At 51.7% G+C, this 286,940-nt stretch overlaps 2 protein-coding genes and 2 pseudogenes across 6 annotated transcripts; 1 reads left to right on the top strand and 3 right to left on the bottom strand.

Annotated features, from left to right (window-relative positions):
* Positions 1–35,925: 35,925 nt before the first annotated feature.
* LOC132239236 (GA-binding protein alpha chain-like) lies at positions 35,926–37,440 on the bottom strand. Its single transcript, XM_059705292.1, is given in 3 exon segments — positions 35,926–36,563; positions 36,566–36,917; positions 36,919–37,440. Coding segments are annotated over 3 exon segments (1,344 nt in total). The 5' UTR covers positions 37,399–37,440; the 3' UTR covers positions 35,926–36,051.
* A 1,414-nt stretch (positions 37,441–38,854) lies between these two features.
* LOC132240142 (cell division cycle protein 20 homolog) lies at positions 38,855–40,447 on the top strand (annotated as a pseudogene).
* A 78,066-nt stretch (positions 40,448–118,513) lies between these two features.
* NFATC2 (nuclear factor of activated T cells 2) lies at positions 118,514–268,962 on the bottom strand. Of its 5 annotated transcripts, XM_059705298.1 has the most exons (11): positions 256,812–257,178; positions 236,041–237,055; positions 231,319–231,490; positions 192,148–192,350; positions 191,042–191,214; positions 176,912–177,052; positions 162,204–162,259; positions 161,682–161,808; positions 158,674–159,360; positions 130,253–130,340; positions 118,514–122,881 (listed from the first exon to the last, which is right to left on the bottom strand). In XM_059705298.1, exons 1-10 carry the CDS (start codon positions 256,939–256,941, stop codon positions 130,297–130,299), a joined length of 2,748 nt encoding a protein of 915 aa, XP_059561281.1. In that variant the 5' UTR covers positions 256,942–257,178; the 3' UTR covers positions 118,514–122,881; positions 130,253–130,296. The 5 variants fall into 5 exon arrangements, with proteins under 5 accessions (XP_059561281.1, XP_059561282.1, XP_059561283.1 ...); XM_059705299.1 differs by lacking the exons at positions 130,253–130,340; positions 256,812–257,178 and adding an exon at positions 268,629–268,962; XM_059705300.1 differs by lacking the exons at positions 130,253–130,340; positions 256,812–257,178 and adding an exon at positions 268,629–268,959 and having other exon boundaries at positions 236,041–236,538.
* Positions 268,963–273,603: 4,641 nt separating this feature from the next.
* Positions 273,604–274,123, bottom strand: LOC132240141 (peptidyl-prolyl cis-trans isomerase A-like; annotated as a pseudogene).
* Positions 274,124–286,940: the final 12,817 nt, after the last annotated feature.

The following is a 286,940-nucleotide window of genomic DNA, read 5'->3' as shown; positions in this document are numbered from 1 at the left end:
TATTTGGCTTGGATGCGCTTTCCTTCCCTAGCACAGTTTGGCTCCCCTCTATTACCATCGTCTGCCGCTGCCTACCTTCTCAGAAGAGCTGGGGGAGAAGGCACCAGAGTTTTGATCCGATGTTTATTCGTGCCTGGCGTGCTTGGTGCGGCCACTTCGATGTTGTTATTTAGTTCCTGGTGAGCAGCTGGCTTACAGGAAACGCAACGGTGAGAGGAGCTTTCAGAAGAAATGGATCGGTGGTGCCAGATTGCTGGTAGGTGGCAGGTACCGAGGACGTGGGTTCAGGTTTCCTCCAAGTGGAGATGCATTTACCACCTGGGTGCTGTGACTCCCGCTCCCTCTCCTGCTCCCGCAGCTCTGCTGGGGCCACACTGGCCTGACAGTGAGTGTTAATTTTAACACATCATTAGGAGAAAAGAACATGCCCATCAAAGGTGGAACTTTCACAGACATTATTGCTTAGGAGAGGACTGAATTTTTGTGGTGAGTCTATTTAAAGAAAAAATCAGTAAATAATAATCTGAGTGGTACTTGGTTTTGGCAAGAACTCATATGAGAATTGCATCTCTGGCCAAAACCTTGGTTGTTAGTGTAAGCTGAGGATCCAATTACCCTTTCCTGGACTCCTGCCACGTGGGCGGAGATTGAGGTAACGAATCTGTGTTGTATGAAGCCACTAAGTTTGAGATAGCATGTAATGCAGAAATAGGAAACACATACACACGGTTAGGAATTAAGGCTGGAGAAATGTCACCCACCTGGGCAAGCTTCTGAAATCAAACCCTGTCCTCATTTGTCATCTAATGACAGGAATACATACCTGCAGGGTTTCTGTAAGAAGAAGTGAGGAAATAAATGTAAGTTCTTACCTAATGGGAGGGGACCATTGAGCTTAATAACCGTGGATGAAAACACAAGGCTACAAGATCAATTAATTCCATAATGACCACTTTTGCCCAGTTCCATGACCCCAGGGATGGGCAAACCGTGGCAAATTTCAATAAAACTTTAGATTTTACAATTTGGCAGACATTTCTGTAAGTCCTAGTCATTTAGTGTCTTGACTCTTAATTCCCTTCAATCATTTCAAAAGGGTCTGAACTTCGACCTGAGCTGATGAGACATTTGAGCACAAAAATTCTGGTTACACCCCATCTTCACCAGGGAAAAATCAGAGGCTGATGCTTAGGGCTGTGGGGTCAGAGGCCAGGACCCTCAGGGGACAAGACCTCCACTGAGCTTTCCTGAGAGCCTTTCCGATGGGGTCAGGGGGAGAAGTGTTCTGCCCAGGATTTGGGTGGGACAGCAAATCACAGGGTCCCGGATCAAGACTTTTGAAATACATCAGAAATGATTTCTTAATAAGAAAAAGGCTGCCAGTGTCTTCATCCAGTTTGAGTTTTTCTAATTAGGAAAATTTATTGGTATTCTAAAGCTTCATTGAAGACACGAAATCACTGGGTCACTTGTTTAAAAAAAAAACCCCAGCCCCACACCCAGAGAGAGCTGGGTTCAGGAGCCAGTAGGTGGTTAGTTTCCAGCTGTTTGCATGTTTATCAAGCCCCCAGGGGAGTAGGGCGCAGGCAGGTACTGGAGGCTGCAGCACTGGCAAATGTTTACAACCGCTTTTCTGGGAAAGGAAGGCCTTTGCAGATTTCCAAGCTTTAAATACTCCTACCATGGCTGATATCATTGAAAATTGGTAAGAGCCACGTATGCCAAAATTGCAGGTTCAATCCCCGGTCAGGGCACATACAAGAATCAACCAATGAATGCATAAATAAGTGGAAAACAAAAATTGATGTTTCTCTCGTTCTCTCCCTAAAAACACACCAATAAACAGAAAATCTTTAAAAATAAAATTGGTAAGAGATACACAATAGCATGCCATTATATAGTATGTCCACCGTGCAGGTAAAATAGATGTGAACAACCTCAAAACCATAGAAGTCGTTAAAGTAGTAAGAGAATTAATAAGCAATATATTATGAGTATTTATCTTTGTTTTCCATATAATTTCTTTAATTTTAAATTTATGTAATTTAATGGTCAATAATGGTTCTATTTACTAACTGGCTGACAAAACTCCTGAAAAGTGAGCAATATGCCGAGGGACCCTGATTTAATTCTAAGCCAATTGATGATTCCTGGGGGTGGGGCAGGCAGCCTGGCTCGAACAGCTCCCCAGCTGATTCTAATGTTTATCCAGGGCTGAGGACCATAAACCCTCAGTACAAGGTGTGGCTCCTGCACCTGCCCTGTCAGCATCGCCTGGAGCTCCTTAACAACACAGACTCTCAGGCCTTGCATGGCAATGAGATCCCAGGTGAGTCCTGTGCACAGTGAAGTTTAGGTGACGCCAATGGAGGTGGAGGAGTCAGAGTGCCCTGACGCATTGGCCAGGACAGCGGCAAGCATGTGCTTTAAGTGCAGACTCCTGGGCTCCCCACCAGAGGTCCCCACTGAGTAGGCCTGGGGTCCAGGGACCCCTATTGGGATGAGAGGGTCTCCCTGAGTGAGTGTGCTGCACTGGGACCCAGCTGGAGAGGATTCACTTCGAATATAGTTCTAAAGGAGGGAAGGGAAGACCTAACAAAGAGGGCGAGAAAGCCTTCAACCTGTACCTGGTGAATGCCACTAGTCAAGACTTGCAGCAAAGAGGTCACATGGAGAACAGGTGACATCGAGGAGGCCGGGGGAGATGCTGTGACACCCACCTGGCACGCAGGGGCTGCCCCATCAGTGCCTGTCCCTGTGTGTGGAGCTAGCTCCCCGTGGGAAGAGTGTGGACTTTGGAGTTAGGGGGCCCGTCACTCAGGAGCAGTTTCCTGGCTCCTCAGTCTGGTCTTCTGTGAAATGGGTTGATAATTCCTCCCCTCCCAGGGTTACTCTAAATGAGGTCTGTGTGTGGAGGTGACCAGCACACACAGCTGTGACCTGTCCGCAATCTCATGTGCGAGCCCGTGTGTGCACCTGCACGTGCGTGCGCAGGTGTGGTCATCACTACGGGTGTGCCGGACGGCCAGAGGAAGGTAGCAAGACACCACGCTGGCTCAAGCAGAGACACTCGTGATGAGTTCAAGGACAAACTGGAGGCCAGGTAAGTGGAAAGGGGCCTGGCTGATTAGAAAGGCGCCTAACAAAATCCATAGCTAAGACCAAAGCCTCAACTTGCAAAGGGCAGAAAGAATACAAAAGCTGTTGCTGTGCATGCTGGTTGAAAGAATGGAGGGAGGAGGCGAGAACCACTGCTCCCATTGAACCTGGAAGGAAAAAGTAACAATTGGAGAGGTTGGCTCTGGACTGTTTTCTTTAGTCTATTTAGCAAAGACAAGGCACAAATAGCTGGCTGGAGGCTTCCTGGGAAAGCCAGCTGATAACAGGGTTGGCATTAAAGGTGCAGAGGGCTGAAAGCACGAAGCCCACAGGCCCTCCCCGGCTCCTCTGAGACCTGGCAGCCTCGCCACACAGCTCTTAGCCACTGCTTTTGGCCAGTTTTAGTAGCTTCCTAGCGGCAGGTGACCTTCATCCCCAGCACCATAAACAACTCCATCCACCTGCAGGGATGAGTTCTGGGCTTTGGAAATACAGCCGAGAACAGGAGAGATGAAAAGCCCTGCCCTCAAGGAGCTTTCATTGTAGTTTGGGACGAGGGATGAAAAACAAGTAACATGAAATACTGTATTTCATACATTTCAAAGACAGCCCCCTTCTAATTTTAATATCTTTGAAACTGGGAAACCTTTTGCAGTTGATTGAACTGCTCCCCTATGCTTGCTTTGGGAAAGCTGTGGTCACGATGTATCTGTCATTGCATGATCCTGTGGAAACATCCGTCCAGCCATTCTTGCAAACATCCTGGGTTAAAGGTTAGGGTTATAACCTAACCTAAGTGTTGCCTCTGCTTTTACCAATAACACTTCTGCCGGGTTAGATGCACGCTGAATTTAACAACCATTCCCAGGTTTCAACCCCACACGCTGCTGATTCGGCATTACCATTGCATATGCAGAAGGGCCTGAGGGTAGAGTGGCAGGGCGTTTGTTGGGTGTTAGTGAAGCGAAGGTTTGCCATTGGAGTGCTCATCCTAATTCCCCTTTTCATTGTAAAGCAACACCCTTTACAATGAGTAGGCCCTAAGCAAGGGAAACACTGAAGGGTGATGTGGTTGTATTGCGTTTGGTTGTTGAAATCATTGCAGAAGGACCTCGTCCCGTCAGCCCATCAGCAGAGGTAAAGGCAAAAGAAATGGCCACATTTCCCTGGGAAGATGAAAGAAATTTTAAAAGGATTGAGAGGTTGGTGTCACTGGCTTTTCTAATGAACTCAGGACTATCGTTAAGGCATCATGTCGTTTAATCGGCAACATTGTTTGTTTGGTGTTAGTGGTACATAAAATACAGTGTCTCCTAGCAAATGGCATTTTAGATGCAATGAAAGACGGTGGCGTGAACAGCGGAGGCGATGGAGGAAGATTCCTTCCCGGCAGTGGAAATGGCTGGTCATCCGAGGCTTCCGTTCTGCCAGTGCTGACTCATCCTGCCGAGTTGGATCATGGTCCCCTAGATCCGTGGTAGGCAAACTGTGGCTCTTTGGCCCCTTGAGTGTGGCTCTTCCTAAGCCTTAGGAGTACCCTAATTAAGTTAATAACAATGTACCACCTATATAGTTTAAGTTTAAAAAATTTGGCTCTCAAAAGAAATTTCAATCGTTGTACTGTTGATATTTGGCTCTGTTGACTAATGAGTTTGCCGACCACCAGCCTAGATGAAAGGGGGTGGCCCCTTTGACAGGCTGGGAGGAAAGGAGCTGGGAGGATAGGATCCATTCTTGGGTTCCATTGCTGACTCACTGGGCGATCTCTCGTGACTGTGACTGGTTTGGTCTGTTTCCACAATTTTGTCCTTTTGCTCAGTTTTTTGGGGTATTTAAGGAGTCCTCTGGGTCTCTTCTGATTCATGTCTGCGGCAGTGGGGCCCAGACACTCACAGTTTCCGCAGTGTCTCACTGAGCATCATCAAGTGCCGATCATCTCACTCGAGCCTCTCAACAAGCCGAACTGGGTTCTGTTGGCATCCTTGTTTATAGATGAGGAACCAGAGATCAGGGGGCTTAGGTAACTTACTCAACGCCTTCAACACGGAGAAGCGGCCGAGCCAGGACTTGAACCCACGCCTGTTTGCCCCCATCCCACACCCAGCTGCTCTGATAAACCCCTGTAATACTGGGCTAAGTGTCCCACCGAGCCTGTCTGGGTAGACTCTGGGGTCCCCCCGGGGTGCTAGGTGGAGAAAGAGCAAGTCACAGTTTGCTTTTGCCCAGCGTGGCCAGCAGCTAAGGGTGACTCAGGAGGGCCCCTTGGGAAATCAGGCCACAAAGGGGAGCGATTGCTGGGTCCACATGACCCCTGGGAGGCCATGGGAGTATTACAGGCCAGGAGAATATATTAGCAGCCCCCATGTGCCCAAAAGATTACCTCTGGACTCTCTTGTCAAATTTTGACAGCAGCATGTAAACAAGGGTATCACCACCCCAATTTTAAAGAGACAGGACCTAGGCTTAGAGAAGGAAGGCCACTTGCCTAGGGTCACCCCACCAGTAAGTGATGGTTCAAGACCAGCCCATCAGTTCCTTCCCCTCATCTCATCCTTCATCAGCCCAGGGACCACCCCCTGTGATCAGTGCTGGCCACGTGTCTGCTGTGCGGAGGGCAGCCGTTCTGGTTCTTCAAGTGCAGTGTAGGGCAGAGCTCACAGAAAAGCAGCCCAGCACTCAACTCCAGCCCAGAGATTTTTTCCCCCTGTTGTATTAAAGATATAATTGACATTCAGTAAAATTCACCTGCTTTGGCATACAGTTCCGGGGGCTTTGACGAACATCCGGCCGTGTAACCACCACCACCATCCGGGTATGAAGTATCTCCATCAGCCCCCCAGTTCCTCCTGCTGCCTCTTCCTGGTCAACCCTGCCCCCAACCCTCAGCTCCTGGCACTCGCGCCAGTTCCCTGTCCCTCTAGTTTTGCCTTTGCAAGACGTCATATAAATGGAATCCTACAGTGAGGAGCCCTTTGAGGCCGGCTTCTCTCACTCACATGATGCATTTGGATTCATCCATATCATTGTATGTATTTCCCAGTAGCTGATGTCCCCTTAGGTCAGTGGTTCTCAACGTTGGCTGCACATTAGAATCACCTGGGAATCTTGTTAAAATCCTGATTTCTGGGCCTCATCCTCCGGAAATTCTGTTTCTTTGTTACTACTGTTGCGGCCCTACCCCATCACAAAGAAACAGAATTTCCGGAGGATGAGGCCCAGAAATCAGGATTTTAACAAGATTCCCAGGTGATTCTAATGTGCAGCCAAGGTTGAGAACCACTGCCGTAGGTGAAAATGTATTTTCTGACTCCTGCTTCTACTGCTACAGCCTGGGTTGGGCCTGTGACTATTGGGGCAACTGTGGGATGGTCGTCTGCTTGGGCTACAGCAAATTATTAGAAACCTCCTCAGGGACAGAGCCTGCAGCTAACACACCGTGTATCACTCCCCGTGCCTAGACCTCTTAGATGTCTCATCTCAGGCAAATGGCTTTTCTTCCTATCACCTCAGTTTCCTCATCTGTAAAATGGGTATAATTGTCACTGTTAATCACAGTGGTAAATGGAAACAGTCTATCCTCCCCATCACGTGCTCACCTGAAAGACCTTTGGCAGTGGGTCCCACTGGTTTGAGGCTGTTGAAAGCATCGCGTTTCTCCTTAGTCCTCGGCCTGCTTTGATTCTAACAATCACCTATCTTTGGCTATTTGCCTCAAGGGACACTGATCTTCTCCAAGTTCCAGAGGCTGCAAGTCTGAGATGAGGCTGTGGCATGGTCGGCGGGTCTGGTGACCTTGCTGTGGTGGAGACGGGCATCTGGTGTCTCTTTCTCTTCCTTTTGTTTTTTCAACAAATTATTAGAATTTATAAGCAATGTTGCCAGATACAAGATTAGCCCATAAAAATCAATAACTTTTCTCTACACCAATCATAAATCAATAGAAATAATAACCCTAAGATATATCTTTTCACAGTTTAATGTCTCTGAAATTGGGATGCATCTTGCACGATGACAGATTAGACTTGAATGAATACAGACTCGAAAATAAGACACCATTCACAGTAGTCACAGATGTGACAGAGAGTCTTGGAAACAACAAATGGTACACAGGACCTCTGTGGAGAAAGCGTCCAAACTCTAATAAAGGACACAAAAGATAAATGTGAACTGACTTTCTGTAATCTTGATGGGATGAGTTAATGTTATAAAGTTGTCGATGCTCCCAAAGTCACCTAAAAATTCAATGCAATTCAGTTCCAATAAAAATTCCATATGGAGTTTTAGGGGCACACAGTAGAATTCTTATAAGGATGCCAGCCCCACCCTTATGCCCTGTTTAACCTTTATCACCTGCTCACCGGCCCTATCTCCAGGTACCATCACATCAGAGGTTAGGGGTTCAACATGTAAATTTAGGGGGACACAATTCAGTCCATAGCAGCACCCTGGCTTTTTAAAGCTTTATTGAAATACTAGAGGCCTGATGCATGAAGATTCATGCAAGAATAGGCCTTCCTTCCCCTGGCTGCTGGCACCGGATTCCCTTCGGCACCCGGGACCCAGGCCTTCGCTCTGGCCGCCGCCTTCCACCATTGCTTTGGCCCTGCTGCCCTCCTATAGCTCCCTTCACCCCCCGCCACCCCCCCCATAACAGGCATCCCGCCCCACCTCGGCTGCTCTGTGCCTGTGCATGCACGCTTCCCAGAGGCCTGGAGCGGCTGGAGCAGAACGGAATGCCTGCGTCGTTGCCATGGCGACAATGCAAGTGTACTGGCCCAGCCGCTGCCATCTTTGTTGCGTCAGTTTGCATAGTCCCTCCTTATTGGCTGTGGGTGCCTCCATCTTTGTTGCGGAGTGACGGTCAATGTGCATATTCTGTCTCTATTCGATAGGACAATTAATGAAAGAAAATTATATACATTTAAGGTGTACGATTTGATGTTTTGATATGCATATATCTTGAACAATGATGACCACAATCAAGTTAATTAACACAACCATCAACTCACATAGTTACCATTGTGTGTGTGTGTGTGTGTGTGTGTGTGTGAGAGAGAGAGAGAGAGAGAGAGAGGAAGAGAGATGAGATTACTTAAGATCTATTCTCTTAGCAAATTCCAAGTGTACAGTACAGTATTGCTAACTGCAGTCACCATGCTTGCTGTGCTTTCCATCCCCAGAACCTATTCATCCTGCATAACTGAAACTCTATACCCTTCGACCAGTATCTCCCCATTTCCCCCACCTTCCCAACCCAGGCAACCACCATTCCGCTCTGACTAGCTTAGATTCTACATGTAAGTGGGTCAGGCAGTATTTGTGTTTCTGGGTCTGGCTTCCCTTAGGAAAATGTTCCCCAGGTCCATCCATGCTGTTGTACATGGCAGGGTTCCCTTCTTTCTGAAGGCAGCATACTATTCCATTTTATGTATTCACCACTTTTTAATTTGTTCATCTGTCAGATACTTAGGGTGTGTTTATATCTGGACTATTGCCCATAATGTTGCAATGAACATGGGAGGCAGGAACCCTTGCATTGAACCCTGTTGTCTTGGTTTTGAGAAATCCTGGTAAACACATATAAGAAGTGTTGCCTCTGCTTTTACAAATATTAGTTGAAAACAGTCATTGCTTTCAGAGTCCTTCAACCTCCAAGTTTAGCTGTAATCAGCTCAGAACTCCATTTGCACATTTGTCCGTGTGGGAGGCAAGTTACGGTAAAGTGATTAGGTTGGAGACCTGGCTCTGCCACTGACGAGCTGTGTGACCTTGGACCCTCTGAGCTTTAGATGGTGGAGGGGAAAATGGAGCCAGCAAGGAGTGCACATGGAGGTAGGAGGAGAGGAGAGTGTGATGGGGGGAGAGGTGAGTGGGGAAGGTGGGGTCATGGAAGCCACGTGCAGCAAGAATGTCAAGGAGGACAGTGTCCAGCTGCAGCAGTGTGCTGACTGAGGGCCATCTGAAGTGAGGATGGCCATTGGATTGGCGGTGCGGGGTCCCTGGTGACCTCCACGCACACTGGTGGGAAAGAACCCCTGGTTGGAGGGGCTCAGGAGAAGCAGGGAGAGGATGAGGTAGCAGATAGAGCCAAGGGTGTCGTAAGGAGTTCACCTGTAACGGGGAGCAGAGAGGGGCCGTGGCTGGAGGAGGATGTGGGTCCAAATGGGGAGCAAGGCCCTGAGCTGGGACCGCGCAGGTGGAGAAGGAGGAGGCGAGGAGGAGGCCTGGTGAGCCTGGAAGTTTCAGCCTCGAGAAGGGCCTAGCATCATTTATTTCAATGCAATGTTTGATGGAATTGCCTGGGATTTTTAATGTCTGTTTCCCAGTGTATTAATAAACGTTCCCACCCCGGCTTCCCCTGTCACTAAGAGAAGCTTTTAGATAATTGAGAGATTTAAAAAAAATGTATTTCATCCCAATATGTCGCATGTTTCTGGAGCATATTGCTGTGTGTATGTGTTTTGTTAGCAGAAGGAGACCTGAGACTTCTGGTTTCCCTGGTCCTCCCAGTTCCTTAGAGCATTTGTCTTAATGCTTTCTCCCTCCCTGCCCCGCCCTCCCGCCTGCGGCCCCTCACCAGGTCCCCATCAATTCAGAGCTGATCTAATAGAAGCCTCTCCCAGCCTCCCTGACTCCGGTCTCTCCCGGCCCCTATTCATCCTGCCTCGGTAATGCTGAAATACTGCCCTCCCGGTGCTGCTAAAACCCAGCGCGTCTCTGGCTCTGCAGCCATAAAATATAGATGACCTGGCCCGAGTTCACCTCGTCTCCCCCAAGACACATTCGGGCTCACAGGAGGCCGGTCTGGCTTTCCTCTGAACACCCCCACTTCTTTTCACTCTTTCCTGCCTTTCCTGTCAGCGTTGCTCTTGGGATGAACCCGAATTCCTCGCCCACCTCCCGGTCTGCGTGCCCGCTGTCCTCTGCTCACTCCTGCAACACCAGCCGAGCCCGCCCCCAGCGGAGGAGCAGTTCCGCTCAGGACCTTGCACTCGCTCCTGCTGCGGCCGGACGCTCCGGCCCATCCCTTCACACGCCCGCATCTTATTCACTCTCCAGCTTACGTGCTGCTCCTCGGAAAGACTTTTCGATGTTTCCTTGAAAAATAGTCCACCCTCCAGTTTACTTCCTTTTGCGTCTATACTTTCTTTGCTTCACAGAAATCGCTACAGTTTGAACTGATCTTGCTAATTTGTTTATCACCTGACCGCTCACTGGATTGTCAGCTCCCCAGGGTGGGAGCTCTTCCCTTTCCCTGGTGCCTCTGTCTCCCAGTGCTGAGGGCAGGGCGGGACCAAGTGGGGTGCTGAGGGCAGGGCAGGACTGAGTGGGGTGCTGAGGGCAGGGCAGGACTGAGTGGGGTGCTGAGGGCAGGGCGGGACTGAGTGGGGTGCTGAGGGCAGGGCGGGATGAGTGGGGCTGCGTCAATGTTGCCGAGGTAGTGGATGGCCTTTTCCCTGCCTGCCTCTGCACTCCCAGGCAATCTGTCATGATGTTCCCTGCAGGTGTCCGACACATGGCGTTGCTCAACAAAGAATCCTTAGTCCCCCTCACCCAGGAATCCAGCCCTGCCCTCCTATGGGCTGCTTGTTTCCCTTTCGCATTCGTCACCAAGGGTGGCTCCTTCCTGCTGTTTGTTACCTTGACATACTTCCTAAGAGCTCCACTCACCGCTGCCACATACACTCACAGGCGTCAGAGAGGGAGGCAGGATCAGCTCTGTTTACAGATGAGGAAGAGTGAGAGCAGGGACGACTACCTGCTTCCCAGCCCCATGGCTACTAAGTGATGGAGTGGGGGGAAGGGGTCGGCGTGGTGGAGCATGACAAACCTGTCAATTATCTGAGCATGTATGGGGCATGTTTTTAACTATCAGATTCAATGTGCTCTTTCAATACCACTATTTTGTAACATCCTCTTTGCCATCCTAAACTGATATTCATCCTATCTAATAAAGAGGGAATATGCTAATTGAACCTCACACTGTCACAAAGATGGCAGTGCCCACAGCCAATAAGGAGGGAATATGCTAATTGATGCCATGCCCTCAAAGATGGCGGCACTCACAGCCAATAAGGAGGGAATATGCTAATTGACTGCCATGCCCTCAAAGATGGCGGTGCCCACAGCAACAATATGGAGGCGCCCAGTCCCCTCAGCCCCCCAGCCCCCCAGGGCTGCCAAGGCTCAGGTAACAAGGGTTGGCAGAGGCTTGCGCTGCCGGCAGTGGCAGCAGCAGAGGTGTGATGGGGTGTCACCTTCCCCTGATCGCCGGGTTGCCTCCTGCCCCATAAAACATAAATATTAACATAAAACATGTTAAAAAAAAAACATAAAACCATAACATAAAGGACATAAGTAAAAGGCAAGTCATTTGCATAACGTCACATAGCTGAGTGAGTGCTCTGAGGTGACTGAGGGAAATGAAGTGGCCACAGGCTTCCCCCAGGGCATGAAGCGACACGCAGCTGAGCCTCTCTGGCACTTTTTATCTTTTAGAGAGATGGGGCCACGTCAGGCTCACCGTGTGATGTCTCAGCCACAGTGCACACCAGGCATGTGTGCTGTGTTGTGACTCGAATAGCACCAGTGGTGCTGGACATGGGCAGTTCTTCCTCCTGGGCATGGCAGGCACCAGCATCGCTGGCCCTCCCTCCAAATGTCAGCCATGCCCCCCAAATGCCCCTGTGGATTTCCAAAATGCTCTCTGGGGGCAGTTCCATCCCCACTGAGACCCACAGGTGTGGGGAGGGCTGGGCTTAGTTTGAGTGAGTTGGCTAGCCTCACTAAGCCTCTTTTTTTCCTAAAATGGGGGATCATAAATCTTCCCTCTGAAGAAATATTTGAGGGTGAAATGATCTGATGTGTGTGCTGCCCCTGATGCATTGACCCGGCACCCAGAAGGCCCCCACACCAGCCTGTCCCTTTCTCTGTCCCTGGCAAACCTGCTCTCCACTGGCCAGGTAATAAATGCTGTAGGCTTAGTGGGTCATGTGCTTCCTGTTGCAACTATTCAGCTCTATGGCTATAGCAGGAAAACAACCACAGATGATTTAGAAACAAATGGGCGTGGCCATATTCCAATAATACTTTATTGACAAAATCCAGTGGTGGGCGGATTTGTTCTGGGGGCTGCATAGTTCACCGATCCTTGCTCTATGCCCATAAAATATCAGTTCACCACTTTATCTGTCTGCTCAACTGGATTTAAATCTCCCTGGAGTCCATGTTTCTCAGTTTTATCATAATAGGTCGGGAAGAAGAGAGTTATCAGACGTGGGTGAGCAGGCAGGCCCCACGGTGGTTGGCAGAGATAATGAAGTATCTACGAAGTGGAACAACCTCTCACCCCCGGCCAGTTGCCTTCAGGGATCCACGTGGGGCTGCTAACAACCAAGTTCAGGGAAGAGAAAGTCATAGGATGAAAGGGTGTGGGTGAGGCAGGTGAGATCCCCGTGCAAGGGGCCAAGCCTTGAATCTACCGGGTAGCATGTTTCCAAGGGAAATCCCAATCTGTCCCTTGCATTTCTTTTCTGAAAGTTTCTTGTCCATCTAATAAAAGAAAAAATAAAGTTTAAAAAGAGTCAGAGGTCATCCAGCAAGCTGGTCGGAACCCAGCGGCTGCTAATCTCAAAGAAAGTGTAACCTGCCTTTAGCTGCCCCGGCAGTGTTGTAGATTTCCATTTTAAATGGTGGTGGTAGGTCTGGGGAGAAGATGCAAGACAGGGACCGTAGGGAGCACAGAGCCACACACCAGCAGCTGCAGGCCAGCCTCTGCAGGAGGGCACATTGGTTTCAATACTCACAGAGAGGGTCTGCTTGCCTAAAAGAAAATTAGGTTCCCACGTAAAAACCAGAAGCCCAGGCGCTCTGGGACCCTCTTCCCCCAGCACAGTGGATGGGTGGGTGGGGGCCGAGGGGGCTGCTGCCCATGGTGGGTGCTCCCCCATCCTGCCTGCGTTCTCCACTGGGGCCTCTGTAGGCATTTGCATTTGAGGTGTTTGTGTCCTAAGCAGTGGCACACCACAAGGTCCCTCATGAGCCACACACTGCGCGGAAGATGAGGGTGGCCTGGTGAGGACACCTGGCCTCCAAAGTGGCCTCCTTGCTTCTAACCTTGGCTCCTACAGTTGGTTCTCCATGGAGGAGGTGGACGAGTGGGTGAAAATGCCCAGCTAGCCTGCTACTCCAGGGCTCAGTCCCCTCGCTGGTTCCCATTGCCATTTGGGCAAAGACCCCGACCCTTACACGGCCTGCAGGGCCCGGGGTAGTCTCACCTCTGCCCACCTCCCAGCTGCCTTTCTCCCCCTATGCTCCCCACTTGCCATTCAAATGCCATAGTCCAGACACATGAAGCTTTTTTCTTTAAAAAAATTTTTTTAACTATGTTTCTATTGATTGTAGAGAGAGAAGAAGGGAGAAGGAAAAGGAGAAAGAGAGAGGGGGAGAGAGAGAGAGAGAGATTGATGTGAGAGAGAAATATTGATCGGTTGCCTCCCATACACACCCCAACCAGGGACCCTGTACCTGACTGGGGATCAAACCTTTGATCTTTTGGTGCACAGGACGGTGCTCAACCAACTGAGCAACACTGGCCAGGGCTGAACTTCTTTCATTCCCATGAATTGCTTGTTGAGCCCCTTCATGCTTTTATGAATCCAGATTTTCAATGTACAACTTTGTTGAGACAGACTCATTTCAGTTAAGGTTGGGTTTGATTGAACTTGACAGAAATTCAAAATAAGCGAAAGGGAAGCTTGTTTTCCTCATGTAACCATCCAAGTAGGCACCCAGGCTGGCAGGCATGGCAGCTGCTGGTGTCAGCAATGCAGTCGCTCCTCTCCTGTCACTCTGCTGCCCCTGATCCAATACCGAGCAGCATCCCAGGTCCAGGCCATGGGGTAGAGAGAAGGAAGAAGGGAGCTCCGGGGGCATGCACGCCAGCTCATAAGTGGGGTTCCTGGAAGAGGATTCATAGACGTGGACTTCTCACTAAATTCTGGCCAATGGGATGACACAAGGCCACCTGAGCTGCAAGGAAGCTGGGAAATGTAGTCTTTGTTCTAGGAAGCCAGGTGCCCACAGAAGAAGGTGTAAGTACTGCAAACCTGCACAGGCCTCCGTTAGTCTCCAGTGGTCCCTGCCTTCTTTGCCACCAGCATTGTTAGGAGTAGGACTTGGATTCAGATCACCTGCCCCCAAAGCTGTGCTCGTAACTGGTTGTCCACACTGCTTCTAGACACGCAGCGCACACCGTAGGCATTTACACCTGCTCTCAGAGTAATGAGATGTGGATTGCACTAGGTGCTCTTGGGAAGTGTTGGTCTGCAGGTTGCTTCATGAATTTTCTTAGAGTTTTTAAGATCTTAGACCTGCCGAGAATGGCTCTTCCTTTAAAATTTAAATGACTTACGTACCTACCAGAAAAAGCACTCATTTCAAGCCTACAGTTTGATGAGTTTTGACAAATGTAAGCCCTTGTAACCATCACCTCAATCAAGAGATCAAACATTTCCATCACCTCAGAAGGTTCCTCGTATCCCTTTGCAGGCAGCCCCTGACCCCCACGCCACTCCAGGAAAGCGTCGATTCGTTTTCTATTATTTTATATTAATTTTGCCTGTTCTCAGACTTCACAGGAATGGAATCATTCCATGTGAGCTCTTTTATTTCTGGCTTCTTTAGCTCGGCATGTTGTTTTGTAGTGTGATCCCTGTTACTGATTATATCGGCCCTTTGCTTCTTTTTGTCGCCAAGTAGTGCTTCACTGTATGCCTATACTCAGACTGCTTATCCACTCTCCTGCTGACTGACGTTTGGGTTGTTTCCAGTTATTGGCCATTATGAGTACAGCTATTGAACATTCATGTCTGGGTCTTTTTTACTTTCATTCTCTTACATAAAGCCTTAAAGAGTGGGATTGCTTGGTCATAGGATACGGAGATTTAACCTTCATGATAAACTGCTAACCTGATTTCCACTTCAGTAGCAGCAGTGAGAGCTGCAGTGGCTCCCCATCTCCACCGACACTTGGTGTTACCAGGTTTTAGTTTTGAACTTGTCTTATGCTGATGGGTAGGCCGGAGTGTCTCGCTGGGGTTTTAGTTTGCGTTTCTCTGATAACTGAAGGTGTTGAGACTCTTTTCACATGTTTACTGGCCATTTATATCTTCTTTTTGGAAGTGTCTGTTTGAATGTTTTGTTCATTCTATTGTGGGTTTTTTTTTGTCTTATTATTGAGCTGCCAGAGTTCATCATATATTGAGTCCTTTGTCAGATGTACAGGGGTGGGCGAAAGTAGGTGTACAGATGTTTGTATGGAAGAAGCCATGCAAGTTATGATTATTGCAAAGGCTTTATTAACTCAAAAGAATGGCACTCACAACCGTAAAACCTACTTTTGCCTACCACACATGTATTTTGAACATATTCCCCCGGTTCCTGACTTGCCTTTTAATTGTCTTAATGGGGTCTTTTGATGAGTAGGGAGTCCTCATTTTTATTCATTTGTCCAGTTTTTCTTTTATGGTGGATGCTTTTGTGTCATGATTTTAAAGCGTGCTGTGTGCCTGCTGTGTGCCTGCTGTGTAGATAGTCAGGAGATGTTTGCTGAAATGGTTGGACCCATCAGAGCAGGGGTCACCTGCAAGTCTATGAAGACCTGGCCTCCCTGGGCTCCTCCGGTTCTGGGGGTTCGTGGTGGGAAGCTGCTCGCCACTCTGGGCCTCTGACGCCCTAGGAGTCAGGCTGATGAAGGGCCAAATCAACCTCTGTGTTTGCACGTGTGTGTGTATGTGTGCACAGGTATGCATGTCTGTGAGACATGCACACACATGTGTGCATGCATGTATATGTGTGCGCATGAATGTATATGTGTGCATGTGTATGTGTGTGCACATGTGTATGGTAAAAACCAGCAAACCTCTTTGTCTTCATGGGGTGAAGCTTCTCCAGGCACCTTCTTGGCCTGAGCGTCCTGGGAAACGTTGCCTCATAAATATTGAATCGTGCCGCTGCCCTCGGCACCCGCTGCCCTCGGCACACGCCGCCGGAGACTGCTTCCTGGGAATGAATTCGGAGTCATGCGGTAATTACCCCTGGAAGTGTTCATTCAAGTCTGAGAGCAGATTAAATAATGAATAGGAATGCCATTTATTCATTCTAATTTAGAGCCCTGTCTCATTTTTATCTGGATGAAATTGAATGTCAAGAGAAGGGAAAACTGGAGGTAAGGGGGCGGGGTGGAACAGGAGCGTGGGCTGACTCACGATGCTGGGGAAGGGGTTTTGTTGGGGGAGAGGGGCGGGACCCTCTGCCCTCCAAGGCCTGAGCCGAGTAGCAGGGCTGTGGGGCCAGGAGTGTGGTGCAGACAGAATGAGGGACGTGCCCACAGGTGCTGTTTCCCTTGCTCCCTCTCCATCACCGTTTCTCACCTTCTGACACTTTTCTCTTAGAGAGACCTGCAAAGTGCAGAACAGCATTAAAGGGAGACAGCTCCATCCAATGTCCTGCTACCCAGTGGCAACCACGGTTAGCGTGTGGGAGCACTTCCTTTGCCAGTCTTTTTTCTCTGCTGAGTTTATTTTTTTAAACATAATTTGAGAGCATCTATAAATACAGTGGTATGTCCCCCGTGTTGGTGCACCTGCACCCTCAGGACGTAGCCTTGTTGAGCAGGATTGCATGCACTTGATGAGCAGCAAACACCATGGCTCTGGGACCCTTGTCCTTTCCGCCACTGTGTCCCCAGTGCCCCACATGGTGCCAGCACATGGCAGGCGCTTGGGGAGCGTGTTAGAAGGACAGGCCACTTTTAGTGCCTGCGAATCACTCCAACAGTATAGGGTGCTTGTGTGGTGCCGGACACATGCTCAGAGCTTTATAGTGTCTTCCACATTTACTCTGTACATGAGAACTCATGAGCTGGACTGTCTCTCTGCATTTGTATCCAGATTCATTGTTTTTTAGCTGTGTGACCAAGGTAAGTCCCTTAACCTCTCTGTGCCTCTGTTTCTTCAGGTATAAAAAGGCTCTGGTAATTATATCTACATTGTGGAATTGTCAACAGGATTCAGTGAAATAACTCTGATCAGGGGCTGACAAACACAGTGGTTTGGACTATTAGCTAGAATGATTATTATTCACGACCTGGGTGACCTTGAGCAAGTCATTTTACCTCTGAGACTTAGTTCCCTTACCTGGAAGATGGAAAGTGGTTGTAATAATTGAAATAAGACATGCAATGAGCTGAGCCCAGAGCCTGGTTCATAGTAGGGTCGCAACAAAGATTAGTTTTATTATGTACTGAAAAAGCAAGGTCTTTCAAGCTCTTACTCCTTGTAAACTCATCTCAAGGGTCACTTCCTCCAGATGTCTTCCTTGATTTCTCTCATTTCCCCCCAGGTCTCCTCTCTCTTCCTCCAATGCTGTGCTGCCTCTGTCACAGCACCTCCATGAGGCCCTGTGGTCTGTTTTCACTTGTCCCCACCAGAGCCTCAACTCTTGGAAGGCAGGGACCTCCCATTATTCCCCACTGCATGCCAAGACTCCACTGTGGGGCGCAGGAGCTGCTCTATAAAGCGTCTGTGGAGGGCAGCGTGACTGGGGCAGCCAGGTCCAGCGGGAGCTTCTGCTGAGTCATCTCAGAGGGGAGATGTTAGCAGAGGCTTCTGGAAAAATCCGCTGCTCATCATAAATTCCAGCTCTGTTTGGTAATGTTGGGCCAATCTGTCTTTTCCTGTCTTAATTCAAAATTGGATGGGAGGGAAAGAAATGTGTCTGAGTGACTCCAAGTTCCCAAGCTGTGATGATGTGCTGGGAACCGTGTGGCTGGGAGCCATCCATTTCCAGGGAGGAGGGCAGCTGTGGCATGTCAGGGGTTGTCAAGGGACCGAGGCCGGAGGATTCTGGGTTTGTCAGAATCCCCAAGTTCTGAAGACCCTCTATTACTTGTCTTTAAAACAAACTTCATTGAGGCATAATTTACATACAATACAATACCCCCATTTTACCCATACAGTTTGGTTTTAACAAAGGCGTGCACACCTGTGTGACCACCACGTCGAATGAGAGAGAGAACTTTCTAGCTCTCCAGGAAGTGCCCTCGTGCCTCTCTGCGCTCAGGCCCCTCAGCTCCTGCTCTGGGCAGCGACCGATCCTCTTTCTGTTGCTATAAATGGGTTTTGCTGTTGTAGAATTTCATACAAATGGAATCATGTAGAATAGACTCTTTTGTATCTGGTTTCTTTGATTCAGAACATTGCTTTTGAGAATCATATGCTTTAAAGGAAGAGTTAATCCTGCTTCATCATTATACGAATCCTTTCCCATCACCCAGTGCGGCAGGTGTGGCAGCTGCGGGGCATGTTCTCATGTGGACTCTGTGCTGCTTCGCCCTCTGCTCTGAGATCCCTCCCCGGACACCCCCCAGCAGAGCTGGCCGCGCTGCTGCTGGCTTCCTGCCATTCAATAAGTCCCTTCCTTGTTAATAAGAATTTGGTTCACAATGGTTGTTCTATTATCACAACTCTCATCTGAATTAGCTATTAGTGTCCCCACTGCGAAGAGAAAAATAAAAACACAGCTAAGGCTCAGAGAGGCTGAGCCACTGAGCTGCCATCACACAGCTAAACAGTAGCAGAGCCAGAGTTGGAGCCAGGACTGTGACCCTGGAACTGGGCCTTGTAGGTGGACTGTTGTCTTCACCTGTATCCGCATGGCCCCTCTTACAGCTCCTGGTGCACAGTTTTATAGTTATCTGTTTACTGTCTGAATTCCTATCAGTCTGAATTCTTAGCTGCAATTGACAGAATCTACTCCAGCCATTTATATAAAAAGAAAATGTATTAAATGAAATCAGATGGTTCACAGAATCTCCAGGAGGGTCAGACTCAGCTGGGAGGCTATGCAGCCAGGAATAAAGCTAAAATTTGGCAGATACCATAGTCCCGGCTGCCCTAAAAGCCAGACACCCTCCCCAGACTAGATTCTTTGGGCACCTATCTCTTCAGTTGCTCACTTCTAATTGAAGTATCGTGAAACACTCTCTGATTGGTGGAGCCTGTCACATGACTATGCCATTGGTGCAAGAGATGCTGGGATAATGAGTCTCTAGTTTCTGCCTTGGGGAAAGGCAGAAATTTCCCTCAACATGGGAAGGGGATTAAAAGGACCCGGACAGATAGAAACTATGGCAAGTGTCCATCACAGTTCTTCCTGACCACAGCTCCCTCCAGGACAGGGAAGGTGTCTCATTTATTTCTGTATCCTCAACACCTAGGACATGGCAGGCATAGTGTGATTACCAAAGCAGTCTACATGTGGCGAATGAATGAATATGGATGGATGAGTGTGGCTTTGACATAGACAAGCCCTCAAGGCATCCTGGAGGAGGATGCATTGAGTCCTTTTGAGAGATGGTTTCTTGGCTTCATCCTTCAGTCATTCCTTCAAGAGTTGAGGGTGACTCAAGCCTGGGGCCCCAGACACGGGATCTCAAGGCCCCCTCTCTGAATGAGGCAGCTGCATGGACCAATCTAGGCATGAATGGGGGAAACCATTTACTACTTATCCAAACAGGCAGTCAGGTTCTCTGGAAGCAGTGTGTTGGCCACAGGCAGAGCTACAGCCTGCTGTGTGCCTGGCCCAGTGACAGCACTGGGGATGAGGAGCAGGTGGGACTAACATTTATTGAGCACCTACAATGCTCCAGGCACTCTATGTCCTCTTACTTAAGTCTTATGCCAACCATTTGAGGTAAAAACTAATATTCCCATTTTATAGATGAGGAAACTGAGTTTCAGAGAGACTGAGTAACCTGCCTGAGACCAGCTGGCTGCTATGGTTTAGAATTCTTTCTGCTTCAATCACTAGACTCTTGTATGGAAATCTGGCTCTAACACGTTGTGCCTTCGGGCAAGTTGCTTAGCCTCAGTGTGCCTCTCTGAGCATTGGAAGTGGGAATAATTCTGACTTCACAGCATATTATACAGATAAAAGATGGCGATGCATGGCGGGGGGGGGGGGGGGACATGGTGCTTGACATGTAGCAAGTGCTCAATATGGATGGCCAATTCTTCCAGCACAGTTTATTGAAAAGATTATTGTTTCTCCCTTGAATTATCTGTGCAACTTGGTCAAACACCAGTCGACTATATTTGTGTGGGTCAATTTCTCTCCTCTCTGTTCTGTTGCACTGAGCTATGTATCCGTCCTCTTACCAATGCCATAGCATCGTAATTACTGGAGCCTCAAGTAAGCTTTGAAACCAAGCAGTGCAATTCCTCCAACTTCATTCTCCTTTTTCAGAATTTTCTGCCACGTGCATTTTGATGCTCCGCTGTTAGGTACACACACATTTAGAACTGTTTTGTCTTCCTGGAGAGCAGGCACCTTTATCATGATGCCATAACCCTCCTGATCCCTGAAATAGTCTTTGTTCTAACCTCAGCTTTGTCGGAAATGAACGCAGCTACTCCAGCCGTCTCTGTGTTGGTATTTGTGTTTCTGGAGCAACTGACATGCCCACGCAGGGGGCCTGGGAGAAGCTGGGGGAAGAACCTCTTTTTCCAAACTTTCAGGGGTCCTCGTGTTTCCACACAGCCAGATGGGAATCTCGAATGGGAGCCCCAGTGATTCCCAGCACTGTCAGCCCTGCAGCCCCTGCAGCGCCGTGTCTGCAGCCGGACTTCCCAGGGAGAGACAGGCTTGGGGGTACCTCCACGGCCTTGGAGGCTCCTCAGACTTGGAGGTTGCACCATCCCAAACATCTCTTCACCTTCCACATCACTTGTCGCTGCCCAAGGAACTCACCTTTTAAAGGGACACTCGGTGTGTGCACTGGAGGAAGGGTAGAGGGTTAGCTGCAGATGTAATTTTTACGAAAAAGCAGCTCTGTCACAAGCCCCACTGCTGTGTCATCCATCGCACGATGGGCTCTGAAAGGAAGGGGAAGCCTCCCCCAGTTCAACAGGAAACCCCTGAAGGACATAGTGACCACGGCGTGCCTGGGAGAGTAGGCTGACTCCGGCACCTTGCTCTCTGGCCAGCTCCTAATTATTGGTATTCTCTGGGAGTTTTAATTTCCACAAGAGTGGGGAGGTACAGGGAGGGGAGGGGATGTCACTGTGGTCCTCATTTATATTGGGTCACCAGGAATAGCCTTCCGATGGTAATCGAATATAACTGGAGACAGAGTCAGGCTGGCTGGCTGGAAGCTGGCAGATTATCTACCTTCATAGCCGGAGGGTGGGGAGTACGGGTGGGGGTGGCAGGGTGGAGACAAAAGGCCCTGTCTGCCAGTTCTGCACTATTCCTCACTGTATTGGCAGCAAAGACTAAGGTCAGGCAGCCCGAGTTCAAAGCTCACCTGCCTGCTGGGTGACTTAGCTCTTCTCTGCCTCAGTTTCCCTATTTGTAAAATGAGGATAATATACACTTAGAGGAGGGCTGTGAGGTTAAAGTGAAATAATCCACGTAAGTTATTTCTCTTCTGTCCTTGCTTCTCAAAGTGTGGCTCGCAGACCAGCAGCACTGGCTTCCCCGGGAGCTTGTAGGAGATGCAGAATCCCAGACGACCCCCCCCTGCCCCCCCCCCCCGCCCCCGCCGAGTCTCGACACTTTAACACAGTGGTTCCCAAACTTATTTGGCCTACCGCCCCCTTTCCAGAAAAAATATTACTCAGCGCCCCCTGGAAATTAATTTTTTTTTAATTTTAATAGCAATTAAACAGAAAGATATATGTATTAATGTTTCTACCTTTTTCGTAAAATATAGTAAAGAAAGGTGTAAATTAGAAACATTGAAGTTTGAAATTATGAAACTATTTATTGAACTCGGAATAGAAAGGTAATACAAAAAACGTTAAAACAAATGCCCCTGTGGCCATCACCGCCCCCTGGATCGCCGCAGCGCCCACCAGGGGGCGGTAGCGCCCACTTTGGGAATCACTGCTTTAAGGGGTCACAGTGGGTTCCACTGCCCGGAAGTTTGGAGCTGACTGCCTTTCCTACCCCCTTCCTCCTTCCACGCTGAGCCCACGACATGTCTGGGCACTGGGCTTCCTGTGGTCTCTGTCCTCCATTCTCTAGAAGTGCTCTTTCCACCCACGGTCCACAGCGCTCAGAACACAGAGCATGTGGGCGGCAGTTTCCTGCTGCGCCCGGGAGCCCTGACCTGTGGAGCATTCAGCTGAAGTCCTTCCTTGCATTCACCTCCCGGCCCTGTCCATAGACCATAAGCCACCAGCACTTTGTGCATCTAGTCAAACCTCAGTCCTGGAACATCTCCCATCTCGAACAGTTTGCTTCTCAACTCCACAACCCTTTCATGCTGATACCTGTATGACCAGTAACAGACAAAGGAGAGAATGCTCAAGTAAGAGTCAGTTTACCATTGTTAACATTTCAAGGAAATTGTGCTGTGAATATTTTTGTGGTTTTTTTTTGTTTTTTTTTTTTTTTACTTTTGTTGCAGGTTATTACTATTATTAAATTTTTATTAAAAAAATTTAAAATATGTTTTTATTAATTTTAGAGAGAGAGGAAGGGAGAGGGATAGAGATAGAAACATTGATGAAAGAGAAACATTATTGATTGGCTGCCTACTGCATGCCCCCTAATGGGGATCGAGCTCACAACCCAGGCATATGCTCAACCACTGAACCACACCAACTAGGCTAAATTTTCATTTCTTACTGTACATTTAATTTCCTTTTTGTTATATTTTCATTTACATTTCATGTCCTTTTTGTTTTAAAGTGTTTATTGATACATTAAACACTACATTAGACATGTACAATATATAAGAAAGGTTAAAACAGGGCATCATTTGGGGTCTGGAAAGGATGAATTCAATTTACATGATTTCTAATGGGGGAAAAATGCTTTGGTTTTCGAACAGCCTTCCAGAACGAATTAAGTTTGAGAACCGAGGTTCCACTGTATTAACATCTGTGAGTACATAGTCTTTTGGCAACTTAGATCCCATTTTTTAAATGTACCGTTTAAAGGAACCCCATGGCGCATCCTTCTGCAGAGCAAATAATTGCCAACTAATTCATCTATTTTACAAAGCTTGATTTTTGCATATTATGATTTCAGAACAAAGCAGGTTGAGCTGTTGGAAGCTTTAGCTATTAGCAACGTTCAGGATTGAAAAATGGTGTGTTGAAATGGGCTTCTTTTCCCAGTCTCAGGGGGGTGTCAAAATCACATGGAGCTTTATATTTTTAGTGCATACATCTTAAGTGCATGGCTTGATGAAATTTACATACGTATACACCTGTGTGGTTCTGATATGGAGTGTTTTAAGGGCCCCCCCAAAGCTTCTTGGGTCTCTCGCTAGTCAACAGTACGTCCTCAGAGGGTCACCTTTTTCTGATTTCTGTCGAGTAGATTAACTTTTCCTGCTTTTGAATTTCATATAATGGAATTATACAGTAAGGATTCTTTCACCTGTTGCCAGACTCATAGCCTCAATCAAGGAAAACTAGAAAGTCGAACAAAGCTACCGTATGTCCCCTCCCCCGGGGCCTCTCAAACGCTGGCCTTCACCACCATCCGGGGACAGTGCCGGGTTGTTAAAACTGTGCTGGAGCAAATCAGAGTTTCTGCTTCTGAGGTCTGGGGCGGGGCCCGAGGATTTGCGTTTCCAGCAAGTTCCCAGGTGCTGCTGGTACAGGTTCCACACTTGGTTTCTTTTTAAATAACAATAATAGAGTTTTAAAATTTTTGTCATGGAATTCAAGGTGTCAAATACAGTGGCAAGTTGCCAACTTTTGTTAATATCCTAATTGATCAGAAGACATTACTCACTGCTTAAGATTTAGAGAGAAAATAAAAAAATATGAAATAAGATGCAATGCAAGAAGTTTGCTGTCTTTTAATAGGAGACTCCAATTATAAAGGAAGAATGACAAAGGGAACCATGAGAGGTTCATTCCCACAAAACGTAGCAAATATCATTTGAGTTTCTACCATAGGTTCACTAGTGAACACTGCATCGGTCGGAAAGAAAGAATCTGCACGTTCATTAAAACCATCCCCTGAGAGCAATAGCTGACCCTGAGCGGATTCACCTTATATCTAAGTTGTCAATATATTTTTCCGGTTGGTGTAAGAAACCTACAAACCTGCCGAGAATTTTTATGAGTTTATTTGAGCCAAGCTGGTGACAATTCCCGGGAATTCTCAGCGGGTTGAAAAAAATGCTCCCCAAAAAGGCAGTTTTAGCACTTATTTTATCATCAAAGGGGAAGACAGACGTAGGGGGTTACATGAATTCCATTGGTGATAGATTAAGGAGGCAGGAGAAAGCAAAGTGGGGAAATCTCTGAGATTGGGTAAACACAGACACATATTTTTACGTTGGTGGGTATAGGACAGTTAACAATATTTACGGCACATAGAGCTGTAAGTGGGAGAACAGAGAACAGTGAGGGGTTCTGTGGTCTCCTGGCGGGAGATTGTGCCCTGAGGGTCTGGAAAAAGGGATTACTCTGACATTCCATAGGTATGTTGTCATAGATCAGTGGTTCTCAACCTCCCTAATGCCACGACCCTTTAATACAGTTCCTCATGTTGTGGTGACCCCCAATTTCATTGATACAAATTGAACATAATTAAAGCATAGTGATTAATCACAAAAACAATATATGTGTTTTCCGATGGTCTTTGGCGACCCCTATGAAAGGGTCGTTCGACCCCCAAAGGGGTCGCGACCCACAGGTTGAGAACCGCTGTCATAGATGCACTAGACAGGCTCAGTTAAGACTGAACTTTGTCAAGGAAGCGACAGGCCTAGCACATGACTACTTTTACTGGTTAGTCATGACTCACTTTTAGTGAAGGCTTAAGTTCAGACCATCCTATGTGTTACTTTAGGTCTCTGAGTTCCTAAGGCTGCTATCGGGCCGCCCCTGAACTTGTTAGGTTGCGTAGGAGACCCCATTTTCATCCACATTTCTGTAGACGCCCCCCACGCTGCGGTCACCGGCCACTGTTTTGCCTGTGTGTGTGGGGAAGAGAGGAGCCCTGGGTGTCGGCATTTCTCAGCAATCGTGTGCCCTGATTTCTCTACAGTCTTGGATAAAGGGCTAATTAATGGGAACATGTCTGTCTTCAGTGTATTTTTAATGAAACAAAACAGTATGTTTCTACAGACAGCAGTTCTGAGGCAAAAGAAACAGAACAAAAGGGAACACTTTAAGCGTCTGCACAGACTTCTCTGCCAGCCCCTGAACCACACAGGCCCCAGCTCACCCTGACCCCGTGGAGATCGTCTACAGGGGGCTCCCGCCTGGCTGATAAACTAGAAAGAAGTCGTTTGCTCCACTGTGGCCTCTTCCCAGCTCTGCCCAGTCCTGAGAGAAGGGGGCAGGGAGGGAGGAAACCCAGGCCACCTGGAGGCTGTCTCCCGGATCCGGAAACCCAAAGACCCCTGGGGTGGTTCACTCTCCTTTGACGATAAAGACGAAAAACCAAGTCTGCTGACCTTGAAGGAAGTGTATATCTTTCTAATTTTCTGAACAAAAATAATCTCCACATCTAAAAGAATGTTTGAAGCCCCCCTTTTCCCGTTTCCTTACTTTTAACTGCCTTCCAGCTGCAAACTACCTGCTAATCCTCCGCATTGCGCATTTCTCCCCACCATTCAGCAGCCCACCTTCCCCCAGAGATATTTGTCTCCAAATGAGTGGTTTCCTACCCTACAGACTCATCGTGTCCCACTATAACATGCTCTGTGATGCCTCTGTTACCCTCACGAAACAAAATTGAGAGACAGTACAACCTGTCTACACATACACGTTCAAATAAGTGTATGGGTTGCCCTAAGTATCATGTGTAGGAGAAAGAAAATGAAAATAATTTCTAGTAAGATAGTACACATGCCAGCAAGCAAATGCTGCTGTATAACAGCCAGAAGATAAGCAGTACTCACAGGTGCTCACCTGTACCCAGCTCTGGAAACACAGGGCGAGAGCCGCAGGTGCAGCGACCCACGTGTGTGCATCGGTGCTCAGATAGCAGGGCTGCAACTGCTGTAGGTGAGGGGATTTTCCTAAGTGGCCAATATTTCTTCTTAAAACATTAAAGCAAAGAGACATACAGTCTCTTCTTGATTTATGTTTACATGATAGTTACATTCCTGAAAAAAGCCAGGATCTGTCAGAGTCGTGCAAAAATTCCCTTTTTTATATGTAAACAGGAGTTAAGTTCTAGGAGTGCAGTTTTAAAACGTTTTTCTCCTATGTAAATGTCAGGTGGGAGCTTCTAAATTCATGTGGGGTTTGGGACAGTTCCTTTGGTGGGGGGTCCTGAACATTGCAGGTTGCCAATGGAGTTCCCCATCACTGTCACCCAGTCCCTTTCCAGATAGCCAGCGTCTCACTCAGGCCGTGGTGGTGATGCAGTGGGAGGGAGAAGGCTATTGTAGTCATCGAGGGGAGGTGTCTGAGGGCCTGATCCAGGACGGTAACCAGGAGGCGGAGAGAGAAGCAGGTGGATTGTGGAAATAGCATTGGAAGGACTTGGATCAGACGTGGGGTGTGTAGGTTCAGGAAAGGGAGACGCCAGGGAGAACTTGCAGGTTTCTGCCTGGAGCAACTGGATGGTCCCATTGACGGCCAAGGAGAAGACTGGAGGAAACGGAATGGGCAGAGAGAGCAACACATCCACCTTAGACATGTTGCATTTGAGATGCCGGTGGGAGAGCAAAGTGGACCTATCCAATATGCACTTGACTTGTGAGTCTAGGCTTCGAAACTAGACAGAGGCAGAGAGACCCAGTTTGAAGAGTTGGGGGTAGATGAGGTCTCCTGGAAAGAGATGCAGAGGGCCACGGGAAGAAGGCAGGGCCCAGGGCCTCGATGAACCCTGACATCTAAAGGCTGGGCATGGAGAGAGAGCCCCGAGTTCCTCCGTCTGCCATTTGTATAAGCCAACTCTCCCCAACTCAGTGCTGAAGTCCTCGATGCAGGTCTCTAATGAATGCATCGCTGTGCCCTGCTGAGCCCCAGCACCTTCCCCTGAGGATGTTATGGCCCCATGTGCGTTGGTTATCAGCTGTCCAGAGGTGCATAGTGGTCACATGTATTTCCAATTTGTATGTGAAAGCAAGACAAAGCCAATCTGAGTATGACATTTATATCTTCAACTCTGGTGACACTTAGAAACCCGAGTCAGGGGATTGGCTGGGACTAAGTTGGTGGCATTCCAAGTTGAGATGCTGGAGGGAACAGCGCCAGGGGCTAGTGGGTGCCGACTGGAATGAAAGGCCCACAATTAACCTGTCTCACTTCTTACCTCACGGAGAGGACACGCTGTCCATTTTATTTTATTTATTTTATTAAAATATATTTTATTGATTTTTTTACAGAGAGGAAGGGAAAGGGATAGAGAGTTAGAAACATCGATGAGAGAGAAACATCGAGCAGCTGCCTCCTGCACACCTCCTACTGGGGATGTGCCCACAACCAAGGTACATGCCCTTGACCGGAATCGAACCTGGGACCTTTCAATCTGCAGGCCGACGCTCTACCCACTGAGCCAAACCAGTTAGGGCTGTGCATTTTAATTGAATGAGCCTGCAGCACTGAAGTCTCAGAAAGGAAGAGAAACCTTCGGAGGCCTTGAAGGTCCAGGCCACCAATTGAATAGGGTCTGACGAGATTCAATGGTAGCAAATGTGTCAGCCAACCAGGGCCACAACCCTGCTACATAACAACCATCCCCAAATTCGTGGCTTATAAGAATAATCATTCCCTCCAGTTCATATGTCCGTGGGTTGCCTGATCAAGGCCGGGTTCTTTGGGGCTTAGATCCAGGCCACTTTCTTCTTGGATCAGCAGCCACCTGGAGTGTGTACACCTCATGGCAATGGCAAAAGGTCAAGAGCAGCATATCTGCATTGGCCTATGCTTGTGTCACATCTGCCCAAGTCCCATTAACCAAACAAGTCATGTGGCTGAGCCCAAGATCAAAGAGTAGAGAAATGCATTCTCTCTCTACCAGGGGGAACAGCAAAGTCACTCGGGCAGCGGAAGTGGTACGAATTGGAGACCATAATTTCACCGATAAGAAAAAGGATTACAAATTCCCATGTCTACCAGGGCCAGGCATGGCACCCTAAACAACAAAGATGCTGGGTAGAATTGATGGAGGGATATTCTGTGTCAATAATGGCATAGCCATGTTTATAACATCCACAAACTGAGAGGATCAACCCCAAATTTTCTGGAGCGATTTGTCCCTCAATCTTATATTGTCCCACTGCGGATAGAGATGTGGATCCAGAGAATGACTTTTCTACCTGAAGAATAAGCACTAACAGCGTTGACAGTGGGCAGTGCTAGGGAGGCAAAGTGGAGAGCATGTGTCTTGTCTGTTGGGGGCAGCGGCCCATTGTTGTCAGATGGGAATGCAGGCTCAGCATTGCCTGGTCTCTGAGAGGTCAAGCGAAGCTGAAAAACACATATTTTATGTGAAATTTCCGAACTTTAAAATGTCGAACAAACAAAACCCCTTGAAAGGCAGAAAATGGACGGTAGGCCACCAACTTGTAACTTCTGTTCTCTAAGTGTGCACTCACAGGCTGGTGAGAGCCAGGGCAGGACTCTTTTTTGTTGTTATTTTCCTGCTCTCACGTGGCCACCAAGGGCGTGGTTTCTGGACACCAGCTCTCTGAGGTCCGAACAGCCAGTTTCCTTTAAGGAGTGAGGTCAGTGAATTCCGATGTTAGAACTATTTCCTCCTAATGCTCCTGTTCCCATAAAATTTCAGTTCTATTTAAGCTGCAAAGTATAGTGAGCCTTAATTACTATATTTCTAAAAATTATACCCAATTAGAGTGGGTTTTCAGGAACCAGGCCAATTCTCTCCCAGAAAGCGCAGTGAAAAGCACATCTTACAAGGACAAAAGATGCTTTGGGGGCAGCGCTGCAAGGTGACACCCCCAGGGTCATTTTGGTCATTGGCTTTTAGGGGCGGAATGTAGGTTCTTTCTGGGCTCTTGGCTGTAGCTTGGACCCAAATCAGCCTGAAGACATCAGGATTGCTTCTGGGAGATTGTATGTAGAGTGGCTGTGTTTCCTGGACCAGCGGTCAGGGCACCTGGACAGCCGACGGTTTCATGTGCTTGACACATCAGAAAGGAAATCAGAGAGAGACAGAGGCGCTTCTTGGTGGTGGGATGGCCAGGTGACCCTGGAGTCCCGGATCCCCTCCAGGCAAGGGACTTCCTGTGAGAGCAAGGGACAAAGCCCTGCTGGTGGAGTCAGACCAAAATGAGAACCAAGGGGCTGCCTTCTCCTCAACCCCAAATCTCAGGGCCCACAGGACTCTCGCCCAGGCAGAGGAGCCAGAACCAGAAAGAACATGTCCCCCAAAGCTGAGCTTCAAATGAGACCCCGCCTGCACCCACCGTGCCGCTCACCCCCCTACTCCGGCCCTGGCGATCCATCACACCCACCCATCTACTTGCTGTTTCCTGAGCATGCCTTGGGGCTCACACCTCTTCCCTTGCCCATCTGTCAAGACCCAGTCATCGTGGTCTTCGGGGGGGGGGCGCTTTCCCTGATGCCCACCCCATGCAGAGCCCAGCGCCCTCTCCTCTGAGCTCGCCTCTCCCTGGATGCTGCAACTGTCAGAGGCCACCGTACCAATGGCTTAACCTGGGTGCGTCCGTTTCCTCCTCTGGGTCTCACAGTATTGCAGGTGTGAGCTGCTCGGCAGGTGTGTGCTGCTGGGTGCAGGGAGCCAGGCTCCTGCCTCTCCTGTTGCTCCATCATTCTTCGGGGCGTCTTCCCCTGCATGGACCCGGATACTCACCATTACCAGGCAGATCTCCTGCGGGTGTGAAGGGAGAAAGGGGTGTGGGGGGGAGGAGGAGGGGGAAAGAGCATGCCTCTTTTTCTCAAGGAAGCTGCACTCATTCATGAACTCATTTAACATATATTTATTGAGTATTTTTCACATGCTAAACACTGTTTTAGATACTGGAGATTCAGCCATGAACAATATTAAAAAAAATTATTAAAAAAAAATCCCTGCCAGTTTTGGGGGGAGAGAGAAGTTAATACAATGAGATGTAACATATATGCTGTTTAGCATGAAAACTACCAAAAAAGAAGAAATTTGCTCGAAGAAATTTGCTTCCAGTGCCAGGAGGGGCGCTTGGGCTGTGGAGGGAGGTTTGCATTCAGTAACAGACGGGGCAGGTGGCTCATTGGTTGTTACCAGAGGGCAACTGATCACCCAGCAGTGCCGCGCTCCCTCCTGCAGGTGGCGCCCCTGAGCGGGTGCACCCGCAACCTGTTTCCCTGCAGGTGCAGGATGCTGCCGCAGCGAGGGGACCTGCCTTGGGCTCCCCCTGGAGTCCTGTTAGCGGCCTGGACCGCCTCTCATGTCTTACGCAGAGCCTGTGCCATTCTCGAAGATGGATCATTTTATCTTCAACAATGGAAGATCTATTTTCCCCAAAGTCTCATTTCATTCATTTTTCAGCAGCAGAAGCTCATTTCTCTTGGCTTGAATTTAAGACACTCTTGTCACTTCTTTTTATTCCCTCATTTGAAATAGCAGGTGGTTCCAACTTTCTGTGTTTCCTTTTGTTCCCAGGTTTGACAGAGAGCTCTCTGGCAGCATTCCAAAGCTCCTCTAGTTTCTCTTTCCTGCCCACCCCCACCCACCCCACCTCCAGCCCGCGGTGCCATCTCCTCGGCTACAAAATGATGCCGCCCTCGTGACGGCTAAATGGCATGAAGTGTATAAGCAAGGTTGCCAGATTCCGCAAATAAAAATGCAGGTGCCTGTGCCTAATGTGTTTGATAAATAATTTTTTTCCAAGTGTAAGTATGTCTCAAATATTGCCTGGGATATACTTATACTAAAAGTATATATATATCTTGAATTTTTCACATGAAACTCAAATTTCCCTGGGTACCCTGTATTTCACTGGCAATTCTAATAGAAGGAGTGTACCAGAGGGCTTGTTATGTAGTCAGGGTGAGTGGTAATGACACCGATGAGGGTGACGATGACTTTAATGTGTTCTGATAGGTGCCTACCCCTGGTTGGGGGTGGAGGTGGCTATTCACCAGAAGGGTTTCCTATCACAATCGAGGCTTAGATTGAGTCTTGAAGAACTTCTTTCATTTATTCATCAAACAAATAATTGAGCATTTATTATGCACCAGGCTTTGTTCTAGGTGCTAGTGAGCAAAACAGATAAAAATGACTGCCCCCCGGGCTTGAAGTATTAGCGGGGGAGACGGGCAGTAAAGAAGATAAAATATGTAGCACGTTGGATCAATGCTAAGGAGAAAATATAAGGCAAAATGGGGCATATGAAATGTTGGCATGAGTTGAAGTTTTGGAATGTGTGCAAAGGAAGGTCTTACTGAGAAGTTGACTTAAGTAAAGATGTGAAGGGTGTGAGAGACTGAGCCATGCAGATATGCAGGGGAGGATCACTTCAGAAAAGAGAAAAGGCCAGTGCAAAGGTCCTGAGGTGGGAGTGTGTCTGATATGCCTGTGAAGCAGTGAGGAGGCCAGTGTGGCAGGAGCAGAGTGTGGGGGTGGGAAGGGGGGCGGATGCAGGCTGGATTGTACAGAATCTTGGGGGACACTTGGCTTTGACTTTGAATGAGATGGAGCCACCACAAGGCTTTGAATGACATAATGTAACGTCCATTTAAACAGATGCCCCCTGGCTGCTGGTGGAGGGTACACTGTGGGGCACTGCAGGGTCCAGGCGACAGAGCCGGCGGGCGGGACCAGGCTGGAAGCCTGTGAATGCATTTAGAAGGGAGCACTGTATATTCTAGCCTCGGCTAGACAGGGGAGGTGGAAGCAGCTAGACGGGCCTCAGCCCAATTGTTTTAAATGGCCCAATGGGAGACCGCAAGACCTAGGCCACGTCTGAGGAAACCAGGTGACCCCATGGTGCTCAGCCAATGAGGAGCCGGAGGAGGGACTGAATAAAGGGGCTGTGTTTGCTGCCCCGGGTGTGCCTGTACAACCAGCCACACACCCACTCTCCAGGGCGCGTAGTAAAACTCTCGTTTTCGCCATCCTTCTGTGTCCGAGTCCGTTGTTTGAATTCGGACAGGTGGGCGCTTCTTGCGATGACCTTGCCTGCGGGGTCACGTAGTGTCACTGCAGCATCTCGAAGCCTCACCAGTTTCAGGGGAGGGGGGCGTAGACACGGGAGAGAAGAGCACGTGTCAGGAAATGCTGTTTATGGGAAACAGAATCTGCCAGAGCCACCAACTGGGCAACTCACCAGGAGCAAAGACTCTGCCTGAATCCCAGACCAAGGCCTGGCTCAGAGATGGGATGGGCCCGCCGTGAGGGAGTTCCCAGCCCCATAAGGGACCCTGCACACCCGGGTGTGTGGAGCGAAGGGTTCAGCAGATGGCGTTGGAGCAACAGAAGGGCTTCCAGAAGGAAAGCAGTTTGGGGATTTACGTTTAATACAGCATCACACTCATCGCTGCAGCAATGCACCAGACTGTCAGGGGAGCGCGTTGCAAGAATAATTCTTGCAATCCGCTTTTTCTTTTCCTTTTTTTTGTAAAGGCAAGGTTGTGGTTTTGCAACCCACTTTTGGCTCGTGGCTTCTCCCACCAGCAGAATCATTTGTGCACCGAGGATCAGCCGGGTTTAGTCCCAGACCTGTGTCTGCCAGTCGTGCTTCTTGACTCGAATACAAATTTCAAGCAAACGTTAGGTAAACCCGTAAATGTGAGTGTGAAAGACTCGTCCCTTGGGAAAATGCAATCAAGTTGAGTTCCTAAATGAATTGCTATTGAGTCGTGTGAAGATGGAACAACTATAAAACACTGGAGGGAACTGCTAGCACTCTAGAAGGATTCTGCTCTGGGGTTTCTAAATCACTGTATTTAAGTTTTCGCTCCTCCTCAAACTGTCACTAGCAATCATAGGTCTGCCTCAGTGAGTTAATCTGTGCAAGAAAGGTGACACAGCCCACCAATTGGCTGGCACAGATGTTAAGAGAAGGCCTTGGCCCTACAGAGAATGACTGGTGAATGATGTGAAATTGATGCATTGCAAATAAAATAAATTAACAATTTAATGAGATAACAATTTCCCCCCTGCCTTCACTTTTTGGCTTCCAGTCTTACTGGATAAGATGACTTCTATATACATTCATAGAAAAGATATCATGTTTTTGTAGGGTTTCATTTGACATGTGTGTTTTTATGTTATGCTATGACCTTACCAAAATCAAGGGTGTCCCCAGTGGCTTAATTTTGTTTTGTGTTTAAATGAGCAACACCACTGAGGCTCAAGATGTGGAGAGACACCATATGAAGCTATTAAAGGTGTTTCTTCGACCCAAACCAGTATTACCATCACCCAGAAGTGACCCACAGGGCTTCAGCCTCTGCTGGTGAGGTTCCGGCTCTTTTCTCAAATGTCTGATAGTTTCTGAACATCCATCTCCGCTTCCCCACTCAACCAGACGCCCCAATGAGAGTCAGATGGGGGGGCATCCTCTCCTTCGTACCAACTCCCCCGGGGGGCCATGGTGGCTGCCCGCACAGGCCACCCAATGGGAGGGACCAAGTGGAGGCAGGTTCCATGGGTGGCGCTCTCTTCCTCTCTCTAGTGACATGGACTCCCCCGGGGAAGAGGGAAAGAGAGAGACTGCTCAGGGGAAGTTGGCAAGCATTTCCTGTTCCCCACGTGGCGATGTGTGCAAATGCCTTTTGGAAAATACTTAGTGATCACCACATTATTTCAGGATGATCCTCAGTTGGGCTCATCTCATTTGTTTCCCATCCGATGGGAAAAATCATTCCTCGCTAGATGCAAATCAGGAGACTTCGGTTGGGGGCATCCCCCAGACACCGCCTCTAGCACTGTGTATTGGAGAACTTTCCGTAAGGGTTTGTGCAGAGCCACCTCGTGTTTTTAACGGCTGCGTCGCATTCCACGTTGCGGGGAGAGCACATTCTAACTGGTATGGATGTACAGCTAGCTTTTTCACAGGCAGTGAGGGAAGTCAACTGAGAGCCTTGGGTTTCACGTCCAAGATCAGCCTACACCAGCTGTGTGATCTTGGACAAGTCTCTCAACCTCTCTGTGCCTCAGGTCCCTCATTTGTAAAGTAGGGATAGTCATCGCATCCATCTCATAGGGAGTTAAAAGAGGGATTACATGCACAGGATGTAGAACAGTATCTGGGACATAGTTAGCACTCAGTGAGTATTAGCAATATCAGGATTTCATTTTTTACCGTGACTGGAAAAATCCACAGCGCAGCGATATGACAACTTTTGCACACTTCCTTGTCTCCATGTCTCAGGAATAGGGTTTGAAAGCAGGTTTTAAGAAACTTGCTAGCTAGCAAAACGAGTACCTGCTAATAATAGAAATTTTAGAAATAGAAAGAAGAAAATTACCCAAGTAATCACTGTTACTATCTTTGGCCTCTTTCCAGTGTAGTTGTCTCTTTTTCTAAGGGTAAGTTTTGTCAGCTTTTATTTCTCTGCATATATAGTGAGGATTATTACAATTGAGTTTGTATCCTGATTTTCCTTCTTTAAGTTTTTACACTTTTATGGAGGTATGGCTGACAAATAAGAATTGTGTATTTTAAGAGTTGCAACTTGATGTATACATATACATTGGGAAATGGTGACTGCAAGCTGATTAATACACCGACCCCCTCTCATAGCTACCATTTGTGTGTGTGTGTGTGTGTGTGTGTGTGTGTGTGTGTGTCTGTGTGTCTGTGTGTGTGTAGAGAATGCTGAAGTCCTGTGTTTGAAAAGTTCAAGTATGCAGTGCGGTATTGTTAACCATAGTCACCATGCTGCACGTGTGGTCTCCGGAACTTATCCCATAACTGAAAGTTTCCCCCCTTGACCAGCATCTCTTTCTTCTTATTTCCCCTTATTTTTGAGCTGGGTTAGGACAGCGGTTGGCAAACCGTGGCTCACGAGCCACATGCAGCTCTTTGGCCCCTTGAGTGTGGCTCTTCCACAAAATACCATGTGCAGGCGCGCACGTACAGTGCGAAGTTGACTTAAAACTTTAAGTAAAGTTTATTAAGTTAATTTTAGGGAACGTTGTGGAATGAAAGAAGATGTAGTGTTGAGGATTGAGAAAGCTATATTGAGATGGTTTGGACATATAGAGAGGATGAACGAAAGGAGATAGACGAAACAAGTATACAAGACGAGTGTGGATGAGAGAGTTGGAAGGGGTCGACCTCAGCGAACGTACCTCAATCAGATTGAGGATGTTTTTAGCAAAGGCCAGCTTAGGAGCACCCTAATTAAGTTAATAACAATGTACCTACCTATATAGTTTAAGTTTAAAAATTTGGCTCTCAAAAGAAATTTCAATCGTTGTACTGTTGATATTTGGCTCTGTTGACTAATGAGTTTGCCGACCACTGGGTTAGGAGAATAAAGAGAGAGGAGGGGAAAGTGTGGGCACCAACATGCCCAGCACCGTCAGGAACAGGAATGTCACTACTTTCAATCTGCCTGCAAACGTTTGGTGACATGTTTGAAATCGCCCCCTGTTCGTTGGGGTCCAGCCCCAACAGGTCCAGAGGTTCCCAAAGGTGTGGACAGAGTTGGCGAAGAAGGAATGACACAGAGACAGCATTCAGTTAATCAGCATAGCGAGGTTCTCCAGCCAGGTTCTGTCGCCAGGATCTCCTACCAGGTTCTGTGTTTTATTGTCTTGTTACATCTGTATTTATACCAGTTGATTTTAATCCTGTCAATTTCTATTCCAAAGGTTAGGGCGTTTCTTTTTTTTCTTTTCACAAGAGCATGAAATATTTATTTAAAAAATCATGCACTAGACTGTACAGTCTAGAAATAAAGGAAGATTCAAATTCAGTAATAAAGGTGAGAGCAATGCGTGCTCTCAGAGTTAAGAAAGACCTTGAAATCCCAGCAGGTCCTAGGCTCAGTTATCCTTTTCTGCTTGCAGAGAAGCTGCAGCCAGGGCGACTGCCATGACAGGCTGGGCGATTCCATGGAGCTGCATCTTTGCAAGTTTCTTCTGTTCACACTCTGTGACCAAACGGTTCAACTCTGCCGCACTGTATCCAATAAGAGTCTTCAAGTCACAGACAAGCTTGTACACAAATCTCTTGCCCTGAACTTTACAAATCACGTCTCCATCATAATAATACCTTAACGCACGACTGAGTTTCTCATAGTTCATTGTAGGCTTATTTTTACGTTGTCCCCATTTTTGTGCAACCAGTTCAGGCTGACTTAGTTTAAACTCGCCTTCATCACCAACCCAAGAAATGCAGTCTCGAGCATCCCTGTCAGTAAGAAGTTCTAGCAAAAACTGCCACAGTTGAATCTGGCCATTGTTTCCTGTTCTGTTCCCAGGTGAAATCCTTGGAGCTCTTTGTACTTTAGCTGCCTTTGCACTGCTGTTTATACCTTTAATGGTAGTTGGTGTTGAGACTGAACTGATGCTGGAAGAATTTGGACAGGTTGATCAATTGTAACTATCTCGTTCATCTGTTGTTCCTGGCTCGCCAATACATATTTTCGAAGAAGCTCCAGATTACCCCAGAGAATGTCTCCCCCAGGGACCCTCTGAAAAAAATCTTCCTGGTTGAGACTACATAATTCTCGTCCTGAAATGTTGAGCGTGCTGAGGTCTATATCAGTCATGCTGAATTCCTTCCTCACCCAAACTACCCAACGCAAGACTTGGTCTGTAGACCACTGTATAGGGTCATACGGTATCCCAAGGCGTTCTTGCTCTTTCCTATAGCCTTCTAGTGCAGCAGCCCATCTTGTCACTTGCTCCCGAGGTTTCATCTGAAATGGTGGTCATGTGTTCTGTGCCATCAAGAGTTACCACCTGAGCTTCTTCAACAAGGTGTGCTTCTGCTTCAGCATGATGAGCATCTGGATCAATGACTACTTCAATGGGTTCCACAGGTTTAACCATTTCAAGGATGTTGAGCTTTGGTTCCATTCCTTGGTAAGAAGTCACCTGCACACTAAGGTGTACAGTTCCATCTGTCTTTACTCCTTGGTCAAGTAAACTTCGTTCTGGATCCAGCTGAATATCTTGTAGACAAATTTCATGAGCATCCAAAGAACACTGTAGTCTTGGTTCTAGTAGTTTCTTTAAATTGCCTATTGGCTCCTTGATGTCGATGGCCTGGCTTGCACATTCAGCTGGGGTGTAGGGCTGTTCTACAATGCTTTCTCCTGTGCATTCTGTTTTCTCTGTTCCATCAATTTCAATTTCTACCAGCTCCTCTGCTCCTCTTTTTGTCATGGTTGAAGTAGAAGCTCAGCCCCTCCTCTTCCTCCCGTTTGCCTTCTGCCTTACCTAGAGGCGTCTGGATGCAGACTGTCTCTCAGGTGTTTCTTATCTCCATTCCAGGGAGTAAAGATTATGTAGCTTAAGCGTGATTGTTCGTAGTTAAAGTGATTAACTGCCCGCCTGGCACTTAGTTAAGGGGTTTTATTCCCTCCCTAACTTCAGGGAAAAATCCCTACCTGGGGAAGCAACCTTTCTCGGAGGGGTGACCTTGGTTAAAACACATAGCGCCAAGAAGGGGAGCAAACATATTAAGAACAGTATGCCATATACGCCAGATCCCTTGAAACATATACTGTGCAGATGTTTCTTCCCTGCAGTGACTGTGTCAAGCAGCAAGGATGGACCGGCTTCCGGCAATGATAGCCATTCTGACAGGTATGAGATGGTACCTCATTGTCATTTTGTTTTTCTTCTCTTGGATGATTAGTGAGGTTGAGCATGTTTTCATATGTCTCTTGGCATTCCTTATGTCCTCTTTCGAAAAGTATCTATTTAGATCTGTTGCCCATTTTTTGATTGGGTTGTTTGTCTTCCTTCTGTTAAGTTGCATGAGTTCCCTGTAAATGCTGGAGATTAAACCCTTATCAGAGATATCGTCGACAAATATGTTCTCCCATGCAGTGGGGTTTCTTGTTGTTTTGTTGATGGTTTCTTTTTCCACTTCTCTCATTTGAAGAAGCCTTCTAGCGTTTGAACCCTTGTTCTTTGTCTCTCCCAAGGCTTCTATCAACAGTCCTACCTAGAGGGCACCCAATCTGAAATGGTCTTGGGTGAGAGATAAGGTGCTAGGATAAAGAAACTGTGATAATTTATTTGGATGTACTAAAACCCCTTAACTAAGTGCCAGGCGAGTAGTTAATCGCTTTAACTACGAGCAATCATGCTTAAGCTACATAATCTTTACTCCCTGGAATGGAGATAAGAAACGCCCTAACCTTTGGAATAGAAATTGATAGGACTAAAATCAACTGGTATAGCCCTAGCTGGTTTGCTCAGTGGGTAGAGGGTGGGCCTGCGGACTGAAAGGTCCCGGTTCAATTTCAGTCAAGGGCACATGCCTGGGTTTCGGGCTCGATCCCCAGTGGGGGTGTGCAGAAGGCAGCCAATCAATGATTCTCTCTCATCATTGATGTTTCTATCTCTCTCTCTCCCTCTCCCTTTCTCTCTGAAATTAATAAAAAAAACATATTTAAATCAACTAGTATAAATACCGATGTAACAAGACAATAAAACACAGAACCTGGTAGGAGAACCTTGCTATGCTGGTCAACTGAACACTGTCTCTGTGTCATTCCTTCTTCGCCGACTCCATCCACACCTTTGGGAACCCCTGGACCTGTTAGGGTTGGACCCCAACATTCCAGACAGGGCTCAGAGGGCACCTTTTCCCTGTGGACGCTTCGCTCCCATGGCACAGTTCCTGTTTGACAGCCACCTGCACTCCCTGATGCAGCTGGACACCCCCAACGCCAGTGCGCCCCCTCGCCACTGGCAGCACAAAGCTAAGGAACCCTCGGGGCCGCCCCCTCACCCATGCGGGCGGCCAATTGGTCCCAGCTGACAGGACCCCAGGCCGCACTCAGGGTCAGTGGGGGTGGCAGGGCACAGGATGCGGGGAGGGAGTACACAGGGCTGACAGCCGCCTGCGGGTCTCCTCCCTCAGGAGGCGAGTGGGACTGTCTGCGTCCCTCTCCACCCTAGGCAAATCCAGCTCCAAGATTCAGACCAACCCCAGCAAACCTGGCGGGGACCCCTATATCCTCCATCGCAGTGCGACCCAGATGGAGGTGGCCAGCTTCCCCCTGAGTAAGGAGAACCATTCGGAAAACAGCCAGACGCCCACCAAGAAGGAACGTCAGAAAGCCTGGGCTTTGAACCTGAACGGTTTTGACGTGGAGGAAGCCAGAATCCTTCGGCTCAGCGGGAAACCACAAAAAGTTCCAGAGGGTTACGAGAACAGACTGGAAGTCCTCTACAGCCAGAAGGCCACGCCTGGCTCCAGCAAGAGGACCTGCCGTTACATCCCTTCCCTGCCGGACTGGATCCTGGATGCCCCTGAAATCCGCAATGACTAGTACCTGAACCTGGTGGATTGGAGCTCGGGGATGTGCTGGCCGTGGCTTTGGACCGCAGTGTGTACTTGTGGAGCGCTAGCACTGGCTGCAGGTGGAGCAGCCTGGAGACTATGCTTCTTCTGTGTCCTGGATCAAAGAGGGCAGCTACCTGGCTGTGGGCACCAGCAGTGCTGAGGTTCAGCTATGGGATGTCAGCAGCAGAAGCGGCTTCGGAACATGACCAGTCATTCTGCCCGAGTGGGCGCCCTGCGTTGGAATAGCTACATACTGTCCAGTGGCTCACGCTCTGGTCACATCCATCACCATGATGTTCGGGTAGCACAACACCATGTGGCCACACTGAGTGGTCACAGCCAGGAAGTGTGTGGGCTGCGCCGGTTCTCAGATGGACGACATTTGGCCAGTGGCGGCAATGATAACTTGGTCAATGTGTGGCCTCGTGCTGCTGTAGAGGCGGGCTGGGTTCCCCTGCAGACATTCACCCAGCATCAAGGGGCTGTCAGGACTGTAGCTTGGTGTCCCTGGCAGTCCAATAGACTGGCAACTGGAGGGGGCACCAGTGATCGGCACATTCGCATCTGGAACGTCTGCTCTGGGGCCTGTCTGAAGGCTGTGGATGCCCACTCCCGGGGGTGCTCCATCCTCTGGTCTTCCCACTACAAGGAACTTATCTCAGGTCGTGGCTTTGCCCAGAACCAGCTGGTTATTTGGAAGTACCCAACCATGGTCAAGGTGGCTGAGCTCAAAGGTCACACAGCCCAGGCCCTAAGTTTGGCCATGAGCCCAGATGGGGCCACGGCGGCATCAGCAGCAGCAGATGAGACCCTACACATGTGGCGCTGCTTCGAGTTGGACCCTGCACGGCGGCGGGGGCGGGAAAAGGCTAGTGCAACCAAGAGCAGCCTGTCCATCAAGGCATCCGTTGAGGACCAACTCACCACTTCAGTTTTTATGTTTGCTTTCTTTATTTTTCGAATAAAGTCATGTCTCTCTTCTCCTTGCAAAAAAAAAAAAGAGAGAGAGAGAGAGAGAACCTGGCTATGATGATCACCTGAACGCTGCTGCCGAGTCCTTCCTTCTTCGCCGACTCCTTCCACACCTTTGGGAACCCCTGGACCTGCTGGGGCTGGACCCCAACGCCCGTTCTCGCTCAGGTTAGAATGACTCTAACCCCAGGGGTACCTCGATGTGTTACCCATCCCAGCGGGAGGGCTGGGTGTGCCGGGGGTGGGAGTGTGTGCGCCTGTGCAGTTTACATTTCAAACATTTGTCCCTGAGAGCTTTGTCCAGCGGGCGCCTTCAGAGAGCCAGGCCAGGAGGCTCAGCCAGAAACGGGCTTTGATATCTGGGAGCGCATTAAAGAGCTGCTTTTGATAGACCCAGTGATTCTCTGGTTCGCGGCTGCTGAATAGGAAATAGTCCTCATCCATAATGCATGCCCTTTAGAAGAAAGACAGAGATGCAAGGCTAAATGTGGCAGAGGCTGGGGAAAGGGGCCGCGTGACTGAGAACACCACTCGGAACAGGCTGTGCCCTGTGCTCAGCGAACTCCGCGTCCCTCGGCGGGCAGGGCACGGTCCGCATGGGGCTCACAGGGTGGGGGTGTCGGCATCAGAGCGGCCGGGGCACCTCTCAGGAGGTAAGGAAGAGGTGACGGAAGGCAGACAGGGACCACATACTTAGAGGGGATTTTTCTAACCCCCAAATTGACTCAAATATTTTAGATCTTTGTGAGGCTTTATTTTGGGATCTTCATTTTGGCTGGCGTGTTCGCCAATGGAAACACAACGACAGAAACATATGGGCTTGGGGGGCCTTGACTGAATTACATTTCCCGGCCTAAATATATCACCAGGCACAGGCAGCAGCCTGTTGAACGTGTCGAGCCTCATTCCCAGAGCCGGAGATGTCCATTCGTTGTCGGGTGTTCGGTGAATCACCGTGGCAGGGGGGGACTTCCCAGGACCCTTTGCTGCTGGGAAGGGTGAGTTTTGGAAGCACTGCGGGAAATGCTTTTAGTGGGTGGAACAGCGTCCCCAGCGAGATACGTCCAAGTCCTCACCTGCAGCCCCTGTGATTGTGACCTTGGCAGAAACAGGGTCTGGGCACGTGTCATGAAGTTCAGGTCAGGGTGTCTTTCTGGACTGGATTCTAAACCCAGGGGCTGGTGTCCTTCCACAAAGAGAAGAGGACACAAAGGAAAGAGGGCTGAGTGAAAACCGAGGCAGAGGTTGGGGTGATGTGGCCACAAGCCAAGGACACCTGGAGCCCCCAGAAAGGGAAGAGGGGAGGCATGGATTCTCTCTGGAGCCTTCGGAGGGGCTGCAGCCCTGCCGACACCTGGATTTCAGACTTCTGGACTGTGAGAGTGAATTCCTGTGGTTTAAGCCTCCCAGCTTGTGCGGATTTGTAGGAGCAACTGCAGGAATCTCACAGAGCTATGCAGGCCTGAACCCCTCGGTCCCAGCTTCCCCCTTCCCCCCGCTCTCCCCCAGGCTCCAGCCACTCCGGCTTCCTCCCAGTCTCCAGTTCTTTCCCCAACAATGGCTTCCCCCATGCTGTCCCCCTGCCTACTCGCTTCTGGTGCTGACACCACCACCCCTCCCCTCGCCCTTCAGAATCAGGCTCTCCTTATTACAGAAGCTTTTCCCGACACTCTCATCTCAGAGGATAGTTCATCCCCCAAATGGTCCAGGGACTTCCTGGGGTTGGGGACAATAATCCACGTGTGTGACGGACCTGCCTCTCCCACCAGGCCTTTGGTTCATTCACACAACAACTGTTTACTGGACACTTAGCACCTCGCGGGCACTAGTCTAGCCGGGGCAATAGAGAGTTAAAGTGCATATGAGACATTTTCTTTTTGGGGGAAAAAATCGGTATTCTGATACATATTAACAAGCCTATACCTGATACTGTGGCTTTAAGAATTAGATGGGGAAATATGCAAAAAGCTCAAAACAGTGTCTGGTCCACAGGAAGAGCTCAGTAGATTCTAGTTGTTGTTATGGTTCCTGTTATTAAGGAGTTATTATTGGAAAAAACAGCGTGTAGCCCAAACAGAGCGTGAGTCTGAGCCAAATTTTGCCCGTGGGCTCACTATTCTTTTGTAAGCAAGAGAAGGAGGAGGGGAACTGTTGGCTGTGGGGGAATGGACGTTTGCCACTGTCTCCAAGTCTGCCCCTGTCCGTATCTCTCTCTCTCTCTCTCTCTCTCTCTCTCTCTCTCTCTCTCTCTCTCTCTCACACACACACACACACACACACATACATGCACGTGCCCACACACATGCACACACACTCAGCCATGCCACCCAGGGAAAGTCCTGAGGCCACAGGAGGGGCCTCAGAATTCACTCCCTTCCGGGTCTGAGCTCACAGGAGCAGCAGGCAGGCCGCCCATTGCTGCTGTAACAAATCCCACAAGCTTTACGGCTTAAAACAGCACACATTCATGACCTTGTGGTTTGGAGGTCAGAAGTCTGAAAGGGATCATCAGAGGTGCGCTCTTTCTGGGGAGAATCCATTTCATGGTTTTTTCCAACGTCCAGAAGCTGCCTTCATGCCTTGGCTTACGGCCCCCTCCCATCTTCCCAGCCAGCAGTTACATCCTCAAATCAATCTCTTCCTCTCTCTCCCCGCCTCTCTCCAGTCTTCCCTCTCTCCCCCCTCTCTCTCCCCCCTCTTTCCCTCTCTCCCTCTCCCTTCCTCTCCTTTCCTACCCCCCCCCCCCCGTCTGACCTCTCTTCTGTCATCACATCTCATTCTCCTGCTCTGAGACTCCTGCCCCCTCATGAGGACCTGTATGACTCAAGAGGGCTGACCCAGATAATCCAGGATCATCTCCCCAATTCCAAGATCCTTAATTTAATCCCGTCTGCAAAGTCCCTTTGGCCTAGTAAGGTAACCCATTCACAGGTCTGGGGCTTAGGACGCGGACATCTTTGGGGAGCCATTACTCTGCCACACCCCACGCAATTGGCCGTGGCAGCTTTCCCAGGGGATCTCGGGCTTCAGGGAAAGTTCTCAGAATCCACTTCGCTCCAGGTGTGAGCAGGCAGGACACAGCTGCCCCCGGCCAGGCGGCCCACCTCACCAGCCTGCAGGATGCGCCTTAATCACGGCTGGTTTGGCGGGTGGACCTTGTCAGTGTTCATCTCCGGCGGGTCAACTGCGGTGCAGGGACCGATGGGTCCCGTGGTGGGGAGGCCAGCATCTTCCTGCAGCGGCGGGAGGTGGGGAAGGAGGTGCGATTCACCCCCTTTCCGCTCCTGCCTCCGTCCCCCAGGACTTTGGGAGCTGGGGAATCTCATGGGGGTGAAGTGCACTTCCAGTGACGTGTTTGAAGCAGTGCCTGGGGAATGTCCGCCGCTGGGAGGGAGAGGCAGGGCCATTCCGTGCGCTGGTTTAATTCAGAGGAGGGACCAGGGCCACAGGGCCCACGGGAGGGTTGGGGGCTGCGTGGTGCTTTGAAAAGTTGTGAGCTAGTACTCAGTGCTTAAAAATGGGCAGGTTTCACGTGTTCATTCCGGTGTTTGAGACCTAGAGAGCTCTGGCCGTGGGAAGTCTGGTTCTCTGTTGGCCACAGAGGGCTGCGGCCTGTCTCTGTTCCTTTTAGATGAGACACGTGCCCACAAGTCCCCACCCACTCACTCCTCGCCCACCTCCGAGCTGCCCTGCAGGGCTCTGGTTCCCCGTGGCTGGTTCTTCGGCTTCGAGGGCACACAGCCCCAGCCCGTGCTCGGGAATCTTTGCCAACAGACCCAGGACCGAGGGCAGACGGGAAGGTTAAAACCCTATTTGTCCACCACCCTGGGGGCTCTGTGCCTCTCCCCCAGGCCTCCAAGTCCCGTCTCAGACACAGCAGACCCGAGGGCACGAGGAAAAGCAGCATGTGGCTGTCTATGCTGAAGACATGTGCGTTTGCACTGATCTAACTCCAGCCTGACACCATGGGGCTCCGCCGTGCCCATGTGTGCCCGCAGGGGTATCTCCTCTCCCACAGCGGCAGCCTGGGCTTCCAACTCAGCCGGTATTTACTCACCGTTTAACCCTCAGCACACTCAAAGCAACCGCAGAATGACGATGCCCAAGCCACTGCCACAAATGTCTGCTCACTAGGGCGCGAGGGTCATTCAGGCCTCATCAAACGGAGGGCTGATCGCCCAAGGCCTGGGTTCAAAGTGACCTGGATTAGTGACCTCTGTGTGGTTCCTCTGATTTTGTTTTTATTCCACGTTAGGGGTTTTCTCTATTCTTGTTCATATAATTATATTTTTATAAAATATTTATAAACATATATTCATGATGTATATAAAATATATAATGTTATTTTTTGAAAAAGAAATGATTTTATTTTTTGAACTTGAAATGATTTTTTTAAAATGTGCTTTTATTGACTAGAGAGAGACGGACAGAGAGAGAAACCTCTATCGGCTGCCTCCTGCACACCCCCTACCGGAACTTACAACCCGGCCACATGCCCTGAGGAGGAGCCAGGAACCAGATTTTTGGTGCATAGGATGGCGCTCAACCGGCTGAGCCACACGGGCCAGGGCGAACATGAAATGCCTTTATCTTAGTCTTGTTCAGGATAAGCAGGGCTCCAGAAGGTTCTTACTGTGTAAAACAGTCCACACAGCACGGCATCCCTCCCTCCCCTGTCCTCTACCAGGTTCTCACCACCCCCTGCAGGCACCAGGCTCATTAGTCTTTACTTCTTTTTTCAAAACTAAACAAATACCTGTAAATCCACAACAATAATTATCTCGGGAGGAGGGGAGAAATGGTGGGAGTTCTGTGATTTGAAGGGGCACGGGTCCATGCAGCAGGCCACCAGATGCGACTATAAAATAACGCGAGGAGAGGAAGCAGCGAGCGCTAAGGTTGGCCAGGTTTCCCTCCTGCTCTGCGCCTCCTCAGGCAGGGAGCCAGGCCTCATTTGGGGTCTGAGGTCGCTGGTCCCACTGCTGTTCCTTGTCCCACTCCCACCCGGGGAAGTGTGGGAGCTCCACAGACCCCTGGCACACTGCCCCCTGCGGGCATCACAGCTCAGGTGAGCGCCATTCCTCCAGGACAGGTGATGTTACAAACACAGGTGTGTGTCCTCATTCGCAGCCCCCAGTTCCTGGGGGCCTGAGCCTTCTGCTGGGTGACTCCCCTGCGGATCTTGGGAAGCAGGATCCTCTGGTTGCCTTGGGCTGGCAGCAGGGCTGGCAGATGCGAAGGGAAAGGTGCTGTTTGTGGGTTCCGGGATCCAGACCTTCCTAAAGGCACCCTGGAGATGTTCCTAGATGAGGCCTGGAGTTAAGTGATGTACGATATAGTGTAAAAGGGGCTGGCTGCTCTGCAAACGTGCCATGGTCTGACCCTGCCTACCCACCCCCTCACCAACCTCCCTCCCCACTTCTTCAAGGTGACCAGCTGCACTGAGTCCTCGCTCTGCCTACCCCTCTCGGCCCTCTGCACTTCCTGCTTCCTGCCTGTAGAATAATTTCTCCAGAGCTCTCCGTGAGGCAGGTCGTACTTGCCATTCAACTCCAATGTCACCTTCTTGGTAAGGCCTTTCTGACTGTATTAGTCAACTCCGGCTGCCACAACAAAGTCCCAGTCTGAGTGGCTTAAACAACAGAATTTATTGTCTCACGTCCTGCAGGCTGGAAGTCCGAGATCAGGGTGTCTGCGGGGTTGATTTCTTCTGAAGCAACTCTCCTTCCTTGGTCTGAAATCTGGTGTGTACTTCACGCTCAACAGCACATCTCAGTTTGGCTGAGCCACATTTTAAGTGCTCAAGGGCCACATGTGGCTTGTGGCTCCATATTCGGCCACGTGACTTTAGGCTATAAGTTCCAGGAGAGCAGACCCTTATTCCTTTGGGTTGGCACTGTACCCCCCAGGCCCAGAGTGGGTATCGATACTTGCTGAATGACTGAGTGGATAGAAAATGTGTTATACGTACCCCAAGCCAACTTTGTTAACCAACCAGGGTGGTTTTCCCTAACAGTTGGGAGAAGATCCTGAATTCTTGTTGCTTCCATGCCAAGTGACCCTATTTGCCGTCTCTTACCCACCTCATCCCCCCGGTTGCCTGCCCTTGTCTGATGCCCATGTTTCTGCTGTTTGACTCGCAGCTTCCTTGCTTGTCTGGGGTCTGAGCATTACCAGCGTGAGAGTGAGATGCAGATCCTCACTTCCCAGGAAGCGCCTGGCCAGAAGGGGCGGTGAGGGTGCCGTTTTGTCGGGTTGGTAGAAAGTTTGACTTGGGGTGACTTCCTTGCTTCCTAAACATCCTTCCGGGGTAAGAAACAATTGTGAATGTGTGCCTTTATTTACCCTGGAGAGCCCATCACACTGCATTTTGCTCGATTCCATGTTCTTCCGGTTGCGGTGTCGTTGAGCGCTACGCTGTGCTTGAATCATGACTCAGCTCCTAGCCTGTGCCTCTAGAATCCCATCCCAGCCTGGTACAAGCAGCCCCAAGCTGACACATTATTTATAAGTCTCGTTCAGCTCATTGGCTGTGCAGCATTTCTGCTGGAGTCTGCAAGCCAGGATGGCTTTGATCTTGTTTGAAGTTCTTCGCATACGGAGAACGCCTGGAGCTTTGGCTGTGCTGACCTGTGCTGGCTCACAGGCCCCATCTCCCGGCCACGAGGCCCTGCAGGACCTGGCAAGGAGTGGGGTTTGATTCGTACGCGCTGGGATGTCATAGGAGTGCTCTGAGCAGAGGAGGAACAGGACCCGACTCGGGTTCCAGGGTCCCTCTGGCCGGGAGAAGGCGGGGAGCAGGGGAACCAGGCCGGAGGGAGGCCTCTGCAGGGGTCCAGGCAGGAGAATGCCAGGCCCTGGCTGGTCTGCAGGTCCAGGGGCTTCTCTGTCACACCTTCCCATCACCTTCCCCCGGAGGTAGGAGGAGGCACTGGGCTCATCGCTGCTGTGCTGGAACCTTCCTGAGGAGTTTGGGGAGCTCCTAAGAAGGCCCTAACATGCATAATAAGGATCATTTTTTCTGGAACACGCATAGTCAGGCTGAATGAGATGCCTCCTCAGAAGCTGGGAGTATCTTTTGGAAGAGGGTTCTTTTTACTATTCTGTGATTTGTGGAGAGTTCTAAATTATCTGGATCTCTTAAAAAACTGTCTAAGGATCGTGCCAATCCTCAAAGAAGGAGTGTGTGGTCTGTTAGGCTGGAGGAGTAGAGGAATGTTCCAGAACCCTTTAAACTCCCAAATGAGTGCCTGGCTGCTGCCTGAAATGTCACCATTAGACCCCTTTGGGCCATGCCTCACCTCCTCCTGCTTCCTCTCCCCCCTCCCCGCCTACCCTGGTTTCTCACTGCAGACCCTGCGGGCCCCATGATTGCATTTTGTCCTTTCTCCCAGCAGAAGTGGCTAAGAGGGTGGGCCCTGGGGCCAGGAGGCCTGCACGTGAGGCCCGGCTCCGTGGCTTCCTGGCTGCGTGACTTTGGACCAGCTCTTAGACCTCGAAGCCTCCCTGCTGAGTGGTGATAAGGAGCTTGTTAAGAAGATTAAAAGAATTAATCCCAGAGGCTGGGCTCGCAGAGGTCTGGCAGATGGAACCTGAGCCGTTTGTCCGAGGACACTCAGCCAGGAAGAGCGGAAATCAGCGTCCTGCCTGGGACTCCTGGCCACGTGGTCCCCTCAGGAAAATGGAGGGGCGGTGGGGTGAGAAAGGGGAGGCCTCCCAGCTCACAAGACGATTCTGTAAGAAAGGCTCTGCCTCCCAGAGCTAACGTCTTTCCACCCCCACCCTGTGTCCTCCATAACAGCTTCCTGGGAGAGCCAGTGGGTGACAGAAAGCTGACCCAGGGCCGCCACGGAGGACACTCTGCCTTGTTCTTGCAGGACAGGAAGTGCAAGGGATCGTGTCCAGTTGTCCCGGCACAGCGCGGAGCCAGCGGCCTCCGCAGCAAGCAGTGGGCTTTCAGTGTCCGGGCTGCAAATCGCCTTGTCACCCTCCCCCATCCTCACCTGCCCAGCCCCAGCCCCAGCCCCAGCCCCAGCTCCAGCCCCAGCCCCAGCCCCAGCTCCAGCCCCAGCCCCAGTCCAGCCCCAGCCCCAGCCCCAGCAAGAACTGTGGGGAAACACCTCTGAGGCAGAGCTGCAGTGGGTCCTTTTCAAAATTTATTTTACTTTTTAAGTTTCTGCCGTTTGGGAAGCTGTTTTTATCACTTCTCGGTCCCCTTTCAGCGCCCCTGGCAACGCTTCCTCCTTTAGGAGATGGTGTTTCTCCTGAGAACGTTGTTCTGCGACCTCCGTCCGTGTGATCCTGGGCGATGAAAAGAGCTCCTGGTGTCTGGGTGCCCTTTCACACGCATCACCCCGAGGAGGAGGCGGGGCGGTGGGTTTGGTTCTCCCAGTTCAGATGATGAAGCTGAGGTTGGGGAGGAGATGTTTGCGGATGAGGGCAGCCCGCTGAGTCGTCTGTGCAGGCGTGATGTCCAGTGCTGAACAAGAGGCAGCTGTGGGGCTGGAGCAGGGCCCAGAGGCCTGGGCTGTGGCAGGCGCTGACTATTTAGCTGCAGCGTCGCAGGGAGGCCCAGGGCACCAGGGGCAGGTCTGGGTGACAGGAGGGCACTCATGTCTGTGGGCAGGAATTACTTACCAACTAGTGCAGGTTACTTACAGCTGGTGCCAGTGCACAGCATTCAGGATTGCTGGGTTGCCAGCAACAGAAACTACATCTGGCTAAATTAAGCATCAAGGGGCTGTCTTCCTCTGGGCTGCTGTGACATATAACCATGGGCTGTGTGGCAACAAACACTTATTGCTCCCTGTTCTGGGGGCCGGAAGTCGGAGGTCGCAGTGCCAACACGGTCAGGTTCTGGTGAGGACTCTCTTCCAGGTTGCAGATGGCTCCTCCTTGTATCCTCACGTGGCAGAAAGAGAGTGCTCCTGGGCCTCTTCTTAATAAAGGCACTAATCCCGTGTGTGAGGGCTCCACCCTCCTGATCTCGTCACCTCCCAGAGACCCCACTTCCTGATACCCTCACACTGGGATCAGGGTTCCAACATTGGCATTTGAGAAGGACACAAGCATTCATTCCATCTCGGGGACTTTCCTGAAGGACATGGCGGTGGCTCACAGAGTAGATGGGAAGGTGACCGACCAACCAGGCCCAGGGAAGGAAGGGGGGCAGAGCTCCAGGAGCCTGTGTGGCAGGAAGTCGTGGGCAATCTCTTTGGAGTCCTGTGTTAGGAACAGCCTAGACCTCCAGAGTATTGGTCCTTACACCATCCAGGAGAAAGTCTGGTTGGTCCAGCTTGGGTCACATGTCCTCTTCTTGGAGAGAGGGCAAGGTGTCCTGATTGACAGCCCCACCAAGACCATGTGCAGTGGGGGGTGAGTGGTGCTCCAAAGAAATATTCAGATGCTCTTACCAGAAACAGGGGTAATGGGAGCTGAATAGATGGAAGAAGCAGATGTCTGTTGCACGTGGAGTGAGAGCAATCAGAGAATGTTCTTGCTAAGCAGGCCCATCATTGAGCAAGTGGGAGCACATGGGCCCAGAGAGGCTCAGAGACTGACCTGTGATCACACAGCGGGGTATTTATTATCACCCAAAATTATCTGGGGTCATCAGCGGGTGATCTTTTCTTCTCCAACCATAGACTTCCTAAGAAAACTTTGCTCCAATAAATAGGTTCAGTAGATGTTGGCTTATCTCCTTTTTTTCCTCACTGGACACACACCGTGTGCCAGTCGCTATATAGCTGTGCAGGTGACAAGGTCTCCCTCCCTCCCACCCGCAGCAGCTCAGGAGCTCTGGGGACGAGGCCACAGTTTCACTTTCTTGGTGAACTTCCTATCCTGGCACAGCTGCCAGAGCCTGATGTCAAAACCGCGATTTCAATGGTTCACTGACACTGTTTTCAAGCTCTGTCATTCAAACAAGACTTGTCAACCAAGCCAAGAATCTGTTTTTCCTCCGACGCTGTGGCTATATTTTTGCAGCCAAGTGGGCTTCCTCTTTCTTTTTTTATGACAACCAACTCTTCCAGCTCATCTGCATATTCCTTAAATGTCAAGTGCATTGAAGGGAGACACTACATCCATTTTCAGCACAAGCCACCACCACTGGGTTGTCATTGTTATCACCATCGTCATCACCACACGGATTTCTATTTTTAGAGTCTTTTCACATTGTCTCACTTGACCCCCACAGTAAACCTTGAGACAGCAGCAGAGCAGGGAAATGGGGAAGGGAGCGGCGAGTGAGTGGGGCCAACAGTGGCTCCTGCAGAATCAAGTCTCATCTACGCTCAGGTGTTTGGATGCTCATGTAGAGGCTCTGAATTTTTAAACCACAAATTCAGGCATGCAAGAAATGTGTACTTTTTTCCCTACGGTTGAACTTCACCTTCCATTCTGCCCAATGGTAGAAATCTTAACTGGCAAAGGAGTCATTTCCAGGATTTTTTTTCTCAGTTGTTTCAGGTTTAAACTCAGCGGCTTCAGGATCCCTTTACCCCCACCCAGGGTAGCACCAGGGGCCTGCTTCTCCAGCCCCAGCAGCTGATCTGAGTCCCCATGGGTTTCCAGTTATGGACCAACACCAGCCTTGTCCCACCATGAGCTTTTCTCTGCCCCTGACCCACTCTCTGTCACCTCTTTGCTTTCCTTAAGGGCTTGGGACACTTGCGGGTGCCCCCTGAACCCGCTGGGACCACAGGCAACAGGAGCTCACAGGTCCTCTCCTGCGACCATGCTGGTGGGCAGGGAGTCTGCAAGTCCCTCTGGTCACTTTCTATCATGTCCATGTGGTGTTGCTCTCTCCCTCACCACCAGGTCTAGATGGAGAAAGGGAAGGGGAGGGAGGCTTTCTTTAAATGCCAACGTTTTCTTCTCTCTGATGCCCCGCCCCCTTGCCCACTTAGCCTATGGAGTCATGTTATTTTAAAGGCACATTCAGCCCATCACCTGTATCTTAGAAGGGTTGTTTTCCCTTCTGTTGAAATGGACTGCCTCTCAAATGATCATTGTTCTTCCTAAAGATGGTCTAGGCTTGTATGTTGCTTAAGTTTGTGACGCATTGTCGTTTGGACACAAGTATTGGCTCTTGCCCGCTCTGTGTGACATGTGCTGGGACTTTAAATCCTGCATCCGGAGATGTTCACTGTTTCCTCTCGACCTTGTGGTGGTTGCTGTGAACTCTCCACCAGAGGCAGAAGGTGCAGTGTACACCCCAAACATAGGGAAGAGTGATATCCCCAGGAAAAGGGACTTATTAGAAACTAGAGGCCCGGTGCACGAATTCGTGCACACGTGGGGTCTGGCCGGCCCACCCTGATCAGGGCCGACCAGGCCAGGCCAGCGGGGGAGGGGGCGTGGGAGGTGGGCTGGCTGGCCCCGCCCCCTGGTCAAACTCTTGGTAGAACTCTCAGTCGAGGGGACAATTTGCATATTAGCCTTTTTTAAAAATATATATATTTTATTGATTTTTTACAGAGAGGGAGAGGGATAGAGAGTTAGAAACATCGATGAGAGAGAAACATCGATCAGCTGCCTCTTGCACACCTCCCACTGGGGATGTGCCCGCAAGCAAGGTACATGCCCTTGGCTGGAATCGAACCTGGGACCCTTCAGTCCGCAGGCCGATGCTCTATCCACTGAGCCAAACCGGTCAGGGCTGCATATTAGCCTTTTATTATATGGGATGATAAATCACAGACATTAACAGCAATGCATCACCTGCCTATAGTAATCATGCTGAGAAAAAGGTTCACGGGCATTTCATTTTACTGTGAAAAAAAATATAATTTCAGAGAAGGCGATTCCTGTAGGTGAATCTTAGGAGGGTTGTGTGAGCTTTGAGAAACCCCCAATATTCCATCTCGTGTTGAACCTAATGACGGGACCAGCGAATGGACAATCGCCACGTCACTGCTCCCACACCTGTGGCTGGTTGCCATAGGCGCGTGATCCAGCAGAGGCAGGCCTGTCATTCCTGCTTTGCTGGTGGATTGAAGGGACTGGATCGGGCCCCCCAGAGAGGAAGCAGCAGAGTCCAGCTTCTACCTGGCTCCATGGGGGCCACACTGGCCCCTGCCTCGGATGTAGGGCCTCCCTCCGTGAAGGCCCAGGGAGCATGGGGCCCAGGACCCTTTCCCATTCTCTCCATCACCACGGAGAAGCATTTGCACTCCCTTCACAGCCACTGCTCAAAGCAGCACACTTTCAAGGTGCAAATGCCACCCCTGGGCAGTGTGACTTTAGCACCACTTTTTAATAAAACCATCTTCTCAGAAAAGTAAAGTGAGGACCGTGGAAGGCTGGACTCTGACCTCCACGCCCAGCCTCACACCTTCCTCCCGGGGGCTGGCTCGGGCCAGAGGTATCAGGAGAGACTTGAACAATGAAAAACGAGGAACCGGCCATGGCAACCTCCAGGCCATGTTTTCAGGACGCAGGAGAGTCTCGAGATGAGTGAGCTTCAGTACCACTTGGGGAGTTTGTGGGCAGTGCCAATGCTCGGGCCTCCCCCACAGCTTTGGATTCCGTAGCTCTGGGGTGTGTGGAGGGGTCAGGCTTTTCCCAAGCTCCCCACGGGCACTCAGCGCAGGGAATCCGCAGGCCCCTCCTTGTGAAATTCTACATCGAACCTTCCATCGTGCGGAGGCCCAGCTGATGGTGGACTCTGGACTTGGCACTAGCTTCAAAGCAGGTTGGTGTAGTGGGGCTCAGGGGACCTGGGTCAAGTTCAGGCCTCATCCTAAGCAAGTCTGTGCAGCTTCTCTGAGCCTCAGTTTTATCCTCCGCAAACAGGCAGTCACCAATATGCACGCCTGAGTTGAGCAGTCCCTGGAGAGATTTCACCTCAATCGCTGTGGCTGGAGCAGACGGGGAGAGACTAGGCTTCAGGAGTGGGCGGGGCCTCACCAGCCTCCAGAAGTTTGAACTTCTGATTTGGACAAAGGACTGATAGGAGTGGAGGTAGGAAGATAGGTCAACAAGAGACGGATACAAGAGAGTGAGCAAGGAAGGGCAGTGATCTGACCTAAAGTGGTGGCACCATCGTTAGAAAGGAGTCGGCTGGAGAGATGTGAGAGGGAGAGGATGAAGGGAAGGCCTTGGAGACTGACCCAAGCAGGAGAAATCTGCCTCCCACCCCCAGCTCCATCTTAACACCCAGAGTCATCCCTGGCACATGGTGACACTCAAAAATAACTATTGGATGAATGAACAATTGACTGAACTATCTTAGTTCTAGACCCTGTCTGGCTATGAAGAACAGATGAGGTCTTCACATAAAAGCATTGGAAACTTGTATAAATTTAGAAAGTGGTTTGGCTACTGAAAGCCCCAAAATAGCAATGGCCCCAACCTAACCAAGCTTTCTCTCACTCTCTCATGCGATCCTCTGCGTAACCAAATGTGGCCAGTGGGCCAGCTTCACAGTCGTCTGAAACCCAGGCTTGGTTCCCTTTTTTCTTCCCCCTTCTCTCTGTCGTTGTTCTTCCATCCTCCATACAGAGTTTCTACGCCATGGCCCAAGGTAGCTGCTCTAGCTCCTGCCGCCACATCTGCATTCCAACGTCTTCATTTTACCTGTGTGCCAGCCACTGGCAAAGGAGAAAGAGTGTGAACTTCCTGTAAGGACGTGACCCAAAAGCTGTTCACATCCCTTCTGGTCAGATACGATAGGCCCATACGCAGGTGTATGACCACACCCAGCTACGAGAGCCTGGGAACTGCATTCTTATTCCAGCAGCCACATCCCCCGCTGAAACATGCGGGCTCTATCTAAACAGAGAGAGAAGAACAAATAAGAGGCGAATCTTAATGGGGTGAAGGTAGCATGAGGAGGGCATCAAGGGTTCCAGGAGGCAAGACTGATGAAGGGCTTCAGGGATTTAGCAGCGAGTGGGGCCAACTGCCCCCAGGGGAATCCACTGGCAGTTCACTCACCCAGCACAAAAGAGGAGAGCAAGCGGAAACTTCCAGGCTCAGACTCCCATGAGCTTCCCTTGCAAAGTGCCCTGTTCTGTTAGATGCAGACGCTCGCCTTGTAACTTCTTCCTCATTCTCTCCAAAACCTGCCCTCGCCCCATCCTGGCCCCCACCCATCAGAGGAAGGGACTTGCTGAGGGGAGGGGGGAAGGACTCCTTGGAATCCTTGCCCTGAGAGAAGGTATGGCCCAGCTGAGGCAGAGAAGGTGCAAATTTAACCAAGCCCAGGGTGGTAAACCCTGCCTTTCGCAGTCAGGCAGGCGCAGGCAGGAGCAAGGGAAGCAAGGCAGCAGGCCGCACGGTCAGCGGGCGAGCTGCTCCGGGCTCACGGAGCTTTTGCCACTGTCTGGCTGGGCGTGGGGCCAAATGCACAGCCCAGCCTCTGAAGCGCTGCAATTGGTTAAATGTGCCCCCTCGCCCCCCGAGGAAGTGGACAACACTATCGATTTTGCAGATTCTCGAAAGTAGTGGTTAACGTTAGCATGCTAATGGTGCCATGCAACTTGGCGTCCAGTTTATTTTTGGGGCACAGTTCATGTTAATTTAGAGCATCATGAGGTCTGCAGGGGACATTTTCGTTACCTTTTCCTGAAGTTTAGAGAGACATTAAATATGGCAACAGGGATCGCCAATTTGGGCGTTTGTAAGGCCTCTGGAGGCAGCTGTTGTGAAGGGCGCCGGGGTGTTTTGCTGGCAAATGTGATGGTCAGTGGAGAGACGGCTTCTGTTTTCTGTCTACCTTGAAGCCCCGCCCACCCGGCCTGGCTCCCAGCACCTGGATGTGACTAGAACCCTTCAACAGCAGGGAACAGAGGACAGCAGGTGCCACTTTGACTTTTATGTTCAGGCCAACAATTGTGGGCAGGTCACTTGGGCTCCTGCGGCCTCAGTCTCCTAATGTGTAAAATGGAAATAACCATCCTTCCTAAGGCTGTGGTTAAATGAGACAGTGACTAGCAAATGTGGGCACTGCTGTATTTGGTGTTGGACCATTTCCTAAACATTAGGCGCCGCTTGAGCTGATGATGTTATTGCGACCATGAGGAACGCTGGCACACATGGCCAATGCAGGCCGGTGGTGGAGGCAGGAGGAAAGGCGTGGGCATCTGAAAGCAGAAAGCGGGTGTTTTCCACCAGCCAAATCTTCTCCTCTCTCCCCCAAGCTCCCAGCATTTCCCTCAGGTAAAAACCCTGTCGCTGGAAGTCAGTGCTTTGGAGAAAGCTGACTCCACCCTTTTGTTCCTGTGGTGCACCCTGATTGGCTCACAGGGATTCACAAAGCCCATTTCCTGCCCAGTCTTGGTTCACAGGCCAGCATGTGACCCAGGGGGTCCAATTAGGGTGCCTCTTGTTTGGACCGGTGCTCACCAGCCCCGGGATGTGAGCAGGGTACAGGTGCCTGGCTGGGATATTGCTGAGAGGGCAGAGCTAAGACATAGAAACCACCTGGAGCACAGGTGACGTTGGTGAGCCTCTGGACCGCCCGGCCGGAAGCTTGATCTTACCTGAACATTCCCTTTGCGTGAAACGCGTCCCCCCGATTGCACCAGCGAGTTCACCACGCAGCTGCACCTTCGCACAAGCAGTGATCTGCCTTGCAGCGGGCAGTGACCTCTTAGTACCCTCCGCACTGCCCGCCAGTGTCTCGGACACCCAGGCACCTCATCACTGCTTGTGGCATTCGTAGGACATGACTTATCTCATGGGCCCTGCCGTCTCCTTGAACAGTGAGACACGTGGCTCTGAATGTAAATAAGTTGTGAGATGAGCTGGGACCAGTCTCAGAGCCGGTTCTCCAGGCAACAGTGTTGTCACACCCAGGCCTCCTCCTTGAAGAGACCTTGTAAATGCTGTTTTGAATGAGCAGGGCAAACAGCAGATGACAGACCCACTCATAGAGACCAATGGCTTTAGGGAAGATTCACCGAGAGGCTGGGGGTTTCTGTTTTTCTCAAAAAATAAGCTGGCCGAGTCGGTGTGGCTCCGTGGTTGAGCATAGTCCAGGCACCGGGAGGTTACCTGCTCCATTCCCAGTCAGGACACATGCCCGGGTTGCAGGCTCAATCCCCAGTAAGGGGCGTGCAGGAGGCAGCCAATCAATGATTCTCTCTCCATCTCCCTTCTCCTCTCTGAAATCAATAAATACGTATTTGTTAAGTAAGCTGGAATGGTACTGAAAGGAGAAGACAGGCCCTGAACAGTGTTCCATTAGGACACTTTTGGTTGAAATAGGACAGAAAATTGGCTGCAAAATAGTGTAAGGGGAGAGAAAGAGAGAGAGAGAGAGAGAGAGAGAGGATTTATAGGTTGGTGTAAAGCAAAATCTAGGGGTGCATCGGTCTTCAGGCGTGAAAATGTGAGTGAAACCTCAGCCTCTGGCCATCGTTGCTTCAGTCTCTTGCTCTGCCTGGGACATGATGGTGGCAGCAGCTGCCACCCGCACATCCCCGCATGCTCACAGTGAGTGGGAAGGAGCTGGGGCCTTCGCCTACTCCACTGGCCACGTGCCCATTCCACAACAGTTGCTGTGGCTGGGGTGGGGGGGCGGGGGGTGATGCTTTGATGCGTTTAGGTTTCAGCCACGGGCTTTACCCTTTAGTGCAGGCCCACTGTCAGGCCTGTGACACTGGGGCCCTAGTGCCAGAGAAGGGTGAGGGGTGAGGGGGACAAAATCAAGAGCTATCAACCATGTCGCGTGGTGGCACACATCAATGGCAGTGAACACAGAGGTTTGCCTATTCTCACAGCACACACTCTGGACGGTCTGCCACTCGCCAGACCCTGTGCCAGGGGCATGGGGGCAAATGAGAGACAGGGCCTGGCTCTGAGGCTCACAGCCAGAGGAAGGTGGGAGTCTGACTCCTGTTCGGCTTGGGATGAGAAGGAGGCACAGAGCTGGACATGGCCTGTGAGGGGCGCCGGCCTTGCCCAGTGAGCTAGGAAAGACCCGGGCAGATGGAGCCTTGGTCTTCTGAGGGGGACACGTGGCTTCAAGGACAGGAGAAGAGTAGAAAGTGAGAGAAAACAAGCTCTCGGGCAATGCCTTCTATAAAGGCAGAGCTTGCTCCCTATTCCTCAGGGCAGCCCAGGAGGTTGAATAAGTCATTTCTTGCAGTTTTTTGTTTATTTTTTAAGAATTAAACTAAAGTCTTAAAAATACTTTTATTGATTTTTAGAGAGAGAGGAAGGGAGAGGGAGAGGGAGAGGGAGGGAGGGAGGAAGAGAGAGAGAGAGAGAGAGAGAGAGAGAGAGAGAGAGAGAGAGAGAAACATCAATGGGAGAGTGAAACATCTATCACCTGCCTCCTGCACACTTCCTACCAGGAGCGAGCCCACAACCTGGGCATGTGCCCTGATGTCATGCCCTGACAGGGAATCGATCCGGCAACCTTTCGGTGCCTGGAACGACATCCAACCAACTGAGCCAGATGGACCAGGCCTCTTGCTGGTTTTTGGGTTTTATTTTTTTTGTTTTTGTAATTTCCCCCCCCCCCCCCCCACTTCACTATACTTCTAAGACTTGGCCCCGGAGGTGAATGTTGCCTTATAGTTTATTTTAATCTGCAACATGGAGCCCAGGGCCTGGCACACAGTAGGTGATCAGCTGTTCGGCTTCCCAGCATGTCCATAAACGCATCAGGCACCCCCAGTCCTCCAAGAGAGGGGGTCGCTATCCTTCTAACCTTCTTGCTGCAGTCAGGGCTGGAAAGGAGAGAAACAATAACAGACCTAATGAGAATGATCCCCTGCTGAGCACCTACTATGTGTTAGACTCTGTGCCAGCACTTGACATGTTCTTTCAAATCCCCACCAACCCTTCCATGTGGGGATTATTATCCTCATTTTCTCAAGAGACAGCTGCGATGTAGAGATGGTGAATAATTAGCTGTTTCCTTCAGAGCAGGCCATGGGTCAAATCTGGCCCACCACCTGCTGCTGTAAATAAAGTTTTATTGGCACACAGCCACAGTTATTCATTTACATAATGTCTACATCTTTGTGCTGCAGAGGCAGAGTCGAGTAATTGCGACAGAGACCATATGGCCTGCAGAGCCTGAAATATTTACTATCTGGCCCTCTACTGAGAAAGTTTGGCTGGTTGAGAGGAAACATTTGCATACTTTGCTTTTGCCAGGCTGGAGATCAGACCAGGGAGGACTTGAGACTCGGGCTGTCAAGGGCTGGCCACTGCGGGGGTTGGAACAGAGAAAGGACAGGGCTGGCTTTGTGTTTCAGGGCGACCCGTCTGGCTGCTGAGGGGGAAATTGCTACAGCAGGGAGCCTGGAGACAGGGAGCCTTAAGAGGAGTCTCAAAATAACCCAAGTATGAGAAGACTGGGGGGGACAGTCCATGGGGTGAGCAATTTAGGGGGGAGAATCCACAGGCGTCCACAACCGATTATCTGGGCTGAGGAGGGAGAGAGCAGTCAGGGAAATGCTTCAGTTGGGGGTTTAGAGGCATCATGCCCTGAGCGGAGCTGGAAGCCCAGATGAAGGGGCAGGAGCAGCTGGCGTGGGAGCAGGGGGTTGCGCTTGGGAGGTGTTGCGTTTGAGGTGTCTGTCGGCTGTCTCAGCCAAGGTGTCCAGCTGGAGGTCGGCTCTGTGGGTGTGGAGCTCAGAGGGAGGGGCAGGTGTGAGCTGGAAGGGGGGGATTTAGGAATCCAGCGTAGAGATGTCCATGGCATAACGAGCGAGCTGAACATGGGCTGAGGTGAGGAAAACCCATACTCCTGCAGCTCCAGCACCGTGTCCCCCTGTGTCCCCCCGAGACCCTCTCTGTGCACCGGGTGAAGCTGCAGGCGGAGAGGGGAGTCCAGAGCCCAAAGCCCAGGAAAGCCCAGCCAGCCCCCGGACAGCCGGGCCCTACCCCAGGCCTCAAGCAGGGAAGAACCTCCTACCCAGAGCCAGAGATCCACGAGCGCTAGAGGCTGTCACTCTTCTTGAGAAGTTGACACCTGTCAGGCTGATGAGGCCCATTGGTGCCTTGCACCCCAAGCTGTGCTTTTGCTCTGCAGACTGGCTCCGGGAGCTGGTTGCACCCCCGCAGGGCTGTTTCTCTGAAGTTGTCTCCCCCTGTGGGCTCAGGTGAGCACAGGAGAGAGCGGGAGAGGCCCAGCTGGCCCCCGGCTACCATTTCGAGCGCACAGCATCCAGGAGGCCTGCCTGGTGTGGGCCTGGGAACGGAAGGCAAGCGGAGGGCATCCAACAGGCCGGGCCTGTTTTGCACCTTAAAGAAGGCAGAGGGAGTCTTTTCCTCCAAAGATATGCCTAGTGCCCGACACCCCAAGAGGAGTGAGGGAAGCAGGGCCCTCGAAGCCCGCTGCATAGCTCAGCTCACGCTCCCTCTCTCTGGGAAGATGCGGTTTCTTCGTCACAGCTTTGGTTGGCTTTGGGTGGACTTCTGGCTTATCTGCCCTCCGGTTTTGTCTGCCTCCCCCCTTTCTAGTGGAGAACATTGCCTTCCATCTGCCCCGAGAAGTGTGGGGAGGGTGGCGGTGACCCCAGCAGCTTGGGCCGTCGGGGGAAGGTGCCCCTCTCTCCATGGCTGGTGCTCTCCGTTCTTCTGTCCCCCTGCCTGCCTCCTCACATGTCTCAACTAGCCAGCTGTTGACTCATGCTTGACCCAGGAGCAGAACAATTTTGGTGGCAAGTGACAAATTCAAGTCCAACTCACTTAAGCATAAAAGGGAATTTATTGGCTTGAGCCACTGAGCATTTCAGGAGCCGAGCCTGTGTCAGGTAAAGCTGGATCCAGGTGCTCAAATGATATCATCGGAAATCTGTCTTTCTCTGCCTCTGGGCTCTGTGCCCTCTGTGCCGGTTTTATGCTCAGACCGGCTGTCCCCAGGCCGTGGGAAGAAGTGGGACGATGGCTGTCAGCTCCAGCAACTGTGGTTTTACACTTACCTGGCATGACGTACCCAACAGAGACAGTGCCTTTTGCCAATTACCCTGCAGCCAAAGTCCTGGGACTCAAGGTCATTGGCCCCAGCTGGAGTCATGTGACCATTTCTAACCAATCACTGTGGCCAGGAAAATTCTGTATTCCTATTGCCCGGGCCTGGGTCATGTGCCCAGCGTGGAGCTGGAGATGGGGTGGGCTCCATCTGAGCTGTGGGGGCTGAGGGTGCGGGAAGGGAGGTTTTCCAGAGGCAACATTGGGGATCTGTTCCCAGATGGGAACAGTGTGCGGGAGGCAGGCAGAAATAACAGATGAATAATATGCTTGATCCTGCTGAGAACAGTGACGTGGAACTGTTATCTGTGAACTGGACTGGCTGTCGAGATACAAAGGAAGGAAGTGCTAGTGCATTGGAGTCCAGGGCGGGTTGTGCGTGAGGGGAACGTGGGCAGGTGGTGAGGGAACCCAGACCTGGGTGTGTTGGGAAGAGAGGCTCCAGAATGGGGTGGGGAGATGGGTCTCCAGCCTCCTCCTCCCCATCCCACCTTCTCACCCTCCCTCTTTTCTTTCTTCCTGTCTTAGTCCTCCTCCCTCCCCAAATATCACAGGGCCTGTTCTGTGCCGGCCACTCGGCACTAGGAGTACAGAGAAGAACACGATGGAAGTATTCTCTCCAAGACCTGAGCTAGAAAGCAACTGAAGTGTGGGCAGCCGCTTTTACCAGGGTGGTCAGGGAGGGCTTCATTGAGGAGGTGATGTTTTGGCTGAAACGAAATGATGGAAAGGAGCCAGCCCTGGAAAGAGGGGGATGGGAGAGGTAGGGGCCGTGAGCACAGAGGCCCTGAGGTAGCAAAGAGCCCTGGGTACTCAAGAAACAAGCACCAGCCACGTGCGTGGAGCCTGGGGATGGAGAACGTGCTAGAGACCATCGCCAGGAAGGCCAGGCGAGGAGTTTGGATTTCAGGGCCATTGGGTGAGGACTGAGCATTGCTGCCTCCTGGACGCCATGACGATGGAGCCACCCTGTGGCCCAGCTTCCAGGGGGAGAAGGAGAAGGCAGAAGGACCAATGTCCTCCAGGGCCACCTCTGTACCAGCTGCCGTGTGTCCATGTCCCTGATCTTCAGTGACCCTATGAAAGGTACGATCCCATTTTATGGATGAGGAAACTGAGGCTCAGAGAGGTCACTGGCCTAATGTCTCTCACCAACCTGTAGTAGAGATCCAATTAGAACGCGGGTCTTTTCAACCCCTAAACCCTCCCTCCTCCACAGACCTGCCTCTCTCTCCACGCTGCATTCGAGCGAGGCAGCGGTCCAAGTGATTCATCACTTTTCTTCCACCGCCCGCATTTCCTTTCTTAATTTCCACACTTCTGAGCTGAGGCAGGCTGGTATTTAAATTTGCCAGTAGCAGATGGGGGTGGAGGTGGAGGCAGCACTGGCCCGGCAGAGCCTGAAGGATGGAGGCTACACCCCACCTGGCCGCTGAGGCTGGCAGGACCCCCGGGACCAGATGCTCCCCGGGACCACATGCTCCTAGGAGATGCTGGGGTGCGCGTGCCAGCGTCCCCCTCCCCGGCTCCTGAAACGGTCTTGGAGCAGGAGAGAAGCGATGCTCCTCCTGGTGGGCAATGTCACTTTGCCTCATGCCTCCCCCTCACGTCCGCGCAGCTGGAAAGTGGCCGCTACCTCCAAAGGGCAGGCTGGCTTCCCCTGCCCAACGCCGCTGCCATGGTCACCCGCCGCGGCCCAGGGCCCAGGGGCAGAGCATCTTTGAATTCTGAGAGCATCCCTGCCAGGCCCGTGGGAGACTGGAAGGTCGCTCTCCTAAACGACCAGGTGTCCTGTGTCACGGGGATTTTCAGGGCCCTCACGAGAAGCCCGAATTCTGGGGTTGGGCGTGGAAACCCTGCCCTGGGCTGAGGCTGCGGAGTTGGCTGTGGAAGAAAGAGCTCCTGTCTCACGGAGACATTTTGTAGGTGTCTCTTGATTTTTCCTGCCCGGTCACCTCTGAGAATAGGATCTTAATTCCCCTGGGGCATTGCTGCCGCCTCTACCCTGGGCTCATGCGTTGTGGGTGAGGGTGAAATCCACCCCGCTGCCCGCCCCTCACATTTTGAGGAGCCGCCACATTACCCAGGTCTGGCCAGCGGACACGTTCTCCCCCTCATCTGCCCGGACGATTCAGACATGAACAGGAAGCCCAAGCCAGGCCAGCAAGGTTTGGGTTCGACTACAGACTTCTATGGGAATCACGAGGAAAGAGAAGCTGTCCTGCTAGGAACTGGCTGAGGGGCTCAGATGGAAACCAGGAGCTGCTGGTGGCCAGAGGTTTTGGGGGGAAAGTCTCCTTGATAATGAAGTCAACACAGAGGAAAACAGAGTTAAAACTGGGGGGAGAGGAGAAGATGGCGTTCTGACGACATCTCCTGAGCACCTGGATCCAGCCATTCCTGAAGCTAATTAATTCTGAACGTGGTAGTTACAGGAGTTCATAAATTTAGTTTGATGGCCGGCAGACTGACTAATTCCTGTTGGTGTGATCCTGGCTGCAAAAAGCAACCTTGTCTCTGAATTCTTCCACTTTCATATGTTGCTGCAAAGATACAGCTCAGAGCAAGTAGGGTAGGAGTAAGGCAAAGACACCACTGCTTCCCACCCAGGCGGACCCCATGGGGCCTCTGCTGAAGGTCCAGCTGCTCTCTGGGGTTTCCTGAGAAGGATATTCAAAGTATAAAGGCAGGGCTACCAGCTGGGACAAAGTTGGAAGTTGGGGGGAAGAGAGGGACAGGACTCTGGGGTCCACAGAGTAAAGGCCTCCCGTAGGACCTCTCCCTTCCGCCCCCTGCCTCCCCCCATCCCCGCTTTAACACAGGGACCTCAGTCCTCCCAGGTTGCATTCGGTAAAGGGCTCTTACAAGGGCTTTCATTCTGCTGACTCACTGTGACTCAGCCAGTGCTGACTGAGGCCCGTGCCAGGCACTGGGGGTTGACAGACTTGGGCCTGGTGACTGAGTGGCGTGGAGCAGGGTCTCTGTGCTCAGAGCTTCCACGGCCTTGTCTGTAGACCAGGGATAACAACATCCCTGCTTCAGAGGGTCGTTAGGGGGGTCAGTGTCAGCTCTGGGCTGGCACACAGTAAGCAACCGATAAGCATTTGACCGCATTCCTGTTCCACAGGTGATAGCATCCTAGTCCCCGGGAGGGGGTGGATGGAGGTGGATCGAGTTTTAAAGGGAGAGTTACATAAATGGATCGTTTCTATATTGTGTAGTTGATGATAAGATGGACATGAGCCACAGGTACAAGCAGCTCCAGGGGCCCAGGAGGCGTGTCCACCCATAGGTGGGATTCAGGGAAGGCTTCCAGGAGGAGGTGACCGTGGAGCTGAGTCTCCAGGATTGAGGAGAAGCTGGTCCAGAGAATAGCAGGGGAAGATGCTTAGGGACACAGCATGAGCAGGAAGTGTGCCCCATGTTGAGTGACTAGACAGTGGAATACGATGGGATGTGTCAGAGGGTGAGATTAGGTAGACCCGTGGCGGGAGGGGGGATACAATGGCGAACGTTGGGAGTGGAGCCTGGGGGCAGGCAGAAGCCCTTAGAGGGTTTTCTAATGAAGAAGTGGAATGATCAGATTGGGTTTTAGGGTGTCTACCCCATTTGTTATGCAGTGGCGAGGTTAGAGGGAGAGGTCCCGTTTGCGGGAGGGGGTTGCTGGTGGCACCTGGACAGAAGCGAATGCGGTCCAGGACGGGAGGTGAGGGGCAGGGCCAGCGATGGGAGGGAGGCGGGGACTCACCTGGATGAAACACCGAGGCCGAGTTCCCCTCGGGCCGCTGCTTCCCCTTGACCGTGATTTGAAAACACGTTGCACGTGCCTTACCGAGTGACGGGTTGTTTACCAGCCTCTCTACACGCGACATCATCTCTCCCCAAATTAGCCTCCTCTTTCTCAGCCAATCTGCCATTTCTGGGCATGTTGTGTTTTGATCAACAGTTGTCTTATTTTTATTTTTCCCCCCGAACCTAACATGTACCTCAACTGTTAGTCATAGACCTGATTCTCTAAATTGGTGCCTTTGCCCGACCGGACAGCCACTGCTGAGGGGGCTTGTCCATTTCCTCGTCTGGAGAACTGGGTTACCTATCGTTACAGAACTTATTTCCTCCCGTCAGAATCTCAGGAGCTGGAGGGAGGGCTCAGGAGGATAATGCAGGTTAATCCCTTAGCCCAGCGTCCAACCCTAAGTGAGCCTTCCTATTGGCTGATGGAAGGGAGGAGTCCCGTATTCAGCCAGAAGAATCCTTTATATTCAGGGGGACACTGTTTACAGGAAGGATTTACATACATCGTCTCATTTAATCTCGCCAGTGGGTACCGCCACCCCTATTTCACAGGTGAATTAATGGGGGTTCAGAAAGACCTAGCCGTTTGCTCCAGGCCACACAGATCTGCAAGCAGCAGAGTCAGGGCTGGGAGCCACGCCTCCGACTGCAGGAGCCGGCCAGGGGGGTGGGACCAGTGAGGCGCTGGCCCCAGGTGCAGAATGTAGGGGGCACCATGTAGCTCAGTCATCAAGATGAATTATGTTTGAATGCAATATCTTTTTAAAATAAAAATTGATTTTGCAAAGTCTAGCCTGTGTTGCTCAGTGGTTGAGCATCGACCTATGAACTAGGAGGTCATGGTTTGATTCCCAGTCAGAGCACGTGCCCAGGTTATGGCTCGATCCTCCGTGGGGGGAGTGCAGGAGGCAGCCAATCAATGATTCTCTTTCATCATTGATGTTTCTATCTCTCTCTCCCTTTCCCTTGCTCTCTGAAATCAATAAAAATATATATATATTTTTAAAAAGGCACACACACACAAAATTGATTTTTAGAAAGTCCATGGCAAACCCACAAGGCAAAATATCAAAATTTACAAGAAAAACGGGATCATTCTGACTTATTGTTCCTTTTGCGCAGGCTCAGCGTGGCTCAGCATGGGCTGTGGCTGACCTTGTGCTGGCGGGCGAGGTGAACCCCCAGCAGCTGCGGGCATGTGTCCTCCTCCCCGCCGCGCCCCCCCCCCCAGGAAATGCAAACAGAATCAGTGGACGGACCAGATTCTCATCTTCTCAGGGGAGCAGGCCTGACCGCCTGCTCACATCCAGAAGTGGGAGGGAAACCAACCCGATCACATATGGTGACAGTTGGGAAGGGGTGGCCCGCAAAATGTTGGGGTGCTGTTTCAAGTCTAAAAAGACGACTGGATGTCTACAGCAGGGGGCAGTGGCGAGCTAAAGGACTGGTGTCCAGTGGGTAGATGCTGCCTTTCGCCCTGGACCCCAGCATACACACACGTGGGGAAAGGCCGTATCAGCTCTCCCGCCTACCTTTGAGCACGAGGACGAAGGCGCCTGCCATGCCCCTGCCCCTGCAGGGATAGAGAGCCATTCAAGGTTGTCTGTCAAGCTTTCCCTGAATGTCGGAAGTTTCAAACACCGGACAACGCTCTATGAGTTACAAAGTAAAGCTGGAAACACCGCCCACCATGTAGGGTAACGTGAAACTGATAAAAGTGATTTGAAAAAAACTATTCAATTTATATCCAAAGACTTTGACAAGCCAGGATCTGGTGGGATTGGTCCATTTAAAACTCAAAGGAGCCCTAGCCAGTTTGGCTAAGCGGTTAGAGCATTGGCCCGCAGACTGAAGTGTCGAGGGTTCAATCCCGGGCACAGGGCACATACCTTGGTTGCAGGCTCGATCCTCAGGGTGCGTGTGGGAGGCAACCAATCAATGTGTCTCATTCACATCGATGTTTCTCTCTCTGTATCTCTCCCCCTCCTTTCCACTCTTTCTAAAAATCAATAGAAAAAATATCCTCTGGTGAGGATTAACAAAAACAACAACAAATTTTTTTTAATCAAAAGAGAGAAAAATTGGTAAGGATAATGACGGGGTTAACTGCTTGGAACAAGGACACCCAAGGCTGAGTGTGTCCCTTGGGAAAATGGGTCCAGCCTGGAAATGACCCTCTTCATAACAGGATTTAAAAATGGAATCTTAAGTCAAGGATGTCATTTGTGTGGTGCTATCAAAATTTTTGTAGGGAAAATTACTTCAAAAGAAAACACCGAATCCATTCATTCTATTGTTCATGGTAACAACTTCGCATTTAATTATAACTTAAAATTAATTAATTATATCTGAAAGGGTTTATCAACTATTGTCTCGGCTTTGTATTCGGCATGTTTCAAACTATAGCATAGCATCTGTTGCTGTTGTTCCTGTGAAATGCAGGTCCAAGTTTCAAGTGTAACCTCCTTAGGAGATCATTTGCTAGAATCAGCTTCTTCGAATATGAGACGCCTTTCATACTTTCCATCAGGCGTGTGGGACTGGCCTGCTGTCATGCTCTGTCCAACTGTGAAGAGTTGTGAGCACTGTCACCTGCCTAAGGTATGGGTGTGACTAATGCCAACTGTGAGGCTGGCACCTGGGTGAGCCTAGCTCCCTGCCCAGCATCCACACCTTAAAGTGCAAACCTTTTGAAAAATCAACTTTATTGAACTATAATTTAACATACAGTGAAATGCACACATTGGTAGTGTGCGGCTTAGTGAATTCTGACAAGATAAAGAACATCGCCATAACCCCAGACTCCCCTCTCATCTCTATGTGGTCGACCTCTGGCCCCCTCCCCCACGGATCTGATGTCTGTGAATATCGGCAAAATTTTGCCCATTCTAGAACGTCGTATAAATGGAATCACGATAGCATGTACTCTTTATATCTGGCTTGTTTCAGTTCATTTCTGTTTTTTGCTTGAATCGTTATTTCCTTCGTTGTCATCATAAGTAGTAGTTCATTTATAGGAGGCGTGACATGACCAAGTGTTGGTGAGGACGTGGAGTAATCAGAACTCTCCTACGCTTGCCTAGGGAGCGTGAAATGGTACAATTGCTTTGAAAATATGTTTGGCAGTTTCCTATGAAGTTGGAACACACCCTTACTCTGTGCCCCAGAGGACAACTGTTCATAGCAGCTTTACTCGTAATAGCCCCCAGGTGGGAGCGGCCAGGGGACAGAAGCCACGCCAGAAATCTGAACATGAAGTAGGAAAAGACAGCGGCCTACAAAGTGGGTGAAAGAGGACTCAGGAGGAAACGGTGGTGGCAAATCCTGAAATCAGCAGGGAGGGGTGAGGGAGTGAGCAAGGAGGGAAGTGGGTGGCAGAGGACCTGCTGGTGGCCGCGGCCGAGGGACCTGCTGCAGGACGTGCAGGCCAGGCTGGCCAGTGAGGGCTGCTGCGTGAGTGCCACCTGCACACCATCTGCTGGCATCCCTGCCCTCCAAACATCACCAGGACCGGAACCAGGGAGGGAAGGCCTTCCCTGCTGCAGATCGCAGTGCCTCTCTTGCGCCCTCTACTGACGAATCGTAGCATCGGCTCAGCTCCCAAAGGAGAAGTGTTTACATTGCAGGGTCACCCAGCAGGGCCAAGCAGAGCAGATTCGGTGCGGAGAACCAGTAAATCCACACCCGGCACCCGGCCCATCGCCCCAAATCCCATCAGCTGGTGCGTGGACAAAACCGCCGCGATATGTCCACACAGCACGGCTGCCATGTGCTCAGCTGTGCGGCTGCCCGTGCGTGTGTAGCAGTAGAATTGCTTGAAGTCTCCAGGGAGGCAGGTGGAGAGGACGCGAGCGGCCCCACCTGGTGATGGGTCCTAGATGGTGGAGTTGCGGAGGCCGCTGTGTTGGTGACATAGAACTAGAGGCAGAGGGGTACCCTGGGGCCCAGGAGTCAGACAGCGCTGGGTTCCAGCCCTGCCTCGTTCAGTGCCTGTCAGCTGTGTGGCCTCGGGGAAGTCACTCAGCCTCTCGAAGTCAGTGTTTCCACATCTTAAAAGTTTTGCTGTAAAGGGTCGGAGGATGAAAAGCCGGGATCCACGAACCACAGCCCCAGGACCAGCTCTGTCCAGCTTCCTGTTGTTTCTAAGGTCCACAAGCTAAGAATGTTTTTTTATCACACTCATTCTTCAATGGTTACATTTTAAATGGCTAGATAAGTACCCATATAATAGCCTCAATTTTGCCTCTACCCTGCAAAGCCCCAAATTTATTTACTATCTAGCCCTTTAAGAAAAAGTTCATGAACTCTTGATGAAAACATCTGTGCATAGAAAAGTGCTCAGTAGATGCCAGCTGGTGCCGCTTTCTTAAGGAGCATATCCCCAAAGGCCTTCATCTGTAGCCCTCAGGAAGGTCAAACATCCTTTAAAAATACTTAGCTGGCACTCACCATGTCCCAGGCATTGTCCTAAGTCCTGTACATATAGTAATTCATTTAATTATTATTATTTGTTCATCTTCACCAGAGGATATTTTTTCCATTGCTTTTTAGAGAGAGTGGAAAGGAGAGAGGGAGAGGGAGAGAGACAGAGGAGAGAGAAACATCGTTGTGAGATAGACACATCGATTGGTTGCCTCCCGCATATGTGCTGACCGGGGCCGGGGATCGAACCTGCGACCCAAGACATGTCTTGACCGGGAATTGAACCCGAAACCCTTCGATGCACAGGCTGATGCTCTAATTGCTGAGCCACACCAGCCAGGGCTCATTTAATTCTTAAAACAACCCCCCTGAGGTCGGTACTATGATGCCCACTTTAAAGGTGAAGAAACAGGCACAGAGAGGGTAGATATCTTCCTAAGGTCACACAGCTAGTGAGTAATGGAGTTACTATTCAGATCCAGGCAGCATGGCTCTAGGCTCTGTGCCTGAACCTCGATACCCACTGCCCTTGACAACATCCTCTGGCCCAGGGGTGCTCAGGAAGCATCCGTGACATGTGTGGAGCCTGAGGGCAATCCCGGGAAATGTGGGGCTTTTCAGAGAGGAACTCGGGCATCCCTCGGGGCCTGGGGCCCTGGTGGCGACAGATGGGAGGGAACATGGCACACAGGCCCCTCCTCTGGTGAACCCCATTAAAGAGAACACTATTGCATTCAGGTTGTGCCCACAGTCCGATCTAATTGTCTTCTCCAGGCACCTATCCAGTAGCTCCAATGCGTGTGTCCTCACAGAGAAGGGAACCGAGGCACGGAGAAGTAAAGGGTATCACATACCTGAAACACGGTTGTGTCAGTTCGCACATCCAGGTCCAGCGACCGCAGAGGCCCGACCTCTGGCCAGGGCGCAGGGACGGGAGACTGTGGCTGCCACTCAGCGTGTGTGATGTGATGTTTGGCATGAGTCTTCACGGAGACCCCGATGGACAAATCCCAAATTCACAAAGCGGCGTGCTGCGGGCCGTGACTCACGGGTCCTCTGCCGGCTTCCCTCGGTAAGGCGTGCCCTTTGGCCCATCTCTGCTCTCAGCTCTGCAGAGGTGAGCTGCTGGTGCACTTTCCCAGAGGCCATCGGATGGGACATCAGGGTTCACGTGAGATGAGGGCACGCTGCGGACAGCCATCGCCGCCATCCGTTTTGTTGATGAGCATCTGAGGGAGAAATGCTGACACTGCCTGATTCCGTGAAGGCTCTTCCCGGGAGGTGAGTGTGAACGCCGGGGTGACAGCCAGTGTAAGAGGAACGGACGATATCTCGCGTGAGGTGGGGATGATGTGTGTGTGTGGAGGGAGGGGGAGAGCTTGGGGAGGAGACGAGAAGAGACCTCAGCTTTCGTGTCCAGAGCAAGATTTGTTGTGGTTTGTTTTTGGTTAATTTTTCTGTCTTGCCCTGGATGGTGTGGCTCAGTTGGTTGGGTGTTGTCGGTGCACGGAAAGGTTGTTGGTTCAATTCCCGGTCAGAGCACATGCCAGGTATGGGGCAAGCAGGAGGAAACCCATCGATGTTTCTCTCTCACATCAGTGTTTTTCTCTCACTCTCCCCCTGCTTTCCTTGTCTCTAAAAATCAATATTAAAAAAAAGAATAGTCAAATATGTCATTTAAAAATATATAATTTTTCTGTCCTATTTTCTTGGTCCAGAATTTTTATAATTGCAAAGAACAGAAACCCATTCAAAAGGCCTCCAGCAAAAAGGACAATGCATTCATTCATTGCACAAGTATTACTTGCATGCCTGCTGTGTGCCACACACTGTGCCCTTGGAGGGAGGTCAGTAAACCAGGTACGAAGTAAATGAACAGATAATGTTAATTGCTTGAAGAGATTGAACAAGGTATATTAGTGCGATGAGAGCCGGCCGTTAGAAACTTGGGTGCAGACTTCGCAGCGGGAACAGCAAGTGCAAATGCCCTGGGGTAGGAATGGAGTTTGCATGGTGGAGCGTCAGGAGAGAAGGCTGGTGTGGCGGATAGAAGGCAGGCAGGGAGACCGGGAGACCGGGAGACCAGGTTGCAGCAGGGCCTTAGAGGCTCCGGCTGGATTTTATCCTCGAGCAATGGGCAGCCACTGGAGGGTCAGAAGGGCCGGCGACTGTCAGAACATTCCCAGGAGGGACAGGAAGTCTGGAGCGGGGTCCGGGCTATTTTTCTGCTCCGCCGTCTCCCCTGTGGCGTGTCACCTCACAGTCTCAAAACAGTCACCGGAGCCACCAGCACCCGAGGCAGGAAGTCGGGGTGGGTGCCTGCTGCGGCTGTAAAGCAAATGGGAATTAGCATCTTGTCCAGAAGCCCCAGCGAGCGCGTTCTCAGCTGCCAGTCAGAGCCACAGCGCGGGCGTCCCAGCTGTGAGGGAGGCGGGGGAGGACGCATCCGCCAGAGAAATGGCCCTGGATGGCCGTAAGGATCCCAGGGGCTGGGCACATGGACCCGCCGTGACAAGTGAGGATTCTAAGGGCAAGAAGACAGAGAGGAGCAGTCCTTGGATCAATGAGGAAGGAGGAATGTCAGGCCACGGTACTCCGCTGCAAACTAGAGGCCTGTGCACAGTGCAGAGAAAACAGCCAGGAGTGGGGCCACGCACTCCACCCCCTTCAGGCTGTGGGTGAGCCAGGAGGTCCCAGGCCAGGCTCCCATGTCAAGAGAATCCATGGGGGACTTGCGGGTCTGAGGATGAAGGCCCTGCAGGAGCCCGGCCTCCTGTTCGGAAAGGCAAGTGCTCCCTCTAGTGGCCGCAGGAGGTGAGCCGGTGCTCAGCAGCCCTGGGAGCCCAGGCCTTGGGTGAGCAGAGGGCTCCATGTCTCCCTTCCCAGCCCGGACTGGGGAGGAAGACAGTGATGCGGGTAGAGCTAATACCGACGGGGCATTACGGACGCCAGGGACCCTTCTCCCACCTTTTGGACATCAGCTCCATCCTCTGGACTGTTCTTCGAGGGTGGTCCCACCAGGTATCCATGTTAACGATGGGGTCATGTGTCCAGCATCATGGGGACAGGAAGTGAGCCAGCACCCTTCTCACACAGACGCTGTGCTTCCGGCCCGTGGGTTAGGGGGCTATAGGATGCACCCCTAATGATTACGCTTAGGGAGCAATCGCATTGATCGTGAATTACTTTTTTTTTCTACTTTTTAAACTTGCTTGTTTAAAACACCCTGACCAAGACTCTTTAACCTGGAGACTCAGGGGGTTCGCAGGTGGAGTTTGGACACCCGGGGATGGGGGGTGCTCGTGTGTCTGCACATCTCCCTGGACCCAGGCCCAGAGCGGCCCTCGGTGGGCAAAGGGGTCGGGACCAAAGCAGTGACGGAGCTTCTGTGTCGATGACTTTGCTGCCACGTTGGTTTTTCCATCGACTTGGGAGGGGGCAGGGATGGAGCTGATTAGCGGAGAATGTTTGTCACAAAAGCTCATCTGAGCCCTCATTGATTGCTACGATCTTAGATTTTGCATAAATCAAACTCTTTTGTGCAGCCATGGAAATGCCGCCTTTTGACACCTAATCAGAGCCTCTCCAAGGCTGAGGAAGGCCAAGGCCACCTATTTAAAATTAAAATGCAATTTTAAGCCAAGAGTGATGCGAAGATTGTAGAGGATTTTAAGTATTTGTGATTAATGAAATAGTGTCTTTCACTTAAAGTTCAATGATGATTCCTCTAAGTTCGTGTATAGATGACGCCAAAACTCTAACTTGGAGGGTTCGATGAATACCTGGCCGAGGCCGAATTACCCTGTCCCCTCGCTGTTTGTAAGGGGCACCAAGTAGCTGAATTATGTCAACTCAGGTGCTGGATTTGAGCAGACGCAACAAAGCGCCCGCCATCTTTCCCGTTGGCGAAGAAGATGAGAGACCACAGGCCCCCTCCCCGCACGCAGCAGGTGCTCCAAGGGGGTGGGGGGCAGCCTGGCGCCAGGGGCCGGGGAGGGGCTGGGAGAGTGAGGGAAGGGAAGCCCGCTCCTCCCCAGGTTGAATCCTGATCTGCGGAGGGGAGAAATAGAAGCCACTCGGGAAAACCCCACAGGGGACGTGCGAATGGGCGGCCCGGCTTGGCAGCGTCTTCCGAAGGCAGCTTCCTTGAGCTCTGTCTGCGGAGAAGCCCTTGCGGACCTGGACCTGCTGTCCCCCCAGGGCCCCCATCCGCTCGGGGCTGCGGGAGAGGCCGGCCCCTCGCTCAGTGGACTCGCCGCTCGGGGTCGGAGCTGGTCTTGGGGCTAATCTGGAGCCGTCACAGGGACCCCTTTGACCACCTTCAGCGCTGGACTCCGCCCCGCGCCGCCCCCCTCCCCCCCCCCCCCCCATTCCCGATTTCGCTCTTCCATGAGAAACCGCAGGTTAGAGGACGTGGTCTAGGGAGGACGAGCCGAGCAAAGGCAGCATCGCTCACGCTGGTCTAGCGCTTCCTAGTTGCATTCTGTATTGTTTTCAGCCGTAGTTGGCGTGCATTATTCTATTTGTTTCAGGGGTTCCACGCGGTGCTTGGATGTTTGCATACCTTAGGAAGCCAGGACACTTTGTAGTTAGCAACACTATCAGGGCTCTGCCTTCGTTCACGCTCAGAGCAGCCCCTGGCTGGTCAGCATGACCCACCCGTGACCCGCCATGGGTGACAGGTGAGGAAACGGGCTCAGAGAGGTGAGCCCATCGCTGCAGCTCGAACCACCAATGAGGAGCTTGAACTGAGGCCTGAGGCTGCAGCTTGGAGCCATCCCTGCAGACACCGCCTCTCAGGTCCAAAGTCTCCCCGGCCTGGACGTGGGAACCACGAGCTCTGAGCACCTGGGGGTTGGGGAGGGCGGGGCAGACGGAAGACCACCTGGGAGCCCACTGGTGTGTAGTTTCCATAATTGCCGGACTGTGCTGAGTCCATTGCACATACGGCATCACTCAGTCCTCGCAGAAACACACATGAAAGGCTAAACGTTGCTATTTCTGGAAGGAAATGAATGTGGTTCTTCCCGGGAGGAAAGAAGAAGAAACCTGCCGAGCATTGTCCAGAGAGAAGGGGCGGAGGCTGGATTCGAACTCGGTCTCTGCTTCTATAGCCAGGTGCCTACCGACTGCACGTTACTGCCCTCAGTTCTCAACGGCTTTGAGTCGCTGCCGTCCCCACTTTGGGCCAGTTAGCACATGGGCATCCTTCCTCATGTATGTCCGCCTTCGGCCATGAGCGTGCTCAGGGGATGGACTAGGGCTTTGGGGTGTGCTTTGTGCCTTAGCTTCTGTGTCTGTGTTGAAAGCGCTATTATTTTAGGAAGGTTTCAGAGGAACTGGCTGTGTGTGTGTGTGCATGTGCATGAATGTGCTTATGTGTGCATGTATGTGCTTGTGTGTGTGTGTGCGTGTGTGTGTTTAGCGGACAGAGTGGAACTGCTGTTTGCTCAGAGGAGAGTGGAAATTTTGGGGGCGTTTCCTTGGTGACGTGTCTTTCTGGGGCGCAGGAGAAGGCTCCGCCAAATCATTTCAGCAGTAAGTAGTATTTTAGAAATGTATTAACCGTTAACCCGGAAGCCCCTCCCCGCAGCACCCATAGATTTGGAAATTAATCTTTGTTTATGGCAAGTCCATTAACAGCTAATCCTTTCCGCAGCCACCAAATCCATCTTGCCGGGGCCAGAAATAGAAGCGCCCAGGGTTTTGGTGGCCAGACAGAGGGGAACCTCCCCGCCTCGCAGGGCCGGCCTCTCGGGGTTGCCCTCGCGTCACGTCTGGGACACAAGCCGCAGTGATGTCACCGGTGCCGCCGCGCGGAACTCCCCTCACAGGGTCTGTGGTCAGCCTGGCCCAGCAGGGTCCCCTTCCTGGGCTGCGGCACCCGATGAAGTCAGACGTCCTGGCCTGTGGATTCGGTTACCGGTAATTGCCCTGCGAACTGGCAGATGCAGAGTAAACATTTCTGGAGCCTGAAGCCACCGCGAGCTCCAGCGCGGGCCCGGGAGGGCGGGAGGGGGCCTGCGTGGCGGCGGTGGGGGCGTTTAGGGAGCCTTTCTCGGGCCCAAGGCCCTGCCGTTGGGGTGCACACCACGAGGAAGGCTGGCACGGGGGGCGGTGTGCCTGCTTCACCCGGCGGCCGGCGGGGCAGGGAAGAGGAGGCCTGTGACGGGGCGGCCTGGGTCCCTGGGGGAGTGTGGGTTTCCCACACACACACGGAAAGCAGATACGACAGTGGGAGGGTCCCTGCAAGCCCGCAGTGAGTCACTTTTTCCACCCCCGGCCCCCCTCCGAGTCAGCTCGCACACTGTGCTCTGTGGAGGAGAGCAGAGCCTGCCCTCTGGGAAAAGGCCGATTCTGAGCCCGGTTGAAGGGACTGACCGTGCCCTTCCCACTGGCCAGGTGTGCGCAGGGGAGTGGGCCCACCCCCAAACAAAGGCTATCATGGCCCAAGAACTAGCCTCCCTGAGAATAAAATCCAAATTCCCTACATAACGTAGGACCGGCCTGGCACTGCCTTCTGGGAACTTCAACCTCAAAATCCACATTCTCCCCCCCCGCCCCCCCCCCACACACACACTGTTTCTCAGGTGCCCCAGGCTCCTTCCCAAGGTCTGACCTCAGGGCATTTGCACTGGCTGTGACCTTTGCCCAAAATATTGGTCTTGGGTTTTTACTCAGTTGTCACCTCCTCAGGGAAGCCCTCCATGATCACTCTATTTAAAATACTATTCCCACAACTTTCTCTCTCTTACCCTGCCCACCTCCCCCAGCCTTTGTAATTACCTGGCATGATGCCATGAGTTGGATTAGTTGCTGATGGTCTCTCTTCTCCACAAAAATGGCAGCTCTGTGAAGGCTGGGATTTTCCCCTGTCCGTTCACTACCATGTCCTCGTGCCTGGAACAGAGCCTGGCATAGTGGCTGATCCATAAAGAGAGGGTAAATGTGTGGGTGAGCGTTGACCATGCAATACACATCAGACAGTAAAGCATGGGCTGTGAGCTGGACGGGGGACCGGGTGAGAAAAGGGCACCAGGGTTCAGAGAAAGTGGGGCTCCCTTTGAGGTGGGTAAGCCAGACAGGGCCTCGTGAAGAACCTGGGCCCACGTTGCCTCCCATGGAGGCGGTGTCTTATGCGATCTTTCTGCGGCAGGAGAGAAGTGGGAGGAGGAAGGACTTCGGAATCTGACTGCTTAGGCGTAAGTCCCTGCCTTCCTTCCTCCCTGCTGTGTCTGTTCCCTCACCTAAAGCAGGAGTTAGCAATAGTATCCACCTTACGGCAAAATACAGCCAACACATCTAGCCTCGAGCTTGGCGCACGGTATACCTACAATAAACGTTAGCTTTGAAACGATTCTGTTGTCTGAGGGACTGTCCTCGTCTGTTTAGGCTACTCTAACGGAATGCCACAGACACGGGGTAGCTTATAAACAACAGACATCGATTCCTCAGAGTTCTGGGGGCTGGAAGTTCAAGATCGAGGTGCCAGCAAATTTGGTGCTTAGTGAGGACCGACTTCCTGGTTCATAGACGGCCGCCTTCTTGCTGTGTCCTGCCTTGGCAGAGGGTTGAGAGAGCTCTCTAGCTCTTTTATAAGGGCACTAATCCCATTCGTGGGAGCTCCACCCTCATGACCTACTCACCTCCCAAAGGTCCACCTCCTACTATGATCGCAGTGGGGGGAGGATTTTAACAGGTGCATTTGGGGGACACCTAGTCCACAACACCAACCGACATCTGGGCCTCGGAGGAAGAGTGAGCCACCTGTTCCTCTCCTTGGGTTTTCACGGGCAGTCCTACCTGTTCAGCTGTTTGGGTCAGACCTTTTATTTTTCTGAGATGTATTTTTATTTGCAAGCCACTCTCTACCGAAAAATGTAAAACTCTTAAAATGTAGAATAGTTATGAAACCTAACTGCTTTTCCTACGTTTGGTGCCTGTCTGGTCTGGAAACAGGTGTATTCGTTTTTGCTGCACAACAAATGACCACAAACTTAGTGGCTTAAAGCAACACACACTTAAAACCGTCACAGAGTGTTTTGTGGCTTGGCTGGGCCCAGCGCTTCAGCGTCTCACAGCCGTCACCACGGGCCGGCCAGGGGGTGAGGGCCACTTTGCACGAGGAGCCAGGATCTCCAGGGGAGGAAGACATCTGACCTCTCCTGCTCAAGACTCGATGTCAGGAAAACCCACCGGAGTGGACCAGGAAGTTCCCACTTCACGCCACTGGCTGGGAAGGACCAGAAACCCACATGGGAAGTCATTGGGATCAGGAGACCTGGCCAGTGAGCGTTGGGGAGGGCTGCCTCTGACAGGACCAGTGGAGAAGCAGGAGCCCCTGCAGGCCCGCCACCCCTTGGCTGTGGGACCCATGGCTGATCACCCGCTCCCAGAGCCAGGATGAAGGTGCACAGCCCTGCTCAACAGCGACCCCTAGTGGCAGTGAGAACCAATGGCTGTGTGTGTGTGTGGTTCTGTTTAGAAGCAGGACTGACCCGTTGGACCCAGGAAATCCCAGAGATCTGGGACAGTGGGAGTGACGAGCAAGTGAGGGGCTCAGGAGGAGGTGTTAGCTTCCTGATGAAGCTCAATTAATTTATTGGAAACATGAAAACAACAGGGAAGCAGCTGAATACCTCATAGGCCATAGCAATGATGGAATAAACCAGATTTTAGCAAACTTTCATTAAAGGACCGCATAATAAATATTTTAGGCTTGCGGGCATATGTCTCTATCCCAGCTAAGGAACTCTGCTCATGTAACATGAATGCAGGCATAGATGATAAGTAGAAGGATGAGCACAGCTGTGCTAGAACAGGGGTGGGGAACCTTTTTTCTGCCAGGGGCCATTTGGGTATTTATAACATCATTCTCGGGCCATAGAAACTTATCAACTTAAAAACTAGCCTGCTATATTTGGTCAAACATTTCATTAACTCACCCCTCCTGCCTTGGCAGGGCCAGGCCAAATGATTTCGCAGGCCGGACATTCCCTATCCCTGTGTTAGAATAAAACTTTATTTACAAAAACAGCCCACCCGCCGTGGGCCAGAGTTTGCCGCCCTCGAAGATAAACAGTTGAGGTCAGACTTTCCACCTTTATAAAAGAGATTATTTATATTTTTGTAAAATGTTCTTTCCTCCTTGAGTAAATGAAGTCTCATCCATGGACTGGCCGATTGTTCTTCTCTCCTTTAAATAAACAGGCGCTCATCGGCAGATGTTCTAATTGCTATTTTTTTCTTTGTATAAATGGGGTTATTTATTAATTATTATTTTATCCTTTAGGATAATGGAGGCTCAACCAAGGGTTTGCTTATTGTTCTTTCATCTTTTGTGAGTTCTTCTCGGTTCGGTCATTTCGGCGCATGCACACACACACACACACACACACACACACACACACACACACGTACGCGCTCAGGAATGCACCATTTGTGGTTGTAACAGTGGAGCTGCGCCTCCTCTGCTCGGAGGACCTGGAAAAGTTTATGGATATCAAATAGTGTCCTCTGGCATGTCCACCAGGACACATCGCTTCCCTGTGTGGGCACTTCCCCTCGTCTCGCCGCAAGCTTGCAACACAGGCCCAGGCTGGCATCAGGATTTTCCACTAGACAGTCGTGTTCCCCTCAGAGCCACAGCCAATCCCAGGACCTGGGGGCCATGTCTGGGGGGAAACCACCAAGTGATTTGGGAGAATCGAGGAGTCTGGGTCAAAGGCAGAGGGATTCCCTCCCACCCCAGCCCCTGGGCTTCTCAGACAGACCTGCCATTCATCTTGAGTGTATTTCTTTAAAACTTCAAGCCCAGCTTTTAACCATGATCTGTAGCACATGCAGGCATTTCTTACAGTATGTGCTCATAGGCACTTGATCAAGGTCCTTGCAGACAGTGAAGCTGTGAAAATTGTCTTGGGCTGTTATACTTTAATACATAACATGAGAACTGGCCTTTGTTTACCGTAGAAGGGCTTGATCTGAGAGCATCAAAGGAAGGATTTGTCATAGGATTTGACCTCACGCAAATGTGGGAGCTGACCGAGAGCCTGAGGTCAGCCAGGCAGTGCCATGGAGGATGGATGAGAAGTGGGAGAGGGGAGGAGCCACGAAGAAAAGCTGAAACCATGAGGACAGGCTGCAAGTCCCACCCAAGTGATCTGCAGAAGGTGGGTCCTTCTCCACGGAACTGAGCAGGCTCCGGCCCGACATCTGGGGAAGCTGGCAGAGGACCCGGGAGCTGGGAGCTGCAGGCTCACTGCCGCCTCGCCAGGGGGGCCAGCAGAAGGCGTCGGTGATGTGGGTGAGCAGCGCCACCTGCGCCCACCCTGCAAGCACAGAAACCGTATATCTCCTCCTGCACTCCCACCTTCCAATGTCTTCTGTGGACCGTGCTCACCAGAAGCTATGAGGGAAAGGAATTTTGAGAATTACAATTTAGCTGAGTTGACACAATCCAAACCCACCACAATTATTACTTTAAAAAGCAAATGGCGGGAAGCAAATGGATTTTGGCTTTTGTTAGGTCACTCCCAACTATCTGTTGAAATGCAGACATTTAAAACATGCATAAGAGAAAGTTCTGGTGTAGTAGGAGAGGTTTAGGGGCCAGAACACCTAGATTCCAATTACTAGCTGTGTGACTTAGGGCAAGTTACCTAACCTCTCTGAGACCACATTGCTTCACTTGTAAAATGGGGATTAAAAATACCTACTGCATATAGATAACACACACAAGATTTAGCACAGTGACTGCATGTAGTAGATGCTCAATAAATGGAAAAGCTATTTTTTTCAAGGTGCATAACAACAGTGAGTCATATTGGGTGGTGCTGTTTGCAGAATGCCCCAATCCATCTGCATCTCACTCACATGAACAAATAAACTATGTCCCTGGTCACCAGGCAGACTGGGTGTGGTCACTCCCATTTAAATATGACAAACTGAACTATAGTAGTTTAGTGTAGCCAGGACTAGATGCCTGGCCTTCTGATATCTAACTCAGTGCCTTGGCCACACAGCCGCACATCTCTCCTGCCAGTTGGGTCATTCTGGAAGTACCATGAGGAAGTGGCTTTGTGGTCAGTGGCTGTTGCCCTTTAAACAATTTTCCCATTATTGTGAAGCTGTAGAAGGGTTCGAGCCCCTCACAGGCTGCCGGGAGAAAGCCGTGCTGGGGAGGCCTTGCTTCACCCCTCCTCACAGAGGTCTTCGTGTTCCGCTTTGTCTGAGTTCCACCTGCTTCTGTCCCTTTGTTCGGATAGTCAGTTAGCTAACAAGATGTGTTAAGAACCTATTACGGGCCAAGCATGGTTCTAATCTGAAGACACAGCAGTGAACAAAACAGACACGGTCCTGCTCTCATGGTATTTACATTCTGGTGGGCTGCGGTAGGGAGCCTCCAAGATGGTCCCAAGGATCCTTGCCTCCTGGTATTCACACCCTTGTGTGGTCCCTCCCACACTGAATAGAGATGACTGTGTCTTGTGCACGTGTGTAGACACACACACACACACACACACACACACACACACGGCAAGGTCCGCACAGTGCGGAACTGAGGCCTCCTGCCAACAGCCATGTGAAGGAACCATACTGGAAACAGACCCTCTAGCCCAGCCGTGGGCAAACTACGGCCCGCGGGCCGGATCCGGCCCATTTGAAATGAATAAAACTAAAAAAAAAAAAGACCGTACCCTTTTATGTAATGATGTTTACTTTGAATTTATATTAGTTCACACAAACACTCCATCCATGCTTTTGTTCCGGCCCTCCGGTCCAGTTTAAGAACCCATTGTGGCCCTCGAGTCAAAAAGTTTGCCCACCCCTGCTCTAGCCCCAGTCGAGCCTTCGGATGACACAGCCCCAGCTGACAGCTGATGGCCACCTCACGAGAGACCACGAGCCTGAACCACTAGCTAAGCTGCCCCCAAGTCCCTGACTCACAGAAACTATGAGATAACCAGTGTTTGTTGTTTTGAGCGATTAAGTTTTGTTTGCAGTGATTTGTTATGCAGCAAAAGATAACTAATACATGGGAGAGGCAGACAGTGCCTGAAAGAATGCCAGATGAAGGGTGAGTGCTGTGGAGAGAACGAAGCAGGGGAGGGGACTGGTGAGGTGGAGGGCGTTACTGTTTTAAATAAGGTCGTCAGGGAAAGTCTCTCGAAGAAGGTGGCAGTCATTACGGACTGGGAGGAGGTGAGGGAGTGAACTGTGTGAGAGCCTTCCAGGCAGAGAGCTCAGCAGGTGCAAAGGCCCTGAGGCAAGAGCTTGCGTGTGTCAAAGGATCAGCCAAGAGGCCGATGTGGCTGGACCGCCTAAAGGGGAAGACGGGAGAAGATGAGTCAGAGAGATGCTAAGGGCCCAACTGTTAGGCACAGAAAGCTCTGGGATGAGGTGATGACCGTAGTGGCTCAAGGTCCTGGGCATGTCTCGGTGCCAGGTACGGCCCTTCCCATGCATTGCCTTCTTTCATCCTTACCAGATGGGGTAGTCACTGTGACTGCTCCCATTTGCCAGATGAGGAAACTGAGGCCCACCTAGGTTATATGACTTCACTGAGGCCACACAACCGGGATGCGGCAGGGCCAGGATTCAAACCCAGGTCTGAATAACGGGCTGGAATGTGGGTGGGGAGGGAGGGAGGAAGGGAGGCTCTGTCTGTTTCCCGGAGGAGGGATCATTGTACTTCCCGCGACGCTCGTGTGAGTTGGGATCTGTGGAACCCATGTGGTAGGAGAGAAGTGTGCCAGTTTCGGGCCCTGGGTTGAACACAGGCCATACATGACCCACCAGGGCGGAATTTGGGGTGGGTCCAAGGTTCTCAGGATCAGCAAAGAAGCTGGGGATCTCCAGCCCAGGGGAAGCAGGACCCGCGAGGCCCCACAGACATGCATGAATCACCGGGGGCAGCACTGCGCCGCCTGCCCTGGCCGGCTGTCCTGCGGGCACCCCGGCTCCCATGTGAGCAGGCACAGTCTGTGGAAAAAGGCTGCGGTGGGGACGCCCTGGCACTCCGCTGTGCTCTGTGCTGCCCCGAATTCGCCCTTGGCCTCCTGCCAACCAAGTGGGATCCGGTACATTGGTTTTTAAAAAAGCCAATAGAGCACTTTTTGAGAAGCACAGGGCCCAGATGTTAGGTCTCGCTGCTTTCTCTCCAGGTTATAGCCACTCAGCCCTGGGTGACATTTCCTGGCTGCGGGCTGCGTGCCAGGTGTGGTACCAGCATACACATTGTTCTGTCGCCTGTGGTCCTCATCCCAGAGGAGGAGGCGGACGAGTCCCCCGGGCCGGGACCGGGCTGGCTGTCGGGAGGAGAGCTGTGACCAGACCTGGGCGTGTGTGGGAAAGAAAGCCCACAGCGCCTGCCCTTGGATTGGACGGGGGGGGGGGCCGAGGGAGTGGGGCACTGAGGGGACCGACTGCTGCGATCTGTTGCGGGTGAGAGACGGTACCGGGCCTGACCTTGGCCCGGTCACCTCGCCTCCCCGTCACCCGTCCAGTGGGCTAGGAAATCCTGTCCAGGGGCCGGTGCAGAAGTGGGGACAATGACTAAAGACCCTGGAACAAGACAAAAGCACACGAATGATGTCTAGGTAATGTGTGCTTTGTATGTTACAGTGGTTCTCGGCCTTCTGGCCCTTTAAATACAGCTCCTCAGGTTGTGACCCAACCATAACATTATTTTCGTTGCTACTTCATAACTGTCATGTTGCTGCTTTATGAATCGTCATGTAAATATCTGATGTGCAGGATGGTCTTAGGCGACCCCTGTGAAAGGGTCATTCGACCGCCAAAGGGGTCGCGACCCACAGGTTGAGAACCGCTGGTCCACTACATACATGATTTCTATATCCTATCCATGTTATATTAACACACCGGAGAAGGAGCAGTTTGGGGGCCTGTCAGGGCAGGAGAGAGGATCACCTTTGGACGCTCCTCTCCAGTCCGTCCCTGGGGAGACACAAGCCGCTCCCAGGAAATGAACACCGTCTCGATGGAACCCCCGGCTGCCAGCTGTGGCCAAGGCAAACCCCATTGCGTTTCTGCTGCCGTCGGCAGGCGCGCCCGCCCGAGAAGCGGCCTCGGCTCAAACCAGCAGAACCTCTGAAACCGGACGCTCAGCGGGATGACTCATTCGGGCCCACTCGCATCTTGACATCATTCAGGGTCTCGCTGTCCTGTCTCGCCACGGCAGATGTATGGATTGCAGGGTTTCGAGGGCCGGCAGGGAATTGCGACATATTTGTGGGCTCGAGTCATGCCTTCGCTTGGAGGCCCCATCGTGCTTGCTCATGTCATGGCTATTTCAGGATGCTGACCGAGGTGCTCACTATCCTGTGTGTCAACTGGGTGATGTCAGTCTCTGAGGTGTCCTGAAGTTTCAGAGTCTCAGGCGAGTGCAAGTCATCTTCAGGCTCATCCTGTCCCCCAACCCCCCACCCTCCCTCCAGCGCCCTGGCCCCCAGGCAGCACTTGGCAATGTCCAGAGGTGTGTTTGGTTGCCACACTGTGTGTGTGTGTGTGGGGGGGGCATGGGGGGGTGCGGGAGGTGCTACTGGCATCGAGTGGGTGGAAACCGGAGGTGCCACTGACACCAGAACTGCGGCCCAGCACTGCCCGCAGCAAGGGGCGACCCAGCCCCAAAGGGCAAGAGGGCTGCGGTCGGGCTGCGGTCGAGACAGTCTGCTCCAGATTTGCTTCTTATTGAACAAATTCGGAGTACCACTCAGCGCTGCGAATGAGGCCAGCGAGGCTCCTCCCCTCAGGGAACGGACATTTTGGTAAAGACAGGTAAGGAACCATTATGCAAATAGGTGTGTTTCCTAAGATGATTTTAGATGATGGACAATGCTGAGAGAACAGGCCTGTGTGTGTTTTCGCAGTTACTTCCCTTGCGCCTGGCACGGTGTTTGGTGTGGAGTGGGCTCCGGGGTCTTTAATGACTCCACGGTGGTTACGAGTACTCAGCTCTGCTGTCAGCTCACTGTACGCCCTTGGGCGAGGCCTTCTTTCTGTGTCTCAGTTTCTTCATCTGTACAGTGAGGGCTACCAGAGGATCAAATCCTACGATGTGGGATCAAATGCGAGAATATGTATAGAGCACCTGAAACATACCTGGCCCAGAGCAAGTGCTCAATAAATGTTAGTGAATTCATTCATTCACTCATTCATTCATTCATTCCTCCCCACACCATGGGTCAACGTTCCTTGCTGACTCCTGGTTGCTTCTCTGCCCTTCCCCTTTGCTGTGGTGGTTATGGGTGCCTAGCACCGTACCTTACACCTTCCAGAGGTGTGAGAAGGATGGTGACAAAGGGCTTGGAGAGAAAATGGATGTGGAGAGTCATCCGTGCACTCCTGGGGAGGGCACAAAGGCAGCTCTGTGTCTGCAGGTGGCCCTTCCGGGTCGTCACAAGGAGCCCGAACTATGAGCATGTTTCATGTCCAGGCACCTTGGTAGCTTACACAGGTCCCCGCTGGCTTCGGATCTCTAGTTAGATGTCTTCTGCTGCCGACTTCTCCCTCCCTGTGGCCAGTTCCCAAGGGGAGCTACGGTCTAAGGTCTCGGTTCCCCACCTGGGCGAGCCAAGAGCCTTTTAATCACAGGTAAGAGGAATCCATCAAAATGGACATAAGCAAAAAAGGGAATGCATCAGCTCATGTAACAGAAAAGTCAGGGCAAGGTAGGGCTCAGGAAGCAATGTTTCCAGGATTCTCTCTCTTGATCTCGACCTCTAGTTTCCTCTTCCGTGGCTGTAATCTCTGACAAGTCCTTCCCAAGCACTGGCTAAACCTCTCTGTCCCACCCCCACCAACAACTCTGGACTCACATTTGACAAGTTTAGGAACTTCAGCTGAAAGACAGCATCTCTTTTCCCATTGTTCCAGCAAAAATCCTGGGGCCAACTCTGATTGGCCCATCTTGGGTCATGTGTTTATTCCTGACCCAATCACGGTAACTAAGGCAGTGGTTCTCAACCTTCCTAATGCCGCGACCCTTTAATACAGTTCCTCATGTTGTGGTGACCCCCAATTTCATTGTTACAAATTGAACATAATCAAAGCATAGTGATTAATCACAAAAACAATATGTAATTATGTATGTGTTTTCCGATGGTCTTAGGCGACCCTGTGAAAGGGTCGTTCGACCCCCAAAGGGGTCGCGACCCACAGGTTGAGAACCGCTGAACTAAGGGGATGTGGCGTTTTGAGTGGCAAGGCCTGAGTCATGTGCCTGCCCTCTGGTCTGGAAAAGAGGCAACTCCACCCAAACAACCTAGATTGAAAATGGTCAAAAGAAAATCAGAGTTTTCTTACAAAGGGTGATAGTCCAAACAACAGATGCCCCATATGCCATCTCTTTAAACATGAACCCTAGGCCTGGAGTCTCCCAACTCTTCCTGACTGAACCCAATGTTGGATTGACGCAAAAATGTTGCGGTGCTCAGCTGGTCCCAGCAATCTCCCAGTGCCAACTGCTTCCTAGGTATGGGCCACAGACACACACACCCCTCTTCCCTGGCATGACCCCATGGACCCACAAAAGGCCCCTAAGACCCCATTTCTCCACATTAAACTCATCTAGATTTGGAAGCAAACCCACAAGCCCAGTTTAAAAATAAAGTATATGTAAGAGGAAACCTGACTATACACAACAACCTTATTTTTAACAGAGATTTGGATTTGCCCTCAACTATTATATTGAGTTGTTTTTTAAAAAATTAAATATATTTTATTAAATGTTTTTAAATGTTCTTCCAATGTTACCTGGTTTTAACATAACAGCAGGAGGGAGAAATGACTCTATGAACTTTCTCCTAGTTCAATTTTTAATGGAATAAATATTTAAAAACCATACAAACTAAGCATCCAATAAACAACTCCTTCAGGGGAATTAACTTCCAATAGAACCCGTGGTATGATAGTGGGAGCAGTAGGAGGAATAATAGCTTGTCTATAGTGTTGTCCATCCCCGCTGACCCAGGCATCGTTGTAAGCATTTTATCAGTATGCCCTGGATTCTATTATTGTCCCCATTTTATGAGGACACCGAGGCACAGAGAGGTGCAGTGGCTTGGCGCAGGTGACGTGGCTAATAAGTGATAAAGCAAAGATTCGAAGCAAACTTGCCTAACTCCAAAGTCTGCGTCCCTACCTCCTGGCCCGTAGGCCTGGGGCGATCTGGTTCCCAGCCATCGCCTCTGAAGGAGACTTCGCCCTTTGTAGATGGCGGAAAGGGAGGCCACCTCACTTGAACCTGCTTTGAGAGTCATTCAGCAACGGCGACGTTTCCTGGCCGCTTGGTGTTTTTGTAGTGAAGGCTGAGAACCCATCCTGGTGAATGGACTCTCTCAAACGCTCTCTCCCCCGCCCCCACCCGCAATCCTCAGAGGCACGGTCACATATACAAACTTCAAAGCCACTCACATCCAGCCTGACGTGACCCGACCGAGGCTGCCTCCCCAGGCCCTGGCGGAGATGACAACTGGCGATGGAGCTGTTTTTAATGATGTTGTTGTTTTTTTTAATCAAACCAGAAAAAATGTGCAAATGCTCAAAAGGCTATTTATAAACTCCAGCTGTGGCCGCTTACCCACATCTAATGCTGCTAATCACATAAACACACTTTTATCCCCACCCGTGGAACGCACTCCCAGTTCATCCCCACTGTCTGTGCCTCCCCCATTCCTACCCCGCCCCAGCCAGCAAGACAGCGTCTTTGTCGCTCGCAATGGCTGTAATTAGTATTGTCTGCACAGGCCTGTTCCCCTTGCTGTGCCCTGTCTGAAGCTACCCTATTAAAACAGAAGTTTTGACTTTTGGGGAAGTCTGAATATCTCAAATGTGCCCGGCTGTATTCATAAAGAATTTCACAGGAGAGTCCCACTTCAGATGTCCATTTATAACCAGGTATACCTGTTAGGATTAAGCTTCACTAAATATAACAGAAACACACACACACACACAAACATGTTATCCTTCAATAAGATCAAAGTTTATTATTGTTTTATAAAAACACTTTTAGAGATCCAGATGGCTCTCTTTCTGTTCTGTCATCCTTAGCATGTCACCTTCACCCTCCAGGTCATCTCAGGAGTCAAAGTGGCTGCTGCAGCTCCAGCCATCACGTTCACCTCCTAGGCCAGTAGCCAGAAGAAACTGAGGAGCCAAAGGGCCCTTGCACTCTCCCTTTTATAGAGCCTTCCTGGCAATAGCCTGTCACAGCTCCTTTTTGTATCTCCTGGGCCAAATCATAGTCACATGGCCATATCTAGCTGCAAGGGATGCTGAGAAATGATGTCTTTGAACATTGGCTGACAATCAGCAGTCTCTGCACCATCAGAGATGTCGTGTGACGAGATCAGCGCAGACCTGGAGTTCTACCCACCCAGCACAGTGCTGGGTACCAAGGAGTCCTCTGGTGCTTCTTCCATTATTCACCGGGTCGTCATTACTTAGGACAAACTCCCTTCTTCCAGAGGAACTGTGATCTGGGAAGAGAAGTGACTTACTGGTTTTAGGTAAAATTGGCTCAGCAAAACCGAAGAAGCGACCTTGTGTTCTCAGGAGTCCATCTCCACGCTCTGCCCCAGAGGCAGCGCAGCACCCCATGATAACGCTGTAGCTGAATCTGTCCCCCCGATTCACAGTCTGCTCGCCTGACCTATTAGAAAAGCATTTCAAGGCCCTGCTTTGGGTTTCTGTGTCTCCTCCAAGGTTGCATGGCCAGCATATCGGCTCTTCTGCCATCTGCTTTGTCTTCTTTCTCTCAACTTATTCTCAGTGTCCCATCAGTGCTTTCTAGAACACTACAGGCCGGCTCTAGGGTAGGGAGGGGATGCAGAAGAAGTGGGGTCGCCTCCAACAGGAGCCCAGTAGAATGGCTACGATGGGGGGGGGGCAATGGAAAGAGATGACAAACAGTAGGACAGAGATTCCCACCAGGGCTCAAAGCCCAGAGGAGCGAACTGGGGTTACAGCAGGCGATCTCACCCAGAGCGGTTCTGCACCTCCCAGGGGGAAGCTGGCAACGTCTGCAGACATTTTGGGTTGGCCCAACTGGGGTGAGGGGTGTTACTGGCAAAGAATGGGTAGAAGCCAGAGATGGCTCTACACACAGTGTGAGCACAGGCCCCCACAGCAAAGCATCAAATCCCCATAGAGTTGAGGCTGAGATCTTCCGGCTTGAAGGGAGCAGAGATGACGTACCGTTACAGCCAAGAGCGTGCGCTCTGAGGTCAAAGGCTTGGGCTGGCCCCCTGACCACTCTGGCCTGTCTGCATGTTTGCATATGCGTGCTACCCTCTGGGGTTTTCTTTCTTTTTTAAAAAAGTGTATTTTATTGATATTTTACAGAGAGGAAGGGAGAGGGATAGAGAGTTAGAAACATTGATGAGAGAGAAACATCGGTCAGCTGCCTCCTGCACACCTCCCACTGAGGATGTGCCCGTAACCCAGGTACATGCCCTTGACCGGAATCGAACCTGGGACCTCTCAGTCCGCAGACCGACGCTCTATCCACTGAGCCAAACCGGTGAGGGCCCTCTGGGGTTTTCTGACGGTTGAATGAGATGGGCCCCGTAGAGTGTTTGTACAACACCTGGCACCTGGACCTTTCCCAAGTTTGCAGAGTGGAACTGAGCAAGAGCAAGTCGTGTATATGTGTCGGGATTTCCATACTGAGGGTCATACCATCAGCATCCTCTCCTGCAGCTAAAAGGGAAAGCCAAGATTGATCCCAAAGTCGAGAAGCAAGAAACAGAAAGCCAATGTGATTGTACAAATGCTGTCTGGTGCCGAACCAAGAGGCGAGGGTGCCCCAGAGAGCAGGAAACCCCATCCCGCGGCTAAGCCTGAGCCGTGCGCAGGAGGGCGGGGGGAGCACGGGCCCGGGCCCTCACCCCCGACACGCCATTAATGCTCAGAACAGGGCCCCGCTTTGCATGGCTGGAGACTTGGCCCTGCCTGCCCTTGGGGAAAGCAATGGCCTCATCGCTTTTACGGGGCTGGTTACGCAAAGGCGTGAGAGAGGCGAGGGGGGAGTTGTGGGAATGTTCCCAGAAAGAGCGACCCCGACAGGGGGACAGGAAGGAAGGCCCAGAGCAGAAGCAAGTCCAGTGTCCTCAGGAGCAGCAGGGCTCCGGGCAGCTGGAGCAGGACAAGGGGAAGGCCGAGTAATGGTGGGACAGGGCGCGTGGGGCCGGGCTGGATCCTATGGGTCAACATTAGGACCTTTGTTCTGCTCCTGTTGAGACGAGAAGCCGCTGAAAAGTCTGGAACAGAGTAGGGGCAGGAGGGGCCTGGTTTTAACAGAGCGCCTCTGCTGCTGTGCTCAGAATGCCTGGGGGCTCCAGGGAGGAGGCAGGGAGCCAGAGCAGGTGACATGGAGTCCGAGTGGGAGGGTGGGAGTGGGATGGAAGAGGTGCTGGTGGAGGAGGAAGTTTGGGATCTATTTTGAAGCTGGGGCCACTGGGATTTGCTGACGGATGGGTGGTGGGTTGTAAGGGAGATAGTCACTCCAGGGTTTTGTCCTGAGAAACTGTGTATTGGGTTGAACAGTGGCCCCCAAACCATGTCCAAGTCCCAACCCCCTGGGCCCAGTGAAGGTGACCCAACTTGGAAAGAGGGATGTTACAGAGGTAATGAAGTTACAGATCTCAAGATGAGGCCATTCTGGATTTCAGGTGGGCCCGGGATCTGATGACAGGTGTCCTTATAAGGAAAGGAGGGGCCCAGAGACAGAGGAGAAGGGTGTGTGAGGACAGAGGCAGGGACTGGAGGGATGTGTCTACAAGCCAAGCAGCACCAGGACCCACCGGAAGCTGGGAGGGCCGGAACCAACCCTGATGACCTTGGTATCGGCCTCCCGGCCTCCAGATCTGTGGGAGAATGGATGCTGCTGTTTAAGCCACCTCGGTTATGGTGCCCTGTTTCAGCAGCCACAGGACACTCATACACGCTGCAAAGGTGGCGTGGGCTGGAGTTGAGATGGAGACCGTAGGAGGAGGAAATCTGTGTGAGAGGCGAGGACGGGACCCTGAGAAAGCCTGTGCAGGGATACCGTGAGGGTCACATGAGGCGGCCTTGCTGTTCCACCTGGAACCTCCCTGACTCCCTGTGCCCGGCCTCACGGCCCGTGCCCCAGAGGGCTTTCCTCAGCCGTCGCCTAAAATAGCCTGCTCCACCCCGGGCCGCCATCCTGTCTCATCTTCCTCCCGGCATTCTCTGGAATAATCTTATTCTTTATTTGCTTTTGTCATCTGGTTCCCCGACACCAAGACACACGCGTGCCCTGCACTGAAATTTGCGCAAGGGCAGGGGCGTCTCTGTTTTTATTTCATTTTAGCTTTTGTTTCTCTGTTTTCCTTTGTGTGCTTTGTTTTCTCTTAGGAATCCCCAGGGGTCAGGCAGGCCCCGCCTGATAACCACGCCGGGGAGGCAAGCGCTCCTCCAGCATCCTGGGCCCCTGGGTCTGAAGTTCACTGTGAGGACACCCACCTGGGCCACCTGCTAAAAATGTGGCATCTTGAGATTCTGACGCACTAGCTCTCGGTTAGGACTTGGAAACCCGCATTTTTCACAAGATCCCCACGTGATTCCAAAGCAAGTGACCTGGAGGGCGCTCACGTGCCAAACGCCCTGGTCCAGGCGGCTCCGGAGTCGGGAGGGAGTACGGGCTGCTGCTGACAGCTGCCCCAGGCGGCTCCTGCCTGCCGGGAGGGGAGCGTGATGATTGACAGATCACCTCAGCCCAGACTCACATCCAGCTCTAGGCCCCTCTGAGAGGGTGCGGGGCGGTGGGGGGCGGCTGGGTGCTTCAGACACACGCAGGGTGTTTCTGCATTTGTCCCTGCCTGACTCACACGCCACTCGATGGAGCCAGGAAGGAGCCTCCCCGCTGGACGCGGCTTTGCTGCCAGCCCCGGAAGAATGTCACTCCAGATGCCTGTGACTAACCCACGGCCCCACGGGCGCCCCTGGGTGGGGAGGGGTGAGGTCCGGCTTCTCCAGACATCTCGAGGCGACTTATTAAAGCATCGGGGACGCTCAGGGAAATTCAGATCAAGGCCAGGGCTTGAGGGCCGGGGCAAGGACGCTGGCCAGGAGCCGTACTTGCAAACTTGACCAATTAAGGGCATGGCTTCCGGAGCCTTACGCACAGTTGACATTCAGAATGATGGCTGACCTTGGGCAGGCGATGAGTCACAGGCTCCATCCAGGGCCTGGTGGCAGAGCTTCCGACCTCTGAGAGCCCCGGGCGTTCCTGTCCCCAGGACGTCCACTTGGGGGGTGTCAGCTGCTTCTGCCAAAATGCAGTGAGGCATCTTGTCCCGGAGCTGACCTTGCCGGGGAGAGGTCAGCCTCCAGGGGAGGACCCGGATGATAAAGGCGCTCAGCATCTCGGATGGGTCTCAGCTGGTCCCGGGTGTGGGGTGACCAGGGGACGCTGGGTCCATGCGTGAGGACACATTTTGTGGGCGTGCAGAGGTGAGGCCAGGGAGAAGCAGACAGCAGAGGCCAGGCGGCTGGCGGGGAGTCTGTCTCTCTTTCACCGTGTGCCCATCAGTAATGGCACTAGGCTGGAGCAGCCCCGTATTCCAGACGGAACAGGGGAGAGCTCTGCTCCCTGTTTCTTCTCCCCCCGCCCCCCACACCAGATGTGTGGGTTTTCCATGCACCCAGCAATCCTCGACACCAGCTGCGTGCCCTGGACTTCAATTCGATCCCGACACTAACCGGAGTTAGCACTGCCCCACAGGTAAAGGCTCAGACCCACAAGACTGGCCCCCTCAATGCCAATTGCACCTATGCTATCGCATCCAGGTTGTCACCCATGCTTCTGACAGACCAACAGTAAGTGGGGGTGCCCATCCTCGTTAGTTTGGCTCAATGGATAGAGTGTCAGCCTGCAGACTGAAGGGTCCCGGGTTCAATTCCGGCCAAGGGCACATGTCTGGCTTGTGGGCTTGATCCCCAGTAGGGGGAGTGCAGGAGGCAGCCAATCAATGATTCTCTCTTATCATTGATGATTCTATCTCTCTCTCTCTCTCTCCCTTCCTCTCTGAAATCAATAAAAATATATTTTAAAATAACTAAATAGGAATGCCCAGAACCCCCTCCTCAGGTTTGATAATGTATTAGACTAGGCAGGGGTCCTCAAACTACGGCCCGCGGGCCACATGCGGCCCGCCGAAAACATTTATCCGGCCCGCCGGGTGTTTTTGCCGCCGCTGCCTGTTGCTGAATTTGTTCATAGTTTTTTTTTTAAACTATAGTCTGGCCCTCCAACGGTCTGAGGGACAGTGAACTGGCCCCCTGTTTAAAAAGTTTGAGGACCCCTGGACTAGAGCAACCCAGAGTGCCGGGAAGAGTTAAGTTACTATTTCCGATTTATTACAAAGGCTCTTTTAAAGGATATGAATGAACAGCCACATGAAGAGATGGATAGGCTGGCCAGAAGGATCCTGAGTGTGCGGGCCTCGGTGCCCATGGAGTTGGGGTGTGCCACCCTGGCACCTGGATGTGTTCACCAACCCTCAAGCTCTCTGCATCTCATACTTTTGGGATTTTTATGGAGGCTTCCTCACTAGGTGTGATTAATTATTAACCCGCTTTCCAGCTCCTCTCCTCTCTCTAGAGCAGTGGTTCTCAACCTTCCTAATGCCGCGACCCTTTAATACAGTTCCTCATGTTGTGGTGACCCCCAATTTCATTGTTACAAATTGAACATAATTAAAGCATAGTGATTAATCACAAAAACAATATGTAATTATATATGTGTTTTCCGATGGTCTTAGGCGACCCCTGTGAAAGGGTCGTTCAACCCCCAAAGGGGTTGCGACCCACAGGTTGAGAACCGCTGCTCTAGAGGATGGGTGAGGGGCTGAACGTTCTAAGCTTCTAATCATGGTCTTTCCAGTGATGAGTCCCCATCCAGGAGCCCACCCTGAGCCACCTCATTAGAACAAAAGATGCTCCTATCACTGGATTTAGGATCTCTGTCAGGAACCAGGGTTAAAAAACAAATAGTAAAACAAAAGATGATCCTAGCAGCCCCAATGATAAGGATTATAGGAGCTCTGAGTCAGAAATCAAGGGCAGGGACTAACATATGTCTTTTCTATTATTGCACACAGCCTCTGCAAACATCTCATCTCTCTTCAGAGGTGGAGAGAGAGGGAAGAGCAGGTGTGTGTGTGGGGGGGGAACTGAGGCTAAAGACTCCGTCATATCTCAGTTGTTAGGGGCCTGTTAGGGGCCTTGAGCAACTATGGCCGATGACAACAATATCAATGGCCACAGTGGTGACACCCTCTCACTGGGCATGTGCACATGCCAGGGGCTGGGCTTAGCCCTTCTCACGCATCGGCTCCTTCCATCCTCAGGCCTCAAGGCCAGAGACTCCAGAGGCAAACAGAGGTGGGATTCTGTGGTTTATAAACTGGTGACCTGGATCGTGTTACTTAACCTTGGCAGTTTGAAAAATAGCCGGTTATTTATTCATCTCATAAACCTTCAATCTGGGCAGAGCTCAGTGGAATAGCTCATCTCTATGTGGTGTCAGCCAGGGTAGGTTGCAGGAAAGCTGGCATCCTTGAAGCCTGGTTCACTCACAGTTGATGCAGATGCAGATGCTGATACAGAGGCAGAAGCTGATGCTGATTCAGATGCAGAGGCAGAAGCTGATGCAGGTACAGATGCAGAGGCTGATGCTGATGCTGGCTGCCGGTTCAAACAGCTGGGCCTCCTTGGGCAGCTCTCTCTATCTCTGGGTGATCTCTTTTCATGGAATGTCCAGCATGGCAGGTGGCTTTAGAGTGGCCAGAGTTCATATGTGGGAGCTCAGGGCTTCAGATTTCCTCTCTCATCTAAGTGCCTTTGGACGTCCTAATTTTTCTGCACTAAACGTATATTACGAGTAAGAAAAGCAAACATGTCATCAGGATCCACTTCATGGCTGTGCAACTGGTGCTGTTGCTCACGCCCTCGTGCCCAGAAAGACCTTACACTTGGTAGTTCCACCCTCTTAAAATTCAGGCTTCACCGCTGAGCTTGTGTTTTGTAGCTGCAGTTCGATGGGACAGGGGGCTCGTGCGTGAGCAGGGCGGCACACGCAATAAGCACGCCCACCGTTCTTTGCCATCCTTTCGCGTGTGGCGTTCACTTTCCCCAGGCTCTCAGGACTCCGGGACTCCCGCCAGGCATGGGCGTTCAGGGACCCCCAAAGCAAGCCCACGGTAAGCGGGCTCCCTCTACCACGGAGTCAGGGCCATGCTCTCTGTCAGAGCCAAACTGGCTTTGAACGTAGAGAGAAGGCAGATGCAGGGAGAAACAGGAACGTCCAAGGATCCGTTCTTACACGTGTCACTTCCCTGGGTGGTCAACCATTTACACAGCCCACTGTCCCCCCCCCCCCCTTCCTCATCAGCAGCACAAGGCAGAGAAGGTTGGTAGGACGTGTGCGTATCAAGAAGTGAGATTCAGGGGAGAGGGAGGAGGGTGGGGGTGGAAGAGGACACAGAGGGGATATGGTGATGGGAAAAGTGAAATATTTTTTTACAAAAAGAACTGAAATGCAGAGTTATTTTGTTTGGCGTTGCCACTGGTCTGGATGAGATGAAATACAAGTCGTGCGATTCTGGTGACTGTGTGTGGATCAAATGCTCTTAGATTTGTAATTAAAATCGGAGTTGTACAGTATAGAAGGACAGTACAAACTCATGCCAGTCATTGAGAATGTCTCTCTACTCAGGAAAACATTAACTAGCAAATAAAAAACAGTCAAGAGAGATCATAGAAGAAAGGAAAAAACTATATTTTAGGACCTTAGCCCTATTTAGCAGCGCTTTCATCCCGTCTTTTTGAAGAAGGGCCCTGCATTTCCATTTTTCATGGGGCCCCACAGGTTGGGTGGCGAGTCCCGGGTGCCCTGTAGGAAGAAACCAGAGAAGGACGAGCAGGGCACAGAGCAGTGCTTGGCGAGGGAGGGGCTGGCTCTGATCCCGGGCCTTGCCTCCCTCCACCAATTTGCAGAGAGGAAGGAGCTGGGAGATTTGTTTGCAGTCAGTTCAGTTAATCAAGTGGCCCGAGTAGGCATCAGCAGTAACTTAGACTTTATCACAATATTTTCTTTGGCTCCCGGCTTCACCTTGAAGGTGAAGTTGGGTTGGGGGCGGGGGGAGCAGCTGCTCTGAGCTCACTCCCTTGGGTCCTTCTGGACGCCCGAGCACACAAAGAAAGCTCATTCTTCTGCTCTTAAAAACAATCAGGCCCTTTCCCTCTCGTATTTATTTTTTCATTTTAAGTCCAATTTAGAAAGGGCCGGGGGCCGTGACTCAGTCCTGCCTCGTGCCCCTCGGAGCGGCAGCGCACGGGAGCCTGGGCCCCGCTAATCTCCAGGAGCGATATTTATGACCCGCCGGGAGGTGGAGGCACACTTTGCTGGCTTTCCTGTCAGAGCAGCCAGGAGCCGTGACGTGGGGGCCCTCACCACCAGGTGGCCCTGGGGTGGCTCCCGCTCTCCCAGAGGGACAGCCACGCCATCACAGCCTAGCTTCTCCCAAAGGCTTCTTGGGTTCTAGGCTGGCAAGGGTCCGAGCCAGGGTGAGGGGCAGCCAGTGGCCTTTCCTGGGCCTGAGTGAGGGATGGGGGGCCAAGAACAGATTGGGAGATGCATGCTCTGGAAGGAAGCCTTGTGCCTGGCGGACCCTCAGTGATCAGGGAGAAAGGAACTGTGGGGAGGGGCTTATGGAATTGATGGCCAGAGCCATTCTGAAGGGTCCCCAGGACAGCATTCAGCACACAGCAGGGTGAGTGGGGGAGGGGCTTGGTTTTGCCATCTCTTGGGTGTGGGTTTGAATGCCAGTCCTGTCTCTGACACACCTCCCTCATATGGCTCATGCAAGGAGGGCACATAGAAGTGCTCAGTGCCTGTTAGTTCTGCTCATTAACCAAGGTGTACCAGAACCTACCATCTCCCGATTTTTACATTTCAGTGTGTCAGAGACTGCTCTTTGTCCCCCAAATTGATTTTTTATCCTCTTTTTTGATAATAGTACTTCTGGATTGGAGCTGGGCTTATGGCTACACCAAATAAGCTATACCTCCAGCAACTGCATGTGACCAAAGGACCAAGCTCAGGCCAACGGGATGAGCGGAAATGATGTAGGCAACTGCCAGGCCTTGTCCTCAAATGACGGGCATGCCTGCTGTGCCCTTCTGCTGCTGGCTGAATGCGGACCCAGTCAACATGTTGGTGAACTCTGGACCTCTGGAAGTAAAGGAGACAGAGTAAGAGAGAGGGAACCCGTGTCCCCGACCCCAGAGCTTCCATATCCACCTGCTTATCCTTGAACTGGGAGAGAGGTATAAAATGTTCTCTTCTTCAGGCTGCTGTTGTTTGGGGTCTCAGGTCAGCGGCTGTACCTGTACCCTAACTAATTCCTTTGGCAACAATCTCAAGTTTTAAAATAATTGCGTGGGCTGACACATAGTGTGCCAAATAAAACCCATCAGGGGGCTGGGCACAATCTGTGGGACCACTAATTTACAACCTTAGCTTTAGATTTGGAAACCTGACCTGGGAGGATGGCACAAGAAATAAATCAATTTTGTTTGAGAGTAATAATAATTAAATGTATAATAGTAATAATAATTAAAAGCTCAATAATCTATTGTGAGTTGTGTATCCAAGACTGTCCTCAGCCCTTTACCTGCTATCTAGTTAAATCCTCAAACAATCCTATAAGGCAGGTCCTTTTACAGATGAAGGTATGAGGGTTTATGGCAATAAGTTTGGACCAAGACATGCTTTGCCTACAGTCAGTGAGAACCTCTGGGTACCTTGGGCCAGCAGGAGGCCACAGGGGCCTCTGATATGACGTACTCTAATTGTCCCACCCCACCCCTCGTGTCAGAGATGAGGCCGAGTCTGGGGATGGAGAGGGAAGTTGGCCTGCGCCTGCGCAGACACTCAGGCAGTGGCACCTCAGGAGAGAAGCCACTGCAGGTAGAGAAGCAGAAAGGGCAGACATGCAGGGGTTCCCTCATGGGCGAGCTGAGTATCAGAACTCCCTTCAACTCCTTTGTAAGTGGCCTTGATGGGAGAGATGCCCAAAGGGTCCCAGGGTGTGTTGGGATGGGGTGGGGAGCCTCCCAGGTTTAGAGGCAGCCCCCTCCCCACCCCCTGCTGTGGTTTCTTGAGCCTGGTTGCTTTGGGGAGTCCCCTCGCTCCAGGCCCCCATCAACACCCCTGATTCATGCTTCTGTCATCACAGGAGAGCTGTTCTCCCAAACAGAGCGAGGAGGCCTGCGGTGTGCTTATGGGCAGCCACAAATGAGGGGTCTCCGAGCCACCCAACTGTAACAGAGCGAAGATTATCGTTTAACCAGAACAGGGAGGTTTCAGGGGTTAGAAGCATATCCTGACAAGTTGGAAAAAGTAAGGCATTACTTCCCAGGGTATGGGTTTCACCCGACACCGTTCCCTTCGGGACCTTACATAAGTTTTCGAAGACGGAGGCAGAAGAGCAATATGTAGGAACGTGTCCTGGCTTCACTGCCGCCTGATAGCTGTGTGGACAATTTACATAACCTCTCCGAGCCTCAACTGCCTCCTCTGGGAGTGAGGGGAGTAGTTCCCTTGCCGGACAATGAGGATTCAATGAATAATGCAAACATCTCATTTGCATTATGAATGTTGGATGAAACTGCAAATGGCTACTTTTTAAGAAAAAATATGTTTTTATTGATTTGAGAGAGAGAGAGAAAGGGAGAGGGAGAGAGATAGAAACATTGATGAGAGAGAAGCATCAACATTGATCATTAATCAGCTGCCTCCTGTATGCCCCCCACTGGGGATCGAGCCTGCAACCTGGGCAAGTGCACTGACTGGGAACTCAACCACTGAATCACACTGGCCGGCCTAATTTTATTTTCTTATGGGCAACATCCTTAGTAATGCATGTTTCCTATTGCCACTGTGACAAATTAATACAAACTTAATGACTTAAAACAACATAAACTTAGTATCTTGATTTCTAGAATTCAGAAATCCCAAAGTCAAGGTGTCCAAAAGGCCTGGTGCCTTCCAGGGCAGTGGTTGCCAACCTTTCGGACCTCACGGAGCACCAGTTGTAGGTCCGCAGACCACTGGTTGGTGACCGCTGTTCTAGAGCAAGCATGTCAAACTCGTGGCCCACGGGCCACATGCCTTGTTTATTTGGCCCGTGTTAGCCTTTGAGTTTGACATGCTTGTTCTAGAGGCTCAGAGAGAATCCATTCCCTCACCTTGCCCAGCTCCTAGAAGCCACCTGCAGGACTTGGCTTATGGTCCTTCCTTCATCTTTAAAACCAGTGTCTCCAGGTCTCTCTGACTCTGCTCTGTCCCCGTCTCCTTCTCTGACTCTGACCCTCCTGCCTCCCTTATAAGGACCCTAGTTGTATAAAAATAATCCAGGACCATTTTCCAATCTCAAAACCCTTAACTCAATCCTATCTGCAAAGCTCCCTTTGCCATATGAGGAAACATATTCACAGATTCCAGGGACTAGAATGTGATCATCTGCCTATCATAGCCAGCGATGGAGATTTTTTTTCTTTATTGATTAAGTTATTACATATGTGTCCTTATCCTCCCATTGCCCTCCCCCATTCCCCCCCACTCATGCCTTCACTCCCCTGGTATCTGTGCCCATTGGTTATGCTTATATGCATGCATACAAGTCCTTTGGTTGATCTCTCACCCTTACCCCCACCCTCCCCTACCTTCCCTCTGAGGTTTGATGGTCTGATCCAGGGGTCCTCAAACTTTTTAAACAGGGGGCCAGTTCACTGTCCCTCAGACCGTTGGAGGGCCGGACTATAGTTTTAAAAAAACACCTATGAACAAATTCCTATGCACACTGCACATATCTTATTTTGAAGTAAAAAAACAAAACGGGAACAAATACAATATTTGTATTTGCATGTGGCCCGTGGGCCGTAGTTTGAGGACCCCTGGACTCTGATCGATGCTTCTCTGTCTCTAGATCTGTTTTTGTTGGAGATTTCCTTTTTTAAACTGGGCCCAGGAAGACATCTTAGGATGGCTGTTTGGACTGTCATTGTTTAAGACACATGCAGCAGAGGCCCAAATGACAGTGGCTAAAGCACGATCTCTCTGTCTCTCTGTCAAAACTGGGCTGAAGGGGCCTGCCTAACCTTCTACTTGAGAAAAAATGAGCCCTTGAGTTGTTTACTTGTCTTTGCTTTGGCAATGAGGGGTCTCCCTGGCCTGCCTGCTGGCTCTCTGCCCTTGAACCCATAGGGGGTCTTGCTGGTAGGTGTGAACACCCACGGCTTGTCCGGCATTCCAAGGAGCAGCCACTTGGAGGAGACCATATAAAGCTGCAGAGAAAACCCAGGCCTCTTAGACGTTAACCAGCTCGATCCTTTATTTGTAAATGAGATACAACATCCGAGGATCTTAAGACGTTGGGAGAAAACACACATCACAAAAGGGAAGATCCAAGTGGAGAAACTGAACACTTCACCCTGGAATAAGCAGAGATAATTCAGGGAAGAGAAGAAAACTCACTTTCACCCGAGTTTGTTTCTTCAGGAGGATCTGAGAGACTGTCGTAGCCACCAGCATACATTGTGAAAGGGAGTAGTCAGAGGAGAAGGAATCATTCTTGAAAATGAGAAATAGGATTGCATTTGAACATTTCAATGAGTGGGCTGAGACATAAAACAGATATGGCCGATGATCAAGTTAGTAATCTGGCAGACAGACTTGAGGAAATCTTCCAGAATTGTAAGAGGCAAAGCAGGGAAATTAAAAAAAAAAATAAAAATGGAGACATAGAGGATAAATCCAGAAGTTCCCAGCTCTGTAAAATGGGAATTTCAAAAGAGGAGAAGAGAAAGAAAGGAGTGGAGGGAAGAATAAAAGAAATGAGAAGCGCATTTTGCTGGACACCAGGGGAGACGAGTCTTCATATTGCATAGGTCCAGTTATGATGCGTAGCCACAGACATCAGGGGACATTTTAAAACTTTACAAAGAAACAGGCTACCCTACAGGTCTTCGAAAATAATGATTTTGAAAGTGGGAAACTACAAAAGATTGAGAAATCAGATGAGCACCACATTTGTCGTCCACTCAGATGCTGGAAGACAATGGAGATATGTCTTTCCTGTTAGGAGGATAAACGATTTTCAGTCTAGGGTTCCTTATATCACTAAACAAAATAAAGGTGTCCTTAGACATTCACGAACCCCAAAATTCACAATCCCTGTACTCTATATGAAGAAAGTATCCAAGGGTCTATTTCAGAGGTGGGCAACCTTTTGTGAGTGCATGCCAAAACCAGCAAAATCTCTGACTCAAAATTCTTCTGTGTGCCAACCCTAATTTTTTGAGAACATGTTACACCTACTTGATATCTCTTGAGGTGTACGTATGTGAAGAACCTTGAAGAAATAATAAAATTCATTCGAGCGACAAAAATACAGTATATGATGATGAAAAATACATTTGTTTTTTAATGTATACATGTTATGTAAAATTATTTATTTATTTAAGATGCACCTACACTGAATTTATCTGAAAAATTAAAAAGTTGATATTAAGAAAAAAATTGTAAATGGAAGATTATAAGAGAGGGTTTTGCGTGCCAGCAAAAGTTACCGGCGTGCCATGTTTGGCACGCGTGCCAGGGGTTGCCCACCCCTGGTCTATCTTACTCTCCTGGAAAAGAATCTGGGAAAGAGAATGGCAGACACGAGTTTGCGAGTAGCAGTTGGCAATTAGATGAAGAAGCAGAGAATACTAGAAATAAACTGCGAGTGTGTACTGGCTCTGACTCCCGGACGATTCCTTTGAGCAGGAAAGGCCCAGTGACTCAGGTTCACATTTCCTCTGCCCGGGCCCTTCACCCCTAGCTCCTCAGTGGGTACTGTTACTTGCTCGTGTAGTAAGGGCTATGGATTGGTTTTCATTTTTTATAGTCAACCTGTTGGCAGTTCAAAGCAGATTTAGTCCTAAATTCTAGAACAGAATCATGAGAAACTATAGCTAACGCTGATTGGGATTTCTTATATAACTTAGCATGAATCAACATATTTAATCTTCATGACAGTCTGATGAAGCAGAAACTGTCATTACCCCCGTTTGTACCAATGAGGAAACTGGAACACAGAGAGGTTAAGTAACTTGCCCAAAGTTACGCAGTGAGAAATGGCAGAGATGGGATTTGAAATCAGACATACTAACTTCAGGGTCCACAAAGTAAAAATACTATAACTAACATTCATGGGAGGGAAGGTGGAGAAGAGATAGGATAGAAGTCAGAGTAACTACACTAATATCCTGCCTTCCAATACTAGGAATCATTCAATACCATTAAAAGCTGACAAATCTGCCCTAACCGGTTTGGCTCAATGGATAGAGCGTCGGCCTGCAGACTCAAGGGTCCCAGGTTCGATTCTGGTCAAGGGCATGTACCTTGGTTGCGGGCACATACCCAGTAGGGAGTGTGCAGGAGGCAGCTGATCGATGTTTCTAACTCTCTATCCCTCTCTCTCCCTCTCTGTAAAAAAAGCAATAAAAAATATTTTTTAAAAAAGTTGGCAAATCAAGCCACAGAAGTAGGCATATTGTTAAAGGTAAACGTCACCATCAGAAAAACTAGAAAAGTCAAACCAAGAATTGATGCCACCGGGGAGTGGGCCTGCGAGTACTCTGGTGGAAGACTTCGCATGTTATACTTTTGCTATTGAAAAAACAATGTTTTATCTTGTGCATATATTACTGAAATTACTAGTTAAAGTTTTCAAAAGATGGTTCTCTAAATGTAGCGTGTCATCTTGACAATCCTGAGCAGAAGTTACGCATTTTGGAATGATTGTCACGGTGGAGCCTGGAGCCCACCTCCAGCAGCCTGCCCCGCCGGTCCTGCCTGCCCAGCCCGCCTCCCTCCCACTCCTGGGAAAAGTCTTCCACGGTCAGAACCTTGGCCGACACCACATTCCAAAGGAAGCCCCCAGATTCCTGGGCAATGGCTGTTTGCCCTTCCCCCGGAGTCCAAGGGTGATGGGGCCCTGGGAGAATCCCGAGGAGGAATTACTGACACAGCCCCGGGGTTCACCATTGGGGGTGTTGGGGACATTTGTCACACCCTACCTAGGCCTGGCAGCATCCGCCAGCTCTCTGGGACACACTGTGGGGGTGGACTCGCTCCAAATTTGGGGTGTCTTCGTGCTCACTCCTTGACTTCCCCCAGGGTCTGCTCTCCGCCAGCCCACCCATTAATGCCAGGTTCCCAGCTGCCGCCTCTGCCCTAGGCCCCCAGGGTCCCCACTCTGCCTTCCTCGCCACCTCTCTGTGGTTCTCGCTGTGAGTCATGATGGGTGGCTGTGCTCCGCGCTATCTCGGAACCGGAGATCCCTTAATTCCCTCCAGCTGCGTCCTGCAGGGCTGAGGTCACTGTTCTGGCGCAAGAGGAAAGCAGGGAGTTTGTTGTGTCTTTGTTTCATTCAAATGGTTTGGATGATGACTCACTCCATTTCTTCTTTCTTTCTATTTAAACCAGGGCACCGTCTGGGAGTCGTTTCTGATTAGAAGTTGACCTCAGAAATATGCTCGCATCATTTTGAAAGCATCTTCCAGCACCACAGAAACTGACTCCACAGGAGAAAGGACAGAGCGCAGGCAGCCCAGGCTGGGCGTGTGCGCTCCCGGCCCCCGCGGGGCCCGGGCCTTCCCACAGGGCTCTCGGGGCAGTGCTGGCCGGAGTCCAGATTAGGACGCCGGATACAGGACCGACCGGGGCCAGCTGGGCATGGTGATGTCATCATCGCATCGTCCATGACGGTCGCTAATATTACTTCGCGCTTACCATGGAGCATGTGCTTCCTCAGGGAGTCGCACGGACTGGGCCCATTCCATCCTCACAGCATCCTGTTTGAGCTGGGAGGTCAGGGTGGAAGGGCAATGCCCTTGACCCACTGGGTCAGGACTAGGTAGCGGGTCGAGTCAGAGATCTCATTAGGAGCACGGAGCCCCGAGGCAAAGCCTGGCCAGGCCTGAGGGCAGGAGTGAACAGGTGAGCGTGTGGGAGAAGGAGGTCAGAGGTGGTGAGCAGGGTGTCTGTGGGGTCAGAGGTCAGTGTTGATAGGAAAGGGGAGCAGGAGGTGGGCAGTTGGCTGCACTGAGGGGGCAGCTGAAAGCTGTGGTTGACCCTGGATGTGGCCCCTGTCCACATTATTTGCTCCCCAGACCACGTGCGGGGATGGGCCAGGCATGAAGTGTCCATTTCCCCAGCAGTCCACAGGCTTTTGGGAGAGACGGGGCTCGGGGAACCAGAGTGGGAGAAATCGCTTCCAGCCAGCGGGTTGGGGAGGCCGTGTTGGAGTTGGGCGGGTGGAGGGGAGCACCTGTGTGTTCAGGTGAGTTACACACCTGTGTGTTAGGGCCCTGCTCTAGTCAGCAGGGGTGTGAGCTGAGGGAAAGGGAATTCTAGAAAATCCAACCGGTAGGTTAGTATAGACAGTTAAGGCCTAACCGTAGTAGCAGCCATAATACCCGAAGAAGCCAGGTATCCTGCTCCTCCCCCTGGAACAGCTCACCGGATGGCGCCTCCTAGTGGCCTCTTGTGAGCCCTTTTGTGGGATGTTTGCGTATTGATAAACCATCTGTGTGGTCAAGGTATGTTTCCCAGGGCTGCCATAAATTGCCACAAACTGAGTGACCTAAGACGAAGACATTTCTCTGTCCCCGTTCTGGAGGCAGCAGTTGGAAATCGAGGTGCTGCAGGTCCATGCTCCCTCCTCAGGCCCTCGGAGGAATTCTTCCTCGCTCTTCCGGCTTCTGTGCCGTGGCTGTGGCAGCGAACTCCAGCCCCTGCCTCCGTCCTCACGTGGCTTCTCTGAGTCTGTCTATTCCCCTCCCAATAGGGACACTTGTCATTGGGCTGAGAGCCCACCCCGATAATCCAGGATGATCTCACCTTGAGACCATTAACTTCGTTACATCCCCTGAGACGCTCTTCCCAAATGAGGCAACATTCAGTTTCCTGGTGGACGCCTTCCGAGGGGGCTCTGTGCAACCTCCACAGTCCATAGGTCTGTTTCCCCACTAAGTGGGAGCTTCTTGAGAATTGAAACTGGGCTCCGCCCCTTCCCTTCCCTTCCCTCCCCTACCCTTCCCTTCCCTCCCTCCCCCCTTTCTTCCTCCCTTTCTCCCGCCCTCATTAATTCCACAAATACGGAGGGAATGCCTACCATGATCCAGGCACCGTGCTAGGCCCTGGGCATACAGAAACAACCCCCACAGATCCCATCCTGCCCTCACAGAGCCAGCTTTGCAGTAGGGCAGGCCGACTCAATACAGACAGAACCACCATTGCACATTGTGAGCGGAGTTGCAAGGCAAGGAGGGCCCAGACCGATAGGGTCAGGGGCGGGTGGGTGGACCAGCTCTAACGGGGAGTCAGGGCAGGCTTCCCAGAAGATGGGATACACAAGCTGGGCCCTGGAAGCTGAGGAGGATCAGGTTGGAAGCCCCCCCTCCTTACTTCTTAGCTGTGAGATCTTGGGCCAGTTGCTTCAACTCTCTGTGCCTCGGTTTCCCCCATGTGAACTGGTGATGGGAACAATATCACAGTCATAGAGGACTCAGTGAGTGAACCCATGGGGAGCCCTCAAAACTGCCGCGTTCCTATTACTTTGCCTCCGGCCCTCGGTCCAGAGACCTGACTCGGCCAGCAGGGCTTCGGGTCTCCTCTGTCTTGTTGACTCAGCAGATGGACTGTGGTCAGACTAAGGTTGTTCTGGGTCGTGCCCAGAGGCGGATTAGGGAGGCCAGTGAGCTGCTCTTCCGTGGGTCCTGGGACAGCATCCCCTGCTGGGCCTCTAGGGGGCGGTGGGGCTCCATGGAGAGTCCCTAACTGGGTCTCCCAGAGGCTGGGAAATGCCCCTCCCCTTAGAAAACGTGCCTCAGTGTTCAGCAGAAAGGCCGACTTCTGCACACATTTCCCCGTGGCTGGGCCCAGGGGCCGTACCTTTCATATTCAGATGTTTGGGGGCGACATGCTCATTGGGAAGGAAGTATTTAGTGTCACTGGAACAAAGGAATGTTTCTAAGAACGGAAGCCCACAGCTGTACCCACTTAGGGGCACATTGGGGTCCCAGCGTCACCCATCAGACTGGCTGGGAAAAGAAGCTGGATTTCTAGGGCTTCACAGGGAGAAGACGTGCATTTCCGCATTCGATCCAGGTCTTCGGGCCCTAGAAACACATCTCCTTGACCGGTTCTTCCTCACCCGTCGTAGGGAGTGTCTGCTTCCCCTCCCCTTGCTTGGCAATCGAGGGTACCCCCCGCCCCCCAGTCCTAGGGCAGCACTGCGACCCCAGAGATCTGAGACTCATGGGCAGAGCCCTCTGTGGCCACGTGGTTCGCCTCTGGTGGCAAAGAGAGCGTTATGAGCCTCTCCACCTTAGGCACACACAGGATGGGTTCCATCCTAACTTTGCCAATTCATGCCAAGCGGTCATTGTCAGGGCTCCTTCTAGAGCAGCGGTTCTCAACCTGTGGGTCGAGACCCCTTTGTCACAGGGGTAAACTAAGACCATCGGAAAACACATATATAATTACATATTGTTTTTGCGATTAATCACTATGTTTTAATTATGTTCAATTTGTAACAATGAAATTGGGGGTCACCACAACATGAGGAACTGTATTAAAGGGTTGTGGCATTAGGAAGGTTGAGAACCACTGGTCTAGAGCCTCCCGCCTCTCCTGAAAAACAGGGAGACACGTCCTTATTTGCAGGGGCTGGGATTCCTGGACACGATTCCAGTGGCATGATATCTGGGACAGGTTGCGCATGGTGCCAGGCATATCACCGAGACTCACCGTACAGGGCCCGCCACATGCCTCCCTGCTCCCACCCACCCTGCCCGTTCGACTCCCTCCACCCTGACCAGCTCCTTCCTGGGTTCCATGGTTACTTAGCTCCTCTGTGCCTACTGTTTGGGGTCTGTCCTTCCTGCTGCCAGCTCTGCTGCTGTATCCCAAACACTGCTCTCGGCATATGTCAGCATCAACAAATATATGCGAAGGGCATGAATGCATGAATGAATGAATGGGAGCTCTTGTTGCAGTCAGCTGGGCCTCGGTTTCCCTAGCTGTGCAATGGGATGATGGTGTTAGAAGTAGCAGAGATTGCTCTGGGTGGATTCTGTGGGCAAACCTATGTAGAGCATGTGGCCCAGGCACTCACAGATGTGACTTTATGTCCCTGGTCACATGTCAAGGTTGTCCACAGCTTGATAGTGCAGCCAAGAGAATCGCCTCTTCCAGCCCCGCCTGCGGCTCAGAGCACCACCAGCACATTCACACAGAGTCAACCTACAAGGCCTGAGTGGGCCTCCGCACCAGGCTCTCTCACACCGGATCCTCCCAGAGGCCAGGCCGGGAGGTCCAGGTCGGGAGGAGGACCAGAATCTCACAGAAGTGGAGTCACTCTCCCGTGTGAGTGGCAGCATGGACCCGGGACTGTCTCAGCTATTCCTCCGCTTAAAACAGCCAGGGGCTGAGTCGCCACGGGGAGAGGTGGCCCAGGGTGGGTGACAGAGCACCCCTGGTGACCAAGAGCAAGGCTTCTGAGGCGTGTGGGTGGACGTGGGCATGAGTCCCGGCTTGGCAGCGTACCGGCTGAGTGGCCTCTGACTTCACACCTCCTCCGAGCTTCTTGTAAAATGGGGGTGATGACAGCCCCTTCCCCTGAAGCTGTCTGTGAGACAGTACCCAGCCCAGTAGATGGTCGTTACTGTGCTGAGTTCAAAGGAATCAAGCGAGAGCAGCAGAATAACGGTCCCCACGATGTCCACACTCAAATCCTGAGAGCCTGTGAGTTTGTGTTATGTGGCCAGGGGGCACTGAGGTTGTAGATGGAATTAAGGGTGCGAATCGGCTTATGGTAAGGAGACTGGCCGTGGCATGCAGGCGGACCCCATGCGACCACAAGGGCCCTGAAGAGTGGAAGAGGCAGGCAGCGAGAAAGGCTCGACAGGCCATTGTTGGTTCTGAAGATGGAGGAAGGAAGGGGCCATGAGCCAAGGAGTGTGGGCAGCTCCAGAAGCTGGACAAGGCAGGGAAGTCCTAGAGGTTCCAGAAGGAACGCAGCCCTGCCAGTGCCTTGCTTGGAGCCCAGAGAGTCTTCTGACCTCCCAAACTGTAAGGTGGTAACTTTTGAACCCCACGTCTGTGGCGATGTGTTAGAGCAGCCGTAAGAAACTCGCACAGGAGGGCCGTGGGAGGGCAGTACTCCACCTGGGCCTCCCTCTCAAGAGCCGAATTTGGCAAAATGAGGAGCAATCTCAGCTGCTCCCAGTGAATTAAAGCTCATAGAATCATGGCCCTTTATAGATGAGAAGAGACCTCCAGGCTCATCTAGTGCAGCATTTCAGAGTGAGACGTCCCCCAAATCGGTCCAGAACATGTGGGCCAGTCAGTTAGGAAAGTTGCATCGGCTCTCCATTTTTTAAAGTCACGACATTCTTCAGCCTCTTAGAGGCTCTGAGAAGGCCCCGCCCACAAGGAGCTGACCTCATGGGGAAGAAAGACAGGGGACAGGTCACATGCTAGGCAGGAGACAGTGGGTTATGGGTTGGGAGGGTGGCAGAAGGGTGACCAGTTAGCCATACTGGGCTGGGGGTGAATGAAGGCTGAATCCGGGGGTTCTGGGTTTGACAGTGGGGTAGATGGTGATGGCATTTTCTGAGGGGGGTTCTCAGGGGGAAACAACATTTTGCAGGCATGGGGGTAGCTGGTGAGTTCCATTCTCGGTGTGACTGCGTGGAGGGCCTCAGATACGGCCACACTGGGTTTCAGACCTGAGCCGGAGCTAAGGAACCGGTGGGCATTGTTCGTCTCAGGATGGGAAGCACAGCTATGGGCACCCATAGATGAGAAGACCAGGATCCGGGGCGGAGGCCTGGGGAGCTTCCACGTTAGCTGGAGAGGAAGGGGGAGGGGTGGAAGCAGGGAAGCTGGGTGTCCTGGAACCCAAGAGCGAGGGCACAGGTTCACTGGAGAGAACTCGAGGGCCAAGCGCTGCAGAGTCTGGGGAGAGAGGGATGGAGATGAACCCATTGATTCGGCCTGAGGGGGCACTGGAGACCTTGAGTTAGCCCAGTGGTGGGGGAGTGGGGCAGAGGCTGAGGGGGCAGCGGGAGGGGAGAAGGGACAACTCTCCCTAGAGCATTGGCTGGGATGGTGGAGAGAGCAGGCCAGTGGCTGAAGGCAGCAGAGGGGTCAGGGGCTCTTTCTTTTTCATGGGGCTTTAAATCTTAGACCGACAGGGTCTGCTTCTAGCTTTAGAACCATTTGTCGACTGAGTGAATGAGTGGAGGAGGCGTGGAGACCAGTACACGCGCGGCCCATCAGCCTGTTGGAGCAGGGCTCCCGGAGCATCCATCTGCTTCATGAAAATGCTGGTGGAAATGTCTGTCTTAACTCAGGGTGTAGAATATTCTGCAAGGTGGTATGTTTTGAGATGAAATAGCAGAGCCTTTAGGGGACAGGCTGGGCTTGGGTCCTGGCTCCCTTCCAACAAGCTGTGTGACTCAGGCTGGTGACTTGACCCCTCTGTGTGTGACAGTCACTGCCGAAAACAGATTACCTACACACTCGGCAGCCTAAAGCAGCACCCATCTATGATCTCACAGTTGCTGTGAGCTGGGAACCCAAGAGCGGTTCCTTGCCTCCTCTGTCAGGGTTTCTCCTGGGGTTGCGATCAAGGTCTCAACTGAGGCCGAAGTCTTCTGAAGGCTCAAGTGAGGCGGGATCCTCTTCCAGGCAAAATAAGCGGCCGCTGGCAGGACTCAGTTCCCCCCTGGGCGGTTGCCTGGGGGCTCAGCGCCTCACCGTCTGAAGGCAGAAGCCGCCCTGAGTTCCAAGCAGAGTTTGTCAGGCAGGTGGGTGACTGTGTCTGGAACCCCGGGGAGGGGTCCAGGCCGATGGTATACATGCGGGACTCCTATGCACGTAGGTGGTATTTAAAGCCAGGAGAGGGGATGAGATCACCCAGGAAATGCCTGCAGATAGAAGAGAGGTCCACGGCTGGGTCTGGGGTGCTCCCTGTTGGGGAGATGAGGAGAACCAGCAGCTGAGGGCGAGGAGGGGCCAGTGGGAAAGAAGAAGAACCAGAGCCGACAGGAACCACGTGAAGGACACACAGCAAGAAAGAGGGATGGGAACTGGCTGTGACGTGACTGCTGATCAATCCGGGGGCGATGATGGACAATTGACCGTGGATTTAGCAGTGACCTGGGGGGGCCTGGGTGATTCTGACGAGGTGGTGTCAGGAAGCTGATGGGAGTGACTCAGGAGAGAATGGGAGGGGATGGGCAGGGAGAAAGTGGGTACACAGCATGTCAGGGGGGTTCGCCATAAAGGAGAACAGAGAAATAAGGCCGCAGCTGAAAGGGATTGTAGCGCCAACAATTATTGTTAAGTAGAGATAATTGGGTGTTCGTGTTGTGATTGGAATTATCTGGCCTAGAAGGAAACATGGATGGGGCAGAAGAAAGAGGGAGAAGCTGGGAGATGTCTTGAGAAGGAGGGAGGGAGCGGGTGGGGTGGCCTAAGGGAGCAGGGCAGTTAAGGAGAATATCAGGAGGGAGGCGAAGTGGAGCGCCAGGGCCCGGATGCTGATAGGGGCTCCCCAGTTCCCTCCTTATGAAATAGGAAGCAGGGCCACTGGGAGAGAGGGAGGGCGGTGGGAGGAGGCGCTGGGAGTTGAAGGAGAAGGCATGAGTCATCCGGAAGAGTTGAGAGTAGCCGGACGAGTGGCAGGAGCCCATGCGTCATGGTGGTCATGGATGCACAGGGGTTGTTGGTGGTTTTCTGCAGCCACAGGCATGGGTGCAGGTGCGGAGGAATCAGCGTTGGATTTAACCAGCTTGGGAGAGCGGCCAATGCTTGGCCGTGGGATCTACACTGGGAAAGGGGAGGAGGGAACATGGCCAGTGAAAGGCTGTAGGGCAAGCATGTCACATCCGCGGCCCATAGGCCGCATGCCTTGTTTATTTGGCCCGTGTTAGCTTTTGAGTTTGACGTGCTTGTTGTAGGGGCAAAGGTGTGTGGTCACAGGTGGGATGTGGAATGAATGGAGTCGGGGCTCGAGAGAGAGAAGATGGCATCATCAAAAGTGGAGGGCCTGAGGTCGAGACCATGGAGGGGCTACAGTTATTAGGCATTTCAAGGTCTAGGGCCGTGGTTGGCAAACTACGGCTCGCGAGCCACATGCAGCTCTTTGGCCCCTTGAATGTGGCTCTTCCTAAGCCTTAGGAGTACCCTAATTAAGTTAATAACAGTGTACCTACCTATATAGTTTAAGTTTAAAAAATTTGGCTCTCAAAAGAAATTTCAATTGTTGTACTGTTGCTATTTGGCTCTGTTGACTAATGAGTTTGCCTAGATTCTCGGGCAATGGTTCGAGTGCTGACCCCAGGCCGGGAGCCTGGGCATCCCCTGGGACTGTGGCAGAAATGCAGGTTTCTACCCCCACCCCGACCTCCGGAATCAGACCCCCTGCGGGCGGGGCCAGCAGTCTGAGTTTTTACCAGCCCCTCCGCTTTTCCGATATGTACTGTGATGTGAGAACCAGGGCTCTAGGGCAGTGATGGCGAACCTTTTGAGCTCGCCGTGTCAGCATTTTGAAAAACCCTAACTTAACTCTGGTGCCGTGTCACATATAGAAATTTTTTGATATTTGCAACCATAGTAAAACAAAGACTTATACTTTTAATATTTATTTTATATATTTAAATGCCATTTAACAAAAAATCAACCAAAACAATGAGTTCGCATGTCACCTCTGACACACGTGTCATAGGTTCGCCCTCACTGCTCTAGGGTCTGATGGCTGGTGGAGGAGGACAAAACTCACAGGACAAGAAGAATTTAGGAAACTGAGAAGTTGGGATGTGGCAGATGAAAGTGCCAAAAATTAGCTGTTGCAGAAGTAAAGCAAACCAAAAAAAAAAGAAAGAAAAATGTGCTTGCCCAGAAGCTAAAATCATCAAGAAATGAGGACAATGGCCCTGGGGTAGAGAACAGTCTAGACGTGGCCAAAGGGAGCAGGAGACGCCCACATGGGGGCTGTGGGGGGCGGGCAGCAGCCCCCAGGTCCACCGCTTAATGCCGGCACCTGGGGACCTGTTACCTGACAGCAGGGACTGGCAGGTGTGATTCCTAAGCTTCAGGTGGGAGGAGCGTCCTGGACCATCCAGGTGGGCCCAATGTATGCGAGGGCGGCCTGAGCAAGGGGCAGAGGGATGGGACGCCAGGAGCAAGAGTCGGGGAGCGATTTTGGGCTTTGCCAGGACATGGGTTCCCCCTGGACCTGCAGAATGAGCACAGCCCCGCGGACACCGTGAGGATGGCCCAGTGAGACTGACCCGCAGAACCGTAAGCTAATGAATTTCTGTCCTAATTTATCAGCGGCCTGCGAGGGAAACGGCCGCAGGAGTGTGGCGTTCAGTTAGAGCCCAAACAGCAGGCCGCCTTGGGAGCGGAAATTGAGGCTGGGGGGGGGATTGTTTATGTGGATATGAGATGCAGAGGCCAGAGAAGCAGTGTTTAGGGAATTGGGGGCAGAGGGTGGGGCTGAAGAGCCTTATGGGGTCTGTGAGTGGAAGATGAGTGGGGGTCCTGAGAGTTTGCTGTGAACAGGGGTGAAGGGCAAAAGGGGTCAGCCCTGAGGGTGAGAGGTCAGGAAGGAGTGGAGTCTGGGACCCCCACTGCACGACCCTGAGGGGGTGCTGGCCCCTGAGTAGGACACCCTGGGGAGGTGTCCACGGTGTTGAATTCAGAATGCCTTTTGCAAGGTCCGTGTGGGAGACAGCAGCCATGCCAGAGGCTGCAGGGCCCAGAGGGTGCACACCTGCAGGATAAATGAGGGTGTGGGTTCGGGAGCCACGGCTGCAGGTGTATCTGGGAGGACGGGTGGAGAGGAGCGAGCCGGGAGTTAACACAATATAACGTGTCCACAGAGGCTCACAGTCCCGTCGCTCACCTTGTCAAACAGACTCCCCCAAGTCTCAGTTGCTCCACATTTGGCTGGTAAATGGCAGCTGGCCGGCTGCCCTCTCTCACCTGCCCCCAGGGGCTGCTGAACCGGCGTTTACAGGCAGGGGGGCCGCGGTGACCGCAGGACGCCAGGGAGTAGCCAGCTGGCAGGCTCTGGTTCCAGGGCGGTCTGCCTTTGTCCTACCTGCGACAAGGCAGCTGGCTGCTTCCAGAGCTGGGCTGGGGTGCCCCGCGTGCCCTTAGCACTGAATAAACGGAGCCAGATGGGACAGAAGAAAGGACTCTCAAGGCAGGTGTTTGGCTTCAAAAATGTGTTAAATATGAGGAAACGATTCATTTTCCATGCATTCCAGATGAGCCCACTGTTCTCAGTGTCACTTGTGCGTATGAAACGTGTTCACCTTTGTGCCTGGGACACAGTTCCTGAGGGCCTACTGTGCGTGCAGGGCCTGCGCATGTGGCCCTGAGCAAAGGCAAGCACTGTCTGCCCCCTGCATTTACAGGGTGGAGACAGACCACAGGCAAGCAGTTGGCTATCCCAACAGGAGGAGCTTGTGTGTCCAGGAGCCTGCGGGGCAGCGGTAGGTCCCACACTGCAGCTGCTGCGCAGGACGCTCTCTGAGGTTGAGAGGTTTGACTGGAGACCTGAAGAATGAGGGAGCCAGGTCTGTGAAGCCCTGGGTTGGAGCATGTCAGAGATGGGTGGGGAAGGGTCTGGTCTGGGCAAGGAACGGAAGAGAGGCCCGGGTGTGGCCAGAGGTGGGTCTGGAGAGTGGTAGGCAAGGAAGATGGCCGCACGTCTGGCCTGAAATCTGGATCGTTCTAAATGCACAGGGAAGGCCTGTGACCAGCAGACACTGAGGCTCTTGCACTGTCTCAGACCCGAGAGGCTGAGCTGCCTGCTCCAGGTTTGGGGGGGAAAAAAAGTGATGTTTGCAAGATGGCAAAACAGTTTTCTACTGTCCTTCTCTCACCGAGTACTGATTTCTTCCAGCTTTCATAGGTATAATTGACCAAAAAATGTAAGCTATTTAAAGTGTACATTGTGATAAGCTGGTATAGAGATAAGATGTGAAACCATTTCCCCAGTTGCGTAATTAACACATCCATTTCTTCACGTATTGATGTTTTCTTGTGTGTGGGAACATGTAGGTTGTACTCTTCGAAAATTTCACTTACAATTGACCCTTGAACAACAAGGGTTTGAGCTTATATGTGGATTTTTTTTCAATAAATACTATAAATGTATTTTCTCTTCCTTATGATTTTCTTAATAACTCTTGTCTCTAGCTTGCTTTATTGTAAAAATATGGTATGTAATACGTATAATAAACAAAATATGTGTTCACTGACTGTATGTTACCAGTAAGGCTTCTAGTCAACAGAAAGCTATTCGTAAAATTTTGGAGTCAGAGTTTAATACAGTGGGGCCTTGACTTACGAGTTTAATTCGTTCCGAGACCGAGCTCATTAAGGAGCTCGTTAACTCAAATTACTCTACCAACTCAATGCAAAAAATCAGCCGAGAGACAGCTGGTATCTCAAAAAACTTGTTAGTCGGGACACTCGTAAGTCAAGGCCCCACTGTACACAGATTTTGGATTGCAGGGGGTCAGTGCACCTCACCCCCTCGTTGTTCAAGGGTTAAGTGTATACAATAGTGTTGTCAACTGTGGCCACCATGTTATACGTTAGATTCTCAGAACTTATCCATCTTGTAGCCAAACGTGTGTGCCCTTTACCAACCTCTCCCAACCCCCAGGAACCACTTTTCTACCGTTTCTATGAGTTTGACTCTCCCCACTTAGGTTCCACACATAAATGGAGTCCAGACATTTTCTCCGAGTTCCTGTTTTCATTACCTTGGGATGTTGACATAGAAATGGGATTGTGGGTCATATGGTAGTTCTATTTTTAATTTTTTGAGGAACCTCCATATTGTTTTCCATATTGACTGTACCCATTTACATTCCTACCTCCTCGCCAACACTTAGCTCTTGTCTTTTTGATAACAGGCACCCTATCAGCTATGAGGTGATATTTCATTGTGGTTTCGATTTGCATTTCCCTGCTGATTGGTGAAGTCGAGCATGTGTTTGTATACCTATTAGCCATTTGTATGTCTTCTTTGGGAAAATGTCTACTCAGTTCTTCTGCCCATTTTTTATAAAAACCAAATTGTTTGTTTTGCTATTGAGTTATGAGTTCTTTATATATTTTGGATATTAACCCCTTGTCAGATTTGCAAATATTTTCTCCTGTTTTAAAGGCTGCCTTTTCATTTAGTTGGTTTCCTTTGCTGTGCAGAAGCTTTTTTAGTTTGATGTGGTCCTACTTGTTGACTTTTTTTTTGCTTTTGTGGCCTGTGCTTTTGGTGTTAATTTTTAAAAAAATCATTGCCAAGACTGATGTCCAGAAGCTTACCTATGTTTTGTCCTGGGATGTTCATGGTTTCAGGTCTTATGTTTAAGTCTTCAATCCATTTTGAACTGAGTTTTGTGTATGGTGTGGGATAGGGGTCCAGTTTCCCCACGACCATTTAGTGAAAAGATTATCCTTCCCCATCATATAACCTTGCTCCTTTGTCATAAATTAACTGACCATATATGCATGAGTTTATATCTGAGCTCTCTTTTCTTTTCCACTGGTCATGTCTTCTTTTTTTTTTTAAGTAGTGTGTTTTGTTTTATGTTATTATTTTTTAAATATATATTTTTTATTGATTTCAGAGAGGAAGGAAGAGGGAGAGAGAGATAGAAACATCAATGATGAGAGAGAATCATTGATAAGTAGCCTCCTGCAAGTCCCACACTGGGGACTGAACCCGCAACCTGGGCATGTGCCCTGACTGGGAATCAAACCGTGATCTTCTGGTTCATAGGTCAATACTCAACCACTGAGCCACCCTGGCTGGGCTGATCATGTCTGTTTTTATGGCAGTACAATACTGCTTTGATTGCTATTGCAATTTGAAACCAGGAAATGTGGTGCCCCCACCTTTGTTCTTCTTGCTTAAGGTTGCTTTGGCTATCTGGGGTCCGTTGGGGTTGCATACCAATTTTAAGATTGTTTTTTCTATTTCTGAAAAATGCCATTGAAATTTTGATAGGGATTAAGTTAAATCTGTAGACTGCTTTAGGCCATTGCTTTTTACAATGTGGATGAACCTGGAGGGCATTGTGCTAAGTGAACTAAGCCAGATGGAGAAAGACAGATGCTACAGGATATCACTTATATGAAGAATCTAAAAAGGTCGAACTTGTAGTAACAGAGAGTAGAATGGTGGTTACTGGGGATGAGCTGGGGGAAATAGGGAGATTTTGGTCAAAAGGTACAAACGTTCAGGTATGAGAACAATGCGCCCTGGAAACCTAATGCATATTTGGAAGTTGCTAAGAGTGTAGATCTCAAATGCCTCACCACACACACACACACACACACACACACACACACACACAAAGGTAACTATGTGAGCTGATATGTGGCTTGATTTTGGTAATTATTCTACAATTTTTACATGTTGTATACCATAAATATATACAATTTTTATTTGTCTATTATACCTAAGTAAATTTGGGGGGAGGGAGATGAATGCAAAGGGAAATTATTGGGAGTCGTTAAGCATAGGTGTGATGTGAGTTTTCTTTAGGCTCAAGCTGGTGGCTGTGAGTACAGGAGGGAACCCAGACAGCAAAGGGCCACTCTGTCGTCCAGGCAGGAGATAAAGGTGGTCCAGTGAGCCTGAGGCAAGGAGGTGTGATTTCAGAGGTGGACCCACCAAGATGTGCTGATGTGTGGGGCCTGGGGACAGCAAGCGAGCCAGGGTCACGCCCAGGTTATTGACTAAGCAACTGCTCAGATGGTGTTGCCATAAAAAGGCTGTGCTTGGAGGGGTGGGGTGAGGAGACTGGGAATTAGAAAGATTGGGGTCCCCTTGAGCTAGAAATGGCTTATGGCCATCAAGATGTCACACAGGAGGGGCCTGAGTCTGCAGAGTGTATATGTGGAGTGTAGGTAAGACTGCCCTGCAGATGCTTTTACTGAAGGCTGCCCTGATGGCGTGAGGGGCAGGGGGCCAGCAGCAGTGTGTTCTAGGAGTGCTCTGTGGGAAGTTTCATCAGCTTCTCACAGAGGTTGTGATCTCCTCCCTCTCTGCTAATAATAATGCTATATAATAAAAGCATAATATGCTAAATGTTCGGTCAGCCTGTTGGCCGTTCATCGAAGTGTAATATGCTAATGATATGCTAAAGTCACTCAACCGCTCACTATGACGTGCACTGACCACCAGGGGGCAGACTCTCCAACTGGTAGGTTAACTTGCTGCTGCTTGGAGCCCCCTCCTGCAGTCCCTCCCTGGCTGGCTAACCTCCCGCATCCCTCCCTGGCCCCGATTGTGTACTGGTGAGGTCCCTCAGCCTGGCCTGTGCCCTCTTGCAATCTGGGACCCCTTGGGGGATGTCGGAGAACCGGTTTCAGCCTGATTCCATAGGCCAGGCTGAGGGACCCCACTGGTGCACGAATTCGTGCACCAGGCCTCTAGTAATAATCTAATCTAATAATAGACAAACAGGGTAATTGACTGTACCTTCGCTATGCCTCCCATTGGCTAATCAGTGTGATATGCAAATTAACCGCCAACAAAGATGGTGGTTAATTTGCATAGGTAGGCTCCAAGTGGCGGGGTTAAGACTGAAGGTGAGCCAGAGCCACGAAGATGGAAGGCAGCTCTGGCTGGAGTGAAGACCTGGGTCCCGGGTGCCGGAGGAAAACCGGTGCCAGCAGCCAGGAGAGGGGAAGACCTATTGCACAAATCTCTTCGTGCAACAGGCCTCTAGTAATAATAATAAAAGATTAAGATCAGGTTGTCACTGTACTTTGTGTCTGGAGTTCCGTGCAGAGCTTCAGAGTTTAAAATTTCTAGGAAAGCAAGAATATCTGGAAATCCTGGCACAGGGCAGGGATTTTCATCTCTTGGGGAAACTGCAGTTTCCCCACGACCATTTAGTGAAAAGATTCCCCTTCCCTCATCGAGTAACCTTGCTCCTTTATCATAAATGGACTGACCATATATGCATGAGTTTATTTCCCATGCATGTATGGTCATTTACCAAGTTTGACTTCTGAATTTTCCAGGAGGCGGGGGGTGGGGGGGAGACAGTTTAAAGTGGGAAGCCCTTTCTGCAGACAGTTTGGTCCAACCCCATTCATCTTTATACCATAAAATGGCATAGCGTTGACAGCAAACTCGTCCCATGTAGCTCCTCACAGCTACCAAGGTTCCTCAAGCCCAAGAAACAACTTCGCTTCCATTTCATTTGGCCCCTGTCGTCTGTGCCTTCTTCTCCCCGATATTTTACGTTCAACCAACTCCTGCAAAAACCCAGTTTCTTTCCAGTTGATGAACCTGAACAGGCTCGTTTTCTATCTGGGGAAACAAGGCACGGGCTGAATTTGATTGCGTTTACCAGCGTGGCTCACATAGAAAAGGCTTACTTTTTAACAGCTGTATCATTTTATCCTCGTTTTCTGTTTAAGATGGTTCTGGGCTTCTATTCAGGAAAAGCGATAAAAAGTTTTCAGAAAGTGAGTTAACTTCAAGAAAATCACTTGTGTGCAGCCACAGCAGAAACCGTAAGGGGCCTAGTGGCCTCTAGGTAACTATTTTTTGTGGGGCTCCTGTCTACATAAGCAATTTGAGGCGCCCTCAGATAGCTGTCTCAGCGCCATTCTGGTGGGCCAATCTCCCATGATCCCACGGCGAAAAAAGGAAAAGGACTTAGGGGCTGGCCATCAGGGGCAGTCTGCTCACCAGGAAGCTCCCTGGAAACCGGTCTGGACCCTGTAGGTGCAGGCTCTGGGGCTCTTTGGAGCATCTGGTTGACCTGGTGCCCTGAAGGGAAGAAGTGGGAGCCAGCTGGTCCCTGTCACCAGAGGGCATTTCAAGGTCGGTGCTTCCAGCAGCAGCACCTATGCATGGCCCTGGATGTGCGTGGGGCCCCGCCCATATGGTGATGCTGGCTGCAGACCCTGGAAAAATCCCCAAGGAGGCATTCCAAGAGCAGGGGTGAGTGGTCCCTGAGGCAGGGGCCTGGAGCGGGCACCTGCTTGCCTGGGGCTTACGGGTAGCACTGAGAGTGGCATGAAGGCTGAACAATATTGTTAAGACTTAAATAGCAACAACTTCCAAACCTCTTAGGTGCTGTCACTATAAGGTGAGGGCAGAGGGCGTAGTTGTTGTAAGCCAGCTGGAAAATTCTAGTATTTGTAATATCTAATTGTAAAATTCTGTTTGTGGGTTGATGGTAAAGGGTACACTTTTAAAAAAAAACAAACTTGGAATTTTGTAAGATGTTTAACCAGAGATCTGCTTTTGCGTTCTGAGTGGCCAGCTCAGCCTGTTGGCTGTAAATGCTCTGGGCCCCCCTATGAGGTGTGAAGTGAATGGTTAGACGTTATAAACCTAACTTATCTGGGGGCTCCTTCTAGAGGCCTACGGACGCTGGCAATAGCAGGGTCATGAGGGACAAGGGAATCTGACAAATGCAGGTGATTGCATGGCTCCATGGTGTCGGGCAGGTGGCTTCTGCACCCCAGTGGGAGGCATGAAGTGAATGGTTCCCCCTCAGAGGGCTGAGATGAGGAGTAAACATACGCACGGTGTGTGTACCCTAAAAAGGCTCCCTGCTGTGTGAACTCAACACAGAAAGGGGATTCTTGAGCAGCCTGTCTCTCCAGAGAAACGAGACTCCAAAGTAGCCGGTGCTTTCAACACTTTTATTGCTAAACTATCATGATACAAGCCGTATAAAAATACTTTACAGATAGCAAAAATAAACTACATTAAACTGGAGATTAAAAACGTCTTGCATAGGAATGTGATGTATTCAAACTCCTTTAACAGTCGATGTTCAAAACCTAAGCCTCCCAGCAGCACCGGTTGGAGAGACATGGATCTCGAGGAAGTCAGGCGGACATTCTCAGCCCTCTCTCCCCTCGGAGGGCCGCGGCGGCCACTGGGGTCAGTGAGGTTCTGCCCATGTGTTCAGGATGCTAAGCTCGGCCACCCACAGCCAATCAGAATGCTGGAAGCACCTCCTCTCCTGGAAGCAGCATCATTTGCATCCAGTCCATGCAAACCCTGAAGAGGCAGGTGTTTATTCTCCTCGGGAACAGCTGCGTCAGGCAGTGTTCGACCTTTCCCCCGGCACCCAGCACCCAGCACCCCGGCTCCGCCTTGGGAGGGACTTGCTCAGGGAGCACCTCTAGCTCACCAGCACCAGAGAAGTTTGCTTTTGAACAAACTGAGTTAAGACAGTGATATTGGCTATAACTCGGGGACTCGGGAAAGCTGGGGGAATGGGTGCCTGCCATCCCAGCTTCCCTTTTGTTTACGTATTTAGCTGGGATGCAGGAAAACACGCGCATTGGCCGGTGGGGCTCCGTGGGCCTGAATGCCCATGTCTCAAGCTTGGAAGACACCCGGTCAAGGTGTGTTGGGTACCTGCTAGAGTGCTGCCCTTCCAAGAATATAAGTTCAGGGACGTTTATCGCCCTGCTTGCCAAGAATGTCACCACCCCCTGCTTCTTGTAAACACGAAGCGAGCAGTTGTTAACGGGACCCCTGACACTCTTCCCATTTTGAACAATAGAAAGCACTTGGGAAGTGTCTTTTGACATGAAAACAAACAAATTCTGCCTCGCTTTCGTCCAGAGTGACAATCAGAACACATTGGCTTCCGATCTGTCTCAATGGGGCAGCCGCCACCTCGGCCGGGGCTGATGTAAGCAGGAAAAGCACTCCAGCGCTTCCCAGCTCTTATAAGGAGCCAGGCATGTCATCAGAGGCCGTGTCCTCTGCATCGTGTGTGTGGGGGTCATCTACCGGGATTCAGTCAGCTCTGTAAACATTAGCCTGCACTTGGCGTCCTGTGAACACGGGTGCTTCCGGAATCCCCTTACAACACAGGCAGGTATTTGATACCATCTACTTACTGGGGGATCTAAACACTTTACAATACAGTTCCCCTCAGTGACAAGATCGAGGCTCAGAGCTGGAGTCAGGCAGCATTGGCCTCAAGCAAGACAGGTGGTTCCTTCTGCCACAAAGCCACGCCCCCTTTCTCCGGAGATGCTTCTGCCTGGGAGACAGGCGGCTAACAGGCTCTGAGGTGGGGTTTTGTCTTGTTTCCTGGAATGATTAACACCTTTTCAAGAATACATCATTTCTCTTAGGGGGGAAAAATCAACATAGATGTTAAAAGATACACTGGAAAAAGACTTCTGACCATTTATAAATATTCCTCTAATTCCAACTGGGGTGCACTATGTTGAGGACAGATAAAAAGCATAAAAATACAGATAAGAAAATAAAATTTAATGACATACTAATTAATTTGGATCGCTATTATATATTATCAAGCAGCAGTATTTTTGTACAACGCGGGAAGACTGGCAAACTTTGGAGATAGACTACATTCAGCAACACGGTAGGTCTCTGCTAGAAGTGCTACCTGTCGCACTGACCTTGAAAGTAGCAAGTGCAAACGTCCACCTCACCGAGGTCCTTCTAACACATGGGCAACACACACCCCTTCACCACGTAGACGTCCCTGCTTTCTCCTTCTCTTAGAGGACGCGGCGGCCTCTTCCCATCCTGAAAGTAGTTCGTGAGCAATTACTCTTGGCAAAATTTCCTCCGGCATCTGTAACTGACAAAACTTTCTCCATAGCTGTCGGCTCCTAATAGCATGTTTGCTTGCCTATTTTATGTCTCAAAACGAACGCCCTTGCTTCTCTTTCCTTTGCTGTCTGGGATCGTTGTTTTATGGAAATGCTTCCTATAATATCCAGCTAAGATGTCTTAGAAAAAGAGAGTTTGTGTGTGTATAACACACACACACACACACACACACACACACACACACGTGTACATACAGGCGTCTGAACTCACAGGAGGCCCTTGCCACTAACATGGTTAGAAGATGGATGGAAAACGCATTAGTCCTTTTTCACCCCATGCTCAGGGAAGCCGGGCGACTTTGCTACAATAGCAGGAAGGCACTTGGGTAAGACATTCAGATAACTGAGGAAAGGCCAAATTTCCTCATGTGCAAAAGAAGTGGCTCCCGGCCAGGTCCGCGAGAGCATGTCACTCGCCGCACACTCGAACTCTTCCCGGTGAAGTCAGCGTTGCTGGCGAGAAAGGTCTTTGGGTAGAGCTGCTTGTGGAAGGATCTCTATTAGGAAGAATTCTGCATCCCCGAAGCTTTGCAGCAGCGGTCGCCTGCTTACTGGCATTCTGTTTCAAAGGATTTTTGCTAAACTTTGTGCTTGGGTGGGTGGAGGCGTGGGCCTCTGCCCTTGGGGTCAAAGGTTATCTTGAGCAAAAGGTGATGGACAGGAGGGTGCAAAGGCCCAACCTGGGCATTCTGTCCTCTCTCTGGGGCACCAAACACGCCGGGCCACGGTCACCAAGTCCTGCACTCCGGGCCCAGCTCCCGGGGAGGTGTGACCTCTGGGGAACCTCGATGAGAAAGCCAGCACTGAGAAAACCCACAGGGGACCCTCACCTGCCGTGATCCCCTCTACCTAGCGGACTTGATCGGAAATCTCTGGAGCACAGCCTCTCGCAGAGTGCCAGGCATACACTCACTGTCGGTTACTGAGTGGCTGAGAAGGAACCCCCAGCGCGTCCTGGGGTGTCTGCAGGAAATGCAAACAAAATACATCTTTGTGATAAAAACTCACCTGCTAAGAACTTTGAGAGTTTTGTTGGCAAAATTGCACCAGAGGGAGGTGCTGGAGGACCCTGGATGTGCTCAGGGGAGAGAAACGAGGGGGCGGGGCCACACATACCTAAGGGTGCACCATGGGTGGGCCAGCCCTACTCAGATGAGTCCTGTGCTGGAGGAGGCAGCTGTGCAGAAAGGTCTTTGGGGCTAAGCCGGGCTTTCAATAGGTTCAGGTCAAAATAACCAATGACCTTCAGGGCCAGATCCTGAGCTTGCGTGTCCCACTTGGAGTCTAGGCCAGAAAGAGGGAATTCGGCCCTTTCCCCCTGCTTTGGGGAGCCCACTCACTCAGGCCTACCAACTGCCTCTTTTCACAACCGCTTCACAAAAATACCTGTGCTTTTTTTTTGGGGGGGGGGGGGAGGGAGTTGCTTTAGCCCTGTGCCATTCCTTCTGAAAATGCAATGCACATGCGTGGGGTTCTCTTAACGCCTTGATGGGAAAGCACTCTGGCTGTAAGGAAGAAAGCAAGTAGGGTCATTGCAGAGCCGTTAGGTTGTGGCTGCAGCCAGGGCGCTCACTCTGCAGGCGGGGTCACCTTCTCCAGTCCAGGGCGCGCTGCAGGGCGGGAGCTGCTGGCCAGGGGGGCGCCGCCTCCAGCCACCTCGGCCAGCCTTATTAAGAAGCAGGGAAAAAGCATACATGTCATAACTTAACTCCAAGAATTCTAACGGGGGATCTTGTCGGGGCCAGGCAGTTTTGCTTCCGGATGAGAATTTAAGAATACGTGTTAGCCGTGGCCCCGCTGTGGCACGCCCCGGTGGCCCTAAGGACGACGGGCTGGCCTCTGTTTCTCCAGGCTGTGAGCTGGACGCTTGGGCCACGTTCCTTTGCCTGTTCTATTTGGGAACTCTTCTCTTCCGGAAGGTGCGGAGCTGGGAAAATGAGTCGAGGACGGGGGTTTAACCACAGGGCTGCGTCTTCCATCCCCCACCAGCCGTGCCGTGAGCTCGTCACCCGCTCTCAGGTGCGGTCAGGCGTGCTGTCTTGATCAGAATTTGGATTTGGTCAGCAGGCACTTAAGGTTTGGACGGGACACTATTAAAGTCCACCGAGATGCTCTTTGGGATTTAAGACAAAAAAAAAAAAATCAAAAAGCAGAGCATCCTTGCTGTGTTTCTGGAGAGAGGTGGCGAGCTCCTGGAAGAGTCGGCTGCCTGCCAGGAGGAGCGCTGCCCGCGTGGGACTCCGGGTGGGCGGGACCCTCAGGAAGACAGGAGGGGCATGGAGGGCTCCGAGGGGACAGGTACTGAAGGTGTCTTGCTAATGGTGGCTTCTACGTCTGATTTCTGGTAGGAGGTCCTGAAAACTCCTTCCTGATGATTTCGTTAACTACAAAAGAAAAAGAGAGTAGGGGCGAGTGAGAGGCACCAACACACAGATCAGACTCACTTTCTAGAGCCAAAGACAGTCAGCTTTTTTTTTTTTTTTCAAAACACATTTTTGTTCTCTGAAATAATAGATTTGACAGTTTTTAACTTACGAAATGCCTTCCTATGGATTTGTTTGGGAAAGTTGTCTAACCTGTAACTTTAGAAAAATCATGGCAGAAATGGAGTTGGTCCTTGTGGCAGGTTTTCAGTAAGTTTCTCTTCTTCTGTCTTTTATCTTTTTAAAAATATTTTTACTGATTTCAGAGAGGAAGGGAGAGGGAGAAAGCGATAGAAACATTAATAATGAGAGAGAATCATTGATCGGCTGCCTCCTGCATGCCTCACACTTGGGATCAAGCCTGCAACCTGGGCATGTGCCCTGACTGGGGATCGAACCGTGACCTCCTGGTTCATAGGCTGATGCTCCACTGAGCCTTGTCCATAGCCTAGCTTCCCTCTGTTTATTTAATGCGCTGTAGGCTCTCTATTGCACACCAAACTCCTTCCATTATCACGACATCCAGGAAATACCTACTACATGACTGCAATACAGTTCCTTGACCCACAGCATGTACAGCCCCCAAAAGAGGCCTGTAAAAGGACAGTGGGGGGAACACCACAGACAGACTGGCCGCCAATGTACACATCATCTCTTTCAGCACAACCAGGAACCCGCCCCACATGGCGAGGCTTATCAAGTAGAAGGTGGCCTCTTCCTCCAGGACATAGCACCAGCTCTCCTCTCGCGTTTGGGCCACTTATCGAGGACGCTACTTCCTGGAATCAAGGTAGTGAGGTCTTAGAAGAGTGGGCCTTGTGAAAAGCTTCCTTTTGCATTCTTAGAAAGAAGACCCTGCCACCAATGCAGCCCACACAGGGTGTGCGCCTGCCCTAGGGGTGTGCACACCTGCCCTGGGGGTGTGCGCACCTTCGGGTGGGCAGTTGAGCGGTCCCATCACAGGTACATGAACCTCCCTCTCCTTGTTCTGACACCGAGTCCTTCCCATAGCCGCCTCCTAACTTCTCTTCTCATCTCAGCCTCACCCACAGTTAGAGACGGAAAACTGGAAGTAAGGGCTCACTGTGGAGATTTGCTCAAAGTCTCTCCCTGTTCAAGTTGGGTCCTCCTAGGTCCAGGGATGAGCCTGCAACATCCGAAATAGGAGGAGAGCGCGTGTACACTGCTTTAGAGCTGGACAAGTCCGGCGTGACGTAGCTTCCTCACAAAACTGGCTGCCGTGTGACTTGACCTCTCTGTGCCCCATCTGTAAAGTGGGGATCATAACAGTGTGTGCCCTTTGGGGTGGATGTGAGGCGCGATGGACATACAAACGCCTTGCACCGGCCTGGTGAAGGGCGTTCTGTCGCCGGTGGCTGCGATGGTTAGTGATACCCCCGCACTTTGTGGGGGGCACTGGGCTCAATGCTTTCTTTTGCACCAGCAACCAGTCCGGCACGGCTCGCTATTCTGCAGAGGGATGCCGAGAGCACATGCGAGGCAAGAGTCCAGGCTCCAGAGCCTGCCGGCCAGGGTTAGAGTCTTGCCTCTGCTACTCCCTGTTTGCTGAACCCTGCCTGAATGATGGAAGTACTTTGTGCCTCAGTTTCCCCATCTGTAAACTTTATATAAAAATGTTACCTTCCTCTGAGGGTTGTTGAGGAGTTTGAGATGATACAAGTGATAGTTACCACAGTGGCCAGTGTCTAGCAGGTATTGGTTTGTAGAGTAATATGTATGTATGTGACATATATGTACATATTTGAATATGATCCATGTATGTTCATGCATGCAAATGTACGTTAGAATAACATCCATTTCCAGTGTGGAAAGGGGTCCATGAGTGGGAACTCAGAGGATGAATGGGCAGATTCAGCTAACCAGCATTAATTGGGCACCTACTATGTGCCAGGTACCAGGGGAATTCTGGGAGCCCTATACCAGGCACCAATGGCGAATGGCTGCCCCAGCCCTGCCCCTCGAGAGCCCTGCGGGGCCTGATGAGCCAGGGCCTTTGTGAGGCCTCATGAAAGCCTGGTGCCAGGGGGCAGGGGGTCAGCACAGCTTCAGCGAAGCTTTCCAAAGCCCGGATTCTGAAGGGCTTCCTGTTTTCTCAACCTAGGAAACGAGAGGAGTCGATCCTCAGTGGGAACTTTCCACCGCCTTGGCTTCTAAAAATAGCCGGTGGGCAGAGCCGCTGGCATCAGGGCGCTCAGCAAGGGCCGGTTCCCTGGTCAGAACCCGGGGCTGGGGGAGGCCAGGGCAGGGGGTGGACACAAGCCGCTTTCCCTCCTGCTGGCTGCGAGCGACTCAGGTAGAAGCCCAGTTGCCTTTGGAACATGCAGGAGCCGGTGCACTTACTTCGACGGCCGCCCTCAGGGGCAGGAGGTGGCCGGGCAGTGAGGCCCAAGCAAACCCCACGCAACCTCCCGGGAGAGGAACCCGCTCTTCCTGAAACCTCAGAGCTTGCTCCCCTGGCTGTGCATGGGAGAAAGTTCTAGTGCACAAGCGCTAGCTGGTGGTAGCCACGACCGTGCAGGCACATCAGTCTGGAGACTAGGGCTCCGAGAGCTGAGGGGGTCCGTGCGTGACCACTTCAGACTTCCCGACTCAGTCTCCTGCCTGTGGGAGCTCTCGCCTTCGCAGACCCAGGTGTCCCGGCTCAAGGAGAGAGACAGGGAGATGCCACTGCCCTTTGCCTCCGTTCCATGGTGTCCAGCTGGTATCCCTCCCTTTGTCTCTCCCACCTTTTGTCCTTGGGGAGACCGAGAGTCCCCCCTCTCAGCCCTGCTGTCCCCTCATTCTCGCATCCTTAGTCTCTCTCCCTTGCTCTGAACCCCTCCATGCACTTAAGGCCTCCATTCTAGAACCCTGCTCTGAGCCTGGCCTCCCCCTGCTTCCCTGCAGGCCCTGGGACCTGGCCCTGCTGCCCTCCCCCGACTGCATGCCAGCCAGACCAGCTTCCCGGGCCCTGCGCCCCACCGTGCCCCACTCGTGCCCCACTCGTGCCCCACTCGTGCCCCACCGTGCCCCAGAGCCTCTGCTTTTCCTCCTCACTTCATTCACGTCTCCGCCTGGATGGTCTCTTCTGGGAGGCTGCCCTGGGGGTGATGCGATGCGCAGTGCCCCTCCCCATGGTGGGGTCCCCTCGTCTCCCCTATCGGTTCCTGGGAATTCTCTGGTGCTTTGTTAATGTTCTTGCCCCCACCCCATGTACCTAGCTCTGTAACAGTGCCTGGGTACATAGGAAGTGCTCACTAACATGTATTGACGAATGAGAATAGTGACGCTTAGACAGGGGTTACATAGCCTCAGGTCACACTGGCCTTTGCCCCCCGGTCTGACTCTGAGGCCTAAGCCCTGAACCCCTTTTCTATGCCATTGCCATCAGCATTTCATCCATTCAATAAGTGTTTTGAGCATCTATCCTATGCCAACCTCTCCTCCCACTTCTTCCCAAATTGGCCACGTGCAGTTCTACAACTAGCCCCTCTCCTTGTTCAAATCCTAGCTTCCCTCCTGCCCATCCCTACAGGCCATCACACCCCTAACAGGGGGCCCTCACTCCCTCCAGAAGCAAGCACAGTTGACCCGTGAACAACACGGGGGTTAGCACCGACCCCCTGTGCAGGTGGAAAATCCACATAGAACTTTTGATTCTCCCCCAAATTAACTACCAATAGCCTACTGTTGATCAAAGCCTTACTGAAAAACACAGTCAACACAGTTTGTAAGCTGTATGTATTATATACTCTATTCTTACAATAAACTAAGCTAGAGAGAAAAAATATGAAGAAAATCACAAGGAAGAGAAAATACGTTTACAGTATTTATTGAAAAGAATCCATGGATAAGTGGATCCACAGAGTTCAAACCCATGCTGTTCAAGGATCAACTGTATTGAATTCTCAAAATGCTTTGCTCGCCTCTCCTCTGCAGGTTATTGGAGTCACCTGTGTCCTCACTGTACCATGGACTGCACCATGCACACAGCAGGTGCCTAATGCATGTATCTTAGTCCACCACAAGGACCCCATACCAGCAGCCTAGGTCACTTGGTTTAGGGAAGCTGATTTTCCTTTGTTATCTGATTGACAAATTGGTTGCCTGTCTATGACTTGTCTAAAGCATTTTCTCTACAAAAGAATAGAAACCATTCACATTTATTGAGGGCGAACTGCGTGTTGGGCACTGTTCTAAGGGCTAAGTTATTTCTCACACCAAACCTAGTCATAGAATATGGATGGGGAAACAGAGACAGGCAGCCCTCTGCCATAGCAGGTGAGGGGATCAGGACCGGAACCCAGGACCCATTTCACAGACAGGGACGCTATATGGCGGGTGGTACAGAGACCATGCTATTAAGCTCAGTAATCGTCACCCTTCTTATGGGGCCCTGGAGTCCTCAGTGGCTTTTGTGTGAGTCAACAGCAGAGAAAGCCATGAGCCGAGTGGTTAAGGTGGTCACTGAGTATCACTTTCTCAGAACAGAATTGAGGCCAGTGGTGCTAGGTCTGCCACAAGCACCCCTGACCTTCTGTCACCGTAGAGGCACTGTGATGAAAACACCGATGAGGAACACGTCTGCAACCTCAGGGTGCTCACGAAGCCTGACTCTTAAGGCCAAAGCCAGAAAGGAAAAGATGGACAGATGTAAGTACATAAAAGTTATTCACCTTTCAAAATTCCAAATGTTTTCAGTGGGTGACAAAAAGTCATTCATATATAAAGCGGTATTACAAATCAACAAGAAACTAGAATTCTTCTAATATATGGCTGTAGACATAAGGAGAATATCTGAGGGGTCACTAAAGTTTTCCTGTAAAGGGCCGGATAGAAACATTTTAAGGGGCGACATAGCCCCTTAATCCCTCAGCTCTGTGGTTGGAGCATGAAAGCAGCCCTAGCCATAGACAGTATGTGAGCACATGGGCATAGCTGTGTGCCAATAAAACTTTATTTACCAAAACAGGCCGGGAACCGGATTTGGCCTGCGATGTAGTTTAATGACCCCTTAGTGTATACCAATGGCAAAAAAGAAAAGGAAAACCCAATGTTTTCTTCACCTACGTTTTGGGGGTGGCAATGTGGGGCAGCCAATGCCCCTTCCTGGTATTGTGCATCAAGCAATTCTGGGGTGACTTAGGGTTAAATTTCTAAAAACAGAATTGATTTCTGTGAGCATCCCACTCTGCCCCGGGCATTTTCTGGTTGGCTTGGAGGCCCAGACAGATGCATGCCGACTGCCTTCCAGCTGAGCCGAGGTGCTCACCCATCAGCTTGCAGGCAATGGCTGCGCACAGAAAACCACACACACGTACTCTCAGGTACAACTGAAGAGGTTTTCAAGGGTAATTTTGACTCTAGGCCTTTTCCCCTTAACTGCTGACTTTGGAACTTAATCCCCTGAGAAAAAAGCAACAGGAAGGGAGTGGACAGACCCCATCCTGCTTCTCTCCCAAACCTCAAGCATGTTTTCTGAACTCTGGTTAGACCACGTGAGTGCCCACAAGAGCCTGGGGCCAGCCGCAAGGGCCGTGGCCAGAAAGACACTCGAGGTTGAGCGGGAATCGAGGCGGCTGCACGCTCTGGGCCAAATCGAAGAGTCCGAGAGCCACCATGGGCGCCAAGGCCTGCCCACTGCCCTTCTCCGGCAGCGCCCGGCCGGATTCAGTCCCGAGACCCACGCGTGGGGCAAGATGAGAGGGCGGGACAAAGCACAGGAAGTGCCCTCCGGGTGCTTCTGCCCTTCGCTCCAGCTGCTCCTGGGGAAAGCTGCTCTGAAGGTCAAGAGCCAGCTCCCGGCCCGTGTCCCCCATGAGCAGGTGGAAAGGGGCCCTGTGTCTTCCCTGCAACTTTCGTTACACAAGTGAAATGATCTGTGTTCTCCCAGCATCTCTGCTGCTCTGGGAACATGGCTTTCCGGAGGGGCTAGACCTTCGAGGCTCAGTGACAAGGACAAAACCCCTTGGTGAGCCTGCAGCCCAGGGCTGTGGTGGGGTCTGAGGAGCTCCTACTGGTGATCCCCTCTGAGGCCAAGTCCCCGGCCCCTGCGGGTCAGAAGCATTGCCAAGTTCTAACCAGGGAGGGGAGGACCATGTCCCCAGGGGTTACCCTCTCAGCACTGCTGTTGCAGCTGCATTTCTGTCATCCTGACTCCTTGGGTGTGAAGCCCTCGGGGAGCCTGCACCTGGTGGGGCCCCAGAAGTGGGCACTGGTGGTGGTACTGCTGCCTCTGCCTGTGGACAGTGCTTGGTAGTCACGGCTGAGAATGTGCCCCTCCTGACTCGGGGTTCACGCTGCCCGTGGGAGGTGGCATCGAAGTGGCCCCACCCTCTGGGGAGCAGGGTCCTGGACTGCGTGTGCTAAAGGCATGGCATCTGAGGGTTGTTCATTGGGCCACTGGCATGAGGACTTCAGGGTCTGTCCTGTGAGCTATGAACCACTTTCACGGACCAAGGGACCGTTCAAAAACCACAGCCCATTGGCGACCGGGAGGGGTCAGGAGGCACGGGAACCCCAGTGCTGAGGCTGGCTGGCTCCTGGTGCACACTTCCCGGGTGCTGGGCACCACGGTTGGTCTGATCAGAATGGGCCAGGATGACTTCTCAGCAGGAAGCTGAGGCACAGAGAGGGAACGCAACCTCCTCACTGTCCCACGTGGACGCTGCGCCCACAGAGCCCCCCGCCACCTGCGTTATAAAGTGTCAGCTGCCAGGCGCTCTGTGCAGGCCCAGAACCCGAAGCCGATCGAGGTGGATCTACAGCTTGAAGCTCAGTGAGGGGCTGTGCTGAGCTCAGTGGGGACACCGAGCGGCCAGTTAAGCTGATGAGATCAAGACGGGAGGCGGCCCAAGCGTGGTGAGAGAGTAGTTGCCTGGGTTTTCTTATCGACCTGCCCTCTCTCTTTTCCCAGCGCAGAACGCCCCACCGCTGACGGAGAGCCTGCCTAACTGCATACACCAAGCAACGTAGACGAAACCCAAAAAGAGGTGGCAAAGTACAGGAGCAGAATTTTCAAATGGGAGCATGACAAGGCTGCAGTCCCCCGGGAAGGGTGCTGGGGCCCCTGGGAGAGCATGCAAATCCCCAGCGCCCCATCCCCCTCCTTCCCGCCCCAACCTGGAGCTCCAGCCTCACAGACCCAGAGCATCCCCGGGGGGGGAGGGTGTCCCCCAGGGGGCCCCCTTACGAAGTGGCGGGGGTCCGGCCCTTAAAAGAGCAGGAAATGGTGTCTGTGAGGATGGGCTTCAGGTTGTCAAGTTTTCTTTTATTCAAGTTAAGGAAACACACAGCTGGAAAACAAAAGGAGAGGCAGAAGATATAAATTACCTTTAACTTTGATTTCTCGGATCAAAGATCACAGTCATTCTGTTTCATAATATGTTTTGTATCCAGCTAAGGGGTGTGTCTATCAGCTCTGAAAGAGATTTGCAAAACCATTTTTGAGAAGAAGATAAAACGTCATCTTCGACCTCTACTATGCTTGCAACCCATGCTCATATCAGCCATTTAATGAGTATCTCATGAAAATCAGGGCCACGTGGGACCCAGGACAGAACGGAACCCTCTGCCCAAATCCGGTGTCATCTGAACATGGGTGCCAGAATGAACCCCAAACCAGGGCGACCGTCACGGACATGCGGGACTTTGTGGAAAGAAGTGGGGAGGTCGGAGCGCAGCCGCAGATTGTGGCGGCGTTTTGGTCTGATGGTTTAAGCGAGACACAGCAACCGTGCTGCTGCTTATGCCACGGAGCTTCACACCGTGGCCAGCGAATGCGATGCGATTTTAGAAGCGAGCTCTGCTGCAAAGAACATCAATTTCATGAGGGATCGACTCCCATGCAATCCTCCCTCAGGCTTTCATAGGTGCTAAAGTGGACCCCTGTTTTGTTCTTAGTGGTGATACAACCTCAGTGGGCATGCAAATTCCTAAGAATTCAGATTTTCTTCCTGTTGCTTTGGTTGGCAATTTTTTAAAAAAGTGACTTATTTTTATCGCCCCGCCCAATCAGAGCACCGAAGGCCCTTAAAAAGGAGCTGCGAGCAGTCGACTTTACAAACCATTCCATTATGTCACATTTTCATTTGAAAACCACAATAAACTGCCCCCTTTAGCTGTGTAACGCCTACCGCTTTCCAAACGTGTATTCGCGCCAGCCCCTTTCAATGGCCGAAGGACACGGCCAGGGTCCGTTTTGACTCCCTGGTTGAGAAACAGTTTGAGATGCACTTCCCCCGGGGAGTGACCCAGCCGTTGCTAGATGCCTGTTCACTAGCGTCATGAACTAAACCCGATGCTCTCTCAAGGAGAGGCGCTCGGTGAGATGTGAAGCTCCCCTGTGAGCATGACGCACTCAGCTCTTTCCTGCAGGGAGAGAGACCTGAACTCCCAGCTGCTGGGCTCTCATAGGTTTGTTCGGGGTTCATCACAGGCGGCTGCAGCCCAGGACAAAATAACCATCTTCCTGCCCGCCCTCCTCCGTAGCTGCTATAAACACAGTTTGGACCGGGCATCTCAGGCCGTCCCCTGAAGCACAAAGACCCACTCGCCAAAATTCCAGGTGCGTGTGGCCTAGGGCAGCTCGCTCACTGCCCTTCCCCACCTCTGCCGCACACTGGCTTGTCCCAAACCCACCGTTCAGGGCCTTAAAATATCGCCTATATCCTGACAATGGCCAAATCCATGTTTTCTAGCCCAGACCTCACACCTGAACTTCAGATTTAGACACCTAACTGCCCACAGGGCCTCTCAAATATGGCCCAAACGAAACTCCCGACTCACTCCCACCTCCAGGCCCCCCTCTAGAAAATAGCCCTGCTCTACTTACTTGTCCCCATTAGAGGAAACGTACTCCCTACTTCCGGTTGTTCAGGCCAATTTTGGTCACAGCCCACATCCCCTCCGTGTACAAATGCTTCTGGATCTGCCCTCAAAATGCACCCGGAAATGAAAACCTCCTGTGTCCACCATCCCATGTCCACCACCACACGGGTGCCCACCTCCCCGTCTCTGTCCAACAGCAGGTGGATCCCACTGGAGCTTAAGGGAGAGCCTTTGACTCAGTTGTTACTCCGAGAAAATCAGCTCCACGGTGCTGTCCTGGCCAAGACATTCTCACTTTGTCCATATGGACCCATTCAAGCAGCACTGAGCAGGTACCAGGGGCCGGCACCTTCCAAGGTCACACCCTGAGACCAGGGATTTGAACCCAGGTGGAACCCCAGGGACCAGGCTCTCCACACAGCTGGCCAGTACCTGGATGCTCTGAGGGGGAGTCTCAGAGGCTGGTCCCCAAGAAGGGAAGCCTACACTACCTCCACTCCCCACCCCTCTGCACCAGAGTTCAGAGAATTTACAAAGCATCTAACCCATCGGTTTGTTTGTGGCCTTTTGGGGTGCAGCTTCCTGTTTAGTCATGAAGTTTCACTCTTTAATTGTCTGTCTCTTGGCGGAAGACAAAGCAGCAAGAGCCAGAGAAAGGGCCCCTTTTAAGTCAACTAAGACCCAAAATTCAACTCGAATTTCAGCTCCAGACCCAGGCCACCAACCCTCCTTCTTCATAGGTGGGGTTGGTGGTGTGGTGCCCATTTCTCAGATCAATGTACTGAGGCAGAGAAAGATGGAGCAACTTGTCCATGAGCAGCCTCCTGGTACTGCAGAGCCGAGTCGGGCCCCAGCTCCACCACCCTCCAGTGTTTGAGTTACCGTATGCCCCCTGGGTGACAACCACAATCCCTCCCTAAGGCAGGGTTTAAGAGGGAGGCCTCGGCCCTAGAATCACTGCCCCATTCGTGGTGCTTCACGAAGCTGAAGACCTATAGCAGCCGTGGGCAAACTCTGGCCCGCGGGCCGGATCCGGCCTGTTTGAAATGAATAAAACTATTGAAAAAAAAGACCGTACCCTTTTATGTAATGATGTTTACTTTGAATTTATATTGGTTCACACAAACACTCCATCCATGCTTTTGTTCCGGCCCTCCGGTCCAGTTTAAGGACCCATTGTGGCCCTCGAGTCAAACAGTTTGCCCGCCCCTGACCTACAGAGTGAAGCTGCGTTTTCCCAAGCCCAGGCCTAAACCTGTGGCTCGGCCCGCTAGTCTGGGGATTCATTCAGGAGACAGGTGGGAAGAGGCTCACTGATTAATCAACACTGATAACCAACCTGAAAGCCTAAGAAACACGGACCCAAGAACCTGTCACCTTGACTAATCCTACAACCAGCCTGCAGCCGTTGAGAACACAGACAGGGATGCAGTTAGATGGAGAGGCCGGAGCGCATCTGTGTCATGGAGCGGACGGGAGTCAGAGACTCGTCTAAGGTGCTTTCCGCTCGATGGTCCTACAGTGGAAACCAGTCCCAACCAGGACAGAACATGCGACCGTCTCTTCCCCGGCCCACTTCCTCCATAGTCACACGGCGGCTCAGATCAAGGGAGGAACAATTTGGACTCTCTCCAAGCCACGCTGCCCCGCAAGGAAGGACTAGCCACCTGTGTAAGCACAGACCGGAGCCGAGCCTCCCCCGCTGCCCAGGCCTTTTCTCCAATTCAGCAGAATTTCTTCTGATGACATGCAGCTACGCGGCATCCGTCCGGACAGGCAAGCACACAGCTCTCAGGCCGCGACCACAGGCAGGAAAGCATTCTACACACACCCCTGCTTCCTTGTTCTTCAGCCATCTCTTCAGGCCTCGACCCCAAACCTCTGCCGGGAGGCCTCAGCCGCAAGCAAGTGCTGCAAAATAAGTTGCTTTTTTTTTTTTTTTTTTTAACAAAACAGAAACAAAAGAAAAGCAATTTTTACTACATCCAGTTGCCATTCTGGAAAGCAGCAGCGATCCAAACCCACAGAGTGGCCTGCGACCACAAATGAGATGATAAAATAAATACCTAATTGTTTGGGAAGCCGTCTTTCTCTCTGGGGGTTGGAGGAACGAGCCAGGCGTTTGCTCTGACATTTGAGTTGACGTCTCCTTGCTCAGGCGTGAAAGATGGCACTGAGGCGGGGAGGGCGGCGCGGCCGGCCAGGTGGGAGCTGGGGGAGCGGGAAGCACTTCTATCCCGAGCTGCTTCCCTCGCGTCACAGCGTCACTCACAGTGTCCTGGTGGCCTCCGGGAGGAGGTCAGCCCCCACCTGCTCACATGACCTTTCCTCCGAAAACCACCCTGGCCCCTGACGCTTGGTAAAGGTTCACTGGACGTGCACTGAATCGGCCGCACCCTCCCATAAATTCACCTTCCAGATCATTCTGTGTCCTTCCACATGTGTCCCGACCAGCTCAAGCCACAACCACACATTTCCTAAGGCCACCATGGGCCCGTCCTGCAAGGAAGCATCCGATCGTCACCCTCCCTGTCCCAACACTGCCCATCTGTCTGTGTATTGTCTTACGATTCCCCTGCTCCCCCGGGTTCCAGCCACGTCTGCCTCCTGCGAGGCCCTCGGGCATGAGCATTGACTGACCTGCAGACCGCCTGGGCGTGCAGGCCTGTCCCCACATGTACTTGGCAATGCCTCACTATGGGGCCCAGCCCTGGATAAGCCAGCCCACCCACCCGCCTGCCTGCCTGGGGGAGAGGGAGGGAAAGGTCAAGTGCAGGGCCAAGCACCCTCCACCTTCCTGTTCAGCCAAGAGCCTGTGGGGAATCAGCAAAGTAAATCAGGGTCCCCTGGGCCTCCTAGGTCAGAGAAGAGATTCCACCAGGCCTAACTAAGCAGGGACCAGGCCTCCTTGTAAGTTTCCCCAAGTGAGATTCACAGGTCAGACCCTGACACTTACTGCTTTCAACTCAGAGGCTGCCCTGAGTGACCAGCAAGGACTATATGTGAGTGACATTACACCAGGTGCCTCTGAGACACAGTATATCTCCCGGGACATGCAGACAGAGCCTAAACTCCTGACTCGTCCCCTTGACCAAAACTTTCATCTGTACAGTCCCTGCTGTGGACCAAATCGTGTGCCCCAGGTTGCTGTTTAAGCCCTAACCCCCAATGTGATGGTATTTGGATACCGGGCCTTTGGAGGGGGATTAGGGTTAGATCCGGCCACAAGGATGGGGCCCTGCTGATGGGATTAGTGCCCTTCTACGAAGAAGCACCCGAGAGCTGGCTTTATCTCTGCCATGTGAGGGCACAGCGGGAAGGTGTCCATTTGCAAAGGCTTCTCACCTGAACCCAACCACCTGCATCCTGATCTCGGACATCCAGCCTCCAGAACTGTGAGAAAATTAACCCTACTTTTGTGTCCATATCCAGCCTCAAATGCTGCCTGGGTTTCTCCAGCCAACAGCCCCTTCTCTGCCCTCCACTGAGCTCACAAACACAGCCTTTCTGAGCACAGTGGTGAGGGGCTCCCCCACCTTAGAGGGGGCAAAATTACAGGGAAATGCACTGTTGAGAGCCAGGCTGCTGGGATCCAAATCCCAGGCGGGCACATCCTGCTGTCGGGGAGAGCCCCGAGCCTCTCTGCACCTCCCCTGGCCAAGGTGGGCAATAACTGTCCCGGGCAATTTTAAAGAGGATGCCACCCATTTTAGAGGAAATCAATGAGACAACACATGACAGGTGCTTTCCACAGTGTCTGGCACATAGTAAGCAAAGCACATGCATTGAGGGGATGTGAGCCAATCACCGGAGCTTTTGCGCCTCAGTTTTCTCATCTGCAAAATGGCAATAACACCGAGCATCTCAGATGCAATGGATACAGGTGCAGCACTGCCCAGCTAACACAAACCGTACTCGCAGCTGCTCCTGTTCTCACAGTGAGTGTGTGTGCAGCCCATCACACAGAGAGCGCTTGGGTAACAGAGGAACGGATTGGACGGCCAGGCCACCCCTCTTCACTGCAGCACTTTCACCGTGGAGCTGTTCTGCATTTTCTGAGTGGGTGGGCCTGAGGTCGGCCGTGCTCTCGGGTGCGTTCTCACATCCTGCGGAGAGGGGCCCCTCCCGGCCACCCTGCCTGGTGCGCTGGCTGCCCTCTGAGTCACCGACACTCTGCAAACCAGGCCTCCGGAAGCCAGCCCAGGCAGCAGGCCTGCAGCCCCCAGCCCCCAGCACCCAGCACCCAGACATCTTACCAGGAAGACCTCAAGTTTACAAGAAAAATGTGCCACGCTGCGTTCCAAACTGTCCCCAGCTCTCGGGATGAGTAAACGTGGCAGTTCTGAGACGCTGGTTTCGAGTAAGAACTGAGGTGCTAACCGGGAGGAGGGCATGTGACTGGCAGGTGGGGAGGGCAGGGCAGCTTGCAGCCAACAAGGTGGCAAGAGGAGGTCGCCCGCTCTGAGCAGACCTCCAGGGACACACGGACAGGCCACACCCCCAAACGCAGCTTCCTGGGGTCTTAATCCAGCATCTTCCTCAAACCCTGCCCCCCGCCATTAGCGTTCAGGATTCAGAACTCCAAATCCGCATGCCACACGGCGCACTGAGGGGCCGAGAGAGCAGTGCCTGAGGGCAGGAGGCACAGAGCTACTCCCCAAGGCCCTGGTAGGGGACGCCCCTTGGAAGGACAGGAGGGAGGTCCAAGTCCATCTCCGAAGTTCCTAAAGGACGTGTGTCCAGGCTGATGAAGAGATGTTTAGTTGGCACACTCTACGCTGACACCTATATTATCTCATTGATGGCACATCGACAGTTCTGTCCACAAAGGCTTGGCATTAGATGGACCAGGGTGAACCCCCAAGATACACTAGTATAGACACAGCACCCAGTTACCATGGTGATGGGTCCTGGGTTTTGAGAGAGGTAGTGTGGCTCAGCTACAAGGATCCTTTATCACTGGCTTGTGATAGCCCAGCGAAGGCAGGAGGACCCTCATCTCTCACTCACTGCCAGCCCCTAGGACAGAGCCCAGCACATAGTAGGTGGCCAGTAAGAATTTCCTGGAGGGATGGCTGAGCGAATGGATGATGGCACAGGCACGGAGAGACTGAGTCACATACCCAGGTGGGGCAGCCACCAAGGAGCAGAGCCTGGTTCAGACCTACATGGCCAGGCTCTGGCTCCTTGAAGGTGGGAATTCTTTTGCCATTGTCATCTGGCAACCAAAACCTGCTTCTTTGCATGCCACTCGGAACAAAGACTAGTCCTTGGGAGAGCTAACTCGGCAGAGTTATAAAGTCAAAATCACCCATGTAGCGTGTGAGCGAACATGTGGATGAGATTCAAGAAGCAAAGAACAGGTTGGCCACCTTGGGACCACGAGCCAAGCCCGGGGCATGTACCTAAAAGGTGAGGTGGTGCCAGTGCCTCACGAGACTGCCAATAGAGCCAAGGCCGGGGTCCGGCGAGACATGGTGGCTCCCCCACCTCCAGAAGAAGAGGAACGTTCAAGTTCACTCTCTTCAAAACCACCAGCAACCTGTGTTTCGAGACCCAAGGGAACCCCCCCTTCCTGTAGTGCCCACCTGATCCGGGCGTGGGGCTTGGAGCTCTGGGGGCCACGCAGAGCACAGAGGCAGCCTCTCATCCTGGCCTCCACCGCTGGGGGCCTGTTGCATAGGGAAATCGGGTTATCCCAGAGGGTGACGGCGTGAGTGGCTGCGAGCCCACAGCTACCCACAGCAGGAGCCGGGGGCACCCGGGACGTCCATCTCAGGATTCCATTTGGATGGACCAGCCAGCGCCACCCACTGCTGGGACCCAGGGATCCCACTTGGCCTGGGAAAGGACACTCCTCTACGATGGAAGCTCATGTACTTCTCACTGTCCTCTAGACCTCCTCCCCAGCTCTTTTAAACAACACCAAGCATGCACACACCCCAGGGCCTTTGCACTTGCTGTTCTACCTAGATTGTTCTTCCCTTAAGTCTTGGCAAGACGCTTTCGTGGAGAGCTCCGCTCAGATGTCACCTCCTCTGGGGTGCTGCCCTCACTGGAACAGCAGGCCTCCACACACTACACAACCCACTGCAATCCATCCTGCAAGACGTGGGGTGTTGTAACACTGGCCTCAGGAGAGACGCTTCCGAGGGAAACAGCTGTCATGAGGGAGAAGCAAGGGCCTCTGAGCTTCTGGTCATGCTGTCACCTGCCTGCGTTCTTCTCTGACTCATGAAATCCTGGCTCCAAAGTCCCCCCCCCCCCACACACACACACCCTCCTGAGCACTGAGCACCAAGCACGGCACACGGCAGGATGCTGGGAGGCGAGGACTGTGGAACCTGGGCCCCTCAGCCTTGGTTTCCCACTCAGTTTGACTGAAAGGAGAAAGCGTTTCTCCATTTACGAGCATCTCTGTCCAGAGCCATTTCACACGCCAACTGGGATGTGGCTAGAAATTGCCCATGAGAAACCTTGGCAGGAGGCAGTTTTAAGAGTAGCATGTCCTCGGGCAGCCGGAGATGCTCAGAGATGGGAGGGTCTGCCTTTCCAACGAAGACCTCCTCAGCCCCACCCTGAGCACCACCCACTCAGCCGCCCAGCATCGAGGGGGATGGGCTGCAGGACCGTCGTGGCTCCTCAGCTGCATCCCGCCCACATGACAGTTGGTGGCAGGAATGACAGCCAGCCCCTGTGAGAGGCGGCTCTATCTACATTTCTGTTACGAAAAATGACCTCCTGCAGGTTCTAGAAAAACCCACAGAAACTCAGTGCCATACAATGTCCATTTCCTCCTATTTGAGAGAGAGATCCGGCGACCCGAAGTGGAGGTAAAGATTCCATGCCCTCCTGTGGGGCCGGGGAGCTGACGCTAACGGGTCCCCAGAAAAGCAAAAAGCTGAGATCATCCGAGACACGTCTGGGGACCCACAAGCTGGTGACCACGCCGACCAGAGATCGAGAATAGCTGCAGAGCTGCTGGGATTGAGAACTGTTGCCGGGGACAGAAAAGCTCATCTGTAGGACGAAGCCGAGAGACCGGAAGCGGCTCCCAGGCCTGTGGAAGTGACATTCCCAGCACCGCTGGGTTACAGGCCCGCGGGGAGAGGACGGACCTCCCGCTAGATGGCCCGGGGCCGCGCGTGAGCTGCACGGAAAACAATGAAACTAGAGCCTTCACGCAAGCTGGACAGACACATCAGCCCCAGGAGGATCCAAGTCTCCGTGGGGAAGGTGAGACTGAAGTATTTGGAAGACGATACAGGAGACGCTCTTTATAACATCGGGGCAGAAACAGACTTCCTGAACCACCACGTCAGGCTCGAGGACATCACATCACCAGGAGGGACCGTGAACGTGCAGATGGCTGGGCCCCGCCCTGACATTGCTGCTTCAGAAGGTACCATTCACACACGAGCTGCGCAGAACAATGACAACATCTCCCAGCATCCAATGTGGGAGCACGGAGAGCCAGGCAGTGGCTTCTGGGCTGCTGATGGGAGTGTAAACAGGCGCATCCACTTCGGGAGACAATTTGTATTGTCTACGAAATGGCGCCTGTGTACGCCCAGTGACCAAGCAATTCCCCCTGTAGGTCCAACCCTACAGGAACTTCTCTGTGTGCATCACCAGGAGACAGAGAAAGAAGCTTCTCGAAAGCACTGTCTGTCACAGCAAAGGGGAAAGACCCAGAAACAGCCAGCACCTGGCAATTTACCTGGCTGGCTGCAGATGCTGGTAAGTGCTGCCGGCGGCTGGCGGGTACGGAGCACTTGCTCTATGCCAGGTTTTGTCCTGGGAACTGCATACATTAACACCCCCATGTTCACAGGCTCATGAGTAGGTGCTATTCTTTTTATTCCCATTCTGCAGTCCAGTAAACCAAGGCTCAGGGAGCTGCAGGGACTTGCTCAGAGTCACACAGCCAGCAGGTGGCTGAGCCAGGATTTAAATGCAGCCAGCGAGTCCAGGGTGCAGACTTAAAACCACTCTTCCTGCTCTACTGCCTTGCCAATCAATGCTGGTAAAGACAGAAGCTTTTTGGCCTAAAATGGTCAGAGTTAAACACTGAAGTTCAAGGAGAAGCTGATTAGGCCAATGGCTGTTCCTCTGTGCGTAACACACACACACACACACACACACACACACACACACGGACACACACGGACACACACACACACGCGCGGCCACATTGCAACCACAATGCAAGTTACTAAATCAATGTTCTGTCTTGTTTTCTGCCTGGCACATAGTAGGCACTCAGCAAATGTGGTGAGTGGAACTGACTGAAGTGCAAGAAATTGGGGTCAGGATGCCAAACTTTAACAACACAGAAAAGAGAGCTGCCAAGTCTGTGTGACAACAGCCCATACCCTTTCTCCCTAAAGGACCTGCTGGCAGGAACTTTTCCTCTTGGAATTCAAAGCACCCCGAGGAGGGACCCCAACCTTATCAGCCCCTCCCCTTCCAACGGGGTTACCTCAAACAGGTGCCTTCCTTCCTGCCCCTCTGCCAACACCAGCCACACAGAGGGACCTGAGAGGCATAGAGCTCCCCGGGGCTGTCTCTAGAGCAGTGGTTCTCAGCTTGTCTGCACATTAGAATCACCTGGGAATCTTGTTAAAATCCTGATTTCTGGGCCTCATCCTCCGGAAATTCTGTTTCTTTGTTATGGGGTGGGGCCACAACATTAGTAACAAAGAAACAGAATTTCCAGAGGATGAGGCCCAGAAATCAGGATTTTAAAAAGATTCCCAGGCCTTAACAGGTTTGGCTCAGCGGATAGAGCATCGGTCTGAGGACTGAAGGGTCCCAGGTTCGATTCCGGTCAAGGGCATGTATCTTGGTTGCGGGCACATCCCCAGTGGGGAGTGTGCAGGAGGCAGCTGATTGATGTTTCTCTCTCATCAATGTTTCTAACTCTCTATCCCTCTCCCTTCCTCTCTGTAAAAAATCAATAAAATATATTTTTTAAAAAAAAATAAAAAGGTTCCCAGGTAATTCTAATGTGCAGCCAAGGTTGAGAACCACTGCTCTAGAGGCTGAGTCTAGGAATCTCTTCAGGGTAGGCCTGGCCACAGTCAGGCACAGAGCTCTCTTGGGGTGAACCCCGGGACCCGAGCTCTGGCATCAAACAGCTGGGGGATCGGATTGGGGAGGGCCATGACCAAAGGGTGACAACTGCCAAAGGGGCGACAGTGCATCCCCAGAACCCTCTCCCTAATGAGAGCTGGGAGCCAGCGTGGAGGAGCGGGCAGCCCTTTCTCTGAAAGGAGTCGGGGTGGGCAGGAGGAGGGCGTGCCAGCTCCTGGCTGAGGCCTGACTCTCTCAGAAGCCTGGCAGCTTGGAAAACACAGGGCGGGTTGTGTTCTCCGCCCCCCAGAAACGCCTGGACCACAGCAGGAGGGAGACCCCGCTGGCAAGGCCTGGGATGCAAACACTGTGCTGTTTACAGAGGGAAGCTGGCCAGCTCACCAGCTCGGTGCCCACTCCCAGGAGTCCCCAGCCTCCACCGCTCTCCGCGGGCCGGGCCCACAGGGACTCTGCCTTCAGGAGCAGCAGGGAGCTGGAAGGCAGCAGCCAGAACAGGGGCAGCAGGGGCGGGGGGGGGGGGCGGGGGGGGGTGCCAGCTGTGGCCTGAAAAGGGGAAGCAAGCTCGCAGGTCTCCCTGCAAAAGGAGACTTCTGGGTCCAAGGTGAGCCCGCGCCAAGCACAACAGAATGACAGGGAGGAGGAGGAGAAGCAGAACGAAGCCCCAGAGCAGCGGAGCGCTGCCCTGCTCCCCGGCAGCCTGCTCCTGGGCTTGCACAACCGTTTCCATGGCGCTTGGTTTTGCTGTCACAACAACCTCAGGATGGCCGGGCGCGGGGCAGTGCTGCTGGCTGGCGGCGAGGAATTGATTTTTCTAGTGGCCCCGTGGCCAGCGCGTTTTTTGAGGGCCCACCCCAGCCCGGTCTTCGGCTTCGGCCTCCAGCCTGAGGCCTGGAGAGCATGGCCTTGAGAGGGAGCCTCCCGCACCCTTCAGATGGGGATGCGTCCTTCCTTGACGCTGTCCCTGTGACCCCGCAAAGTCCCTGCGGACATTTAAAGTGCCCAGCACTTTCACTTTTGGAAACTCCAGATCGTGCCAAGCAGTTCGCAGGCCCCACTGCTCACAGTAAATGTCATCTAAATGTTGCTATCAAGGTTGAAGGGACTGGCTGACGTTTATGTTTATAGGCGTTTCGTTAAACACTATCACCTCAATTTTGCAATTCTCTTCCTGGAGTTAGCAGTTTATCCCCGCACCCCCACACCCTTACCCTGTGTCTCTCAAGCGTTTTTCCAGGCCGTTTGAAAAGCTCACAGTCCTAGATCCTAAAGCTGACCTGCTGAGGCCTGAATTCTAGGCCCAGGATGCAGGCGGTCTCTTTAGGTTTAGTATGTTATCAAACCTTGCTAGTAGGCGCTACAGGGTATTACTTATACTCTTGAACTCCCTCCTCCAAAAAAACCAACCAACAAACAAAAACAAAAATCCACAAACAAAACAGAACAGAACAAAAAACGACATAAATAACATCTACAATTTTACTCACTGGCTGTGTGACTTTTGGCTAGTTACTTAACCTCTCTGGGCTACAGTTTCCTCATCTGTAAAATGGTAATAACAACAGTACTTGCCTCGTGGGGCTGTTATGGGGATTAAATGAGTTAAAACAGCGAAGTCTTAGGAGAGTGCCACCTAAGTATTAGCTATTATTCTTGTTAAAAATCATTATTGATGTCCTGTGATGATGAATAGTTTTAGCTTATTTAAACCCCAGGCGGAATATGATCTGCATTTCATCCTTAGATAGTCATGCAAACCCACAAAGCGTTGGTGAGCATCTTGTGTGCAGGGAGCCGCACCAGGCTTTGAGCAAAGGGGGACATGGGCACATGTTGGCAAGAGCCTACTATGTGCAAAGTCAGCCCAGGGGCACAGGCGGCACAGACGAGTCAGAGACATCAGTCCTTGTCCCAGAGAGTTGAACTTGAAGCAGGGGAGGAAAAAAATAGATAGAAACACCTGAAAGGCGTATGTGAGAAACGACCACTTTGAAAAAGCACATGTCCAGCCCTCAGAGGAGGAGAAAGGCCCTCTGGCTGCAGAGAGCAGAGAGCTTGTCAGAGCCTCGGAACGCTGGTCCGATTTCAAACGGCATGAGAGGGAGAGGATGGCGCTCCAGGTGCGGGTGGAGGCAAAGGCTCAGAGGCAAGACAACCTCCGCACAGCTGCACGTCACTCTCCTTTCCCAGCGGGGAGGGGTGGGAAAAGACAATCACATCCACATGGTGGGAGACACAGCCCGAAGCAGGAATAAAAGCTTTTTCCCTAAATTCTCATTTTTTTATACTAGCCTCTATGGCCATTTCGAGGATCTGAAACATGTCCTTTCAAAAAAAAATTATTTTAAATAATATGTGCATATGGCAAAGAAGCAAAGAAAATTTAAAAAGTATAGAAACACAGAAACACAGACAGGAGAAGGAACCCTTCCACTCCTGTACACAGCTGCTCAGGACTCCCTTGTGTGGCTGTGCTTTATGAACATTTAGGTTGCTGCTGGTACAAACAAGACTGCGATCCACATCCCACACGCCACACTCAGGGGGTGCCTGGATGGCCAGCCAGGGTTCTGAGCAGAGAGCCTCAGCCTGGAACTGGTGAGAAGATACTGAATAAACGTCACATCCCAAATGTGGAGACAGACATTTCCTCGGCCCTGGACAGATGCAGATGACGCCAAGGAAGGGTAAAGCTGACTGGCGCTCTCTGTGGTGAGCTTGCTATGTGGCTGACTCTGTTAGACACACTTTCCAGGTACCATTTCATTTCAACCTGAAGCACTGCTATTCTCCCCATTTTACAGGTGGAGAAACTGAGGTCACAGACATTAAGTAACTTGCCTAAGGCCAGGCCCCAAGTTCCTTAGGCAGCTGTACAGAGAAGGGAGATGGGGAGAGAGCAGTGGGACTAGGAGTCTGTGGTAGCACCAGCTGAATCTGAGATTCCTGGGGGCAACCAGAGGGGGCTTCAGGAGTGAAAACCCATTTTCTGGAGTCTCATCAGACAGAAGGGGTGAAAGGGCCCAAAATAAGTGCTCCGTTCTGTTTATGTTCACATCTAGATCACCTTCTCCCACACAGGCCTCTAACAGCTCAGCCTGCGGGCCTCCAGCTCTGGGACCCGAGGCAGACACTCCCTCTCAGCCTGACGTTATGGCTGTGACTCGGGGATGATAGTCTCTGCCTCCCGAAGGTGCTCATTAAGGGGGAGGGACTGTTGTTATGTTATAATTAGTTCCCGCACTTGCTGGCCTGGCAAACATACCCCCTACACTGCAACCTTCCACCTGCTGGCAGCTTCCCTTCCCTCCCGGAATCCAATCCAAACCTCTCGCGGTGGCCTGTGAGGCCTCCGTGGTCTGGCCTGCCCTCAAAACCTCCCTGCCACTCACTCCTGGTCACACTCTCAGCGACACCAGACCTCGCTCTGTCCCTTCACACAGGCTTCTTCTCAGCTCTGGCCTTTTGCACATGCTGTTCCCTCTGCCTGGAATTCCCTCCTCTACCTCCTCCTTCAGGTCTCAGATCCAGGTGACCTCCCCTACCATCACCTTGTTTATTTTATTCAGCCCATCTGGAATTCTTATCATGTATTGGTTGACTCCTGATTAACTTTTCCCCCTAAAGAGCTTTGTCATGGGAGGGGCCTCAACTACAGGATTCACTGCTGTGTCCCAGCACCTGGCACGAAGCCCAGCGCACAGTAGGTGCACAGTGAATATCTGTTCTAAGAAGGAATGTGTGAACCGGCACCAGGTGATTCGAAGCAAACCAGGAAGGCAAGGTGTCCAAAAAGGAAGTCCCCCGAAGCAAGCAGCTCGCCGAGGCCACGCTCAAGGAGGCCGCACCCACACCGCCAGCCCTCCCGTGTTTGTGGGGCAGCTGACAACCTATGGGTCGCTTTGCACAAGCGCCTCACCCCAGGCCACCAGCAAGGAGCAGGCAACTTGAGGCTCCAAGTCCAGCTTCCTTTGACAACGACACATGGACATCTTTTAACTCCAAAGCCTCTGTCTGGGACACTCGCCAGGGAATACGCTGTGCACAGCAAGAAACTAGCTTCCGGTGGCTTCACACGTGCAGAGAGTTCTAAGAATTCTCCAGTGTACAAATCACAGGCCTTTTTCTGGAGTGGACACCTGCCCCACCCCCCGGAAATCATCTAATTCAGTCAACACTCAATGTTATAAAGCTGTTGTTCTCACCAGAATCAGGCACCAAGTCCTTCAGAACAGTGGTTCTTAACCGGTGCCAGTAGCACCTTCCCCCCAGGAGACAGTTGGTGATATCTGGAGACAAATCTGGTTGTCGAAACTGGGGTGAGGGTGCTACTGGCATCTAGCAGGTGGGGAGGCCAGAGATGCTGCTAAACATCCTACGGTGCACAGCACAGCCTGCGTGACAGAACTCTCCGGCCCCAAATGTCAATTGTGCTGCGGCTGAGAAACCCTGCTTCAGGCAAAGGTAATAAGAAAATGTGTGGGTTTCCTGAACTGAACCTGAATTTGAGGAGAATCAGCAATAACTGACCCCTTAAGGCCATATATATATATTTAGCTGCTTGTTTGGTAAGCTAGGAGGCAAGCTCCATGACAGCAGGGACCTCACCTGTTTCATGTACCACTGTGTCCCCAGGACCTAAAACTTATACTTGGCACTTGGGATGCACTGGACAAATATTTGTGAGATAAAGAAACTCCTACAAATATTAAAGAATACAAAATGCCAATCTCCTTTTGGGCTATTTTCCCATTATGATCATGCTTCCTATGCAGAGACTCAAATCCATTCTCCCTGTCTCCCATGAGAACAGGTTTTTAGTCTACACACTGTTGGGTAATGTACATATATAAACTACATTTCCCAGCCTCCTTTGCAGCTCAGTGTGATCACATGACAAGGTTCTGGCCAATGGGGTATCAGATGATGAGATATGTGTGATTATACCCTTATAGGGCAGCGGCAAGCCCTCCTTCCTCCTGTCCAGGAGCCAATCTGGACAGTGCAGATGAAGGCGCCATCTGCACTTCTGGTGGAACGATAAGACAGAAAGAGCCTCGTCTTGGCACCATGGGGCCAGTATACCAGACCTGGACTCTTATGCCTATACTGTTAAATAAGAAATAAATCACCTCTCTTGTGTAAGATACTGTTACTCTGGGTTTCAGTTAGAGCAGCCCCCTACATCTTAACACGTAACTCCCCCCTGCTCTGCGAACTCCAACCATTGTTAAATCACACTTAAAGATTCCTTGATGATACGAATACACATTTAGAATTATTTCTCCCTGAAGCCTCCAAATATCTAAGTGCATTGCTAAGCCAGTGGAAAGAAAGAGGAAGTCATTGAATTTAGATTCAACCCATGATAAGGACAAAAGGAACTATAAACAAAAGTCCATTAAAATCTTAAAACATCAATTATGCTTAGGTCTATGAGTTCATAATGGCACCAACAAAATAAAAACCCTGATTGATCACCATTGGGGGATGTCAATGAACCAGCACATTATTTTAAAAACTGGTAAATAAAGAGAAAGAATCAAGTATTCATTCTGCTTTTTCTATATGAATTCTGCCATTGTTGGTGAAGGGAAGTCTCTCTTTATAGAAGTTTTCCAGCTAGCAAAAGAGGAAGGGAAGATAGAATTAGAATAGAATATCACCATTTTGCAATTAATGCACCATTGAATTAATGGAACTAGGCACTGACTGTGAACAGACATCACCCAGAGAGGTAGCCTGACGCCATGTGCTACCTGACAGGGGACGCCACCACCTGTGAAGCAGTCTGGCCCAAACGCTGAGTCTGAGATAGTTAAGCCTCTAGACCAGCAATCTTCAACCTTTCTCATCTCACGGCACACATAGACTAATTACTAAAACTCTGTGGCACACACACACACACACACAAAACCCAGTACATTTTTTGCTGATCTGACAAAAAATAGGTATAATTTTGATTCATTCACACCAGATGACTATTATTGGGTTGGCTGTTGTCATTTTTGTATTTGACAATCTAAGGGAAAAGAGGTCAGTGCCCCTGACTAAATACACAGGTATTGCACGTTTTAAAAATTCTTGTGGCACACGGGGTGAAAATCACTGCTCGGGAATCCACTGCCAGTTTACAGGACACACACAGAGGACCACGGCCAACCTCATTATGGGACGAAGTGGTAAAAGCCAGCGTGAGGAATTTTACAGGATAAACAACCTGGTTTCTTCAACACATAAACTGCAAAATGACCTCAATAATGATGAAACAAAAGAAAGGTTACGCTGCTTAATCCAGAGGGCGCACCTCCAGGTTAAAACAAACTCAGAAACCAAGGCATCTATGTGTAATGTGTAGGCCTGGTCTGAATCCCAATTCAAACGCTAAGATAGTAAGAATAAAACAAAGAAGAAAAAGTCTTGAATATATGGATGAGACAATCATACATGGGAGTTCAAACTGGATATCTCATGGGTAGTTTAAATACTGAATATTTCTTGATATTAAAGAATTTTAATTAAGTTTCACGCATGCTCATTGTATTACAGTATTTTCAGAATCCCTCTTTTCAGAGATATAAACTATCTTACACATGAAATGTCATTTTTGATAGCTAAGATTTTGGATGTCTAGGATTTGCTTCGAAATATGACTGAAACGGAGGTGACAGATGATGTGGGTATAGAAAAAGCGAGATTGGCCATGAGTTGGCAACAGTTGAAACTGGGTGGTGGGCACATGGGTACATTGTGCTTCTATTTATATATATATTTTCAAAATATTTCACAGTAAAAGGTTTTATCAATCTTACTCCTGGCCCCAAGGAGTGGGGAGGAAGGAAGGTAGAAGGAGATAGTACTTCCAAAGCTCCCACTGTGTGCCTGGTGCTGGCTTAGACGGCTCGGATCTGAGTGACACTTCCAGGAGAGGTCACAAATGCTGATGCCTAACAGGTCCAGATAGAAACCCTGACTGTGTGAGGTCAGCCAAGTACAAGGGGAACGACAGTGTGAGCACGATGGTAAGTAACAACGGACACACCATCCATCTCGGAGGCCAGAGGGAGTGTGGGGACAAGGCCAAGTACGTGCTCGGCCTGAAGGAAGCGGTTTCTACTCAGGACCGGCCCTGACTTTGACTCCTGGTGGCCTCTAGGCAGAACGTGGGCCCCAAGACAGCCAGATCCTTGCATTTTCCAAGGAAAGCCGGAAATCTGTATTTTTATGTGCGATCTCTTGGTTTTTAAACATTGGCACCTAATCCAAATATTTTTGAAAATAATGTGTGGGCCAAACTAAATATCTGCAGGCTAAACGCAGCCGATGGAACACCCACTGGCCACCCCTGCTCCAAGCACTGAGGCCGACCACAACTCAATCCATCTGTAAGAAGCGGGGAGGGTGCATTAATCAACTTGAGGTCAATTCTTTTTTAGGCATCCAATAAAGGCGAGGATTCAAAAGGCACCACCAACTTCCAGCAATCTACAAGAACCGGCTGCTGAACATTTCAAACGAGTCCTCCACGTCGCTGGCTTATGCAACAGAACCTCCACTCTGTCTAGAGTTTTGGAAACCAATCCCGGGACGGTGGAACTAACGGGCTTCAGATGAAACCCAGTTGTTGGTGTGCAGAATGCCTGGGACTGAAGTCCACCCCTCCTGCAACAGACGACGCCATCATAAAGCCCGTTGTAAAATGGCCGGGGAGCCTCCACTCCGGTGCCTGGCCACAGATCCGATTTCACGGCAGTTTAAAGGGATGAGGCAGATGTCCCCCTGAAACCTGAAGGACTCCTTCAAATCCCAGTCTCATTTACCTCTGGCTTCGCCCAGAGAAAGACTTGACATCCCGGATGGGCAAAACAGCCCCAGCCAGCCGTCACAGACGCAGCCTGCAGCCTCCACTCAGCCAGATGCCAGGTCAGTAACACATTAAAGAGGTGTCAAGAATGCAGGGAGAAGAGCCAGAGAAATGGTTTCATCATTCCCCAAGAACAAAGCCCCTCTTTTTTTTTTTTTTTCTGAAAAGGTAGAAAGTAAAAGAAAATCCATTCTAAAAATCAAGTTAACTAGGTCCAGGGCAAGAAAAGTCCCAAACAATACTCAAAGGTGACAAAATGCATCCAAATCGCAGCTCTACGGAAGAGAATTAGACCAGGACTATTTCATAAAAGATGGATTTTTTTTTTCTGGAAAAATAAAGCTTCACTGTTTATCCAAAATGGGTTTATGGATGGGGGAGAAGGTCGGGAGCACCGAGGACAATCTGTGGTGAAGTAAGGCAGGTCGGACTCACTGTCCGCCATCTACCTCGTCGCTTCAAATGACTAAACTGCCTTCCCCACTCTCCTTTCCTAAAGAGGAAAGCATTACAGCTAGAGTCGATATTGGGAAGTTATGCATTTTTTTACGTAACTTTGGGTCAATTCTTCTGTAGGAAGTCCTGTGGGTCATGGCCGGGATGAGTGAGGACCCGTCACAATTACAGTCCTGCACCCACTTGCGCGTCACCCTGAACGAGCAATGTCTCCGGCTCATCCGGGTGGCTCAGTAAGGAAGGGAGTGGCAGCACGTCTGCGCTCTGTGCTTGTAAGAATGAAAGTACAGAAGGGCCTTTAAGGAAGGCCTGGATGCTGACCGACCCTGGATCTTCCCCCTATTCCTTCACAAGATACTCACTTGTCACCACAAGAGAACAACCTCATGGGGGGGGGGGGGGGGGGCGGGGGCATTGAATGCAGCGCACATGACTCAGAAGAGTTAAAAGCACAGGTTTCGGTGCCTGACTGTGGGGCCATCAGATGACACCATGTGATGTCTTTCTGGATCCTCTTTATGGGCCCTGCCTGCTCTTTGTGGCTCAGATGCTGCTCTGGAATGAGGGCTGAGTGGACAGCAAGTCTGAGAATGGACTTTCTTGTGGTTTGGTAGCTTCTGACCTCAAAATGCAAGAGCGCATTCCTTCGGAAACATCTGCTTTGCAGAGTTTGAAAAGATGGCTGAGCATTTATGGGTCTGGAGTCAGCTGGAAGGGGCGCCTTTCGGTTACATAAGCCAGCAGCCAGAGCACGAGCGCGTGGGAGGGAGGGCAGCTGCGCGGCACAGCTAGAAAGCGAGGCTCTTCCAAGAGTTTGGGCAAAAGAAAGACGCCCCTGGAGAGGGATCGGTGTCCTGACGGCCACTCCTGGGAGAGGGACAAGGACCGGCTATGAGGCCAGTGAAGTCATCTTCAAGCAGTAGCTCTTGCAAATTCCATGGGCTCCTCTCTAGGCAAGCAGTTTTCTGGACTTTGAATTTTCTGGTGAGACTCTAAATACCCTTTGCTGAATTAACAAAACACAGCCCCGCAGGGTAATAAGGACAGAAGCTGAGAGCCAGCCTCGGGCTCTTCAAAGCCCAGCTCTGCCAGGCATCTGCTCACAAGTGCCTACAGCAGCTCTACGGCGTGCATTCACAAGAGGGGGTACAGGCATTTAAATATATAAAATAAATATCAAAAATATAAGTCTTTGTTTTACGATGGTTGCAAATATTAAAAAATTTCTATATGTGACACGGCACCAGAGTTAAGTTAGGGTTTTTCAAAATGCTGACACACCGAGCTCAAAAGGTTCGCCATCACTGGCCTAGACTCTGCTGGTGCCCACGGAAGGCAGCCCTGTGCCTGGAACATGGCATTGGCAGTTTCCGGCGCACCGCACATCCCCACGCTACAATGCCCATACCTGGCTCTCCAGCTGCCCACGGCCTCTGGGCCACTGAGCCAGGCAACCATTTCTCTCGGTTCTCAGCACAGTAGAGAATCCCTGAGTTTCACCCTATATAGCTAGGGAGGCTGCCAGGAGGCTGAGCCACATAGAGCCCATGTGGCTGCGGGCACACGTGGCCGTCAGCAGCAGCCAGGCTGTATTGGGCTCTGCACGCCTCACCAAACAGGAGCTGCTTTGCCACCAGCTTGCCGTGGGCACTGAGCGGCCCCAGTGAAAGATTCCTGACCCACCGAACAAAGCCTGCTGGTCCCAGAATGCTCTCCCCTCCTCGGTTCCCTTCCCGCTTCCTGCGCGTTGGAGGGTGCGTCCTTCTGTCCTTTCTTCCCTGGCCTGTTTCTCACGCATGAGCACATCCAGCTTCTGGGCAAAGAGCCTTTTCAGAGGGCACCCTTGGTCCCTCTGCCAAGAGCACAACCAGCGACACTTGGGCCACTGGTCCAAGATCTGTCAGGGGACACACTCGCTGCACGTCCCAGCGGTCCCTGGGCCAAGGCGTCATCTCCCTCATGCCGGTTCACATCCCACGGGGCTGCAAGGAAGTGTGGGAGGGAGCGGGGCCTGTGCTCTGGGGCGTTGCCCTATATTCATGCCCACATGGAAGACACAGAGCATGAAGGGGTGTGGTCCCCACCTCCAAAGGCCAGAAAAGCCAATTTTTTAATTCTCCTATAAAAATATATTTTGCCCTAACCTGTTTGGCCCAGTGGATAGAGCCTCGGCCTGTGGACTCAAGGGTCCCAGGTTCGATTCCGGTCAAGGGCATGCACCTTGGTTGCAGTTGCGGGCACATACCCAGTGGGGGGTATGCAGGAGGCAGCTGATTGATGTTACTCTCTCATCGATGTTTCTAACTCTCTATCCCTCTCCCTTCCTCTGTGTAAAAAAATCAAAATATATAAATATATATATATATATATTTAAAATTTTTGAGCCACATCCTTTAAGAAGTCAATGAAATTCATAAGCAAATACATATAGTAGCCAGCATGTATCAAGGATTACTGTGTGCCAAGCACTGTTCTAAGCATACAACATAGTCACTCACTTCACGCTCTTCGCAGCCCCTGAGGGAGGAGCTAAATCACCTCCCCTGTACAGATGGTGAAGTGGAGGCACAGCAAGGCGAGTCACCTGCCCAGTGTCACGGGGGGGGGGGGGGGGGGGGGTTGACACTTCATGCCAGTCTGTCATGTCTTAGGGACACGTGATGAGAAAATACTGAGAACGGAGGCAAGGGGAAGATCAATACAAGACCAAAGAGGAAAAGAGAGCTCGCATCGGGCCAGGCCCCTGCACTGCCCGTGTTATATGCCGAGGTCGGGACCTCTGCTCTGAGTCCCTGCCGGCCCCAGGCAGCCAGCCACCTCCATGGGACTTCCCGGTGGTGTGGTCAGCCCTTCCCCCTGCGCCCAGGGGCCTCTTCCAGGGATGGAGAGCTCTCCACGGCCGCCCACCTTCCCTGGGCACTCATGGTGTCATCTACCCTCTGGTTCTGTCACTGGCGGGAAGAACACGGCATCGGGGAAGGGAAACGGACTGCTCTGACTCCAAGGTGAACAGATGCCTCTTCGCTGCCTGAAAGCCAGCCCTGGGAGCCCAGGAGCAGCCCTTCTCTGGGGCGCTTCCCTACTTACTTTTCACAGAGTGTCCTGTCCAATAAGAATGCTCAGTCTTGCCTGGCCAGAGTGCTCAGTTGGCTGAGCATCATCCTGTGCACTGAAGGGTTGCCAGTTCAATCCCCGGTCAGGGCACATATGGAAGGCAGCAATGTTCCTCCCTCCCCCCCCCCTCTTCCCTTCTCTAAGCATATCCTTGGGTGAGGGTTAAAATAATAATTTTAAAAGCCCAAAGTCTTTAAATGGCCAAAATAAAGGTCAAGTCCAGAGAAGGTGCCACGAGAAACGTGAAGAGAAGTAGGGCTCTTAAGGTCATCATGGTATTAACCGTGGAACATCTTTGAGGAGCCTTATGTCCTTGGCTGGCAACTCCAAGTTCAGACCTGAATGCACCTTTGGCAGTTTGAGTATCTGAGCAGGAGGTACAGTTTTCATGGGTGAGAAGACAGGGGCCCAGGGAGGTTAGGTAGGTGGCCCAAGCAAGGGTTAGAGCAACTCGTACCCAAACGGCTTGCTGCCCCCTGAGTCTGCTGCCCGGATCCCCGTAACGAGGCACGTTCCTCAGACATGAGGGCAGGTCCCACGGTCAGGAGATATAAAATGAACTACACTTAAAGCCACATGGCACGACTCCCAGGCACTGCCGTGGGTACACACGCTGGCACCATGACGCCTGGCCTTCCGTGTGGGCACCAAAGGAAGAGTTCACGGTACTCACAGAAGTTTTATTCATAAAACTGGAAACAACCCAATTGTCCACTAACAGGAATGAATGTGGAGATTGTAGGGTGTTCCCTCAATGGAATCATCCACGACAATGAAATGGATGAACCTCAATGACGCCTGACAGTATCGCCGGGTCACACAGCTCGTGGTGGACGGAGGAGCTTCCTGCGTGACCTCTGTGTGTGCACGAAGGCAAAGAGACTCTCGGGGGTGAGCAGGCAGGATGTGGCCTCGTCCGTGAGGGGGGCAGAGGGGATCTAAGGGCAGGGCGGACTTCTTGGTGCTAACAACATTCTACGTCATGTGTGGTCCAGGGGGTAATTATGTGGTCGCCCACCTGGTGAAATTCAGAGTATCCTATTGATTTCTGAATATGCATATATTTTAATATTTAAATAAAGAGAAAATATTCAAATTTGTTCAATGTAGTTCAGTGACTAATTTTTAAGAAGTTCATTTAAGGAATTGAGAAGATTTTTTTTAAAAAAATACAGACAGGTATTTGCTCTTCCTACACATATAAACACACACACACACACACACACACACACACACTCCCTCTGCCATGCTTACACGTCACTGGCAGAGGCTCAGGCTGTCACTGAGACCACATCCTTCTCCCCAAGACATTTCCAGGAAGGAACTGAGGGTGTCCTTTGAGTCCCAGGCCTCCCCCCTCTCCCTTGTCCGTGTCTGTCTCGAGGCTTCTGGTGTGAGCTCGCTACTCCAGAGCCTGTGGTGAGATGGCCCGATACCTGAGAACCCTGCTTCTTTAGAGGATGTGGCACCAGCAGCACCACCAGGAGTACCACTGGGTCCCCTGTTCCTCAGGGCCCTGCACAGCACAAACCCTCCTACCTGCTCCATCGAGGCACCTGGGCAGTCAACAGCACAGCTGCCCTTAGTTCTGGGTGACAGGGTGGCAAGAACTCCCTGTGGGTGGACCCACGGTGGCAACTGCAGTGACATCTGGAATGGCCACGTTAGTGAAAGGGTGCGCCGCCCCTTGTAGAATGCACCGCCCTCCAGCATAGTCCCGGGCAGGACTCAAGCTGCCCACCTGGCTTAGTGTAGAATGAAATAAATCCCTTCTTTCCCAAGTCTTGCCTCCCTAGAGACCATTTTCCAAATGCAGCCAGAGCAATCTTTACAAAGGGTAAATCAAATCACATGGTGCTGCAGCCCAAAACCCGCCAACGCTAGCACACTCCTCTGACCTCCTAGCCTCCCCCGCGGCTGTTCCCTCTCCCTAAAACACCCTTCCATCCGATCTTCCCCAAGCACACCTCCTCAGAGCGGCCTTGCTGTGCACTTGGTCTGAGGGGCCAGCACCACCCTATCCAGCCACACTCTAGCTGCTAGCCTTGCGTAATTTCCCTCACGACTTCTATCGCCATCTGAAATATGCTTCGTTACCACCTTACATGCTCTACCAAAAACAAAAATACCCCGTGAGAGCAAGAATTTCCCTTGACTTGTTCACCATTACATCCCTGAGTTCCAGAACAGTGCAGGGCACAGAGAAGGCAGCCAGTAGCTAAATATGTGTGGGGGAGATGCAGGGGGTAGGAGGCGGGGCTCAGGACAGGGAGGGGATGGAGGGGGGAAGGGGCTGAGGAAAGAAGCTATTCACAGGATCCTGTGATGGCTAGGAGCTGTTGGTGTTCCCCAGGTGCACCCAGTGGCTACATTGAGAAGAAGGCACTCCTTCCAGAAGGGATGAGAGCAGGGAAGAGAGCGAGTGTGTGCACAGAACACACATTCCAGAACCAAGCAAAGGTGCCTGAGTTGGAGTGGGCAGAGGAGCAGAGGAGAGAGGGAGAGAGCACCCACGCTACCCTGGAATATCACTTATTTTACTAGTTCTTGAAAACGTCTCCAGCCCTGGGAGTGGAGAAAGTAGAAGTGGCATTTTGGAGTTCCAAGAAAAAGTGGAGCCCAGACAGACAGCGTCTGTGCACAGGAATGCAGTCGGGGAGAGGAGAGAGAGATGAAAAGCAGACGGACACAGGGCAGCCAGGTGGACACCCGGCCCAGACTCTGGACCGTGAGCAAAGGGCCAGGAAAAGATAACCAAACTCCGGGCTTCCCGGGCTCGCAGCCAGGGGCGTGGTCAACGTCTACATTACCAGTTTTCATTTGGGCCCCGTCTGCTGGTGACCCCTTCCTTTACCATCTGTGGAACCATCCCTGGACCCTCGAAACATGAATCCCAGCTCTCACCAAGTTTCCAAGGAGAGTCAATTCTGCCAAAACCCTGAGGCAACGGCCCCTGAGAACTACCGACAAGCTGGAAGCGCGTTGTGCGGGAGCTGGTGCAGCCAGGTACGTATTTTGGGGGACGATCCCTTTGGAGCAACCAATGACAAGGACAGAAAGGGACCTGGAAAACCTAGCTGTCTCCCAACCAGACTAGAGAAATGAGCCAGGAATTTCAGTTCACCTGTGAGCAATAAACGCAAAACAACAAACTGAGCCGTCTGAGTCCCCTCCCACACAGCCAGCAGTGGGATCTGAGAATGTTCCGCGGCTGCCAGGCCTACGAGAGGGATCTGATGGTCTAGCAATTAGGAGGCAAGACTGCACCTACCTCTGCCTGGTGGCTACAGGACGGTGCAGTTAGGGCTTACCACTGGGTACAACCAGCCACATGGGAACCCTCCCTCCCCCAATGGAGGGTCCTGCGTGGACAGAGCCTGGCGGACAATGCTGGTCAAGCACTGAACATCTAACCAGCAGCCACACTGCTGCCCTTTGGAGGATGTGAAGCCCAAGAACTGAGAAGCCTGCATATGGCATATGGGCTGGGCAATTCTGGGCGTTAAACTCTGATGTTCCTTCAGGTCCTTTCTCCCGGATGTGGGGGGAGGGGCTGCCCCAGGCCTGTGTGGGGCACAACGCCAGGACTCCATCCACACAGGGTCCGGCATGCTGGGAGCAGGACTCCTGGAGTCCTATGCTCTCTTCTCTGTGGTCGGCCATCTGGAAAGTGCCACGTCCCCGTACTTTAGGGATTTATAATGTCCACTAGCGCAGTAAAGGCTCTGACAAGTCCCGCAGTATGAGTTTTTTAAAAACTTGGGTTGGATGAGTTTTTTTAGCTTTTAAAGTACAGCATAGGGAATACAGTCAGCAATCTATAACAATAAAAGTGTAACATGCAAATTGACCGAATGGCCGAACAGCAGAACGACCATCCGGATGACCACGCTATGACACGCACTGGAGCCAGACCAGCCAAGGTGGGTGCGATGTGATTGGTCGGGAGGCACCATCACCTCGTGATCGCCCTGCAGAGGGAGGCCCAGGCCATCAATTGGTGGGTGGATTGATAGGGGGGAGGCTCCACGATTGCCCCAAAGAGGGAGGCCCAGGCCATCAGCTGGCGGGGTGATCGATCGGGGGGCTCTGGAGAACCAGGGGTGTGTGGCAGGGTATGTGGGTAGCGCCAGGCCAAGGTGGGGGGGCGGGGCCGGGGCTGCGAGGCAGCCGGGGATGCAAAGGCCAACCCTTGCGTGAATTTTCGAGTGCCAGGCCTCTAGTACTGTAATAATTGTGTATGGTGCCTGGGGGGTACTTGAAATATTGGGGAGATCACTTTGTAAAGTGCATGACTGTCTGACCACTATGCTGTACACCTGAACCTCACACAAAACAATATCCAATGTCAACTGTCACTAAATTATAAAATTCAAATAAAAAATAAAAAAGCTGTGGAACCCTTCCGTCAGAGGATGCCTCCTCCAACCCCCCGGAGCCAGGCTGTGCAGAACGCGCTCAGGCAAAGCCTCCATCAGAGGAAGCGATTTCACTACACTCAGCTCTCCGAGACGTGCGTGGGCCGACCGTGCCGCCGACCTGCCAGAGCCCCCTCTCACCATGACTCTGATCCTAGGAGGCCTAAGGAGGCGTCCCTTCTCAGCCGCTTTCTCTACAGCATAGGCTTCTGGGAAAACGGGAAGCTCCGCTGTGGTCTGAGGCTCTGACGGACGCGCCAAGGTGACTTCTGACCACCTCAGGCCCCGTGGATCTCGGTGGGTCACGGAGAGCCAGGGACAGAAGGACTCACTCCTGCTCCTGCCCGAGCCGCTCACTTTTTGTCTGTGATGTGGGGTGACAGACAGGGTGGGAGGGGCCGACACATGTCTCGGTCCGGACACTGAGCCAGCTGGGGAAAGTTACCCGCCCTGTTCAGGCACTCATTTATTTATAAAGCGCCTCAGCCCTGATACACCCCCCCCCCCGACCTGCACGTGGGGAGAGGTCTGGTTACAGCCGCATTTCCCTTATCCGCTCACCACGGGCGTTTGTATCATTTGCACTTTCTACATGAGCATCGCCTTTGAAATGAGATGAACCAGGAGTTTATCTTAGCCATCTTGGGTGTGCACTGTTCGAGAATGCATCGCACGTGGATCTGCCCTTCAAAACCGAGCCCAGTGCCCCTAACTCGACCTGTGCTTGATTTTTCCAGATTAGACGGATCAATGATTAATGCAGCAAAACCTGGAGGTCAACACGTGGTGCAGACCGACCCTACACATTCCAAGTGGCCCTAGAGCTCTTTGCTGGAAGCATCTGGGGGGAGTATTTGACGGATAGTTTTACTAGAGAGAAGACATGGAAACCACCCCAGATAACCCAGATCACCAAAACTTTGCATAAAGTAAAAGTCAGTCTCTCGTAAGCACCCAAAAATTCCTGCACTCACGTGTCTGATATTTTGTGCCTGGTCTCTACGATAACTCCCGCGGCCACTTAGAGCTTCCTGCCTTACTTCCTACTCCTCGGCTTGGTTTCTGAGAGTCAATTTTCCTAAATAATTGAGGTCTTGGGGTGTATCAGATGCTACTATCTCTAAAGTGTGAGGCTGGTTTTCCTTCTCCCATTAAGAAACCCAAACCACCCGTTTTCCCGTTTCTGGGGTCCCCAGGGGAAGGCTGCTCTGCCTGCCCCGCCCTCTCCGTCCTTCAGGGGCACCTGGCTGGTCCCCGGTGAGTGTCACAGACCGTGTCACGTACACAGCCACTCCACCTCGATCCTCTCCAGCTGGGCCCCCGCCAATGTGCTCAGCACCTACAGGCTCACACAAAGCCGCCTCTGCACTTGTCCTTGGCCCGACCACAACGGAAGCGCACTGCTCCCCTCCCATCAATGCGCTTCTCTGTTCCACCAGCACGGGGCACAGATGCCCGCGGCCTGCCCGCAAGCCCCCCATTCATGCTCCCTCCTCTTGAAGGCCACTGGTCAGTGAACTTCTCCTTTCTTTTCTCTGCCCCCCCCCCCCCAATACACAAAAGAGGGTTATAGAGCAGGGTTTCTTCCTCTACAGGAATAAGAGGTTAGCTTTCCTTCCTTTCTGTTTCCTACCCTTGGTCTAAATTGGGCAAATGGAAAGTGAGTGGAAGCAGTTAAACTGGCCCAGTTCATGGCCCCGGGATACTCCTGCAGCCAGAACATTTGCTCTTTCTTGTAGGATGGTTGCGGGGGCGGCGGGGGGGGACCTAAAACCCCTAACCGCCCCCCCCCCCCGAAAGTCCTGCTGGAAATGATTCATGCAGAGGCTTAGGTGAGGCATAAGGGCCATCTTATCCAATCCCTTAAGTTTCAGAAGGGACACCAGGCCCAAGGGGTAAAGGAGATACTCAGGCCATAGGTGACTGGGGGACGCTCGGGGCACCATCCTCAGGGGCAATAAGGAAAATGAGCATCTTACCGTCATCCAAGTAGGTCTGATCCAAGTTCTGTTCCTGTTTAATTGTCACTCCTGCAGGTAATACTTCCTTTTGGTCACTGACCGGGGGTCCGTTTTTGGCGGCTCTTTGGCTTGTGGCATTCTGCTGCTGAATGACCGTGGGGTAGGACCCCGGGCTCAGCCTCTGACCTTGACTGACGGGGGGTGGGCCGGGCCTGGCCGTGCCGGGTGCGAAATTCTCGCAGTACATGATGTGCTGGAACTCCTGGTTGCTCCCGCAGCGCAGCTGCTGGTTGGTAGGTGAGTAGTGGATCACCGGCGAGGCCTGCTGGTTGGCGGGAGAGGAGTGCAGCAGGGCCGGGCTTTGGCCCTGGGAGCCGGCATGCACCAGCACAGAGCGGTGGGCATCGAGGGACAGGGGTGTGGCCATGAGGGCTGGCTGCTGATAGCCCAGCAGACTGGGGCTCAGGCTCTTGCTCCGTTGGTACAGGACAGCCGCTGGGTTCTGCTGCTGGTAGCGGGCATCGGGGGACGAGAGCCCCGAGCGGAATTGCTGGCAGGGAGCCATGGTGGCCACGAGGCAGGAGGGGGACTCGGCCACCCTGGGGTGCTGTGGGTAGTAAGGCTGGCTCCCCAGGCCCCCGTGGGCGGGACTGCAGATCAAGGTGGGGTCATATTCATCCGTGGGCTCTGTCTTGATGGCTGGGACTGTGAGAAAAGCACACGGGGTGCACCATTCTTAGTAAGCCGCAGGTGTGCACAGAGGATCAGTGGACAGAGGTCGGGCACATGGCCTTGGGAGTCCGAATGGGTGGGTGAAATAGTTGGGCTCTGACATTTGTTAGCCTCAGGCGAGAGGCTCCCTGTACAACCGTCTTAGGTCAGAAAACTAACCCTGGGCGATGATCTGGAACCACAGGTCTTCCCAGTGGTGGAAAGGTGGTCTGTGAATAGCAGGGGGCTCATCCTGGGATGTCTGCAGCCTTTTTCCCCAGGAGCAGAGCTCAAAGGAGAATGTTTGGTTTAAAAGAATGCTGCCCCTCCTCCCTCTGCCTACCAGTTCCCGCCCCTTCCCTTCTCGCTGTCCTTCATAATACTCATCACTCATCAGAATACTGACATATCCTGTAGATGTGCTTACTTATCTGAACACCCCCACTGGACGGTCAGCTCCTCAAAAGGAGATTTTTTTTGGGGGGGGGGTGGCGGGTGGAGAGGAGAGTTGTCTGTTTTGTTCAATGCTGGGTCCCTAGCACCTAAGACACTACCTGGAACTTAACTGACACTCAGATATTTTCTGGACAAGAAATGACCAAACGGTGATTGTCGGCCTCCTTAGCTCAACAGTGTTTTGGGGGAATGAGACCTGCTGACTTGGGCCTCAGTTTCCCCATCTGTTACTTGGCAGCCACAGGCACTTACCTGGTGGGGTTACTGAGAGGATTAAATGAGCTGTGTGTGCAAGGTACTCAGCACAGGGACTGGCATACAGTAAGTGCTCCATGCCTGCTGTTGTTGCTATCGTTATTGTTATTGTTATTGCTGCTGCTGATAGCGGTGCTGTGGCTACTGTCCCTCTCTCCCAACCTAGAAGCGTCACCAGAATGTGTCCTTCTCCGACATCCGGCCCCAGAGCTGAGGAATCAGCTTTCTTAGCGCTGGAGTAAATGAACTGGTGACAGGACAGTAATCAAAGTGAGGCCCCCTCCCCCATGTTGGGGGTTGGAGGAGGCAAGGGGGTTCAGCCCTTAAAGCAAACAGCTCTGACACCAACCACAGAAACCATTCCTCAAGATGCCATTCAAAGGCCACCATCTCAATCCTGGCCCGCCTGGGGACCAAGTTCTCACTGGGACCACGCTCAGACAGGTGCGCACCAACCAGGCCCAGGGCGGCCTCACCTCCACATGAGAGGTGAGAACTCATAAAACGTAACTGGAAACCTCTACGTGAACAGGATGATGGTGATGCAGTCTCCAGCCCTCCCAGGGACCATCTCCACCATCCTAGGTCCCATTAGGACATCGCCACTCACGGCATGTCAAGCCAGTTCTGGGCTGGGGCCCCACAAACCCATAGGCGCTCGCCAAAGCCCCCCGCCCCCGTCCAAGGCCAAGCCCTCAGCACCAGCCCTCGGGTTCATGCTTCCAGCAACCCAGAGTCTCCCTGGGAAACTGTCACAGAACAGAAATTACACCCTGGGTGACAGTCTAGATCAGTGGTCTCCAACCGGTGGTCCACGGATACTGGTAGTCTGTGAGGTCTGAAAGGTTGGCGACCGCTGGTCTAGATGATAGGTTTCCCATTCTGGGAAGGTGCCTAGGGGGCCTGTCTCAAGCCTTGGGAAGCTTCGAGCCTGTTTCCGCAGGCCCCTCCTAACTGATGTGTCAATAATATCAATATCACTTCCATCTAAATCCCCTCTGTTAGGGCATTGGCTCCTCGAGGGCAAGGCTTTTTATCTGTGTGTTCACTGCTGTGTGTCAAGCTCAGAACAGTACCTGCCCTCAGATATTTTCTGGACGAATGAATGAATGAATGAATGAATGAACAATGGCACTTGTCACCCCTCCTGGGACTACTTTGTGGGAATGAGACCTCCTGGACTGGCTATCCACCCAGGAACTCCACCTGGCCACAGGGTTACCACCCACAGTGGGGGCAATGAGAGATTCCATAGGTTTTAGGGCACAGTCACCTCTACCCCTATCATGATCAAATCTACGGCAGGGACAGGAGTCACCAGCTTTGCAACCTTGTGCTGAGCAAGCCCTCACAGGCCTCTCCCATCCGCCCTCCCAAAGGGAAATATGTACTAACAACACCAACAGCTCACATCGCTGCTGCCAGTTTGCTGTGCTGAGCACTTCCTGTGCACCTGACTCCTGTAACTCTCTAAGGAAGGCGCCGTTTGCTAGGTGAGGAAACCGGGCTGGTTGCACCACCAGCCCGAGGCCCCCCAGCCGGCAGCAGACACCAGGGTCCTCACCCACACGCTCACGCTGCCTCCCCACAGGGGAGGTGCCCACCTGGGTGGTAGGTAAAGTGCTGAGGCTGACTTCGTTTTCTCTTTCCGTTGATGACGTAGAAGTTCACCTTCACTGACGTGCGGACGTGCTTGTTCCGGTACTCGGGGATCTCCACAAAAAGCATGTTCTGAAAGGAAGGGGTTGTCATTAACTTCACGGCAGCAACATCTAAATCCCCATCCAAGGCCCCAAGCGCGTGGAGCCAGCCCATCTCCCTGGAGTCATGACACGTGCCATACGTTTACAGGTGAAATGCTATTTAAGGGGAATTTGACTTGTCAGCCTCGGCAAAGAAAGAACTGCCACTTACTCTATCGAAGAATAGTAAGATGTCACCGTTACAAATCAGCGGCCTGGTGCTCATGGAACGTTTAGTTAATTCGTCAATTCAATACCTACTGCGTGGCTGTTAGGTCCAAAGCCCTGGGACTTTGGTGCAGGAAAGGAAAAGGGAGGAAAGAGGACCCGAGGGAGGTGGGCAGGACACGGTCAGGGCATTCGGTCCTCTCGCCCGGTGCTTACAGGCTGGCTCTTGTCTTTATCCACGGTGGCCTCCATCTCCCAGATCTGCTGCCCATCTGGAAAATCCAAGAATGACAGACTCTGAAGGAACTATTAGAAACCAAGGCAAAAACTCACCCAAGCCTCTTTATCTTGGTTTTTGTATATCATTTCAGTACGGCGTACATGTGTGTGGAGCAGATGTATAGATGTACACATATGTATTTTACTTGTCATATATGTATTTTTCTTTTTGCAGAGGAAACCCATGTGACAATAGAAAACTGGGCAACAGCCTAGCCGGTTTGGCCCAGTGGATAGAGCATCAGCCTGCAGATTGAAGGGTCCCAGGTTCAAGTCCAATCAAGGGCACATGCCCTGGTTGCAGGCTTGATCCCCAGTAGGGGATGTGCAGGAGGCAGCCAATCAATAATTCTCTATCATCACTGATGTTTCTCTCTCTCCCTCTCCCTTACTCTCTCTGAAATCAATAAAAAATATATTAAAAAAAGAAAGAAAACTGGGTGGCAATGAAAAAATAAGGGGGGAAAACTGCCTATCCCCTCACCATTATCTATTTCTCCACATCTGAATGCATATATATCTTTTATTCTTTCAAAATAAAAGTAGTATTGTTACACATTATACTTTACTCTATGCTTTGTTCCACCAAAGACTAAGTCCAAGATGCCCCCTGCAGACCACTGGCTGTCCCAGACATCCCTTCCTGGTAGTCTGAGAACACAGGTGGCTCACACCGTCTGTCCTAAGATGTCCTGGCTTATGAGTCACCGGAGAGAATGGAAACATAGGATCCCACCCTCCACCGTTCAGTCAACAGTCAGCCTGGATCCCACACAGCTCACTGCAGCAGCTGATGAGCGGCTTTGCTCAATAGTAAACTCCTTCCCTGCAGCACAGCACTAGCTCCCCACTTTGGGGCCAAGAAGCCAGGCCAAACAAAACTCTGCATTTGCAAATAATAGATTTCTTTTACTGACCACCTACACTGGCCGTTGGGCAGCTTTTGGCTCAAACAAATCATTTCCACCAGTGTTTCCAGGGTGTTTTGTGGAACACTGGCTCTGAAGATTATTAAATGGGTTTACGAGAATGGGAAACAAATTCTACAAACTAATAAGCATTTGGAAAATGCCGAGTCTACGGACCCGAGAGAAATGGGAGGGAGCCCTTCTCCCTAAATGTCACCCTTCCCTCCTTGTCTGGTGGGCGTGCGTAAATAAACTCCACCCACCAACAGTCATAGATTCTAGTGCACGGCTGCTTGAGGGTTCCCTTAGAAATGACCAGCCCAGCACCATCGGATGGGGAAAGGGAGGCCTGAGAAGGAAGAGGGCCGTCCCAAGGCATGCAGTGGACAGCTGTCACCGTCCTAAGGAGCTACTGCACATCCAGTAACGGAGATGCTTTCAGGGAGAGGAGCTCCAGGCCATTGAGCAGAAAGACGATGAGCGGCTTCCTGGGAAGCTGGAGGGAGGGCCCACGTAGGCAGGATCTTTCCGGGGTCACGGCCATCACGAAGGTGCGTGCACGTCTCCTCAAGCCCCTCCCTGTGCCTTCAGATACCGTCCAAGCTCCCCCAGTGGCCGTGAGGGCCCCACCGAACCTGGCGCCTGCTCTGTCCCAGCCTCTTCGGGCGCCATTCTCCCCCCTCCCCCCAAAATAACAGCTGTTGCCTACCAGCGCTTGCCACATGTGACATCACTCAAAGCACCTCGCAGGTACAGACTTGGTGAATCCACATGACAACCCTAGGCCACGGGACCGCTCATCACCACCATCTGACAGGTGAGGATACTCAGGCACAGAGAGGTCAAGGCACTGGCCCCAGAACACACAGGTAGTGGGTAGAGAAGCCCCATTGGAGCCCAGGCAGCCTGGTTTTAGAGCCAGCCCTCCTTATCCCACCACCCTTACGTGGCTTCAGATTCCTCTGCCAAGTTAATAAAGGTGGGAGGCATCTCAGTGGCTCATCCTTGAAGACCCAGCTGTGGCCTCAGGTTAGACCACGTTTGTCCCCTCAGGGCTCAAGAGCACCCTGGGTACCCCACCACCACTCTCACTGTCTCCCCATTGTCCGGAACATCCTCAGAGGTTGTCTACCTCTTTGCATGCCCCAGCGCTCAGCTATTTGCCGACACGACGACAATGAAAATCACCGAAGTCAGAGTCACAATGTAAGCGGTGGCCAGGGCAGGAGAGCACCTGCCAAGAAAGCAGAGGCCCACTGGGTGCCAAGGGCCAGGTGCCCATCGGTAGATGGATGGTTAAACAGGATGTGGTCCACCGTACAATGGAATATTATTCAGCCTTAAAAGGGAAGGAAATTCTGACACGGGCTACCACACCGATAGACCTTGAAACATTATGCTCAGTGAAATAAGCCAGACGCAAAAGGCCAGATATGCACGGTCCCACTTACATGAGGTGCGCAGAACGGACCAATACACAGACACAGAAAGAATACAGGCTACCTGGGACTTGGCAGGGGCAGGGGGAGAGTTCCTGTTCAATGGGTGCGGAGCTTCTGTTTCACACAATGAAAATGTTCTGAACATAGACAGTGGTGATGATTACACAACGTTGTGAATGTACTTAATACCCCTGAACTATATACTTATCAATGGTTAAAATGATCAATAGTGTATTATGTGTATTTTACCACAATTTTTTAAAAAAACAACATTTTTATTGATTTCAGAAAGGAAGGGAGAGGGAGAGAAAGGGGGAGAGAGAGAAACATCAGTGATGAGAGAGAATTATTGATCAGCTGCTTCGAGCCCACAACCTGGGTATGTGTCCTGACCAGGAATTGAACTGTGACTTCGTGGTTCATAGGTTGAGGCTCAACCACTGAGCCATGCTGGTCGGGCTACCACAATTTTTAAAAAACCAACTGGCCTCACCCCCAGAGGCCTGGCTTGTTTTGCAGCCTGTAAAGTGGCTTAGAGGTTTTTTAAATTAGTTGCTGCCATTTCAAAATGAGACTTCACTGAAAACTGCAGATTTTGCTCTTGGACAAAAAAAAAATCCGACAATCTGGTCATTCTGGGCACGCACAGGGAACTTACCATGGCATCCTCTTCTGACAGTGTGTGATGCCCACTTTACCGTGACACCTGCCCTGACCTCCACAGCCGTGCACCTGCCTCAGTGGGCCTTTAAGGTGCCACCGCCCGCAACCTTGCTTAGAAGGCTGCCCAGGCTTCTGAAGGTTCCCTCGCTAAGGATGTGTCTGATGTTATTCTCATGATTGCAGGACATCAGAACCCCTCTGTCTTGGACATAGTCCCATCCTGCTGCACAGCCCCCCAAACCAAGGACCCCAGCCTGGCCTGCAGAGGGGCACCCCTACATAGCCACCCACTCAGAACCCCTCCCTTCCACCGCCCCTCGCTGGGCTCCAGCCGGGGCAAACAGGGCCTGCCAGGCAGCTCTTCCTCAGGACGCCCTCTGCAGTGGGCCGCTCCCAGAGCTCCTGGCATCGGGTCAGAAGACAACAGTGGGGTTGGAGGAAATGCCTGCTAGGTCCATGTTCTCACGGGCCTTCAGCACCCACCTGCTGTAGCCCTGGTCCTCTCTGCACCTCCCCGCACCTCCCTGTGCCTCCCTGCGCCTCCCTGGGCCTCCCTGCGCCTCCCTGGGCATGTTCTGTGCCAGAACGGACTTCCCCTCTGTTCGTCACCAACCCTGGAGCAGACAGACCTGCTTCAGATCCCTTGTTTTGCCCCCAATTAACCGTGTAAGTTTGGCTAAGACACTTCATCTCTCTTTGCCTCTAATCCAAAATATGGGGGGGAATCATAGTACCTATACCTCCTAGGAGTCATCCCAAGATAACAGACGCCCAGCAGAAAACAGATGTTGAGTCGACAAGGCAAACATTAGTATTGTGACCAGTGGCAACAGATTATTGAAATACTGTCTTTTTCATCTTTTTTGCAGTCTGGGTTCAAGTCCTGTTCTCTCCATTTAGCTGTGTGGGCTTTGAGGGGTAGCTTAAGCTCTCTGTGCTTCTGTTTCCTCAGAGACAAATAATAACGTTAATTTACTGACTTCCAAGAGTTTGGCAAGAATTCAAGTAGAAATTATATGTAAAATGCTGAGCAAAGTGCCCAGCCCATAGCAAGTGCTGGTCTCGTCTCACTGTTGTTTTAGAATGTGGTGTTTCACGTGGGTCCGCCTCTAGGGAGAAAGAAGTGGCTGGCCATGTGACCCAGTTCTCTGGTGGGTCTCACAGGTTCTTGTTCATTTCATGGCATGACATCTCTCACTGCAAATGAGTAAAAGGGCCATAGAAAGTATTCACTGAGGGGGGCAGGCCGAAGTAATTACGGGCCAACCATACTGGGTATGAAATAGCAGGTATATGAGGTAAAGGAATACTGGGCAGCACTCAGAATAAGGAAGATCGTGTTTTCTGACCTGGAAGCGTGTTGCTGTTATATTAAAAGGCAGCATGTGTAAGTGCGGCAGAGCAGTGTGTGCAGCGCTATGCAGCTCTGTGAGTCTGCAAATAAGTCTGCTTCAACTCAGGGAACCTGTGTCTAAGCTACACGTACGGTTACACCTCTACAGCCGGGACTGGATGGATGAGGCGAGACCCTCACGTCTTCCTTCACAGGATTCAAGCAACATGGCAGAGCTATGGGTGGTTTCCATTTGTGTGCATTTTTCCAGTGTTTTTTTAAATAAAGTTTTTCTCTTATGAAAACAACTAGAGGCTCAGTGCACAAAAATTTGTGCACTCAGGGGGGTCCCTTAGCCTTGCAGTTTGGGACCCCTCGGCCTCGGGGGATGTCCACCTGCTGGCTTAGGCGTGATCCCCAGGGGATCGGGCCTAAGCTGGCAATCAGACATCCCTCTGGCAGCCTGGGAGCCCTCGGGGGATGTCGACTTGCCAGTGGGGAGTAGGCCTAAGCTGCAGTCAAACATCCTTAGCGCTGCTGAGGAGGCGGGAGAGGCTCCCGCCACCACCGCTGTGCTGGCAGCCATCAGCCTGGCTTGTGGCTGAGCAGAGCTCCCCCTGTGGGAGTGCACTGACCACCAAGGGTCTGGCAGACCCCCTGGTGGTCAGTGTGTGTCATAGTGACCAGTCATTCCCAGTCATTCTGCTGTTAGGGTCAATTTGCATATTACCCTTTTATTATATAGGATATGTTGCAACTGCCAGTTGACTTGCCTGTTTCCCAGCACCTCTCTGGGGCCACGATCTTAGACGGAGGCCGGGCCTGGGCCACCTGCACTCATTAAGCTCCTACTGCGCAGCAGGCCCTATGCGGGCTGCTGGGGCCACAATACCAGCCACACATGCATGCCTGAGTTCAAGGTCCCCGGACAAAGAGGCAGGCCCCATGTCCACCGGAATGCAAAAGAGACATGGCTCAAAGTTCCTCACCTTGACTGAGAAGGGGACCCTGTCCCCCTCCTCAGCCTCCCTCCCCGACTCAGCTCCAGCCACACTAGCCTTCTCTGCCCCTCCACCAACCACGCTTGCTCTTCTCCAGCCCTCACCAGGACCAGTTCCTTCCCATCCTTTAGGTTCAGCTCAGGGAGGACCCCCTGACCTGTCCCCAATCCTGTCATTTTCTGTGCCACTCACTCTCTGGCATCATTTTACCTGACTGCTGGGTTTCTCTCTCTCTCTCTCTCTCTCTCTCTCTCTCTCTCTCTCTCTCTCTCTCTCTCTAAGCTCCCTGAGAGCAAGACCATGCACCTCTCTCGCTCTTTGCTTTACCCCCAGCACTATGTGGCTGGCACGTAATAGGTGCTCAGTAAACACTGTCAGAATAAACAAACTGATCTCAGGATGCCCCCACAAAGAGAAATCACCGAGTCCTGATTGAAGGATCCATTTGGGAACTGACTTAGAGGAAAGAGCCTGGAATGTGGATGCCGACAAGGAATCACATGCAACCAACGCAACTCAGCCCGAGTTGTCTGTATGAACCCGCCTCCCGCCCCATACCCGGGTCTGAGCCTCCGCGGAAACCGGCCCAGAACAGAGAGGCCTGAGGAGATCAAGTATGCATCTACTGCTCTGGGCGGAGATGAAATAAACGGCTTCGGTCTCTCGAGCAGATGTTCGGGCAAACTTCCCCCGGCCTAAATTAAGAGGGACTGGCAGCCAGCGTGAAAACGAAAACGTCCTTCCAAGTCTTACTCAGAGGGGAAGGGGAAAGAGCCAACTTCTTTGGGCAAAGAGGCTGGGCCTAGAGAAGACTTAGCAAGTCTGCAAGGAAGAGAGTGGGGTGGGTGGCACGCCTGGCTCAATTAGCGTCATAGCCATCGATGCCACTCGGCTGCAGTGCAGATGAACAGGCCTCGCGTGTGGGCCCAGGGCCCCTACATGTCAGCCGGTCTCGTGACTTCTCTTTGCAGACGGCTCTGGAGCCCCAGGTCGGAGCGGAGGGTCAGGAGGCAGCGGGTTGGCGTGGGGTCTGGAGGCTCAGCGATTGGCCCGATGAGCCGGGGGCCCACGCGGGCGCTCACAGGATGAACAAGGGGCCCTTCGGGAGGAGGAAAGCAGATCGGTTCTCACTTGGGCCGCAAGCATGCCATTGGCTCCAGGCAAAAGGGAGGAGATCAACACGTCAGCTTGGGTTAGGAGACCGTGCGTGATGCGTCCCAGTCCTGGCTTTTAAAAATTGGCTAAGTGACGGCAGTGGGAGACATTTTGGTCTGCGTTACATTGCTCACGAGCAGAAAAGCGTGTACTCCCTGGACACACGGGCTTAATGAGCCGAGCAGATGGGGGATTGGGACAACTGCAGGGGCTGCTCACTCACCTCCCAGCTTCCACTTGTCTTCCCCCGCCCCCCCCCCCAGCCCCGCGAGTCCGTTCCTTATCTAGATTACAAGAACAATCTTTAAAGTATAAATTAGATCACGTCACTTCCCTTCTTATTGCTTTTGGAATAAAATCCAAGCTCCTCGCCATGCCCCTAGGCCTGGCATGATCCGATCCTCCAGCGACCTCACACCCACCAGCCACCGTGGCCTGCTTGCGGTTCCTCAAATGCTCCAAGCTCACCCCCTCCTTGGGGCTTAGGCACTGGGTGGTTCCTTCTGCCTGTGACATTCTTCCTACAGTCCACCAACTCCCTCTTCCCCGCCTTGACGTCTCTGTTCAACGCCACCTCCTCAGGGAAGCCCCCTGACCACTCTCTACAGAGGTGTCGCATTTAACAAACAAAAATACAAGACATCCAGTACTGAATTTCAGAATACAACGCATACTTTTCTACTGCGAGTATATGCCAAGCTCTGTGTTGTTGCACGGGACATACTCATACTAGAGGAACTCACTGTTTGTCTGAGATTTGAATGTAACTGCATGTCCTGTTTTCCCCCTATGACCCGGTTTCACTGTCTTCACAGCACCTTCGCCACCTCCAAGTGACCTATTACAAACCAGTTTGCGACTGTCCACCCCCCGCGGACAGGGGACTCATCCATCACACATCCCCAGGGCCTGGCACAGCGCCTGCACACAGTAGGCGTCCAGTAACTATCTGGGGAATGACGATGGAAGCCCTGGGGCTGAGCGAGCAGAGCAAAGCTAACAGGGCCTCATCGCTCGGTCATGTTACATAGAGGCCGGATGTCAGCTCATCTTTCCTGCCGCTCCTCTGGGTGATGAGCTGTCATCTAGAGATGGCCTACACCCTCTTCGCACAGCCAGTCCCTCTGGGAGCCCAGTCCTCCACTGACCAGCTCTGTCAGCTCCAGGAAGTGGGTCGACCTCACTCTGTGAGCCTGTTTCCCCTGTCTCTAAAGCAGGGGCAGGGAGCAGGATGTCGGTCAAGCTCCCTCCAGCTCCGGCGAGGACGGCTGGAGCCCCACAGCTCGGGTGACGGTGAGAAGGAACTCACCTGGGCCCGGAAGCACTCTTCTCCCAGACAGGAAACCAGCAGGACCCCACCTTCCTGATACTGTGTCAAGGGAACTGGGCTCCCAGGGGATGCGTGGAGAGTCCGCTGACATTTTTTGAGCGCCTACTATGTGCTCGACACCTTCAGGTCCCTGATCTTCTTTTATCCCTAGAATACTACCAACCCCATTTTACAGATGGGGAACGTGAGTCCCAGCGCACATAACAGGAGGCTGATCCAGGCTTCAAGCCACGCCTGCCGCTGAGCCCAAGTCCAGCTTGCTTACACCTTAAATATACAGTCTCAGAAATATAGAACCAGTAATAGAAAAGGGTGTGAAACGATTCATGGATATTATGATTTGTTGGGGGGATGGGGGTGGGGGATTCCAACCTGCTAACTGCAAATGACACAATGGCCAGTGGAAAGGCTGGGACCCGGGGGGCTCATTTCCCCGTGCCCTCTTTCAAAGGCATCCAAACAGAATGAACTGCAGGATTCTCTCACTCAGAAGTCTGTTCTCACATGCAATGGACTGGAGTTTGGGCAGATTTTCAGCTCTCTGAAAATGAGACCGTTTTCTCTGTCCCCCGTGGGGCTTCAGCAGTGATCTGGCCGCTGCCTGCGGAGGAGAGCTGTGCGGCCCAGCCAGCTGTAAGTGGTGGGCTCCAGTGGGGGAAGAGGGGGGAGCGATGACGCTGTAGACGTGAGTCACCCAGGGCAAAGGTCTGCGAGCCTTAGTCATGCCCCGGCCCAGCCTGGGTCGGACCTTTCCCAGAGGGAAACCCAATCCCGAGTCTATTGTTTCAGAAAACGCGGCTCGGGGCGAGCCCACAGAGCCCCACAGGTGGAAGGAGGGGGTGCCTTCTCTAAGGTGGTTCCAATTTTTCCAGGACACTAATTCGTGGAAAAATCCTTCATCTAGCAAAAAAAGAAATTTATTTTAAGCAAATGCATTTCTATTTATTAAACGAAGCTCAAAGTACAACCTTTGGGAACCTCCAAGTAATAAAATGACTCATCTTAGGATGCGATGACTCAGTGGGAACGAGGGATTCCACCACCCACGCCTCCTCTAAAAAATCAACTTGCCCTCTCAACAGGTGATGGGAGCCTCCGCCATCTGCCTGTTCCAAGAACGGCGTCCAGCAAAACAAAACACAAGTTCTCTTCAAACAATTTAAGTTTCAAAGCTGAGTAAGCCGAAGCAGGCACGTTTCCAACCTACACCCCCGCGGGAGAGAGAGCCAGGGAGCTACTTGGCGGGGGCAGGGGGCCCGAATTAAGGAAGATTTACCAGCTGAAAAATTCCAAAACTCTGTGTCATGTGGAGGAAGCTTCCAAAACATTGGATCCCACCCAGGCGCGGGGAGTCACCCAAAGCCATGGCAACCCCGTTTCCGCTGCCACATCACTTTTATTTTTGTGTCCCTAGATTTTTTCCTGTTTTGCAATGTTTTGCTGGGACCCCCGACTCCGCCTGGGGCCTGGGTGGCCGGGGGCCAGGGTGACCTGCTGAAGTCAGGGACAGCCTGGACTCCTGGTGTGAACTTCGCCCGAAAGGTCACATGTTTTTTAAATTTCAGAGAATATAGAAAGGCTTTTCAGCCAGCAGTGAGAAATACCTGGTGGTTCTGTCTGATTTCTCTTGTCCTCTGGGATGTGACTAGAGAGATTGCTCAGGGGGTTGATGATAAATGTTGCTTAGGATTCCAGCTCTGTCTCCAGCTGTGGGCTGAGCTGGGGCCCCGTGACCTGACCTCTACGAGCCTCAGTTACGTCATCTGTAAAATGGGGATAATGCCACCCACCTCTCAGGGCTGGTGTGACAGTGAAAAGAAGTGACACATTCACTCAGCAATATGTGTGAGCACCTACTGTGTGCCGGGGATTATGCTGCAGACACAGTTGCAAACACCAAGTCCCTGCCCTCAAGGAACTAAGAGTCTAGCAAGGGAGACCAGATAACAAATGAGTGAACGAACAGACAAGGTCATTTCAGTAGTGCTAAGTGCCACGGAGAAAACAGAGCAGGACAATGAGACAGGAGCTGACAGGTGGGAGGGGAGGGTGACCGGCTTCAGAGCAGATGGGCAAGGAGGGGCGGGGGCTTGAAGGAAGAGGAGGGCGAGCTTCATAAAGAAACGATGGCAGGACATTCTAAGAAGAGCGAGCGAAAGCAAAGGTTCTGAGGCAGAAAGGAGCTTGGGCTGTGTGGGGACAGAATGAAGCCAGCGCCGTGGCAGCCAAGTAAGCAAGGAGGAGGTCGAAAAAGCTGAAATCGGAGGTGATGGGTGAGGGCCAGGCTCTGAGAAGCCCTGAAAATAATTAAAATTAGTAATAAGATATTAATCATAATACTAATCGTGCTGCTATAAATAAGAGGCCTTTTTCCAAAACACCGAGCGCTTCCAACTTAAGGAACCCCATGCTGCCCCTCTCCTTCTGTCTTTCCACCGCTCTCCAATTTGTCATCGTGCTGGAGTGGAAACCACCAATTCCATTTCAGCCACGGCTATAAAAAGAACGCTGGAGCCGGTGGTGCCGATGACCCAACGTGGGGGCTAAGATTAGCCCAGGAGGCTGTCACCTTTCCTTAATGTGAGAACCAGCTGGGGTTCCCCTTCCTTGGAAAAGTTCGGCTGTTCCACTCCACCCCGCCCGCAGCGCCTTCGCCGGCCAAGCTGTCCATGGAGATGGGAACAGGGATGCTGCGTTTTGGAAAAAAGAAGTTGAGCAACAGGGATTCCCCCTGCAGAAGGCAGCCCTGGGCTGGGAGGCGAGTTCTTGGGGTCAAAAGAGCAGAATCAGGTCCCTGCAGACACAAGGCGAGCCCCCTGTCTGTCACAGCCACCAGGAGCCAGACATCCCACCAGGGAAGCCCACCACTCCTGGGGGGAGGGGCGGAGGGGGGTGTCTCAGACACTCCCGGGGTCTGCTGGCACCAGTCCAGGAACCACATGCATCCAGGATTCTTTCATGAACTGCATCCTCTCGACCCCAGAGACCCACTGCAGAAGTCAGTGCTTGCTTTCACCACCAAATGGCCCAAGTCAGAGGCTCAGAGCAGCTAGAAGAAGGTCTTCAGCCAAATTAACCTGGTTCTAAGCCGTTTCAGAGCAGAACAGCTAACAGTTAAGGTACAGACTCTGGAGCCAGGCTGGCTAGGGCCAAACCCAGCACTGCCATTAACCAGCTGTGTGATCCTCACTAAGTTACCTAGCCTCTCTGTGCTCAGCTTCTCATTAGTAAAATTGGGAGAGCAGTGGTTACCTTGTAGGACTGTCGTGAGGAATCAGATCCGTTAATATATATAAAATGCTTAGGACAAGGCCTGGCACATAGTTTATTATTACTTATGATGGTTTTTCAATGTCTCTCAGTTCCATGAGCTAAAATCTTACCTTTTGCCCTTCCATCAACTAAATGTAATGATAATAATAGAAGCTAACATTTGATGAGCACCTCATTTAATCCCCTCATCTCTCAAGAGAAGTGAATCATCTGTATTTTACAAAAGAGGAAATACTGGCTCAGAGAGGTGAAGCGACTTACCCGGGATGCCAAAGCTACTAAATTCAGATCATGGATTTGAACTAGGCCGTCTGACCTCAGAGTCAGTGCCTGTAACCACCACAGCCTGCAGCCCCCCACAGCCGCCCACCCAAGGCCTACGCCGAGGGCAGTGTGTGTCGAATAAACCCTGTATGGCCTGAGCTATGATAACACCGGACAGACCATAGTAGAACAGCAGACATTCAATGAGCACTCCCTATGCACTGAGCTCACGTTGTTCATTTCTGCAATTAACTCCAGGAGGAAGGGACTGTTACTACCTCATCTTACAGAGACAGACATTGAGGCCCAGGAAGGTAGAAAAACTGGACAATGTTGGGTATGATCTCAGGTGAATGCCCTGACTTCTCTGCCGTCTGCCTCCCACAGGTGCTGGGTTAGAGAGGACAACCTGGGGAGAGTGGCAGGCGAAGGGCCCGCCCACAGATGGACTCAAAGGGAGCTGTTACTATTACTCTTCTCATAACATGCAGCGGGCTCTGAGTTTTCCTCCCTTTAAGAGGTAAACTGTGAAATTTCCTCCAGGCCAAGAAAGAAAAGCCTGAGAGTAAATGCCATTCATTCATTCACTCACTCACTCATGAGATCCAGGACAACTGAAAGCTGGCTGGCCCCTAACTCCGCGGGGAACTTGCAGGACCTGGCATCCGAATCATCCCTACCGGGTTCCACTGCCACTCCCCCACCCCCGCCCCCCCAGGAACTACCAACCTGGACACCGATAACAAGACATCTGTATGTTATTAGCATTTTCCCTCCGCCAGTAAGGCATTTTGAAGCCATACACTTCTTGTGAGAGTCAGCAGAAGGCCAACAGGATGGCGCCTGCTACAGGAGATACATCAGAACCGAAGAGGCTAACCTCATAGCACTCTCCTGCTCAAGAACCCAGCATGGCTCCCTATTACTTTACCCAGGTGCAGACCAAAGCAAGCTTCTGTCTGTACCTGGCGTTGGAAGACCTCTGTGTTCTGGCCTCTGCCCGCGGATCAAAGCAGTTCCCCATGTTAAATGGCCTCTACTTCGGCAAATTGGCTTGCCCTCTGACTCAGCAGGGCCTTACAAATTGTTGCTATAGAACACATTTTACATTTCCCCACCACCTGGAAAACAAGCATCCCCCAGGACACTTTGAAAAGTGCATGCTTTGCCGAAACCGGTTTGGCTCAGTGGATAGAGCGTCGGCTTGCGGACTGAAAGGTCCCAGGTTCGATTCTGGTTAAGGGCATGTACCTGGGTTGCGGGCACATCCCCAGTAGGAGATGTGCAGGAGGCAGCTGATCGATGTCTCTCTCATCGATGTTTCTAGCTCTCTATCTCTCACCCTTCCTCTCTGTAAAAAATCAATAAAATATATATTTTTTTAAAAAAGTGCATGCCCTCTTGAATCCACTATCCCACATATAGGAAAGAGCATTAGCTAACATACCATGCACTTTCTATATCCCAAGCCTTTTATAAGCACAAACATGATGAACTCCTAATTTCTCAACCACCCGATGAGGTAGGACTGTCACCATCCTCACTGTACAGATGAGGACATTGTTGCCCAGAGAGGATAAGTAACTTGCCCAAGGTCACACAGCTAGAAGGTAGTGGGGCTGGGTTTTGAACACAAGCAGACTGGCTAAAGAGCGAGTTCCCACCTAACTGACAAAACGAATGCAGAAGATGCTCAGCACTGAGCTACCTATAACAGCACAGAGTGGGAAGCAGCCTAATGCCCAATGAAAGGGGAATAAGTATGGTGTTGAACAAACACATACTAGAAAGCAATGCACCCATTTCAATGTCTGTGTTCCTAACCCCTCACTACACCACCACTGACCGCTCAGGGGCCTTCTAATCCACTCCCACGCCCACCCGCCTCAGGGCCCACCCTCAGGGCCCATCCTCAGGGCCCATCCTCAGGGCCCACCCTCAGGGCCCACCCTCAGGGCCCCAAGAGGAAGCTTTGTGGGAAGAGGGAAGAAGCTCACCTCCCCCAGACACTCTGCTTTCTCTGCCAGCAGGTGTCTTCATGATCCACAGATCCATGATGCATCCAGGCTGAAGGGCAGCCCCCAGAGGAGGTGCCCTGGGCAGTGCACAAGCCCACAACAGAACAACCTGCCTGCTACATTCTCTGCATCATCCTAAAGGCAATAAACCAAGAAACAAGCACCAACACCTCTTTGAATTAACCTACAGAAATCATGTCCTAGAAGAAAAGAACTCGGTCTACCATCCACAACTACCCAATAATTGCATAACCTGATACTTTTCCTGCTTCCCATCATTTTCTCTTTGCCTCGCCCTCATGGGCAAAACACATTACCAGACCATGTACGCAAGAAAGACTACAACACGGCCAATAAACAGAAACATTAAACCTCTCAGAGCAAAGGATGCAAAATAAAAAGAAGTACCAATTCAGTGAATTGTTTTAATTTTTTAAAATGGCACTTCTGGGAAGCGGGGGAAACCAGTTCTGATGTGGTATTGGTGGAAGTTTCAATTTGTACATTTCTGGAAGGTAGCTTAGCAATCTGCATTTAAAATCCTCAAAATGACTCTCCAGCATTCCACTGCTAGGAATAAAACATAAATAAACAAGATGCACATGGAGATTTGTGTCGAAAAGATTAATTAATCTTCAAAGTATAAGAAGATTAATCGCAACACGATTTATAATTAAATCTAAGTAGCTAATGTTTATTAGCTTACGATATACCTGGTGCTGTTATAATTACTCGACATGTACTAACTCATTTAACCCCGTGACAACCCTCTGTTATTATCATTTCATACATACGAAAATGGAGGCACAGAGAGGTTAGGTAATTTGCCTAAGATCACACAGCAAGCAAGTAGCAGAGCCAGATGTGAACCGAGGATGCCCAGGCCCAGAACAGGCACACTAATCCCCATGCTGTCTGGCCTCCCTTCTTAATAATAGTAAGAAGTTGAAAAAATATACCTTTCTATGTGGAAAGAAAAAAAAAATTTTTTTTTAAGAGTTGGGGTTGGCAGGGGACAACCTTCTCATTTAATGAAACAACCCAGGATCAGCTAAAACACATTACGGCACATTCACACAGTGGTGAACTGTGTCAACATCCAAATCACTAGAGACATGGGGGACTTATCCCGGTGAGGGAAAAGGGCAGAATGTGCAAGTCTACACGATGATATCCACCCACAGTCAATGCTGCTTAGAACCAGCAGGTGGTGGCTTTCGCATGGCCAGGGGACACACACGAGCCGAAAGGGCCCTACCTGTGGTCTTCTCCGTGAACACGACCTTGGACTCAGCCGTGAAGTTCTGGCCCGTGAGGATCATCTGCTGGCCCCCGTACACCAGGCAGCTGTCGATGTCCTGTCTCTCCACCATGGGCAGCTCGTGGGCGGACCGCTGGGCTGCGGACAGAAGACAAGAAGTCGCCGTGAGGACACTCCAGCAAGGCTTTCTGATTTCACGGTGACGAGCTGGGACATGCTCTGCCCACCTTTTCACCTGTTGTCACGTCTAAATGTGGAGCCGTCATCACCCCTGTAAACCTGACTGCAAATGTCATGTTCTCGTAAAAGTGTCCGAGTCATTCGGATGCATTTTCTCCTAACAACACGTTTTGTTTTCCTGAATCAAGGGACGGGAAAGGCAAATGAGAATTTGATTACTGTATTTTTATGAAAGGACTAGTGGCCTGGTGCACAAAATTTATGCATCGTCCGGAAGATCGTCCAGACAGTCCTCCTGCTGTTCAGTCTAATTAGCATATTAGCTCTTTATTATGTAGGATGGGCAAACCAACGATTCCATGAGACTCATTTCGCTAGAATGCACTTTCTCCTTTTGCACTTGACGTCAGCCCACACCTTCAGCACACACATGCAACACGTTAGGACCCGGTTCCTGATATTTGCTTTGAAATTCATTAGCAATTCCAGACATCGTCTAAAAGGCTTCCCTGATCTGCCCACCATCTCCCTGACCTCACTCCCTACAATGGACTCCCCCTTGCTCGTGCTGCCCCAGCCTCACTTCTGGAATGTTCTGTTTCTCAGACCCACTCAGCTCACTCTTGTCTTGGAGCGTTTGCACTTTCGAGTGCCTCTCTCTCTGGCAGGTTCTGCCCCATGACCTGCAGGGCTCCCTCCTCACTTCCTGCAGGCTTCCACTCGGCTGTCACCACCTCAGCGAGGCTTCCTCACCCAGCCCCGCCACCCTCCTCCCTTGCAGCTATAGCGGGCACCCTGTCCATCGTGGTCTGTCTGTCTCTCCCTCTCTTGCCTTTATCCTGCTCTTACCCTGCTTTGTTTTTCTCCAAAGAACTTTCCACTTACAGACACACTGTATGTGGCTTTATTGGTTCAGGTCTTCTTCTGCCCCCTCTAGACTGTAAGCCTTTGTGTATGATGTGAGCCCACGGCTGGGGACAGAGCTGGGATTTAGGAGGAGGTGCTTGGGAGGAAGGGAAGGAGAGAGGGAGGAACGGATAGACGGGTGGATGGCTGGCTGGCTGGAAGGACAGATGGACAGGCGGACAGATGGATAGGAATAAATGTGGATATATCTCAATACAGTGTGGCACACATATCTCTGTCTCTCTCCATCTCTAAGTTGTCATGTATGCCTGCAATAACGAAAGAAGGAAGAGTGGGCAGCCGTGTGCTGAGCGCTTTACTGCAATGATATACTTGAATGCTCACAGCAACCTTCTGAGGAAGGAAGTATTAAAATCATGCACACTTGACTGGGGAGAAAATTAAAGCTAAGAGAAGTCAGGTCACCACGTGGCCAAGGCTCTGTGGCAAAGCTCGGTGGGAACCCCCAGAGCTGCCATGCCCAGCGCCGGCCCCTCCCGTGGCCATGCCAGCCAGGCTCTGACTGTCTGCAGGGAGGATGGAGACCCTCCCCAGCCCCCTTCCCAGGGCGGGTGAGAACCGGGTCCCAGCAGCACCAGGGGCCCGTCTGCTCAGGCCTCGCCTTGGCAGCGTGGGTCGAAGAGGCCGGTCCTCCCCTCGGTGAGTCACCCTGAGCTCCTGGCCTTCCTCCCGGAGCCCGAGAACTGGGCGGAGGGCCAGTCCTTTCCGTGCCAGCGGCCCGTGGACCTCCCCATCCGGGAGCCGGGGCAGCAGCCGTGTGAGGCCCGAGGCCCAAGCCGAACCCTCCCCTCCTGGCCGGCCTGAGCCTCCAGGTGGTGAGCACCCCCTCCCTCTGCCCAGAGCTACACTGGAACCGGCTCCTTCAGGAGCCACCATGCACTTGGCAACATCTAAGGAATCTGTCGTGGACCAGACAGACGCTCCCAGACACTTCCCTTTCAGAGTGCAACCCGACGACTCACAGTGATCCCCTGACGGTCTCCCCATCCCGCTCCGCCCAGGCTCCCTGCTCCCAGGGACCGGCGGCCAAGTGCTGCTCCAGGGGCTGCCAGTTCGGAGTATATATTCAAAAGGCCTGTCCACAGAAGCTAATGTCTCCCACATGGGCCAGGTTATTAATCCCTTCTTTCAATATACGTGTTTTGTATGACTTCCTAATTGAGCGGCTACCAATGGAGGTTTACTAGTATTAGCAGTGAAAATACCAGCAGCCACATCGCCCGGAAAAATGGTCCCAGCTTTTAAGTTCTGCCTTTGATGAGTCTGGGGTGGGGGCCGCCGCTGGGAGCTGTGGCCCCAGGGATGGGTGGGGAGGTGGTAAGAGCCATCTGCCCCGTTTTGCAGGTGGAAAGCCTGAGTCATTGCTACTGGACAAGCTGGCCAGGGGCTCTCAGCCAGTCAGGCCGGGGCCTGGCCACGACCAGGAGGTCTGAGCGGGGCGGGAGGCTGGCCGGCCAGCTGCTCTGTGAACCACAGTGCATCGTTGTGAACACGACGAGTCCGTTTCCTAAAGCAACCTCGCTGCTGCTCCCCTCAAAGCCTCAGTTTCAAGCAACCAACTGATTCTCTCTTTGCCAGATTTGCCCTTCCCATCCCTTCTCCTTACCCGAAGGAAAGCTATCTTTTTTCAGGAAAATGTAGCCTTTACCGGTACTGCAGGCTGGCAACGCCAAGCGCACGGCCCGGAGCACCAGCACCGCGGGGTGCCTGTTAGAAAGACTGAACCTGGGCCCCACCCCAGGCCTATTAAGCCCAAATCTGCAGCTTAACAAGGCACACAGGTGGTGCTCGGGTCCCATCGAGTTCGAGAAGCACCGCTCGGCTCTGCTGCACATTAGGGTCAGCTGGGGAGCTTTAACAAGGCTGACCCCCCGGGCCTGGTTCCGGAGCCGGCTCTCAGCCTGGGCACCGACACTGGCTGGATCACGCTGTGGGTGGGGGCCCACCTGTGCATCGTAGGATGTGGAGCAGCAGCCCTGGCCTCCACCCCTAGGTGCCAGTAGCACCCCTTCCTGTGGACACCTGCCTCTGAGCAGGGCTGGATGTCCCTGGTTGAAAACCAATGATCTAGAGATTCTGACTTCAAGGGTCTGAGGGGAGGACCCCAGCATAATTTTTTAAAAAACAATCCTTCATGTTCCCGTGGGCCCCCCAGTTGGATCTGAGGCGCCGTCCCCGCCGGGTCATGCAGGGCCCTGGCAGCCACGGGAGAATTCTTGGTTACTGCTGCCTGAGTCTGGGGTCAGAAAGGCCTGGTTTCCGGTCCTGCCTCTGCCAACTCCCTGCCCTGTGACCCTGGGCCAGTCACTTCACCTCTCTCAGTCACGGATGCCTTCTCTGTGAAATCCTAACAGGTTGCCAGAGGGGAGGTGAAGGGGGGGCCGGGGGGGAGGACAAGGGATAAATGTAAAGGGGAATAAGAGGTACAAACCTCCAGTTATAAAGTAAGTCGCAGGGATGCAGTGTACAGCATAGAGGAAAGAGTCAATATTACGGTAACAACTTTGCTTGGTGACAGATGTTACTAGACTTATTGTGATCACAATGTAAGGAATATAAAGGTTGAATCATTATGCCATACACCTGAAACTAATATTGTATGTCAACTATAATAAAAAAGAAAACATTGTAATACTGAAGGCATAGTATTTTCAATATACTTAGAGAAAATATCCATTGTGGACCCAGACAAAATAATTTTGAGAATGAGGATAAAACAATGATACCATAGCCCAACAGGCGTGGCTCAGTGGTTGAGTGTTGACCTATGAACCAGAAGGTCATGGTTCAATTCCCTGCTAGGGTACATGCCTGGGTTGTGGGCTCCATCCCCAGGGGGGTGGCGGTGAGGGGGAGCATGCAGGAGGCAGCCAATCAATGATTCTCTCTCTTCATTGATGTTTCCATCTCTTTCTCCCTCTCCCTTCCTCTCTGAAATCAATAAAAATATATTAAAAATAAATAAAGATATCATAGAGAAAATGATAATAATAAATAAATTCCTGCCAGTGCCAGTCCTCTTGGGTCCTCCTACAAGCAGTATAAACATGTGGATGTGGTTAGTATGTAATTGGTAAATATTTAATACCAATAACCCAAACGTCCATCAATGGTTGAATGGATAAACAAAATGTGGTCTGTTGTGCACAAATATTACTCAGCCATAAAAAGGAATGGAGTACTGATACAGGCTGCAACGTGTATGAACCTTGAAAACATTATGCTAAATTGCAGGAGCCAGACACAAAAGGACAAATACTGTATGATCCCATCCTATATAATAAAGAGCTAATATGCTAATTAGACCAGATGCCAAACGACCTTCTGGAACCTTCCAGAACGACCAGTGGGTGGGGCCACGAGGCCGCTCTCAGGGCTGCGAGGGCCTAGGCAGCTGGGATTGCGAGGGCTGAGCTCCTTGCACGAATTTCGTGCATCGTGCCTCTAGTTTGTATGAAATGTTCAGAAGAGGCCAATCCATAGGGACAGAAAGCAGACTGGTGGGTGCCAGGTCTGGGGAGTGTCTGCTAATAGGTACGGGGTTTCTTTTTGGGGTCGTAAAAATGTTCTGGAACCAGACCATGGTGGCAGCTGCACAACACTGTGAATGTACTTAATGCCGCCGCACTCACATTTTAAAATGGTTAAAATGGTAAATTTTGTGTTATGTGTGTTTTACGACAATTAAAAATACATACAGGTAATGTAAGACCAAAAACACAGTTACCACTCAAGAAATCAGTCTTGACTCTCATTAACTTTCGAAATGCCTCTTTCTTGCTCATGTTCAAAACGTTTGCCCACTTCGGATCTTTTTAAACCCTTCATTGAGGAAACCGCGATTAGTACCATTTCACAGACAGAAAAGAGATGCTCAGAGCTCGGCCTCATCGAGGGGCAGCTCCCACCTGGGTGCAGGCTGTTGTGTTGGACACACCTCAGCCCCACTCAAGTCCCCCACGATGTGATCCTTGGATGGGTCCTTCCCAACTCTAACCCTCCGTGTTCCCATCTGAAAAAGGGGTTTGTTAACAGACCCATCTCACAGGTCGTGGTCAGGATTAAAAGGGAGACTTCAAAAAAAGTGTGTCTCGTTCATTAAATAATATGGGCCAACAAGGTCAACCAGATCAAACGCCATCTTTTCTTGGGCAGTTTCTAAGTGGTTGGCACTGGCTAGGTGGTGTCTTATGTTGTGTATTTCACCAAATATGTGCTGACCACATCCACGCGTTCACACATATGACTGCGCTCGTTCCTGCTGGTCTTGGTGGATCCCAAACCATAACCCGGTTTCTCGGCCCCGATTGTTAGCATTTCTCAAAGTGAGGTTCCCAGGCCGCCGGCAGCACAATCGCCTGGCTGGGGAGGCACTTAACGGACATGCGGACACCGGGCCACTCCCTGACCCGCTGCTCTCGAATCTCCTAGACGAGGCTGGGCATTTGCATTTGCATTTTAACAATCTTTCCAGGTGACTTGTTACCCACATTTGCTTGAGAGCCAAGTTCCACACTTAAAAGGCCACCTGAGGACAAGGGGACCTCCTCCAGGGGAGGCCTGGCATCCTGAGAGAGCCCAGAGGCAAAGCAAACGAACCCAATTAGCCTCCGAAAGAGGAACCGAGGAGCGGCAACCAGCAACCAAAATTACCCTCCGGGGGTCCACTTCCCTCTCTCTCTCTGATGCAACCTCTAACACCTACGGCTGCTGATTGGGGTGACACCATCCAGGGCCTGTGGGAGGGCTCTCAGGAAGCCACTGGGCCTCCCAGGCCTGCGCTGCCACCCCCAGCTGCCCCCACAGACACCCACTCGCCTCTTCAACCGTCAGAGATCCCAGTCCATCCAGCCCACACCCCCTGCCACGTTCTCACCCAATCAGGGGCCGCCCTTTTAGAGGCGTCCTGAGGGTCCCGGGCTCACCCTGGCAGCTGGAGCTTGGCGGTGGCCCTGGCCAGGAGACTTCCCCAGGCTTCCCTCCTGCCCCCGGATTCTGGCACGTCATAAAGCGGCCGGGGTTCCTGTGTTTTATGAGCTCTGAATCAACAGGGCGCTGTTGGTTTAAGCAGTTTGGGTGTTTACTTTCACTGGCAACAGTGGCGGACGGGGAGCAGAGCCGCAGCGGCCAGGCTCCCCGAGGGAGAGTGACAGGGCGCGGGGTCCTCCGGGCTGGCCGGGCTGGCCGGGAGCGGGGACGTTACTGTCTGACTGTCTGCAGTCCGCTCGGTCACAACGGTGCGCGGCCAAGAATTACAATCTACACGACGACCTCAGGAGAGACGGGAGAGGCTGGTGGGGAAAACTCGTCTGTGCAGAGTGGGTGGGTTCTGCGAATAACGGCCAATAATTACAGCCGTCAACAGGCCTCAGCGCCCGGGCACCTCACGTACACGTTTTGGTTTATGTTATGAAACACGCACGGGGGGTGGGGGGGCCTCTTAGGGGGATAGGTTAAAGGCATGGATGCTGCCGTGTAACCGGCCAAGTTCAAAGCCCAGCTCGATGACATCTTAGCTTTGGGACCTTGGGCAAGTCACTTAATCTGTGCTTGATTTTTTTTTTTTTTCCATCTATAAAATGGGGAAAGTCATAGTTCCACCTCAGAGGGCCGTTTGCAGATTAAATGAGCTAATGCATAGGAAGCGTGTGGCACCTTGTCAGGGTCGGTGACTGTTGTTTATTTTTATTGCTAGGCTGCAGAAGGTCACAAAGCACGAATTATTCCCATTTTGGAGCTGAGTTTCCCAGGGGAAAAGGGATATGTCTGAGGCCTCACAGCCAAGTCAGGACCCAGATGGTGGGATTCCACCACCTCAAGGGGCCCCTTTTTAGCAAAATGGACAAGGACCCAGTGGGAAAGCGGCCGGCCGGCCCAGCCAGGCGAGCAGGTCCTCCCGCCGTCTCCTGCTGGCTCAGCACTCAGCACTCCTGGCCAAGGCGCTCAGCTGCTGTAAACCTGTCTTGTCTCCTCATCAGGCCCCTGTCCTTGGCTGTGAGCCTGGCCCTGCTGAGCCTGGCCTGGCCCAGGACACGGTGCTGACTCAGGCCTCGCCTGGGAGGGGCCGTGAGCAGGGCCAACAGACCAGCCCCCGAGGCCCTGAGGCCCCCACCCTGGCCACTCCTGGGTCTTCCCTGTAAGTGGGAGGTTGGGACAGAGGAAGCCAATTCTCCCTGAGTGCGGGGTTCACCTCTGTGAGGGTGAACCGTGGGACTGGGGTGCAGGGTGCGGAAATGGGGTGCACAGTGCACGAGACCACCTGATAGCTCTGGACTGTGTGGGACCTCAGCTTCCTCATGGAAAGTGGAGCAGTAAGCCCCAGCCGGTTTGGCTCAGTGGATAGAGCATCGGCCTGCAGACCAAAGGGTCCCAGGTTCAATTCCAGCCAGGGGCACATATCTTGGTTGCAGGCTCCTCCCCAGCCCGGGCCTTGGTCCAGGCTTATGCAGGAGGCAACCAATCAATGTGTTTTTCTCACATTGATGCTTCTCTCTGTCTTTCCCTCTCTATTCCACTCTCCCTAAAAAAATAAAAGAAAAAATAAAAGAAAGTGGAGCAGTAACATCTCCCGCCAGACTGGCCGGTCATCTCCTCCAATCCACACAGCACAGGTCCTGATCAGAGAATCGCTATCCCGTTTCAATGTGCTAACAGGTAGCCCCTTCAGAATAGCCCCACCAATCTCCACATAACAGCCCTTCCTGAGGGCCCCACGAATCCCCATCTGACTGGGAACCCAGAGCTCTCTGCCCCGTCCCTGGCCAGGTGAGTGACCATAGCACATCGCCTAACCCAGTGGTCGGCAAACTGCGGCCCCTTGAGTGTGGCTCTTCCACAAAATACCACGTGCGGGCGCGCACGCACAGTGCGATTGAAACTTCGTGGCCACACTCAAGGGGCCAAAGAGCCGCATGTGGCTCGCGAGCCGCAGTTTGCCGACCACTGGCCTACCCTTCTGAAGCTTCACCTGCTGGGATGTGAGCTCCAAGAAGGCAGCATTCTGTGCCCCAAACACGGGCGCTAATCGGTGCGCGATTAAAATTTCTGAATGAATGGGTGAGTCTTCTGAGACTATGGCGAGGATGAAACAAGTTAACAAGAAATAGGGAGGCACACCCAAGGTCTTCCATAAAAACGTGGTTCTGCCCTCCCTGCCCCTGCACAGCTAGCTCAGGAAAGGGCCATAACCATATGTCCAGGTAACCATACTAATTGGCAGAAAAGCCACCCCAATCCTGAGCTCCTGGCCCCAAACCCAACTTCCCTGCAATCGCCTGCAGCCGACCCACTACACAGGCCAGATAACCATCTGGATTCCTTCTCAGCAGCAGGGCATGCTGCTAGCTGCCAGCACGATTGTTTCACCTGAAACAATCAGCGTTTGTTAAACTCCCACACCTGCCTCCTGCTGCCTGCCCTGGTCTCTCAACAGCGACAAAGTGGCAGCCAGAGATATGTAAAGTCTGCTTTGCAAAGCTACGGGAGGGCTGCAAGCAGGAAAGTCTGAGACACGCCACAAGAGAGGTCATTCTATTGGGATGGGATAGGTACTATTACTATTCCCATTTCATAGATGAGGAAACTGAGGCTCAGAGTGCTCAGTAACGTCCCCAGGACTAAGCAGCCATTTAGTGGCAGAGGCAGGATTTGAACCCAAGCTCACACTACCCACCACCACCCTAAACAATGGACCTCGCCCGTACCTCACACAATATGCAAAAATTTATCTGAGCCGAATCATACCCCTAAACCTAAATGCCAGAATCAAAAAGCTTCTAGAAGAAAACAGAAAATACCTTTGCTATCTTCAGAGAGGCAGAGATTTCTTGAGGGTACACAAAAAGCACTAATCCCAAAAGAAAAGAAAATGACACATCAGACTTCATCAAAATAAAATATTGATGCTCCTAATAAGACACAATTAAGAAAAGTAATAGTAATAGACAAGCCACAGACAGGGGGAAATGTTTATAATACATAGATCTGACAAAGGACTCTATCCAGAACACACACACAAAAAAAACAAACCCAAAAACAGAAAATGGGCTAAAGCTCTCGACAGCCACCTTTCCAAAGAAGACATAGGCAGCCAACAAGTACACGGATTGGCCCTCAGAATCATTAGTCATTAGGGAAATTCAAATTATGCAAATTATGCCTTATGCACAAGGACATGCCATTTTACACTCACTAGAATGGCTGCAATTAAACATACTATCAAAATCAAATATTAGGGAGGACGTGGAACTCTCACACACTCTTGTACAGAGTGAAAATACAAAAACTGAAGCATACACTTTCCTCAGAGAAATGAAACCATTTGTCCACAAAAGGCCTGGAACCAGCCTGTTCATAGCAGCCTTATCTGTCGTACTCAAACCCCAGAAACAACCCAAATGTCTATCAAGGGTGAGTAAACAATTGTTACATTCATACAATCCAGTACTGTTCACGCAGTCACAGCGACGGATCACAAAGGCATCGGGCTGAGCACAGACGGCCGCACACAGAGAGTGCACACTGCATACTCCCATTATATGAAGTTCTAGAACAGGGAGAGCCGATCTATGCTGATGGCAATCAGAGCCGTGGGGGCCTGGGGGGTGGTACTGACCGCGGGTACCAGGGAACTTTCAGGGGTGGGGGACATGAGGGGTGTTTACACATGGGCATACATTTGTCCGAAACCACTGAACCGAAGCCTTACAACCTGTGCAATTTATTGTCCCTTCATTAACCCACAGCGAAACGTACTTATGTGGATAGCTTCAAAGACCAAGGGAGAAATCCATTTTCTAGTCCACGCCCCAGACCTGCCCCCAATTCCTGCAAAATGCGGACAGTGGATTCACGTGCTGGGCGGGGCTTGGTGGGAAATGGCTTTGGGTGTTTTCTGAAAAGCGATGAACACAGAGACCCCTTTGCAGAGACCCTCGGGGAGGTTTTCACAGAAGGATCTGCACTATGGCCCTCTCTGTTACAGCTCATCGCTGCCTTTCTCTCCTGCCGGGCAGCCCGGAGATGCTTGTTTTCATGCTTTCATTTTTTATTTTTTTATTTGACCAACATTCTAGAGACGGCTGCTCTGTGCCAGGCCCTGGGTAACACCTGCTGGGCCCTATCCTCTGAGACCAGAACAATCTTCCTCCTCAAGGGGCCATCCATCCAGGGACCTCAGATAAGAAGGAGTTAATCAATTGATGGAAGGAGGGGTGGGGCACAGAAGGGGCGGGGCAACAAGGTCAGTGGGTCTTAAACTTTGCCTCACCCCAGAATCCCCAGGGTCCCTCTGAAAGTCTCCATGCAGACCAACCAACTCAGGGGCTCTGCAGTAGAATTTGGGCATCACGTATTTTTCTCAAAACTCCCCAGCTGACTCCAAGTTTGAGGACCAGTGCTCTGGGTGGAGGGGACACAGTCATTGAAAGCCTGCAAGTCACAGAAGGATGCCAGTGGGTTCGGGAACTGAGGACCAGAGAGGAAAGTGAAGTCAAGGAATGTTGCAGAGGAGGTGTCGTGGGTGAAGAGCCCCCACCCGGAACCTCAGAATGTGACCTCCTGTGAAGAGGGTCTTTGAAGGTGTGACTAAGGTGAGGACGGGCATGAAGCCGTCTGGATTAAGGTGTGCCCTACATCCCACGAGAGTGTCCTTGGGAGAGACAGAAAAGGACACTGAGAAGAAGGCACCGTGAACAGGGGTGATCAGGTGATGCGGCTACAAGCCCAGCAGCACCAGCGGCTGCCGGCCACCTTTGGGAGCTGGGAGCGAGGCCTGGCGCAGACTCTCCCTCAGAGCCGCCAGGAGGAACCCACCTGCCCACACCTTGATTTTGGGCGTCCCGCCTCCAGGTCTGTGACAGAATAAATTTTTGTTGTTTTAAGCCTCCCAGGTGGTGGCAATTGGTCACGTCAGCCCTGGGACACTCAGACAAGAGGGAAGCCAGGGCTCAACCCCCACAGGGGACTTGGAGCGGGAGCTGAGGACACTGAGGAGCCCAGTGCGAGGAGGAGGACAGGCCCAGGGCTGCGATCTGTGGGTGGCTTGTTGCTGGGGAAGATGAGGGTGTGCCCCTCTGACCTCTCCCATGTTCTTGGAACCGTGGGAGGCACGGCTATCTGCCTGGAGTGGGAACGGGTGAAGGCGGCGTCCGGCGCTTAGAAGACTGGAGCAGGTTCAAAATACTCTTCTGAGAACAAGGGAGGAACTAAAAGTGTCTCCTTGGCAACACGGAAGACGTGGAAACAGCAGACTAGACAGCTGAGGCGCCGTCCATGCAAAGGTGAGGCCTGACCTCTGACACGCTGGCCTGTAGGTACATCTAAGGGCTTGGCACATCTGCAAAGAGGTCCACCTTCCAGGCAGTGGCCTCCAGTAGTCTGTTCAAGTTCTTTTTCTCCCAGAATCTGAGAATTTACCCTCAATCCCTCCGATGTTACATAAAAGGCACCTCCAAAGTAAATAACTTAGCCTTGCAAATAGGTCCCGGCTCATGGAGTGTTCGTCTTACCTACGCGCCCTCCCCAAGGGCTACACACACAAAGTCAATCAGTCAATAAATGCTTCTTGCACACACACTGTGCCAATACATTGATGGACTAATTGTCAATAAATACTTATGGAATACCTCCCGAAGGTTCACACGGTAAGTCAATTAGTCCATAAATACTTATTAAACTACCAGGGATTGGTCTAGGATTTTAGAACAAAGAAGGAAATAAAAATATCAAAAAATTCTGGGTGGTGAGAGGGATAGTGGCCAATTGGTAGCTCAACTTGGCGTTGCACGATAGAGTGCTGTCATAGCAACCAAAAGAAGACGGTATGTCACAGAGGAAGAAGCGGGAGACTCTGGATTTGCTCCCTCTGAATGAAAACGGTGAATCACTTTACCAAGAAAGTCTGTTTCCTTATCTCTCAAAGCAAGGTCGTCGAATCAGCCAAATGCTTTCTTAAAAGAAAAGAAAAACAACCGACATTCACGGTGCAAACGACTTCACCATGCCCGGAAGATCTCGCGGGAGGTGCTTGTGGTTGGGTGATGATCGGGAAAGTCTCAGATCAGCAGGAGATAAGTTGACTGGAGGGACCCTGTGTGTGGCCCTCCCCGAGGCCTCCTGTTTCCCACCTTGCTACTAACCACAGCCCCATCCAGGACCGTGAGTCACTTGCCAGAAAGGGGAGTCCTTATCTTCTCAAAACCCCCCCAATCACAGAGGAAGAGCCTGAGTTTCCTTCCCAAAACATCTTCAGATGTTCAAAAGCGGGGGGGGGGGGGGGGGCAGGCAGTCACCATGACTAGCACTCAGAGGACAGGGGTTGGGGCCGCTGGGCAAGAAGGGGAATTCCAATGTTTCTGAGATATGTTTGTCAACACTTGTCTTCCCTTGTGGCCTCCTGCTGGGTCTGTCTTCTAGCATCAGAGCACGGACTCACCACCACATTTGTCCCGTCCCTCATCTTGACCCCCCTCCCCTCCCCAGGGCTGGAAGAAATCAGGGGGCTCTTTCATCTCTTTCCAAAGGCCAACCAAGACCAAGGGCTGTCTTCTCTCTCGCAGAGGGCCCAGCCTCTCTCCTTGCTGGCTTCTCCTCCTAAGGGCTAGTCTTTCTCAGCCCTTTCTGCATAAAATATTCATGCTTGCCCTTTATTCATTGGTGTCTGATTAAGAATACCTATGATTAATCAAAGCCCCGCGCCGCAGGTTTTATCTGATCCATAAAGGATTTTGAATTCGTTGCAGCTTTTTAAAAATCAGGAGACTTCGGTTTATCTTAAAAAGTCGGACGACGTGGCCACACTGCGTCACAGTCCCACATGGACATTCTGGCCGGAGTCGCGTGACAGCAGTCTGTTTAGATGGGAAGCGCCATTCTGGTCCCGGTCCCCACCCCTCCCGGTTGTTGCCCACCCAACACACTTGACTCATTTCCATCACTCCCCTGGCTTCTGTAGAAAACCGGTTTTTTTTGACCCCCCAGATATGGTAAAATGCCCAAGGAAAAATCCTGAAACGTAACTGAATATAGAACATGATTACAACAACTTAAAAAATATTCTTAGAAGAGGCTAAAAAAAATAATATAAATGGCCTTTGTTTCAGAAAAAATGGTTACTTTGTTTGTTCTTTATGCTTTTAAAGATGATTTCTGAACTCTCAACAACTGACCAAACAATAAGCTTTGTCCCATCTAATGGCAAAACCAACAACAAAACTGGCAGGAAGGGCCTAAGATTGAGCTCAAAGTGGCCGCCTCTCTCAAAGCCTGGTAGAAACGAGCCAGGGTGTACTGGACTCTGACCGCCTCCTGCCTCTTTGCTTGGGCATCTTTACAGCCACCGGAACGTCAGCTCGTTGAGGACAGAGAAAACCTCTTGCTCATTTGCAGGACGCCAGCAACACACGGGACATCAGTGGATTCTCAGTAAACGCACAGGGATGGGCTGAGGGTGACGGGGCAGCATGGCTCCTGGGTGCCAAAGCTCCCGTTCAAGCGCCACCCTGCCACTTTGGGGTTGTGCTGCCCTACCCCCTCCTCTCCTGTGAAATGTGCACGGTGACACCCGCCATCACCAAGGACGGCTGTCAGTATTCAACAAGCTCAATAGGAAGAGCCACTGTCATATCGTCGTTATTCTTATTGAAAGAAAAACAGAGGAAAAGAAAGAGGACGCGGTGTATGGTGAACTCACTCCAACGCCAGCTAACCGTTTTGAAAACCAGAACATTTATACATCTCCAATCTTCTAAGCAAAGCTGTGGGCGACTCATTAGCGGTATTATTTTTTAATTTCCTGTGAGGCCGCAAACCCTCCACAAGTAAATCGAAGCAGACAAAAGCCTTTAAGTGTGTTCTGGCGCCGGCCCCTTGGGTCATCTGGGGCCCGCTCTTGATCCTTGTGGGTCCTGTGACCTTTGCGGGGTACCGGGCCCAGGGTGCCTTGCGGTGGGGCGGGGGCGGGGGAGGGGGTGTCACATAGAGTCCACTCCAAAAACCGACCCTGCCCAGAGCCCCACTTACAGCACTCGATGGGGTTCGACGCGGTCTGCAGGGAGACGATCCTCCCACTGGCCTCGGGAATGTGCACCCGGAACACCAGCCTCACCCGCGTGTTCTTCCTGCCGATGTCCGTCTCGCCTTTGCGCAGCTCGATGTCAGCGTTCCTCAGCTTCAGGATGCCCGCGCAGTCGATGCTGCCCGAGGACGAGAACCCCATTTACAGCCAGCCATCTTAGCGAGCAGGAGAGATCCCCCACAAAGCCAGCTTCGCCAGGTAAGCCAAATAACCCCTCAGCCAGACACCAGAAGGAACTGCAACACACTGATACGTATTTCAGCCAGGGATTTATACCGAGAGGGGAGTCAAACACTTATAAAGCAATTAGAGGAACTCCCCGGGGGAAATGACTTCTCTAGTGAGATTTTTCATGCCAACTTTTCGACTCTCAAAAGCATCTGAAAAGCTCAAACACGCCACTGGCGAAACTGCTTCTGGACGAGCCAATAGAGAACAGCGGTGTGTCAACGTTAACACCTTGAATTTGATAAATGCGCTGTGGCCACGGAAGAATGCATTCTTGGTCTAAGGATATGGATGCGGACGTATTTAAAAAGTCAAAAGGCATGATTTCTGCAACTAACTTCAGGAAAAAATGGAGAGTGATCAAGCAAATGCGAAAACGGTTAACAACTGGCAAATCTGAGTGAACAGTATGCTGGAGAGAGTTCTTGTTTCTTGCAGTTTTCCTGTACGTTTGAGATTTATTTCTAATAAAAAGATTTTTCAACTCCAATACATGGGTGCAATGGTCCCCAAATGTTAGCCACACGCAAATGACCTGGTGAGTTTTGACCTATCATGACTTAATAATTTTCTTTAGGTCAAATAACATTTTTAATGTCAATGAATTTAGTCTCATCCCAACCAACAGAACCCAAAGATGCCTAAGTAATACATGAAAAACATCTAGGTAACGCACTTTTAAAACGGAAACTTTAAAGCAGTCACCTCTCTGCGTCCATCACAGACTGGGAAACACCATTCCCCGCTCCTCCACCAACTCCAGGGAGTCTGCTCTCCCAAACCCCTGCCACTCGGACCCACCGCCCTCAGCCCCAGCCCTTACGTCGCCCTCATGTTGTTTTTTGGCTCCAGCGGGATCTCCAGGACTTTGGTGTTGCCAACGATCTTCTCGTAGCTGGTGGTGGTGACGGTTTTTCCCGTGATCCGGTGCACCTGGTAGAAGGCGTGGGGCTTAAGGATCCGCTCGTCGGCCGTCCCGATGAAGATCTGAAGCCCCAGCGGCTTGTTCTCCATGTAGCCGTGCAGCTGGGGGAGAGAGCACAGAATCAGGTTATGGCAGCTCCACTGATGTGCAGGGTGCGGAGGCTGGGGCCCAATAAACAAAAGGACCCAAGAAACTCCTGGGCCATAGAGAGAGCATAGGATCGCTGTCTCGTCTCGATGGAAGGAGATCTGGAAGCAACCTTGAGTCCAGCCAGAGGGGACTGCGTCAATAAACTACACTTACTAAGACACAGCCAAAAAGTATGCTTCAGCCGCGGATGGGGGCTGGCAGCGGGAGTGTGGCATGGCAGTGAGGATAGAAATAATCAGAGGAGACATGCCTCTTGACAACGGTTGTCTGGGAAGAAGGAACTTTCACTTGTCAATGCCTGATTGCAATCAACAAGTTTGATTTTGTGATAAATAAATAAAAAGAATGAGCAAGGCAAAAGTACCATCATCTAAGACCAAAGAAAATGGAAGACTGGAAGGAAATAGGTACCACGTAGGACAGACAAAGGACTAGGACACAGATTGTATGAAGAATGCCTACAGGTGAGAAAGTCAAGGATGAGATTCCTGGGTGTCCTAGTGAACGCCAAGTCCTACCCCGAGTCTCTCCCCATCTCCTTCTGCTTCTCTTCGTCCCATCTAACAAAGGATACATTTCCTCAGTTCCTTTCGCTTAGAGCAGCGGTTCTCAGCCTGTGGGTCGCGACCCCTTTGGCGGTCGAACAACCCTTTCACAGGGGTCGCCTAAGACCATCCTGCATATCAGATATTTACATTACGATTCATAACAGTAGCAACATTACAGTTAGGAAGTAGCAACAAAAATAATTTTATGGTTGGGTCACAACATGAGGAACTGTATTTAAAGGGCCAGAAGGTTGAGAACCACTGGCTTAGAGGAATTTCCTCAATTCCTTTCCCCCACACCTTGACTACCACCTCTTTGAGGGCAGGAATGTCTGTTTTTGCAACTTGCCACAAAATCCCAGCATCTAAAATAATGCTGGGCATATGGTGTACATCCTAGTGTATATTTGCTGAATCCTATCTAATAAAGAGGGAATATGCAAATTGACCGTCACAGTCACAAAGATGGCGGCGCCCAGACCCCTCAGCCCTGCCAGAGCCCCCCAGTCATTTCAGCCCCCCTGGGGGGGAAAAGGGGGTGGCAAGCACATGGTGCAGCTGGATCTGCCCTCAGCCCCCCAGTTGCCCCAGGGCCAGCCCGAGGCGCAGGCAAGCCTCAGATGGAGGCTGCCCAGCAGCCCAGGGCCAACCGAGGCTTGCGCTGCCGGCAGTGGCAGCAGTGGAGGTGTGATGGGGGCGTTGCCTTCCCCTGATCTCTGAGTCGCCTCCCGCCCCTGAGGGCTCCCGGACTCTGAGAGAGGGCAGGCTGGCTGAGGGACGCCCCCTCCAGTGCATAAATTTTCCTGCACAAGGCCTCTAGTGAATTAATAAAACTATCCAACAGAAAAAATGAGCAAGAGATTTGAACAGGCAATTCATAGAAAAACAAATAGCATAGTAAAGATGTTCAATTTGACTTACAAATGGGAAAATGCAAATTAAACAACCATGAGATCCATTTTTCACCTGTTAGGTTGGCACACATGTAAATATTTGATCATATCAGGCATTTTGCAGCCTATGGAGACACAGGCACTGTCATGCAGCTGATAGGATATAAACTGGTATAACCATGTTAATGAGTATTAAGTAACAACTGCTAAAATTAAAAATACATATTCTCTATGACCCAGTAATTTCATCTCTCAATATTTCTAGGAGACATATTGGCATGCAGGAGATAGGCACAAACATGTTTACTATAAAAATAAGGAACAATAAACAATTAGTCATATAATAGGCTTATGAGCACTATGACACCACCAGGCTATGAAAGACTGCAGCAATTACAAATATATATAAGGCTGCGATCTCTGGATGGATCCAGAAAGATCTAAGACATACTGTTGAAAGAGAAAAGCAATTTGTAGAAAAATATGGATAGTGTGATAAAACTTATTCTAAACATGCTGAATGTTTTCAATCCACCCATTTATACACACGTACATGGAATAGGAAAAGATGCAGAAGGATGAACTCCAAACTGACCACACCGTGATCAGTTCTAAGGATGGAGGGGGAGACCAAGATTGAGAAGGTGGTCAGAGGAATTTAAAATTTATTCACAATGTTCTATGAAGAATGCATTTCTGGAAACCTGTGAAAATTAACATGAAGATGGGTTCCTGTCTTCCACTCCCGAGCTGAGAAACGCCGGGCAAATCATTTAATCCTCTGTGCCTCTCTCTGCAAACTGAGGGGAACTATGACAAGTGGCCACTCACTAAGATCCCGCCCTTCCATAACGTGCTACAGAATTTCAGCAGGATCTCCAGTCGGCTGCCAAAAAACAGAGGTCCAGTGGGCAATCACTCGCGGTCTAGCATTGTGCTATCCAACCAAACCTTAAGCAAAATTGAAAATTTGGTCTCTCAGCTGCACATGTCAATTGGTGTGTAGCCACAAGCGGCCAGTGGCCACGGTAATGGACAGCTCAGACGGAGAACGTTTCCGCCATCGAGAAAAGTTCTGTCGGACAATGCCAGCCTAGAAAGATGGAATCCTCCCGTCCCCGTCTAAAAACCATACAAAGACACGGGTTGGAAGTGGAGCAGAGCCAGATGGCAACCTTTTTCGTGCTCTGCTAGGCCACCGCCCATGGCATTTACATGTGTGTCTGATCCACGCCCAAGAGGCACCGTAGGGCAAAGACTGAAACCCAGGGCAGAGCCTCTTATCTTTCTTCCCCCCACACACATGGAAGAACAGGGCGCTGTTGTCAGTGACAAAAATCAAAGGAAGCAGGGCGGCGCTGAGAAGAGATTTTGCTTTTGCTTTGCATTTGGAGCCAAGAGAAATATATTTCCTCATCCTGCCTCCTGGATTTAGAAGGAAGTGGTAAACACAGCCTCACGTATAGAGAAGGTAGGTAGGCAGACGGACTGTATGCCCTAAGGTTCCTTCCTCCTCCCATGACAGAAGAGCAGAAATTGCAGGCAGAGTGTATCCATGGTAAACACCCAGGGAACACCTGCAGATAAAATCTGTCATGTCCCCACGGCCCCACCTGAATCCAGCTACCTCTGTCCCCTCCCCTGCTGGCACACCTAGTCCAAGCCACCATTGCCTCTCCCAGGAATGACCATCACTACCCTCTAACTGGCCTCTTGCTGGTCTTTTACAGATGAGCCCAGTGATCTTTTAGAAGTGCAAATCGGACTAAGGTACTCTCCAGCTTACAACCCTCCAAAGACTTCCTGTGGCCTTAGAATAAGATTGAAATCTGGTGCCGTGGCCTGTGAGGCTTCCAACAGCCCAGCCTCTGCCTTCTTCTCCCTCCATCCTATTAGGTTCCTGCCAACACCAGCCATCCGTCTGTTCCCTGAGCACATCAGGCTCTTTCTGACCTCAGGGCCTTTGCCCAGCCTTCTTGTCTGCTTGGAATTCTCTCCCACCAATACATTTCGTTCTCAGATCTTCAGGTCTTTCCAGGATATTATTTACATACATCCAGCGCCGGAGCCAGCTCTTTCAGCCTTGCAAGAAACAATTGTTAAATTTCTAGGAATTTTAAGAGCCAGTAGATATCACTTTGGTAGTTTGAAATCAGCCACGGTGGGAATATTTCCACCACAAAAATGGGCAAGTGCTAAAAACTGGGCTTGTTTTTATATCCTCAAGAATTGGTCTTAAGCATTCACTAGCACACTGCTGGAATAGTTGCTCCATTACCACCTGAAATTTTCTCCTTAGTTGTTTATTTGCTTAGTATCTCTCTCTCCCACCTGAGCATGAGGCCCATGGTAGTAGGAACCATGTATATGTTGGCAGTGTGATCTATATCCGTGTTGGATGAATGATCACCATAGCAACAATGCAGCAGCTAAGGGTGCACTTCCCTCAGGCCAGGCACTGCACTCGATGTTACACCAGGATCCCAACAACTCTAGGTAGGGCGGGCCCATTTTATAGGGCGGAAACTGAGACTTGCAAAGGTTGGGCAACTTGTCCCAGCCAATAAATACTGTTAGTAGCAGGGAGAGCCCGGATGTGAACGCCGGGCCATCAGGCACCAAGTCTCCCACCTTATCCCACACCCTCTCCACGTCCCCGCGTCTGCTCTGTGTCCCCGCTCTCTGATCTATGACTGCAGGTCAGAAAGTGCAGATCGGGTCCTCATAGAAAATACAAGAAGTACTAAATGATAAGATCAAGAATGTTCTTCCTGCTGACGAGAGAGAGAGAGAGAGAGAGAGAGAGAGAGAGAGAGAGAGAGAGAGAGAGAGAGAGAGAGAGAGGCTATGAAGGGAGGAAAAGAAACAGACGTCAGCAACCAAAACAAGTAAATAGGGTTGCGGCTTGAGGGAGAAACCCTCTCCTTGAAGAAGCGCCTCTCTGGAAGGAACCCCATTCGCTGCTGGTGGGGTGCCGACTGGGACAGCGGCCGTGGAACACAGTCTGGAGGTTCTTCAAAAATGAAGGACAGACTTACCCTATGACCCAGCAATCCCTCTCCTGGGTATCTACCCGAAAACATGTATTTGTAAAGACATATGCACCCCTATGTTCATTGCAGCATTATTCACGGTGGCCAAGACGTGGAAACCACCAACGTGTCTGCGATACAGGACTGGATGAAGAAGATGTGGTACATACATACAATGAAATACTACTCAGCCACAAGAAAAGATGAAATACTGCCATTTGCGAATATTACGCTAAGCCAGTGGTTCTCAACCTTCCTAATGCCGCGACCCTTTAATACAGTTCCTCATGTTGTGGTGACCCCCAACCATAAGATTATTTTCGTTGCTACTTCATAACTGTAATTTTGCTACTGTTATGAATCGTCATGTAAATATCTGATATGCAGGATGTATTTTCATTGTTACAAATGGAACATAATTAAAGCATAGTGATTAATCACAAAAACAATATGTAATTATATATGTGTTTTCTGGCGGTCTTAGGTGACCCCTGTGAAAGGGTCGTTCGACCTCCAAAGGGGTCGCGACCCACAGGTAGAGAACCGCTGCGCTAAGTGAAAGAAGTCAGGAAAAGCGAAGAACCATATGATTTCACTCGTATGTGGGATACAAAACTGAAACTCATAGACACAGATAACAGTATGGTGGTTCCCAGAGGGAAAGGGGTGGGGGTGGGAGTAACTGGGGGCCTAAAATATGGTGATGGAAGATGGTTTGACTATGGGTGGTGAGCCCACAATGCAATATGCAGATCTTGTATCACAGAAATATACACTTGAAACCTATATGATCTATTAACCAATGTCACTCCAATAAATTTAATAAAGATAGATAGATAGATGATAGATGATAGATAGATAGATAGATAGATAGATAGATAGATAGATAGATAGATGATAGCTAGCTAGCTAGCCTCCCTGGGCCCAGGAGCAGCCCCTGGTTGAGCTGGACTAGCTGATACAATGTGAGTGATGGAACCGCCTCACCTTGGTGAGGGCCCCTCCCCGGGACACCGAGGCGTGTGGGATAGTAGAAAGAAGAACGTGTGTGTATCTCCATCCTGGCTCTGCTTCTCAATCACTGTGTGTCCTCGAGCAGCGACCCCACCCCTCTGAGTTCCTATTTACCATCATAAAACAGGGACACCCTCAGGCCCTTTTGAAGCCTAAATAAGACAACTTTTGAAGGTCCCCAAAGCCTTTGACACCCAGTAGGTGCCCATGAACAAGGATTTTCCTGGTCATCAGAGGATGATGCAAATCAACACACGGAGGGGAGATTATAGAGCTGAATGGGGCGGCGAAGAATGAACGTGAAGGTCCCGCAGAGTGAAAAACCCGGAACATCCTCCCGCGTGCGAAACCCAGGCACTGGCCCCTGTCAGCACCGTGGGCGTCCCACACTGGCCTGGATGCCGGGCAAAGGCCGGCCGGTGGAGAGGGCGCCGTCCTGTGTGAAGAGAACACTTCCCTCCGCTCTCCACCTCCCTGGCCCCAGAACGTGCGAGAAGCTGCCTCGGGAGGTTTGCAAAAAGAGCACAGAGCTAATTACTTGTCTCTCCAAAGAACGGGGGATGTGGGTCTTACAAACACCACTTAATGTCTTGGGGCTGCATGACCTGCCCTCCAGGGCCCGAACGCCCTGCTGCCCTGCCTGAGGGAGACCTTGGTGCCAGGGCCTCTCTCTGGCCAGCAGGTCGCCCTCCAGCCGCAGCAGGCACTGCTGCAACCAGGAGCTCAAGAGCTCCACTTCCTGCTCCGCGGAGAAGAGAGGGAAAGTTCTCTGATTCTGGTAATTCCCCAGGCTGCTGACACGGTTCCAGGAAGTCATGTTTCTGGTGCAGATCATGAGGTGATTTAATCTGCAGGGCAATGCTGGGGGGCAGGGGGAAGGGGTGAGCCCTCTCCTGGGGGAGAGAGCTGAGGCTCCGCGGGTGAAGTGCCTGGCTCCTGACCTACAGCTCGAAAGCCTTCAGGGGGACCAAGGGATGAGGGATGTTTCTTCCCCCGTGTCACAGCTGGCCCTGCTCAGGAAAGGGCCAGCTCTCGGGTCTGGGCTGCGGTCCACGCCCCAGCTCAGCGAGAGCATCCCGGAGGCGAACGTCTCAGGCCTCAGACCCGCTGTGTCACCGTGTCACAGAGAAAGCTCCTCACACCCACCCCACCCCCAGCTTCAAGCTCTGCCCCCTCTTATCCTGAAGCACAGATAAAAGGGCATCAGCGTTTGTTGATTCTTGCTTTTCCTTTGTCTCGTTATAAAAGTTAACAAAGGTTCATTCATTACAGGGAAAAGAGACAATGAAAAAATGTGGAAATTAGAAAGAAAAGACTCCCTCAAAATGTACAGTATTCTGGTAGACGTCCTTCCAGATTTTCCTTCCAGTCATATGGAGAAACATATTTGGGATTCTATTTTACATACTGTTTCCACTTAACAATATGGTAGGGCCATTTCCTCTTGCCATTAAGTCTTGTTTTATGAGACAATCTCAAAGGACAGCCTGGTAGTTCCCAGGGCTCAGACTAGCAGAAGGTGAGGGAGGTGCCCTCGGTGCATGCTTTAAGGAGGCACGGGCTCTCAGGGTCATGCGCATGCAAGGTGGGCACCTAAGAGTAAGTGCTGCCTTAAATTTTGCCCCCTCCTCCTTGTCCTACCTCCCCGTCCCCACTGTGCCTCACCCAGGTCCCAGTCTTGGCATTTCCATCCCATGGGCCACGGTTCAAATTGACCCCTGCAGTTGGACATTGAGGTTATTTCAACCTTCTCATCACGCCGCAACGAGAACTCTTGTACACGGCGCTTCCCTGAAGACAGTTTCTCTATCAGCTCTGCTCAGAGCCTTTCAAACACTCTCAGATGGACCGGGCTGCCACCACATCCAAAAATGTGGGATTGATTTCCAAAATGGCAACGGGTCAAAGAAACTGTTTTGAATCTTACTAAAATCAAACTTGAACAATGTTAAGTAGCATTTTTTTTTTTGTTGAATTTGGAATATTAGGAAATTGGTATCATCCTCAAAGATCTCGCTCGGAAAGCAACGGCCGTGGGCGTGTTTTATTGCCGCTCCCCTCTGCCACATGGCACGGGGGCAGAGGATCTGTGCAAACGCACATGGGTCCCAGATTCGGCCTGTATTTTTAGATACAAAAGTCACAGAACATACCTGCCACCCCAACCCCATGCCCATCCCTCACACACATGTGCATGTGCACGTACACACACACACACACACACACACACACACACACACACACACCCATCTAATGAGCATATGTTAATTAACTGCATTAAAAATTCTAATTCCTGATACGTCCTGCTGCCTCATCCCCATACTGGATCCAACTCAGAGTCCTGTCCATTCTACTGCCTAAGCCCACTCAAATCCACTCTCTCCTCCTCCATCGCTACCTCCCATCATGAAAGTGGTAGAGTCCAAACTACCACCATTTCCTCTGGGAAGTTTCCCTGCATCCCCTCCAGTCCTTACCCACTATTGTCCACCTTGCACCTGAAGGACCTTTTATAAACTCCGGTCGGCTGTCAATCAATCACACTCAGCACTCATTGGCTCCAACGCCCTGCATGATCTGGCTCCGCCCCACATCACACCCCCAGCCCCTTTCCACATTCTTCCCTGTGTATGGTTTTGCAGGAACAACCCACTCCCTCTACCTCCTCCCTTGCCTTTGTCCTCCTTAATTCCTACTTATACAGAAGCAGCCGTGGCTCAAATATAATTTTGCAGGAAAATCTTTCCTTGCTTCCCAGATGAGGCAGGGCCTCCCAGGAATATGTCTTCTTTGTTGTGTTTATCATAATTGCAAGATATAATTAATTACCCAATTAGTTGTTGCATGTCTGCCTTTCCATTCTGTTAAAGCTCTAGGGATTTTACAGAAGAGGAAACTGAGGCTCAAACATGTGAGGTCGCCCACGAAGCAAGCCACAGAGCAGGGGTCTGAGCCGGGTCTGAGCTGGAGGAACGCTTCCTTGCTCAGCTCTGGGACTGATGTAAACAAAAGACCGAGCCTGGGTGCTACCCAGCGATCTTACAGTTACCTTTCAAATTTACAAACGTGCACTCCCGTGGGTGTTATAATTCCACTACAGTGAGTGTGTTATTTTAAGGCACCCTGGCAGATGAGTGGGAGAAACGAAGGACTAGGTTATTCAGTGTAGCACTCTAATTGTTGTTTGTTTGTTTTAATCCCCACCCGAGGCTATTTTCTTCCACTGATTTTTAGAGAGAGTGGAACAGAGAAGGAAGGAGAGAGAGAAATAGAGAAATATTGATGGAACAGAAACACATCAATTGATTGCTTCCTGCACACACCCTGACCAGGGTCCTAGCTGGGGAGGAGCCTGCAACCAAGGTATGTGCCCTTGACCAGAATCGAACCTGGGACCCTTTGGTCTTCAGGCCAGACTCTCTATGCACTGAGCAAACTGGCTAGGGCAGTGCAGCACTCTTTAAAATAGCAAAAGATTGGAAAATCCCCCCAGTATTAACTACAACAATCAAGGCTTAACTACAACAAGACTGCGCACAAAGACCACTAGGGGGTGCACCAAGAAAGCATAAAAAATGCGGAGACAAAGCAACAGGACAAAACTGTCAATGGAAGATATAGAGTTCAGAACCACACTTTTAAGGTCTCTCAAGAACTGTCTAGAAGCCGCCGATAAACGTAATGAGATCTACAAGAAATCTAATGAGACCCTCGATGTTATGATAAAGAACCAACTAGAAATTAAGCATACACTGACTGAAATAACGAATGCTATACAGACTCCCAACAGCAGACCAGAGGAGCACAAGAATCAAGTCAAAGATTTGAAATGCGAAGAAGCAAAAAACACCCAACCGGAAAAGCAAAATGAAAAAAGAATCCGAAAATACGAAGATAGTGTAAGGAGCCTCTGGGACAGCTTCAAGCGTACCAATATCAGAATTATAGGGGTGCCAGAAGATGAGAGAGAGCAAGATATTGAAAACCTATTTGAAGAAATAATGACAGAAAACTTCCCCTACCTGGTGAAAGAAATAGACTTACAAGTCCAGGAAGCGCAGAGAACCCCAAACAAAAGGAATCCAAAGAGGACCACACCAAGACACATCATAATTAAAATGCCAAGAGCAAAAGATAAAGAGAGAATCTTAAAAGCAGCAAGAGAAAGAAACTCAGTTACCTACAAGGGAGTACCCATACGACTGTCAGCGGATTTCTCAACAGAAACTTCGCAGGCCAGAAGGGAGTGGCAAGAAATATTCAAAGTGATGAATGCCAAGAACCTACAACCAAGATTACTTTATCCAGCAAAGCTATCATTCAGAACTGAAGGTCAGATAAAGAGCTTCACAGATAAGGAAAAGCTAAAGGAGTTCATCACCACCAAACCAGTATTATATGAAATGCTGAAAGGTATCCTTTAAGAAGAGGAGGAAGAAGAAAAAGGTAAAGATACAAATTATGAACAACAAATATGCATCTATCAACAAGTGAATCTAAGAATCAAGTGAATAAATAATCTGATGAACAGAATGAACTGTTGATTATAATAGAATCAGGGACATAGAAAGGGAATGGACTGACTATTCTTGGGAGGGGGGAAAGGGGTGTGGGAGAAGCGGGAAGAGGCTGGACAAAAATCGTGCACCTATGGATGAGGACAGTGGGTGGGGAGTGAGGGCGGAGGGTGGGGTGGGAACTGGAAGGAGGGGAGTTATGGGGGAAAAAAAGAGGAACAAATGTAATAATCTGAACATTAAAGACTTAATTAAAAAAAAAAAAAGATTGGAAACAACCTAAAGGCCCATCAAAAGAGTACTGGTTACGTCTCTAATGGCACATAATGGAATATAAAGCTGTTATAAAAAGGAATGGATATGCTAGGGGCCAGTATGACATTTAATATGAATGGCACCCCCTGCAGTTGTGCAGTGAACAACCTGGGCAACCATATGGGGCACCCCAAGGAAGCCTTTTACACAATGATACAGCATAATCTCCACAACATAACTTTGAGAACACATATATCTACTTGTGTTAAGGTGCGTGTGTGTGTGTGTGTGTCTAACCCAAAATAAAATCAGTAAGTAGAAATCAGGCCCTACTTAAACATGCCCACTGGATTTTGATCATTCTCAGGGAGGGGCTCACCGTTTGTAGTTCCCTGGACTACGACACAAAAATTACTTTCTGAATGTGTAGCATAAAAAAAAAAATAAATAAAGCCAAAACATTCCTTTGAGCTGACATTTCTGCCAAGTGGACCAGAATTTGGGGGTGGAGAGTGGAGAGGGGAAAGTGAACCTTGGCGTTTCTCTGAAGGCCACAAGAAAGAAAACTAAGACAACGAAGGTACAAATGCACGGGCAATGTCCCATCCCACTCGGACCCACCCACAAGAACCCCAGGGGCGGAGTCCAAGGTGCAGGCTTCCGTGAAGGAAAAGGCAGGCCGGGGGCCACAGCTCCCTTCGAGTTCAGGGTATGGTGCTTACTCCAAGAGAGGAGCAAGCCACATACAGCGGCCGGCCGACTGGCAAGTCTTGGTGCCTCTGTGTTCGAATCCATCCAGGATCGAACTGCTCTCCCCAGCCTTCTTACCACCAATACGGTCTGAGCGACCATCACCTCTTCCCTGACTGCGCAGTAGACGCCTCACTGGCCCCTCGCCTGCCTGGTCTGGTACAGTAGCCTCCTTCCTGGTCTCCCGCTCCCATCCTTGCCCACCTTACCCCTCCACCCGTACCGTGTCCTCGGCACAGCAGCTAGAATGATCCAGAGCAGTGGTTCCCAACCTTCCTAATGCCGTGACCCTTTACTAATACAGTCCCTCATGTTGTGGTGACCCCCAATTTCATTGTTACAAATTGAACATAATTAAAGCATAGTGATTAATCACAGAAACAATATGTAATTATGTATGTGTTTTCCGATGGTCTTAGGCATCGCTTGGGAACCACCGCGGCAGAAATGTCAGCTCAGCTATGGCTCCCACCAGCATCCCCCTCCTGACCAACTATCTCTGCAGGGATGAGCCATGTGGATATGGGGAAGACCATTCCAAGCAGAGGGAGGAGAGCCAGCCGCAGGGTAGAGTGGCTGTCATTCCACCCTCCCCTCCCTGCCCCATCACCAAGGGCGGTCACGCTGCCCACATTGGCTTCTCTCCAGCTCCAGCCATTCTCTTCCTGACCTACCGCGAGCACTGTGCCATGCCCAGCGTGGGCAGGCCTCGGCCGGCTGCCGGACAACTGGTGCCTGGACTGCCCTACTCCAGAGGGGACAGCCTCTGCAGGGAGTGATAACGAAGGAGCCCCACGTCTGCTCTCTGACCCAAGCTGCGGTCCCGCTGGCCGGACCTGTCCTCGCCCGGCAGGAGCCCTCTGTGACCAGCAATTAACAGATGCTCCCCCGAGACAGGGCCATGTTTTCGCATCGCATGGTGAGCCATGAAAAGAGAAGTAGACTTTTTGCACAGGCTCGAAAACAAAACCGGCCGGCCCCTCTCGGCATTCTAAATTAAGACTCAAGTCATTCTATATTTCTCACATCACTGGAAATTAAAACCAGGCATATCTACCGCACAGCAAGCACGCTCACTGAAGAGACGCTCGATGGCCTGAAACACGCTAAATTTGTTTCCAATTACCATGTCCACATTTGAAACCCCTAGGAAGCCAGGGAGAGCGGTGTGGGGAGATCAGAGGCGAGGCCCATTAGTCTAATGGGATTCAGGACCTAAGGCTGCACCCCAGACCCCACTCCCCCCAGCCCCCCTGAGGGGTCCTTGAACAAAGAAACTGGATCATTGGGCCACCCCCTCCTCCAGTCAGGGGCCCGAGACCCCAACTTTCCCTTCTCTGCTCCCACCCACCCCTCTCCACTCTCAACCCCCAGCTTCTGGTCCACGCGGCAGAAATGTCAGCTCAGCTATGGCTCCCACCAGCATCCCCCTCCTGACCAACTATCTCTGCAGGCCCAGGAGCGACTGAGTCATCGGAGATGCGTCTGGAAGTCCTGGACGGGAACCTGCAGGCCTTCTCCGAGTTGACCTTTGGAAGGAGTTGTGTGTTCTTGTTTTTTTAAGAAGCCAAACAAGCGCTCTTCACATCCCTCTGCACCCCTCCCTGAGTAGGGTCAGTGCCCTAAGACCTGCAGCCAGACCACCTGGGGCTACAGCCTGGCAGAGGCACTGGCTCTGTCCTGATACGGAAGCTCATTTAGCTCTCCAGGCCTCAGGTTCTTCATCATGACGCTGCACACTCACCGGGGTCTTGGGAGGATCCAGTGAGTTATGCATAAAGCATGTAGCTAGCATCCACTAAATAACTTCTATTACTATTCATCCACCTACGGCTGGGTGACTTTTGCCAATTAAATACCTCTTCTCTAGTTGGAGTTCTCGGAAGAAAATCTTCGAGGTCGTCTCTCCGCTCTAAAATGTACGGTTTCTCGGGTACATTTGGGGTCAAATCCAAACTCCTCATCACGGCCTGTAGAACCCTGCCTGATCTGGCCCCTGCCCATGTCACCAGCTCCATCTTCCCCACCCCGGTCCAGCCACACGGGCCCCCTTGCTGCTCCTTAACCAGGCCAAGCTTGCTCCTACCCCAGGGCCTTTGCACTCGCTGTTCCCTCAGCCTAAAGCAGGTCTTCCCAGGGCTGGTTCCTCCTGATTCTTCAGGTGTCAACCTACATTCAGGGCCTTTCCTGAGCAGCCTGGCTACAGGAGAGCCTGCCCCACACCTTCCTATAGGACCCCTTCCTGACAGAGCTGAGTGTTGTCTTTGGTGTTTGCTTACTGGTATTGTCCATTTCCCCCCCCTAGAATGGAAGTTCGCTCAGCACTGTGCCCCAGCGCCTTGAACAGTGCCTGGCATATAGGAGATGTTCAATCAATATTTCCTGAATAAATAAATGAACAGATTCTCAGGTTCCTGTGTGGCTCAACACATTGCTGAGTGAGTCATCGCCAGTGACCCTGAGCAAGAAGACTTATTCATGTCTGGGAGAGAATCCCCACGTTGGAGTCTGCCTAAGTTCACCACCGTTTGAGCCAGTCTGCAGGAATGTGTCTCACCATGAAAGAGACATGTTATACCAGGCCAATTCCCCTGGAAGTCAATGAGGAGACCATCTCGGGTGGAAAAATAAAATGTGCAATCTCTTCTCCAGGCAGCATTTGGGATCGACACAGGGAGAGACTGAGTCAAACGCGCAGCAACTTGGCAGCCTGTGGAGATGGGTGAGGGGAGAGCGAGGCATGGCCACACCCCCTGCCACCTGCATTCACCCAAAGACCAGACGACAAGAGGCAGCATGTCTCAAAAACATTTCCCCAGGAGTCTGTCACCCAGGGCGCCGCCCTGATACTGAGGAACAAAGTGTCTGCTGTCTGCGGGGTCCTGGGCTCCGGGAGAAGCCGGGAAAGGGAAGAGGATCGATTGCCCTGGAGGGGGCAATGGAGGGCTGAAGGGAGCTCATGCAAACTGTGTCCACCTATCCAACCCTGACCAGCGGTACCCAACAGGGCCGTGTGAGCACCCGAGGATGCTGGGAAGAGAACGCTGGGCCGAGAGTCCTGCAGCGCCAGCCCCGATGGCAGCCCCCTCAGAACACTTCGATAAAACAGCCCCAAGAAACCGCCTTTCAGCTTTGCAGAAAGGTCCCACTACAGTCAGGGATGCTGGGCGAGGCAAAAGCTACGGCCTTCCCCCTGCGCTGCGGCCAGAAGCTGAAAAAGAACCCCGAGATGGGTGGGAAAAGGCAGGTCTATGACATGCAAGAGAGCTGGCTGAGCCGGCCAAGGCACTAACACGTTGTGTTATCCCCAAATTGTAATCCCCCACCCCCCCTCCCCCCCGCACCCCACCCTCCGCCCCCAACTCAAAGGCCACGCGCGTAGGTCTGCCTGGATCCGGCCCAAAACTTCTGAGTCACTTTTGCCACAAGGGGGAAGAAAGGGAGAAGGCAGACGTGATGTGGACCTTTCCGCCTGCTATTTTGGGATTTTAAGATCCCATTTCTTTCGTTTCAAAGGGAGGGTTTTTGGAGGGCCCTGCATAGCTCCTGTGCCCCGCACGCGGCCAGACGGCCCTGAGACGGGCCTCTGGCGGTGACCTGCGCGAGGCGGGGCCCTCTGGCAGCTCCACACGCCCCGTCCCCAGGAACAAGGAGCCCGTTCTTGTGCGGAGCCGCACGGGGCCTGGCTTTCATAACCTGCTGGAAGCGCGTGGGCCCGGCCCATCTGACTCACCTCCTCAAGGAAGCTGGTCCGCGCTCATTCGCTCGTTCGCTCGTTCGCTCGTTCATCCACTCCCCTGAGCCTCTGGGCCGAGGGAGGCTGAGCTGGAAGCTGCTCTTCAGAACCGTTGCTACCTGCCCCCTTGGAGAGGAACGCGGGACCGCCCTGGGTGGATGGTGACCCGAGGGATGATCATGGTCCCACAAGGTATATGGCGTAAAAGACTAGCGAATTGGTATTTCTCGGCCTCAGCACTGTTGGCCAAGGCAGACCATGGATCTGGGGGCCAGGGCCCCCTCTGCTGTGGGCCGACCTGCACTGTAGCGTGTGTAGCAGCAATTCTGGTCCCTACCTACCAGAGGCCAGTAACCGGCCCCACCCCGCCCCCAATCCAGTTGTATTGACCAAAAAAAAATCTCTGGACTTTGACAAATGTCCGCTGAGGGACAAAACCACTCCATTGAGACCCACGCTTCAAATAAGTTGACATGTGTGGGGAGGGGGCTCTTCTGCAGAAAGTCTGCACTGCAAGCCTCTCCGTGCCCATCAGAAAGAGCCACTGGCACCCCCAGCACCTCCAGCCCCCTCCTTCTCACTTCTCCTCCGCCTCTGGTCCCACTGCCGCCACCTCTTGCGTAGAGCACAGCACCCACCCCTTGATAATCTCTGCGTTTCTCTTGCCCTCCATCCTTAATAGGTTCTCCCCAGCCGCCAGAGGGATCTTTTTACAGCGAATCGGATCACATCACTCCTCCACTTCAACCCACCAGTGGCTTCGCAGTGCTTAAACATAATTAAATTCCAATAACCAGCCTTGCAAAGTCCTGTCATCTGATTCCTTCTCTTTCCAGCTCCATCTCCTACTGTTCCTCCCTCTATCCACAGCCCCGTGGGCCCCGTATCATTCCTCACACACCCACGCTCTGCTGCCTCAGGCCCTTTGCACCTGCCATTCTCTCCATCCGGAGTGCTCTTTCCCTGATTCTCCTCTGCCTGGCTCCTCATTGCCATTCAAATACCAACTTAAATGAGCCCATCCCTGGAGAGGAATCCCCTGACTACCTCAATATAAAGTAAACCACCTCCCCCTTTTTACCCACTTTTCTCCCTTAACATATTTCACTGTGGCCCGAAATCACCCTACTTATGGTTTAACCTGTTCAATGTCTGTTTCTTAGTTGAAATAAACACTCATTTTTCTCCTTCACCTGGGCTCAGAAACTGGCACTTAGTAGGTACCTAATAAGTAATTAGTGAGTGAGCAATCTATATATTCTAAATATTCTACAATAACCATATATTACCTTTGTTATAATAATAAAAATATTAAAAAGTAACCATAGCTACACCTTGCTATTTTGAGCACTGACTTTTAAAGGCCCCTGGCACCTGCCATCACCATGGCTCCTTAGAACATGCTCTAAATATAAAGGCCAGAAGGACGAGTGTGCTCATCTGGGTTTTATAGATGAGGAAACCAAGGCTCGGGCTCATTTATTCTTCTACTCACTCTAGATAAAGTGCCTACGACGTGCCACGCCCAGTTCCAGGTGCTCGAAACTCAGCACTATAACAGGACTAGCCAGAGGGGAGGCTGGGGGTTTTGATCTTTGGGCACAGGCTCTTTAAAGAGAATCTCAAAGGCCCCTGGGAAATATCCACCATAGGGGACCTTTGCCACCTTCCCTGGTGGCATCTCCATGGACCTCTCCCATAGCCCTGTCATATCATATTCACCTGTCCAGACCACAGGCAACGGAAAATCAGATAACAAATGAAGGACCACATCTCTCAGAACTTTAAAGCTATCGTATAAAAACAGTATTACACTGTATTCCTTCAAGGTCATCTGTTGTGACAGAGGCCACTCGCTCTCTGTCATCCATTTTCCCCTCCGAGGTAACAGGATCCCAATGATCTCAGGTGACAGCGGAAGCCGCTAAGAGCGCAGCGACACTTCCCGGCCTCCTGTGCAGGTGAACGGTTTGAGTAAATGAGATGGATGCCAAAGTATGGAGAAGGCTTGCAGAAAGGTCCCGGGGAGGAAGCTAACCTAGCTGGGGTGCCCCTTTGCCCTGTCTTCCTGCTTCCTGAGAATTCCACTGGTTGGATTATGGGTGTGATGGCAGCAGCTCCGGAAATCATTTTGGACCATGAGGTAACCTTGAGTGGAACAGGAAGAGGGAAAAAGCCTGGATCCCTGATGACTTCCTAGTACTTTGAACAACCCATCTCTAGACTTTCCACAAAAGGGACTAGCTTGCCGAATGTTTAAGCAGCTGTGATCCTGGGTTTCTTTTAGCTGCAACTAAACCTAAGCCTATCAAAAGACCCCTCATCCCACCACCATCGCATCATCTCCTCCACTCGCACGCGCCCCTCAACTGCATCTCAATGGGAATAGAATGGCCATGCTTAGGTAAGCCTCGGCTTTTAAAAACTCAAGCTGCAAACAGTAGCTAGTGCGCAAGTCTGTTACAAGACGCTTCATAAAAAATGATTTCTCTGAAGGGCCAGGGCTGAGAGTGAAGTAAAATAAACCGCCACATACAAAAAGTCAAACGACCCAACTGCTCAGCGACACAGCGGGTCCTGACACCCAAGTCAGTCTGCGAGCCTCCGCCCTCTTACGCGGGACCAGAGTGAGCGTCTGGAAAGGTGTCCCCTGGAGGGAGGTGAGCGGGGAACGGCGTGTCTGCCTCATGCGGGAGTGACGATGCCGCTCGCTAGAAATAAAACTGCTGCTTACTTTCTGTCTGGTTTCCGAATTGCTTTTTCCTGGTTGAAAGGTGCCAGGCCTGGCAGCTTTCTAAAAACTTAAAATTCAAGTCAAGTCAACAAATATTTGTGGAGCGCCGCCTAGTCACAAAGAAAGCCAAGCGGGGGGAGATTTGCATAGCAAGGGGATGCTATAATTAATCATAACAACAATGACAGTATCAGCTAACGCTATATTGAGCGCTTGCTAAACACCGGGCATTGTTCTAAATGCCGATATCTATCAAGTCATTCAATCCTCAGGACAACAGGTGAGGTAGGTACTATTATTTTATACAGAAGGGAACTGGGGCGGGGAGGTTAGGCAATTTGCTCAAGGTCATGGGCAGGAAGAAGCCAGGGTTCCAACCTGGGCAGGTCTAGCTCCAAGGCCCACTCTCTTGACCACTGTGCGATCCATTCGGCTCCTGTTGCCCCAAAAGCGGGGAGAAATGACACCCACCGTGCTCCCCAAACCTCACTCATTCTCCAGCCATGTTCCTGATCTATCACTGGACAACTCGTTACTCAATCTTTCTCTTTCAAGTTGAAGTCATATTTTTACTTATAGAAATGTATTTTCAAAGAAACTTTATGGTGCTGCCATAAACAGGAAAGCAGGATCACCAGTTGGAAATGAAAGATGAATATAAATGCACAATAAAAAAAAAAAAAAAGTGCCGCCCTAACCGGTTTGGCTCAGTGGACAGAGGTCGGCCTGCGGACTGAAGGGTCCCAGGTTCGATTCCGGCCAAGGGCATGTACCTTGGTTGCGGGCACATCCCCAGTAGGGGGTGTGCAGGAGGCAGCTGATCAATGTTTCTCTCTCATCAATGTTTCTAGCTCTCTATCCCTCTCCCTTCCTCTCTGTAAAAAATCAATAAAATACATTTTTTTAAAAAGTGCCAATAAGATAATTACAAATGTTTTCCAATGCTGACTAAGCACCATAAAATGCATCTAGGTTCTCCCCAGGAAACCACGGTTGGCAGAACACTGATACACAAAGCCTGTCACAGCAGGTCTAGGGGAGAGCACAGCGGGAATGGGGGCCCTGGGCTGGCGGTCAGCAGATCTTGAAGTTCAGAGAACCACCTGGGGCAGTGCCCAGGCACAGGAGAGGCTCAGCACACCTGTGCTCAAGGAGGCAAGAAGGTCTGCTGAGGCCTTGACTCAGAGAAGAAAAAATACCACTGGCCCGCCATGTGCTGGGAGAAGGGTCCTGTGCAGAGAAGGGAGTGGAGACGAAGTCAACCAACATCAAAACTTCGATCTGTTTTCCCGAAACCAAAAGGCTTTATTCAGGCAGCCGCTGACCTATCTTTCTCTGTCTGTCTTCCTTGTATTGAGGGGTATATATCGATGGGCCTCATCTGCGGTGCTTGCCAATTCCCGTGGTGCAAATACTCCCACCGTGGCTGATTCCAAGCTACCCGCGTGATGTCACCGGGAAGAGATGTCAGAGCTCACCATCACCTACTCTCTCTGCCACAGGATACAGTGGATGTGAATGACCTCAGGGGCGTGGATGACGGGGAGATGTGGTAGAACATATGAAACTTTAACAGTTGGCTGCCGTGAGCCAGCACACACCGGCTCGAGCACACCCCAGTACACACGGGTCCCTGTGCACATCATTCATGTCAGTATCTACGTGTTTAACAGCCTGTCATTTCTCTCTCTCTCCTCCCACGGACTGAGTGTTCACACTTACCACCCACACGCCCAGGCCGCTGGCCCCACTGCGTGGAAGGTGTCAGGTTCCTGCTATGGTCCCGTCCCCTCTCCACTCGACACACCTCATATCACTCCTGCTCCTCCTGTCCCCTGTGCCTTCCCGCAGTGACACGCCCCCTGCCTCCACCGGCCCAGGCCCCCCGTCGGCCCAGGGGAAGTCGGATTCCTGGCCCTGACGCTCCCGGCTCCTTCTCACCCCAGCAGCAGCTCCAGCCTGGTCTTTAAATCCAATCACACACATCTTCCTGTCTAGACGAGGCCGCTGGCTGCCAGGGCCGGAGTGAGTGGATTCCCAGGCCTGCACGCCCTGCCACCGCTGTGCTCATCCCGTCCACCCCCCGCCGGGCACCGCTCGGCTGTGGCACGGCCCTCGGCTCCTCCCGGAGCCGCAGAGCAGCCCGCTCAGCTGCCGGGTGAAAGTGTGCGTGTGAGGGTGGCATGGCGTGTGGCGTGCCACCCCCGAGAGCCGGGCGCCGGCGTCGCTGGGAGTCATCCATCATTTTTCTGTTGAAAAGCGGGGAAACAAACAACAGAAACGCAGCCCGGCCCCACTTAATGCGAACCGAGTACAAAAGCCACAGGAGAAAGCCTTTCCTCTCTCTGCTTCCCTTTTCCGGCCCAGAAGCACCACGGGCCAACATGAGGGCGGTGTGCGGCCCTCTGGACCCTTTCAAAGGGCTGGCACCCCCCCAGGCCCGCTCCTGCCCACTGCCAGCCCGCGGTGGGAGCGGGAGGCGGCCGCGGCTCCGTGCCAGGGACTTGGAAGAGGTTTAAGGCTCACGCAACAGAAGGGAGGAAGCTCGGCCTGTCAAGAGGGTGATAAAGCGGCTCCTTATCGGAAGCTTTCCTTTCAACTGCCTCCAAGTGAGTGCCAGGCTGGACCCTGCCAAGGCCGAGCGTGCTCCTTTCATGTCGCCCTGTGTGTCCCGTCCCCCCCACCCCCCACCCCCGGGTCATCGCTGCATCCGCATGTGCACGGAACTGTAGAGTCGATGCTTGAATTAGGGGCCAGCATCTCAGAGAGGATGCGACAATGTACCTCCAAGCCCAGGCCTCCGTGTAGCTGTGTGGCATCTGCCAAGTCACCCCAATCCTCTGGGCCTGGTTTTGCCATCAGGAAACCAGAAGAACAGATTTCAAAGCAGGAGAACCCAGCAGTGCAGACCGGGAGCTGGGGAGCTGGTGAACCCAAGCTCAAGGCCCAGCTGCTGGCCTCACTGGCGGCTGACCTTGGGCAAGTCACCAGACCCTCTGGACATGCTTCCACCTGCGCCAGGTGCAGGCAGCAGCCATGTGTCCCAAGGATGAAGGAGCTGTTACACGTGCAGCTCTTAGGACAGGGCCAAAGTGAGTGCTCAATAACATTACCCAGCATCTTCACTGCTATAGCTCTTATGTTCTCATGGGGCTGCCGTGGCCATGGAATGCGGGTCAGTGGCCTCAGGTCAGGTCTGCATGATGTGAAATGGATGACACACCTGAGAAACAGTTTGGGTCTTACAGGCAATGAGCTCACGGGGTGACAGTTTCAGATGGACACGGTGGGTCTATGTCCTCCTGGGCTGAGAGACTGTCTTATTATTTGCTTCTAGTTTGCCAGGGTTGGACACAGCCCGCGCCTCCATCCACGGTGGCTCTGAAGAAACAGCGGCCTGGCCCAAAGCTGTCGGACAACGGCTGTTCGATGCCCCAGGAGGCCGCGGTGCTGAGACAGGGACACAGGGACTGAGCTCAGCAGCTCGGTCCGGGCACGGTTCCCTCGTCCTGCTGCTGTCAGCACCAGGCGCGAGAGCGGCATGCTCTCCCACTGGGATGGGCAGAAACGCCTACCAGAGAGCCCAGCCCAGGGCAGGGTGGCTCGGGCCTGGCATGTCTCGGATCTAAGATCCGGCAGCGCTGTGAAGTACTGGCCGCCGTCTGCGCGAGGGGGACAATAACAGGCACCGCTGCCTGGGCCACGGTGAGGATGAGATCCTAGAACACATGCAAAGAGCTCAGAACGGCGCCTGACACACAGGAAGAGCTCAGTGGATGCCGGCAGCCCCCATCAGCAGCACTGACTGCAAACCTTTCTCTAAGGCAGATGACGCCATCATTCTTCATCGGGCTTATTGGTCCTCCTTAGAGTATGGGGCACAGAGAAAGGACGGGGTCCGTCCGAGTCCTGGGACTCAGGGCCCGCAGCTCGAAGGGGCTGGAACGCGCCGCCATAAGCGAGGCCCCAGAGGGTCCTCCCCCAGCAGCGCGTTCTCGCCCCGCAGGGCAGGATGCCGAGAGGCGGAGGAGCCCCGTCTGCCAAGAAGAACTTCCCTGGCGGAAAGGGAAGTGAAGTCTGTTGTGCGAAGGAAAAGCTCACGCTAACTCCTCAAGGATGAGCGAGGCCCTGGTGGCCGCCCAACCCTGGCCTCCTCTGTGAGGAGGGCAATCGAGACGCAGCCCCGGGCTGGACCCACCGTGCCTGCCACCGGGGGTGCCCACCTTCCGCGCGGCATCCTCACTCGGAAACGTGCTCGACAGGCGTGGGGTTGGCAGCGATGACCTCCAGGTGGGCAAAATCAGACCCGACCCACCTCTGCGGGGCCAGGATGCCAGCGAGCCCCAAAGCGCCCCCCCCCCCCCCCACGGCGACTTGAGTGTGACCGTAACGTTCAGTTCAGAGTCAGAACTCACTCTGCTCTTAGCAGCGCGGCACGGGGTTGGCAGATGGAAGCAGGGGGTGAAGAAAGCCTCCCGCTGGGAGCTGCCACTCCATCCCAGCCCTGAGAGGGGGCAGGGGCTCGGCCACAAGGCAGGACCTACGCCCAGGTCCCCAACAAGTCACCTTCCCAAAGCCCACCTCCCACCCGGCGAACACTTTGCAAGGTGGCGGGGAGGGCGGCAACGCGCCTGCCTAACGATGCCCACAGTCAAGGGGCACCAAGGCCAACCCTTCTGCTCCCCGGGCAAGTAAATCGCAAACCCACCCACCACCGGGCGCATGCACGCGAGCAGGGCACACGGCTGTGTAAGGAGGAGCAGGACGCGGACGCGGATGCCGACGCGCACGGCAGCATCGCTTTGGGTCACGGTCTGAACTCAACCGGATTCCCTGTTGCACAAAGCTTTCCTCTCCCGGCCGTGCTCGGCCGAGGCCCGCGGTTGGGCGCTAACGCACCGTTGTTTTAACACCAGCACCTAAGCCGTGTTCAGATGCTCCCCGGTAATGGCATTCACGCGGTGCGGTCTCTGCAGCTTCTGCTTCCAGCGGCTCGGCCCCGCCCCTTCACTCAGGGGGGCGGACTGGGCTGGGGAGGGGGCCATCGGAACAGGAAGAAGATGGGGTGAGCTCTGGGAGGTGGCTTGTGAGCAGAGTGTGCTCGGACACAATAGACAAGCCTCTTGCCTTGTTCCGAGATGCGCCCCCGGACCCCCAGCCCCAGCACAGTCCTAAAAGCGTTAGTTCAAAGTTAAAGTTAGACACACGCTAAGCTGAAGCCCCAAGGGAACTCAGAGCTCAACAACAACCCTCTCTTTGACTGAAAAACCACAAGGGAACACCCACGGCATACTTCTTGTTTAAAAAAGGAAAGTGAAAAAATACGGGTTTTTCTTCTGCTTCCTCATCGTTATAAAACTAGCTGGTGTCCAGTCCATCGAGTCACGACTTCTGTCTGCCTGGGGCGAGCCCCAGTCACATGGGGCAGAGAGACGAGAGCACAGGAAGCCTGGGCATGTCCCTGTGAACTGAATTGGTCCTTCTTAATTGTTGTCACTTCCTTCCTCTGCTTCCCTTAGCACAGGAAAGCCACTGAGAAACTGCCCGCGTCAGCACATCCATCACCGGGCACTGTGTGTCAGGGGGGCCCAGGCAAAGTGGAGCTCAGCGGTGCCTCAGAGGACAGTGGTGACACTCAACCATCATTCATGCAGCAGATAAAGAGCCTACTATGTGCTTGGGACTGGGATGGAGCAACGATGGAGGGTAGATGGATAGATAAGTGGGAGAAAGGAAAGTGGGAAGGAAGAAAGGAAAAATAAATCAGGCTATTAAAAAGAACCCACACAAGTTGAGGGGAAGAGGATGGCGGGGGAAGGGGGCAGCTATCTTAAGAGAGAAGTCAGGGAAGGCTTCTCTGAGGAGGTGGCCATTATCGTGAGACCCGAGCGAAGCAGAGAAGAGAGTCATGTGGATATCTGGGGAAAGCGACTCACAAGTGCAAAGGCCCTGAGGCAGAGCCTACCTGGAGTGTCTAGGGAATAGCAGGAGGCCAGTGGGGCGGGCGTGGAGTGAGTGAGGGAGAGTAGGAAGGCAGGCAGGGGCTACATGACATAGGGTCTTGCAGTCCATGGTAAGGAGAGGGAGGATTCAAAACAGAGGAGTGGGGTGGACCAATTTACATTTTAAACAGATTCCTCTGTGTGGGGAGCAGCCTGGATGAGGGGCACAGGTGGGGACAGCTGGAAACTAGTTAGGGACTGTAGCTGTCGCCCAGATGAGGAGTGATGACAGGTTGGCCCCCGGAAGCAAAGGGAAGGTGGTGAGATGATTGAGCCAGTGGCCACCAAAATGCACCTGCTCCCTCCCTGGCACAGACGTCAGCAGGTGGACTGGATACACGTCAAGGATCACAAAGCAAGGAGAAGCCCAGAAGAAGAGAAAGGGCAAACATCTGAAACGTTCTGTTCACAACCAGCAGACGCCTCAAGGTAGCATACGCCTCTGGAATTCAGTTTTCTCATTCCTGAGATAACAGGCCTCGCTCACAGGGCTACAGGGGAAGTACAAGCCCCGGCTTAGATCCTGGCTGGCATATTGTACATGCTCCGTACACAGCACAGTCCTACACTCTGCCTTGGGCAGTCTGAGTGGTGGCTCCGCCAGCTGAGTCCCTTTGCTGTCTTTATAATTCTCCGAGCCTCCATGCAGACTGATGGTGATGGTGCCTACCTCAAGGCTCCCTGAGACTGAACGAGACAGTGTTAGCTGAGCAAGAAGTCTGACCCACAGGCGGCCCTCGGTCAAATGGTAACCGAAGCCCTCCGTAAAACGATACATGAATCGGACACACCAATCATTCAGCTAGATAGTCTGTCTCCTTCTAGTTCAATCACCCCCAAACTCCGAAAGAACCAACTGCAAGTCCCTGAACGAGTCAGCTTGCAGCAAGGGAGCCAGGTCAGTCCCTGCCAGTGAAGACAGGTCAGGCTGAAGAGGGGCTGGGACTCCCACCTCAAAGCGAGCAAATCGACAGCAGGCGCCTCTACTCCGGTGACACCTACTGCTCTGAGTCACGGAACCCTAAGCTGAGAGAGGGGAGGCGCTCACGGAGCACTACCCCCTCCTTTTGGAGCCAACGTCCCAGCTCAGAGACCAGAAGTGTGTGGGCTGAGGCTGCACAGCAAGGCACAGGCAGAGGTGGCAGCGGGCAAGTCCCAGCCAGTCTGGTCGGGTGGAGGGTGGGAAGGAGGAAGGAAGGAGCACCCCACCTGCAAGAAAGAGAGCCGTGGGGCTGGGGGGTCTCATGACTGGCGGAACGCCTTTCTTGCTGTTAAGAGTTAAATTCGACTGCCGCAAAGGCCGTGTGAGTAAGGGCAGTGAGCTGAGCCAGGGCAAAAACATGCATGTCCATAACCTACAGACGTTCGCACGCGGATTTTTTCTGTCTCTTTAAGAACTGTAGCCCCAGAGCCACTGCTGAACTGCCTGGCGCTTTTGGGCAGCTCAGCAAAGACACTTCCTCTGCACCCTTGGAAGGCGAGTGTCAGAACTGTCCTGATGAATATGCAAATGTGAACGGTGCCCTCACGACGCACAGTGTGCTAGTTGGTGCACGGCCTGCGCACCTGGACCCAGGGACACCCAGAAGGCTTCCCTGGGTGGGTTGCTCGAGACCTCTGTCTACACTCCATGGTCTTGTGAAAGGCACGGAACTGCCGCAGCAAATGTCACGTGGGAACAAAAGAAAGACACACACATTCACTGTCAATAACCGACTCCTAAATCCGAACTGCTAGCGCCCACGTCTGAAATGATGCCCAAAGTGGATACCAAGAAAGCTTCTACCCCAGGACCTTTGCACAAGCGTTTCCCTCTCCTATGACGCTTTCCCCCCAGCAGTGACACAGCTTCCTCCCACACTGCACTCCAAATTCTGGTTCAATATCACCTCTTCAGAGAGTTCTTCCCTAAATAGCACCCTCACCACTTCACATCATCTTCCATCGCCCCCTCCTGCCTTCGTTTTCTTTTTCTTTTTCAAAAAAATATTTTTTATTGATTTTTTACAGAGAGGAAGGGAGAGGGAGAGTTAGAAACATTGATGAGAGAGAAACATTGATCAACTGCCTCCTGCACACCTCCCAATGGGGATATGCCTGCAACCAAGGTACATGCCCTTGACCGGAATCAAACCTGGGACCCTTCAGTCTGCAGACCGATGCTCTATCCACTGAGCCAAACCAGTTAGGGCCTTTGTTTTCTTCTTAATGCTTTTGACCACGGGACAAACTGGAGTTATTGGTTTGTGGTATGCCTCCCTCCACCAGAACCCCAGCTCTGTGAGAGCACCAGATCTTGTCTGTCCTGTTCTCTACTCTATCTCCACCTCCAGTCAGCAAACGTTTTCTGCAGAGGACAAGATAGTGAAGATTTTAGGCTTTGCAGTCTCTGTCGCAAGGACTCCCCTCTCCCAGGGTAGGTCAAAAGCAGCCGTACACAATATGGAAATAAATAGGCAGGGCTGTGTTCCAATAAAACTTTATTTAGAAAAGCAGGTGGTGGGCCAGACTCGGCTGACACAGTCTGAGGACCCTGCCCTAGAATAATGTGCCTCAGGCTCTAATGTGCACACAGACCACCTGGGGATCCATTTATAGAAGGCGAGTTCTGACTCAGCAGGCCTGTGGGGCCTGTGATGCTGCATTTTGAACTCACTCCCAGGAGATCTGTGCACCAAATGGCGTAGGGGCACCCAGCACAGTGCCTGCATGTGGCTAAAACCAATCAACATCTGTTGAATCCATAAGAAAGAATCGGAAAAACACTCAGAACTCAACATTTTTCTTGCCACTATCTAACCACGCGTCCGCATCTTGCCCTTGCTGATGGCATGATAGCGTCCGTTGGCTCTATCTTCAGCGTATCAGCTTCTGACGGAGGAGGAAGGAGATGTGCATAGATGTGGGGTGTGATGAAGTATTTGGTCACTAAGGCAGGGGTCAGGTAAACCAGAGGCTTCACAAACATCTACCTGAAGCAGGTTTCTAAGACTGTATTCTTTAGAGCAGTGTCTACAGTTTCATAACAAATGTCAGCTTAGGAAGACGGGATTCCCTAACAAAACCTAAGTGCCCGGGGAAAGGCCCCCTGGGTTACGTAAACAGTGCCGAGAGGAGCAGCTCAGCTGCGCTTCCTATTCGGAAAATCAAACACGATGTCTTTTTAAGCGCAACGGTAATGGCCGCCCCGATCGTTTATGGCGAATTTAAAATGTCCGGGGCATCCTGCCAAGTCCTTTATAAATTACAACGCGAGGATGGCGATGACAACAATGAATAGAACCACAAGGCCAGACACGGACCCTCTGGAAGGATCTTCAAGACGCCGGGGACACTGGGGCCTCGGGGAGAAGAGCCAGCCCCCGAGTGGCTGTGGGGGAAGTTGGGGGGGGAGGCCGGCCCTGCACAGCTCCTGCCCCTTGGAAATTCTGCACCACATGATGCACTTCCTCCCCACAAATTCATCTATAAAAGAAACCAGAGAAGTCTGCACTCAGTGCTATACTGACTGCTTTACACATGCCATTTCCTATAGAAATCCTGTAAGGAACGTTTTGTCCAGTTTGTCACTAGGGAAACTGAGGCCCCAGGAGGCCCCATGAACCTCGTTCACAGTCAAATCGCCAGTGTGGTGAGGACCACTGGGGCTGAAGGCCAAGTAGATCCCAGGACCAGCTGAACACAGGTCCAATCCCCACGGTTTGCCCTGGGGACCTGCCCCCTGTAGATGCCGGTGCCTCAGGGCCCAAGTGCAGGCTCACTGGCCTGCCTGGGCTCTCTTCTCAGCCTCCAGGCCTCACACCAGGCAGGCACAGGACACCAACAGAAGCCCGCAGCCCCCGCGGCCCCGGGGTGGCTGCACCGACCCACAAGCCGGCCACCGCCTGCATCTGGGGAGGGCCTGCTGGCCGCTGTGGCTACACAGGGAGGGAAGGAGCCAGGTGGGTGGGGAGACACCCATGAGGGCATGACCCTGAGCTAGCTCACAAGGGAAAAATATGACTTGATGCTTGACCCGACTGGCTTTCCTACATTTTTCAAAATACTTAAGCAAAATAAGAGCCCCCAGGAGCAGCCTGGAAAATTATCTCAGGATCATTAAGAATTTCTATTGCACCTGGCCAGCGTGGCTCAGAGGTTGAGTGTTGACTTATGAACCAGGAGGTCACGGTTCCAGTCCTGGTCAGGGCACATGCCTAGGTTGTGGGCTTGATCCCCAGTAGGGGATGTACAGGAGGCAGCTGACCAATGATTCTCACTATTGATGTTTCTATCTCTCTCCTTCTCCTTTCCTCTCTGAAATCAATAAAATATATATATATATTTTTTAAAAGAATTTCTAATTCTTCTTTGTGGCCTGACCTGTTAAGAGTGTAGCCTCTGGAGCTGAACCATCTAGGTTCAGTTCATGGCCCACCCACTTCCTGTGTGACCTTAGGCAAGTTACTGAACCTCTCTGTGTCTCAGTACTGCCTAGAAATAATGGTAGCACTGTGTCCATTTACACATAGAAAGCACTTAGAACAATTCCCAATCATATTCAGTGCTTGGCAAATGCTAGTTTCCCCTGGTGTCATGCAAATAACCTGCCTCAGACTTGACTGTATAAAGAAAGAGGCAGGAGCTGAGCACTGGGAGCTTAAGCATCAGCGTGGGGAGACCAAAAGGAAATTCGCCAAAGCAGTAACAGCACTTCCTGGTGACAAAGGTCCTGTGTTTTAAACAATGCATACACATTAAAACAAGAAAACAAATAACTGAATAAAAACTCAGGGGGCATAGATACATGCATACTTTTATATAGATATGCATGCATGCATACATATACATACATATGGTGTCAATATACACATGTATATTTTTATATAAAAATAGGTCATTTGTATATGCATGACTGTGTGTGTACACACACACACACACACGCACCCACAGGAACTTTTCAAACGCGTGTCTGAAAGTTCAAAGCCCACTACTTCTAAGCAGGAGCCTGAGGGCTGTAGAGAACAGTGGAAACGTTTGGCCAAGGAGCCCGACAGGCATGCTTTAAAATCCAGCTCATCACATCTGCGCTGTGTGACCTTGAGCAAGTCCTCTGACCTTACACAGAGCAGCTGTTGAAATGATGGGTGCCAACGTCATCCTTACCATCAGTCTCTAACTCACATCCATCCCAGCTTCAGGCTCACAGCATGAAGCCGAAACGTCCACGTGAAAACAAATGCTCACTTTTGTACCCCAACAGGATGGTACAGAAGAAAATGGACAAGGAGGAGAAGGAGCGATAACAACGGGCGTACGCTGAGCACTCGCTGCATGCCAGGCCCCCCTCTGCCCACTTTACCATTTACTCAGGCATTTACTCTTCGCAAAGACCCTGGAAGGCCAGTATTAGTACCATCCCCTCTGCTGAACTTGTGACCGTGAGCCTCAGTTTTCTCACCTGTAAACTGGGTTAATAACCACACCAGTAGCTTCTGCAGCCAGCACACGGGGAAAGCTCGGTCAGGGTCAGCCTCTTTGTCACTTGTGACCATGTGCCCCTTGGGGAAGACCTTCAATACCTCTGAGCCTCAGTTTCCCCATTCACAGACTAGGGACAGCATGCCTGCCTGAGCTGCTCCGTGTGACGTGCTGGTCACATAGTAAGTGCTCATTGAACAGCTGTGACGATGGGCAGTCAGCCCACAATCTTCCAGGAGGCCCACACCGTCTCCCAGGTCCAGAGGCGGGCTCTGCTGCTCTTGCAGAAAGAACAGGGCCCCTGCTGGGAACAAAGCAACTAACAGGCGAGGTCAGGACTCCACGGCTGACTAGCTGCCTGACCTCAAATAAGTGACGTGAGCTTCCCCTGGGCTTCTGTATCCAGCCGTGCAATGGGAATGATGGCCCCAACTCACTGTGTGATTCAAGGACAGAGTAGGATCACCTCTGCAACAAACAAACCCTGTGCGAAGGAGTAATGTGTACACACTCATACTCTCAGATTTGGTCTTTGGCCAGAAGAAGCCTGAAGGGGCACCAGGATGTAACTTAGGCCAACAGAGCTCCAATGTTCCCCAGCCGTGTCCGTCACTATATTCCTCAAGAAAGAAAAATGGCTCACACGCCCGCTTTGTGACAAAGACCACGCTGAGCACTTTTGTTTAAAATCCTAACCACTCTAGACAAAACAAAATAAATATCTAAATATGGAGGTCGGTCTCACTTTATGATCGAAGGAACGGCAGAGACGCAGAGCCCCGAAGCTAATGGCTGCAGGCCGGCCTCGCTCCAAACAGCCCACTCTTCCTCCCTCCAGGAGGCTGCACAGTCCGATGGGTCAGTGTAGACTCTGGCCTCAGACCTCCTCCGCCCAAACCAAAGCCACCGCTCACCGGCTGGGTGGCCTCAGGCAAGTTGCTTAACCTCTCTGTGTCCCAGTTTCCTTGTCTGGACAAGGAGCGCTGTAGCTCCACCACCTACACTCATGGCGCCGCTGCAAAGATTAAGTAGGTCACTCCAAGGCAGGTACACAGGGATGCTCAGTAAGAGCAGCTTGCATCAGAACACCACGCTGCCCATCCCATAGGAGGGACCAAACACTGTTGGTGCAACATGTGAAGTTTCTCCTATCTGTTCCCACTGATTGCCAAACATACTCAAGCCTCAGACTTAAGCTCTCTTTTTAGAGCAATTCTTTCTCCCGGATCCTGGGAGCTTTCTATTTTCTGCCTACATCCAGGGGCAACGTTTTACTGGCGCCCACTCATGCCAATTTATCTTTCATGTGAACTGAAAGCGCGCTTTTTTACCATCCGTGTGCCTTTGGCATGAAGACGGTACCATCCACCCCCACCCCTCCCCACTGTCCCACAACTCTGCGTGCACCAGCGCCCCCGCACATCATCTCCTCTCTTCTCCACCTGGCTCACCCGGAGGCCAAGGTCACACACCGAGGGACACATCTGGCCCACAGACACACTTGGTTTGGACTTTTGACTTTTAAAAGTTTTCTAAATTCATTATCAGTGTTATCACCAAAAGACTGGTGTAGACGAGGAGAGGGTGCTGAGGATGGCTCAGCAGCCCCACCTAGCCCGTCTCCATCTTAAAGGAAAAGGCTGCACCAGGCCACCCCTAGAAGAGGCGCTCCCTCTGAAAGCAGGAGGGGTCTCAGTGGGGACGGGCAGGGCCACTCAACCCTGGGGACGCGGCCTCCGGAAGGCTACAGCCACATCCTGTGTCTCCCACAGCCACACTCACAAAAACCCCAGTTCGCCCCACTTTCCCAATATGCCCAGAGTCCAATCATTTCTAATGTCCTCCACCCCCACCCCGGTTTAGCCACCGTCCTCTCTGGGCTGGACCCCCTGAACAGCAACTCACCCATCTCCCTGCTTCTTCCCCTGACCCCCTACCGTCCACTCTCATCAGCATGGCACCCAGAGGGATTCTGCTGAAACTTAAGGCAGACCCGCCCCTCTTGATTCCCACCTCAATGGGAGCAAAAGTCCCCAAATAGAGTCCGAGGCCCGATCCTCCCACCCTCTTGCCTCTGGGCCTCTGTCTCCTACTCCTCTGTCTGGTCACCCTCCACTCTTCCCACTCAGGCCTCCTCTGGGTTGACCCTGATGTCCCCCCAGCTCACAGCACACGGCCCCAGGTCCCTGAACCGGCTATTCATCCATCTCCTTCTTTGCTCAAATGCCACCTCCTCAGGAAGGCCTCCCTGACCACTCCCAGCTCCGCTCGCCTGCTGGTGTTCCCCGTAATACTTATCACCTCCCCACAGTCTATTTAATTTTCCTATTTATGAGATTTATTGTTTATCTCCCCTCAGCTCCACGGGGGCAGGAACTTGTGTCTGTTTTGCTCGCGGCCAGATTCCCAGCGCCTGGAACGGTGCCTAGCCCATAGGAGGTGCTTGGGAAATGTTCTGACCACCGAATGAATGAGCGGGGGAACCCCCGGGGACCTCAGCACACGCCCCACAGAAGCTGGAGCGTGAGTCTCTACTTCACTCTGCTTTCCTTTCCCTTTCCCAGGGCTGACGGAACTTTCTGGAGGAGCAAACACAGTCACCCTGATGGAGGCAAATCAGGCTCGGCTAGACCTGCTTTCACGTCTTAAAAACAGGGGGGCAGGGGGGCACACTAAGCACATTTTATTAGTCAAATAGAAGCCCACGTGCCCAGCCAACTGCCGGAGAAGGCCTGCTCACGGCGGGACCCCCGCTTCCCACGTGGGGAGGACACCCCGCCGGCCTGCCTTCTCCCTGAGACATAATTGAAAGTGAGCTGCAAATAGTGCAAGAGCTGAGCTCCCACAGGATGGAAAACCCTGTCCCGTGATCCCTTTTACACGCTGAGAGCTGGGAGACTTGATTGGCCTCCTCTGGGTTGGGGGAGGGGCGGTAACCTGAACAGGTGCGCCCCTGGCCCCCCACGGCACCCTGCAAAGCTCATTATTCTTACCCGGGATGGAACAGAGATCGGGTTTCTGCATCTGTAAGGAATTTCTCCTACAGGACTGGCCGATATTTTCTCCATCTGCCCGAGCAGCTGTCTGAGAGGAGCCAGAGCATTGCTCTGGGAGGTGTGCTCTGTGGCTCAACAGCCTCCAATTCTGATCCCTTTCAACCCACAGGGTGGCTTTCTGATCCTTTTCTCAGTTGAGAACATGTCCCAGGGATTGGCAAGAATAACATTTTTTTGAAAGTCCCAGCCCAATGATGGCTTGATGGCTGAGGAGTATAGGGGGAAGTGCCCTGCGTGGGGAATTCCTATCCATGGTTAGCGGGTCTGGAAGCAGGTGGCGGGGGGCTGGGGGGGGGGGGGGCCGGGGGAGGGGGATTAAGATGCTAATGGCATGATACAGGCCTCTCCAGACGAAGGATTATTAGATCTCAGAAGCTGAGGAGCGATGGAAACATAAAGCCCAACCTTGCAAGCCGCCTGTGAATGGCGCTCTGTCCACCCTGGGGCCCCGCATCCTGTCCCGAAATAGAACGAGGAAATGGGGGCGGGTCCACCCGAGGCCTGTGCCCTTTCAAGGTGAATCTGGTGGTTCCCTTCCTGGTCTGATCCCAACAGGTCACACTCCGGCCAAGGAGCTAAGACTCCCTGGCTACCTTGGAAAGAGCCATAAGTTTGTTCTATTTCGATGGGATCCAGAGCTTTATAGGAGAGGCTGCCTGGACCTGGCTGCTCACAGTGCTCGCTCATAACCAGCAATTCTTAGAAATCGCATAAATACCTATAGCCGCGTTCTAATCTCCCTTTCTATTGATAAGCCTTGGAATAGCGCAGTCCTTAGTTACCCCCGGAGGATATGAACTTGAGGATGTTTGCCTTGAGCCAAATCTAACCCAAGGGTAGATTTAGTAGCCAAAACTTCATAATCAGAAATTTCACAGAAAATTTCAGAATCCTAGTTCCTCTTGAAAACAAAACAAAACTGTAAAAGCTGGCAACAATGGGCCCACATTCCCAGATGGCACAACCCATGGGGGCCGAAGAGCAGCTGCCTCCTTGAGACGAGGCATATAGTCTGCTGTGCCCTACTCCCCACCACTCCCTATTGCTCCCTGGCATTTGGCCAATTCAGTCATTTACTTTCATTGCCTGCCCCCCAGGAGCTTGTCAGTGTGTGATCCTGGTTCTCCAACCTCTTCTTTGGTTCTCCGCTCAGTTCATTGCTTCTGAGGAGCTGTGAGATGCTACAGAGGGTGTGAGGAATAAACCCACACAAGCAACGTGCACCAAGCCCGCCAATGATGGTGTCGGCGGTCTTGTGCCATCACAGGCCAGAGAGTTAGAAAGTCACACCTCAGCTTCTGAGCCCCAGGCTCCCATATCTAACTGCCTACTTGACATCTTTGCTTGGATGCCTCACAAGCCCTTCCTTCTTCCTAACCCCAAACTGAACTCGTAATCTTCCCCTAAGAAACTTCTTCCCCAAGTCTTCCCATATGGCAGGTGGCACCACCCTTCACCTCCCACACTCCATGCCAGCACCTCCCACTGCCACCTCCTCATCCTCACCTCCTTCATCCCTCACCTGTCACTGCACAGCCTGTCCAGTTACCTCCCTGCTTCCTTCCTCAGTCCTTCTGACCCACTCTCTAGAGCAGAGGTTCTCAACCCGTGGGTCGTGACCCCTTTGGCGGTCAAATGACCCTTTCACAGGGGTCACCTAAGACCATCCTGCAATATCAGATATTTACATTATGATTCATAACAGTAGCAACATTACAGTTATGAAGTAGCAACAAAAATAATTTTATGGTTGGGTCACAACATGAGGGACTGTATTTAAAGGGCCAGAAGGTTGAGAACCACTGCTCTAGAGAGAAGACCAAGTGATCCTAAAAATATTAAGTCACAATCACCTTCCACCCCTACTCAAAACTTGTCACTCTCTTCCCCTTGCCCTGGATTAAAATCCTAGCTCCCCAACTTGGCTTCTGAGTCTTGCATGTCCTGGCTAAACTCAGGTGACACTAGCCACCCTTCAGCTCTTCAGACACACGAGTTCTCCCCTGTCTTGGGACCTTTGCACGTGCTCCTACCACCACCAAAAGAAGACAGCAAGACAGAGCAAGGCAGAGCGTGATGCTTCTCTTTGCTGGCTCCATCACCTGCTCCAGCTGGTAGGTCACCTCCTCAGCAAGACCCTCCCTCTAACGCAGGTCTCCCAAGTACCCCCTTGGCATGGTTTTCTTGAAGGAGTTACCCCCAGGTTGTGAATCCAACAGATGAGCGCCTCATCAGCCATCACAACTTACCTGAGAGCCCGCGTGTCCTTCCAGATTGCCCTTGCCTGGCCTCCCTGACCCACCTGCACCTCAGTAATGGTCACGCCAAACCATCCTGGTCTACTTTGCACGCCCCCCGCCCCCTCCGAGCTGCATTAGGGAGGGACTGTGTCCATCTCGCCCCTCATTATACTATTGGCACCTGGCACACAGTAGGTCCCAACAAAATATTCGTCAAATGAATGAGTCATGAGGTCTGAAAAGCATTTAAAGTTTGGAGCAAACTTTCTTCCAAGACTAAATGACATTCAGGACAGAAAAAAGAAAAAGAAAAAAAGTTGAACATGATATATGCTTAAGATTTTAAATTTTATATTTGAAGGAACAGAATGAAATGATCTTGTATTTGTTTTATTTTCACATAAAGAGGAGCATAAAACCACTAGCCATGCACAAAAAGATTAAGTTTCATAGTGTGGCAAATAAAAAAGAGAAGGGTGGGGACGGATGATTGAGGGGGGAAGGGAGCCGTGGTTCAGTACAAAAATAGAAACAGATGGCGAGATAAAGAGAGAGACAGAGATCAGAGAAAAACCAGCAGAAGGTTCTAGCAAGGTACAAAAGGGGGCTTCATTGCTCTTCTGGGAACACGGGGGGTACCCTCCAGATTTCAAAAGGGGTTTTCGCACCTACTTAACGCTTAAGATCACTTGTTTCTTAAGGTCTCTCTCTTCTTCATTTTTCAAAGAAAAAATTTAAAAACCCGACTACCTACGCTAAAAATCGGGGGTTAGCACGTTTCATTTTTGAAGAGCACACAAACTATGCAAATGAACAAAGAAACTTCGCTTTGTGTTTTCTGAGGATATGGCTACAAATTTTTCAGTCATGCCCTGAGTTTTCGAAGGTATGAGCAAGAATAAGAACGATCCTGGGGGCTGTTGGAAGGAGGGGTGCGACCTTCAAGTGCTCTACAGCAGTCCTCTGAACTGCACATCCAGCCCGTTCTCTGGAAATTCCCATGGCCCCAGCCATGATGACTGAGTGAGCAGAGGTGAGCACCGTACGTGGCCGGACCTCACTGGCCAAGCTAACTGGACCAGTGGACGGCACCCGTCCCAACCAAGGCCCATTAGAACTTCCCTGAGAATCAGGGTTTGGACTCCAATGAGCTGGTGAGGCGGGTGAAATCGGAACAGCATATACAATTCAGAGGCAGGGAGTGTGGGCAATTTCCCACCGGGCTTTCTCGGCCTGGTGAGAGTGAGAGGCAGGAAAGCTGGTCTGCAAAGAGACGCAGAGGAGCAGGAAAGTGGTGCAGCCAGACCCCAGGGTCCAAATCCAACATCCACCACTCAGTAACTGTGACCTTGAATGAGTTCCTTGACATCTCCTTGACCTGACGGCAACCTGCTCCATGGGGCTCTGGTGAAGGTTAAATAAGTTGACGCATACAGTACTTGGGACAGATTCTGACATGCGGTAAGTGCTCACTGAGAGTTTACTGTTATTACTATCTTGCTCGGCTGTAAGCTCGTGAGGGTGAGGACTTCTGGCTGTTTTGTTCACACCTGTCCCAGAATCTAGAACCGTGCCTGGTACACAGTAGCGCTCAACAAACATCTCTTGAGTGGTCAGAGGATGAAGAAGCCCTGAAAGGATAGAGCCCCCTAACTCTTCTCCTTATCTCAGCTACTACCCGCACAGGAGCAATCAGAGTGGGGTCCTATCAAAGCCTAAGTCAGACCATGCTTTTCACAAACTCTTCTCCGTGGCTATCCAGGCCCTGCATGCTCTGCCTCTCTCCACTCTCTCTCTAGCCCCTCAGACTCCAGTTACACTGGCCTCCGATGGTCCTCTGATGTGGTTCCTTCTGCTCCTTCTGCCTCTGGGCATTTGCACATGCTGTTCCCCCTACGTCTCTTCCTCAGGGCAATCTTAACAGATGTTCTTCCCACTTACATTGGCCCCTCCACCCAGAGCCCCACACTTTTCTTTCAGGCCACTTGCCACAGTTTCTAATTTTATCATTTGTGTGATTAGTCATTGACTCTTTCCCTCTAGAACACGAGCTCATGATTAAAGAGATCATAACTTCTGTTTTATTCTTCACTGTATTTCAGTATTAGGTTCAGCATATGACAAAAAGTAGGTGCCCAACAAATGCTTGCAGAATGAACTCATTTGTTGAATGGATTGACTAAGCAAAGAAGTAAGACTTAGGGGGTGATTTCCCAAGTCTGGGTTCTTCTTGGGTTGAATCTACTGGCCTGGTTTTGTGCAATAGCCCCATAGCCTCCTCATACAATCCCCTTTTCCTAATCTGTTTTGAATGAGTTTCCCTATTCCTACCAAAGGCTCTGACTCCAACACACAGACTAATGCCATCCTCCAAGCCAGGAGGTTCCCATCCTAAACTAAGGACACCTTTAGAGGAAGATAACAAAATCCAGAGTCTCTACAATGTCCAGGATATGTTATCATTGCAATGTCAAAATACAATCAACAATTACTAGACATGCAAAGAAAGAGGAAAATGTGACTTGTGGTCAAGGAAAAGAGCAATGAATAGAAACAGATCCCAAGATGTCTGTGATGTCAGATTTAGAAAAAGCAGCTGCCAGGATTTAAAAGCTCCTAATCTATAATAATAAAAGCATAATATGCTAATTAGACCAGATGGCCAAATAGCAGAATGACTGTCTGGACGACCTTCTGGATGAAGCTGGGGCTGCGAGGGCCTAGCCCCTTGCACAAATTTTGTGCATCGGGCCTCTAGTCTATATAATAAAAGCCTAAGCGACCATCACATCCAAAACAACCGAACAGACGACCGAACAGACTGAGTGGGGCAACAAGGCTGGCAGGGGGGTTAGTGAGGGACAACCAAACGACTAAACACCAGGCTGCATGGGGCAATCAGGCTGGCAGGGGAGGGCAGTTGGGGGCCATGAGGCCGGCAGGGGAGGGCAGTTGGGGGCGATCAGGCCAGCTGGAGAGGGCAGTTGGGGGCCATGAGGCTGGCAGGGAAGGGCAGTTAGGGGCGATCAGGCCAGCTGGGGAGGGCAGTTGGGGGTCATGAGGCTGGCAGGGAAGGGCAGTTGGGGGCCATGAGACTGGCAGAGGAAGGCAGCTGGTGGCGAGAAGGCCGATGGGGGAGAGGGGGTCTGTTGGGGGTGAGCAGGCCAGCAGGCAGAGTGGTTAGGGGCGATCAGGCAGGCAGGCAGGCAGGTGAGCAGTTAGGAGCCAGCAGTCCCAGATTGTGAGAGGGATGTCTGGCTGCTGGTTTAGTCCCGGTCCCACAGAGACCAGCAGTTGGACATCCCCGAGGGGTCCCAGATTGGAGAGGGTGCAGGCTGGGCTGAGGGACACCCTCCCCCACTCCCACCCCCGGCACAAATTTCATACACCTGGCCACTAGCATTATCATAGTGCTAGTGGCACTTAACCAGGTCCTTAACCAGGTGTATATAGCCAAAGTGTCTGTCAAGATTTTAGGGTCTGTGGTTTGTTATCTGAACTCTACTCATGTCATGTAGCTTCTAATTAAGTAGTTTTAGGTGATACTCAAGAATCTGTATTTTTAACAACTCTAGAGAGTTCTGATGTACACTGCATCGGATTCTTATCATATATAGAATTATTGCCATATAATACTTACACTTTAAGGCAAATGCCAAAAAAAAAGTTAAATTAATGTAAATGTATTGAAGGTCTGGTTGGGTTGGTTGGTGGGCAGTAGTCAGCAGTTGCTGGTTAACCAGACAATAAAATTAAGAATATTTCAACCCTAAACATTTTGGAGAAGAAAGAACACTGTACTTATTTTGAGAAGAAAAAAAAAAAAGGTCTGAGGTTGAAGTAAAAGCCACAGACATAAAAGATAACTACTAAGAAAAAACAGGAGGAAATGCTCATGGTACAAAGTAAAAAAAAAAAAAATTAAAAATCAGAGTACAAACTACTAAAGCATCAAGTATATAAATGTACAGTAGTAGATATTGCCATGTTTGTGAATAGAAAAAAGGCAAGAGAAAATATATCAAAATGTTAACAGTTAGTTTAAGTAGTTTGACTATGCATAGTTTTTGTTTGTTTGTTTGTTTTAATTGATTTCAGAGAGATAGAAACATCACTGATGAGAGACAATCATTGATCAGCTGCCTCCTGCATGCCCCCTACTGGGGATCGAGCCTGCAACCTGGGCATGTGCCCTTGACCAGAATCAAACCGGGAACCCTTCAGTCTGCAGGCTGATGCTCTATCCACTAAACCAAACCAATTAGGGCTGACTATGCATAGTTTTAATTTGTTCCTACTTTCCTATATTTTACGAGAGTATATTGATTTTCCTCTATACACGCTCATCTAAAATTTAAACACAAAATGATGGCTTCAGAAACCTTCTGTCAGTACACACACATCTGCAGAACTCTAGCAGTTTTTCGCTCAGAAAGAGAAGGGAAGGCGTAGCTGGGGCATGCGTGTCATTTCTATCCTTATCCAGCTCAAGAAGACTTTCTTCCCTGGCGTCTTAGTAGCTGATTCGTTTCAGATACTGATTCGATCTTAAGTGCCCCATCCCTCAGAGGAGTAAGAGACTGAGTCACCGACCTCAACCTGACAAGCCACAGGCAGTGGTTTAGCAGAAGTAAATCACCTAGTAACAAATAAAACAAAATAAAAATAATTCAAGTCCATACCTGAACCACAGGGTGGCCACCAGTTGGAGCTTTGACAGCCCCTCGGCTGCCTTCTGTCTCATAGTGGGCCCGGTGATGTGGTTTGGGCTGCACCTCAATCCGAAGCTCATAGGAGCCTGACTGGTGGGAGAGCGGCCATTCGAGGGGAGGAAGGGATGCAGTCACTGGGATACTGAAGGAGGAAACAGAAACAGTCGTATGTACAATAAATCAGAATCAGGTAACCTGTACAATAAACGTAAATGGTTCATTTTCTGAAAATCATGTCCAATGAGCATAAGAATAAAACGCTGGCTGTTGGGAGGCACATATTTCTCAGGCATGATAGGTGGGGCTCTTCACCAGATGGAGATCTTTTTGCTTCCTCGTTCATCTTGATGAAGACAGTGTGACTGACATCTTAATTCATGAAGCTAATTTCACGGTATGTTAGCTCTAGCGTGTTTCTAACTGCCGGACCTTCTTTTTCTCTGGGAATTTTGAAGAGTATCACCGCCAAGCTCTCATTTCTATGTATGGTGATCTCAATTAAAAGTAAACTTTAGAGAGAGGAGAGTTCCAGTCACAGTTATTATTTATTATGTCAAGTATAAAACATCCAACCACAGAGAGGTGTCTGGTTTTGGTAGGAATGAGCCAAACCACTCAGACTCCCTAATATTAAATGAAGAGTAAAAGGTCAAGATCATGACTGGAGTTACACACCCAAGTTTAAGTCCCAGCACCGCCTCTAACTACCTGTGTGACGGAGCGAATGCCTCTACCTCCCTCGGCCTTAATTTTCTCAACAGTGAAATGGGGATACGGAGATCATACAAAAGATCCTAGCACAATACTAGTAAGTGCTCCAAAATTACTAGCTATAATTTTCCTGTACATACAGTGGGGCCTTGACTTACGAGTGTCCCGACTAATGAGTTTTTTGAGATACCAGCTGTCTCTTGGCTGATTTTTTGCATTGAGTTGACAGAGTAATTTGAGTTAACAAGCTCCTTAATGAGCTCCTTAACAAGCTCGGTCTCGGAACAAATTAAAATCGTAAGTCAAGGCCCCACTGTATTGTATATTTCAAATAAATAGCTATTTCCTATAGACAATCTGAGTCAGTTACAACATTAGCTATGCATGCCTTTACATCTGAGGCTGTAAGTTCTTTGAGGGCATGCCATTAAGTTTCATGTTATAATAGAATCTCAACCCTATTCAGCACCCACAGCAGGCACTCGATATGTGATTAGAATTATGACATTTAAGAGCTGACTGAGGTCTTGACAGTCTATCTAGACTATTCATTCCTTCAGAGCCTCAGAGAACCTCACTACATTTTTCCAAGATCACAGAGCAAGACACGGTCAGGGCTCCAACTTATGTTTCTTGACTCCCAGTCCAGGGCTCCATCCACCACTCCATACTGCCTCTTTATCTTACTAATTTATTTAAAATCAGTCCAAGAAATTACCTCATTTATGGAATGACTCTAGAACAATGCCTGGCATTTGATAAGGTTCCCAGTGAATATGCAGTGGGTGGGTGGGTGGATGCACGGATGGATGGATGAGTGAATGAGCAATTTTATTTCAAAGAATCTCTGTATATTCACTGTAGCTTTGAAGTTGCAAGTGCATGGATTTGTGTCACTATGTCCTGATTTTTTACATATGGCAGAAATCATCAATCCAATCAGGCTATGCTTTCCCACTAAGCCTAGAGCAGTAGAAGCTGACATTATCCACTTGACTTAGTTAAGTGCTTGCAATGAAGCTAATTCCATCCCTTCTCTATCAGAGTCATATCAAGGGGAGAACAGAAGGGATGGTAACCCATAAACTCCAGCAGTGCTACAGTCCTACTTGAACTTTCAATCCAATTACAGTTACATCTTTACTCCACAAGCAAATCTCCATTCCTTCCTTCCCACCACGCTGCCCCCTGAAGCCCCTCTTACCCTGAAGTCTTGGGGTGCCTACAATGCCTTTAATTCTACCTCAGTTACATGCCAACATGCCTTCAAGCTGCTGCCTGCAACCAAGGTGCCACTGACATTAAATACTCCTACTCTCATCATCTATGCAAGTTAAAAAAAAAATTAAGTTTGCAAAATAAGGCTCATAAAAAAATCACTTCACCCCTGTGTCTCTTGAAGTATTAAAAATTTAGTGAGTTGGAGATTCAGTGGGATGTCTGTAAGCATCAATATCAAATTTTGTTTGTTCTGGAATAAGACTTTGACAGCTGAAATAAAATATTAAGAATCAGACCCCTGAGGTCAGTCTGAAATCCTGCATTGGAATTCCAGCCCTCGGCTGGTGAGCTGTCCACACACCTTTGAGCAGATATTATCATGAGATCTCCTGAATGCCCCCATCCTCTCAATCTGATAGAAAATTCTTACCAATATCCCCTTGGCTGGCACAGACTGACACCTGGAAGGGGACAAAGGATTCTAACACCTCTCAGCTCAAGCCACAGAATGGAGAGGGAAGGATTTCACAAAATAAACAATGAAGTCTTACATAAATGTATTACAACCATATTTCATATTAATGCTCCTCCCCATTGCCAGTCATTAGAGAGGCCATGATTTGGAGATTGATCTGTAGCAGAAAGGACGAGAAGTCAGGCATCCTGGACTCTAAGTTCCAATGTGGTCATTACTGACTGTGTGATCACGGGCATGTCGTGTCACCTCTCTGAGCCCTGGTTTCTCAACCTGTGCCAGGGGTTGGTCTTGATCGCCGCGTCCTAAGGTAGCTCTGTGAAACCTGAGTCACAGAGCTCAGAACTCGGCAGCCAAATGAGCTTCGAAATCACTGCGCATTCTGCCCACAGCTGGGGGGGTCCCCTGCACATAGGCACCTGTTTAACCCTATTGAACCCAGACATTCCTTTCCTTAAGGGACATCGGCCGACCTACTATGGCAGTAGTGCTCTCAGTCAGCCTGGAAGCTTTACAGGGTCCATTTTGGTCTGGTGTGGGGTTAGGCCAATGGGCAGGGTCCTTGGCTACTCTCAACCCCACATCAATCAAAACCCTCTCTCTCTACCATTATCTATTTTGGTATTCAATATTTTATTTGGGGGGAAGAGGGGGGGTTCCATATGCTAAAATCAAATGATAGGTTGAAAACCACTAGGATATGATAATAGCATAACTATTAGAAAAAGCAGCTAATGCAGATTCTTCATCTAATACAACAGGTAGAATAATATCTGCTCCTGACTGTGTGCCCCGTTTTCCTTGTCATCAAAATAAAAATAATACGAAACCAGGTTTATGTGAGAATTAAATGTAGTAATACATAGAGATACTTAGAATTATGCCTGGCACAGAGTCCTTAAATATCAGTGATTATTGTTGTCCCTATCAGGACTCTGAAGCTATTGGGAGCTCAGTCTCCTAGCACAGAGCTTGTCTTTTCCTCTAGAAGACAAAGATTACCCTATGACAATAACGCTGCACTGTTTCTGAGCTCTTTGTGCAGATTCTATGCCAAGAGCTTGATAAATATGATCTCACCTAACCCTTAAAATAAAACACCATGAGATAAGTTACTATTATCATCCTCACTCACAGGAGGAACCAAGGCCCAGAAAGGTGCTCAGTGAGAATGAAGGTCCTGATTGATTAGTGATGTCTGCCCTGGGCATGACATGAAAAAATGCTCAGTGAGAAAGATGGTCCTGCAGGATTGGTGATGTCTGATGGGCTCAGTAGGATGGCAGTACCAGAGATGCCCATGATCACACAGCCAGTAAATGGCAGAGCCAGGGCTCAAATCCAGTCCTAAGAGACTCCAAAGCTTACAGGCTGCTATCTACAACTCTTCAGCTTATCAAGATTTTTAAACTCCTAAGGATTAGGGCTCACCTATTTTTTAGGGTTTCCCTATCACTGATTGCAGTCCTGTGGTACATAGCAGATGTCAAATAAGACATCTACACTGATAAAAGAGAAAGATGCAAATTGATTGTACCTTCACGACACCCACCAGCCAATTAGGAGTGGGTATGCAAATTAACCCAACAAAGATGGTGGGTTAATTTGCATACACAGGTGCCGACAGGCCGGGGGCAGGGTGGGGTGGGATGCTTGTGTCGTTGCCATGGCAACAATGCAGGTGTTCCGGCCGCCCCAGCCGCTCTGGGCCTCTGGGCAGCGTGGGAAGGTGGAAAGGCAGCTCCAGGCCGGAGGGCAGAGCGAAGGCGGTGCCAGTAGCCAGGGGAAGAAAGGCCCATTCTTGCACGAATCTTCGGGCATCGGGCCTCTAGTCTTATAATAAGATAGCAAAATGCATACATAAAGACTTGCTTTCTGCTTATGAGAATGCCAGCTCCATAAAGGCAGACATTTTTGCCCACTTTTTCATCACTGTCTCTCCAACACCTATAACAGTGTCTGGCACCTGGTAGGTGCTTGATAAATACTTGTTAAGTAAATGAAGGAATGATGAGCCAAGTGCCACATGAGCAATCACATGCATCCTATTACTACACCCTCAAAATCACCACCCAGTAAGTCATGTACACCTATACCCATTTTACAGATGGGGAAACTACGGCTCAGAGAATTTAACTTCCTTCTCAGGGTCTCACAGACAGTAAACGGAGAGCTGGAATTTAAATGTTCAGAGTCTGGCCAACTTTGAACCCCACGCTTTCAGCCAGAAAACCACCTCTTGACACTAAATCGTGGAACAATTCAACTTTCAAAGCCCCACTCACCTGCAGATGGGAATAGCGGGCACCAGCGGCTTGGGCCACGTCGGGGGCATCAGCAAGATGGACTCGGGGGCCGAGTTCCTCCTCTCCTCCTGCTCGCAGGGCCCCAGGAACTCCATGGCCGGGTAGATGTGGCGGGGCAGGCCGGCCTTGGGCTGGGCGGCAGACACTGGTGACGGGTCGGGGCTGGTCTTCCACATCTTGGGGGGGATCCCACAAGGCGAGTCCGGGGCGAGGCTGTTCAGAGCATCCATGAGGATGGCAGAGCCAGCCGTTGGGGGGTACCCAGCGGGGGCGCCGTCGTCCTGGGGCTGCGGTGAGGGGCTGCGGGAGTGCTGGGGTGAGGCTCCGGGCAGCGGGGCAACCAAGGCCCCAGCACACGAATGCCTCCTCTTGGCACCAGGCGACGAGGAGCGGGAGGCCGGACGGGGCACGGGCGAGTGGCGGCCCAGGCAGCTGTCCTCAGCGAGGCTGGTTCGAGGTGACATTATTGGCGAGGTTCTGGGGGAATAATGAGCAGGGATGTTTTGAAACTGGGGACACAGGTCGTCGGGCCCGCCGTTATTGGGCGAGACGCAGGGCGAGGTGTAGGGGGAGAAGGTGTCGGAAATGAAGCTGGCAGAGGAGCCGCTGCTAGCGGGGCTCAAGCAAAGCGGCTGCTCGCGGTAGCCCTCGAAGCCGGGCACGGGCAGGGTGAACCTCGGGCTGGCGGCCGCCCCCGCCAGGGGCGCCTGCTCCCCCAGGAGGCCAGTGTCTCTCATGCGGAGGCCCCCCCCTGCCTGCATCAGTTCGTGGGACGGAGTGATCTCGATCCGAGGGCTCAGGCCCGAGGCCCCCGCTGGCTTGGCTGGGCTCAGAAAGTTCTGGGGCCCTACCCTATCCGGCTCTCCGAATCGGCCGGGGGACTCGCCAGAGAGACTGGCGAGGGGGTTGTATGGCTTGAGGCCATAGTCCAGGACATCGTCATGGTATGCAAGTCCGGAGTGTGGGCTGGCGACCTTATGTGCATTCGGTTCTTCTGGAAAGAGAAGGGGGGAGGGGAGGTCTTTTTAAGCCTCTGGAACAGAACTCCCAAAGCAGAGCAATCACAGGCTGGGCTTGTCTCCTGCTGTTTGTTTATTGTTTAAATCCCCACCACACCAAACCCCAGGCTGGACCCTACTTCCCTCACCAGAAGGAAAGGGGGCTGCTTTATCCCAGGCTCCGTGAAGGGCAAGGTCACAGCAGACAGGTTTGAGGGCAGGTGCACCGAGCGTGGCCCGGCCAAGCTGGGAAGCGTCAGCTGGAGGCCTGGATGACCACCTGGCTAATGACTTCCAAACCCTTGTCTCAATGGGGCCGTCAGAAGAAATGCATTTTATTTCACCACCTAGCTCACGCCGTCATATTCACTCCCAACTGAAACAAAGGCTTCGCAAAACAATACTTACCCTGCTACATGCGACACCCTCATCACACACACACACACACACACACACACACACACACACACACGACTGAGGCTACTTTTCTTACAGGCTGGTCACAACCCATTCAACAGGTTTACTGTCCCACCAGTGGGCTATGACACCCAATTTGAAAAACTCAGACCTTGGCCAACCTCATAGCTCTACATGTCTGACACAGATACGGGAGGCAGAGGATGCACGGGTCTGGAGTGCATGGAGCTCTGGGGTCAAACCTCAAATATCAAGTAGCTTAATTCTGAACCAGAATTCCTGACTCGTGTCTTATCTTGTGCCATTTCACAGATAAGGAAACTGAGGCCCTGGGAGGGGAAGAGATTCACCCTAAACCGCAGAATTAGCAGGATTAGAAATCCCACAGACAAACCACTTGGCCCCCAAAAGGCAAGGCTCTGGCTATAGAGTCTTCCAAACTATCACGCCAGCAGCTGGAGACACCCTAATTGCTTCTCTCATAGTAGCCATCTAGCGCAGGCTACTGCTGCCCCCTCAATAGGCCCCACGGCTGGAGACTGGAATTAGCAAGAGAACCAGCTATCCATTCCTGCCACCCCTCACCCATTCCTCCTCCAATCAGCCCAGCTCAGCACAGGCCCCTCCATTCAGCCTTGACTCCTCTCTGCCACACCCTGACGTCCAAGCCATCAGGAAATCCTGACCGCCACTGTTGATTATAAACCAAATTGATGTGTCACCCCTTCCCCACTACAGCCACTCCGGTCCAAGCTCCTGTCCCCTCCCATCTGGGCCACTGTAGCGGCCTCTTCCTGGCCTCCCCATTTCCAGCCTTGCTCTGTGTGGTCTGTTCCCCATACTGCAGTCTTTTGAAACATCCATTTCTGAAATCCATTTTAAAGGCTTTCCCGGACATTATACTAGTAGATGTGATCTAAACTTCTTAACACACCTGTCCTCGGGCCCTGGCTTGTCTTGCCCCTCCCACCTGTCCCCTCTTCTCCCCAACCTGACTCAGCAACAGCCCAGAGACACCTGGCTTTCCATCAAGCAGAGTCTGCCTCTGAGTTCCTGAGTGCATTTCTCCCTCTGCCTGGAAACTCTCCCCCCAAGGTCTTTACTTGGCCGCTTCCCTGATTCCTTCACGTGCCTGCTCAGCCAAGACCTCCGTAGATTGGCCCATCAAAAAGACCATCTCTATCCTCACCCCAGTGTCTTTCTCCACCCCCTTCTCCCTGACATCTTTTTCCATTGGCACCAGCTACCAGCTCACATCACATCAGATATTTATCTGTTTAGGGAATTCCATCCCACTAGATCAGGGGTAGGCAAGCTACAGACCCTGGGCCAAATCCGGCCCACAGATTGTGTTTATAAATAAAGTTTTATTGGAACGCAGCCACTCCTCTATTTGTTTGCGTATGGTCTATGGCTTGCTTTTGCACTATAACAGCAGAGTTGGTAGCCGAGATGGAGACCATATGGCCCACAAAGCCTAAGGAATCCACTATCCGACCCTTTATAGAAGTTTGTGACTCTGCACTAGGGTCTATACTCCTCTGAGGTTGGAACCATGTCTATTATCATTCAGCGTTGTTTGCCAAGCACCTAGCACAGGCACTAGAGATTGTCCATACACTTTTGTTGAGTGACAGAGCAAATAAGTAAGTGACAATATATATGTCCAAGGGCCTGCCAGGCAGACATGGGGCCTCGTCCTAAAGTTGTGTGGCTGGCCCGTTTCGGGGAGTAGGGTGGCTGCACAAATGACTTTCAACCTCCTTGGTTCCCCTTCTGGGCCATCCTGGAGATGCTGTCGGGCTTAGCAGAGCTGGTCTTATAGGGTCCAGACGGTGCCCCTCACCTGCAGGTGAGAGCTCAGAAATGGCTTCCCACAGCTCTTAGGGGAGAGGTGGGGAGCCTTGTTTCTGCCAAGGGCCATTTGGATTTTTTTAAAGTATGTTTTTATTGATTTCAGAGAGGAAGGAAGAGGGAGAGAGAGAAACATCAATGATGAGAGACAATCATTGATCAGCTGCCTCCTTCATGCCCCCTACTGGGGATTGAACCCACATCCCAGGCATGTGCCCTGGACCGGAATCGAACCTGGGACCCTTCAGTCTGCAGGCCGACGCTCTATCCACTGAGCCAAACCAGCGAGGGCCATTTGGATATTTATAACATCATTCACGGGCCATACAAAATTATCAAATTAAAAACTGGCCTGCTATATTTGGCCAAACATTTAAGTAACTCACCCCTAATGCTTTGGCTGGGCCAGACCAAATGATTTCATGGTCCTTGTATGGCCCAGGGGCCGGACATTCCCCTCCTGTCTTAGGGGAAAGTTAAATAACCTCAACAAGGCCAGCCTGGCTGGGCTCTGCCTGCCCCTCTAGCTTAACCTCTCTCACTGGACTCCAGCCAAACTGGTTATCTTCCTGTTCACAGAAAGCATCACACTCCTTTCTGCCGCAGGACCTTTGCACTTGCTGTTCCCTCCACCTCCACTGCTCCTCCCCACCCGTACCCAGGCCCTTCTCCACATAACTAAAGCCACTCATTCCCTCCAGGTAAAGCCTCATGTGCTAGGGCGGGTTTCCCGACCCCCTTGACTGCATCAGACCCCATTCATACTTCCCTGCTCTGTTCCATGCACTATCCAATGCATTACAATAAAGTAATTCTGGGGTTATTCATCTATTGCCAGGCTCTCCCCCAACCTCCAGGCCACCCCCACCAATCAGTCAATTCCGTGAGGACTCTCTCCCTCCCCACTGTATTCCGAGCATGTGGACAGGACCTGCCCACAAAGCACCCTCAAAAACAAAAAGCAAACAAACAAAAAACTATTTGTTGGTTGGGTGAATGAGTAAATAAAAGTGAGCTCATAAAAGTCTATATGAGATTTTTAAACTACTACTCAAAGATGCTAATATCTATACCAAATGATAGAAAGATGTAACTCGAAGAAGGTAATTTAAAAAGGGATGAAGCCTGGCTGGGTGACTCAGTTGGTGGGAGCATCATCCCCTACACCAAAAGGCTGTAGGTTCAATTCCCGGTCAGGACACATACCTAGGTTGCAGGCTCTATCCCAGTCAGGATGCATATAGAAAGCAACCAATCAGTGTTTCTCACATTAATGTTTCTCTCTCTCTCTTTCTTTCTCTCTCTCTCTCTCTCCCTCTCTCTCCCTCCCTCCTCCCCTCCCTCCCTCCTTCTCCTTTTCTCTCTCTAAGCATATCCTCGGGTGAGGATTAAAAAATAACTAAAGAAAGAAGATAAAAAGGGATAAAAAAGTTCTTTCTGCATGAAAATGGACTGACTTCAAGATACAGTGTTAAAACAGAAAAGCAAAATGCGTACAGTGTGCACACACACAAACTGCTGCTGGAAGTCACAGGAAACAGTGACTTCCTCCAGCGAGGGGAACTAAGTCATTCGGCAGCCGTGGCCTAGCAGACAGAGGCCTGATTTCTGTATGACCTTGAGAAAAGAAGCACAGTTCCTCAAAGAAACATGTTCTTATTTTATTTTAAAGGTGGTCGTGGCATAACATAATATACAGTAATGGCACCCTGGTTTAGGAAGCAGGGAATTGAGAGCTAGTCCTACTCTGCCACTAACTAGCAGTGTGACCGTGGAGAAGTCTCCCACCCACCAACTGTACGTCTCCACCTTCTCATCTGTAACAGGGACCAGTCTCCTTGGTTGCTTCTGGCTGTGAAATCCTCTGCTGTTCTAGCTGAATCTGCAGGGTCTAGAGTTCTTGCGAAGCTGCAGATCAACATAAACTTGAATTTGTCCGTGCACGCGCGTGCGCGCGCACACACACACACACACACACACACACACACACACACACACACTCCTTCCTGGCAGGTAAGAGAGCACAGGCTTTCAATCTACAAAGAGATTAACCTCAAATCCATAACGACATCCTGATAATCCACCACCCTGCGAACCACCAAAACAAAACACAAAAGGTCTCTTAGCAAAAATTCCGGCCTTATCAGAAAAACCGTATTACAGCTTATCAGAAACACCCCGGCAGGGCTGATGTGAAAAGTCACGGAACTCGGCCGTGCGAACACACACCACTCACACTCCCCGGCTGCCGCTTCGAACGGAAAGGCTGCTTTGCTAAGCAAAAGCCCTGAAAACATTCACATTGGTTTTAATTCATCCAAGCAGCAGTTTCTTTTTCTTTTCTTTTTCTTCCCCCAGATTGCGAAAGTTGAACAGCAAGCAGGAAAAGGAAGGTAACTTATAATCATGAAATCCTCGGTCCTCTGAATATCAGACAAATGGCTCCTCACTAAAACATGTAAGGAGCTAGGAGCCTTCGCTGCTGCTCTGACACTGCCAGCCTCGCACACCGCTCTCTTTAAGTCGCTGCGATCCCCGCGTGGCACTGGGCGAAGCCAGTTTCATCTCAGAACCACCAAATTTTCTCAGACACGTGGCCAAAAATCTCGCTTTTGTGACACTTGCATAATCTTTGCTGTAGCAATAATGTACCACCGGTAAATATTATGTACTTAATATTTCTATTTAAATCCACTCACATACTGCTTTATTTTTTTTTTTTAAGGGGAAACTTACACCACTACCACAAATGGAAAATCAGTGTCAACTCCATAAATAGAAGGGAGGGTAAAAGTACAATAAAAATAAAAGTTACTAAATTCAAGTTCTCATTATATGCAAGGTCCTCAACAGGGGACCACGTGAATCCATCTCATGTGCCATGGGAGGTCCCTGGCCTGCACTGGGGGCATCGGTACTTCAACAGGAATAAAGTGGAAACAGTGATGAGCGGTGGAAAAGTTGCTGCTCTCGGTCCTCTGTGCCTCCAGGCCTTTGCATATGCTGTTCCCCTTGCCCTGAATTCCCTTCCATACCTAGCCTAGCAAGCCACTCTTTGTCCATCAAGATTCCACTTGGACTTCGTCCTCCTGAAGGCCCTCACTTACTTTCCCGGCTGAATCAGTCAACAATTCTTCCGTGTTCCTAGAACCTGGAGAGTCATCTAGATTCTGGTAAAGTCTATCGATTATAGATTGCCTTGTCTGTCTCCCCACTAGACTGAGCTCTCTGAAGGCAGATAGGGGTCAACAATAACAACAACAATAATAATAAAAATAGGAAAAGCAGCTAACACTTTGAGAGCCCAAGTGCCAAGCACTTTCGTTAGCCCGTTACATGTAGTGAATTATTTAATCTTCACAACAACCTAGGAGGTAGGCACTGTTTGCTGCCCTTCTACAGATGAGGGCACAGAGAGGTGAATTAAGTGGTCTGAAGTCTCACAGCTTGAACCTAGGCAGGCCTGAGCGCGCCCTCGACCACTCGGCCAGGGATTCTCAACCTGAGCACCACTGACAGTTGGGACCAGGCAATTCTTAACTGTGGGGACTAGAGGGTGTTTAGCAGCATCCCTGCCTCTACCCACTAGAAGCCAGTAGCATCTCCGCCCCTCTCCCAGCTGTGACAGCCAAAAAATGTCTCCAGGCATTGCCCAGTGTCTCCTGCGAGGCAGAACGGCCCCCAGGCTGAGAACCACGGCCCTGTGCTCACCGCCTGGCACCTCAGCACAGCCGGCATGCCGCGGAGGCCCAGGCTGCTGGAAGCTCAACCTGTGAGTCATGCCTCAAACCTGAAGTGACTCAGAGCCGGGACATGTGCTCACTGTCAGCCCTAGCAGGTAAGTCGCTCCTGCAGCAGACCTCTGGACGCCCTAATGGCCATCACCCTTCCTTTCACCAAGTTCCCGGCTGCTCATCCAACATCAGGGCCCCGGTGAAGGTTTGGGGAGACCTCTGGCCACGCTCAGAAACTGCAGGACAGGATGGCTGGGGAGGCCACTCCAACCCCATCTCAGCAAGGGGTCCGCACTGAGGTCCAGGTGTCAGTCAACACACCGTGTCAGGGGACTCCAGCTCCCTGTCCCAGCCCCCAGCTCTGCGACCTGGGGGACCCCCGAGTCCTCATGTGTAACATGGTGATGAGGTCGGTGACAATACCAGCCTCGTGGGTCACCTAATCCACAGAAAGCCCGAAAAACAGAGACTACAGACTCAATTAGTGGAGCCCATCTGTCTATTATTAATATGGAAAGAAGGATCGTTTCGGTGAGAATTCTACCCTTTCTCATTGCTTTGTTTTACACACACTAGCACGCAACGCCTTTGAAAACACTGTTTAAAAGAGAAGACATTTTTATAAAATTCAAATGGATTCATTAACACTTTGGGAATTCTTTTCGCAGAGATTCTGTGAGCCTTCAGAAAACAGGTGGGGTAGGTGAAGGACGCCTCCCCCATCGCCTCCATTCCACGCCATGGACTCTTCTCCCTGGGCCACCTGGGAGCTGACCCACTAAATCTTACTAAAGTGTGAACGACTCAGGGAGCTACTCACAGTAACAAAAATGGAAGTAGCTAAACACAAACTCACCATTTACTCCATTCCAAGAGCCACTGTGTGTATTTAATATATATTAATATACGTTCGTCTCACAAGAACCCTAGGAAGCAGGTGATACAAACGGGGAATGAGGCCAGAGAGGGTGAATCATTTGCCCAAGGTCACACAGCTTCAGGGTGGCGGAGCTGGGACTCGGTCTCAGGCAGCGGGGTCTTCTCCCCCTGCCCCCCCCACCACGACTCTACCTACCCTGCTTCTCATGAAAGGGGCCATTTCCTGGATGGTGACCCCTTCACCCCAGCACAGGGCCATGAGGTGCCCAAGAATAGTAACTGCTCCGGGGGCCCCTCCAGGAGGAAGTTGCCCCGACAGCTAACGACACTGATTCCTTCCTTCTGCAATAATCGCAGCCCCTCCACTTGCCCCAGGATTGAGTCAAGAATTATTTTAAAAACCACGCTCAGGCCGCCCGGGGGCCTGCCAGCGCCGGCCCTCCAGGAGCCTCCTGCGGCCTGCTGCTCACCCTCGAGGACACACGGCCAAGTCTGAGGCCGCCGGTCAGTGCCAAGTGACCAGCCGACAGATCGCTTTTGAAAAAAGGAACCCAAGAGGAGAACGTCTTCTCTGGGAAGTCCGGCGGGTGGAATTTTCAGGAAGCAGAACAGAGTGACTGAAACAGAAACCCAGCCAGGGAACCCGCAGGGGGCGGCTGTCCTTTGAGGGAGGGGGCAACGTACGCCCGTGCTTTCAGGCTAGAAGGGTGTGAAGGAGAAAGACCCGGCAGGGGCTGGAGGCCGGACGCCCTGGGACCAGCAGCAGGGCCCCCGGGCTGCGTCCATCCTCCTCTGAGGTGGCGGAGCCACCCCTCGATGAGCTCACACCCCGAGGTGGTGCGCGTCCCAGGCTGCGGGTTTGAGACATCACAGTCTGTTGCCATGGCAGCACCTAGGATGCCCGAACCTGGAGATGCACACGTGTGGCTGGAGGAAAGGGGAGACGACGGAGGGGAGGGATCCTGCCTCCCGACACCCCCACCCCCAAGGCTCTCGTAACTTCCTGCGCATTCGGGGCTGCAAGGCGTGGTCAAAAGGAGCAAGAAGGTGGATGGATTTTTCATCTGGCAGATTGCAGCACCTACTGGAAAGGCCTTTGCAAAGCTACAAAATGCCATCAAGTAATAAATCCAACACGCAGCAAGCTTTCCAAGGAGCCCGCCCCCCCATGCGTATACGCACAACAGTATTGGATTCCCTCTCGATGGACCGTGTGTATTAATAACGATGGAGAATCAGGCTGTCGCTCTGTCATTCAAAGATGACACATGCAGACACAGGGCAGGAAAGGACAAGAAATTCCATCCAGATAAATCAGGTCCAGAAAGGGGAGGGGGGCAGCTTACTACCGTGTCACACCATGGAGCCACTGGAAAAAGCCACCTCGGATGCTCTGCTTTTTGCTGACTTTGCCCCACGTAAGACAGCTGTCTGCCTCCACCAGACAGGGCAGAAGGAGGGCTTGGTCCTGCTTCCCAGGCAGCGTGCCACCAGGCCAGGCGCCGGGACACAGGACCTGGGACAGTTTGCAAGCAACGAGCCTTGCAGACGGGCTGCTGGCATGGCTGTCTGCAAAAACACATACACCTACCCGCTGACACGTACTCCCGGTGCAGAGGGTTAGAGAAATGTGTGGAATCTGCAACCTGCGTGCCTCAGGGTCAGTGTCGGGAGGCGGGCAGCGGGGCCTGGGCATCTGGCAGACGCCAGTCTCAAACTGGGGTGAAAAGAACCACCTCTTGCTGATGTCAAGTCCTTCAACGGGGCCCTCCTGCCTTCAAGAAGTTCAGAGACCTTCCTATTTCTACTCATCCCCACAGCGGATGTCCCCTGTGCCGCACGCTTTCACGGGCACTGCTCCCCTCTCCACAACTCACCATCGGCCTGGGAGGCAGGCACTGTCAGCTCCTGTTACAAATGGGGAAACTGGGACTCGGGGTGCAGGGACTCACCAAAACCATCAGGGGCAGAGCTGGGATTCACACTGAGACATCACTTCAATGCAGCAAAGGGCACAAACATTGAAGGCACAGCTCGTGTCTTTTTACATGTGTGCACACCCGGGTATCTCCCATACAAGATATGCAACATTTCCACCCTGCCAGAGGTGCCCCTGTGACCCCACCCAGCCAGTAACCCTCACCCGGGGGGACCCATGAGCCTGACTTGTCCCACCGTGGACTGGGGTGTGACTGCTCTTGATTGTCACAGAAATAAAAATCAAACAAGATGTTCATGTCACGCCTCTCGCTGAGCACTGTGTCTGAGACTCATCCCTGTCGTGCGCAGCCGCCGTTTCTCTTCTAACATTGGGTGGCATTCCGTCGCATGGGTGCCCAGTAAGTTATTTATCCAAGAAGCCAGCCCCTTGAGGCTGAACCGGGACTTCGAGAGCTCCCTTTCCAGCAGAAGACAGTCCCTCCACACTAGCCATGCTCTGCATGACAGCAGGACCCAGGTGGCTTCCGCACCAAAAGGAGAAGGAAAGAACTGGTCAGAAAAATTAACCAGAAATAGACCAGGTCATCCTCCCTCAGAAACTGGGCTGCCACGCTCAACCCATGGCTCCCTCAAAGGCCTGCAGGAGAGCACACCGGTGGGGGAACAGCCACCTTCCCTCTTTTCATCCTCAGCAAAGACCCCTCACCTTGACGCCAGCACCCCAAAGAGCTTCGCCCCGACTGAGTCCCACAACCCCCAGCACAGCCTGGAGCGCCGATTTCTACCTGTCTTTCAGCCGATCTGAACCCCAAATGGGAACTGCCCCTTGAAGACAGAGGGGCCCCTGCCACCCTTGGCCCGGGGCAGAGATTTAAAATTAATACCTTACTGACTGACAGGTTCTTTATTTACACTTTTCCCCGGGAGCTTTGATTTCGGTGCCATGTTCCAGAGAGCTGGCACACTTCACCAGCGGCCCCTGCCAACCCTGGTCATTAATGGCATTCCTCCTCTCTCCATGGCAACGGAGTGATGTCACCCGTGGCGGGTGTCAGACCCGCAGCCCTCCTTCTTGGGATCACACAGGTACACAGCCCCTTCCTGTCATCTTTACAGTCACTTCTCTGCGCCCTCAGGTAGCGTCCCCCTTCAGCAGGCATGCCCCAGCAGGCTTGTTTTCGTAAGGACCTTTATAAATCCTGGGCTCCGCGGGCACTTTCTTCCCTTCAGAAAGCTCTCCCAGGCAGGGCTCCACGAACATGACATGCGACGGGCCGGCTTTCAGAAACGCATCTTGGTGACGAAGACAGGCCCCGCTGAGAAAACACTTTCCCCAAACCTCAGATTAGGGTGCGGGAAGGGTCCCAAATGCTAATTCGGGAAAAGCAATTTCTCTGCTCAGCTTGTAGCTTACAGTCTGCTTTTGATATATATATTTCTTTTGCAGAGGACAACACAAGCATTAAAAGTCTCAGGCAAGGGAAACAAAAGAAAAATAAACAAATGGGACTACATCGAACAGAAAACTTCTTGCACAGCAAAGGAAAGCATCAACAAAACAAAAAGACAACCCACCGAATGGGACAACATATTCGCCAGTGATACGTCTGATAAGGGGCTACTATCCAAAACTTATAGAGAACTTATAAAACTCAACACCCATAAAACCAAACAACCCAATTAAACAACGGCAGAGGCCCTGAATAGACACTTCTCCAAACAGGACATACAGATGGCCAATAGAGATATAAAAAGATGCTCAACATCACTAATCATCAGAGAGGTGCCATTTAAAACCACAATGAGGCATGTGAGGTGATGCCTCACACCTGTCAGAATGGCTGCCATCAATAAATCCACAAATGACAAGTGCTGGCCAGGATGTGGAGAAAGGGGAACCCTCGTGCACTGCTGGTGGGAATGCAGACTGGCGCAGCCACTGTGGAAAGCCACGTGGAGTTACCTCAAAAAACTAAAAATGGAACTGCCTTATGACCCAGCGATTCCACCTCTGTGAATATATCCAAAGAAACCTGAAGCACTAATTCAAGAGAATATATGCACCCCTGTGTTCACTGCAGCATTACTCACAATAGCCAAGATCTGGAAGGAGCCCAAGTGCCCATCTACAATAATAAAAGTGTAATATGCTAATTAGACCGGACAGCCAAACGACCTTCTGGACGACCTTCCGGACAAAGTCGGGGCTGTCAGGGCTGAGCCCCCTGCACGAATTTCGTGCATCGGGCCTCTAGTCAGTAGATGAGTGGGTAAAAGAACTGTGGTACATTTACACATTGAAATACTATTTTGCATAAAATGAAGAAAATCTTACCCTTTGAGACAGCATGGGTAGACCTGGAGAGCAATTATGCTAAGTGAAAGAAGCCAGTCAGAGAAAGACAAGTACCCTATGATCTGACTTATATGTGGAATTTAATGAACAAAATAAACAAACAAAATAGAAACAAATTCATAGATACAGAGAACAGACTGACAGCTGTCAGGGGAGGCTGGGTGAAAAAGGTGAAGGGGTTAAAAAGAAAAGAACAAAACAAAACTCACAGACACAGACAACAGTATGGTGATTACCAGAAGGTCAGGGCGGTGGGGGAGCTAGCAGAGGGTTAAGGGGGGATACATGGTGATGGAAGGAGACTTGACCTGGTGGTGAACACACAATTCAGGTGATGTATTAGAGAACTGTACATCTGAAACCTATATAATTTTATTAATTAATGTCACCCCAGTAAATTCAATAAAAATTTTAAAAATTAAAAGTCCAAGGCACTGGGCTTTAGATCTAAATACCAGTTTATAGGAAATGCAAGGGACAGTGGAGCATGTTAAGAGACACCACAGAGATGCCACTGGCAAAATCCAGACTGTGGGCAACTGCGCAAGAAAAAACCTTTTCCTTCAAGAAATAAAGGGCAAGAAAACAGACTGACGGGGGCTTTTATAGAATAAAAGAGCCGGAATGGCCATGTTAACCAAATACAACGTGAGGGTTTTGTTTGGATCTCGGTTCAAACAGGTTAACCATTAAAAAGAGACTTGTGCCCTGGCCAGGTAGATAAGCTGGTTCGAGCATCGGCCTGCACACCAAAAAGTTTCGGGTTCAATTCCTGGTCAGGGCACATGCCTAGATTGTGGGTTTGTCCCCTGGTTGGGGCCCATACGAGAGGCAACCGATTGATGTTTCTTTCTCTCTCTCCTTCTCTTAAAAAAAAAAATTTAATAAAAACATATCCTCAAGTGGGGATTTTTTCTAAAAAAGATACTTGTGGGCAGGGAATTTGAACCCTGGACATTTGAAATTAAGTAACTGTTCTTTTTCAGGTTTGATAGTGCTATTTGATTTTTCTCGTTATCTTTGAGAGCTACATACTAATGTATTCATTAGAAAATACGATGCCATCTGGAATGTGATGTAGAGTTACTGGGGCGAGGGGCACGGAGAAGTGAGATCGACCTCATGCTGGTAGCTGCTGAAACACGGGCGATAATTATCCCGTTATGTCTTCTTTTCCCTGTTTTGGAAGAAGCTCATGCTAACAGTTCAGGGGAGTCAGAGGCGGCTCCTCTTGCTTTGGGGGCACCCTGTGGGCCGTGCTCCAGGTGGGGAAGCAGACGCAGCCCTGACCCATCCCGGGAAGAGCCCCCGGGTGGAGTCTCACCTTCTTCCCTGAGCTCAATTTGGGAGCAATCAGCAAAAAAGCAAACCTCCCAGCAGCCTGGGGAAGCGGGTTTGGCCAGAGCTCTGAGGAACCTGGCTGCTTCCTGTGCTGGGGCGGGAGGCAGGAGGAAGTCTCTCTGTGGGGGAAGCCGCAGGCATCCATCACGCTCGCTGCCTCTCCAGGCTGCATCTTCCCGCCCCGGCTCAGAGGGCTCAGGGCCTTGGGGACCAGCAGGACACCTGGGGAGGCCCCGCCTTCCTGAGAGGCAGCACCGCACTGGGCACCTCCCAGCCCTGGAGTCTGGACCACCCAGAAGCCTCTGCAGCCAGCAAGCTCTGGGCCCGAGGCAGGGCCACGTGAGGGTTTCAAGTCAGAACAACGTGCCGCGTGCGGAAGTGAGATAACTCGCTGTAGCACCGACCAGCACGCGGCCGATGGCTCCTCTGCAGTGACAGCCAGCCTCTTCCTTCTGGACCATTTTCTCCTAAGGCTCGGGATTCATCAAAGGCTGCGGCAAAGACTCTCTCTCCTCCGAGGAGTCAGTGCCCTGGGGAAGTCAGGAGACCTCCAAGCTCCTCAGCGCCCCCCACGGCCAGCATCTACCCAGCCCAGCCACTGACACTTCAATCACATCGCCTCCTAGAAACTCCCCTCAGCCCCAGTGAGCGCTGCCATCCCCACCCCCATTTCACAGGTGAGAAAACAGCCCGGAGGATCGGAATCACGTGCCCGTAGGCATACATCCCGCTAGGAAGGAGCTGTACAGCTTTGCGCCCACCTACTTGGCAATTAGTTATTGCCAGCTTGGTAAGGTTGGGGACTTCTGCTTGGCCAAGGTCATGCGGAGAGAAGGCAACCAAGTCAGAATTGCCAGCCAGGACTTTCCTATTTCAGATGGGGTGTTCTGACTTGCCCAGCCAATGGCCTTTGGAGTTGGGGGAACATGTTGGATCCCCAGTTGGGGCCCAAACGTTTTTTGTTGCATTTTTTTTAAAGATTTTTTATTGATTTTTAGAAAGAGAGGAATGGAGAAGGAGAGAGAAACACTGATGTGATGTGAGATATCTATGGGCTGTCTCGGGCACGCCTCCCACCAGGGATTGAGCCCACAACCCCGGGCATGTGCCCTAACCAGGAATCGAACTGGCAGCCCATTGGTGCTAGAGACAACGCCCAACCAACTGAGCCACACCGGCCCTAGCTTTGCTCCATGTTTTATAATGAGGATAGTCCCATCAGAAGAGCAGCAAACATACAACTGATAATTACGTAAGCAGCAAATGGAAAGGGTGAACGCACCCCAGGCTTCTGTCCTTGGGCTCCATCAAAGCTGGAGTCGGTGACTTCTGGCTGAGCTGCAGTGCGGAGAGCAGGGACTCGGGACCCCAACAGCCTGGCTTCAAGGCCTGGTCTGACACCACTGCACGGCTCTCGGCCAAGTTCACGGACCCCCAGTGACTCCATTGGTCTGGGTCTGGCTGGAAGATTCGAATGTGCGGCCGGGGCTGAGAGCCACTCGCCACCAATACTGCATTTTTCAAACTTATTCAACCCCATCGCCTCAAAGGCCCAGGGAGCCTCGGGAACCAACCCAAATAACACCGCTTTAAGGTGTAAGGGCCTCCGTTCCCCCATCAAAGTGCAAGGCCATCTTAGGAACAGGGGGCTTTTCATCCGGACACCAGGATGCACATGTTCAATAGTGAAGAATGCTCAAGGCAACCTTCTCCCCATTCCCGCCGCCTCCCTGACATCCTGGGCCTCCCTGCCCCTGCCCGGCGGCACCTGGAGACACTATTTATACACGCAGGCTTAGGAAGGCCTGTCCTTAACTTGACTCATACGACGTCTCTGAATGTCACGTCAGGGAACCTGCTTGCTTAGCGTAGAACTCTATTTTTAGTAAGCACACACACGCACACACACACAGGGAAAAAAAACCCATGATACTATATCCCAGCACCTCATTTGTCCCTATTTGTTTACCAGGCTGTGTCTCGCAGAGGCCCAGGCAGGGCAGGACCACATCCAATTTGTCTCCATACCCCCCACAGCGCCTAGCACCAAACAAGCATTCGGGGAGTGTTTGCTGAGAGAATGAGGTTTTAATTGTCCCCTGTGAGTGGGTTGAGAGCAGGTGTTCCTGAGTTGAAGGGCAGGCGACACTAGGGAATGGGCTATGGCAGGGACCGTGACTCTCCCTGAAAATGGTATACACGGCAGTAAGCCCTGGTCAGGGTTGCTCAGTGGTTAGAGCGTCGGCCCGTGCACCAAAGGGTCTTGGGTTCGATTCCTGGTCAAGGGGACGTACCTGGGTTGCAGGTTCAATCCCCAGCCCCCATCGGGGTGAGTGAGGGAGGCAACCAATCAATGTGTCTCTCTCACATCGATGTTTCTCTCTCTTTCTCTCCCTCCCCACCCCTTCCTCCCTTCCATTCTCTCTAAAAATCAATGGAAAAAATATCCTCGCTGAGGGTGAACAACAACACCCAAATAAAAAGGCACTGGCAGGCAGAGCAGACTGGGACGGGGGGCGGGGGGGGGGGGGGCGGGCGTATATGTGCCGTGTGCTCCGACAGTGTGTGTGCATATAGGACCTGTGGCTTTTATCGGCTTGTTAAAGGGCTGTGGCCCAGAGAGTTTAAGGATCACCAGAATAGACTTTACGAGCAACAACCGGGAGTCTGTTGTCCTTTCCGAAAGGGCAAAGTCGGAGACACATGCATTCGCTTAGCAGGAATCGAAGCCGGGATGTGCCGGGTGCACCGAGGCAGGCCAGCAATGAGCACTCCCAACATGTCAGTCCCAGAGGAGGGCTGGGCCCTCTGGAGGCGACTAGGAATTCCCAGCACCCACCCGTCTCTCCCGATGTGTTATGGTGGGAGAAGTAAGAATTCACTGAACTCACAAGCACACACAAGGAATCAAACTTCTGCTCTATCTGACAGCCAAACACACCTCTCCCTTCTAAGGCTGGGTCAGGAGCCCTGTCTCCATTCAGTCTGTTAACGATGAACTTCGCTATCTCCCTCAGTAGAAAAAAATAAAGAATCCAGTTGGCAAGCCTCTAGGCCAGTGATGGCGAACCTATGACACGCGTGTCAGAGGTGACACGTGAACTCATTGTTTTGGTTGATTTTTCTTTGTTAAATGGCATTTAAATATATAAAATAAATATCAAAAATATAACTCTTTGTTTTACTATGGTTGCAAATATCAAAAAATTTCTATATGTGACACGGCACCAGAGTTAAGTTAGGGTTTTTCAAAATGCTGACACGTCGAGCTCAAAAGGTTCGCCATCACTGCTCTAGGCAAATAAACTTGAAAATTCTAGATAGATGAAAAGGCTCATTCCTTTGAAAGATACAGTTTACCAAAACTGACTCCAGTAGAAATAGACAGTGTAGACCAGCGGTTCTCAACCTGTGGGTCACGACCACTTTGGGGGCCAAATGACCCTTTCACAGGGGTCGCCTAAGTACATCCTGCATATCAGGTATTTACATTACGATTCATAACAGTAGCAACATTACAGTTATGAAGTAGCAACGAAAATACTTTTATGGTTGGGTCACCACATGAGGAACTGTATGAAAGGGCCGCGGCATTAGGAAGGTTGAGAACCACTGGTGTAGACGGACTACTTCCCAGAGAGACAAGAGAGAAAGTGATCATGGAATCACCCCATAAAAAGACACTAGGTCCAGATGACTTCCCAAGGGAATTCCATCACAACTTTAGAAACTGAGTAGTCTCAACAATACATTGTTACTGAGCCCAGAAACCAAAAGATACTTATACCTAATAGCACACAAAAAGGACATTACAGACAAGTATGGCTCATGAATACTGCTGAAAGAAGTCTTAAATGTTGTCAAACCAATGCAGGTCCCACCACCATAAGAAAGTAAGACATAGTAACCAAGTGAATATTTCCATGTAAGTCAACATATGATAGATCTAAGAAGAATAAAATCGTATTTTTCTATAGATGCTAAAAAGTTTGTGATGTAATTCAACTCCCATTCCTAAACACAACTCTCAAGAAAATAGGAATGGATGGATACTTCCTTGACATAATTAAAAGGATACACCTCAGTCCTGAAGCCAACGCTAGAGACACCCCTGCCGGGGTTGGAAACAAGGACAATGCCCAGCATTTCTCTGACTCTGAGCTTGCTCCTGAATGCCATTGGACAAGAGAAAACAATCAGAGACTGTAGTTCAGGGAGGGCAGGGGCCAGGTCTTATTCTTATTATATCCCCAGGGTATAACTCAGTAGTCAGTTGGATGAGTAAATGAACACTGGCTCACATTCATTGAGCAACTGTATTAACAAAACCAAGGGTTTAACACAATGCTAGTAGCCAATCACACTGTTGATTGTTCTAAGTGGACAAACAACCTTATGAGGTAAGTATTATGACTTCAGCCATTTGACTGATGGGCAGAGGTCCAGAGACGGTAAATGACTTGCCCAAGACCGCTGTCGGTAAACGTCTTGCATTCCAGCCTTGCCATGGTGCAGGGCACCTTCCAAACTGGTTACATGTGTGTCTCATCCAGTGAGGGAACAAGGCCCCTCCAGAATGTCGGCTCTGGAGCAAGATGCCAGGTTCATATTTCAGTTCTGCTGTTCACCTGGCGTGCTGAGAAGATTCCTTCCCGTTTCTGTGCCTTAGCGTCCTCCTCTGTAAATGAGGGTGCCAATCGTGCCCACCTGCCGGGGTCGGAGGAGTTCCCACAGGAGCTAATAAACAGCGGCTACATGCTAAGCTTCCATAAAATGAGCCCAACGTCCCCCAAATTCCCTAGTACTTCACCAATTTCTGATGTCTGTCCCACCAGCAGTCCTTCTCCTTCCTTGGTTCTTGCCAAGCTCACGCCCAGAGTGAAGGATAACACCTCACATGCATCCCCATTATACTGTCGCCCGGGACAAAGCTCAAGAGCAAGAGAAGGGCCAGTGTTGGCCCGTGGGGAGTGCCACCGTGCAGAAGCAGGGAGAGGGGACCCCTGTTCACATCTGGGTGAGCCAGAGCCTGCCCCACATCTGGATCAGCTCACGTCAGCCTCTCCAGGTTCCCTTCTGGCCATGACGTCTCTGTGCTGCCTACTTCCCGGCAAGGCGTCCCCCTTTTACAGGCTCCAGAGCACAACCCCTCATCCTTTAAGTCGGTGGCACACAGTAACTTCTTTCCGAAGAGCACATGTTGGAAAAGAGTAACTTGACAATGGAGAGCCCAGAGAGATGCTACCTCGGCCGGGTGACCGAGGTCAGCATCAACGGCGATAAATCATGCTGATATCTAGTGAGGATGTGACGGAAATGGTCACTCCCTCTATGGTCTTCCTCCCCAAAACTCATGGCCCCTGCCTAACGACGAGAAGAACATGAGAAAGACCCTAACTGTGGGACATTCAGCAAAACACCTAATCAGTGCTCCTCAAAATTGTCCAGCTCTGAGAAACAGGGACAGTCTAACCTGAAGAGAGGATGGACTTTAGGTCATAATATTTATCATCACTGGTTCATTCATGATAACAATACTCATACATACTAATGTAAAATATTAATACTATGGGAAACTGGATGCTGGGTATATGGGAACTCTGTCTCATCTTTACAATTTTTCTGTAAAAATAAAACTGTTCCCAAAAAATAAATTTTATTTTTTTTTAAAACACAGATTTCGGGGGTTCATTGTGGTCATTTGGACACCCATCTGGCGGCCGCCAAGTCCCACTGCCAAGAAAAACTATAAAAAGCACCTCCCATTAGATTTGGCTTGGAAACTATTTCCCCGGAAATCAGCCCCTGCCAAAAAAAAAAAGTTAGCTGATTGTGAATCTGGGAGGGGTGTATTAGTTCCCTGCAAAACATGACTTTAATCTTAACGAACAGAAAGACCACTGATGCTAGAGGGATCATTTGCAGATTCTTAATCGTATCTTTTCAAAGCAAAGGATGGGCTCCAGATTGCAACTCAAGAAGACTGGTCTCTCTTGCCGGCTAATTATTTCCATCTCCAGCCAAAATACAGGGTAATTACTAATTACCGTCTTTACTTGGGGACCCCTGAGGTTGAAGCAAGCCCCTCACCTAAGGTGGCCAGTGAAGAAACATGGAAGGAAAGGGAAAACTTCTCATTCACCTGCCTAACAAGCATCTGGGGGCAGGGGGGGGCAGCAAGTCCCACCCTCCACCCCCCAACCCACAGTCCAGGTTCTTGAAAAGGCCGCCTACACAAACCAGCCAGCACAACCCTGCCTGACTCTGCAAACAGCAACGCCCCCCACCACCACCACCACCACCCCACCCCCGCATCTGGAAGTCACCAGCAAGCTAAGGCTTCAACAAGTATTGGCTGGGCTGGGCTGTCAAAATCAGGAAGCCTGGTTAGATTTTTTGTTTTTTTCCCAGACAACCTGCTAACCAGAAAAATACAGTGAGGTTGGGTGTGCGACCTCCTCCTCCTCCTGATGAAGGCTGGCTCCTGTTAAGCATGTGAAGTGACAGCCCCGCCAGGGCCGCCCAGCCCCAGCGGCAGAGGCACTTGGAGGCAGACTGACAGGTGCTGCCCCACCCCCGCCCCCTCCCAGCCCCCACATCCATTGTGACTGTGGGGTGCTGATGGCTTGAACAAGCGCCCACTGATCCCTGGGGTGACTGGCAAAGGCAGCAGCACCACCCAGGGAGGAAATGGGCCGGCCTCCTGACGGCGAAGTCAAACCACACTCGAGCATTAGACACAGACAGCCTCTTCCTTAGTTTCAACACCAAGTCCCCAACCAGCCCTCTCAGCCTCGGGTGCCTGCAGGGGAGGCGATCCGCTTTCACCTGCCTGATCCTGAGGTTCAGCGGCCACCTCCTAGGGCACCCGCCCCCTCCCACTACCTCCCTTCTCCGCTCCCTCCCCTCCTCCCTCCAAAGGCAACCCAATCGCTGGACTACCCAGCAGCGGGCGAGAGGCCAGCTGCGCCCCCTGCCACCACCTTCTGCCGCCCCTTCCACAGGGAGGCCACGGGAATTGGAAACTGACACCCCATGGGGCAAAGTGAGCCGACCACCCCCTCAGGGTGGCAGCAGTCCCTGGCCTCGTGCCCTCCCTCTCGCCTCCTTGGGGAGAGGCACCCCTCACCAAGCCCCCAGAAGAGTGACATCTGGAGCAGAGGGGCCCTGGCCCTCGCCCCAGGCCAAGCCCCCACTGGGGGGCCAGGCCCGGGGGGAGCCTCCACCGACCTTCGAGGGGGTTCAGATAGTCATAGTTGAAGAGGATGGAGAAGTCCAGCTCCTCCTGGGGGCTGCCCCCCGGCTCGGGGCCCAGGGCGTCCCCTCCGTCGGGGTCCGGCTGCGGTTCTGGGGCTTGCATGGCGCGCGAGGCGGCGGGAGCGCTGGGGCCGGGGCGAGGGCGGGCGGCTTTCTCCCGGGCCCTGGCCGGGGTGTCAGGTGCAGGAAGCGGGCGGAGCGGCGGGCGGAGCGGCGGGGTCACTGTCCTCGCGGGAGGGACGCCGGGCCGGGGATGGCGCGCCGGGCTCAGCGGGTCTGGACGCGCCGGGAGCCCAGCAGCGCAGCGGCGCGAGCTTCCTGCTCCGGAGGCACCTGTTGCAGCCCCGGGAGGGGGAGGCGGGGACAAGGCGGCCGGGCCGGCGGGGGCGGGGCGCCACCCAGGCCGGGGGAGGGGGGGGAGAGGGAGGGAGAGGCGGGTGGCGGGGCTGGCCAGCGCCCTAGAAAGGAGGCCACCCGCCCGCCCTGGCCCCGAGCTCAGGCACGCGCTGGGGCCCCTGCCATCCACCCTCCCGGCGGGTGAGCGCGGCTGGCCCTGGGCGACCCAGGAGCCCGGGCAGAAAGCTGCTGCCACTAAGTTTTGCCCCGTGTGAGCAGCGGATCCGGGCTTTCCCGCTTTTCTTCTTGGGGGGGGGGGGGGGGGGGGCAGATCTGTGACTCCTTGTGCCTCTGTGTGCCCACGGCCTGGAGTGCTGTCCACCTAGCGTTGTCACCTGCATGCCCCTAGCTCCGTATTCCGGGGCCTGGGAAAGACTCATACTCTGAGCACAAGCCCCACCTAGACCTCCGGGCCACCTATCGCGCCAGGTGCCAGGCACCCAGCAGGAAGGGGACCCAGCCCTGGAGAAGCTCTGGTCCTGGTGCGGGGAGAGCCACGAAGGAGAAAAACAGGGAACAAAGATGGTCCCCTGTGAGGCGCCAGGAGAGATCTCACCAGGCTGTGGGGTAATGACGGGCTGGGAGGATCAGTCATTTCTGTGGTCACGGAGGGCCTCTCTGGGAAGGTGACACTGGGGCGAACCTGGTTGATGGGTGGAGCCTGGGAGAAGAGTGTTCAGCAGTGGAAACCCCCCAAAAAGCAACAGCCGGCAAGAGCTGGGCGTGCTGCAGGCTGAGCACGGAGGGCAGGGCAGCTGGGAGCGGGGAGGGGGGGCGGTGGGTAAGCAATACACCTGAATGCTTGTTCAGAACAGATAGATGGGCAGGCCCCTCACTGGAGCTCCTAATTCCAGGAGTCTTGAGAGGAGGCTCAGGGGTGTGTGTTTGTAAGCAAGCATCCCGGGTGAATGTTAGGGACGGGGACATAGAGGAAGCACAACCTCAAAGCCCAGAACCAGCCCCAGACCCAGCCCCCAGGGGTTAACCCAGGCTCCACATTAGACTCACCTGGAGCGCTATTCACACCAGACACCAGTTATGATCAGAATGTTTGAGGGTGGGGCCTGGGCCTCCGGGTTTTGTAAAAGCTCCCCAGAGCCTTCCAATGTGTGGCCAGGGGTGAGAACCCCCGGTTTAAACTCAAACTCCATTCCAGGGGCCTGGGCCTGGCTCGGGACTCACCAATTTTCGGAGTCTTGGGAAGTGCTTTCTGACTCAGAATATAAAGAAATCCCTGATTCGTTTCCTAACCACAAGCACAGCTCTCCTGGGAGTACCCAACAAGCATCTAGGAGGGGCTGATAAATGTAGGTGGGGGAGGGGAGATGACGCAGGCTAACACCGATAGAAGTATGTAGAACAGTGGTTCTCAACCTTCCTAATGCCGCGACCTTTTAATACAGTTCCTCATGTTGTGGTGACCCCCAACCATAAAATTATTTTTGTTGTTACTTCATGACTGTAATTTTGCTACTGTTATGAATGGTCATGTAAATATCTGATGTGCAGGATGTATTTTCATTGTTACAAATTGAACATAATTAAAGCATAGTGATTAATCACAAAAACAATATGTAATTATATATGTGTTTTCCGATGGTCTTAGGCGACCCCTGTGAAAGGGTCGTTCGACCCCCAAAGGGGTCGCGACCCACAGGTTGAGAACCGCTGGTATAGAAGAAGGTGGATTCTCTCCGCCCTAATGACAACGCCCGAAGTCCGGTCCCCGAAATTTGGTCAGAGATAAACCAGGAACAAGCCTGCCTTGTGCTGTAGACCAGGAGGAAGCCTGGTGTCGCCCTCACATGTCCCTTCTCATCTCCCCGCTCCTAACGGTTAAATGCCTCCACTCTCCTGGCCCGGGGTGGATTCTGCCTGCCCAGAAGCCCATCCCCCTTCTCCCAATAACAGCACTCCGCGGTGCTCCTTTGGGAAGCCGCTTGGTTCTACCTAAATACAAACATCTGAGGAGTACCGCGCCGCCCCCCAGCCCCAATGCAGGTGGCCCTGAGTCCTGAGACCCCTTCAAGTCGGTCCCTTCCCCCTACTGGTATAAAGCTCATTTTTATCTACAGCCTGAACTTCGCCCCTGAAATTTGGGCTCAGACACTGCACTGTCCACCCAACATCTCCATGTGGGTATCCAACAGGTACCTCAGAGTGGATGTGTCCCACCAAACACAATTATCTTCTGAAACTTCTCCCATGTCCCCAGCTCAGATATTGCCCGAGAGTTCAGCCAGTTCTTCGACCAAACACCAAGGAGTAACCCTGGCTTCCTCTCCTCTTTTCACCCACGTGCAAACCCTCAGCAATTCCAGGCAGCCCCACCTTCACAGTGGAACCCAAACCCAACCCTTTATCACCAACTTCACTGCCCTCCCTCCCACCCCAGTCAACCCCAGTCAACCCCAGTCCCATCATCTCTCACCTGGCCACTGCGGGAGCCTCCGGCCTGGGCTCACTACCGTGTCTGCCCTTGGGATGCTTTCAAACAGACATCCCCCGACCCCCCCGTGGCTTCCCATGGAGTTTAGAGTTAAATACAAACACCTGGCCCGCCGGCTCTGGGAAGCTGCCTCCCCCTCGCCCCCCAGCTCTCCTAGGTATCCTGTCGTTGTCCCCTTCTCTTACTGCCTCTGCCACCTGGGTCGTCGAGCTGCGTTCTACTAAAAGCCAGAACCCAAATCAAGGTGTGGGATGCAGGAAGATGCGCCATGTGACAGCAACACAAGTCACAGGTCTGCAGTAGCTCGGCCACACCCACCCTGCAGTCACAGAGGATGGGCAAAAGTAGGTGTACAGTGGTTTGTATGGAAAATAACACAATACTTAATAAATAATAATAATACTGAATAAACTCTGTTTCCTGTACTCACAACTGTAAGCATACTTTTGCCCACCCCAGTATTATGTTTGACCTGCCCTGTAATTTTTTTAATCTGAACTAACATTGTTTAATTAGATTTCATATAAAAGTTAACATTTGCAATGTCTCGTAATAAGTGGGAAGATCTGGCCACGGCAGCAGGCCCGCGTCACCTGGAGCTGAGAAGAGGCCACCCCTTCAGATGAGTCCGTGGCTCTCAGGGCCCCACACACCCCGCCCCGCTGCCCCGCTGTGTTCCCATGAGCCCGCGAGCTTGAGACCCTGATCTCCAGGCTCTTGACTCCTTTCACAGGATTTGTTTCTCCTTTTCGTTCCTTGTGGAACTAATATTTAACAAGGGGGCATGGTCAGCAAACTCCCCTCTCCCTGAGACTGCTGTCCTTGCCTGTCATTAAACAGGAGGTGCCAACACCCCCTGAGCAGGGGTGGGGGCCTCATCTCTGTTGCAGGGACCTAGACAGGAAATGCTGAGCCAAAGCCCCAAGGGCAGGCGCGGAGGCTGGTCGGTCAGGGCCCGGCTCATTGGCGAGTCTTGTCCACCCCAGAACTCTCTCTCAAACCTCCGCCTTCATGCTGTCCCCACTGTCACCCTCTGTCACCCAGGCTGGCTTCCTAAATGCCCGCACCCCCCAGTACCACGTGTCTGCCCCATCTCTGTTCTCTCTCTTGCCGGGGTCTTTGCAGACTCTGACATCTGCGTCAGTTTCACAGTCTTTGAAATCAGGGAGTGATTTCAGTCAATGATGGGACTGGGATGACTGGGGCGGGAGGGAGGGCGGTGAAGTTGGTGGTAAATGGTGGGGTTTGGGTTCCACTGTGAAGGTGGAGCTGCCTGGATCTGACGAGTTGTGAGGACAGTGAAGTAACAGTGAAAATGGCAGTCAAGATGAACAGACCGCTGAGAAGGCCACAGACATGCTCTGTGTGCCCCCAGGTGTAAGGATCCCTGTCGCCCCCACGGAGGCACGGAGAAGGCTGTGTTACTTCTGTCAGTCACACGTGCCACCACAGACATGGTTTTGTCCCATGCGAATCTGAGACTCATTACTGAGTCACATTTTTCCTGGGCTATTAGCTAAGGGTGGATTTGCTAAGGGACATGTTTGGACCAAGATGAAACGCTCAAAAAAAATCTTATGACTCCCAATGATAGCAGAGGGTGAGGAGAGCTGGCACGGGGAGTCTGGGCCGGGTCGAGAGGAAGGCACGTCTGGCGTGGCTCATATTATTCACAAAATCAGTGGCATATACCCTCGGGTGTCAAAGACAGGGAACATCCCTGCAGAACTCCAGGGCTCACGGAGCGCCGCTTGAGAACTGCAAGGAGAATGCACTATGGGCTAGAAAGTACCACTTGTCGCCTCCTCCCCACCCAGGCCCCAGCCACCGTCATTTCCTGCCTGGGCCACTGCAACAGCCTCCCACCAGCACTCACTCTCACCTGCCTCCAGGCTGCTCTGCACTCAGTGGTCAGTACAACCCACAGGCTCCCACCCCTGCTGCTTAGAATACCCCAGTGCCCACCCACCCCCCATTGCCCTGAGCATGGACTGCCAACTGCTCACAAGACCCTGCACGATCCTGCCCTGGCCTGTGTCCATGATCTCATCTCCCGTCACAATCCCCACCCCCTACCCCTGCCTTTTCTGTTCCAGCCACGCGTCTCCTTGCTGGTGACTGACTATCCGAAGCACACCTCTCTGCTCAGGGCCTTTGCACATGCTACTTCTTCTGCTGTGGACGCTCGTCCCCCAGACATTTTACAGGCAGCTCCCTCGCCGTCCAGAGGTCAATGAAAAAGACCTCCCTTTAGAAAGCAAGGGACCACCCAGCCTGAATTAGCAATCCCTGCTGCTCTGGGTTGACCTGTGTCCCTCCCCAAAAGGATGTTCGAGTCCTAACCCCCTTCCTGTGAGTGTGATCCTCTTTGGAAAAAGGGTGTCTTCGCAGATGTCATCAAGTTAGGCTGAGGTCGTTAGCGCTAAGGACTCTCATCCAAGGACTGGGGTCCTCATGAGAGGACAGGAAGAGGCTGTGTGACGATGGGGACAGACAGCGGAGTGATGCACTGACAAGCCAAGGAGTCACCTGAAGCTGGCAGGGCCAAGGACCTCCCCTCCCAGAGCCTTCAGAGCCCACATGGCCTGCCGACACCTTCATTTCAGACTCTGAGTCCTCAGAACTGAGAGAAGAGATTGCTGTTGTTTCAAGCCACCCGGTTTGTGGTAATTTGTGACGGCAGCCACAGGAAGCAAGTACACCCACCTACCACACACACACACACACACACACACACACACACACACACGCACACGCACATTCACATGAATATGCCAAGTCATTTGCATATGACTCTTCTCCTATTTCAGTCCCTTAGGTTTAACAGCTTTTGAAATCATCTGGGCTTTCCCTGGACTCACTCGCTCGGTGTCTGCCGAGTGAGGGCCGACTGTCCCAGCCACCACTCTCTCCCGGCCCCTTGCACAGGAACTGGCACACCGCGGATGCTCTAACATCGCTGATGAAGACAAATGCATGGTCCAGGGGCTCCTAAGAGGAGGTGGGAGTGAGCTGGGCCCTGAAGGACGATGTGCAAAGGGGAGGGGGAGCCCCGCGGGAGGACAGGCACAGGCCAGGCGCGGGAGCGGGGGCAGCGTCGTGTGTGAGAGGAAGGGGGCAGGCGCAGACCCCTCTGAGTGTAGCCAGTGCGGGAGTGCACCTGCTAGCCCAGTGATGGCGAACCTACGACACGCGTGTCAGAGGTGACACGTGAACTCATTTTTTTGGTTGATTTCTCTTTGATGATGGCATTTAAATATATACAATAAATATCAAAAATGTAAGTTTTTGTTTTACGATGGTTGCAAATATCAAAAAATTTATGTGACACGGCACCAGAGTTAAGTTAGGGTTTTTCAAAATGCTGGCACGCCGAGCTCAAAAGGTTCGCCATCACTGTGCTAGACAGGCCGAGAAGCACCCAGCTGGACTTTGGCCCCGAGAGAGGCTTTGAGGAAATGGGTCCCTGGGCAGGTCCATTCCATGGAGAGACTGGATGTGGAGGGGATGGGGCCACCAGAAGTCACTCAGTGGCCCAGAAAGGCAGGGTGGAAGGGGGACGAGAACCCCCCAACACACACACACACACACACACACACACACGCACACACCACGCTCTGTGGAGGGCTGGCTCCGTTGGGGCTGCGGCCCTGTGCTCCAGCTCATGCCGGCTCGCTGGGTGGTCCCACTGCAGGAAACAGGAGAAGCAGGACCACGGAGCCCTTAAACGCCGAGCTTCTGGCATCAGCCAGACCTGGTTCTGCCCTTGGAATGCCTTGACCACTCCCTTCTTGGTTTCCTCGTCTCTAAGCAGCAGGGATCATGTTAAACACCCGCCTCTCGGGGGTTTTGTGAGAATCCACGGACATCATATCTGCCAAGCGTTTGGCTACAGAGGACGCCACGTTGGGAAAACAGGTCGCCTTCCTGCCATGATCATCCAGCCCAACGGGAGCAACATGGTGGAGTGGGCGGGAGTCCAAGCTCCGAGGCCCAGCGACGTGACCTGGGGCGTGGCTGCCCCTCCCGGTGCAAGAGGGGGACACTGCCTGTCAGGCTGGTATGAGGATTAATGAGGTGGCACACGGAACGCCCTTAGGATGGCGCCTGGCACATAGTTGGCACTCGGTCGTGGTGGCTGCTGTCATGGTCATGGTTGTTGTTTGTTGTTCTTGCCTTTGGGGGCTGATTCATCCCAGACAACAGCAGGAGAGCATGTGCCTGGTGGATGACCCAGGGAGAATTTCCGCGGAGCCACTAGCGGGAGGTGAGTGGGGAATGTGGAAGTCAGGCCATCGTCGTGGTCTAACGGAGTGTAGGAGAGTGAGCCAAAAAGACGCCACGGTGCTTCCAAGTTTAAGTCATTGGCCTTAAGAAGTCGGGTCGCCCTACTGTGCATCATTTATCCGTCCATCCGTCCATCCGCCATTTAACAAGAGAGCACCCACTACATCCAGGCACTGTCCCGGGCACTGGGGCCCCAGGGGAACACGAACTGAGCGTGGACAGTCAGCACCAGTGTGATAAGTAAAGGGGAGGGCAGCTCGGGGCAGAGTCCCAGGGAACCGCCACTCCAGCCTGGGCAGAGGCCCAAATTGCTCTTCTAGCAAAGGAACAAAAACAGGACCACGCCTGGCTTCTTCTAGGTAAGACGCGAGATACTCACTCGTTATGTAGTGAGAACATGTACAGGAAAGTGCTTGGTAGTTGCTTTCTTGCTGTTGTTGTTCATCCTCACCCGAGGATATTTTCCCATTGATTTTTAGAGAGAGTGGAAGGGATGGGGGGGGGGGGGGAGAGAGACATCGATGTGGGAGAGACACATCAATTGGTTGCCTCCTGTAAGCACCCTAAACAGGGCCAGGGATTGAGCTTGTAACCCAGGCATGTGCCCTTGACCAGAATTGAACTGGGATCCTTCAGTCCATGGGCCGATACTCTATCCACTGAGCCAAACTGGCTAGGACACTAATTGTTGTTGTTTTTTTTAGGTGGGATCTTAATTTGGGGGGGGGGGTAAATAGTGAATGAATGAATTGTACAGAAATAATGGCAGCAATTGTTATTAAGTGAGTGATTAGAGAGTCATATTGTTTATTAAAAGATTGAAACTCTCCATAGATTGGTAAATTATTGCTGTCATTCCCCGCCCGCCCCCCCCCCCCCCCTCGCAAGGGCCTTTGCTGTCTTGGGACCTTCCCTGTAATTCGGCAGATGAAGGGTTAAATCCTGGCACGGTAGGGGAGTCTCCTTGGACCCTGCCCCTGCTGTTCTGGATGGTCTGATACTCACTGTCAAACATATTCATGATTATTCCAGATAATATTACTATCGCTCCTTTGCACGTGGGGAAACCGGGGCACAGGGAGTGGAGGTACTAGTGAGTGAGTGGCAGAGCCAAGACCTGAACCTCTCACCAGATCTCACGCTGCTGATGTCCTGGGTTAGAATATTGCCTAGAACCCATTGGACACTCAGAAATAGGAACCCGGCCCCGGTCCTCAGGGGAAAGTCTGTAATGAAGGGGCCGGAGGAGCTTCTCTCCGGAGTCCTGAGGAGAGGGGGGGACTGGAAGGGCCCTAGGAGGGGCCTCTGGTCTGGGCAGACACAGAAAGCGGTGCTGGCCTCACAGTTTCCTTCTGGGGGGAGTGGAAACACTGTCCTTCCCTTTCCCTGAGGCGGGGCGAGGCAAGGAGCCCTTCTGAATCATTCTATGCTCGGGCAGACCAGCGGCTGCCTCGGTTTCCCCATCTTTAACGATGATGCTGGTACCCTCCACGTCCTCCCACACGCCCCTCCTACCCTTTCAGATATGCCAAGAAGTAACGTGGTGATGGGGAAAGAACCTAGGATCAAGGTGTGGACCCTCAGTTTGCTCTTCCATCGAAAGGCATTATAAAAACTATGGTAACATTCGTGAGTTCCAGATCATATGGTCAAGGGCCTGTGTTCGAATGATGGCTCTGGCCGGCCAGTGTGGCTCAGTGGTTGAGCATCAACCTATGAAGCAGGAGGTCACAGTTCCATTCCTCAATTCCCAGTCAGGGCACATGCCCAGGTTGCAGGCTTGATCCCTAGTAGGGGGCATGCAGGAGGCAGCCTATCGATGATTCTCTCTCATCGTTGATGTTTCTATCTCTCTCCTCCTCTCTCTGAAATCAATAAAAACATATTTTTTAAAATAAATAAAAACAAATGATGGCTCCACCACTTCTCCGCTGGGTAGCCCTTGGCCAGTTACTGCACCTCTCTGTGCCTCACTGCCCTCCTCTGTGCAGGAGATGACTGCACACTTAGCAACATACTTGCCCGGACAATTACAGACTTAATACTTGCAAACAGGTGGGTGTGCCGCTCCCAGGCGGCGCTCAATACGCGCGTGCTCTCAGCCCCTTAGACAACACGAGAGTTCCCACTGTGTGTGACCCTGGGCACGGCTGGCTCTCACTGTCCCCAATCGTCAGATAACAATAACATCGCATGTGTGTTAACCGCATGTTAAGCATCGACATTAGCATTTTCCATGCGTGATTTCACAGGATGTTTATAACAACCCTGTGAGGTCCACATGATCCTCTTTCCCTTTTGCTGATGAGGAAACTGAGGCTTTGCAGCCATCATCTTAGCCCAACCTGTCTCACCATGAAGCCCCAGTAAGTTAAGAAGTACCTGGAGAGGTTTGAAGTGCTACATCTCTTCAGCAACTTTATGTTGCAAAATCCAGTTTCTGTATCAATGTAAGTTACTGTTTTGCAGCTTCAATGGGAATAGCAGCTAACATTTATCCAGCACTGACTATGCGCATGGCATCCATATTATTGGCCCCATTTTACAGATGTGAAAACTGAGGCACAGAGAGGTTCAGGCACTTATCCAAGATCACACAGTGTGATGTGGCCAAACAGAAATTCTAATCCAAGCAGAAGGCAGGGAGCTCCAGTCTGGGAGTGAACAGAGCTCATGCTGGATGTGTTTATTCCTGAAATACTTTCCATCATCCCACTTCAGATAAAACTGAACACACCTCTTTCAGATCTTCAGTTTTTCCCAGAGCCTTGACCCAAGGCTGCACAGCAAGGTCAGTATTTTCCTGCCATGCAAATATTTCTATTCGCTATTCACGGCCCCACCCATCTGCATGCACACTTCAGGTCTGTCCCTAAGCTCACGTGGTGTTTGAGTTTAAAGGGGGCATAGCTTCTCCCTCTGCAGGGCACGGTGGAAGCCTCTCTCACGCCAGCTCTTTGATGCCTGGAATTGCATTCCGTGTGCCCAGCTGCCTCGGAATGCCGAGTGTGGTTCGCTGGGAAGAATGCGGTGCCCTGTCTCCCACATGTGTACACACACACTGGCACGCACATACTCCCCATCCCTGCACACACGAGCGTGGGCTGGGAGGGAGGCAACGAGCACACGCAAGATACACGGACCTCAACACCTTGAGAGAGGGGCAGGTTCATCCACCTTGAGCAGAGGTGGAGCAGCTCCAACAAAATGTGAGGCTTGTATTAGATCAGAGTCCATCAGAAGCCCCACTTCTCTTCCAAACTTGCTCTCTCGCTCTCTCTCTCTCTCCCCCCCAACCTTGCTCTCCTCTTTTCCAAATAGAGCTCCGTTTGGCATTGGTTTTCCCCCCACCCCCACCATCACAACATCAAGCACTCTCTTGGTATGTGTGACGGTCAAAACCAGTTCATATCCTTAACCAGCAGTTACCTGTCTGAGACCATCGCTTTTACAGGTGATGCAGTATTAGTAAAATGTGTTTGCCATCATGTCACATGCTTGACCACTAGCAGAGGCCGGGATAAGCTGGTACCAGTTAAAACGTTCAAAGTGCAACTCAGCTAGAACTACGTGCCATGGAGGCAAAGCACACCATTTACCCAACCCCAGGCACTTGGCCTCACTCTGGTTTAAAAAAAAACTCAAAAAACCCTCAGGTTTATTTACTGAAATTGTCATTTCTTCCCCCCCAGAACTTTAATCAGCCACGCAGAGCACAAAACCTACATTCAACTCTGATTTTATGACACCAGGCTAACTCCTCCCACGCGTATTTATTTCACTTAACTCTTGCAGCCCTGCCCGCAGGGCACTGCCCCCACCGCGGGCAGGGCTGGCCTGGGAGCAACGCGCTGCATTGCCTGGTCTCCACTCCTCAAGCCCCACGCGAGGGTACAGCCCACACGCCTCGCCGCCAGGACAGACGGCAGATTTTCATATCATATTCTTATACGTTAAGCCCCTCCCGTCAGATCCAAGGAGTATGATTCCAGGGCTAAATCCAAGAGAAGGAAAAGAGGCAGAAATACAGAAAGCAGAGTGTAATCAGATCGCAAAACAAACTGATGGTACACTGCACTTTAAAGGGGGAGCCGGGGACTGCATCCACCAGGCACATCCAAAAAAAAGGGCGGGGGGGGGGGGGGATTGTTTAAATGTCCCAGCGCATCTGCTGCTGTAACTGTTTCAAAAGCGAAGTCTTCGTGGCTAGTTTTGCTACATAGTAAAAGATCAAGCCTGTTCTCCTAAAAGGAAAAAAAGCTAAATGATATAATAATGATGAATAATAATAACAGTGCAGCTGCGTAGCATCTGCTGTCAAAAGCCGAGTGCTGAAACGGTTAAGCAGCCAGCGGTTAGTAGCGAGGGACGCCCGGTGTCCCACGGAAGGGAAACTCCCGTGACACCTCGCCAGGGAATCCCGCGTGGGACGCGGCACTGCCGGGTGCTCAGCGGGCTAAGGTCGCCCCCTCCCCTCCCTCCTCGGCTGGGGCGAGGGAGCCTCTGTTCGGGCCACGCTACCTGTGCGCCCTGGGCCACCGGAGTCCCGGCCCCCCTGCGCCCCGCCAGGAGCCCGAAGCGCTGCCCGAGAAAGGAGCAGAAGGGAAGGGCTGAGAGGCGGGAGGAGGACCGGCCGCGGTGGAGGGCGAGTCAGTTACCTTGGTCCACAGACCCCATGATGCGGAGGGGATGGCAGTGCCCCAGCTTGAACGCAGCCTCTCTCTGCATCTGGAAGGGATGGGGGCTTGGCGCGCGCCGTGAGAGGGGCTCTGTTTTTTGAGACCAGGAGCCAAGGGGGCGCCGTCCTCTAAAGCATGCTCGCGGGGTGCCCTGGCCGAGGAGCCTGTGAGCGGCCCGGGAGCTGCGCTCCTCCGCTCCCGCTCCCGGCTCCCGGCTCCGGCTCCCGGCTCCCGGCTCCGGCTCCCGGCGCGTTGGAGTCGGCGCGGCTCGGCGCTCGGCTTACTCGAGAGGGAACGCGACTTCCTTCCCGGCGCTCCGTGTTTATAGGCTTTCAATGCAGTAAAATAACGGGATTCCCTCACTGTTTCCTCCTGTTTACCCAGCACCATGGAAACCGCTGGATCCCGTCCATCTCCAAAACTAAGGGCTTTCCTGCAAACTTCACACTCAGGAATCCATGACGTCGCCTCCTCCGCGGCCAGCCAGCGCCGTGGCTCCCTCGGCCGCCAGCACAAGTCCCTGATTGTTCGCGAGAAAAGTCAGGGAGAGGGAGTGATGCGGCCGCCAGAGCAGAGGGGGTGGGGGCGCGCGAGTGTCCAAGCGGCCCTGCAGGAGCTGCAGGCGGCAGTTTGCAAGGATTGCCCCAGCCGCCGCCTCGCCTCGCCCACTGCGCTTTTAATAAATCCTGCCCGAGCTCCCCAGACCCCCAGCTTCCAAGCGGGCGCCTCCCAGTCAAAGGGGCCTAGGGCTCACCCCAACACCCCAGGTGGCCTGAGCCCCTGGACACTGACCCAGGGGCCCTGTCCCTCGGGGCCTCCAGCTGCCCATATTTTTTTGTATTTGGGGATGGTGAGAGGAGGAGGAGGAAGAGGACGAGGAAGAGGGGGAGGGGAGGGGAGGAGGGACGAGGGAAAAGAAATAAATAACCGTGCCGTGTGTCAACTCTGTCCAACTCCAAGATTTTTTTTTCAAAGAGTATATTTTTAGATTCATTTAGAAAACCCAAGGTTTCCAGTGATGCTCAGAGGCTCCAGCAATAATGAAATGGCCAAAGAGACGCCGAAACCAGGCAACCCATGTGTTTACACACGCTCTGAATAAACAGGAAAATAAAGGGACGGGAGTCGTGAACTCTGCGCGGGCTCCAGAATTCGGGTGGGATGCCACGCGGGGCTCCCATCAAGCCGCTCCCATCAGGGGGCCACGGAGCCAGGAAGGCCAGTGGGAAGAGGGCGAGGTGCTGGGCGGCCAGGACGCTCTTTCCAAACTCAGCCTAGACCTGCCTCTTGGTCTGCACGCAGGACGGGAAAGTCGGGGCCAGCGATAAGGCCAGCTTTGAAGATGGCTATTTCAGATATTCCTGCGAGCTCTCATAGAACTCCGGGAGCACCACAGCTGGTGACTCATCAGGACCCCACGCACCCACACACTTTCTTACGAGAGACCTGAACTTTAGAGGCGCTGGGCCACCCTGTCTTCCAGGCTCCCTCGGCCCACAGTAGTCACGCTGGGCTCTCCGGCTGACACCTCCTGCTGAAGGCGCTGTCCCACAAAAAGCTACAGGGAAAGGCCCCGCCCACCTCACCTTGAAGCCTGTCTCACCCAACAGGACAGCTTACCTGCGCTCCTCCCCCCAGGAGCAGCCCTATCTGCCCACCTACTGTGCTCCCAGCCTGGTACCTTGAACTCCTTGCAGCCACCTGCAAGCAGAGAAACCTTCTCCCTAACTGTCTGAAAGGGAAACTGAGGCTCATAGAGGGCAGATGGCTTGCCTGTGGCAAATGTTGGGCTGCAGCCTGTGAGGCTGTGGAAGTTTCCTTTTAGAGAGCCTATGGAGGGACCCCTATTTCCTGTGGACTCTGTACATCACCTGAGGCAAGGGGGGCACTTCTGGTTCGCCTGGGATCGAGGAGGTTCACAGGCTGCGGGACTTCCAGTTTTTTTGTTTTTTAATATATTTTATTGATATTTTACAGAGAGGAAGGGAGAGAGATAGAGTTAGAAACATCGATGAGAGAGAAACATGGATCAGCTGCCTCCTGCACACCCCCTACTGGGGATGTGCCCGCAACTGAGGTACATGCCGTTGACCGGAATCGAACCTGGGACCCTTGAGTCCACAGGCCGACGCTCTATCCACTGAGCCAAACCGGTTAGGGCGAGGGACTTCCAGTTTTAAAATGGGAATTCTTGGGCACGCTGGGACACGTTGGCCACCAAGGCATGAATGAAGCTTCCTTTTCTTGCTGTAAGCCGCAGACCATTGTCTTCTGAAGACATCTCCCTACTTAGCAACGCTATGAAGAGCAGCCCTAACTTAGCAGCTACTATATGCCAGGCTCTGAGTTAGGGTCATCGATAAATTCCTGCTGTTGACCCTGAAGAGTAATACACTAACAGTAAGAGGAGATAGCTCTGTGCAGCCTGATATGGTAGCCACTAGCCACATGTGGCTACTAAGATTTAAAGTCATTAACAATTAAATAAAAGTCAGTTCTTTGGTTGCACAAGCCACACCTCACCTGGTCAAAAGCCACATGTGGCTAGTGGCTATGGAGTTAGACAGCTCAGAACAGAACATTCCCATTACTGTAGAAAGTTCTGGCAGCAGCACTGACTTAGGGCGCCTGAGAGGTAGGGTAAAAGTACAGGCTCTAGAACAGGGGTGGGCAAACTTTTTGACTCAAGGGCCACAATGGGTTCTTAAACTGGACCGGAGGGCCGGAACAAAAGCATGGATGGAGTGTTTGTGTGAACTAATATAAATTCAAAGTAAACATCATTACATAAAAGGGTACGGTCTTTTTTTTTTTAGTTTTATTCATTTCAAACGGGCCGGATCCGGCCCGCGGGCCGTAGTTTGCCCACGGCTGCTCTAGAACCAGATCCTTGGTTCTGCCCCAGAGTCATTTACCCATTCTGTAAAATGGGTACACTATCTATGCCTTCCATAGAGTTTGATGTAAGGATGTGATGCTAAGAACAGCCAGGCATATAATAAGTGCTAAAATGTACATTAAAATTTAAAAAGCTTTCCACCCACACTCAAGGAGTGAGTAGTGATTAAACCAGGATTAAGACTGTTTGGCCCTGCAGTCCATGCCCTTTGCCTCCAAGCCTCCTTTTATTTAACAGTTGCTACATCCAGGGCATGAAGCAGGTTCTTCCCACGATCTAGCTCATTTCACCTCCTCATCCCAACCCCCTGCTGACCGGGTTCCATGCTGTGAGCCCTGTTTCCAGATGAGCAAACTGAGGCTCATCTGTGGGTGGATGTCCACACAACCATCCCAACTTGAACCTAACTTTGTTGGACAACCAGGCCCATGTCCTGGGCACTGCGGCCCCTGCCGCCCAGAGGCCTCCCTGGGAGCCGAGGTCTTGGAGGCCAGAATGGGGGCAGGAAATGAGCACGCTGGGCCTCCTCTGCCAGACTCATTATCAGGGATAATTTTAGACTCGGTCCCACCCAGGCTCAGGCCTAGGAGGCCCGTCGCGATCTCCGCAGGTGCCGGCGGTCTGGAGGGGGCTGCCCTTTGGAAGTCGGTAGAATCAGCATTGAGCCACATTTTTACAGAGCCCACTCTTGGTCCCGGTTAAGCATTTTTCCCTTTTAAAGCTCGTTCATGCTACAAGGACTGGATCCAGGGGAGTCGCAGCTGAGTCACCTAATTTGCCCTTATGGACTGCAGCTTTCGGCTTCTTAGTTTAGCTGTTCTTCGGTGCCTCAGACAATTTCTTTCCTCTCCCAGTGCCAGGGCAAGAAATATTTTGTCCTTTTGAACTGAACCACCCACTGTTTTTCACTTCGCCAGAGCACTCTCCCTTTTCTGAAGGGATGCTCCGAGGGGGGTGGGTGGGGAGCTTCTGCCCACTCCATTATCCACAAAAAGTCCCAGAAATAGAGGCTCTCAGCTGGGTGGGAACGGGCCGGCATCAGAGGAAAAAAGGGCAATAGGAGCTGAATCAAAGCAAATAAAAGGCGTCCAGGTGGCCCTGGGGAGAAAGGCCCGGGGAGACTGCACGCCATCTGGGCTGCAGGAGACCTTGAATCACCGGGGAAGCCTTTTATTAGAATCTCCCCCCTCCGACAGCCCCATAAATGAGAAACGCAGGTATTTCTGCTGAGGCACCACTTACTGCTCCTGCCCATACAACTGATTCGACACCAGGAATATTGTAATGGACTTGGGCAGCTCTGATGAGGCACCTCACACCTCACTGGTCCTCTCGCTGCATTTATAACCCAGGTGTCCTCTCCACCTGTCAGTCACCTTGACCGGCAGCCCTTTCCTGGCTGAAAGGTAGACAGCAGCTGAGAACGTTCTGGACTTCCACATGTCTAAAGGCAGAAAGTGAGACAGGCACAGGTGTGTGAGAAGCGGAACTGTGAGGTCGACAGGCAGGCCTCGGACATACTGCAGGTTCCGATCCGGACCACCCCAGTTAAATGAGTATTGCAATGAAGTGAGTCGTAATCTTTTTGCTGGTACAGGGTCTTGCCTTTAATTTTTTAAAAATGCAACATCTGTCCGGCCTCTATGGCCCAGTGGTTGAGCATCGACCCATGAACCAAGAGGTCACCGGTTAGATTCCTGGTCAGGGCACATGCTCCAGTTGTGATCCCCAGTAGGGGGCGTACGGGAGGCAGTCAGCCAATGCTGTTTCTCCTTTTCTTCCTTCCTTCCTTCCTTCCTTCCTTCCTTCCTTCCTTCCTTTTTATTTCTCTTTTTTTTTTTGACAAACAACTGCTTAGTTTTTATTTCATAATCATAAACTTAACTCTGCAATCCAGCTAGACTGGGAAGGGGGTAAGGAAATTATGGAACCCAATGAACTGTGGCAAGAGCACAGAGATGATGGAACATTCCCAGAAAATCGGGGTGAAGGGGTGCTCCCCTGAGCTACCGAAGGGATGGTCTGGTGGTTAAGATAAAACACAGGTCAAATTTATTAGAGTTGCCCACAGTCAGCAATGGTGGTCTCCTTGCTGGTGGTCTTGCCATTCCTGGACCCAGAGCGCTCCATGGCTGTCACAATATCCAGGCCTCCGGTCACCTGGCCGAAGACCACATGCTTGCCACCCACCCACTCGGGCTTGGCAGCGCCGATGAGAAACTGGGCACCGTTTGTGTTTGCTCCAGCATTGGCCGTGGACAGGCGCCAGGACCTATATGTTTCAGGATGAAGTTCTCGTCCTCAAATTCCTCCCATAGATGGACTCGCCGCCTGTGCCATGATGGCGTGTGAAGCGACCCCCTGGCACATGAATCCCGGAATAATTCTGTGAAAGCAGGAACCTTCGTAACCAAAGCCTTTCTCCCCGGTGCTCCGAGCACGGAGGTTTTCTGCTGTCTTTGGAACTTTGTCTGCAAACAGCTCGGAGGAGACATGACCTGAGGGCTCGCCGTCAACGGGGATGTCGAAGAACACGGTGGGGTTCACCATGGCTGATCACAGGTGGCTCCGGGGCGGCGGCCGCTGCTAAGCCCATGATGTTTCTTTCTTATGGATGTTTCTATCTCTCTATCCTTCCCCCTTCCTCTCTCTCTAAAAATCAATAAAAAATGTATTTTTAAAAATAAATAAAGCAAGCAACATCTGTGGAGCACAAAAAAGCAAAGTGCAATAGAGGGAGGTTTGCCTGTGCTGATCTATCCATCACAGTGAGCACTGACCGAGCACCTGCCTGTGGCAGGCATGACGCAATGAATCCTCGCAGCAACCCTATGATTATCACTGTACAGAGAAGGAAATTGTAGCACAGGGAGGTATGTAGCTTGCCCCAGGTTGCACAGCCAGTAAGTGGCAGAGGTGGGAACTGAACCCCAGCCACCTGGGTCTAGAGCCTTACCCACTAGGCTACACTGCCTGGCATGTGTCATCTCAATTGCTCTGAGAAGCTCCCCATCAAATATCTATTCATGTACTGGCTTATTTCATGCACCTGGCTCTGGCTGAGTGGCAGGGATGGGGTGGGGACACTAGAAGACAAGGAAGGGCCTTGCTTCTACTTGGTAGACAAGGCCACCATGGCGAGGGAGCAGCAGTGAATGACAGCAGCTGCAGGAACTGTCCCCCGGACCACAAATGCTGGGCCACAGAGGGTGGTCGGGGTCTGGTGAGCTGTGACTCTATTCTCCCAGCTCCCTCAGCCAGGCACCATTCTTGACTCTGTCCTCCCCTCCCACTGCCACATTTTCCCTCCTAAAAATCTCTTGACTCCAGCCCTCTCTTCCTCCCTGCATGACCAGCCCTGCCAGGGCAGCCCCACTTCTCCCTCCTGGGAACTCCACACGTCCTCGCTGCTCTCTCAGCTTATCTCCTACGCACCCCCAATAAGTCCACTCTGCCCTTCACGGTCTTTCCTAAACTTTTAAATCTAATGGGGACATCCAATCATGTCATTCCCTCTGCTTAACACCTTCCACTGGGATAAAGTCCACATTCCCATATGTGGCCTACAAAGACCTATCAAATCTACCCAGCCTCGCCGCTCACCTCTTACACCCTTGAACTCCATGATCCTGCCCTCTAGAAATACTCAGAGCCCCCAGATTCTGTGTCCTTCCTCAGTGCTGGGCCCTCCCCCAGGCTGCTCTCTCTCTCCTCCCATCCCCTCTCTTCTCTCTTGACTTGGGTGAATCCACTGGCTCTGTTGGATAGTGCATCTTTGAGGAAGTCTCAGTTTCCCCATCTGTAAAATGGACTCACACCTATCTCCTGGGGAGACATGAGGATCAGATGACGTTGTGGCCAATAAAACACTATGCAGTGCTTGGTATACAGTAAGCACTCAATAATGGTACCAAAAATGACGATCAGCTTGCCTCTACATACAGATGTCATGCAAGTACCCAGATCAAGCAAAGATACCACTTCAGAGGTTCCCCATCCCCCTTAGATAAAATGCAAACACCGTGGTTGTCACAGCTGGCCTCCAAGAGGGCCCCAGGGTGCCTGCCCACTTGTGAAGTCCCCTCCCACTCTGTGCAACCCTAGCCTATTGCCCAAACGTGCGACTTCTGAGGCTGCTTCCTTGCTTTCTTGGATCACTCGCTCTGGGGGCAGCCAGCCGCCATGTTGTGAGGATGCTCAAGCAGCCCTTTGGAGGGGTCCACATGGGAAGGGACGGAGGCTTCCCGCCAAGACTTCAGATGAGGCAGCCACATCACCCAATTAAGGTGCTTCTGACCCACAGAAACTGTGATGAACACACACTGTTCCCTTAGGCCACTCCGTGTGCAGGGAACAACAGCTAATACAGTGGCTCCAAGACCCGGCCCTGCCCGCCTGTCCAACCCCATCTCCCTCCCTCTCCCGTGTGCTCTCCCACTCCAGCCTCACTACCCTTCCTTGTCCTGCACCCATCTCATGGCCTGTGAGCTTCTTCCCTCCCCCTTTGTCCCACAGTCTCTCATGGTTGGCTTCTTTCATCCCCCGGACCTCAGTTTCAGTGTCATCTTCAGAAAGTGTTCTTGAATGACCCTCATCTCCAAAACACGCGTCGCTGCCCTAAACCTGGACCTCACCCTGCAAATCTCTGTGCATTTCCGTGTGACATGTAACACCACAGATAAATCATCGGTGCATTGAGTATTACATGTGTCCCCTGCCTCCCAGCTAACATCTCGATTCCGGAGGAGAGGAAGGCAGTGTTAGTCCCTCAGTGTCCTCGGCACCTAGGACGACGCCTGGCATACGGTTGGACCTCAAAAAGGTTCATTGGGCGAATAACAGGCCATGAAATTGTCTCATCTGCTTATTTACTTGGCTCTGACTCATCTCCCCACTAGACTAGGAAAATGGGGCATGCCTGTCTTACCCGGGGTTTGGAATGATGTCTGGAACTGGTGGGTACTCAGTAAATAATCCTATCGAATGTCGACTGAGTGCTGACTGCGTGAGAGGCTCTCTCCCGAGCCCTGCGCATGTTCTAATGCATCTTATCCTCACAGTAACTCTGTGGGGTGAAGACGACTGTGACCCCCATTTCGCAGGTGAGGAAACTGAGGCACAGAGAGGGACCTGAGTTACCAAACAGTAAGCGGCAGACAGAGCGGGAACTGGGACAGTGGCAGCCCGGCTCCGGAGCCAGGCTCCTAGGCAGGCAGCGCGGTGTGGCCGCCTCCTCCGCCGGCTGCCCAGGACCCTCACCCCGTCGCGCGGCCCAGGAGGCGGCCGAGATGCCCAGCTGGGCCTGGCCGGGCAGAAGGAGTGGGCGGCGGCTGGGCAGCTGGAGAGGCTTTCCCCATTTCCAGGGGACGGAAAGGCTCACCTCATCGGGAGAGAACGCCCCGTTCCGTGGTCGTGGCAGGGAGCGAGGTGTCTCCCCGGCCTGGTTCATGTCGAAATACATTGTCTTGCTTTTAATAGCCTCCTCCATCAGCTCTTGGAGCTTCTCATGACTGTCTGTTCCCAAAATAATACCCGGCACCGCTTTTTCCAGCTCAGAAGTGCTGAATCTTGCTACCTCCCCATCCGCGCTGGCGGCCACCAAGCCCTCGTCATCCAGGGTCCCCCCGGCCGGAATGTGACCCAACAGGGAGGTTCCCCAGGCATTTGGAGAGAACCCCCGACCTCCCTTGCCAGCTGATGGGGCTGCTGACAGCAAGTTTCCAGAGAGCCTGGCCTCGGGCTGCCTGTGCTGCCCGCCTGCGCTGCGCTGCGGAGGGGATGTGACCTAGGCCAGCGGCAGCCCTCAGCCCTCCGAGACGGGGAAGATTTTCCTAGAAGCTGGAGTGCTGACGTGGAGCGAGAGGGAATTGGCTTTTGGCTCTCAACGCTGCAATCGGCTTGGCTTGCCGCTCTCCTTCTGTGTGCAGAAGGGAAAGAAAAGGGGGGTGGGGAGGGGAGGTTTATCTCTTTTGCATTCTTCTGAGAGCTAAGCTCAAAACGTTCAGGTTTTCATTTGTTTAAAAAATATATCTGGGGGGCGTAAAACTAGAATTTTTTCTCCTCGTATTTTAAAAATCATTTGGGCTATTTGTTGCTTTGTTTATTCATTCAACAAACACTGCCAAGTACCTGTAACATTCTAGGCCTGGGGTGCAGCCGTGAGTAATAAAGATGATGAACTGCCCTTGCAGACATATGTGCCGAGAAAAACAACGTGGAGCAAGGAGGTAGAAAGGACCAGGGGAAGAGCTGGTTTTAGCTGGTGGTCAGGAAACTGGACTGGGGTGGGGTGTCCCTCAGCCGGCCTGCGCCCTCTCGCAATCCGGGACCTCTGGCTCTTAACCACTCGCCTACCTGCCTGCCTGATTGCCCCTAACCACTCTGTTTGCCTGATGTTTGCACATGCGAATTTCGTGGAACAGGCCTCTAGTTAATAATAATAGTTGCTAAAATGCATTGTGTGTTTATGCATTGACCTGTTACAAGTGTTTGACAGGCATTCATTCAACAATCCTCATAACCTTTCAAAGAAGTGCAAATATTCTCCTTTTACAAAGATCACAAAAGCGGTTCAATGACATGTCCTAGGTCACCTGGTAGAAGAGCCTGGAATCAAACCCTTAAAGAGACAGGACATACTCCCTACTTCCCCTTCTCTCCTTCCTGCTGAAATGGGGACGTGTTTGTTGGAGCACAAGCAGCCACTTTGGGCCATGAGGTTAATGAAGACCAGTTCCCTGAAGACACCAGTTAATGAACACACCGCTTCACTGGAGAGGTGGCGCTGAGCAGCACTGAATGGGGTCTGAATCTGGCTATGCAGATAGCAGGGGGAACGCATTGAAAACAGAGGGAACGGCATGTGCAAAGGCCCCGAGGAAGTAACCTCTATGGTAGTGAGCCCGCTGTCACTGGAAATACTCATTCCTTTATGCATTGCACAAGTTTTCTGGGCACCTGGCAGAGGGGTTAGGGGCAATCAGGGGTTAGGGGCAGGCAGAGGGGTTAGAGACAATCAGGCAGGCAGAGGGGTTAGGGGTGATCAGGCAGGCAAGCAGAGGGTTTAGGGGTGACCAGGCAGGCAGGCAGAGTGGTTAGGGGTGATCAGGCAGGCAGAGTGGTTAGGGGTGATCAGGCAGGCAGAGGGGTTAGGGGCAATCAGGCCAGCAGAGTGGTTAGGGGCAATTAGGCAGGCAGGTAGGCGAGCGGTTAAGAGGCAGAGGTCCCAGATTGCAAGAGGGTGCAGGCCGGCTGAGGGACACCCTGCCCCATGCGCAAATTTCGTGGAACAGGCCTTGTGTGTTTATGCATTGCCCTGTTACAAGTGTTTGACATGTATTCATTCAATAATCCTCATAACCTTTCAAAGAAGTGCAAATATTCTCCCTTTACAAAGATAACAAAAGCGGTTCAATGACTTGTCCTAGGTCACCTGGTAGAAGAGCCTGGAATCAAACCCTTAAAGAGACAGGACATACTCCCTACTTCCCCTTCTCTCCTTCCTGCTGAAATGGGGACGTGTTGGTTGGAGCACAAGCAGCCACTTTGGGCCATGAGGTTAATGAAGACAAAGCTGCCGGATAAAAGGAGCTCAGGTCCCTACGGGTCATGGGGGCTCCATATCAACCCTGACCCCTCGATCTCCCACCCAGGCCTTTGGTAAGAGAAGAATAAAGAGCTAACCTGTTTAAGCTATTGCTATTTAGGGATCTTTAGCACAACAGCTAACCCTGTGTCCTCACCAATATGGATCTTATTTTAAACGTGTGAAGACCTCAGGTGCAGAGACATTGAGTAGCATGATCAGATGTGCACTTGAGAAAGATGGCCAGCCATGGGAGGGGTCAAGGTTCAGACTCCAGAGCCAGCTGGCCTGGACACAGCTCCCAGCTCCGCCTCTCCCTAACTGTGCGATCGGAGGCCAGTTCCTTAACCTCTCTGCCTCTCGGTTTCCTCACCTACAAAATGGTGAGGAAATAGTGACCGATGGGAGAGCTGTTTTGAGGAGTTAGCACATGTCAGGGCTTAAAATAGTACCTGGCACATATGAGGGAGTTTTGGGCTCGGTGAGAGCTGCTGTCGGGGACACCTCACCTGAGCATTGGGTCCTGATGGAGAGCACTTTGGAGGCTCCCCCTCCCAGCAGGCTCTGGCAGGGACCTGGGAGCGCAGAGAGAGGCCTTCATTTGCCAGCAGAGGAAACGGTCCCTGAGGGAGAACAGCCGAACGGGCGGTAACCACCAGGAAAGGTCGCTGGGCCGGGGGCTGTACAGAGTGGGGTGTAGGCCAGACCATGGTGCAGAAAGCCACCTCGGCACCATCCAGCCCAGGAGGCCGAGCCTGGGAGCCCATGTGGCAACAGGGCAGGCCCTGCGCGGCCCTTTCCCCCAGCGGGCGCCCTGGAAGATAAGAAACTCGGCTTCCGGAGGATCTGCTCTGAGTCGTCCCGCTGGCTCCTCCGGGCTTGTCAAAATATTTCTTTGTGGAGCCATCCCTGTTTTTCCATGAATAAAAGTATTTGTGGGCTCTTGGCAACAATAAGTGATGTTACAAAAGAGGCCTGCCTTCCGAGGGAAGCAGCTCCTCCCGCCGGGCCATGCGCGGGGCCTTCGTTCTCCTGGGGCTCCCTGCGCTCTGCGCCCTGATCGGGGCCTGGGGAGCAGGCTCTGGGTGCCCACCTCCGCTGGGGAGACACGCGAGAGGGCAGTGCCACTGCTGTTAGGGTCCCCGGCCTTTCCTAGCACAAGACATGCCGCGTCCATCTCGCCCTCTAGTCCAGCGGTTCTCAACCTGTGGGTCGCGACCCCTTTGGCGGTCGAACGACCCTTTCACAGGGGTCGCCTAAGACCATCCTGCATATCAGATATTTACGTGACAATTCATAACAGTAGCAACATTACAGTTATGAAGTCGCAACGAAAATAATTTTATGGGTGGGGGTCACCACCACATGAGGAAGTGTATTAAAGGGTCGCGGCATTAGGAAGGTTGAGAACCACTGCCTAGTCAGTCAGTCAGTCGGTCAACACGCATCCGTTGGGGACCTGCTCGGGCCCAGCACCACGCGGACAGAAAAGACCATCTTGGCCTAGAGGACCTCAGGCTTCGCAGGGCGACAGACGGGGAAGCAGGTCGCCCGGCAGGGGCCATGGCGATGTCGTCCTGGGGTCAAGGGAGGACAGAGTGGAGAGGGTGCCCGTGGCGCCGCGGTGAAGGCTGCGGCTCTGGGCCCTAGTTCAGCCCATGGGACCTTGCGGCCAGGGGCTCCACCCTTCAGGGAGTCCGTTTCCTCGTCTGCAAAATGGGGACCCAATGGGACTCATATAAGGAACAGGCTCGGAAGAGAACACCGTACAGTGCAGAAGTGTGAACTAGTGAAAGTTGTTAAAACAGTAGCTATGTGTCCCTCCCCCACACGGGCCTCTCCTCGGGGCCACTTGAGCGCCCTCATGCATGGCGCTGGCTTCCCTCGGAGTGAGCAAGTGAGTGAAGAGAGAGAACCAGGCAGAACCAGAGGCCGTGACTGGTCACAGAAGTCACTGCTGTGACTCCCCTCACTCCCTTTCAGAAGGCTCCCCAAGTCCAGTCTACATTCAAGGGCACAGGAATTGGGCCCCACCGCTGCCTTTTGAAGGGCAGTGTGTCAGAGAACTCACAAATCCAGTTTACAATCACGAGTGACCAGCTAGGCTCTCTGAGCAGACCAGAGGGCCTCCGACCAGCTTCCCCAGACCAAAGGAGAACAGGCGGGAGTCCGCTCCCACGAAATGCTGACCAGTCCAAACCCATCTGGCCGACGGCAATGAGACCACTCGCCTGCGTGAGGATGGGAGGTCAACTGCAAAAGGCAGTAGAGAGGTTCTGTGTTTTGACTGGGCTGGTGGTCAAAACTGACTGAGCTGTGCACTTCAAATGTGCATTTCATTATATGTAAATTATAACGTAGCGGAGTTGACTTTAGAAAATACCAGCTTGCTGACTCAGGGTACTCACTGTTCCTACAACTTCTTTGGTTTAGGTCAGGGGTTGACCCACTATTACCAAATCTGGCCCATTACCTGCTTTTTATAAATAAAGCTTTATTGGAACGCAGCCATGCACATTTGTTTATGGAGTGTCTAAGGTTATTTTCATGATAAAATGACAGTAGTACAATCGAGTTGTAATAGAGGCCATACGGCCTGCAGAGCTGAACGGATCTACTACCAGGCCCTTTATAAAGTTTGTTGATCCCAGCTCTAGAGGAAAACTAAGAGCTTCATGCTACTGTTACTCATTTTCAGGGCAAATGGGCCCAAATTCTCATTTTTTTTTTTACCCCAAAACTGTTGCAGCCCCCAACTCACACGTACACATGGCAGTTTCTCCCAGCAGCAGGCCGATGCGGGAAGATCCAAGTCCTCTGGACAGTTCCTGGCTTTTCCCCATGTGGGAACCATTTGACATTTCTTTAGAACGCTTTCTGCAGCCCACCCTTTAGCGTCTGGAAGCCTGAACTGGTGAACAAGAAGATGGCCCTCAAACGGAACCCGGCCCCACGGAACAGGAGTTGGTGGAGTTTCTGTCACTTGCAACATCTCCTTCCCCACCCCCTGGCTTCCTAAGTCTGGAAATGCTGTCCCAGCTGCTGAGAGCAGCCACCTCACTGCCATGAAGAAAAACAAGGGCAAACGAAGGGAAAGGCAGCGAAGTGGAGCCAGCACCTTGATCGTGTCATCCCTGAAACCCACCTTACCACCGAAGCATGTGGCAATGAGATGATGCACTGCCTTAAGGTTTAAGCCAGTTTGAGTCAGTTTTGCATGACATGCAGCCAAAAGTGTCCCAAGTGACACACTCGGTTTTCTTGCGTGTAACACAGAGACGATCCCACTCAAATGGCAGCTGTGAGGACTAGGGACCAGCTATGCCGATTCCAGCCCAGAGCGAGCAGCCCCAGAGGGGCCTCCGCAGACGGACGGTTCCCTTCCTTTCTCTGGCTTTTCTTCCCACCCTCATGCCCCATGAGCGCAGGCTGGGGCCATGTCATTTTCAGCCGTGCCAGGTAGGATGGAACCCTCCATGTGGAGAGGTCACTGGTCCCTCAGGTGAAATCAAGAGCGACACTGGGAGGGCAGTCCAGGGGACAAGAGCTGGGACTTCCCCCAGCCCCGGGGTAGTGAGGAGGCCCGCACCACACACCCCCTCCCCACCCTGTCTAGCCATGGGGAGGGGCTCCATCCCAGTTCACAGCTGGGTCATGTGGCGACGAGGTGGCGGGCGTGTGGTGCGTTGCTGCGAACGGACAGAAACTGTGGGGCCTGGAAGCAGAATCTGAAAGCAGTTTCTCTCCAGAATCTTCTTTCCTGCCTCCTGGTAAGCATCTGGACTCGCCGCAGCAGAGCCGTAAAATGGGTGACACCAAAGAGAACGATCGCGAGGCATTTCTTCCCAGTCCCCAGTGGAGCGTCACACGGTGTTTGTCATAAATCTGCGTGTCCCCTCGTCCAGACACTGTCGTCGCCAGGGAGTGCTGGCCCTGCTGCCTGCCCGCCCGTGGACACGCCACGTAGACACGTGAAACCTGTGGCTCACCGAACACAAGGATGGAGAAGCATGTGGCCACGCACTGAAAACCCGATTAGACGAGCGAGGTGAGCGTCCTGAGCAAGGACCCTGAGCGTAACTCAGCCGAATGCTCTTTGCTACCAAGTACCACTGGTATTCCCGGTGCCGGAGACCAGACTCTCCAAAGACCAGTGACCCCGAGGGTCTCGGGATTGAAAGAGAAATGTTACCCTGCGCTTCATAAGCCACTGGGGAAAATGCTTCTTAATCCCTTCCCCATTTCCGCAAAACAGTCACGGGGGTGCCAAGTACCGCGTAGGAAAAGTGGTCAATAATTGGTGATAATTATTGGAATTTCCGGGGGCTGCTGGAAATTCCAGGGGGACCACTTTGTACATCATATGATTATCTAACCACTGTGCTGTACACCTGAAACTCACACAAAATAATACTGAATATAAACAATAATTGATGTAAAACAATTTTAAGTAAAAATAAATTTAAAAAAATGCAATTGGTATTGTCACAAATATGTTATATATTGAAATAATAAAACATCTTTGGCCCTTGCCAGCTTGGCTCAGTGGATAGAGCAGTGGTCGGCAAACTGTGGCTCACAAGCCACATGCAGCTCTTTGGCCCCTTGAGTGTGGCTCTTCCACAAAATACCGACTTCTGCGCATGGGCCACGAAGTTTCAATTGCACTGTACGTGCGCTCCCGCACGTGGTATTTTGTGGAAGAGCCACACTTAAGGGGCCAAAGAGCCGCATTTGGCTCACGAGCCACAGTTTGCCAACCACTGGGATGGAGCATTGGCCTGAGGACTGAAAGGACCCAGGTTCAATTCCAGTCAAGGGCACATGCCCAGGTTGCGGGCTTGATCCCCATTGGGGGGGCGTGCAGGAGGCAACCGATCAATGATTCTCTCATCATTGATGTTTCTATCTCTCTTTCCTTCTCCCTTCCTCTCTGATTAAAAAATAATAATAATAATAAATTTTAAGTTATCTATAAAATAAATAAATAAATAAATAAATAAATAAATAAATAAATAAAAAATGTCTTGCCCTTACCAGTTTGGCTCAGTGGATAGAGCGTCGGCCTGCAGACTGAAGGGTCCCAGGTTCGATTCCGGTCAAGGGCATGTACCTTGGTTGTGGGCACATCTCCAGGAGGGAGTGTGCAGGAGGCAGCTGATCAATGTTTCTCTCTCATCGGTGTTTCTATTCTCTATCCTTCTCCTTCTCCCTTCCTCTCTGTAAAAAAAATCAAAACATATTTTTTAAAAAAATGTCTGTATACAATGAAAGAGGGGAAAGGAGAAGGAACAGGAGCAGGAGAGGAAGAAGGACAAAGAGAAAGACAGGGAGAAAGAAAGAAAGGAAGGAAGGAAGGAAGGAAGGAAGGAAGGAAGGAAGGAAGGAAGGAAGGAAGGAAGAAAGAAAGAAAGAAAGGAAGAAAGGAAGAAAGAAAGAAAGAGACTGAGGGGGGGTGTCATGTGATCAAGGTCTAAGCCAATCAGCACATGGAATTCCCCTGACCTCAGTGATGGTTCAGGGATGAGCACGTGGCCAGGTCAGGGCCAGGGCTACCCAGCTGGGCTGTGGGCAGACGGCTCTCCCGCTGGCAGGGAAGGGGGAGGGATGTGGCCTCGGCAGGAGGGGCAAGCTGGGGTCGTGTCGGTGGGGCAATAGCAGAGCCCAGAGAGTGAGAGGGAACCCTTGGTGTTTGAACCCCTGGATCCAAATGAGCCTGTAGTCCCCCCGGGATTCTCGATAATAAACTCGGCCTATTTACTTAGACCCGTCTGTAAGGTTGCAGAGGGCGTGGGTTGAATCTGCATTTCAGATAGACTGAGTAAGTTCTTAGCATAAGTGTGTCCCAAACATGGCACAGAACCTATTTATGCTAAACAATTATCGTTGTTAAACGGAAACCCAAATTTAACTGGTTGTCCTGTGTTCTAACTGGCAGCCCTACCCGTTTGGGCCAGGTTTCGGGTCATTGGAACCCAGGGGTGTCTTCACTGATGCCCAGCCCCTTCCCTCAGGGCAGAGAGGTACCCTGGCCTGCCTCCTGCACGGACCAGCCCATGGCGCACAGCGGGAATTCGCGGTCACTCCATCGCCCTCCTCTGGACCGGGACGCCTCCATTAGCAAGGACCCACCATGGTGGAGACCCACCGCCACCCCCATTTGGAAATTACTCTCTCCCAAAGGCGTCATTCCAGCAGGCAGGAGAGACGTCCTCCTTTTACAGATGAGTAAACTGAGGCTCGGAGGCCTGGTCGCGCACCTGGTAAGCGGTGGGGCGAGTTTAAGAACAAGGCCAGGCTCTCGGAACCCCACTTCCGAGCAGGGGGGACTGGGCAGCCGCTGCCCCCGAGGGTCCGCTGGAGGAAGCCCTGTCCCCACCCCGGGGTAAGGCCGGAGGCCCGGGAGGGGGTGCCGCTGCGCTGGGAGCAGCAGAAAGCCCCGCGGGCCGGTCCCTGCGGGCGGCAAGGGCCTGGCACCGGGAAAGGGGACGGACATTGGATGGCTGTCCCCAGCCCTTCGGGACCAGAGGAAGCCGTGGGGCGTGGGGCCAAGGCCTCTCCCAGCTCCTCTCCTCCAGGGCGCTGCACTTTCCACTCCGGTTTGCCTTCTCTCTTTCTCCTCCTCCTTCTCTCTCTGTTGTTACCACTTAAGGAAATAAATAAATAAAGCAAACCAACAAAGCAAACATCTGGAAAGCTTTGTGGAAAATGGACCCACCCTCCCCAGAGTCAGAGCACGGCCGCCCATGGGATTCGCAACTGGCCCCCAAATGCTCTCCGAGGAGAGGCGCCGGTCCCTCTGCTCTCCTCCCAAAGCCCTGTCTTCGCCTGGGGTCGCGTCCTTCCACACTCACCCCCACCTCCGGGGGTGGCTCCCGGCTCCCGGCCCTGACTGGGGGGGTACCCGGCAGGCTCCGGGGCTCCCTGCCTTACACCCAGCATGTTCCCGTCCCACCCCACCAGGGTCCCTGCCGCTGGGTCTCTTTGCCACCCTGGCAGCCACTGCCAGTCTCAGAGGGACGTCCCATTCCTCCTGACCCGCCACAAGCCTCTTCTCCACCCCACCCCCACCTCTTCTCCTTCCACGCCAACCAGCCCTCTCCCTCCACCACCGCCAAAGGTACCTTCCCAAAGGACAGCTTGACTGATAAGATCATGGCCCTGCTCAACAGCCCGCTGTGGCTCCCGCCGCCTCCTGAAACAAATACCAGGCTGCCGTGGTGGCAAGCCTTGCCGTGGATGTCTGCTGTTTGGTTTTTCAGCACCTTTTCTCTTCCTTTGCTAACTCCACTCTCGGTTTTCTTAGGGAGGGAGTGGGGAGGCTGCCCTCAGTCCCAGGGCCAGCAGGAGGTTGTGTGACCCAGACTGGGCCAATGCATGTGATGTGCTACCTTCTCCTCAACACAGGAGTCACAGGAGCTGTCAGGGTTGGCCACATGAGCCAGGTCTGGCTGCATCTCTCTCTCTCTCTCTCTCTCTCTCTCTCTCTCTCTCTCTCTCTCTCTCTCTCTTCCGAGCTGCTAATGGCTATGTCTATCTTCCCACCACAAGGGAGAGCAAACTCAGGGGAAAGCAAAGCTGTGAGATCAAGAAACCAGTGGTCTCTAACGTATTGTTAAGCCCCTGGATACAGCTGTGCCTGAAGCCAGTCACACCCACTCACTACATCCCGCTGTTTTTTAGGACTGAACTGGTTTGACACGAGTTTCTGTCTCTGACAACACAACAGTATGATTCCGACTTCATCTTCTGCTGTCCTAGTTTCCCGCACATCTGTGCTTCTAGGAAATGGCCTCTTGAGCCGTTA

Source organism: Myotis daubentonii, chromosome 8, assembly GCF_963259705.1.
Source record: "Myotis daubentonii chromosome 8, mMyoDau2.1, whole genome shotgun sequence".
Lineage (NCBI taxonomy): Eukaryota > Metazoa > Chordata > Mammalia > Chiroptera > Vespertilionidae > Myotis > Myotis daubentonii.
Note: the sequence above shows the minus strand (reverse complement) of the source record. Positions and strands in the feature narration are given on the sequence as shown.

Bases quoted from the DNA above. Each gene is read 5' to 3' on its own strand.
- NFATC2 (XM_059705297.1), bottom strand. From the start codon at position 256,941: ATGCAAGCCCCAGAACCGCAGCCGGACCCCGACGGAGGGGACGCCCTG. The intron at 192,351-231,318 runs GTATGGACTTGA...TCTCTCCCCCAG, and splicing joins GTGGCCACCCTGTGGTTCAG to CTGCACGGCTACATGGAGAA. The intron at 162,260-176,911 runs GTAGGGCCCTTT...TGGATTTTCCAG, and splicing joins GTTCACGGAGAAGACCACAG to ATGGGCAGCAGATCTGGGAG.